General features: G+C 38.0%; 2 protein-coding genes and 1 pseudogene across 2 annotated transcripts; 1 reads left to right on the top strand and 2 right to left on the bottom strand.

Moving 5' to 3' along the window:
• Positions 1-26,042: 26,042 nt before the first annotated feature.
• On the bottom strand, positions 26,043-26,780 carry LOC114215470 (protein FAM133B pseudogene; annotated as a pseudogene).
• A 36,015-nt stretch (positions 26,781-62,795) lies between these two features.
• Positions 62,796-247,762, top strand: NECAB1 (N-terminal EF-hand calcium binding protein 1). Its single transcript, XM_028112479.1, has 13 exons — positions 62,796-62,904; positions 70,450-70,474; positions 111,840-111,948; positions 149,594-149,619; positions 162,666-162,763; positions 205,496-205,632; positions 214,628-214,749; positions 217,490-217,566; positions 222,641-222,694; positions 229,984-230,096; positions 243,334-243,411; positions 244,479-244,570; positions 247,680-247,762. Exons 1-13 carry the CDS (start codon positions 62,806-62,808, stop codon positions 247,703-247,705), a joined length of 1,056 nt encoding a protein of 351 aa, XP_027968280.1. The 5' UTR covers positions 62,796-62,805; the 3' UTR covers positions 247,706-247,762.
• A 3,006-nt stretch (positions 247,763-250,768) lies between these two features.
• On the bottom strand, positions 250,769-286,291 carry CUNH8orf88 (chromosome unknown C8orf88 homolog). The gene is made up of 6 exons (XM_028111440.2): positions 286,208-286,291; positions 279,227-279,325; positions 277,196-277,269; positions 267,580-267,655; positions 252,578-252,684; positions 250,769-251,172 (listed from the first exon to the last, which is right to left on the bottom strand). The coding sequence occupies exons 2-6, from the start codon at positions 279,297-279,299 to the stop codon at positions 251,149-251,151; spliced, it is 354 nt and encodes a 117-aa protein (XP_027967241.1). The 5' UTR covers positions 279,300-279,325; positions 286,208-286,291; the 3' UTR covers positions 250,769-251,148.
• Between the last annotated feature and the right edge of the window lie 2,067 nt (positions 286,292-288,358).

Below are 288,358 nucleotides of genomic sequence, written 5' to 3'. Positions count from 1 at the left end.
TGGTAAACAAGGAATGAATTTAAATATTTGATATCCTTTCCCCAAAGTCCAAAACAATGAAATATAAATTTCTTGGGAGTTTTGTTAAGTTTGTTGTGATCATCAACAGAACATTCTCCTTGGCTTATTCAGAAAGGATGCTATTCTTAGAGAATCCAAGCAGGTTTCTTAAACTTAGGGACCTAAGGATAACCTGAGTAGTTTTTAGCTTTCTACAGTTCCAGATTTATGGGCTTCAAAGATGCTGTTAGTTCTGGATTGTGGTTCTTTGTTGTGCTGTTTAACCAGCAGCACACGTGACCCTGGTACGGGTGGTCATCCAATCAAGTGGTTGAGAACACCAGAGCATGGATTCCTTTTGACTGAATCCTGTGGTTGCTGCTATAGCTCCAGGACAAAATCTACCTGCCAGAGCTCAAGTTCAAGTTCTATAAATGCCACAACTATGTTCATATGCCCCTCATCTGTTTACTGGACTTTATTATCTCCACTGACCTGAGGCCTTGCATTTAATTTAGGAAAGATTTTTTTTAAAGATTTATTTATTTTTATTTGAGAGGTAGAGAGGTGGGGAGGGGCAGAGGGAGATGGAGAGAGAAACGGAAGCAGACTCCATGCAGAGTGCAGAGCTCCATGTGGGGCTTGATCTCAGGACTCTGAGATCACAACCTGAGCTGAAAACAAGAGTCTTGGAGGCTTTACTGACTGCACCACCCAGGTGCCCCAGGAGATGTGTTTTTAATTATATGTATATAGCAAGTAACATAACACATAACTATGTCATTTTAGTTTCTGAATATAAATAGAATATATTTTTTCCTATACTGCAACCAAACCAAACATTTTTGCTGTTTCAGAAGACATGCAGGTACCTCAAGAGAAAAAAAATTGTTTGCTAATGTCCTGTTTTTGCTGAGGTTTTATTTTATGTTAAAAGTAATTTTGCCAAGAGCATAGAAATAAATCCTGAATTTTGCCCTTCTTATGCTCCTAATTTCTAATGTTAACATCTTTTTTAGGGTAGCCTTTGAATAGAGCAAAAATAAAGGATTTGTATAATGGGATGCAATACAATAAATTCATATGTATTAAGAAAGGATGTGGCCTACGGTCATATATAATTTAAATAAAATTATTAAAATTAACAATGGGTTCTATATAAATAAGAAAGCTTCATATGATATACTATACTGATATCTAATATATAGTTAATTAGAGATGTTTTAGGCTATCTATATAAAAGTTATATCTCTTACTGAGGAATGTGAAGTCAAATTATAAAAGTGTTCCAGGGAGAAACATCAGTTACAGGTGGAGGCATAACAAAACACTCAGGAGGCTTAGAATCAGAAAGATATAGGATTGCTTATTGGTTTTGTCATTTATCATCTATGTGGCCGTTCTCAGGTTGACTAATCTCTCCAAGCTTTATTCTCCTCCTCTGTAATGTAGGAAAAAACATATCCACTTCATTAAAGTTGTTATAAGATTAATTGAGCAGTGTTTATAAAATACTGAGTTTACAATGCACACTGAGAAAATGTCAATTCTAGTCCCTTTACACAATTTGACTGAAAGCATTTCTGAACCCTGAACAGAAATATGATTTTTGGGGATGCCTGTGTGGCTCAGTCAGTTAAGCGTCTGCCTTCGGCTCAGGTCACGAACCCAGGGTCCTGGGATCGAGTCCGGCATCGGGTTCCTTGCTCAGTAGGGAGCCTGCTTCTCCCTCTGCCTGCAGCTTCCCCTGCTTGAGAGCATGCACTCTCTCTTTCTCTCACAAATGAATAAATAAAATCTTTAAAAAAAACTAGAAATATGTTTTTTGGTTTCCTGTATGTGTTTAAGTATTCTGTATTCCTTTTTACATTACTTCCCTTCACAACATGCTTTTTGTTTCTGATCTGATCTTTTCATAGTATCAAAAAATGTATGGATAGAGAAGAAAAGTCATATTCATTAAATAAAATTTCATTTCTAATTCAAGCCCTAACATTGTAATGCTAATGAGCATTGTATTTGGTTCATCAAATATTTAACCCAAATTAGTTTGTGTTTTTACATTACTTTTAAAGGTTAATTTTTAGTATTTCTTCTTTATGAATCTTGGAAACCAAATGTATATTTCATCTTTTTTTTACTTTAAATTTTTTATTGTTATGTTAATCACCATACATCATTAGTTTTTGATGTAGTGTTCCATGATTCATTGTTTGTGTATAACACCCAGTGTGCTCCACGCAGAACGTGACCTCTTTAATACCCATCACCAGGCTAACCCATCCCCCTACCCTATTTCATCTTGAACTATGCAGCATAAGCACAATCCAAGCACATTGGTTTTTCTTTAAACTTTGATGATTTTTTACTACATAAGTACTGTGGTTTCATTATAAAAGGATTAGAAAATATAGGTTTTTAAATGAAAAAAACTATCCATAAATTTATGAGTCAGATATAAGCACTGATTACATTTGGTGTGGACTCTTTGAGACATTATTTATATATATAATATTACAACCCTTGGGGAGCTCTAAAATAAATGATAATTATCTCTCTCAAGTATACTTATATAATATAATAACTATTATTTTTTATATATAATATATATAGCACCATATTTAGTTGTTTGTGTAAGTTATAATTTATGTCACAAATTCCTATTTTTGAGTAGACTATACATTTACTTTTGTTATATAAAAATGCTGCTGTCAGTATCCATCTTCATAAAACTACTTCCTTAGTTTAAATTCCTATGTGTAGAACCCAAATACATTTAAAATCCATCATAAAGTTTCCTTTGGAACCTCATATCTTATTTCCCTGCTGGAAGCTTGTTTCTCTGCTTCTAAAAAGTCACCTATGTAGAGATTAATTCACAGTAGGTAGCATTGTAGACATGAAGTCCATAAACTCTTTTTCTTACTGTTGATATTTCATAACACCCAGCCTCTAATTAGATCTACCAAGATTCTTTTTTTTAGCAATTGTAGCTGTCCTAAAATAAAATTTTATCTATCATTCATTTTTTATTTATTCAAATGTAGTTGAGATTCAATTAGAATAAGACATTGTTGGAAATAAAAAGGAATTTAGGTACTCTCCACACCTGTCATGATTATATGATTGATAAGAACACGATAAAGGGTTTAGGGTTGGCCAGTTTGAATAATTTCGGCAGACTCTAAGTTTTACGAGTGGTCTCTAGTTGTCTGATACCTGCCCCTGGGATGATTCAGGCAGAATATTGCCTCTTGGAACACAGGCTGAGAAGAGGGGTATGGCTCTGGATTCGTGACTTTTCATTTTAGAGGCCTCCTCCTGGCTGAGTCCTTTGCTATCTCTGAGAATTGGCATGCCCAGGGAAGCACAGTCTACTCCCAGCAGAAAATATTTTGTAAGATATCAAAACATGATATAATACAATGTAGTTTCATTAAATCATTATCATGCTTAACTGAAACTTTATGCTCATTCATTAGTAACTCCGCATTACCAATAAGCTCTAGAAATCTGCTGTATAACACGGTACCTGTACTCAACAGTGATGTATCAAACACTTAAAAATTTGTTAGGAGAGCTAATCTCTTGCTGTGTTCTGTTCTTACCACAAAAAAATAAAAATTAAAAAAACTCATTACAACTCAGTAAATAGGCACCACGTTCTCCCTATTTTACAAATAAGTACATTGAATCTTAGAGAAATTATGTGATTTGCCCAATGTCACACGAATGTTAAGTGACATAATAAGGATTTAAACACAAAATTCTAAAAGCTGACAACCTGTAACTACAAAAGTACATGTATATACAGTACTCTAATCATTTATTTTTCATCCTTTAATAGCTAAGTTAATGATAATGTTGGCTGGTGATGATTGTAAACTTAGAAATCATGGTGACTTGCTAAATACAGTATTGAGGCTCAGAAGAGCTAAATGGAGTACCCAAGCTAAGACTTTGTTTTGGTAATCATTGCTACTTAACAGACTAACCCTAAAGTTTGTGACATGAAACATTGGTTTTATTTTGCTCCAACTTCTTGGAGTCAAGAATTCAGGAAGAGCCTGGCTAGATGTTTTGTTTCTGATTCATGGGGTATCAGCTGGGCAACTGGGACCAGAGAAACCACTCACTTTCAAGACAGTTTCTTCATACATGTCTTTTCTCTCCTTGACCACTCTCATTCTCCACAGGGTCTCATATCCTCCATGGCCTATCCATATGGGTTAGGCTTCTCACAGCTTGGTGGTCTCAGAGCATTTCCATTACTTGAATGGCAGCTAGCTTCCAAAAGACAGGAAGCAGGGATGCCAGGCCAGTTAAGGGAAATGCCTGAAACTGGCAGAGCATCACTTCTGCCATATTCTGTTGGTCAAAGCAGGCACAGGACCTGCCCAGATGCAGGAGCAGGAGAAGTAGACTCTGCCTTTTGCTAGGGTTATGACAAATTCTTATCACAAAAGAGAACATAGGATGGGAGTTACTATTATAAGCTATCTTTGGGAAATATAATGTCACACATATCTAATCAGTGACTGAACTCAGGTATCTAATAACCAAAGATCAAATTTTTAGTTTTTGCATTACAATGAAATGCAGTTTAGCACAGCAATAATCAATAGACCTCTTTTTTTTTTAATTCAGAGCAACACTGAACATATGCCATTGTCAATAAATTGACATTCACATCTCCATTATCCTCCTAAGAGGACAGCAAAGTTCCTGATCCATTAAGTAGGCTCAATTTCTGTTACTTTTTTGCCTAACGTCATACCCTTCTTTCATGGCTCCACCCTTTCCAAAAAAGCATAAGCCTAGTGGATTCAGGACTTCAGTAGACAGGACAGGTTCATCTCAGGGATTTAAGGCTGTCTGGAAATGGCATTGCTTTTCATCCTTAGGATAGAGCCCATTCTCCAGCATCCTAGGGCTTCATCATTCCCAGAACCTGCTTCTGAAAGTGGGGTTTTCTATGTACAAAGCAAACTTTCTGCCACCTGATTAAAATTAGAAAGTGAACAGAGTTGGAAAATAAAAGTGGAACAAATTCTACAACTCCCCCTCTTTATATATGCTAAAGAATTTCAAATTATATTTCAAAAACAGACACTATTCATATTGAGAACTCACATTTTTAAAGACTGAAAACTAAAGCTATATCTCTGGAATGCACTGAATCTCTGTTGTGCTTGTCTCTTTGAAAGTGTTAAAATACAGCACAACAGTTTGTTTTAATGATAAATAATTCTTGAACTTTTACCCCCCCACACTATCTAATTTGCTACATGTGAAACCAAAATTCTGTCATTCATAAAGTATCTCCTGGTTGCCTTTTTTCCCTACCCTAACTTATTCCTGCCTTTTAATTGGGACATCTAGTTCATTTACCTTTAATATGATTGTCAGTATTGTTGGGTTTAAGAAAATCTTGCTTATTTTCTATTCTGTTTTGAGACTCTATTATTCCTTTCTTATCTTCTCTTTGACTAAAAATATTTTTGGTATTCCATTTTTTCTCCTCCCCTGAATTGTCTATGGCTCTTTTATTTTTAGTATTTGTTTCAGTTATTATGTATTCTTAATTTATGACAATCTATTTTAAATTAATATTATAGCATTTCCCTACACTGTAAGAACCTTCTTAATAATAACTTGATTTATACTCCTCCTGTACTTTGTTCTATGATTGTCATATATTTTACTTTTACATGTGATATAAACCCTAAAATTATTATTTGTACTTTAAGCAGTCTGTGCCTGTATCTGAAATTCCACCATCTGATCTGTGCATCTGTTGTATTGTCTATTGTTTTCTTTGGTTTCAATCCCATAGTTTTGTCTCTGTGTGCCTGATCTTTTAAATTCAGTGCCAGTTGTTGTATTTGAAAAATTGTAGAGACAATTTGATGCCTAAGATAAGTACCTTCATCCCAAATAAGATTTATAGCTGTTTCTGGCAGGTAATTTGGGACAAAAACAATACAGATCACCTTAATCCAATCAGGGATTGAATGGTTCAAACTGAGCTTCAGTCTTTGTGAGAGCTGGGCTATTTCAGTTACCCTAACTCCTTAGATGCAGCTCTTAGGGCTCCCAACCTAAAACCTGAGGATTTACCAGGAACCCCTTTTCCTTGGCAGGCTCTACATTCCAGTTTTTGTCCTGAATTTACAAGGAAAGCCCAGCTTAGCTTCTCAGCTTCTTAACCATCTCTTACAGAATTATGTCCCTGAAGGAAAGTGGTCCAAATCCTAGGCTTGCCTTTCTGGATTTTCTTCTTCTCTTGGCTTTTGGTCTAGGGATTTGTCTATGTTTTTGTAGCTCTCCAATGCTTTCATATTTTTAAAAACAATATTTTGTCCAACTTTTGTTTATATACCTCCCTAGGGTTAGACCAATAATTATTTAATACCTTCCTAGTCCTTCAGTAATACTATTTCTGAAAAACTTTTAGAATTATGAAATATAATACATTTAGAAAAACTCATAAAATATAGGTACAACTTACCTAATTATTATAAGTGAATATTGAGTATAACTACCGCTAAGGCCTTGTCTCTTAATTTTAAGCAAAATTAGGTGATTGACTCTAGGAAAGTTTATTGCTATTTCACAGCAATGACTGTTACAACCCAATAAAATATAACAATCTTAATGATAATGATAGGCACATAGAAACTAAACAAGCTATACTTACATAGAAATGATAAATTTATCTCAAATTTATTCTAAAGTAGAGTGTAAATTTTTCTTCGCTGTGGCAAAATAATATTCTGAAGATAGTTTACTGATCAAGACTTAAAGTAAACACACATCATGGATAATTAAAAGAAGTAAGAAATTCGTTATATTGTTTCCAATACTTTTTCAACCAGAATTAGGATAAAGAAGTTTGAATATCAAAAAAAGGAGGACAGTTTCAATTTGGGCAAAGTAACTTAATATCACTTATTAATTTTACACATTTTAAAAGTCACTGTCTCTTACAAAAACACATAAATGTGGATAAGATAAAATGATGAGAACATCTGGTAAAAGAGAAAATGATGGTAGAAAATGAAAAAAGAGATAAGATTAGTGTACAAAAACCCCCTTTTTAAGTTTCCATACCATTTTTAGAGGTGAGCTACCCATATGACTCTGAATTTCTTTTAGTACAAGAGCAAAGAGGGAAATACAATCAGTTTCAAGATTCCCAGTACTACAAATAATTGTACATTCACAAACCAATTGTTTAGGAGATGCATAGCTGTTCTTGGTATTTATATCGGACAAAAAAAAATTCTACTAGGGGTTCTTATTCAGGAGCTTGTTTGATGAATGTATAAAGTGGAATGACATGGATTTATTTTTGACCAAAAGTAGACAAGACACATTAAACGTGGTGTAGAAAGTAAGTTGCTAAAAGGGACTAGGCAAACAATCACATAAGTAATTTTGAGATATTTATTAAGAAGATGTTCTGTGCCAGGCAGCCTGTGAGGCCAAGTACTCAAGGTCTTATGTGAGAACAGACAAGTAAATTTATAGCATTGAGATTATAATAGACCTGCATGCAAAAGGGGATGAGAACAGGAGGAGATCCAGTTATTCCTCCACAGAAAGATGATAATGAAGCAGAGTCTTGATGTATGAGTAGTATTTCTCAAGTGGCTAGGGGAGGATTGAAGGTAGACAGAAGACTGCATGACAAGAATGGAGGCAAAAAAAAAATGGAGATGTATAAATAGAGAAAAAAGTGCAAATTGGAAAGAAATGGGATAAAGCTAAAGAAGAAGACAAAGCCATTTGGATGCCACTTAATAGCTATTGAGCCATTCAATGATTTAAAGCTATATAATGACAAAATCAGAGTTGTACTTTAGAAGATTACTCTTGAAGCAGTGTGGAAGATGAATCAGAATGTTAACCCTGAAGGTAGTGAGAATAGTAAAAAGCATATTGCAAAAGCCCAGGAAAGAAATTATGCATGTCTGGATTAAAATAGTTGTAGTGGATATAAAGAAAAGTGATACATTTTGATGTATCACTTGATGACTGTTGACTTGATGACTGATTGGATATTAGAAGTGATGGAGATAAAAGAGTTTAGAATATCTCCTGGAATACAGTCAGGAAGAATTTGATTTCACTAGTCACCTTGAAGGCCATAAGAGAGCTTCTTTCACAACCAGTGTCCATCAGTAGATGAATGGGTAAGGAAAATGTGGTATACACACACACACACACACACACACACACACACACACACACACGCACACAGTGGAATGTTACACAAGCCATAAAAAAAGAATGAGATCATGCCATTTGAAACAACACGGATGGACCTAGAGGGTATATTGCTAACTGAAATAAGTCAGCCTGAGAAAGACAAATACCATATGATTCCACTCATAAGTGGAATCTAAACAAAAACAAAAATGAATGAACAAAAAAGCAGAATCAGACCTATAAATACAGAGAACAGACTTATGGTTCCAGAGGGGAGGGGGGTGGGAAGGTTTGGGCAAAATGGGTGAAGGGGAGTGGAGATACAGGCCTCCACTTATGGAATGAGTAAGTCACAGGAATAAAAGGCACAGCATAGGGAATGTAGTCAATGATATTATAACAGAACAGAGGGTAGCTACACTTGGGGTGAAGGCAGCATAATGTATAAACTTGTCAAATCACTAAGTTGTACACCTGAAACTAATGTAATGTTGTGTGTCAACTATAAAGTAAAAATACTCAACTCAAAGAAAAAGAGGGCTTGCTTCATAAACTTTTGAATGTGTTTTATTTGTGACATGGATAGTACATTCAAGTGGAGCCATCTAGTAGTCAGTAAGATATATAGGCCTGAGGCTCAGAAAGGAGATCTGGGCCAGGGAAAGATGAACCATTACTGTAGTTTCAATCACGAGTGCATGAACTTGAGCAGGGAAAGAGTACAGAGAGAGAAGAAAATGAGATTAAGGACAGAGCACTGGGTTCATCGATATTAAAGAGTCGACTAATGGTGGAAAAAGAAGTCTGGGAGAAAGGCCAAGGATGTGTGGCCAGAGTGCAAGGTGAATTCCTAGAGGATTTTATGCTGTTACAACTGTGCATTCTTTTTCTGAGTGAAAAAATATTCCATGTTTTGGTGTTCTGATTAGGTCTTCAGTACTTTCAAAAATATACAGATGGCCAACAGAGTGGCAGATCATATTGTTTCTTTTGCCAAAAATTATGCAGTGCCCATGAACTACACATCATGGTAAAAGATAAATAAAAAATTATGCCTGTCCTTGGTATGGTATGGTAAAATATAGCATGTCATGGCATGGTATGTTTGGAGGAAATGTGTAAGTATCAGAAAAATTCAGCATAAAGCAGTAAGTGGGGTTCACAGTGTAAACCACAATTTATTGTGTGAATGTGGAGGACAGATGCCTCCTCTCCTTGCCAAGTTTTCAGATGTTGTCTTATATGATATACTAATTGTAAATATGAACAGGAAAGATGGTAAAGAAGTATCTAATCAAGAGAGACTTAAACCAGAGGAGAATTCATCTCATCTAGAGGACCAAGATGAGATAAATGCTTCCCTCTGCCAGTGCCCCATAAACAGCTGTCAGTAAGAAGCAGTTTGTTTTACTGGAGTATTTTAAAGTAGAAATGAGGATAGCCACTGTGAGAATGGTGTATTTGGGTTTTGAGAGGTGACGATTTTCTAAATGGCATCTCAGAAACTAGTCTTTTTATCAAAAATCATAGAGCAAATATATTATCTCCTCTCATACACAGAGGAGACTCATTTCTTGTTTAGGCAAAAAAAAAAAAATGATGTTTCTAGCTAACATCTGTTAAAAACACCTGCCAATAATATGCTGTGATTCAAAAACTTCCAAGACAATGAGAATGAGGAAAAATAGAAAGCAGCAATATGTATATTTCACAGATAAGTATAGAAAGAATTTGTCCTACAATAATTAGCCATTGAATAACCAGCCAGTAGTTTTTGGGTCCCTGTAGCCAGAGAGAGCCACATGAAACTCAAAAAAAAAAGAAGAAGAAGAAGAAGAAGAAGAAGAAGAAGAAGAAGAAGAAGAAGAAAAGAAAGAAAAAAAGGAAGGAAGGAAGGAAGGAAGGAAGGAAGGAAGGAAGGAAGGAAGGAAGGAAGGAAAGGTGCAGAAAGCTCTGGACAGAAGAAAACAGTGCAAAAGAGAGTGATGAGAAGAATGAGAAAATAAGGTCATTAAATCATCAGGAAACATTACTTAGATATCTTGCTAGTTAACTGAAACACTGTTAACTGTTAACTAAATCTATATAGCAACCCAGACTGGCATTTGATTCTTAACATTTTTTCCCTTGATGTCTCAATAAAGAACTCTATGTAGGTGCTGTGGAAATGAAGTCACCTGAATTCAGGTGGACCAGTCTTGCTACTCAAAGTGTGGTACACAGACCAGCAATATCGTCTTCTGAGCATTTTCCAGTCTCTCTCCATATTGACTGAATCAGAATCTGCATTTCAACAAAAGTTCCAAGTGATTTGTATGCCTCTTAAAATTTGAAAATTACTGGCAGGAGTGTATTCTGGTGCCTTGTCAAGGACTTCCTTACCTTGAGTCTGTCAAAAAACGTGTTATGTTAGCTTCTATAAAGTATTTTTAGCCCACATAACATTAGTTGAGTGTATTACTATCTACATAGCTATATAGCAATATAAGAAATTCAGGTGAATTGTCATCTCCCTTGTTCAGCAAATAATAATTATCTATACTGTACTGAGAATATAGGTAATAAAATAGTCCAAACTACAATTATTATTTTATGGAAATGAAATCTAATTGAGAAATTGTATCTTCACAGGAAAACACTAGAAAAAGAAATCTGTGGCATAAGTGTTCAAACCATTTTCCAGCCTATAGATGCAGGGCCCTGAAGAACCACAAAGGTATTTCAGGGGGTCCTTTTACTAATTTACTTATCAATGAATATCATTATTTTCCCAATCAAGAAAAGCTAGAAGTACAACTATTATCATGTGGGGGCCTATGAAATTTTCCAGTGTTTATAGGGTTCATGCTGGATAATTAACATGAATTACACAAATTGTTAACAGAGTGGAATTATTATTGATCTGAATGGGTTTGATGTGAGTACCCTGGGTATTACAGAAAGTGAATTATACTGAGTATCTGGAGGGCTTTCTAGGTAAGAGGAAACAGTATGTTTAAAGTTATGAACAAATGAAATGGTTAGAGAATGGGAAGCAAACATCTAGTAGAGGTGAAAAACATAAAATATTTGGGCATTAATAAGATTCAATTATATAGGTAAGGATGGGATAAATTATATCAAAATCTATCCTATTTTTATTTACCCTGTATCTTACTCTCCTGGTCTTCAGATATTGGCAGGACATGTCTCTCATAGCTGGAGAAACACATTTGCCAAGAGTCCTTAAACTAGAAGTTCACAGCTGTGGTGTCCAACCCTGTGGAGGGATTTATGTTTCAGAAAAATCAAGTTTCCCTTTAACCTGAAGTGATGGTTTCTTTTTAGAGTTAGATTTCTCCTCTGCATTTTTTCCTATGGCACAGTAATTTTGTTTTTGCGCACTTAGAATCTTTCATAATCGTTCTTTAAATAAAAGTAAATACTTTTACAATAAAAGTAAAATGTTTGAGAGTGAAGACAGCAAAATTGCAGCAATGTCCCTCCCCACCAATATCAATTTGAGCAACTGTCTGCAGGTAAAAATACTTTCACAAGAACCAAGGATTTCAGGTGAAGGATTACAGCACCTGAGTGAAACACAAAATAAGAAAAAGATGCATTGTGACAATTAGAAAAGATAGATTCACATTACCCCCATCACCCCTTCCATGTGCTCAGATTGGCCAGCGTGAAGAGAGAGACCCTCCCCATGAGAGGAGAGTGAAGTGAGTTCTGACTTCACCAAGGCTGCTCTGGCACCAAGCCGACTCCCAAGACTATAAGTGGCTACCTGAGGCTTCCCAGCAACCTAGGCTCTCAGCTCACCTGGCACTTGCAAGATCTAGCGGCCCCAGTGGCTCCTGCAACCCTAGATGGCTTCCATGGCACTAAGCTTCCAGAAGGTTCAGCAAACCCAGGCTCCTCCTACACCCCACTGCCAGCTGGTTACAGCAGCCCCAGGTAGCTCCTGTGGCCCCAGGCACCTGGTCTAGTCAACTCAGGCACTGACCAGATCCAGTGGCCCCAAGTAGCTTCCATGGAACCAGGCTCCCAGATCAAACCATCACTAACTGCTTCCCACTGCCTCAGGCAGCTCTCATGGCACCAGGCTCCCACTAACCTGGGTTCCAAGTGAATCTCAGTGCTAGACAGTTCCTGTTGTCCTAGGTTCCAATTAGCCCATGTGAACCCAGACTCCAGGCCAGGATCCATGAACTTAGACTGTCAGCCAGACCCAGTACCAACTACCATGGGTACAGGAATTTGGCTAACCTCAGCATCAGACCAGCACGCACAGCACCAGACCCCGAGTTTACCACAGCATTAGGCAAGTCCCTACAGACCTAGGGTCCCAGCCCACCCAGTGACAGACCAACCCCAACAGAACTAACCACCAAGTCAGTCCCCAAGGCCTCAGGCTATACGCCTACACCCACAGCCCCAGGCCCCAGGCTTTCTCTAGTGCCAGGCCAGCCTCCATGACCCCAGCTTTCAAGCTAGCCCCTCTCAGTACCAGACCAGTCCCTGTGGACTCACATTCTGCACCCACCCCAGTTGTCCCTAGTTCTTGATTAGCCCCTATGGAACGAGGTTACAGGTCTGCCCACACAGACCCAAGTCCTAGGCCCATCACCACTGACCCAGCCACCAGGCTGGTCCCTATGTTCCTAAGCACCAGGCATGCCTACCTTCTCATTGAGGCACAAGACGAGAGCTCAAGCAATCCAGCATCAATCCTGACCATAGACACCCCCAGACAGCCCACCCAGAGTCTCTGGAAGAAGAGATTGTTGAAAGGGTTTGCCTGTTGAAGCCAATCTGTAAAGACTGAAAGAGGTGCTTACTTCCTCAAATGTGTGGGCACCAATGTAAGGCCACAAGGAACATGAATAATCAAGGAAATATACCACCAAAGGAAATTAATAAAGCTCCAATAACTGACCATAAAGAAATGGAGATCTATGAACTGTCAAAGAATTTAGAATGATTCTCTTACAGCTACAAGAACACATAGACAACTAAACAAAATTAGGAAAACAATGCATGAGAAAAATAAGAAGATAAACAAAGAAATAGAAATTATCTAAAACAAAACAAAAAATCCTAGAGCCAAGAATACGTGACTGAACTAAATAATTCCAAAGAGGTCTTCAACAATAGACTTGGCCAAGCAGAAGAATCAGTGAACTAAAAGGTAGGTCATTTGAGGGCGCCTGGGTGGCTCAGTTGGTTAAGCGACTGCCTTCGGCTCAGGTCATGATCCTGGAGTCCCGGGATCGAGTCCCTCACTGGGCTCCCTGCTCGGTGGGGAGTCTGCTTCTCCCTCTGACCCTCTTCCCTCTTGTGCTCTCTATCTCTCATTCTCTCTCTCTCAAATAAATAAACAAAATCTTTAAAAAAAATAAAAAATAAAAAATAAAAAATAAAATAAAAGGTAGGTCGTTTGAAAGTATCCAGTCAGAGGAGCAAAGAGGAAAAAAAGAATGAAAAAAAATGAAGAAGTGTACATGAATTATGGCATACCATTAATAGAAACAATCTGTTCATTATTGGAGTCCCAGAAGGAGAAGAGAAAAAGAAAGGAGCAGAAAGTTTAATTAAAGAAATAATAGCTAAAAATTTCCCAAACTTGGGGAGAGAAATGAACATCCAGATTCATGAGGCCCAAAGGATTTCAAGTCGGTTGAATCCAATAAGCACTATATAGACACCCATTATAATTAAATTGTCAAAAGTCAAAAACAGAACTATAAAGGAGCAATTCAAGTTTGTCCTTGTAAGACTGTAAGTGTATTTCTCAACAGAAACTTTGCAAGCCAGGAGAGGGTAGGAAGATATATTCAAAGTATTTAAAAAAAAAAAAACTTTCGACAAAATGCTATACCCAGCAAAACTGTTCTTCAGAAATGAAAGAGAAAGAGAAAAACTTTCCCAAACAAAAAAAGCTGAAGGGGTTCATCTCCACTGCACCTGTCTCACAAGAAATGCTAAGGGCATTCTTGAAGCTGAAATAAAAGGATGCTGATTAACATTGTACAAACATATGAATGAGTAAAATTCACTAGTACAGGCTTACTTTGTTTTATTCCACTTTGCTTTACTGTGCTTCACAGATTGTGTGCTTGTGCTTCAAAAATTGTGCTTCACAATTTTTCACAAATTGAGGGTTTATGGCAACCCTGTGTCGAACAAGTCTATTGCAGCCATTTTTCCAACAGCATTTTTTCACTTCATGTCTCTGGTCACATTTTCGGTAATTCTCACAATATTTCAAAATTTTTCATTATTGTTGTGGTGACCTGTGATCAGTGGACTTTGACGTTACTATTATAATTGTTTTAGGGCACAATGAATTGCACCCATATAAGACAGTGAAGTTAAGAAATGGTACATATGTTCTGACTGCTCCACCAACTGGCTGTTTCCCCATCTCTCTTCTGCTCCTCTAGCCTCCTATTTCCTGAGACACAACAATATAGAAATTAGGCCACTTAATAACCCTGCAATGGCTTCTAGGTGTTCAAGTGAAAGGGAGAGTCACACATTAAGTCAAAAGCTAGAAATGATTAAGCTTAGTGAGGAAGGCATGTCAAAAGCCAAGATAGATCAAAAGCTAGGCCTCTTGCACCAAGCGGTTAGCCAAGTTGTGAATGCAAAGGAAAAGTTCTTGAAGGAAATTAAGAGTGCTACTCCAGTGAACACATAAATGATAAGAAAGCAAAACTGTCTTACTGCTGATATGGAGAGAGTTTGGTCTGGATAGAAGATCAAACCAGACACATTTCCTTAAGCCAAAGCCTAATCCTAGAGCAAGGCCCTAACTCTCTTTAATTATTTGAAGGCTGAGAGACATGAGGAAGCTGCAGAAGAAAAGTTTGAAGCTAGCAGAGGTTGGTTCATGAGGTTAAAGGAAAAAGGCTGTCTCCATAACATCAAAGTGCAAGGGGAAGCAGCAAGTGTTGGTGTGGAAGCTGCACCAAGTTCTCCAGAAGATCGAGCTAAGATAATTAACAAGGGTGGCTACACTAAACATATTTTCAATGGAGATGGAACAACCTTCTATTAGAAGAAGATGCCATCTTTGGTTTTCACAGCTAAGGGGATAAGTCAAGGCCTGGCTTCAAAGCTTCAAAGAACAGACTGACTCTCTTGTTAGGGGCTAATACAACTGGTGACTTTTAGTTGAAGCCAGTGTTCATTGACCATTCTGAAAATACTAAGGCCCTTAAGAATTATGCTAGATCTACTCTGCCTGTGCTCTACAAATGGAACAACAAAGCCTGGATGACAGCACATATGTCTACAATATGGTTTACTTAATATTTTAAGCCCACTATTTTTTTAAATTTAATTTAATTTTATTATGTTATGTTAGTCACCATACAATATATCATTAGTTTTTGATGTAGTGATCCACAATTCATTGCTTTCGTATAACACCCAGTGCCTACTGTTGAGACCTACTGTTCAGAAAAAAAAAAAAAAAGATTCCTTTCAAAATATGGCTGCTCACTGACAATGTACCTGGTTATCCAAGAGCTCTGATGGAGATAGAAAAGATCATGTTGTTTTCTTACCTGCTAATACAACAATCACTCTGCAGCCCAGGGATCAAGGAGTAATTTCATCTTTCAAGTCTTATTATTTAAGAAATACATTTTTAAGGGAATAGGTACTATACTTAGCAATTCCTCTGATGGATCTGGGCAAAGTAAATTGAACACCTTCTGGAAAGGATTAGCCATTCTAGATGGTTAAGAACATTAGAAATTCATGGGAAGAGGTCCAAATATCAACATTAACAGGAGTTATTCCAGCCCCCACGGATGACATTGAGGGGTTCAAGGCTTCAGCGGAGGAAGTAACAGCAGATGTGATGAAAATAGCAAGAGAACTTGAATTATAATGAGCCTGAAGATGTGACAGAATTGCTGCAGCTTGTGATAAAACTTGAACGGATGAAAAGTTGCTTCTTATGGATGAGCAAAGAATGTGGTTCCTTTTTTTTAAATTGAAGTATAATTAACATTTAGTGTTATATTAGTTTCAGGTGTACAATATAATGATTGAACAATTCTACAAATTACTCGGTGCTCATCATGATAAATGTACTAATTACCTATAAGAAGGTGGCTTGCTTGCTTGCTTGCTTGCTTGCCTTCTTTCTTTCTTTCATTCATTCAAAGATTTTATTTATTTGACAGAGAGCGACACAGAGAGAGAGAGAGGAACACAAGCAGGGGGAGTGGGAGAGGGAGAAGCAGGCTTCCCACTGAGCAGGGAGCCCAATGCGGGGCTCAATCCCAGGACTCTGGGATCATGACCTGAGCCAAAGGCAGATGCTTAACGACTGAGCCACCTAGGTGCCCCAAGAAGGTGGTTTCTAAAAATGGAATCTGCTCATGGTGGAGATCCTGTAAAGATTATTGAAATGACAACAAAGGATTTAGGATATTACATAAACTTAGTTGATGAAACAGTGACAGTGTTTTTGAGAGGACTGACTCTACATTGGAAAGAAGTTCTACTGTGGGTAAAATGTTATCAGATAACTACAGAGAAATGGTTTATGGAAAGAAGAGTCAGTAAACTCAGTAAACTGCATTGTTGCCTTAAGAAATTACCACCACCACCCCAACCTTCAGCAACCAGCAAACTTCATCAACATGAAGGCAAAATCCTCCACCAGCAAAAAAGATTATGACTTGCTGAAAGCTCTGATGATGGTTAGCACTTTTTAATAATAAAGTATTTTTAATTAAGGTATATATATATAATTTTTAGACATAATGCTATTGCACACTTAATAGACTATAGTATAGTGTAAACATAACTTTTGTGTATGCTGGGAAACCAAAACTTCATTGCTTTATTGCAGTATTTGCTATTTGCTTTATTGCCGTGGTCTGGAACTGAACCCATGTCTCCAAGGTATGCCTGTAAATCCACAACAGCGTATGAAGATTCCCTTTCCCACATCTTTCCTAACACTTGTTATTTCTTATCTGTTTTGGTATTAGCTATTCTAAGTGGTGTGAAGTGATATTTCACTGTGGTTTTGATTTGCATTTTCCTGATCATTAGTGATGCTAAGCACCATTCCATGTACCTGTTGGTCATCTATGTGTCTTCTTTGGAAAAATGTCTATTCAGATCCTCTGCTCATTTTTTAATCAAATTGGTCTTTTTCTATTGAGTTTTATGAGTTCTTTATATATTTTGGATTAATTAGCCCCATAGCAGATATGTGGTTTGCATATTTTTTTCCCATTCCATAGGTTGTCTTTTCATTCTGTTTATCATTTCTTTTGCCATTGATAAGTTCTTTTATTTGTTGTAGTCAAACTTATTTATTTTTGCTATTGTTACCTTCACTTTTTTTGTCAAGTCTAAAAAATTATCACCAAGACCAGTGTTAATAGCTTACCCCCTGTGTTTTCTTCTAGGAGTGTAAAAAAAGAGATGATCGCAAGTTGGAGCAAAGCAGAAAGAGAGTGCAAACATTGGCACCCACTGGCCTCTGTACCCAGAAAGCACCTCAGTAGGCCTCTAGATGTATGTTAAATTAGATGCCTCCCAGCTCAATACTACAAGATAAGCAAATAAGCCTTTTCCCAGAAAGTCTGGGCACTTTTTGATTGCTTGCCTCTGTGCTGGGCCCTGAGATGGGCGAGTCCTAGGGAACTTTTAAGAACTGTTTCTCAGTTTGCTATGGCCTTGTGGGTCTCATGGACACAAGTCCCATTGGTTTGCAAAGCTAGATGTTTGAGGGGTTTGTCTCTCAGCTGCAGGTCTTAAAAGTGCCAGATGTAAGGTTCCAGCCCTTTACTCTTCGGAGAGAAATTGGTGTTGTGAGTTCCCTCCCAGTTGTGGGTTGATGCTCTGGGGATGGTGTTTATAGAGATTGTGTCTCAACTATATAGGCTTCCAGTTATGTAATGAATAAGTCACAGGGATAAAAGGTACAACATAAGAAATATAGTTAATGGTATTGTAATAGTGTTATATGGTGACAGATGGTAGCTACACTTGTGACGAGCATAGCATAACAACCTAATAACATATAAAGTTGTCAAATAACTGTGTTGTACACCTAAAACTAATGTAACATTGTGTGTCAACTATACTTCAATTAAAAAAAAAGAACAAAAGGTTGTATCTCCTACCGACTTTGATGAGGGTTTTTTCTCATTCACCCTATATGTAGGTGTCAATCAGCTAGTTTGGGGATTTTTTCATAAGAAAGTGGTCCACATGTAGCTGTAAATTCAGTGTGTTTGTGGGAAGAGGTGAATTCAGGATCCTTCTACATCACTGTCTTGAACCAGAGTTCCAGTTTTTCATTTTTTTATACTTGTTTCATTTAAAAATTTTAATGTATATACTTACTTTGCCTGAGGGCAGCCTCCAATAAACTCCAAGAAAGGTGACTAAATCTTCAGTTAAAAAAAAACAAAAAACAGTCTTTCTAGCAATGAATCATGGATCACTACATCAAAAACTAATGATGTATTGTATGGGGACTAATATAACATAATAAAATTAAATTAAATGTAGAAAAAAGAAATCCAGAAGACAGAATTTGGTGTGACCATAGTAACTGGAAAATGAGGAAGGATATTCAGAAAAGGGGAGAGATACAGGAAAGAATTCTAAATTCTGTATCTAAAATTTGTCCAAAATTATGGCTGATTCCCTGAACTATGTATGCACAATTGGTATTCACTTGTTGCCTATGCAGGAATTACAAAGTTTGCAGATTTAGTTCAGCCGACTTAACTGCCTGTTGAAGCAACAACAAAATGAATACTTTTCAGAGGAAAAAAAAAAACACAATCTAGAGTCTTTTCAATTCACAATGTCTAGGATACTATCTATAATTATTAGACATATGAAGAAAGAGGCAAGTGTGATCATACTCAAGAGAGAATACTTCCAATGGATTCTGACCTAAGTTGACCCAGATACTGAAATTGGCACACAAGGATTTTAAAGCAGTTATTTTAACTATGCTGAAGAACATTAAGGAACATATGTTTATAATAGATAAACACATTTAAAATGTAAGCAGAGAAATAGAATCTATTGAAAAAGAACCAAATGGAAATTCTAGAACTAAAAAGTACATTGTATAATATGAAAAAATTACTGGCTGGACTTAATAGCTGATTATAGAAGAAAGGGTCCATAAACTACTAGAAATTTATACTAAATTTATTTAAAAAGAAGAACAAAGAGAAAAATATTGAAAAAAAATTGAACTGACACATGGGAGACAATAGGACTTCTAGGATTAAAGGAGAGAGACACAGGAGCATAAAAATTTTCCAATAAAACAATGTCCAAGTTAGTTCTGCTTCCATTTAGGAGGTAGAAATTCACAAAAGAATATGGCTCCTACCCAAGTAATGAGTAAAACTAGATGATCTACAAAATCACAACTTTTCTTGCTTGCCAACAACTGTTACACTCTAGCTCTGAACAGTTAATGTTATTGCAAACTCAATAGAGCCAAAATTCCCTGGGGTATACAGAAGCAACGTTTGTGAAAGAAGCAAAATCAACATCACTTCTGTAAAAAGGATCTTTGTCAATAAAAACTCTGACACTAGAATTTTATCAGCCACAGAAGTTATCTATGGGGGCCAACTGTTCTCCCATTAGTATGATTATAAAGCAGCACATTAACTTTTTTTTTTATAGCTTAATCACCTTTATTCTGCCCTCCAGAAGGTGGGAAGTTGGGCACATCTTTGCTATAAAGTACACCACAAAAATTCAAGAACTCTTTTGGGTGCAGCTGGAACAATTCTAATATTTATTAAGTGATTACAATATACCATTTTAAATTATTTTAGTTGTTATTACACTTAATCTTTCTAATTAATCTATTAGGTAGTTTACTGTTTTCATCTCCACTTCCCCCATGAGGAAACAGCCCCTGAAAGGATGAATAAGGATATTTCCCAAAATCAGAGAGCTTGTAAATGGTGCTGCTAGAATTAGGACCTGGGCAATCTTTCTCCTGAACCCACATTGTTAAATAACCGCTATGCTATGCTCCTTTTCATGTAAGACAGAAAGTGTTCTAGGCAAAAGTAACAGCTTATTGTATAGAAGTTTAGAAGCTCAAAAAAGTTAGGTAAGAGGTTGGGAAAAGATACTGGTTTTAATAATCTTTAATGACCCAGCATACTTTAATGGCTTCTGTATGCTCATCTATCTCCTTTACAACTTTGATTTTAAAAAGACACTCTAAGCACATTTAACTGTTTTGAACATCTGTCTCTGGTAATACTTTGCTATTCCTTTTCACTGATCATATCAAGTGTTAAATATTAGGGTCATTCTTCATAATAGCTACTTACTTGTAAAAATACTATTATGATACTATTATGATCTTCATCAAGAAAAATGTTGCAAACCTAAAAGTTTCAGAAAATTAATATAGTTATTATCACTGTCATTTCAGTTTTAAAAGTCATCATCCCATTTAGATAAATATTGTTCTGCCTTTTTATTCTTTGATGTCTTTTTAACAGAAATTAAACTGTGACATGAAAGAAATAAAAATTAAAAATAGAGACCTTAACCTTGCTATAAGGGACAAACAAATCAAAGAATTAGGTGAAGATGAAACTCTTTAGCTTCATGTATTCTTTATCTACTTTTCTCTGTGGAGCCCTTCAGATCTTCTGCCAAAATGGACTCTCCCCATGTCTGCTACTGTCCTTGATCTTTACATTGGGATCTCTTCGAATACTGCAATGGTACTCCAGTTCACTGAGCAGATGGCTATGTTGTTCAGCCACCTTAGCATTGGTCCCTGGAAAGTACTTGTGTACATGGCTCCCACTTCTGCCCAACTTCTGGATTTGAATAAAATAAGACTGATTCAGTCGGTACAGAAGATCCAGCCACTCACTTACCTTTGAGATATGCGAGAGTTCCATTTAATTGGAATTGAAATGAAAGAATTAAAAGGATTAGGAAAAGGTCAAACAGCAGCAGAAGGAAACTAAGATTATCATTCTGTATGACATCTTTGAGCATCTCAATCCAAAGAAGAGGCTTTCTAGTTACTAATATAGTACATACAAGTGGAAAAAAATAATCGGTAATCTGGTATAACAAAGATATACTTAAATGCAAGTAGAGAGAATACTAAAAATTCTTTCATTAGATTATTAAACTGTTCTGTATTTGCCTTTGAAAATAGGTATTTTTAACTCTTAATTTCTCAGGAACTAACACGATATAGATTCAGTAATTTAGTGTCTCTAACATTTCTTTGGGTAATTTAATTGTATAGGCATAGAAGGAATCTCTTCAGCACTGCATATAAAAATCCAAAAAAGAACAGGGGAAATCTTGGTGAAAGAGTTGGGGTTTTCAGGATTATGTTTTTAAGTGTAAGACAGAATTAATTTTATATATCACCTGTCTTCTAATGGTGGAATGAGAATAAAACATTCAATCAGGAGGGGGAAAATATTTACATATTCATTTGAATATATACTATAAAAATATATATAAAAATAGATTCATATTTCTAAGTTATATACTCATATTCATGTATATACTTATATTTCTGGAGCTAAGAAATTCTGAATTTTTTAAGTACTTCTTCTATTTTTTTTGAAGGTGTATTCACATAGTTCAGTATTCACAAGTTACAAAAAGTAAAAAGATCTCCCTTCATCCTGTGTCCCAGATACCACACACTGTCTTCAGATGTTATCTATTGCTTGTGTGTGCTTGCAGAGCTATTCTGTACATGTTCCAGTAGGTATATAAACTTGATATTTTCTTTTTTTTACCCAATGGTAGCATACTACATGCAATATTCTCTATCTTCATGGTTTTTTTTAACATATTAATATATGTTTATGTATATTTTTTCATTGCATAAAGAGCTTCATTACTCTTTTATACAATGGCATGTGAATGAATCTTAATTTACCTTGTCCCTCATTCAGCTTCTGCCAGTGTGGCCATGAGGGAGTGTGAACCCAAAGTAGTCAAATTTTACAATTCTCTGGGAGAAGCCAATGGTTAAAATTTTTATGCTAAATCTTCCACATGTTAAATACAGGTACTAATTTTAATTTTTTCTAGAAAACTATGCAAGCCATGTAAATTATATCTGCAAGTCAGATCTGACCAGTGGGCTACTGTCTACTTTTAAATTTTTTCTGTGTTGTTAAATTTGAACAGTCAATGGATGAAGAAGCATGTGTAATATCCACTCTACAATAATGTGGACATGGTTTCCTAATAATCTTCTTTCCTAAAAATATTTTAAAATTTGTTATCTTGTCATTAAACCCAAACATTCTAAGACTAAAGAAGCTACAAAATTGGACCAGCAAACAGGACAAAAACAGACTATTGTTTTTAAAGATGACACCATAGCAACATATGTAATGAGTGTTTTTTTTCTTATTTTTCCAATTAATTTTAATTTTATATGTTAGCTTTATTTTTATGAAATCTATACATAAGTGTTATCTTTATTAAAAGATTAAAATAATTCTATGAGACTTATAATTTTAAAAAGGTTGTTTTCTGTCCCAGTCCTACAGATACTTGGTTATTTTCTAGGAGGCAACCACTTTCAATTCCTTTAGCTATTTTTTTAGCTTGTTTTTTTCCTGGTATTTGCCTTCATTTCTCAAAAAACAAAACAAAATGAACTTTATACCGATATTTGATTTTCTAAATTGTAGATACTATCTATTGACCTTCTACTTTGAAAGATCATTTTCCCCATTTCCCATTTCCCCATTTTTTCCAATTTCTCAGTCATAGTTTTTAGTATGATTACAATTTGATGTTTACTGTATAACCACTGGCCCAAATATGTAGTATACTGTGAATACTTATCCTTTCTTACATTGCTTTTTATTTTCTCAGGAGGTCATTATCCTTTTTCTCAGTTGCTTACTTTCTTTGTATCTATCACTAATTTTTTCCCAAACTCTCCACTTCTCCACACAGTCACGCCTTCCATTGTCTATGAGTTCTTTCTCCTTCTTCCCTGTCTCTCTTGCTCTCTCTCTGACTTAGACATCCTCTCTGGAGCCCTCACCTCTGTTCCTGATGAACTAGTTGTTCTCTGGTTTGTGGAGATGAGACAGCTGTCTCATCATGGGCACTTTCTTCCCCTTTAGCCTAGGAATTCCCTCATGTGCTCAGCTCCATTGAGTCCCTTATGTCCTGGATGCAGTGTCTTTCTCTCTTTGTTTACTCTCATGATTGGGTGCAATGCATTCTTCCAATGCATGGAAAGTGAAATTTTTGATAAACTGTTTATTAGGATTATATATATATATATATATAAAGATATTTATTTTAAGAAATTGGCTCATGTGACTATGGAGGCTGGCAAGTCCAAGTTCTGTGAGCTGGCAGAATAGAGACCCGGAGAAGACCTAATGCCGTAAAGTCCAAGGTTTGTCAGGCTGGACACCCAGGAAGGAGCCAATGTTGCAGTTCAAGTCTAAGAGGCAGTCATCTGCCACAGAATTCCCTCTTGCTCAAGGGAGGTCAGTCTTTTGTTCTGCTCAGATCATCAACTGATTGGATGAGGCCCACCCACATTATGCAAGGCCACCTGCTTTACTCAGAGTACACTGATTTAAATTTTAATCTCAGCCAAAAACACCATCATAGAAACGTCTAGAATAATGTTTGACCACATATCTAGGCACTGTGGCCCAACCAAGTTGACATAGAGAATTAACCATCACACATACCTAAAATTTATTTTTATTCTACCTGTAACTTGTTTAATAACTAAGCATAGAAGTCTAAGCTGCAAATTCTTTTTCCACAGAATATTAGAGATGTTGCCATGATGTCTTTTGGCTTGCAGTGTTCCTCTTGAGAAATCTAATGCCATTTTGATTCTTTTTTTTTTAATTTAAACATTGTAAGCTTTTGGGGTCTTCTGTTTCCCCCACTGTTCTCTTTACTCTCATTATTTCACCATGTTAGGCCTTGATTTGGGCCTCCTTCACTCTCTGTGCTGGGCATCACTGGGCCCTTTCAAATCTGAATGCTTAGGTTCTTCATTTTTGAGCAATTTTCTTCAAATGATTTTTTTTTTACCCATTCTGGTTGTTTTTTACTTTTTCTTCTACAATCCATTTCTTTTTATTACTAGTTTTTTGGGAACTTTCTCTACTTTATCATTGATTCTTTATCAGACATCCCCTTTCTGTATCATATTTTTAACTTCTAAAATCTCTTTATTGATCCTAAAATAATACTTTTTTATTGCATACTGTTTCATAACTTCACTATCTTCTCTCTCTAAAGATACTAATTATAGCAGTGGGGTTTTTAATGTTTTTTATTAGGTAAAATAGCTATTCAGCCTTTTATTGTGCCAAAATGTTTTGTGCATATATCATGATAGTTAGCACACCCTCTGTAACAGGCAAAATTGTACATTAAATTATGTTTCATCCTATCTGATTATATTAAAATATAAAGTGAAAATGACTAATCAATTCCTTTTAACATTACTAGTAAACAATTCAGCAGTAGATATGAGGCACAAAAATCTTAGTAAAATATGACATAGGAAGAGCAATAATGTAATTCTCACTTAACTTGTCATAATTTGTTATGAATATACGAAGACACATTTTTTTAAATATTATATTTACTAAGATTCTGGCAATAGCTTTATGTAACGAGACACAGCATACCAGGCCTGCCACTCAACTTGTTTATAGTAAGTCTCAGCTTCAATATGAAGCTGTTTAAAAAAAAATCAAAAGTCTGCTTGCTTTTTTTTTACGTGCTAAGTATCTTGGCAAGTATACTATTAGACATAGTAAGGAATTTAAGATAGCAAGAATAAGGAGTTAATAAAGCCAAATATTGCAGCCTAAACAAAATTCATACAGAAATAAAATAACTATCACTGGTAACATAAAATTTCCCTGACTGGTTAAAACTTAGCAGTATAAAACATGCATTTTAGAATCTTTAGCTAAAAGTTCAAAAAGTACCAGTGTCTATTTGAAATGATTCCTCTCCAAAGTGAACATGTGGTCAAAATTAATTGAAATGCTATAACATATTCTAATGCTAAAAAACATTCAGTATTATTGAAGTGGAGGTAAATCTCAGAGCTTCTGGGGCTCTGTCATGCTGCAAAGGGCTGTTTCTCAGGTTCACTGAAAGCTGCAAATAAGAGAGCCCAAGGATATCAAAGGACAAGACTGCCATACCCAGCTCTGACCTCCTCTGAAACATGGCTACTGTGTCCACAAAAATAGGATGTGTGAGGATAAAAATCATGCTATTCTGCTAGCTAAAGAGATAGCAAGCCATCCCCCCACCCTAAAGCTCCCTCCCCAGGTAAGTAAAAGTAGATAAGGGGGAAAAATTAAAATACACTTATCTATGGAGTAAGGATTCTGAAATATCAATGTAATCCCTATTTCAAAAATGTTAACTAGAGGCATCTGGTCATTTCTAATTACATCTTAATGATGTATCCAGATTCAATTTCTGTTGATTTATCATTAGATACTTCTAGTCAAAAGTATTAACTTTATCCCCATGTATCTTAACCACCAGCACTGTTTGTTCAGTGTATTATCTCCCAGAGTTGTTAAGCACCAGAAGAGAAAAAAGTAGATATTCCAGCAGTAGGCAACAATTATGGCCCTTTCACACAGCAGCATCCAAGTGGCCATTGAATAGTCCGGGAGTAATTCTAAAAATAAGGAAATGCATGCATTTCAGTAATTATGTCATAATTTTCACAGTTGAAATTTCCTTAGACGTTGCACTTTCTTTATAAGGGAATCTGATTTTTCTTTCTGCTACCACGAGTCCAGACTTGAACTAGAAGCTTTCTTTTTCTTCTTCTTATTGTGTTTCTTATGCTTATTTTTCTTTTCTGTTTTTTTTCCTGTTACTTTTTCTCATTCTTCACTGCTTTTCTTCTTTTTTGCTTGTACCTTCTTAATATAATCTGATTCTAATAAGGACTCAGATGATAAAGGTTTATCTTCAGGCTACTTCTTTCTTTTTTTGCTGAGCCTGTTCATGTCCTTTTCTTTGTCAGTTGCACCCTTTGACTTCTTTTTCCTTATTAAACTATCCTTACTTGTCCAATTCAGTTTCTGACATGGAACTTTCAGAAGCTTTATGTGAATGGTCCTTTTCCTTTTTCCTTGTTTTTTATTCTCATCTTCGGAATCTGAAGAACTGCCAGAAGAATGAGAGCTTGGTGAAGGAAAAGTTACCTACCAGATTTCTTCTTTTCTCTTTTCTTTCTGTCTTTTTTTTTGTGAGGCGGGGGGATGAGCTCTCACTTCCCCTTAATAATTTCTCTCTGTGTTTAAGTTCTTTCTTCCAGTTCTTATTTATTTTTATTTCAAATTCAGCCAATGCCTTGGAGCCTTTTTTCTTTTCTAGTTGTTTTTTCACTTCTTCTCGGGTAGGCTTTGGTCACTTCAGATAATTTGGATCATTGGCCCTGAACACTGTTTTGGACTCCTTAATGTGGGCATTCCTATTGGGTTCATATAGCCCACTTGATCGTTTGGCTTCCCCATGGTGCGGGACTGAACAAACAGACATCAAGGAAGATCAGGCCAGAGAGCATTACGGCTTTTTTAGATTTTTTTTTTTTTTGGTCTGTTTTGTAAAAGTTCCTTTTTCCTTTTTTTTTTTTTTTTTACCTGTTTACTTTGGTATTTCATGCTTGTGGCTTTCCTCTAGTATCTGCTGACCTTTGGCTACTGATAATATTTATAAGTGAGGCACTACACAGCTGATGGGATATTTGAGTGGATGCTTATTGTCTAGTTGGCTTCTTTGAAGGGTGAATGGCTGGGCCATTTCACATTTCAAGGGGGGAGAACTTCATCATCTGTAGAACTTTGGCCTGAGGGAAGAACCCTCCATTCTCCTGTTTGGGAGATATAAGCCTGGAGAACAGTATTCTAGGACCCAAATAGGGAAAAGGAGAAAGGAGTTTTATAATTCAGAATAGAGCCTATCACTAATCTTCCAGTTTATAATACAGCACTCCCCACATCTATGTCTTGTGTCCCTTAGTCCAGAACCTACCTATTTCAATCTCTTCACAAAGAAGAAAGCTCCCAGCTTCTCCTAAATTGAAGGAAGGTGGTGTGATTACCCTGCAGTCAGCCTGCTGCATAGAGTAGGGGAAGGAGATCTGGGAACCCAACAAGTTCTTAATCACATTTCAACTACTTCTCCAGTCTCAGCTGCATCTGCATCACCCCCTTCTCAGTGTCACCAATGGCTTAATTTCTCAAGCCTCTATGCAGTTATATTCTTGATTCAGCTCGAATCCTGGCTTCTTCCAACACAAGCTTAGATTTCAACTTTCTTTGGACTGCCAAATCAGTTATCACTCTCTCTTCACTTTCTTGCTTCTAATTTTTTTAGCAAGGTATTTGTTTGCTGGTGGATATATCTCTTCCTGTCTTTTGGAAATCCTTTCATTATAATGTGAGTGCTTTTTTGAAGGGAGGATGTTCAGTCACTTCTTGAATAGTCTTACCATCTCTTATAGTTCTGTTAAGTGGTAGAAAAAACTCCACATGCAGGGCCATGGAGAAGAAGCTGAGAATGGCAGGAACACAACTAGGATGCTCTGGCTTACTTATGCCCATGGGGATTGGCTCTTTTGGCCAAGCCTCTAGTTGAGGATGTTGGGAGTTGAGAGGCAGAATTCAAGCATAACTGGCAAGAAAAGCAATTTCCCTGCCCTGGTTGGGAGTGCGGAGGAAAGACAGATTCAGCTTTGCCTCGTGCTATTTTCCAATATTCAGGAAAACCGACTTAATCGGTAGGATAAGACAGGAGGGCCTGGGAGCCATGGCAGGCCTCATAGACATCAAGAGAAAGATGTTTCAAGGAAGTCCGCTAGGTTAGAACAGAATCTTAGCCAGCAACTGGCTGAACTGTAGAACAAAATCTAGCTTCTCAGAGAAAGGAGAGCCAATGGGTGGGTAAGTGTTCAGAATCCCTACGCCTGCCTGAGCCTGCTTAACCAGCCTCAGTTCTGTGCTGTGTGGGCTACAAAGATCTTAACCGCATTTACTGTGTGGTTTATGATTTTACCCCACTTCTGAATAATGGGAGTTGGTATCACCCTTAAGGATTTGTGAAAACAGAAACAATGATGCGCCTTCCTTTTCTGTGTTTGTTTCCCAAGTGCAAAAGAAACTTGTTGTGTCATGACAAGCATTCAGTCTGGGGTCCATTGCTGCTGGCTGCTGACCCTGCTCTGGAACCTTCATTATTCTGAGAGAGAATTGACCCAGCTGCCTGGGCCAGTCCTGCAGAATCTGGGGTAGGGTCAAGTCAAGAGCAGTGTGGATCTCAGGGGGTTTAATTATGTACAGGCCAGTACACTTTGTTTCAGATGAGGGTGCTGCTCAGTCTAGTTTATTCAGTCCCAAACTGTCCTTCAGATATCATCTATGCTGCTTTCTCATGAAGGAACTGCTATTGTAGGCCTTCATCACAAACCACGGACTGCTTTCAGTTGCTCTGATGCCATGGAAAATGTCAGAGCAGAGAAATAAATCAGCATGGGTGTGATGATTGATTAGAAGACTGGTATGGAGAGGAGTTTGTGGGATTTGGAGGTTTAGGCCAAGCTGACCTAAAGGAAGGTGATAAGATACCTCACACAGCGTCTCTCACCCTCTCTTATCTTTATGTCTAGGGCAATCAGGACTAATTCCCTTCTCTATTCATTGTCCCTTATTTTATGATCTTATTTTAAATCTCCACACTTTGGTGATATGATTTTTTTTAAATAGAGACACAGATGTTCTTTATTTCTCTAAATGAAAGGAATGAGACTGCATTGATATTAACAGAAAAATTGTTTAAAGAAAATTGTGTATAACCCTTAACCTAGAGGGGCAAAACAAAATAATTATAATTTTAAGCCAGTTTCCCCTCACATATTTTGACCAAAAGAAAAATGTTTTCTGATAAACTATAATTGTAGTGTTCTTATAGAAAGGAGCTGGAGGGGGATCATCTCTTATCTATCTATGTAAGATAATATTTTTTAAAGAAAATAAAAATATAAAAAGACTTGCTATTGAAAAATTGGGTATACATATATATTATAAAACATACATAGAGTGTCAGCTACTCTGTTTTCAAAACTGTCTTTCTGAAAACAAAGTTTCCATGAAGGTATAAACATAATCCTAAAAACAAATCTTAAATTGTGTAGATTATTTTCATTATGATAAATCTACCTAAGAGTATTCATAGGTAATATATAGGTGACTTACCACTAATGTATAAGACAAAGCATCAAAAGAAGATTATACAACTAGCAACAGGTAAAAGTTATATTGAAATATTTGTATTATAGCACCAGATTTTTAAAATTTCTTTAAAAAATAGTTTGCCACAATTTATCAGAGACTTATCCATGTGAAATTGAAGGGTATTTGGCTCACTCCATTTTTAAAACTGATTTTGTTTAGCTGCTGGCTGTATCAATCTGGTGAGAAGGACCAGAGCCTCTACCCCACCCACACCAAACCAAGATGGACCATATTGCTTTTAAGGACTCTGGGGAAATAGCATAGAATGCTACCAGCTCAGTTAGAGTTACAGAATCTTGAAATGTCTTGGCAACTAGCCAAATGCTCATCAGTTCAGTGAAACATCCTAATTAATAGGTGTGAATTAAATGTTTATTTTAGTCAAAAACCCAATTAGTAGCACTGATGTCAACTTTTTGGCACTATGTTGAATGAGTCGCTACTTTTCTCTCTCCATAAAAATATATAGGTAATTCAGTGATTGATACAATATAATAAGAAAGTGCATTGTTTCCAAACAGTTTTTAGATAAAATCTGAAGATTAATAGTTAAACATTTCCAGTGACTATCCTATAAAATTTTTTTACACGCTTTTCTGTCATAGGAGACAGAATATAGATCTCAAACTGAGATCCTAACAACTGAGTGTTGCCATTATGACTGTATTTATTAGAATGCCATGGCTATAATTCTACACATAGAAGCTGATAATGTAGAATATAGGTCCATAATTTACCAAAGGGCACAACAGACCTCAAGTAATGCTTTCTTAAATTTGGCTAATGTACATCTGTTACTTTAATAATTATGTATTTCTAAGATATTTGGGAAAAAACAGAATAGTATGTTCATATAATACTTTTTTCTTCTTAAAATAATACTTATTTTTTAAAGCATAATCACAGAACATGCTGGGATCAAATATGCCAAGATATTATGGAGAATCATTTTAAAGGGTAGTAATTATTACATTATTTTTTGTAATTCTTATAATTTTTCTTTGCATTTCTTTTTTATTGCTTTTTTCTATTTTTTTATTTTATTTTATTATGTTATATTAATCACCATACATTACATCATTAATTTTTGATGTAGTGTTCCATGATTCATTGTTTGCATATAACACCCAGTGCTCCATTCAGTACATGCCCTTTTTAATACCCATCACCAGGCTAACCCATCCCCCCACTCTCCTCCCTTCTAGAACCCTCAGTTTGTTTTTCAGAGTCCATAGTCTCTCATGGTTTGTCTCCCCCTCCGATCCCCCCCTTCATTTTCCCCTTCCTGCTTGCTTTCTTTTTTTTTTTTTTAACATATAATGTATTATTTGTTTCAGGGTACAGGTCTGCGATTCAACAGTCTTACACAATTCACAGCGCTTACCATAATTCTTATACTTTTAAATTTCCCTTAGAAAAAATGTACTTTTACTTTAAAAAAAAAAGAAAAATTCCCTTGTTTAACCATAAAAGTAGAGTGAAATGAGCATTTGTAGTATTATGGCCACCAGAACAGCATACTATGAACCAAATGCAGAAACTCTTACCTCTTTCCTATGTTTTGTATTTTTACCTTTTTCTTCTTTACATTTAACCATTGATCCAAAAGTATTTGCTGAGCGTCTACTATGTTCAATATGCCTAGGTTCTGGGATTTTAATGGTGAACCACCACATGGGGACCCCGTTCTCCTGATGCTGACCATGGTGATGGTGTTTGGACCAATGGATAGATGTTAATCAATTATCACACACATTCCAAAATAAATGTAGAATGACATCTGTGATCTCATCTGAGGGAACAGGGGATGCTGGGAGCAAGGGAGTGAATCACGCTATATAGTCCATAGGAGAAAGTGGGGGTCTAGTTAGAGCAGGAGGTAAGAATTACTGAGCAGATATTCTAGGCTTCTCTTTTGGGACCAAGACACAGAACTGCTGGGAGCTGTCAGCTTTTGCACCTGAAGGATTTGACTTTGAAGGCTATCATCAGGAGATGAGTGATCTTTATTCTTATTAGTGAGCCTAACCTTCAATATTATGTCTTCTTATGTCTCTACATCACCTCTTTCAATCAATTTTGGCACTCAGAGTTTTATTCTTTCTGGAACTCCGAAAATCCCTCGGATGTGCTGGATATGAAGGCGTTATTTTACTACCTCTTATCCCTTTAATCTTTGCACATGCTCAGCATATTTTTCAAAATTCAGAATATAAACTAGAATGTCAAATAACTCTGAGCGGCTTTTCTTTTCTATCCTGGGAAGTTACTGGCTTATCTTTTTTCTGAATTAAAATCTCTTATGTCTTCATGTGCAGATAGCTGTACATACTGATTTATAGTAATTTAGAAATTCAAGAATAAGCAGGGAGAATAGCTAGATAGAAGCAGTAGAGAAAGGCAGATATTACTGTCTTCATTTAATAGGGATGAAATAAGGTAAATGAGAAGTTAAGTGAGTTTATAAAGATTAAATAATAAATTAGTGGCAAAGATGGTATTCAAACCCAGTTTTTTTTACTCCAAATCCTATGCTTTTTATATAGTGTATCTAAATCAATATTTAGAAATACATTTATATTGTGTTAGGCTTATGTAGGTTTATTCAAGAATGTATTTCATTCTATCTCTGAGGTTTAGATTTTGACAAGATTTTCCAATTTTCTCTTCCCACCATATTAAACGTTCTTTATGTGATCATAAATTTTTAAGTTGCTGACTTAAATTTTTTATACTTGATGTGTAAATAGATATTTGCAGGATGAGTAAACAGGATGAGGTACTGAAATAACATTAAGGTACTAACCACGTATTATAGACAATTCCCAAATAGTTGAATTAGATTTAGACCAGAAGATGGCATAAGAGCTATAGCAATGGAAAATTACACACAACAGACTGTGGACTTTTTTTAAAGGATTGCGTTGTAAACCAGTATATATGTTATGTAATTATCTTTTTCCTGATAAAAGGAAGCATTCTTTATCCTGTGAAAATTTACATTTCATTATATGTAACACAAACATACACACACACACAAATCAAAATTAAAACCACTCAAACCTCACACTGCAGATAAAACTAAGACTAACACATTAAACATCTGGAGGGTGGGAGCAATGTACATGCTTTAGAGGGCTAGGTTTTTATGCCTTGGGTCCAAGTTCTATGCCTTTAAGGCCAGTTATCCTATGGAGGATCAGAGTTTATGCCTGGAAAGGCAAGATTTATATCCAGAAGACTTAAATCAATCATTTAAGATTTCACATTTCACAAGATAAATCATTACGGATTTCACATACAAAGTGCTGGTTCTCTGCATGTAAAGCTAGGTTCTGTGTTTGGAGACTGATATTCCATATTTGGAGATTGATATTCTACATATGGAGTTCCCATTTTCATGTCAAAGAAACTAGATTCCATTCTTGGTGAATGATATTCCAGGTATGGAATGATAGAGTCTATGGTTATAGGGCCAGGTTCCTTGCTTAGAGATTGGGATCCCAAATATGGAGTGCCAAGTTCCAGGCCTGGGAGACCAGGCTTCAAGTTTTAGAGGACACTATGTATCGGGTTCATTTAAGGGATTTGGGTCTGATCAAGGAAACAGATTATGACTATGAAAGGCAGTAACACATAACAAGCTTTTTGTGCAGTGCTTGGACAGAACTGTGAGAGGGGAATGTCCCTCATAGCATAAGTCCATTCAGAGACTTATAGTGAGTGGGTCACCATCCAGAAGGGGATGAAGGTAAAGGAACACCTAGGAGAGAGGAAGACCAAAGTGGGAGCTTATAAGTCTAGGGGATGTTGCTCAATAGCATGGCAGGGAATCTGAGTCACAGAGCTCCTAACAGCAGGGGTAGCTTGGAGTCTTATAACCACAAGGCTCTATTTTACCAATGACCAGCAGATAGTGTAGCTTCATAAGGTATGTAAAGCAGGCAGACTCTAAATGGCTAAACTTCTGCTTATTTGGGTTATTTTTTTTTATTTTAAGCCATTCCCCCATCCCCCTCCCCTCTAGAACCCTCAGTTTGTTTCTCAGAGTCCATAGTCTCTCATGGTACGTTTCCCCCTCCGATTTCCCCCCTTCATATTTGGGTTATTTTAAGAATAACCCAATGTATATGTAAAAGTTTTAATGTGATGCCTGTGGGCCTCTGAGTTGACAGTTCTTAGACTGCAGTAAAGAAATAGACAATTTAGGGTGTGCCTGGGTGGCTCAGTCATTAAGTGTCTGCCTTCGGCTCAGGTCATGATCCCAGGGTCCTGGGATCAAGCCCCGCATCAGGCTTGCTGCTCCGCGGAGAGCCTGCTTCTCCCTCTCCCACTCCCCCTGCTGTGTTCCCTCTCTCTCACTGTGTCTCTCTCTGTCAAATAAATAAATAAAACCTTAAAAAAAAAAAAGAAAGAAACAATTTAGGGGCAAATGCACAGAAGCCATCTTTGGCTTATTTAGATAACATAGCACCTATAACTGAAATCCAGGTACTAAGGATTGTCTGTTCCTGTGGTTGTGAGACCATGTTCCATGTTTGAGGAAAGACATTCTGGACAGATTCCTTCCTTGTAATGCCAGGATCCATATCTTGTAGAGCCTTCTGAGACTGAACTACCCAGTATCCTATGTGGAGTGCCAAGTTCCCCAATTGTAAAGTCAGATTACATGCTTGGAGATTAAGATTTCACATACAGTTTGCCATGTTCCATGTATATAGGGTCAAGAAACATGCATGGAATTTGAAACTCCACTCTGAAAATGCCACGTTCCATGCTGGTAGAGTTCCATATTGAGATTGGAGATTGAGATTCCACACATGGAATGTCATGTTTTGTGCCTGGAGGCACAGTTATATAAAGGAGGATTAGGTTCAATGCCTAAGGAGCTATCTTTCCATACTCGGAAATCCGGGTTTTACTCAAAGATGGCCACTTTCAAACATAGATAATCAAATTCCATGTCTAGAGTTAATTATCAAGACCAAAAGGCTATTTTTCATGCTAAGAAGTCTAGATTCAGTATTTCAGGCCTAGTTGAGCAAATTCCATACTTGATGGACTAGATACTGTTTCTTTAGGTTGAGGTTTCACTCCCAAAATGTCATGTTCCAAGGCTAAAGAAAGAGATATCAGATAGATAGGAAGCCATGTTTTGCCTGGGAGGCCTAATTCCATGGCTAGAAGGCCCTGCTCTACATATAGAAGCCCAGATTCCACACAGAGAGGGAGTGATTCTATGGATTCACATTTGGATAGGCTTCCCATGACTATAAAGTTAGATTCTCTTCTTGGAGGGTCAGGATCCATGTTTGAATAGCTACATTCAACACTGAGAGGGCCAAAGTTTATCCTCAGAGGGCTAAGTTCCTCAAGAAAGTTTAGATGCCAAGACAAAAGGCCTAAGTCTCATATAGAGAACCAACTTTTATGCCTGGAAAGGTATAATTCACACCTAGAACTAAAGCAATGACAAGAAGTATAGCTTTCACATAAGAAGTGTTAGTTTCCAAGGCTAGGAGATGTAGGTCCTCAGAGTATCAACTTGTATGACTCAAATACCAGGTATGAAGTCTGGATTACCATGTTCCACACTTTTAAGACTATGTTTCATGCTTGGAGAATGAGATTCCACAGATGGAGTACCACGTTCCCTTCCTATAAAGCCAAGTTTAATGCTTAAAGATTGAGATTTAAAGGTAAAATGCCAAGTTTGCTTCTTAGAAAACCAGGTTCCAGATCTTGAGGAGCTGATCTCTGTGTCTGGAATGCCAGATTTCTCACATTGGGGCAGTGTTTCATGCTTGAGGATTGGAATTTCACACATGGAATATCAGAATTAATCATTGTAAGGCTGAGTTCCATTCTTAGAGATTGAGATCCCACATATGCAGTGTCATAGTCCATGCTTATAGGGTCAGGTTCTATGCTTGAAGACAGAGTTTTCACCCAGGTGATGTCATGTTCCTTGCTTGTAAGGCTAATTTCTATGTTCAGGGTTGAAATTCCATATGTAGGGCGTCAGTTTCCATACTCACAGAGTTGGGTTCTATGTCTAGAGGACAAGATTCCATACATGATGGATGGGTAGTCCAAGAAATTAGGCTCCATAACGTGGCAAGCTAAAGGCTATAATTAAAATACAAGGTTCCATGTTTGGAGTATAAGGCTCCTCACATGACAGGTCAAGTTCCATATTAGTAGACTGAAATTCTAACAGGGAACACCACATTCCATTATGGATTTTGTGTCCCCTTACAGGGAGTGACAGTGTCCATGACTGTTCACCCAGTTTCCATTTATGGAGACTGAGATTCCACATATATAGAACCAGGTTTTCTGCTAATAGTTCCAAATTCCATTGGTGGAGATTAAGATACCACACGTATGTGTGCAGTTTATAGGTTTAGGTTTATACTTAAAGATGGATATTTCAAATGTGGTGTTCAGATTACATGCTTTTAGAGCCAGGATGCATGCACAGAGATTGAAATTCCACAATGGAGTGTCAAATTTCATCCTTGGATATTGAGATCCGTATGTGATATGCCAGGTATGATGTCTGGGAATCTATGTCCTCTCTTCTATAGAGTCAAGATCTGTGATTGAAACACCAGTTTCTGTGACTGGAGTTCTGGACTACAAACATATCAAGTCATGCTCTATGCTTGTAGCTTGAGATTCCTCACATTAAAATCCAGATTTCCTGTTTGAAGGGTTATATTTAATACAAACAGCATGAAGATTCCATACTTGGTGTGTCAGGTTCCATGTTTGATATTACATATGTGGAGTTCCAGATTTCATGCCTGGAAGACCAGGTTCCATGATTTACAAAGTATATATCAATGAGTGACAAGCAACTTTAGATACCATAACCCAAACTTCTGTGGCAAAACTCTATATTTGGAGATTAAAAACCCACAGATGGAGTGCCACATTCCATCGTTGTTGGTCCATGTACCATACATGAATGTTATATTCCACACATAATGAGAAAGATTTCATGCTTTAGGCCCATATTCCATCTAAAGATACAGATCTTTAAAATCCATTTGAGCAGTAACAAGTTCCATGCTGGGAGACAAGTTTGCATGTCTCAGAAATACAAATTCTAATAGTGAAAGCCCGTGTTCCTTGTATGGACTTACAGATTTCAAATATATGGAGCCAAGTTAAATATTTGGAGATTAAGATTCCAAACATTGAATGCCATGTTGAAAGCTTTTAGAGACAGGTCCAGCTTCAAGATTGAAATTCCACAGATGGAACATCAGGGTCCCATTCTTTTGGGGACTAGATTCCATGTCTAGAGATTGATAATCCACATGCAAGATTCCAGCTTCCATGCTTGTAAGGCTTGGTTCCATGTTTGGAGATAGAAATTCCATGTACAAAATGTTATTTTCCATGTTTTTAGGGCCAAGTATATGTTTGGATATTGGGAATACCTATGTGTATTTAATGTTCCATGCCTGGGGGTAAAAGTTCCTTGCCTCAGATATCCAACAGCTATAAATCACATCCATGACCAATGTCTGAAATGCCAAGTTTCACCCATATAAAACTGTTCTGTGCTTGAAGTTTGAAATTATATATATGGAGTACTTGGCTCCACTTTATTAAGACCAGGTGAGGGGCAGCTGGGTGGCTTAGTTGGTTAAGCGTCTGTTTCAGGCTCAGGTCATGGTCCCAGGGTCCTGCGATTGAGCCCCACATCGGGCTCCCTGTTCAGTGGGAAGCCTGCTTCTCCCTCTCCCTCTGCTGCTCCCCCTGCTTGTGCTCTCTCTCTCTCTCTCTGTGTCAAATAAATAAAATCTTTAAAAAAAAAAAAGACCAGGTGAATGAGTTTCTTTTTTTTTCTTCTTTTTTTTTTTTGAGAGAGAGAGAGGGCGCAAGTGTTGGGGGCGGGGAGCAGAGGGAGAGAGAGAATCTTAAGCAGGCTTCTTGCCCAGTGCAGAGCCTGACACGGGGCTCAATCTCATGACCCCAAGATCATGACCTGAGCCAAAATCAAGAGTTGGACACTTAACCAAGTGAGCCACCCAGGCACCCCAAGACCAGGTGAATTTCTTGTAGATATAAGTTCCACATATAAAATGCTAGTTTCCATTGTAATTGAGCAAAGTTCTATGCATGGAATTTGAGATTTCAGACATGAACTGCCAAGTGCCAAGCATATGGAACACAATTCTTGCTTGGAGACTGAGATTCTATGCATAGGGTGTCAGTACTATGTATATAGATCTGGTGTCATGTTTAATGATTGAGATTCTAGACACGGAGTACTAGGTTGCATGATTTTAAGGCTAGCTTGAAGATTGAAATTTCACAGATGGAATGACAAGTTATTTTTTTTCTCTATTTCCTATTTTTTTTATTATGTTAGTCACCATACAATACATCATTAGTTTTTGATGTAGTGATCCATGATTCACTGTTTGCATATAACACCCAGTGCTCCATGCAGTACGTGCCCTCCTTAATACCCATCACCGGGCTAACCCATCCTCCCCACCCCCCTCCCCTCCAGAATCCTCAGAGTCCATAGTCTCTCATGGTCCATTTCCCCCTCCGATTCCCCCCCTCCATTTTTCCCTTCCTTCTCCTAATGTCCTCCATGCTATTCCTCATGTTCCACAAATAAGTGAAACCATATGGTAATTGACTTTCTCTGCTTGACTTATTTCACTTAGCATCATCTCCTCCAGTCCCGTCCATGTGGATGGAAAAGTTGGGTATTCATCCTTTCTGATGGCTGAGTAATATGGAATGACAAGTTAAATTCTTTTTGGGCCAGATTCCATGTGTGGAGATCGAGATTCCACATATAATGGGAGATACCAAGCTTGTAGAGCCAATTTAAATGCTTAGAAATTGCAGTATTAAATATGTACTGAAAAATATTATGCATAGTTTCATGTATTGTTGTGTTAACCTCTGTGACTTAAATGCAAGTTTTCATGTCTTGAGGGCCAGGTTCACTACATGTAAGGCAGTGCTGTGTCTCATGCATGGGGATTAGGATTCTACACATGGAACATTAGATTCTGTGCTCATAGATATATCTTCCATCACTGCATTTGAGATTATATGTTGGAGTGCCAGGTTCTATGCTCAGAGATTAAGATTTCTTGCATGGAGTGCCAGATCCTTTGTTTGTAGTGCCAGGTTTCATGCTAAGAGATTCAAATTACACAAATAGTATACTGGGTTCTATGCTTCCAGTGTGGAGATTTAAATTCCTTATGGTAAAAATTAATTAATTAATTAATTAATTCCCTATGGTATATTAGTATGTTCAGATTGCCATAACAAAATAACAGACTGGATGGCTTAAACAACAGAAAGGTATTTTCTCACCATCTAGAGTCTAGAAGTCCAAAATCAAGATGCTAAAAAATGCATTTTTATGGTGAGGTCTCTCTTCCTGACTTGCAGATATTCACCTTCTGCTACCCACATGGCCTTCCTTCCCTCTGTGCACACACAAAAAAGAACAAGCTCTGGTGTCTCTTCTTCTTTGTATGAGAACATCAGTCCTACGGGTTTAGCCCCCCCACCTTATGACTTCATTTAACCATAATCACCTCCTTAAAGGTGTTATCTCCAAATGAGTCACATTGAGGGGTAAAATTTCAACATATGTATTTGTGGGGGTACAACTCGGGCCATAAATCATAGTGTGGCAGATATGATGCCACAGAGAGCAGTTTTCATGTTTGAGAGGGCCAACGCTTATGGCTGAAACGCCAATTTCCATGTCTGGAATGTGAGGTTTCAAACATGTCTGGTCATGTTTCATTCTTATAATCCATACCAGAGTGCCAGCATCCATGATTATAAGTCCAGGCTCCATACTTGGAAATCAAAGATTCCATACATGGAATGCCAGTTTCTGTACTTGTAGGGCCATATTCCACCCCTGGATATTGAGATTCCACACATGGAGTTTGAGGTTCCTTGCCAGGAAGATCAAATTCCTTATGTGGAGAGCCAAAATCTATGAAATACAGGTTGGACACCAAGATCCACACTCTGAGTTGGCCTATGTTTAGAGATTGAGAATCCACACGTGATGCCATTCTCCATGCTTGTAAGGCTTTGACCCCTGCTTGGACATTAAGATTACATATGTGGAGTTCCAGGACCGTGACTGGGAAATCACTTTCCAAGTTTTGGCAAGCCCACGTGAATGACGGAAATGCAAGGTTATATATTTGTAGTGTCACATTCCATGTTTGAGGATCCAAGTTCCATGCTTTGAGATCAACATTCCACAAATGAAGTGCTAAATTTCAAGCCTATAGATCCTAGTTTCTATGATGCAATTCAAAAGTCTATACATGGCAGACTAGGTTCTATGCTTATTGGGTCAATTTTCATGTTTGGATATTGAGCATGCATGCATGGAGAATGAAATTCCTGGGAGACATGAGCCCATGTCTTGCAAGGACAACTTCTATGACTCATATGCCAGATTCCAAGTCTGGGATACCACATTCACCACAGTAAGTCCATGGAGATTCAGAGTCCACACATGGAATGCCAAGCTGCATGTTTGTAGAGCCTGGTACCATGACTGGACATTGTACTTTTACATATGAAATGGCAGATCCATGCTTGCAGAGCCAGGTTTCACACTCTGAGATTGGGATTCCATAAATGGAGTATCAGTTTTCATGCTTGTAGTGTCAAGTTCCATGTTTGAAAGTTGAGATTACATATATGTAGTACAAAGTTCCATGACAGGGTGACCAGGTTCCTAGCATAGTCAACATCTATTCCATGCCTAGATATTTAGGAGCCACATGTTGGAAGTCCAGGTTCCACATCTAGAGGATCAAATTCTGTGCCTAGAGAAGCAGGATTCACATTTTGTACTAATTTCTGTAACTGGAAAGTCTAATTCCATATTTAGAGATCTAAGTTCCATGATTGAAGAGCCATGTCCTATACCTGGAGGACCAGGTTTCATGGTCAGAGGGCTAATTTCCACTCCTGGAATTCTAATTACATACCTGCAAGGCTGTGGGTCATGTGAAAAACCAGATTTTATGCCTGGAGAAGCAACCTAAAAGTTTTAAATCAATATCTGAAAGATCAGATTCCATTTGGTTAGTCAGATGCCATTCCTCTAGGGTCACGTTCTACACAGAGAGGTCAAAACTTCTTATTTGTAGGGTCAAATTCTATGTTTAGGGCCAGGTTTCACAACTGGATGACCATGGTTCATGTCATGCCAGGAAGGCTGGGTTATGTGCCTGGAAGTCCAGGCCCCATGCCTGGTATGCCAACCTCCCCACACATACTATATAGTTCTGTAGTACAAAGGCAGGTTACATGGCTGCAGGGTCATATCTGGAAGACGAGATTTCATACATGGTAGGATGGAATTCATGCCTGGAAAGGCTGAGTCCATGTTTGTAAAGTCCATGCAAATTTCCATGCCTAGGAGGTTCACTTCCACACTAGAGGGACACATTCAATGCATGGGGCCAAGTTTCATGCCTGGGGGTAAAAGGAAGGAAGGGCCTCATTTCATGCCTATAGGACCAGATTCCATGCTTCAAGAGCCAGGGTCCTATGAGGGGAAGATCCATGCTTTTCCAAGCCTAAAAGACCAGTCCAAATCCTAAATGGTCAGGTTGCACGCCTGGAAGGCCAGAGTCCACGCTCCAAAAATAGGCAGTCCAGCCCTAACTGTGCTCTAGCTGGGAAAGAGGATTTACCTTCAAATTTATTATTCCAGCAACAGCCATTCTAATTGCCAAGTTGAGACTTGTGACATCACCCAACAATAAGAAGAAAAATTATGAGCCTTGCCAAGAGTTTTTATGCAGTGGCACATTAAGAAAATGCTTCTACTGAATAAATTTATTTGAAGGGACATTAAGAGACACAAATCAAGTATTTTGGTTACATATTTAAGAGTCATAACTGTTCAACTTAGTATTTGCACCAGAAATTACTGAGTACTAAGGAGGTCTATACCTGCACTGCTAAGTCTATACCTGAACTGTATCATTTAATTCCATGGGATATGTCCTATCATTTGACAGATTAACTGTGGCACTGAGAGTTTTACTGGTTTTCCCAAAGTCTCCTAGCTGGATTACAGTAGAGGAAGACTATGAATTCTGCTACATTTTATGTATTTTAAATTATAATGGGTTCTGTCTGCCATTTTAAATGAGCCCAAAACAATAAGTAGTTAGTGTTAATTCCCTGACTGCACAACCAGACTCAGTTATCTCTGCAGTATGGTACACAAAACCTACATTTTGAACTGCAAAATAACCTTACAAAAAGCTTTAGTATAAGAAAGCAATGGTATATGAATTCCAATAACTTTCTTATAGCAATAAAAAAAAACCCAAGTTTCATTCAACTTCAGAGACATAAATGTATGGCATGCACACTGTGATATTCATAATTAGTTCTTATAAAGCAATCTTCATCCCTGAAGCATTTTATGAAATTAACTAATTAATCTTCACCGTATCCTTTAGAGAGTGATAACTGTACTGTGTCTGCAAAGAGCCTCTGTCATGGGACTGAAAATTCTTTATGAATATTATACACTGTGATAAGAAGGCTCCAGGCACTTCAGATACACACAAGCTGACATTGAGGATATTAGGATTCACTCATTCACTAAGCAAATGTTTATTTAGTGTCATTACTAGAAATCCATAACTGTGGGACTGATGTCCCCAGGAGGTAAGATATTGTCTGCCGGGCGGAATGCAGTAGAGATTATGAGGGTGTGATGTTCTCTTTAGAAAAGACAACAAATCCCTCTTGACCTCTTTGCCCCAAATATAGAAATGGTCTCATGAGGGCAGTTCATCCAAGTGCAGAGGCTTCCTCTTTCTTCTGTTCACATTTTTACCCTGCAGAGTTGACTTTTGGTTTGGCTACGGAACATGGATTACCTTGAACTTGTCATGCAGCCTCCAGTGTTTACATGTCTTAGTCATCCTAGCTGGTGACACTGCTCCCTGCTTCCTTTCCAGGCCTGTTCTCTTCTCTAGCACTACTCTCAACCACAGTCTGGAAATAATTCAGCATCCCTAGCCCAGAAATCTGAGGATCAGTATTCAATCTTCTGTGAGTATAGCACTGAATGTTAGTCTAGTAACACTTTTTGAAAAGTAGGTTTGTGTCTTAGATGAGGTTCCTTAGAAACAGACTCTGAAAAGGTACACTGGTGCAAATGATTTATAGAGGGAATGCTTTCAGGAGAAACCAGGCAGGGAATGAGGAAATCAGGACAGTACGAGTGGGAGATATGGTTTAACCGGTCTGGTTTCAGCCTGATAGACTTACCACTGGAGTGCAATTCTCATTCCCCAGAGACAAGGGAGCTAGGCTAGTATATGGCCATAGAAGTCAGTCATTGGATATGAGCCACCCTCAAAGAGGGATCACGTCCATAACTGGGACGTCTGTAGGTGAAGTGGCTCTCATCAGCCTTGCAACAAAGTTTGTCAGCAGTCAACACCTACAGTACCTGGGGGATAAGTAAACTGGTGTGGTGAAAGGCATCTGAGCAGAGCACCACTAACATCCACTGCAGCCCTCCTTGTACCACCCTGATCCGTTTATTTCTTGCATTAAGTTTTCATGGTACACTCCCAGCTTTTGCTGGCTTCTATTTAGTCATAATTTCTGTGTAAACCTACAACAGGAGCCTTAGTATGACAAACTATAGCCCTACTGCTTTCGGTCCCAATGAAGAAACTGAAACTCATTATCACCCTCTTTTATCACTATTCAGTGTTTCATCCTCAGCTCATACTTTTAATGGTGTAGGTGGCTTGCCTGGTGACTGACCTAGACCCACAGTCCCAAAGGCTCTGAGGCTCTGATTACCATGTCTTTATCAGATCACAGTTGTTGTATTTGCCCATTTCCATTAAAATCAGGCATGGGAATATACCTAGAGATGCTCAACGGATAACATGTGTGCCAAGCATGTTTATCTTCGCCTCTCATATAACACCTCCTCAAAATGATTTGTATGGTATCTCATTTCTTTGTCTGCTGGTCTATTGGAACAATGATCCCAAAATAAACAGGTGGTGGTCATAGCTTTTTGTTTAGTGAGACTTTTACTGTGTCCTTGGGCGGAGTATTCCCTTTCCGGGAACCAGGATCTCTATTCCACAGGGCCTAAAGTTATAGAGGTGGGAAACACAAATTTCCCGAGAGGGTGACTGGGAATAATGGTGACTGGGTCATTTCTACTTCTGCAAGACCCATGTATTCTGTCTACTGGAGATACAATATCATGTAATAGATGCTGATATAGGGTATATATGGCATCTTAAAGGAGAGTGTCCCACACTCACAGGGTTTTTTTGTATTTATAAGCTGGCATGTAATGGAGGAGCAGTGGATCCCATCATCATGTGCTCACTGCTGCCCCTCCTTTGCTGTAAAGTGAGTCTCTTGTCCAAGTCAGTGTCCCAAGGATCCCATAAAGAAAAAATCCCATTCTTTAGTTATGATACTAGTTGAGATACTGTGGGAAGAAAAAGTAAACCCCTACTGCTACCTCAGGATGAACTACTGTCCTTTTTAGGGTAGAAGGGTTTTATGTAATAAACTTACTACAACTGTCTGGTTGGTCTCCTTAAAAGATTATGTCATGTCAGATGCTCAGGATTGTTCTTTCTTATTGGGAGGTCAGATATTCATCAGTGGTATTAGCTAGATCAAGCTGGTAAGAGTGTACCTATACTTTCTGAACCATGCATAGCCCCCATTTTTACAACTATGACTACTCCATTGATGGGCCCATTGCATAAGCACAGAAGTAGACAAGGACAGAAGTTGATAGGCAAGTAATCTTGTCTACTTAGTACTTCTGCACTGGATGCTTTCAAGTGAGCATTAATGTAGAATACAAGGACACTCACATTTTATGTCCCTTCCCCTAGGTACATTCACATACCTCTTTCCCAGACTTCCTTGTCCTCAATCTCATCCTGCTTCTTCTAGGACTCTGACCAAACAGCCAAGCCATTCACCACTGCCTATGATTTTATGTACATTCTTAATTCATGCCATTTTTTCTTTCCACACAAATAGAGTATGATGTTCTCTGCGCAGAAGCTCTATCCCTTGGGAAGATCTTATCTCACCACTGTCTTTCAGAGCACCCCTGCCTCATCAATCCATTTTCAACTTGTAGAACATATTGAGCCAAACTATCTGTGAACCAAGTCTAGGCTTTTTCCTCCTCCATCATCTGATCTCAGGGAGCCCCATGAAGCCATAGCATTTGAGTGTATGGGGTATGGATCACCTGTTTTTGTACATTACTCTTGCCTTCTGGGCACGATTAAGTCCAGTCTCAGATACTCCACCTTCACTTTATGATGGATTTCTGTTGCTCGTATGACATAGTGAGTCCGACAGGTCTCAGTTCATGATGGATAATTCTGGCTGGCTGGTCACTTAATGTTCCATGATCAGAAGCTCAATATTTACTAGGGCCCATGATGCATGCCAGAAGTTGCTTTTCAAATTTTTCATATGCTTATCTCCTCCAGATAACCTGGCCTTTTTCCAGAACCCCAGGTGTCTATACTATCTCTCCTCTTGGACCTTGCTAGAAACTCCACACAGATAGCTACAGTACCATGGAATCTGCTGAGCTCAATGGCCCAATTGGTAGGGCTGCATGTACTACAGCCTAGATCTGCTACAAAATCCTTTCTTGCTCTGAATCCCACTCAAAACCGATAGCCTTCATATAACTTGATGAAAAAATAAGTTGAAACAGCATTTACAAAAGCAATATATGCTGCTTGCCAAACCCATAAAAGCCAATTTAGTGTTGTGCTTCTTTCTTAGCTGCAGGAGGAACAGGGTGAGATAACTTGTCCTTTACCATGAAGAATATGACTAACATGCCCACATATCACTGACTCCTCAAAGTTTTTCCAATGTAAGAGCCTTCTGATATATTTTAGAGTTTTGCTCTTACTCTCTGGAGAACATGTGTTTTATCAGGGTATCTGGAATACTTGTCACTTCCTGCTCATTAGGTTCAAATAAAGTGATATCAGCAATTTAACAGACCAGTGTTGTGTTCTATGGGATATCCAAATGATCCAGGCTCCCTTGAACAGTATTGTAACAGATATCAGACCAGTTAACTAGCACTGGAGCAAAACTATGAATACATACCTACATGCATACCACTCACATCACATGTGAGTGTGAAAAGTTTTTGTTCCTTCTTTTTGATAGCTGAAGAAGGATGCATTTGGTAGATCAATAGCCACATACCACATACCAAAAACTATACTGATCTCTTTTATTAATGACAACATTTGGCACAGATGGCTGTTGGGCTAAATTTGTAGTGTCTACTGTTACCCACCATAATCTATTCAGTTCTTGCAGGGGCTAGGCTGATGAATTAAATGGGGATGTGATAGAGCCCACCACCCCTATATCCTTTGTTTTTGAAAGTGCCACTCATCTCTGCTATTCCACTCAAGTTGTGATATTGGTTTGGGTTTATTATTTTGGCTTGAAAAGAGAAGCTTCAAGGGATTTCCTTGGCCTTTCCTACTCCAGTAGCTCTTCTTCCACATGTCAGGAGACTAATGTGAAGATTCTGCCTCTTACCAAATATGTTCATTCTTATTTTACATTTGAGAGGGGAAATGACCACCGGATGGGTCTGTGGACCTAGTGAACCAACTGTGTACTATGCACAAGACAGTCCTCTACTCAGTACCTGACTTCCATTCACGGCTGCTGTAAGAGGGGAAGGGGCTCATGATGGCACTTACTGTCCAAGTTTAGTGTCAACTCAGACTTTGTATCCAGCAGTATCCCAGTGTACAGTTAACCAGGAAATATCTGTGGGTCAATTTGGGAACGGACTGAGGAATTACAACTTGCTGTGGTACTGCAGAGCTCTTTATGCAAGGGGACTCAGCAGCCTCTCTTTTTATTGAAGAGTTCTGAGAACAGATTCAAGTCTAAATGAAAACTGGACAAGGGATGATGCCTGTTTATTGGGAAGTTTGTGTGTGTTTGCCTGTGTGTATATGTATGTATGTGTGTATATATATATACAGGCTATCCCTATATTTTGCCTGTAAAGAACATTGTTTTTATGAGTTATCTTTGTGGATAGTTCAAGTAAATTTTAAAGATCTAATTGGCCTTATTAGATGACTAGCAAGTAGAGGGGAGCTCCAAAGGGCTATAGAAAAGGAACGGTTTTTAAAAGTACAGAGAGTGGAAAAAAGGAAATTATTAGCAAAAACTCCATTGTAGGCAAGATTGCCCTCCTTATGGGAAGAGAAGGGGCCTATTAGTAAATTTCCTAGTGCTGACCAGGAGATTCCCATGTTGATTAGTTAAATGTTAGATTTCAGGGGGAGGGGGGCTAGGTTAAAACTGCAGTTAGCTTAGGTGTTAAGTCTTGGTTTACTGACTTGGGGCCTTAACCTAAGCAACACCATTTTGAGCCTGTGGTCGCTTTTTAACATTAAATTCCCCACTGCTTTACTCAGTCTGCATGTTGAAAACAAAGTTTTCGCCTACAAACCTCCTTCATATGGGTCTCCTCTGACATGGGCTGCTTGTCATACTTCCTAGATGCCAGGACCCACTCGCTGGCCTCCACTCCCAGAGGCAGGTCTCGTCGGCCCCTCACTTCTACCCACTCTGCACTGGCAGGTGGCAGACCTGCCTCTGGAGGGAGTGCAGTGGAGTGCACTGGCTCTCCGTGCTTTGGAACTAATAGCTTTATGAAGCTAGAGCCAGCCTGAGAGCGTAAGAATCTTCAAAACCACTGTCATTTCATTTATTCAACTTCAGTGCTTTGGAAGACATTTTTATTGCATCGCTGTCTCATTTTGCAACTGAGTATCTTTTTCAAGTAGGATTTGTTTCTGTCACATGAAATGATAAATTTGTACATTTAGAACTGCAAATCTAGTTATTCATGCTTCATATAAGCATTAAATTTTTTCCTTGGGATTATTGACAATATCTAATATTATGAATTCTACTGAGATGTTGAAGAAGAATTTTAGGAATCACAGTAATTTGCAAGATGTGTTTGTTACTCTGAGGAGGGAACCAAGAGGAGAAAGCACATGCCCTGGGACCTGAAGGATGACTTCATACCCTTCTCGGGGGAGATGAGGGGCAGGGGAGAGCAGAGAAGCTGCACGTGCTGGAGCTAGGACAGGAATGGCACGGCTAATGTGTGGAAAAGGGAAAGACAGGGTTAGGGTGAGGACCTACTGTCCAGTTTGAAACAGGGTCCAAATAAGTGACTATAAAGAGAGTGAGGAAGCACATCTATAGAAGTCCTTGAATGGTGGGCTTTCAGTGTATCTTTGCTTCAGTCTTGTTGCTCGAGAGTTAAATCTTCATTATTTGAGTTCATCATACATGGTAATAATGCCGTAAGTAATATTATGGATTATTGATATACACACTAATCCTTTCCAGGTTAGAGTCCCAGTGGACCAACCAGAGCATGGCAGACCCAGAATGGAAATTCCTCTGCTCTTATTTACAATGAGTGCCATGATATCATCAGTTAAACATTGCTCTTGATGTGAAATGTTTAAACACAACAAATAACTTTGAAATATTTCTGATTGTAAAATGATATGTAATCATTATAAATTTTTTTAAGTACAAGAAAATATTAAGGTAAAAACTAAAGCCATTTGAAATATTACCACCCAGATAAAATGGCCACTAATATTTTATATTTTAGAAATCTTTCCTCCTACTGTCTCTAGGCTTAGACACACACACACACACACACACACACACACACACTCAGTCACATTCTCTTTACATAATCGCATACATTCTATCTTATGTTAAATATTGTTTTTAACTAGATTTAATACAATTTTGAATGTATTAAAATTTATTGGACTAATCCTCTATTCATGAAAATTTGAGTTGTATAAAACTTGGGGCTCATAAACCATGTTACAATGAATGTACAGTGTACATCTATATTGATCCAATTTATATTCTTCCCCAAACGTTCCTGGCCCCACCTGCCTGCCAGGCCTGCAGCTGCTTTCTCTCTTAAGCTCGCTGGAGAGCTGCACTGCCTTTGCACAGGCCCAGTCTCCTAGCGCTGGGGGCTGTCTCATGCTCCCCCAAAGACGAGAGTCCTGTGGCAGAGCTTCGGCCCAGGCCCAGCCAGATTCAAAGAGACCCACAGTTCTGACTCCTCCCACCACTTCCCAATCAGCCAGAGTGCTGGGGGTCTGTTTCTTGCCGCGGGGGGGACTGACTTCCCAGGGCTGCCTGGATAAACCAAGTAGCACAAGCCGGAAGTGCAGGAATACCTAATATCCAAAGGCAGCAGGTGAGTAGGAGGGGAGGTTAAACTGACCAGGGACAGACAGAAGACAAAAAGATGACAGGTGGATTTCTCCCCTCCTTCCTCCACCCCAAGAGGGTTCCCAGGTACAGGGGATCCACACAGCCACCCCCAGAGAAATGTGGCCCGAGCTAGTGACTGGCTTTATTGTGAAATTGTGGCCACCTCACTAAGGACCACTTGTTTTTTTCTCCTTCCTTTCTTGCCTAGCTTTCCTTTTCCGTCACTTTTACTGCCCTAGGATTGAACCTCTCCACAAAGCTTGACCATGTAGATTTTGCTTCAGACTCTCTTTTCTAGGCAATCTGGGTGAAGCCATCTTCTTTGTGATGTTGTCTGCTTATCCCCTTAGAGAAAGATGCCTGGAAGTAAACTACTGGGTTGAAGGGCATAAACAATTTTAACTCGAATAAGAGTTACCTAACTACCCTCCGCAGAGATTGAATTAGTTTACCTCCCTCCCATCAGCTGAATGCTAATTTCTTTTTGAGGCTGAGAATGATGGACTGTGAAATGAATTCTTTTTCTCACCTTTAATCTTTTTTGTCTTTTGCTAAAATGAACATTAAATTCATGCTGTTTCTGAAAGAAAAATTCAATAGCTCAAAGCAGTTCAGCCTGGGGAAAAGTGTTTAATGGTACATTTTAACATTTTTTTTGTTTACCATTTGTTCTCATGCATTGCTCCCATGAAAGAAAGTAATATAAAACTCATCTAACTTAAATATTCCTTTTTTATATGAGGTACTGATTTGCTGAATTTTAAATTTTAAGAGAGCAGAATAAACATGGCAATTTATCATGTAACAGATTTTTATTCAACAATACTTACTAATCCACTGCAATACGTTAGGTGGTTAATACACAGTGGAAAGAAAGCAAGATACATTGGTTTCTGCCTTTTTTGAGTTTATAGTCCACATACATGACAAAGGACAGCTTGCACAGTTTGAGTGTTTTGGTACTGTGGAGTCATGGAAGGGCTGCCTAAGTCTTCCCAGGGGAAGTGAACTCTAAAGTGAAACCTAAAGAATGAATAGGGGTTGGGGAGGCAAAAGCATGAAGGGCAGGAGCTGAAGGAACTGTGTATGTGCGTGTACACAGTACATGTGCATGTAAATGCAAGGATATAGGCACGGGGAGCTCATGGTAAGCTCATGGGCAGAGATGAAATTGGATTTTGCAGGGTCTTGAGAGCAACACAAAGGACACAGAGGTTCATTTGCACTCAATCCCAAGGTCAGTGGTGGCCATTAACTATCTATGAGCAGGTAGAAAACTGGAATCATAGGTTTCTAAGATCATTGCTCTGTGGGCTGGAGAACTAAGAGGGGAAGGATGTTTGAGAGACAAGGAGTTTCGGGAAGAGACTCTAGCTTCAGGGATGAGGTGCTCCAGAAGTGAGTTGAGGCAGAAATGCAGGCAAATAAAGGGCAATGGATTCCAGAACTATTGATGGCAGAATTCATAAGACTTGGTGAATGACTGGATTTGTGAGGGGTGAAGGGAGTCAAGATGGTTCCCACTCTTCTTAAAAAAAGATTTAGGGCACCTGGGTGGCTCAGTTGGTTAAGCGACTGCCTTCGGCTCAGGTCATGATCCTGGAGTCCCAGGATCGAGTCCCACATCGGGCTTCCTGCTCAGCAGGGAGTCTGCTTCTCCCTCTGACCCTCTTCCCTCTCGTGCTTTCTATCTCTCATTCTCTCTCTCTCTGCAATAAATAAATAAAATCTTTAAAAAAATTTTTCAAAAAAAAAAAGATTTAAAATTCCCATCAAAGCATGTCCTGTTCTTTTGCTCATATTCACAAGAGGCTATGAGGAGATTTATGTAACTGCTTGTTATATACATCAATGATGGTTAGATTTATTGAGCAACTATTTTGAGCCAGGCGTGGAATAGTTTATTTAATCCTCACAACCTTCCATGAGGTGAGTGCTATTATCATTCCCATTTTTAGATGAAGAAACAGAGGCACAGGTAGGTTAAATGATTTGCCTAAGAATACACAGGTCAAAAGTGGAAGAGCCTGTGTACGACCCAGTGTGCAAGCTGTTTCTCTCTCTCTCTTTCAATATTATTATGATGACTTCCACTAGCAAAAATTAAAGAGAACCCAGTGAAGTGAAGAAATTCTTTTAAACCTAAAGCAATTTTGCCCATTGGAATACTGGCAATTCATTCAACAGGTTTTCTTAAAGCCCAATTTCTTAGGAAGTAGGTGTCAATTAAAGGCTGGTGGGCAGAACGTAACAATTACTTATCAGTTTTTGTTTTTCTTTTCCCTTCTTGAAATATGAATGATATTTCCCATTTCCCAACAGACAGATTTGAAGCTGGGAAGGAAATTGGAAGGAAGAAGTCATTGTTATTGTTAAATTCTGAAAATTTTCCCAAATGTAATTCAGTCTTTAGTAAATTAGACACCTTCAAAAACTTTCCCTAAGATGTAAATAAAATGTTGAATTTTATATGGTTCTTAATACTTTGAGTCTGCTCACCTCAAGAATGTGCTACAGTCCAAAAGGACTAGTTGTTTCATAACAAAATATGGTAAGTGTATGTTGCAGGTTCTGAAATGTCCACTAGAACAACTATATGATTAGAATATGGTTTCCAACTCTTCTATAGTGAAAAGTAGCTTAATAAATTTAATAGAAAATTACTTTTGAAAAATTGTTTCAAATAACCTTGGCTCACTCACAAACCAGGAAACATTTCAGCTTTTGGGAGTTCTGTTTTGGAGAAAACAAGTAGTCAGTTTGTTTTTACATATTTCCCTAATTAGAGGTTAATCTGCACTTTTAAAGGAAATGTTACAACTTTTCTTCCATAAAGGAGCAACCAAGAGGGGAAAATGCTAAGCAGGGTGAAAGCAAGCACTTCAGACTCTCCATAATTTCAAGCACACGAGAAAGTCATTTCTAGGACATGCTTGAAAGTCATTTCTAGGACATGCTTGCTAGGGTAGAGTGTGGGCACATTCACATTATCTCTTAACACCTCTTTGAGTTTAGTAAAGTCCATGGTATTGCACATGTAATGATGGCCCTACTGTGCACTGGTTTCTAACTTATTCAGACATTATCAATGGAAGCTTCCTCTGTGTTAAGTGCTGGGGGCACAGTGATGAACAGAATATTCGGAGTCTGCCCACACAAAGTGCTCACAGTCAAATTTATGTCCATTCTCATAACCTCACAAAAATCTAACAAAGTGGCTTTAAGTTTCAGACAGATTAAGTGACTTGCTCACAACTCCGGAGCTAGATCTGGCTCCCCTAATCCCACCCTCCTGCATCCTGTGTCCTCAGGATTCAGTGAAATATCCCCAGGAACTCACTGTGAGATCCCCAAATGTCCATATTTATATGAAGAGCCTTAGTCAGAAAGAAATGAAGCCTGTTTCTAGGGCCCGGATAAAACCCTTGGGGCATCTACACAGTGTTGTTGGGTCCCCTCTCCCACCTCTCTACAAGCCTGAATACTTTTAAATGTAGATGCTTATTAAAATTAGAATAGCTACAACTCTTTGGTCAACTAATCTTTGACAAAGCAGGAAAGAATATCCAATGGAAAATAGTCTAATCAGCAAATGCTGTTGGGGAAACTAGACAACAACACGCAGAAGAATGAAACTAGACCACTTTCTTACACGAAATGCAAAAATAAATTCAAAATGAATGAAAGACCTAAATGTGAGACATGAGACCATCCAAATCCTAGAGAAGGACACAGGCAGAAACCTCTTTGACCTTGGCTGTAGCAACTTCTTACTCAGCATGTTGCAGGAGGCAAGGGAAACAAAAGCAAAAATGAACTATTGGGACTTCATCAAGATAAAAAGCTTCTGCACAGCAAAGGCAACAATCAACAAAACTAATAGGCAGCCTATGGAATGTGAGAAGATACTTGCAAATGACATATCAGATAAAGAGTTAGTACCCCAAATCTATAAAGAACTTATCAAACTCAACACCCAAAAAACAAATAACCCAGATAAGAAATGGGCAGAAGACATGAAGAGACATTTTCCAAAGAAGACATCCAGATAGCTAACAGACACATGAAAAGATGCTCAACATTACTTATCATCGGGGAAATACAAATCAAAACCACAATGAGACACCCCTCATATGTGTCAGAATGGCTAAGATTAACACAGGAAACAACAGGTATTGGCGAGGATGCGGAGGAAGGGGAACCCTCCTACACTGTTGGTGGGCATGCAAACTGGTGCATCCACTCTGGAAAACAGTTTGGAGGTTCCTCAAAAAGTTAAAAATAGAACTACCCTTTGATTCAGCAATTGCACTACTGGGTATTTACCCAAAGGATACAAAAATACAGATTGGAAGTGGTACCTGCATCCTGATGTTCATAACAGAATTATCAACAATAGCCAAACTATGGGGAGAGCTCAAATATCCACCGACGAATGAATGGATAAAGAAGATGTGAGATATATATATATATATATATATATGTATAATGGAATATTACTCAACCATCAAAAAGTGAAATCTTGACATTTGCAACGACGTGGATGGAGCTAGAGAGTATAATGCTAAATGAAATAAGTCAGAGAAAGACAAATACCATATGATCTCACTCATACATGGAATTTAAGAAGGAAAACAGATGAACATAGGGGAACAGGGGAAAAAGAGAGAGGAAGTTAAACCATAAAATATTCTTAAATATAGAGAACAAACTGAGGGTTAATGGAGGGAGGCAGGTGCAGGATGGGCTAGATGAGTGATGGGTGTTAAAGAGGGCATTTATTGTGTGAGCACTGGGTGTTGTATGTAAGTGATGAATCACTGAATTCTACTCCAGAAACCAATATTGCACTGTATGTTAACTAACTAAAATTTAAATAAAAATAAATAAAACTATAATACTATTTCCAATATTTCCTATTTGTGAAATGGTAGCTAAGTTCATCAACATTTAACATTTTGAGGAGTGGGGGAGCCTCTGCTATGTTTCCCTTCTTCTGTCACTTAATGACCCAGCACAGCTTCAGCCAGCTTAGCAGTTGATGCTTACAACTCCTCCTCCAGGTCTTGTAGTCCCTCTGCTTTGTCTCTGTATCTTTTTAGCATCAGTTCATGTAATTGGATATTATGACAAGGAAGCAGGTAACATCCTTCATTCTCTTACTCTAATTCCTATGTTGAGGGTACAATTTATTTAATCTTTCTTTCTTTTATTCATTCATTCCACATTTATTGAGTGTCCGCCATGTGTCTAGCAATTTACCAGACACAAGATACAGATGAAAAATGCAGTTCCTACTTTCTAGCATCTCAGAGTTTAGGCAGGGAGGCAAGCAAAGAGGATACTAAAGAATTACTTTTTTAAAAAATGTGATAAGGGACATGACACAGGCATGTAAAGAGTGCTATGGGAACAAGAAGTGCTATGGGGATTGGTCGGGGCGGGGTGGGGGGCGGTGGTGAGAGAGGAAAAGATGCCTGAGCTGATTCTTAAAACCTGACTGAATGAAGGGCAGGCCAATTAAGGAAGATGTTTATTCTAGGCAGAGAATGCCAAGGGCAACAGCCCAGGAGCATGGGAGAGCAATGCATATCCAAGGATCTGCAAGTAATGATAAATAGCCACGTATTAGTGCCATTATTTTTGTGCAAGTTACCATGCTAAGTGTTTTGCATGCATTATTTAACTGAATTTTCATCTAAACTGTGCTCAGTAGGTAGCATTCTTATTTCTATTTATGAATTCAGAAGAAGAGGGGCTCAGTCAAGTGCCTTAGTATTATTCAATGGTAATAAAAAGGTAGGCTGGGTTTTGAGCCCAGGTCTTTTAGATAAGAATTTGGCTTAACCACTCCATTCCACTCCAGTAAATCTGCGTGCTTAGAATGTTGAAGCTGGGGAGGAGGCAGAGGGAGAATGGCAAGAGATGACTGAGGCAAAGGTGATTTTATCTTGAAGGCTCCAGTGAGCCTCTGAAGGACTTTAAGCAGGGGTATGCTATTCTGAGACGTGAGTTTTAGATGGCTGGCTCTGTAGAAGATGGAAAGCATGGGCGACAGGTTGGAGGCAGGGAAACCTGATGGCTGGGGCACTGCTCCAGGTGGGAGATACCAGTTACCTCATCTCGTGTGATAGCGGTGAGGTTGGAGGACAGGATGGATTGCAAGATAACCTTTGCAACTGATTGGATAGGGGTAAGGATGAGATGGAGGCAGGGTGAGAGGCAGGGTTGGAAGGAGTCTGAAGTTATTCCCAGGTTTCTTTTTTGGATGAATGGATGAAGGATGACATTCTTCAACAGGATATGGAAGATAGGATAATTATGAGAAAATGATGAATTCATTTTTAGACATGTTCAATTCAAAATGCCTAAGAAACATTCATAAGGGAGAGGTGCACCAGGCAGACTGAAATGAGAATCTACAGGAGGGGAGAGGGCTGCTGGTTACAAAGTCATCAGCCTAAAGACCAGTGAAAACAATGGGATTGGATAAAGTCAGTGAGTAGAGAAAGGGAGTGAGGAGGGGAGCAAACAAGAAAGAAAAAGGTGAATCAGGGACACTGTTTAGAAAACATTAACATTTGGAAGAATTAGAAGATCCATGAAGAAGACTAAACAGGGGAAGAACAAGACCAGAAAGCCAGGATGAGTTTCAAGGAGGGAGCAATCAGTGGTGTCCAAGGCTATAGATAACAATCTTATAATAACAGTGACCACTACTGCTTACCAGAACCCTGTTAAAAAGAAAACCTCAGGTCCCAAATGGTGTCAGTAAATCAAGACTGAGTACGTGACCTAACTGCAAGGAATCCCCCAGGGAATGTGACCTTTAACAGGCAACATGGAATTTCCTGGTCCATAGTAGGAAATTTCTGGTAAATACCTGCTATTCCCCTTAGGAGAGCAAACTTGCCTAAACAATGCATTCTTTGCTAACAAATTTCTTTCTTCTTCTTTTTTCAATGCCCTCTCTCTGCCTTTAAAACCCTTTCTTATGTTTAGCTGGGTGGAGCTCCCCTCTACTTGTTAGATGGGATACTGCCCAATTCATGAGTTGTTCAATAAAGCTAATCAGATCTTCAAATTTATTCAGCTGAAGTTGTTTTTAAACACCCTTATGTGCCAGACACCCTACCATGCATTTTATGTGACGTCTCTCTTGTCCTTCCAACATGTTTGCAAAGTAATGGTGCTGGTGGGGATAACAATGATTATCTTTGTTGAACACTTTCTCTGCGCCTAGTGTTTGCTAAGCCCTTTGCACACAATACCTCAACCTTGTTTTTACAGACAAGAAAGCTTGCCTGTGAAAAGGATGAAGACAGGGCACACTGCATAGGGTTGGTGGAGGATACTGGGTATCTGAGGTCTGCTCGATACTACAAGATACTAGAGCTGTGTGTCAATGAAACACTGGACAGCAACTTTATTTTACTCACACGTGGTATAAGAGAAAAAAGTTATCCCCAGTTAAAATAGCTCATAGGAAAATAGCCATTATTTGTTAATCATTTTGGCCCATGGCCCTTACTATTTCTGAGTCCTAATTTGACCATCTACAGTTACAGAAACGGTCATGCAGAATAGATACTAATGGGGAGCTGTGCCCTCTGCTGTCCTCTCTCTGCGCTCACTGCAAACCTCTGGTGTTAACTCTTGTCTCACTGCATTAAAATTATCTATTAAAATAGTGTCTCTTTAAGTTGCATATATTTTGCAAGGGCAAGGGCCAGTCTTTCTCAGCATTTTCCCAGCTGTGCCTGTCAGTTGCTTAGCATGAAGCAGACACTAAACAAATGTCTGAATAGAAATATTTTTTTCTAACCATCTTTCCCCAATGACTTAACAAATGGCTCTCTTTAACAGAAGAAATTTAGATTGAATTTATCATAGTTCAAGCATCAAAAACTCTTACTAGCTTTTCAGAGTTTTCTAATAAACTTTTCCATAGTGCAACCACTATGGAAAATGGTATGGAGCTTGCTCAAAAAATTAAAAATAGAACTACCAAAAATCCAGTCATCCTACTTCTGGGTATATATCCAAAGGAAATGAAAATAGGATCTTGAAGAGACTGCACTCCTATATTCATTGCAGCATTATTCACAGGAGCTGAGATGTCAAAACAACCTAAGTGCCCATTGATGGATGAATGAATAAAGAAGATGTGATATATGTGATAGAACATGATTCATGAGAAAGAAGGAAATCCTGCCATTTGTGACAACATGGCTGGGCCTTGAGGGCATTATGCTAAATGAAAGAACCCAGACAGAGATAGATAATCCTGCATGATATCACTTATACTGGAGTCTTAAAAAGAAAAGTGTTGAACTCACAAAAACAGACAGTAGAAGAGTGGGCACCACAGGCTGCACGAGAGTGGGGTCAAGGGAGATGTTGGTGTACAAGATGAATAAAGTGAAGATCGAATGTAAAACAAAGTGACTACAGTTGATAACACTGTATTATATAATTGAAATTTTCTAAGAGACTAGAACTTAAATGCTCACATATACACACTAACTGACCAATGTAAAACAGGAAAAAAAAAAAAAAAACAACTTTGAAGGATGCCTGGTCAATCAGGAAGTGGATAGGAAAGCTAGAGATCAGGCTTAGAGGACAAGGCTGCCAAAACCACAGCTGGAGTTCCCTTATCATGTGGTAAAGTTGTCTTCGGGGCTCTGCTGACATTGCGGCCCCTCAACAGTATGCTGTTTTTGCCCACCGCCATTAATAAAGTTCCCTTCATGTCCCTTGATCCAGACTTAAAGTCCCAAGCAGAACATCCTGTCAACTGAGCCTAGATCTGTCTCTGCTCTCTGACAATCTGTGATCTGTCCCTGTCCCCTGGGACCATCTTCCCTTCTCTGAAAAGATGCATCCTGCCCCTAATCAGGGTTCTCGCTGTGGGGACATGTCCCTAAATAAGGAAGGTTTGGACCTTAGGCTGCCAAAGCAATGGAAATGTCCACTAAACTGACTGAAAGTGTTCTGAATCATTGCTGCAGAGAATAGCCTTCCTTAGAATTTTTAAAATACAAATAAGATCGATTCCTGGCTGTCTGAAATGGTTTAGATAACAGCTCCTCCATGAAGCAGAGATGGATTAAAATATAATATGTTCTTGCACAGCTATCATCTCCTGAAATGCTAGAAATACCTTCATGTCAATGTCTTATCCTAAGAAGCCTGAGAGCTGGAATCTAGAATTACAATTCTTTTTTTTCCCCCCAGGATCTTGCTACAAAGAATTTGGTAAGGAGATGCATGTCCTCCCCCAAGTCGGCTGTCTCCATTTGTAACTGATACTACATACAGCAGGGAAGCATCTGTGTTTCAGAAAAATGATGTGTGAAAACAGTTTTCAAAAATGCACGCTTTCTACATTAAAAAAAAAACTAAAAATATGTTTGGTTACCACTTTGTAGAGCCTATTGAATTTGGCTGTGAATGGGAATCTAATTGCCATCCGTTTCTATTGGAGCCTTCTATGAACATGACATTTCCATTAAAAAAGAGAAGTCAGCTATAGCATTATGGTGTGTATGCTGAAATCGTAAAAAAAAAAATTAAGGACTAGTTGGTTGTTTAATAATTTATATTTCTTCTTTACAGCCCATTAGAGGAAATAAGGAAAGCCACAGGTATAGAAAATATCATTTGTGTTGGCGAAGGTAAAAGGAACATTCTTACTGAAGTGTTACAAATAGCTCCCTGGTTTTGAACGATGGCTACTGATTATTCTCCTGTTTTTCATTTATAACCGGAGAAGATCTTCTTTGTCACCTGCTCTTGTTACTGTGGGACTTGCACCACAACATTACCACTTGCAGGGCTGAATCTGAGGGCTGAGGGACCCACAGCTTGGGTTAGAGTGGCCAGACTTAAACTGCACTTGATGCAGAAATATCTGTTCATTGCTCCGTGCATGGCAGGAAAAAATAATATATTTTCCTAAACTTGGTAGCTTGATGTTCGTGAACAGCACCCCTTCTCCTTCTCTTTCTAGCTTTTCTTTTTCAGTAATTTGAAGAGCAGTACCCAGTTGTTGAGTTGGACAGTCTGTTTTTAATGATTTTATTTTTTTTCCTTTGGTGAGCCCTTGGCCAAGGGAAGGCGCTATTTCAGCAGTGCAGATAAAATTTACGGTTAATAAGGTAAAACACACAATGATGCCAGATTAATATTTCTCAAGCACTGTTCCAATTAACATCTGCCCTAATGAATGTAATGTCTCTAACTTCCACCCTAATTGAATCCAGAGTTCTACCCCTGGACTTCAAGAGTCTTCACTTTATGGTCTCTGCCTATCTTCTAATGTTTCATTCTACTATTTCCCTATTTGAACAGTATAGACCAGCTCAGTGGTTTTCAATCCAGGCTGCACATCAAAATTACACGGGGAGCTTTTTAAAAAATGCTGATGCCCAGGGCCCACTGCATGCTAACTGAATATGAATCTGGGGGTGAAGCATAAGGCATCAATTTGTTTTTTCTGGGGTTTTGGAGTTTTTAAAAGCTCCTTATTCTGGTCATCTATTGTTGCAAAACAAACTACTCAAGACCTATTTGTATAAAACAGAGGCCATTTCAGTATGCTCCCAAATTCTGTGGGTCAAGAATTCAGAAGGATCACAGCACTGATGGTGTGTCTCTGATCTACGATGTTGGGGTCTTGGCTCAAAAAACACAAATGGCTAGGCGTGTCTCAAATAGTTAGGTGCTGGAATCATCTAGAGGCTTGCTTATTCACTTTTTTAAGGCTTAGCCTGGGACTCCTCAAAGACTGGGCTCAGCTGGTATTGTTACCCAGCAGGTCTACATATGCTTCCCCATATAGCCTCCTCAAAGCATGGTAGCTCAAGTAGTCAAATTGCCCCAGATAGCCCAGGAGCAAATATTCCCCTGAAAAAGGTGGAATTGTGGGGCCTTTTACATACTTGCCTCAGGAGGCACATAGCGTCACTTCTGCATTTTATTCATCAAAGCAGTCAGCATCCTTCAGGGGAGGGGGCCCACTTCTCTATAGGAAGGAAGCATGTCAGTGAATTTGTGGCCACGTTTTAAAAGTTGCCACACATCCTTGGTAAGTCCATTTAGAGCCAGAGTTGAGAACAACTGGATCCATGTCTTACAAACACTGACCTGTGGAGCGGGGCTGGGACTTGCGTGAGGTGAATGAGGCAGGTAGGGTGCAAAATTGAAGAAGGTAGTCACTCTCAGGATCGTGCAAGTGCAAGGGAGCATCTCCTTACATTTTGTACCCCAGGTGCTTTCCTGGCCTTGTCCTGGTGCTGGCCCTGCTACAGAGCACCTGTATATGAATCACGAGTGGGAGCAGGATTTAGATTCCTGAGTCTCATACTTTGATATTCTGATTCAATGAGCCTGGAGTAGGGACTGGGATTCTGTATATTTTCAAAGAATTTCAGTGGACTGATTACAGATTCCATGTGCTTTCCTGGTACCATGCCTTTGCTCAGGCTGTTCCCTCTACCTTGAACGTCTTTTCCTTCTATTTCTATCACCTATGGAATATCTACCAATGTTTAAGATCCATTTCAAATACTACCCCTTTTATCAAGCAGAGGTACCAACAGAGTATAAAACTGTACCTTCTAAGAAACCCATAGCACTTTTTATATACCTTAAGACACATTTTGTCCCATATTTTTTGTGGACATATCTTCTAGAAAGAACATACTTCTTTTTTTAGGAGGCCAAAAAATGGAGATCTGGATCCACCCCATCAATTCTCATAGGTAGCGTTCTGTTAAGAGAAGGTGCGATTCTCTTTGACTCATCTTGCTCCCAGATTGTTCAACTTTGTAACCCACACAGCAACCGGCATGCGCCTTGTCCATTTTAGATGCCCAATAAACAGTGGATATTATCCTCTTCTGATGAAAGGTGATATTCCCATTTTTGCAGCCTTCATAGAAGCCCCCAAATATTGAATAATTACCCTAGTTTAAATGCTTAGCATAGATAGGGTTTTCATTCTTTTTTTTAATTTTATTATGTTAATCACCATACATCATTAGTTTTTGATGTAGTGTTCCATGATTCACTGTTTGCATATAACACCCAGTGCTCCATGCAGAATGTGCCCTCTTTAATACCCATCACCAGGCTCACCCACTCCTCCACCCTCCTCCCCTCTAGAACCCTCAGTTTGTTTCTCAGAGTCCATAGTCTCTCATGGTTTGTCTCCCCCTCCGAATTCCCACCCCTTCATTTTTCCCTTCTTACTATCTTCTTCTTTTCTTTCTTTCTTTCTTTTTTTTTTTTAACATAGAACGTATTATTTGTTTCAGAGGTACGGGTCTGTGATTCAACAGTCTTGCACAATTCACAGCGCTCACCATAGCACATACCCTCCCCAATGTCTATCACCCAGCCACCCCAGTCCCTCCCACCCCCCCCACCACTCCAGCAACCCTCAATTTGTTTCCTGAGATTAAGAATTCCTCATATCAGTGAGGTCATATGATACATGTCTTTCTCTGATTGACTTATTTCGCTCAGCATAATACCCTCCAGTTCCATCCATGTCGTTGCAAATGGCAAGATTTCATTTTTTGGTGGCTGCATAATATTCCATTGTATATATACACCACATCTTCTTTATCCATTCATCTGTCGATGGACATCTTGGCTCTTTCCATAGTTTGGCTATTGTGGACATTGCTGCTATAAACATCGGGGTGCACGTACCCCTTCAGAAGGGATTGCATTCTTTGTTGTGACTTCTATTTTGGAAATTTTCTTGCTTGAACTTTACCTGACAATCCTTTCCACATAGCAAAGGGTTCCCCCCTCCCCACTCTATGCAGAGTCCATAGTACTACCTTTGTCCATGGCAAACCCACATTTAAGCCTCAGAAACCTTTTATTTAGGTAAGCACCACCTTTGTGACCATTTTACTGATGAAGAAAACTGGGGCTTAAAGATTTAACAACTTTCGGGGCACCTGGGTGGCTCAGTTGGTTAAGCGACTGCCTTCGGCTCAGGTCATGATCCCGGAGTCCCAGGATCGAGTCCCACATCAGGCTCCCTGCTCTGCAGGGAGTCTGCTTCTCCCTCTGACCCTCCTCCCTCTCATGCTGTATCATTCTCTCTCTCTCTCTCAATAAATAAATAAAAATCTTTAAAAAAAAAAAGATTTAACAACTTTCTGGATCACAAGATAACAGAGAAACTGAGGCGGGTTTGAAACCCCGGCCTCCAAGATTCCAAAACTTAATGATGTAACCCCTATGCCAATCCAGACCCTCACTAATTGTGGTGGCTATTAAACCCACCCACCTTTGTGGAGGGTGGGGCAGAAACGTCCGCTTGGACGAAAAGCAAAGTTGGCAAAATCAATTCGAATCTCTCTTAAGTCGTATGGTTTCCACCGCGGGGTAAACTCGGGGGCGCCTTGACTTCGCGCTTTGGCTCTCGGGGCACAGGCCCTCGCATCAGTACCCGTGTGGGTCCGCTACCTCCCCGCTGGCGGCGCGAGGGTGGGGCGGGGGCTCCCGGTCGTCTCGGGCGGCGGCCAATGGCAGTGCGAGGGTCAGACTCTGCTCCCAGCGAGGGGCGCAGCGGTTGCTAAGTGCAGGGAGGAGACAGATCCCGCGCCAGCAGCCCAGGGAAGGGGGAGGCGCGAGCGAGAGCGCGTGGGAGCGCGGAGGCCCGAGCCGGGATTGGGAGCGAGCCGGGAGAGACGCCGGGGAGGCGCGCGGGAGCGAACGCCCGCTCGGGAGCCGGAGCCCCGCGGCACTGCGGCCGCGCCCTTGCCGGAGCCCTTGCGGCCGCCCAGTCCCGCTCCGCCCGCCGCAGCCACGGCTCCGGAGGATGGAGGACTCCCGGGAGACGTCGCCGTCCTCCAACAACTCCTCGGAAGAGCTCAGCTCTGCCCTGCAGCTGTCCAAGGGCATGTCGATCTTCCTCGACGTAAGTACAGCGCGCAGGAGTTGGGTCGGTGGTCCCCCCTGCATCTTTCCTCTTCCCCCCGAGGAGGGCGGTGGGTCCAGGCGTAGATCAGCCGCCGATCAGCTGTTTGCCCCCAGAACACCAGCAGAACCACCTCCTACCTCGCTCCCCTGTCCCCCTGGAAATGCACCGAGCAAATGCGGGAGAAATGACTGCCACTCAACTTGTAGAAAGGGTTGCCCTGCACCTGCAGCTCGGGGCTTAACACCCTGAACGAACGGCGGAAGTTAAATTTTCCAACGGGTGAGTTTCGTTGGGGACTCGATTTGTAAATACAACAGTCTCCATTCAGGTGAAGAGAGCATTTTAAAGGGGACTAATGGAGGGAGGTAACATTAACTCAACTCCTTTCTGGTGTGCCCTGTTTTGCAGCCCCCTATCTCCCTGAAGCTCTAAGGCGACGGGGGAAGCAGTAGAGATTGCGATGCCTCACCACCCTTCCCCAACCCCCACGGAGAACAATTACTTTGAAAACATACTTGTTTTTCTGTTTTACAGCGGTGGCCAAGATCTCTTTCATGATTGATACTTTTTTTACTGCCACCTCCTATTTTTCCGTTTTTCTCTCCTGTTCTTCTCCTTCCCTATACCTTTCCAAGTTTTAATTACTATTCATCAAATGCTACCGTTTGACTGTTCTTCCTTTGGGCCTCTCCCCCACCCCCACCCTTTTGGGATTGATTCCCTTCTTTTCTGAGATGGTGATCGTTCTTTCTCATTCTTGGTTTTCTTTTTTCACTTCCTGCCCTCACGCTGGAGTTTTTAACCTTTACAGCAGTTGTGTTTCTTATTTATTTCTCAATTTTGCTTTACTGTCCCTTTCTGTTGTTTCTGTTCTTTATTTTTTTCACCCTGTTGCCCAGCTCTTTTCTCTGCTGTTAGGATTCGTGGTTTTCCTTTCCCTCAGCTCCTGCTCCCTTAGCCCCTCCGTTGTCGCATTGATGCTGTCCGCTGGAGGTAGTTGCTGGCTTAGTGGGGACAATGCTGGCCCCTTCTCGTTTAGGCATGAGAGAAAATTGGCAAAAGGCTTTGAGGAGTGCTGTGTGCTCGTTCCTCTACCCTTCCCTGAGATCATTTCTTATTAAAATCCAACTGTATATAAAACTGAAATACATTTATTTGTGGAGAGATGAAAATGTGAGGAAATCAACTTAGTAGCATCATAATGGTGAAGCAGATGTCATGAAGATAAGGGGGATGGGGTGAGGAGCTCTCCCAAGTTTATTTTGAATGGATTAGCTGGGATTTTTTAATTGGGAGAGAAAACCATATGAATAATTAAATCTGGCCTAAGGCAAATGTTGTAGGTAAGGCTCAGCTGTGTCTCCTGGCAGGTTCCTCCCCTCATTACTATGCAGTTCCAGTTGGGGATCCAGGCTTTCTTGGCCGGCCATCTTCCCCATCAAAACAATCTGATTCCCATTCCTTCTCTCAGAAGGATTAAGTACCTTATTCTTCCTGTTCTGGTCAATCAGCTGACGTTTGGATGCTAATGGCTGATATTCTTCCTTTTCACTCCTGCCATTCAGGGCCAAAAAGCCCTTGCGTAAACCGAGCTGGGAGAAGGGGGCACAGAGCACCCCTGAGAAAGGAATGTTCAGGGATAGCATCAGAGTCCCAGAAACTCATGTCTATTATGAGGTCAATGGCTAAGCTGCCGTGAAGTTGATTCAAAGAGGGCAAGAGAGCCTTCCATTCATTCTGGCCTGATCTTCACTCTGTCCCCCAAGGATATCAGGTGCTTCTCTGTGACTTTCTTAAAGCAGTGAACAAATCCTTATGATACTGTAAAGATGAATGGATTGAGCTGTATAAATGAAGGTCATCCTCCTCGGCACACACACTAATCTTGACCCAACCGTTCAAACTGCTACTAAAAAAGAAAAAAAGAAGAAAAAAGAAAAGAGGAAATTAAAATTGTATTTATTATTGTATCTACACGATTGTTCTCAAGCTCTGTAAATAAACAGCATCAGGTCCCTGGTCCTGAAGGAACATGTACTCTATGAATAGGATACCCTCGCCGCCTTCTATTTCTAGAATTTAAAAATAAAACATATAAAACTGATTTCACATGAGAGGTGTTGACATGCTTGTTTGCCAGTAAAATGCTAGTGTCTATAAAAAAACAAAACAAACCTGCCACTGGATTTTATCTCGAATAGAAAAGATTTTGTTTACACTTTTCTTTGAGATATTTTGTGAAAAATCTAGCACTCTGGTGAAATATGTGACATGAAAAAGGATTATATACTTAGGGATTTTTGAATTATTCATTTCTGGATCATATTGTTTTTAGCAAAAATAAAATGTGAAATATAAATACATAATTTATTTGATTTGTTTTAATATATTCTAGTAGTACTGCTAAAAAAGATTGCTTTTTGAATTCTAGTCAGATTATAGTAAGTAGATAATAGGTATCCCCTGTTCCAAAGAGGAACAGGAATGAAACCCATTAGAGCCTTCTGCATCACACAGACTGATTTCCAAATTTGAGGAAAACTTTGATTTCCAGTATTTGTATTCCAATGCCACTGTAATAATCAGTCCTCTGAGAAATGATTTGAACTCCTTTTGAGGATACCGTTGATGCATGACTAGGCATGTACAGCGGGGTAAGAAACTAGCCATAGATCAGAAAATCAGAGAGGAATTTACCATAACTATTGGCTTTTCCTTCATTTCCTTTCCAAATCAGCAACAATGATGACTATGGTACTTAATTCGAGAGGTTGTATTACGTGAGAGTTCACAGGATAAGAAAACTGAGAAGAAAAAGGAAATGAGCTATATAAATTTGAACTATTCTTGCTACATCAGTATTCCCTATTGAATGCCTAAGTAACAGCCAATCCACAAATTAATACAGACACTGATCCATTACGAATCTGATGTATATTATTTTCTATCTAAAAAATGACAGAACGACATCTCAGTTCATCATCAATACTCTTGAATGCCCCCTGGGGGCTTAGAAACCCAGGGCTGGTAGCAAGGCATGCTCACGCACCCCGGCCCACGGGGCACGCAGGAGACGGACGGCACTGGGTGTCGTGTGCAGCAATGTGGAAGGACCAGGACAATGGTGGTTCTTTTCCTTCTTAACACCTCTACACTCTCCTTTCCCAGGTTCTTTCATTCCAGATAACAGAGGATAAACTCTACAATACTAGTCTGTATAGCATGTGGTCCCTCTTTTGAATCTTTACATTAATCAACTCCACTACTGTGCAAAGGGAGAACACCTTCAGATCATCCCCTGAAGCATGGTAAATGTGAAGTTAGTTACAACTTCACCACTTGCTGCCACTGTCTTTTCCCAAACAGTTTTGATTTTTAGCTGGAAAGAAAGTGGCCCTTCCTCATTTGACTAGAGGCAGAAGTGGGGCCTGGGAGGTTCTGAAGGAGAGAGAGGATTTTACTCTCTGTCTTCCCTTCCTTCCCCCAACCAAACATGCACACCCATGAACCCTGAACAAAATGCACAGTGCCTGGATGGTCAGAGACTTGGTGAAAACAAGCAACAGCTTTGCTTGTTAAAAATACTGAATTCTGAAGCCCTGGACATATGCACGTATACTCATCTGTACAAGAGGTGAGATGGACAGGGGACCGTCAGAGCAGAAACCGTTTTCCAGGGACGCCTGGGTGGCTCAGTCAGTTAAGCGCTTCCCTTTGGCTCAGGTCATGATCCCGGGGTCCTGGGATCAGCCCCGCGTCATCGGACTCCCTGCTCAGTGGGGAGTCTGCGTCTCCCTCTGACCCCCCCCCCATCTTGTGCTCTTTCTCTCAGATAAATAAAATCTTAAAAAAAAAAAAAAAAGAAACCGTTTTCCGGGTATAACGGTTCTGTGACCAAACTCGGTTAGAGCTGTATATCTCCTATCCTGCCTAGTGCGCACTAGATAATTTGAGGGAAATTGTTCCGTTGGGAGCATGGCAGTTAATCCCCTCATTGTCTACCCTAATTGGCCAGGCAAATAGCACTCTCCTAATTTTAAGAACCTGCAGAAATAAGGGAAACTTAGTTTTAATGTTATACATTTAAAACTCTTTGCTCACACAAGGCCTATTTTAGGCAAGACTGAGAAGATAAAAATGTAGGTGCCGATTACTTTTTCTCCATTCCTCATCAGTGCCCACTCCCCTGCATCCTAACTCAATGGCAACTAGTGGAGTGGTAGCAAAACTTCCTCCTGGAGGTCAAGGTCTGCACACTAGTGTTTGCCTAGCAGGTCTTCCCTTCTGGATGCTACTCTGTGTTCTGGAGGAGTGCCAACTTCCCTGTCCTCTATCCCCATTTCTCAGGAGTCTGACTGGCTCATCTCATTACTTAATTTTAACCTGGTACACAGTAGGAGGCACTTATCAAATATTAGTTCAGTAAATAGTGACTGTTAGTTTTTTAGGCCTCAGAGATAACATTTGCATTTTAACACCTGCTTTCAATAACTTCAGGTGAGAAATGAGGAATTTCAATGAAGGCCTTCAAAGAAGAGCTTTGGGGTAAAGGATGTTATTCGAGAATTCTTAAATTGTTGCAAAAACACAGTGTAACCTCTGCATTTGAGTTTTAATTCTGACCATAATATATCTATTTATTATCTATCCTGTGGTACTTAACTGGTAAGATTAGCCAATCCAGATGACTATGGAAGCATAATGTAATGAACTTAGTTTTCATTTGCAGTACATTTCTTATTAGGCTGTGGGCTCAGAGGCAAAATTCGCAGCAGAGACAGTTCTGTTCATATTTAATTACAAAGAACTGTCTTAATAAAGAAAGCTACTGTCTTAATTTCATTGCTAAGAGGCTGAATGCTATTTAAGACAGTTCTTTATGAAATGAAATGATGGAAGTCAGGGGTCCGAGTCTCTGGTGTGCAGTTATTCCTATTCTAGTTACTCATAAGGACGCAAGAGAGCTTGAAATAGAATCTTAGGGTATATTAAAGGTAAGAATTAGGCTGTGTTTCATGTCTCCCTGACTCTCAGTGGGAGCTTCATAGTTTCAGAGGAGAGGAGGAAGCTGGGTATGATGGAGAGATGGATTCCCAAAACCCCCGTTAGAAATTACCTCTGTGGAGTAAAAAGGATTTGTGTCTCATTCTGTTCTAAGCACAGAAGCTCTTAGGACTGAAAGCAGTTTTCTTACAATAATTAAATAAATTTAGTTAATAAAGGGGGACCAGCTTATGCACACAAGTCAGGATGATACATAACTTGTTGGAAATTTTTCAAAGGTGAGATGTTTATTAATAATATTAGTATCTTATAATAAACACATTATAATAATGATTAGATTTAACCATACTTCATAAGGTCAAGAGAAGGAGAGAGGATAATGTCTATTTAGTAGAAAGCAGTAAAACTTTGGTAGTAAAAACTATTGCTCATGTTTCAAGCTGCCCACCAAGAAGTGATGACCTAAATTTAAGAGTAGCTCTGGTTACTTAACATAACTCTGTATTGCTCAGAAAAATGATCCTCAAGTGCCCCTTGCATGTGATTCAAGGTTATCTTTGCAATATTATAAAGGGACATTTTCTTTGGTACTATATATAACATAGCTATGTGTTATATTATGCAGATTTTTTTTCTGTCAGTCTACAGTATCAGCAAGGGCTAATTAGATTGTTGCTAACAGAAAAAAAAAATAACCCAAACTATCTTAAGATTTAAAACAGTAACTTAAAGGCTCCTGTAATGAAAAGTGGAGCTCATCTTGTCAGGATGGCTTGATCAGAAGCTCAGAGAGTGTCATCAGGATCCACTTTCAGTCTCTGGATGGGCACTGCTTTCTTGAGGGCTGGTTACGTCCAGGTTTTATGTTGTATCAATTTCCTAAGGCTGCCGTAACAGTGTTCTGCACACAGAGTGCCTTAAACAACCAAATGTATCCTGTCAGTTCTGGAGGCTATATGGTTGCCATCAAGGTGTAGGTAGGACGTTGCTCCCTCTGAAGTCTGCAGGGGAGAATCCGCTCGGTGCCTGTCCCCTAGCTTCTCACTGTGGCCAGTCCTTTACAGTCTTTGGCTTGCAGCAGCATCACACCAGTATCTGCCTCCATTATCATATGGTCTCCTCTGTCTAAGCTTCTCTGAATCTCGCTTTCCTTACAAAGTCACCAGTCTTTGGATGTAGGGCCCACCCCAATCCAGTAAGAGCTTATCTTAATATGATTACATCAGCAAAGACTATCTTCCAACAAGGTCACCTTCACAGTTACTGGGGGTTAGGACTTCCACTTTTGTTTTGAGGCAACACAGTTCAACCCATGATGGATATAATAACAGAAGTGGGGAGAGCAGCTTCTTACCTGTATCTTCCCAGGTTCAAAGTCAGCAGAAGAAAGTGTGTCTCTCTTGACAATTCAAGCAAAACCATGGCCTTACTGTGCTCCTGCCTGAGTAATCACTGTGGCCAGAGTGATGTGACACCCTGTTTGCCAGGCCCAAGTGCTCTGCCCAATCCTCAAGCTCATGGGCCACAAGTGGAGAAAAGACTTGTTGCCCGGAAGAAAATTTTGAACTCATTACCAAAGATACCTGATGGCCAAGCAGTTCTTATCCACCAGAGATAATACAATTAATGCATAGAAGTAAAGTAAGATTTAATGTAGACACATGAGCTCTATTTATTCATAATTTCTTATTTTTTTCTATTCCCAGTTTATTGAGCTATGATTGACTTACATTAAATTGCACATATTTAAAGTGAAAAGTTGATGAGTTTTTACATATATATATGCCTATGAAACCATTACCATAATTAAGATAATAAATATATCTACCACTCCAAAAAGTTTTCTCGTGTCCTTTTATAATGCCCTCCCTGCTCATATGTATGCAACCTTTAATCTTATTTCTGTCACTATGGATTAGTTTGCATTTTCTAGAATGTTATATAAATGGAATCATATAGCAGGTAATTTTTGTGCCTAGGTTTTTACTCAACATCATTATTTAGCGATCCATCTAATTTATTGTGTGTATCAAGAGCTCATTCCTCTTTATTGCTCAATAGTATTCACTGTATGGATGTGTCACAGGTTTTTTATCCATTCACTTGTTCAAAGACATTTGGGTCATTTTCAGTTTCTGACTATTCTAAGGAAACATCTCAATTGGGAAATCTTTATTTAAAATTGGAATTTCCACGAGATGCCTGGGTGGCTCAGTCGGTTAAGTGTCTGCCTTCCGCTGAGGTCATGATCTCAGGGTCTTGGGATTGAGTCCTGTATCGGGCTCCCTGCTCAGTGAGGAGCCTGCTTCTCCCTCTGCCTGCCGCTCCCCCTGCCTGTGCGCTCTCACTCACTCACTCTCTCTCTCTGTCTCTCGCTCTCCAGTATCTCTCTGACAAATAAATAAATAAAATCTTAAAAAATATAAATAAATAAAATTGGAATTTCTTTTATTTACTAATGGGCAAATTATGTGTGAGTATAATGTTCACTGCAATTGCAAAAAAATGGTAATAAAATTTTTCTTTTTTCTCTTTCAGATACTGAGGAGAGCAGATAAAAATGGTAAGACCAAAAATCTGTAGTTTCTATTTATTGATCTCTTACCTTTTAGATCACCTTCTAAAGAATAATAAGAAAGAGAGAGGAGAACCCAAGAAATTGATACATAAAATGTCAGCCTCTGGTACTCATAAGAGTTTTAGGCAAGTTTATGGCTCCAGATATGCATGAGAAGTTGAAAGAGGTACTTACATTTGACAGGAAGATGGAATTTATGCCTTTGAAGTGAGCAGCTGTCATAGCTCCGGCTTTTCCCTTTTATGCTTTAATTTTAAAGTAATAACAGCTTCTATTCATTGAGTGTCTACTGTGTGCCAGGCATTGGGTCAAGTGCTTTGAGTTATTTCTTAGAGTTAATAAGATATAGATCTGAGACTTGAACCCCGGGTCTGTGTGGCACAGGAGTCTAGGCTGTCCACACTGAACTTCAGGATGACCTTGGGGGCTGTTGTTGCACTTGAAGGTGGCTAACTAGAAGCCTACGTTGCCAACCTTACCTTCGCTCCATAACTCTTGGCCATCCCTCTTGCATGGGAAGTGTATACCCTGGGACCGATAATCTACAGAGACAGAGAAGAGAAACTAGAAGAAAAAAATTGTTCTGTCAGAGGAACTACAATTTAAATGAAGCCTGCACAAAGTCCATCTATAAGCTGTCATAAGCAATATCTTTTGACTCTTATCCCACTACAAATTGTGTTCCATAGAGCACCGAATCAGAGCTTATCAAGTTTATTTTGCTGCTATAGTACAAGTACATAATAGAGCTATATTCTTGACAAGACTTTCTCAACAAATTTAAGAGACAGAGTCCTTTCCTTTTCTTGAAATCGGATTTCTTATCTATGGGGAAGGCTTACAGGCAGAGTCCAGATCTGACACTTCTAAAAACATTTGCTGTGGTCTAGGGAGCCCTTAAGCAGCCAGATCAAGAAAATCTTGATTGGCATTCTATAGCTTTTGACACAACAGAAAATAGATTACTCCAAGGAGCAATAAAATACTGTCCCAAACCCTGATAATATTTAACTGTGCCTGTCCATCAGAATGTTTTCTCAAACTATGTTAAAGGGGTTAATATATTATCAATTCAAAGGGTTTTTTCTTTTTTCACCAGAATCCCTTGATTAATTTTTAAGGCAGATATACTGATGCTGTGATCCTACTTGTTGGCCTCGTGCCTGACATCCAAACCCAGTGATGCCTGAAGTACAGCTGAATAGTCCATATGGCTCCGTGCTGTCTGCCTGCGATTTCAGCAGCCATTTGTAGTTCAGAGATGCCTTTTCTCTCTCTCCCCAAGCTCCTAGTTTTCTCAGGCTACACCTTCCTTTCCTTGGACCCCAAGGTCTGATTGAAGGTCATCATTACCTTTGTATATATCACTCTTCTCTCCATCAAAACTTGCATCTTTTGGTGGCCTACTGTCATAATCCATAGTCATAATAAAAAGTACTTGAAAAACCAAATTCATGATTTACTGGAGTTTATGATAACCTCATATGTTATGCTATGAAGACTGGTCCCTTGGACTGGGAGCCCTGTGTGGGCCTCTTCGGTCCCCAGTTTTTTTACCTGCCTCCTTCCCGTATATGATACCTCTTGCCTCCTCGCTCCCTGCCCTAATGCCTGATCCTAATGTGCTGTCACGGCTATCTGCCTCTCTGCTCTTATTCTCACAGTCTTCGCCATGCATCTTCTTCTGCAGCTCTCTGAAGCACCAGGGATTCTCTGAGCATCACTCCGTCTGTCACATCTCTGTGGTGTCCTTGCTTTGACTTCCACATGCTCTACCCTTTCCACTCTTAGCCAGCTTGAGAACTCGCATGTATTGCTTGCATCTTGCTCGGAAGGCACCTTGTCAAAAAGCCTTCCTCAGCTTCCCCTTGCAGGGCCCCACCCTCTATCTGGGCTCTCCGCACTGTGGCTTGTATTGGTTATTCCCTTTTGCGGGGACTGCCGTTGTTTGCTGATGATTCTACTCCCTTAAGCCAAACTTGCCTCTCTAGGGCGAGGAACTTGTCTTATGAATGGATCCTATGCTCACCCAGTACTGGGTACTCAACGGATGTTCACTTAATGAATTAACAATGATTAATGACATTTTCCTCCATTACCCATCTCCCTTCTGTCTATCTACTCTTTCCCCTGCCTTCCATCCTGCTTTACTCTTCTCCCTCATTCTCAGTGTAAAGTGAGAGGAAGGAAGAGAGAGGCAGGTCTGGGTTTAAATCACAGCTCTGCACCTAGTAGCTCTGTGGCTTTGGGTGAGTAACAAACTCTTCACCCTCAGCTCTCTCATCTACAGAATAGAGATAATAGCATCTATGTGTGTCATGGGGTTATTATGAGTAATCAATGACATACAGATGTAAAATCCCCAGGGAAGTGCATGGTACATAGTAACAACTTACACCTGCTTGTTTTGGAGTTGTGATGCCTTGGCTAGTGGAGACACTTGGTGACATTCCAGGCATTTCTATTTCAGTGGAGTTTAGGGGGAAAAAGCCTATTTACCATACATGCAGAATTGAGAAAGGGAAAAAGTATAGTGGATAATCTAAAGTAAAGGAGAAGATACCAGCATTAAAAAAAAAAAAAAAAACATCTTTCTGAACCATGTGTTCATTCCATTCTGTATTTGTAAATAAAGAGCTGCTGCATGTACGTGATCTCTGGGTAACAGACCCTCATATGACAGAATCCCTCATGGACTGCATAATCGGTGATGGAGTAAGAACAGGAATAAGAGGTAATAAGCAGTATGATACTTAGCTTACCAGAGTACAGATTTAGCTTCTGGGATCTATCTGACATGAGAGAAGCTGCTGGAGAAATGGGTGGGGAAAAAATACATGATAGCAATTAGCTATAATAATGGTGTCTTAGATTCATTTGGTTTTGGTTGCTGTTCTAAAATCATAGGCTAGGATCCTAGACATAAAGACAGACCTCAAAATAGGAAAGATTAGAAGAGATGTGAGTGCTTTGATCTAAAGAGCCCAGAATTAAACCTAAGAATGCAAAACTCCTGAGAAAGCTTACTTATATGCAGGTTGAATGAAAATGGAAATGATACATGGGTATTTGTAAAATTTGCAAAAAAAAAATTTTAACCTTAGAAAAAGGCAAAATGAAAGGCTCATAGTAATTAAGAACACCATGGATTGCTTTTGCTGATGTGTACTCGCTAAGATCTGCTGCCATTCTTGACCCAGCAAATAGGTAGGCTGTAAGGGTGGCTCTTTTAATCCCAATGAATGACTGATCTCTGTAAGAAATTGTCATAGTTCTCCTCAGTGGATGTTAATCTATTCCAGCAGCCTGTACATTATAAATCTGTGAGGACAGAGAATGTGCCTATTTCACATAGCATCAGGCCCACAGTGGTGATCAAAATGCCTGTCAGAGAAAGACAATTATCATATGGTTTCACTCATATGTGGAACATAAGAAAAAGGGCAGAGGACCGTAGGGGAAGGGAGGGAAAACTGAATGGGAAGTCATCAGAGAGGGAGAAAAGCCATGAGAGACTCTTTTTTTTTTTTAATTTTTATTGTTATGTTAATCACCATACATTACATCATTAGTTCTTGATGTAGTGTTTTATGATTCATTGTTTGTGCATAACACCCAGTGCTCCATGCAGAACCATGAGAGACTCTTAACTCTAGGAAACAAACTGAGGGTTGCTGGAAGGGAGGTGGGGGAGGGGATGGGGTAACTGAGTGATGGGTATTAAGGAGGGCACGTGATGGGATGACCAGTAGGTGTTAAGCAAAACTGATAAATTATTGAGTGCTACATCTGAAACTAATGATGTACTGTAAGTTGGCTAATTGAATTTAAAAAAAATGCCTGTCACAACATCCGTGTTCAATAAATACTTGCAAATCTATTTGTAAGAGGTATATAACCAACAGTCTGATACTGAAAACTGAAGAAACACAATCTTATACACCAGTTAAACTAAGCGTTGTTATTTATCTGTTGTTTATTAATTAATAATATTAGCTAAAACCCTAAAGTTTCCACCAAAAACAGTGTTAGAACTAATGAATGAATTCAGTAAAGTTGCAGTGTACGAAAGCAATATACAAAAATCTGTTGCATTTTTATATACTGACAATGAACTATCAGGAAAAGAAACTAGGAAAACAATCCCATTTACAGTTGCATCAAAAAGAATGAAATACTAGATATAAATTTAACCAATGTGGTGAAAGACTTGTACAGACATTAATAAAAGACATTAATGAGAGAAATTGAAAAGGACAAAAATATTTGGAAAGATATTCTGTGCTAGTGGATTAGAAGACAATACTGATAAAATGTTGATATTACCCAAAGCAATTTACAGATTCAATGTATTTCCTTTTAGAATTTTGGTGGAATTTTTCAGAAATAGAAAAAACAATCTTAAAATCGGAACAGAACTACATCTGGCATTAAAAACACTAATATAGGGGCGCCTGGGTAGCTCAGCTGGTTAAGCATCTGACTCTTGATTTGGGCTCAGGTCATGATCTCAGGGTCATGAGATTGAGCCCTGCTTGGGGCTCCGCACTCAGCACAGAATCTGCTTGGGATTCTCTCTCCTCTCCCTCTGCCTCTCCCCTAACTCTGTCTTTCTCTCTCTCAAATAAATAAAATCTTTAAAAAATAAAATAAAATTAAAAACACTAATATAAGAACAATTGATGTTGAATTTGTGTTTGGGTATATTTTGAAGACTTCATTGGATCATTGGATCACCTATGTTAATAGGTTAAGTGAGAATTGGTAAGAGCCTTTCAATGTGGTTGCCCAAGGTTTGGTTTATTCAATTAACATATACAAATATGACCTCAGGTAGAGGGGTGAAACACAGGTTCCGTAAGTGGGAGTATTTTCCCTGAAGACAGGGAAACTTTCAGAGTACCACCCAGAGGTCTGTGGTTTTGTATTTCCTGCATCTTGATCACAAGGCCGTCCTTTGATGTGATCTACTTACTTAGTCAAGCATCACCAGCCCCACATGGGGCTCTATAGCCTCGCTGATCTTTTATTCAGGGATCCTAGCCCCAAATAAGGATGAAAAGATTAAAAAACTGGGCTCTGGAAATCAGGATTATTGGCATAAGGCAGATTTTTAGTTCATAATTCCCCACTCTTTTCTCAAAATGTTTTGGGAACGTCGGTGTAACTAATTCCAGAGCAGGAGGGATCAGATATAGCACTATACCCATGTTTACTCTCAGGCATATGCAAACCTGCAGACTCTTCAACTACACACCTACCGGCTTGAAAGTCAGTGCAAAGTCTAGTAAGAGCTATTTGTTGAAAAAAAATCTCATGCCCTAATAACGACCTGGGAAGAAGTGGCTCATCAAGCATTACAAGGCTTGGGAGTCCATGAGGGCAAGTTCTGACTGGAATAATTTTTTGAACAAATAAGGAAAAACAAATTTTCTATTTCCACAGTATGTTTTTTTTTTCTAAAATATAAAGCAGTTTCACTCTCATAAATGTGTTGCTTTTCTGCCAAAAGCAGAAAACTGTGAGAATTCTTATCATTACATAGCTGGGCTAATCAGCTGTCATAGAAACAGAGAATTTCTCTTCAAATGACCGAGCCGGGGACATGAATGCCATGGGCAGCCAAAGGCTCAGGAGTCAGAGCCCGTTCTGATAGCAGATCCTGCCGTTTATGGAGCAAACTGTCTACTTTAAATTGGTGCCTCTACCATAAGTGCTGTCTGTGATCTAGATTTGTAGTTTAGCAGCCCGGCATTCCTTTTCCTTTCTGTTCTGCAGTGAATCATCTCCTCTACTCCATCTAGATGTGGGAGGCATATAGCACTATGGTTAAGCTAGACTTTGCAGTCAGATGTCCTGGGTTCAAATCCCAATTCCTCTTTCTCCGTGATCTGAGCAAGTGACTTAACTTCCTCATCTGTAAGATGGGAATAAAAACAATGCCTCTCAAAAACAAATCAAAACAAAACAAAACAAAAACAATGCCTCTCCCAGGCTTGTTGAATGACTAAAAGAGATAATACAGATTTTCTTGGAAAGGTGCCTGACCCTTAAGCTACATAAGTGTTACCTATTTTCATTTTTTAAAAAGATTTATTTATTTATTTGAGAGAGAGAGTGTGGGGGGGTAGTGGGAGAGGGAGAGAATCTTAAGCAGACCCCCTCTGAGCAAGAGCCCAACACGGGGCTCGATCTCAGGATCCTGAGATCACGACCTGAGCCAAAACCAAGAGTTGGACACTTAACCAACTGTGCCACCCAGGTGCCCCCCACTTTCATTTTTTATCCTAATGTTTATTCTTATTTGGTGGGACAGTCAATCACGATGTCCCAACCACCCTCCCATTTGTGCTGAGCTATTCACCTGGCAGTGCCCAGATGTTCTGTCCATGAGGACCTTGCTAATCCCTCAGAGCTTCCCTGGTGCTTGCCCTATCTTTGCCATGGTCATTAAGCTTTTCCTATTGTTTGCAAACCAGCCACCCTAATATAATTTCTCTCATGTGCTTGGAGTCAGCCCCAAGACACCCTTCGGGTTCTATACTCCAACACTGAAAACTAAGGAAACTGAATTCACTTTTACTCAGGTTTTTAAATAAAGTAATTAGAGAAATTGGAAAAACAAATGTATATCATACCTTCAGTATCTAAGGTTTTCCTTGGTATCAGAACTGTTGCAATACTGGATTTTGTTGGCTGTGTCTTCGTGATGTTACTGTATTCCTTTAAAAGTAGAAGTAGTTTGGTTTTTTTCCAACTGTTTATTGCTTACACTGTTTTTTAAATGTTCTATGCACAGAAATGATAGTGTAAGGTTTGGAGTTAGAAATGTTAAATCCTGGTCTCAACTCTCCTACTCTTCCTCCATCTTTCTCTCTTTCATTCAACTACAACCACACAATGCGCCTATTTGCCAGATCCTATGTTAGGCACTAAAGATACTACAATAAATAAGGCTAAATTAAAGTCACTACAACACACACACACACACACATATACACAGTACAAGGAATGGAATGAAGTTCCGTTAAATTAAAGTTCAAATTCTAGAGGGGAGATAAACATGAATAGAAAATAATTATACACTCTAATAAATGCTGTGATATAAATCAATACCAGATTCTATACTGGAGTAATCTTTCTGCCATGCGAATCTGAGACGATTACTTCTCTGTTCAAAATCCTTCATTCGTTACCTATTTGTTACAGGATAAAATCCAGACTCCTGAGCATTGTGTCCCCTGCCCAGCCTCCACTCCCTCCATTATCTCTGAAGGACACTGTCTCTGACTCCCCCAGCTCTCAGTGTCCAGACAAGCACAGCTTTGTCTGCTGGGAATGATCTTCATCCTTCTGCTTTCAGCCTAAGTTTATCTCTCCTAGGAAGCCCCCTCTGAGTTTGGTTTGGCAGAGAATGGCTTGGGAGTCAGGGGTTGATATGTAAACTAGTTCTGCCACATGCAAGCTGTATAACTTTGGGTAGGTTCTTAAAGATCCATGTTTGGCTTATAGGGCTGTTGTGATGATTCAATGAAATAACACAAAGTACCACACACACATGACAAATACACGCTCAGTAAATATTAATGCCTTTGCCTGACTACCCACCATTCTCTCATCCATAGTTTCATTACATTTTGTATATAATACCATTTATCACATTATACTGAATAATTTGTGGGTGTGTTCTCCTACCCCCTATTAGATTGCAAGCCTTTTGAAGGCCAGGAACTATATACCTTTGTATACCTAGTGATCAGTATGATGCTTGATTTATTGTTAGTATTTCGTAAACATTACTGAATTGCTATGGGACTGTAGAGGCAGGTGGTCTAATTCTGCCTGGGTGCTGAGTGAGCCTCCCCTTGAGCTATAATTCATCTGAGTAGGTATATGTTAGATGGGGGACAGGTAATTCCAGGTAAAAGGAAAAGCGAGTACAAAGCCACACAACTTGAAAAATTCCCTAGGAATTAGTTACTGAACATAATTTCTTGATTTGTAAAAATATATATTGAATACCTACCATGCTTATATCTGAAACCACACTCTTAATCCCAGCTGCCAGCTTGTTTAGTAGTGTTTCCCAAGTCAGGAAATGGCACTGCTATTCAGCAGGTGCTCCAACCAAAAGCTTCAGAGGCATCCATGATTCTGCTCCTTCTCTAATAACTCCACATCTAATCCATTAGTAGGCCCTGTTGGCTCCACTGTTAAAATACCTTCAAGATCAAATCACCTCACAATACTTCCAAATCTCTACCCTAGTTAAAGCCTCCATACTCTGGCACCTGGACTGCAAAACCCTCCAGATCAGAGCTGTTGAGAGCTTCAATAAATCCATGGCAAACATAATAGAGATAAGAAACTGAAGTTTATATTTTTGAATGTATTATCAGCAAAGACTTGGTAATTAATCAAAAATGTTTAAGAGAGGTGAAGGTGGGGGCGGAGCAAGATGGCGGAGGAGTAGGAGACCTGGATTTCGTCTGGTCTCAGGAATTCAGCTGAATGGGATCAAACCATTCTGAACACCTACGAACTCAACAGGAGATCGAAGATAAGAATAGTAACAACACCCTGAACAGAAAAACAACCACTTTCTGGAAGGTAGGACGTGCGGAGAAGTGAATCCGAGGCGATATTCGGGAGGATAGGCGGCAGGGGAGGGGGCCTCCGTCGGCCGCTTTTGGCAAGTGATAGAGCTGCGGAGCACAAAATCGGAACTTTTAGAGGTCGGCTCCGCTGAGGGACATCGCTCCAGTGGCTAAGAGGGGGTGGAACCCTCGCGGGACAGTGTGGTCTCAGGACCCTCAGGGTCACAGAAAGACCGGGGGTGCTTGAGTGCGGCAGAGCTCCCAGGTATCGGAGTGGGAAGCCCGCTGCAGAGACAGAGCCGAGGCGCGGGCTCTCAGCTCGGGGTTGCCATAAACTGTGATCCGCGGCCCAGTCAGGCCACTGCCCCTCCAGCAGGGACCCAACAAGCGGCAGAGCCGGGGAGACTCCCTTTCCTCCCCTGGGAGGAGCGGCGCGGAAGCGCACCGCAGGGATCTGCTGGGTTTGGAGACTCCACACGGGGTCCGGTGCCAGACATAGAAACGCTCGGTCACAGGCCGGGTGAGCACGGAGTACAGCCGGAGACCAGAGAGATGAGAGTGACTGCTTTTTTCTGGGGGTGCACTGAGGAGCGGGGCCCCGAGTTCTCAGCTCCTCCGGGCGGAGATTGGGAGGCCGCCATTCTCACCCTGGTCCTCCAAAGCTGTACCGAGAGCTTGCAGGGAGCAAAAGCTCCTGAGAGCAAACCCGAGCAGCTTGCTTAGCCCGGACTCACAAGAGCGGGGCAATTCTGCCTCCGGCAAAGACATTTGGGAACCACGACAACAGGCCCCTCCCCCGGAAGATCAGCATGAACAGCCAGCAAGCCAAGACCAAGTTTACTGATCAAGGAGAACGGGAGAACTCCAGCGCTAGGGGAAATACTACACATAGAATTCATGGCTTTTTTACCATAATTCATTAGTTTTTCAAAGTTAATTTTTTTAACTTTTTTTTGACCGTTTCTTTTTCCCTTTTCAAACAACATCTTATCAATCCCTTTTAAAAATTTTTTTTTTATTCATTTTTAGAGTCATATTTTTATCCCTTCATAGTAGTTACCCTTATTTTTGGCATATATATATAAGTTGTTCTCTCTTTAAAATTTTGAGATACAATTTCTTCTAACAGATCAAAATATACCCTAAATCACTAGTGTATGGCTTTGTTCTAGTCTCCTGCCTAATCACATTCTCTCCCTTTTTTTTCTTTTTTCTTTTTTTTAAATCTTCTTTCTTTTTAAAAACAACTTCTTATCAATTCCTTTTATAAAATCTGTTATAATTTTCATCTTTACATTCATCTTCCATCCCTTCATTGTATCAACCCTTATTTTGTACATATATAAGTCTTTCTTCCTTTAAAATTTTAGTAGGCACTTTCTTCTAACAGACCAAAATACGCCCAAAATCTAGTGTGTGGCACTGATCTATGCACTAGCCTGATCATATTTGATCATATTCTGTTTTTTTTTTGTTCTGTTTTTGTTTGTTTTTATCTTTTTCTTTTTCCTTTTTTTTCTCTTCTTTCTTTCCCTTTCTTGTCCCCTGGTTTCAGTTCTTTTCTGATTTGTATAGAGTATATTTGCTGGAGACGTTGTTAACCTGTTAGCATTCTGTTCTCTCATTCATCTATTCTCCTCTGGACAAAATGACAAGACGAAAAAAATCACCTCAGCAAAAAGAACAAGAGGTAGTACCGTCAGCCAGGGACCTACTCAATACTCACATTAGTACGATGTCGGACCTAGAGTTCAGAATCATGACTTTAAAGATACTAGCTGGGCTTGAAAAAAGTGAGGAAGTTATTAGAGAAACCCTCTCTGGAGAAATAAAAGAACTAAAATCTAACCAAGTCGAAATCAAAAAGGCTATTAATGAGGTGCAATCAAAAATGGGGGCACTAACTGCTAGGGTAAATGAGGCAGAAGAGAGAATCAGCGATATAGAAGACCAAATGATGGAAAATAAAGAGGCTGAGAAAAAGAGAGATAAACAACTACAGGATCACAAGGGCAGAATTTGAGAGATGAGCGATACGATAAGACGAAACAACATTAGAATAATTGGGATCCCAGAAGAAGAAAGAGAGAGGGGGGCAGAAGGTATATTGGAGCAAATAATAGCAGAGAACTTCCCTATTTTGGGGAAGGAAACAGGCATCAAAATCCAGGAGGCACAGAGAACCCCTCTCAAAATCAATAAAAATAGGTCAACACCCCGACATCTAATAGTAAAACTGATGAGTCTCAGAGACAAAGAAAAAATCCTGAAAGCAGCTCGGGAGAAGAGATATGTAACCTACAATGGTAGAAACATTAGATTGGCAACAGACCTATCCACAGAGACCTGGCAGGCCTGAAAGGACTGGCATATTATCTTCAGAGCACTAAACGAGAAAAATATGCAGCCAAGAATACTACATCCAGCTAGGCTATCATTGAAAATAGAAGGAGAGATAAAAAGCTTCCAGGACAAACAAAAACTAAAGGAATTTCCAAACACAAAACCAGCCCTCCAAGAAATATTGAAACGGGTCCTCTAAGCAAAAAGAGAGCCTAAAAGCAGCATAGATCAGAAAGGAACACAGACAATATACAGTAACAGTCACCTTACAGGCAATACAATGGCACTAAATTCATATCTTTCAATAGTTACTCTGAATGTAAGTGGGCTAAATGCCCCAATCAAAAGACACAGGCTATCAGATTGGATTAAAAATCAAGACCCATCAATATGTGGTCTGCAAGAGACTCATTTTAGACCCAAAGACACCCCCAGATTGAAAATGAGGGGGTGGAAAACCATTTACCATGCTAACGGACACCAAAAGAAAACTGGGGTGGCAATCCTTATATCAGACAGATTAGATTTTAAAACAAAGACTGTAATAAGAGATGAGGAAGGACACCATATCCTACTTAAAGGGTCTATCCAACAAGAAGATCTAACAATTGTAAATATCTATGCCCCTAACATGGGAGCAGCCAATTATATAAAGCAATTAATAACAAAAGCAAAGAAACACATTGACAACAATACAATAATAGTGGGGGACTTTAACACCCCCCTCACTGAAATGGACAGATCATCTAAGCAAAAGATCAACAAGGAAATAAAGACCTTAAATGACACACTGGACCAAATGGACTTCACAGACATATTCAGAACATTCCATCCCAAAGCAACAGAATACACATTCTTCTCTAGTGCCCATGGAACATTCTCCAGAATTGATCACATCCTAGGTCACAAATCAGATCTCAACAGGTACCAAAAGATGGGGATTATTTCCTGCATATTTTCAGACCACAATGCTTTGAAACTAGAACTAAATCACAAGAGGAAAGTTGGAAAGAACTCAAATACATGGAGGCTAAAGAGCATCCTACTAAAGAATGAATGGGTCAACCAGGAAATTAAAGAAGAATTTAAAAAATTCATGGAAACCAATGAAAATGAAAACACAACTGTTCAAAATCTTTGGGATACAGCAAAGGCAGTCCCGAGAGGAAAGTATACAGCAATACAAGCCTTTCTCAAGAAACAAGAAAGGTCTCAAATATACAACCTAACCCTACACCTAAAGGAGATAGAGAAAGAACAGCAAATAAAGCCTAAACCCAGCAGGAGAAGAGAAATCATAAAGATCAGAGCAGAATCAATGAAATAGAAACCAAAAGAACAGTAGAAGAGATCAACGAAACTAAGAGCTGGTTCTTTGAAAGAATTAATAAGATTGATAAACCCTGGGCCAGACTTATCAAAAAGAAAAGAGAAATGACCCAAATGAAGAAAATCATGAATGAAAGAGAGATCACAACCAACACCAAAGAAATACAGACAATTATACGAACATATTATGAGCAACTCTACACCAGCAAACTAGATAACCTGGAAGAAATGGGTGCATTCCTAGAGATGTATCAACTACCAAAATTGAACCAGGAAGAAATAGAAAACCTGAACAGACCTATAACCAATAAGGAAATTGAAGCAGTCATCAAAAATCTCCCAACAAACAAAAGCCCAGGGCCAGATGGCTTCCCAGGGGAATTCTACCAAACATTTAAAGAAGAATTAATACCTATTCCCCTGAAACTGTTCCAAAAAATAGAAATGGAAGGAAAACTTCCAAACTCATTTTATGAGGCCACCATTACCTTGATCCCAAAACCAGACAAAGACCCCATCAAAAAGGAGAATTACAGACGAATATCCTTGATGAATATGGATGCAAAAATTCTCACCAAAATACTAGCCAAAGGGATCCAACAGTACATTAAAAGGATTATTCACCATGACCAAGTGCGATTTATCCCTGGGCTGCAAGGTTGGTTCAACATCCTCAAATCAATCAACGTGATACAATACATTAACAAAAGAAAGAACAAGAATCATATGATCCTCTCAGTACATGCAGAAAAAGCATTTGACAAAGTACAGCATCCTTTCTTGATCAAAACTCTTCAGAGTATAGGGATACAGGGTACATACCTCAATATCATAAAAGCCATCTATTAAAAACCTACAGCAAATATCATTCTCAATGGGGAAAAGCTGAGAGCTTTTCCCCTAAGGTCAGGAACGCAGCAGGGATGTCCACTATCACCACTGCTATTCAACATAGTATTAGAAGTCCTAGCCACAGCAATCAGACAACAAAAAGAAATCAAAGGCATCCAAATCGACAAAGAGGAAGTCAAACTCTCACTCTTTGCAGATGATATGATACTGTATGTGGAAAACCCAAAAGACTCCACCCCAAAACTGCTAGAACTCATACAGGAATTCAGTAAAGTAGCAGGATATAAAATCAATGCACAGAAATTAGTGGCATTCCTATACACCAACAACAAGCCAGAAGAGAGACAAATCAAGGAGTCGATCCCATTTACAATTGCACCCAAAAGTATAAGATACCTAGGAATAAATTTAACCAAAGAGGCAAAGGATCTGTACTCAGAAAAGTATAAAATACTCATGAAAGAAATTGAAGAAGACACAAAGAAATGGAAAAACGTTCCATGCTCATGGATTGGAAGAACAAATATTGTGAAGATGTCAATGCTACCAAGAGCAATCTACACATTCAATGCAATCCCCATCAAAATACCATCCACCTTTTTCAAAGAAATGGAACAAAGAATCCTAAAACTTGTATGGAACCAGAAGAGACCCTGAATAGCCAGAGGAATATTGAAAAAGAAAAGCAAAGCTGGCGGCGTCACAATTCCGGACTTCCAGCTCTATTACAAAGCTGTCATCATCAAGACAGTATGGTACTGGCACAGAAACGGACACATAGATCAATGGAACAGAATTGAGAGCCCAGAAATGGACCCTCAACTCTATGGTCAACTAATCTTTGACAAAGCAGGAAAGAATGTCCAGTGGAAAAAAGACAGTCTCTTCAACAAATGGTGTTGGGAAAGTTGGACAGCCACATGCAGAAGCATGAGACTGGACCATTTCCTTACACCACACACAAAAATAGACTCCAAATGGTTGAAAGACCTAAATGTGAGACAGGAGTCCATCAGAATCCTAAAGGAGAACGCAGGCAGCAACCTCTTTGACCTCAGCCGCAGCAACTTCTTCCTAGAAACATTGCCAAAGCCAAGGCAAAAATGAACTATTGGGACTTCATCAAGATAAAAAGCTTTTGCACAGCAGTCCACAAAACCAAAAGACAACTGACAGAATGGGAGAAAATATTTGCAAATGACATATCAGATAAAGGGCTAGTATCCAAAATCTATAAAGAACTTATCAAACTCAACACCCAAAGAACAAATAATCCAATCAAGAAATGGGCAGAAGACATGAACAGACATTTTTTCAAAGAAGACATCCAGATGGCCAACAGACACATGGCAAAGTGCTCAACATCGCTCGGCATCAGGGAAATCCAAATCAAAACCTCAATGAGATACCACCTCACACCAGTCAGAATGGCTAAAATTAACAAGTCAGGAAACGACAGATGTTGGCGGGGATGCGGAGAAAGGGGAACCCTCCTACACTGTTGGTGGGAATGCAAGCTGGTGCAACCCCTTTGGAAAACAGTATGGAGGTTCCTCAAACAGTTGAAATTAGAGCTACCATACGATCCAGCGATTGCACTACGGGGTATTTACCACAAATATACAAATGTAGGGATCCGAAGGGGTACGTGCACCCCAATGTTTATAGCAGCAATGTCCACAATAGCCAAACTGTGGAAAGAGCCAAGATGTCCATCGACAGATGAATGGATAAAGAAGATGTGGTATATATATACCCTGGAATATTATGCAGCCATCAAAAGGACTGAGATCTTGCCATTTGCAACGACGTGGATGGAACTGGAGGGTGTTATGCTGAGTGAAATAAGTCAATCAGAGAAAGACATGTATCATATGACCTCACTGATACGAGGAATTCTTAATCTCAGGAAACAAACTGAGGGTTGCTGGAGTGGTGGGGGGTGGGAGGGATTGCATGCCTGGGTGATAGACATTGGGGAGGGTATGTGCTATGGTGAGCACTGTGAATTGTACAAGACTGATGAATCACAGATCTGTACTTCTGAAACAAATAATGCAATATATGTTAAGAAAAAAAAAAGAAGATAGCAGGAGGGGAAGAATGAAAGGGAGCAAGTCGGAGGGGGAGATGAACCATAAGAGACGATGGACTCTGAAAAACAAACTGAGGGTTCTAGAGGGGAGGAGGGTGGGGGGATGGGTTAGCCTGGTGATGGGTATTAAAGAGGGCACATTCTGCACGGAGCACTGGGTGTTATGCACAAACAATGAATCGTGGAACACTACATCAAAAACTAATGATGTAATGTATGGTGATTAACATAACTAAAAAATTATTCAAAAAAAAAGAGGTGGAGGTATTTAATGGTATGCCATACTTATGGGTGGGGGCAGGAGGGTCAGATTTCTAGTTTCTGGCTTGGGTAAACTGGGTGGGTAATGAGACTATTATTTATGATGAGAATGTCTTACATATTAAAAGTTATTTTTTGTAATGGGGTCACTTTTAGTTAGGAGAGCATACTTACAAATATCTGTTGCTGTTAACAAGAAACATTGTCTTTTTCCTTAATATTCTAAAATCATGCCTAAATTATTAAAAATAGAATAACTTGTACATTACTAAGACCTATATGACCATGAGAAAATAGGTTCGGACTCAAAAGAAAATATTACGGTAATTATTGTAAATCACCCGACCCAAGGATTACTCTATGCCAGATGCTCTGCTAGGCATAATTTTATTTAATCTCTGTAACAGTCTTATGAGGAAGATAATACCATTATCCCAATTTTATCAATAAGTAACCTGAGACATAGATAACTTGTTTAAGGTCACAGAACAAGTAAGTACAATTTATATCCAGCTTCCCCTCTAATGTAAAAGCCCTAGTACTTAGCTCAGGATGCTTCATGTACTGTGGCTTACCTGTGTAGTGGGGTTATGCTGTTGAAGTGTAGAAATATCAGTCTTTCCACATGCATAATGCTGAGTGATTCAGTGTTACTTAAAAATAAAAGACAAAAAATACATGGAATTATTTTGGTGACGATCCTGTTTGTAGGTAACAGAGTTTAATGGAGATTTGGAACCAAAAAGTAGCCTTTCATCTTGGCTCTACCGTTTGTTCTTTCATTCACTCATCCATTCATTTGCCTAATATTTATATGCTGGACACTGCTAGGTGGTGGAAATACAAATATTAAAAAAAAAAAAAAACACATAAACTTTAGGATGCATCCACCAGGGTGTGGGCTTGGACAAATTAATGAACCTCTTTCAACCTGTTTCCTCATTTTTAAAGTAAAAAATAATAATAAAATATAAATAGCAGTGCTATTGTGAGGAATGTGCAAGGCAAATATATGTAAAGTCCCAAGGATTTTGTTTAGTATGTTGTAAATATTTAAAACATGTCAGTTCCCTTCTACCTTCACTAATTTCATATAGGTCCTAAAGATATGATTTCTTTACTTGTGAATTAATTATGAAAGCAGGCCAAAAACTGTGAATCCTTACAAAAGCTTTATGCTACTAGGACAAATTATATATTTGTGTAATGAAAATAACTCCTTTTAGATGTTTGCACATAGATTTGGAGAAAACTTAGTCAGTCACCTCTAAACAATTTGGGACTTGAGGTAGGGAAGGGATATTGAATAATGTTGTCCTTTGGGAACTTAGCATCTTATTGATTAAAAAAAGTCATAAACAGGGGCACCTGGGTGGTTCAGTCAGTTAAGTGTCTCCCTTCAGCTCAGGTCATGATCCCGGGGTCCTGGGATGGAGCCCGCACTGGGCTCCCTGCTCAGTGGAGAGCCTGCTTCTCCCTCTCCCTCTGCCGCTCCCCCTGCTTGTGCTTTCTTACTCTCTGTCAAATAAATAAATAAAATCTTAAAAAAAAAGGCATAAACAGAGAAAATTGAATAACAACGTCATCAACAATGCAAGAAGTATCACTAATCCAAATGAATGCTAAATATACTTATGTATGAGTTCAGAGGAAGAGTTCTTTGGGCTTGGGGTCACCTAGGTAAGCTTATAGAATATTGTCCTCAACTAAAATCTCTAAAGGTGAGTAAAAATTAAGACAGCTAGAAAAAAAAAGAAAGATAGTTATCATCAGGACCAATTCAGTTCAAAGCGCCCAAAACCCAATTCAGATTATAAAATAGGGAGTTTGTTGGCTCTTATAACTGAAATACCCAGGAGGTAATACAGAGGCACAGTTGTATGTGGGTACTCAGGGATCACTCTCTTTCCCTGCCTCCTTCCCTATCTCTCCGTCTCAGTTTTGGTCTTCCTCTGGTTGGTTTTACTTTTAGGTAAAACCAGGAGAGGTCTCTTCTTACCAGGAGAGACAAGACAGCTCCTGGAATGCATCCTACCAGTTCAACAAATCAGAATAAAGAGAGAATACCTCTTCTAGAAAAATTTTAGCAAAAATCTCAAGATTTTCTCTGATTGATAAACTAGAGTCACATGCCCATTCTTGAAGTAATAACTGAGAGATGAAATGAACTGATTTTTCCAGGCTTGGATTATATATACATCCCCAGAGTGGTGTGAGGTGCATAAAGCCCCAACTAATATATATAGAGAGAGAGAGAGAAAGAGAGAAAGGGAAAGGGAGGGGACAGGTGATCTGTCAAGTGAAAATCAAAGTATTTTTAACCAAAATAAAGGAAAGTAGATGTTGACCAGGCAAAAATAACGGATTTTCCTCTTTTGGGAGGTAAAGTAGCTGGAAAAGCAGTGATTATTCACTGGAAATGGGGGTATAGAGGAGAGGAAAAGAAAGCAATTCAGTTTTATGCGTGGTATTCCTTCTTCTATATCTAACACCTGTATTAAAACATATAATTTTTCATTTTGCAGTAAAATTTGCCTACAAATGGGGTGTTCCTTACATTACTAATTTTGAATACCCATTCTCTATAAATGACCAAATGTTCCTCCAACAAGGTTTCTTTCATCTGTCATTCTACAAAAGGCTGAATATATAGTGATGGCGGGGGGGTTGTTGCCTTTCTCCCAGTCTCACCTAAAATATTGTTAATTCTCCATGAAAGTGTCATTGAACAGATAACTTTTTCAAAATTTTATTTTATTTTATTTAAATTCAATTAATTAACATGTAGTGTATTATTAGTTTCAGAGGTAGAGTTCAGTGATTCATCAGTTGCATATATCACCCAGTGCTCATTACATCAGGTGCCCTCCTTAATGCCCATCACCCAGGTACTCCATCCCCCAACCCCGCTCCCCTCCAGCCAACCCTCAGTTTGTTTCCTATGGTTAAGAGTTTCTTATGGTTTTTCTCCCTCTCTGGTTTTGTCTTGCTTTATTTTCCCCTCCCTTCCTCTATGCTCCTCTCTGTTTTGTTTCTTAAATTCCACATATGAGTGAAATCATATGATAATTGTCTTTCTCTGATTGACTTATTTTGCTCAGCATAATACCCTCTAGTTCCTTCCACATCGTTGCAGATGGCAAGATTTCATTTTTTTTTTTTGATGGCTAAGTAATCTTTCATTGTATATATATATATATACCACATCTTCTTTATCCATTCTAAACAGATACCTTTTTTTTTACTAAATTAAAAGCACATTCTTTCTAGCCATGAAAAATTAATATATACTCATTACTTCAAGATGAAGACAGTGTTTTCATATTCCCAACATAATTCCAAGTGATAAAATTATTTTGATATAAGAAATAAGCTTTCCTGGTAAAGAATCTAAATATTTGGTATCAAATTAGTGGAGAGCCAAACATTTGACTGAATTATTCAGTTTTCTACTTGAGTATTGGGCACTTTGTAAATTTTAAACTGAAAGTTTTAATGATCTGCTTCCAAAAATATGTCCCAGGAGATGTGCTTTCAGGAACCACATCAGAAATACTTAATCTTGTTGTATTTCAGTTTTCTTCTGCTCCTGGAAAGAAAAGCAAGAATATATAACTACCTCATGAAATTATTGTGATGACTACAGTCAATAAAATTCAGAGTAGAAATGCTTGGAAAAATAACAGGTCAACATATTTTTACTTGTATGAGCACCAATACATAAAACATTTCATTCTCTCGGATAGTCTATAGACAGCATGAGAGACAGGGTAGCTTGTCTAGGGTTAAGAAAATGAATTTATTGAGTTGATTGTTGAGTTTAATATGTTAGATTTCAAGATCTAATAAGAATAAACATAATTGACTTTACCATGTTGATAACATGGCAAATGAGTTTTTAATATATTATTTAATTCCGTATGATTTTTGTATTCTATAGTATACATTTTTAAATTTTTTATTTTAGAACATTTTTATATTTATGGAAAAACTGTGAAGCTGCTATAGAGAATTCCCATATACCTAACATCCAGTTTCCCTTATAATTAACATTTTACATTAATGTAGTATTTGCGTTAAAATTAATGAGCCAGTTTTAATACATTATTAACTGAAGTCCATACTTTATTAGATTTCTTTAGTTCTTACCAAATGTCCCTTTTTGGTTTCTGGTTCCCAGCCAAGATAGCACATTACATTTAGTAATCCTATCTCCCGAGGCTCAGTTTCTCAGACTTTGTTTTTGATGATCTTGACAGTTTTAAGGAGTACTAGTCTGGTGTTTTATAGAATGTCTCTCATTTGGGATGTTTTTCTCGTTATTAGGCTGGGGTTATGTGTTTGGGGGAGGAAGATCACAGAGGTAAAGTAACATCGATCGTATCATATCAAAGGTTTATAATGACAACGTGATTTATGACTATTGGTGCTGGCCTCCATCTCCTGGTTCAGGTAGTGTTTGCCAGGTTTCTCCACTGCGAAGTTTACTCGTTCTTCCTCTTTCTGCAACTGGACTCTTTGGAAGGAAGTTACTATGGGCAGCCCACACCTAAGGAGTGGGGAGTTGATTCTGTTGTTACTAGAGAATGATCTTAGAAACAAGGATGGGTGTGAAGGATGTGTTCACTTTTACTGGTGTGTCATCGTTGCTTCTAAGCTCTTTGGCTGTTGGAGCAAGGAAATATATATGTGTATACTAAACCAAATGTATGCGTATTTCTACAAATATTTCTGCATGTACTCATTTGCATCTATATTGAGTTAAATATGAGGTCATAGTAATATCTCAAACTTTAAACCTTTACCACATGGATTATTCTAGCCTCCTCCCTTTGCTTATCAGTAACCTATCACTCCAACAGTGAGACCCCTGCTCCCCCAGCCAGCTGTTGATTTACATAACTATTCAATTCCAGTGTGCATGTGTAGTCCTCAGGATGTTTTACTTGTGCCCCCATAGAAAACAACTTTATCAACTCTATCAACTATAGAATAGTGCTTCTGTACAGCTTATTTTGCCTTTATATAGACTCCATTTCCAAAATTACTTGGGTCAACACTGTTTTTCCTCACTACCTTCAGTGAGGTTGTTTCATACATTTCTAATACATTTAAATTATTTTGTCACATTCTCCGTTCCATCCTGGAATCCCATGAACTCCTAAATGATTTTTTAAGAATTTACATACATTAAAGTTTGTTCTTTGTGCTGCAAACTTCTATGGGTTTCAGCAAATCATAATGCCATATTACTATTGCACCATGTCATGCAAAATGTTCACCCCACCCAAAAATATCCCCTGGTTTTGTCCTTTCAACCCTCATTGCCCTGAACTCCTGGCAACTACTGATCTTGTCACTAACTTTAAAAATTTGTCTTTTCCAGAATGTCATAAAATTGGAATCATATAATATTTAGCTTTTTCAGACTGACAAGATTCATCCATGACTTTCTTTGGTTTGATAGCTCACTTTTTAAAAATCACTAAATAATACTCCATTCTATGTACGTACTAAAGTTATTTTATCCATGCACCTATTGAAAGACATTTAATTACTTCCAACTTTTAGTGATTATGAATAAAACTGTTATAAACATTCACATGCAGTTTTTGTATGGACATAAGTTTTTGAGCAGTCAGGTAAATACCTAGGAGCATGGTTGCTACATAAGAAAATGCCAAAATGTCGTCCAAAGTGGCTGAAACATTTTGCTATCCCACTAACAGTAAATTAATGTTCCTGTTGCCCTGTATCTGAGCCAGGAACTGGTGTTGCTGGTTTTTTGTGGGTTTTTTTGGAGGGAAGTCATTCTAATGGGTATGTAGTAGTATCTCATTACTATTTAAATTAAATTATTAATTAACTATGCCAATCAGTATTGAAAATATTTCAAGTGCTTATTTGCCATGTGTATATTTTGTTTGATTTTGTGTCTATTCATCCGTTTGCCCACTTTTTGATTGGCTTTTGCCTTTTTATTGCTATTTTAAGAGTTCTTCGTATATTATAGATACAAGTTGTATCTAAAAACTCCTCACCCAATCCAAGGTTTCTCTTTTTTTGGATTTTACATTTAGGTCTGTGATCCATTTTGAGTTAATTTTTATTATCTCAAAAGGTATAAAGTCTGTGTCTAGGCTCATTTTTTTCCATATGAACATCCAGTTGTTTCTGTACCATTGTTTAAAAAGACAACCATAGAAAATTAAAATAGGATATGCATGCGCACGCGTGTGTGTGTGTGTGTGTGTGTGTGTGTGTGTGTGTGTGTGTGTCTGTATGTCTGTGTATCTACAAGTCAGTATTGCCTTTTTTCTCTGGAAAATTGGATTTCCAGAACTGGAAGAATTTGCCATTCACTAGATTTCTGAGTCTTCATATATTCTATGATGTTGAAAATATCATTGACAGTGGTTTCAAAGATACATTTTCATGTTATTTTGTGCCCATGGATGTAGTTTATATGATATTGAAAGCTTAAACTCATTTATACCATCTGGATCAAATTGCCTTTGATACATGAAGTGGAAAGTGAGTTGCATCTCCAAGAATATAGCAATAAAGAATGGAAAAGAAAAAAAAAAAGACTATCCTTTCTTTAATTGCCTTTGTTCCTTTGTCAAAGATCAGTTGATTATATTAGTGTGGTTATATTTCTGGTTTCTTGATTCTGTTCCATTGATTTATGCATCTGTTCTCTTGCCAATATAACACTGGTGTGATGACTGTAGTTTATAGTAAGTCTTGAAATTGGGTACTATTAAGTCCTCTTTGTTTTTCCTCTTCAGTATTGTGTTTGTTATTCTAGGTCTTTGGTCTTTCTCTATAAACATTGGAATCAGTTTGTCAGTACTATCAAATAGCTTGGTGGGATTTGATTGCAATATCAATTACATTGATCTAAAAACAAGGATGGGAAGAACTGATGTCTTTTTTCAAAGATTTATTTATTTATTGAGAGAGAGAGAGAGAGAGCAAGAGCACAGGAGCGCACGCAAGCAGGGGGAGGGGTAGAGGAGTGGGAGAGAATCCTCAAACAGACTCCCTGCTGAGCATGGAGCCCACTGCCAGGCTCCATCCCAGGACCCTAAGATCATGACCCAAGCCAAAATCAAGAGTTGGATGCTCAACCAACTGAGCTTTTTAATATTGGTCCAGCCTTGCATAACTAAACTAAGTTCCACTTGGTCTTTAGGTATAATCTTTTTAAACATTGTTGGATTCAATTTGCTAATATTTGTTGAAGATTTTTGCATCTATATTCCTGAACAATATTGGTCTAGAGTTTTCCTTTTTTATGATGGTTTTATCAAAGTTTGGTATTAGGATAATGCTGGATTCATAGAATGAGTAATGTTATTTCTGCTTCTGTTTTCTGGAAGAGATTGTAGAGAATTGGCGTCATTTGTTGCTTAAATATTTGATAGAACTTACCAGTAAATCCATTTGGGCCTCGTGTTTTATTTTTTGTGAGGCTATTAATTATTGATTCCATTACTTTAGTAGATATAGACCTGTTAAGATTGTTTCTTTTTGTGTGACTTTTTGCAGTTTTTGTCTTTCAATGAATTATTCCATTTCAAGTAAGTTATCAAATTTGTGGGCATAGAGTTGTTCCTAGTAGTCTTTTATTAATAGTGATAACTTTTCTTTCATTTTTGATACTGTCTTCTCTCCTTTTTTTCTTGCTTAGCCTAACTAGAGCATTATCTATTTTATTGATTTTTTTTCAAGGAATCAGCTTTATTTCTGCTGATTTTCTCTATTGTTTTTCTGGTTTCAATTTCATTGATTTGTGCTCTAATTTTTATTATTTATTTTCTTCTGCTTGCTTTAGGCTCAATTTACTGTTCTCTCCAATTTCCAAATGTGGAATCTTAGATACTAATTTAGATATTTTTTCATTTATAATGTATTTATTTAATGATATAAATTTTCCTCTAAGCACTGCTCTCACTGCATCTTAAAAAATTTGACTTGTTGTACTGTCATATTCATGGAGTTTAAAATATTTTTTTTCAATTTCTGTTGACACTTCTTCTTTGACTCATGTATTAATTAGAAAAGTGATCCTTAATTTCTAAATATTTGGGGATTTTCCAGCTATCTTTCTGTTACTGATTTCTAGTTTACTTCCACCGTGGTCTGAGAACATACTTCATGTCACCTCTTTACTATGTTAAAGTGTGTTTTATGGCCACAACTAAATAGATATGTGGCATATCTTGGTGAATAATCCATGAGAGATTGAGAAGATTACATATTCTGCTTTTGTTGGAAGGAGTATTATATAAATGACTATAGTTAAAGTAATCAGTAGTGGTGTTCAGATTTTCTGCATGTTTGATCTATCAGTTACTAAAAGGGGGGTGTTGAAGTCTCCCAACTATAATTGTGGATTTGCCTATTTTCCTCTTCAGTTCTGTCAGTATTTGCCTCATGTATTTTGATGTTCTGTTTTAGGCAAATACACACTGAGAATTGTTATCTTCTGGCCATCCAAATGGCCAACAGACACATGAAAAAGTGCTCAACATCGCTCAGCATCAGGGAAATCCAAATCAAAACCTCAGTGAGATACCACCTCACACCCGTCAGAATGGCTAAAATTAACAAGTCAGGAAACGACAGATGTTGGCGGGGATGCGGAGAAAGGGGAACCCTCCTACACTGTTGGTGGGAATGCAAGCTGGTGCAACCCCTCTGGAAAACAGTATGGAGGTTCCTCAAACAGTTGAAAATAGAGCTACCATACGACCCAGCGATTGCACTACTGGGTATTTACCACAAAGATACAAATGTAGGGATCCGAAGGGGTATGTGCACCCCAATGTTTATAGCAGCAATGTCCACAATAGCCAAACTGTGGAAAGAGCCAAGATGTCCATCGACAGATGGATGGATAAAGAAGGTGTGGTGTATACACACACACACACACACACACACACACACACACACACACACACACACACACTGGAATATTATGCAGCCATCAAAAGGACTGAGATCTTGCCATTTGCAACAACGTGGATGGAACTGGAGGGTGTTATGCTGAGTGAAATAAGTCAATCAGAGAAAGACATGTATCATATGACCTCACTGATATGAGGAATTCTTAATCTCAGGAAATAACCTGAGTGTTGCTGGAGTGGTGGGGGGTGGGAGGGATGGGGTGGCTGGGTGATAGACATTGGGGAGGGTATGTGCTATGGTGAGCACTGTGAATTGTGCAAGACTGATGAATTACAGATCTGTACTTCTGAAACAAGTAATGCAATGTTTCAGAAGTACTTAACGTATGTTAAGAAAAAAAGAAAAAGAAGATAGCAGGAGGGGAAGAATGAAGGGGAGTAAGTTGGAGGGGGAGACGAACCATGAGAGACGATGGACTCTGAAAAACAAACTGAGGGTTCTAGAGGGGAGGTGGGTGGGGGGATGGGTTAGCCTGGTGATGAGTATTAAAGAGGGCACATTCTGCGTGGAGCACTGGGTGTTATGCACAAACAATGAATCATGGAACACTACATCAAAAACTAATGATGTAATGTATGGTGATTAACATAACAATAAAAAAATTAAAAAAAAGAATTGTTGTCTTCTGGGAGAATTGACCCTTTTTATAATTAAGGAATTCCCCTTTTTATCCTTGATAATTTTTCTTTGAAGTCTACTTTGACTGAAATTCATTAAGCTACTTCAGCTTTCTTCTGTTTAGCACTCTTACGGGGTATGCCTTTCTCCAACTGTTTAGATTTAGCCTATATGAGTCTTTGTATCTAAAGTGGGTTTCTTGTAGACAACATGTAGTTGCCTCTTGTTTTTTACCCACCCTGACAATCTCTGCCTTTTAATTGGTATATTTAGATCATTCACATTTAAATTGGTTATTGGTATTTTTGGATTAATATCTACCACGTTTGTAGTTATTTTCTATTAGTTCCACTTGTTTTTGTTTCTTTTTTTCTCCCTCTTTTTCTGCCTTATCCAGTTTTAAACAGCATTTTATATATTCTATTTCATCTCCTCAGCGAATCAATTATATTTTTCAAAACTGTTTTAGTTGTTGCTGTATACATTTTTTTCACTAATCTAAGTTTGCAATATTTTTTACTAATCTAAATCTACCTTCAGATAACACTGTACCACCTCATGGGAAATACATGTATCTTAGAATATTTCCAGTGTCTCCTTCTGTTCCTTATGAATTGATGTAATTTATTTCATTTATCCATACACTGAAATTACCAATATATTGTTAATATCATTACTTTATACATTTATCTCTTAGATTAATTCAGCATAAGAAAAACAAAATATTTTATTTTCATTTATTCCTTCTCTGACACTATTATATGGATCTGAGTTTCTGACCTATATCACTTTCCTTTTCCCTAAGAACTTTTTTTTAACATTTCTTTCAGAGAAGTTCTGCTGGCCATGAATCTCTTCAGTTTGTTCATCTGAGAAGGTCTTTATTTCACTCTCACTTTTGGACAATAATTTCACTGCATATAAAATTCTAGATTATGGGACTTTTCTTTCAACACTTTAAATATTTCACTCCACACTGTTTTTGCTTGCATGGTTTCTGATGAGAAGTCCACTGCAATTTTAATTAGTATTCTTAGTCCTATATAGACTATAGATTAATTTTTTTTTCTACCTCTTTCTAAATTTTCTCTTTGTCTTTGATATTCTGTAGATTGAATATGTATGTCTAGGTATAGGGTTGCTTGGGTTAGAGTGAAGGGATATCAAGGCAGGAATATTTCCCGTTTGGTGCTCTCTGAGCTTCCTGGATATGTGTTTTGGTTTCTGTAATTAACTTTGGAAAGTTCTTAGCCATTATTATTTCAGATATTCTTCTGCTCTGTACTATCTTTTATTCTCCACCAATTGTGTTTATGTAATGCCTTTTGAACGCTCTTAGAGTTCTTAGATGTTCTGTTTAGGTTTTGTCTTTTGTTTTTTTCAAGCTCACTGATTCTTTTCTCAGCTATACTCAGCCCACTGATGAACCCATCAAAGGCATTCTTTATTTCTGTGTTTTTGATTTTTAGCATTTTCTTTTGATATTTTTTCCTTAGAGTTCCCATCTCTCTGTTTACATTACCCATCTTTTCTCTTTTTTTCCATTAGACCCCTTAACCTACTAATCATAGTTAGAATTTCTTGTTTGATAATTCCAACATCTGTGTCAGATCTGAGTCTAGTTCTGATGCTTGCTTTGTTTCTTCAGACAGTGCTTTTTCTTGCATTTTAGCATTACTTATAATATTTTTGTGAAAGCTGATCATGAGGTATCAGGTAATAGGAAATGAGATTAATAGGTTTCTAGCTTGAGAAATCATGTTAATCTGGTAGGAGTTGGGCAGTGTTTAATGTTTGCTCTAGCTGTAGGTGCTAAAGCCTTCAAATTTGTCTTGTCTTTTGTCTCCCCTGTTGACCTGGGCTTCCCTAAGTACTCCTCTTCAGAGAGAATCTGGGACTTACAGCTGTCAGCTGTAATCCACTGTGTTTATATGGGAGCCCTGTTGGTGTGATGGTAAGGAATGGAGGAGCAGATGTGTTAAATAATCTTCTGATTAAATCTCAGTCTTTCAGTTGGCCTGTATTTCTGGGCCGTGACCTTCATAAGTGTTTCTTAGCTTCCCTTCAACTTATTTGATATGAAGTCTAGAGGGGACTGCAGTGAGGGAAATGTCCTTCCCCCAAGTGGGATAGAGTTCTGATAAAATCTGTGCTCCTGAAGAACAGACTTTTGTCATGAAGAGCACTCTGGATATATTTCATGATTACTCTTGCTCTTCCCTATGCCAGAGCTACAAGGTGATCTTTTTTGTCTCCTCACTATGAGAACCTAGTGGGGTTCCTGGAAGTAAAACCCATGAAAGTGTGGAAGCTCCCTAAAGACTGAAGCCCCCAGGAGTTTCTCCCTCTCATGGTAGTCTGCACACAGCCTCCAGCAATTCATCAAAATTACCGTGTAAGTGTTTCTGTCAGTTTATGTCTCCAGTAGCTTCTGCTCTGTGTAAGCAGATCTTGGCTCTGATTCTCTGGTTTTCCCTTTTTCTCAGATTTTGGGTAGAGGTTTGCCCTGCAACTTCAGTTCTCTGATAAGTCCAAGAAAAGTCATTGATTTTCAGTTTGTTCAGCTTTTTGCTGTTCTAAGGACAGGAGTGATAATGTCTAAGGTCTTTACTTATCAAAGCTGAAATCAGAAGAGCTTGTATTTTATTTGCATTTATATATTGTCAGTAACTTGTTTTGAACCAAATATATAATATTAGACATTTGAGAAGTAGAGGCTGTGTAGAGATAAGGAAGTTAATGCACAGTGATATTAAATGACTTGTGCAAAGTGATATGTACATTTGATGGAAAATAATCTATTTACCTTTAATTAAATGTTAATATATTAATTATTATTTTTCTTAATGTATAATTTAAGAACTTCATTTTAGAAGTTATTATTCTTCTATAATAGAAGAATCTATTCTATATTCTTCTATATTATTCTATATTATTCTTCTGTATTCTTCTATAATATTATTCTTCTATAATATAAAAAAGGTTGCTATTTTATTTCTGCCTCTAAAAATTTGCATATTATGCAAAATATATGCTGTTCTTTGTGTGTTAAACTGAGTGATGCTTTCCAGGTGTTCATTTTGTACAAGGATGCTGTTATTTTTTGAAGATGATCATGTTTTGGTGTTTTAATCTTAATAAACCACAATATTTAAAGTGTTCAAAAATGTTAAATACATGAAGGAAAATCCAGTGTTTTGAAAGAATAATCTTTTTTTTTTAGAGAGCGAGCACCCGTGAGGGGGTAGGGGGAGAGGGAGTGAGAGAATCTTAAGCAGGCTCCACACCCAGTGCAGAATCCAGTGTGGGACTCTATCTCAGGACCCTGACATCATAACCTGAGCCCAAATCAAGAGTCATATGCTTGTGGCATAAGGACAGGCACCCCAAAAGAATAATCATTTAAATGATCACGAAAACTAGATTAAAATTGTGATAGTAGGAAAGGAAATGCTGAGATCAGTGCTCTAGTTGTTGGCTTATTTGTAAAAAGAAAACTTGAAGGAAAAATTAAATGAGCATTTAAAGAGACTCTTTTTTTCAAAGAAGCACCAGTTTTAGGATGTGTAAAAACTTATTACCTAAGAAAATAAATTAAAATTTATATTTTTAAATAAACATATCAAATACCCTTTATTCTGTGTGTACTCAATAAGTACTTTTCAAGAAAGAGAACAAAATGGGAATAATGCATAACAGTCTTGACTTAGCAAGACTGAACAAGTAAATCCACCCAAAAATCATACCTACCCTCACTGAACTCTTACTGTGTGCTAGGTACTGTGCCAGGTGTCTTCTGTATAGCCTCTCAATTCTTGCAACAGCCAAGCATAAAATCTGAAACTTAAAGAAGTTAGTTGGCATTTCCAAAGTCTAGTCTAGGCCCTTTTCTTTCTCACTGTAGACATTCTCCTTGGGAGAATGAACTCACTTCTAGGACCTCAGTTAGTATGTATTGGTAATTCCCAAGTACCTCTCCCTCTTCTTTCTCTCTCCCTCACCCTCACCCTCACCCTCTCTCTCTCCTTCTCCTTTTCTATACCCCTATGATGCTCCTGCTTGCTAGATGAGTCTACTTATTCCATAGGTTCATCTCATTTCAATAGGTCCAAAGAGCACAGTACTCCACCCCATGCTTTTTCCTGGTGTTCTCTCTTGCAATGAATGGAGATGTCATCCATCTGATTACTCAATCTTGGACGGGTATCATTTTTGACTTATTGTTCCCTCTCATCCATCACCTCTAACTGATCACCAGTTCCTATTGATTCTGTTTCCTAAGCAGATTCTAAATATGGCCAGTTATCTTGTGTTCTTATTGTCACCACCAAAGTTTAAGCCACCATTGATTCTTGCCCTGATTACTGCAGTGACCTCTAATGTGTCTTCTCTTCTGGTGCCACACCTGTTCACTCTGCTCTACTCACTGCAGCCTAATAGGACAGTGGCTCCTTTTGGGGTAAATTCAGAAGTCTTTACCATGATTTGTACGGTTTTTCATGACATTGCCTCTCTGTATCTAACTCTCTGGCTTTTCCTTCTTCCCACCCAGCGTATAGTCTTTTCTCCCAGTGTTGATACACAGTTGACACTTTAAGATTATATATATTTAAGGCATACAACTTGATTTGATAGACATATGTATTATACAATATTTAGTACAATAAAGCTACTTAACATACTCATCACCTCACACAATTACTCTTTTTTTATGGTAAAAACACTTAATAGCTACCCTTTTATACCCTTTCAAGTATACAATACAATATTGTTAACTGTAGTCACATTGTTGTACATTAGATCTCCAGAACTTACTCATCTAGTATAACTGAAATTTTGTACTCCTTGACCAACATCTTCCAATTCCCCCTCCCTCCAGCCCCTGGAAGCTATCATTCTACTCTAGTATGTATTCTTCGACCAAGTTTACTGATTTTTCTTTCAGTTCCCAAACTGTATTATTTCTTGCCTCCCATCTTTGTGGTTGGCATTTCCTCTACCTGAAATACTCTTCCCCTTTACAGATCTTTTTCCATGAACCCCTGTTTTTCACTTGTATCTCAGCTGAAATTTCACTTATTCTGGAAAGCCTTCCCTATATACTTACAACTGGGTTAGTTTCTTTTCTACATGGTTCCACATCATCCTTTGTCCCCTAGAATTGCCCTTATCATACGGTCTTTGGCTGTTCATTTGCTATATCCTCCATCATAATTACAAAATTCTTAAGGGCTTGCTTACCTAAGTTCTTAGCACAAAACAGTGTTGGAACATAGTAGGATCTGAGTAAAAATTTGATGAGAGAATGGATGAAAATGCTATACTAACAAATGACAAATCCATGTTAAAAACTCAAGTTTTCTTTGTTCTAAGACTGATCTAAGCAACTGCACTCTGCTACCTCCATCTCAAAAATTAATGGAATATAGAGTATAAGATCAGAATACTTTAAAAATAAAGCAGAGGAAGGGCCAGCTATGCTCAGGACAGACTCAGGCAAAGCATGTAATTCAGATAGAAAAAAGTGAAAAACCTGTATCCTTTGGTGGTAAAAGTTAAGATTTATTATAATAGGGGAGGTAGGTGGGGGAATGGGGTAAATGGGTGATGGGCATTAAGGAGGGCACTTATTGTAATGAGCACTGGATGTAATATGCCAGTGATGAATCACTAAATTCTACCCCTGAAACTAATAATACAGTATATGTTAACTGAGTTGAATTTAAATAAAATCTTGAAAGAAAAAAAAAAAGATTTATTTCATAGTATATCAGATCTCACAAAATTTGGCTAATCTGTAGGCCAAACCAGTATAAATCACTGTTTAATTATGTTCCATTTCAAAAAAAAGCAGGAAAATTGAAGATTGAAGTTGAAAAAATATTTTAATAAAAAATTAAGATTGTTAATGCGGAAGCACACTAGAAAGAAGTATTTTGTCTCCTTTTCTTTAAAACAAACAAACAAAAACTGGAATACTTTTGTTCAATATTAAGCCATTAGTCTAGAAATATTCTAAAGTAACTCTTTACAATTGCTTATTTAAAAGTATGGTAGCCTGAATTTAAGACTTCCAGGAGTCTTCGATGTGGTAGAAACTGGCTTTAAAATATAGTTTCCATCCTTCAAGTCAGGACTATAATTGAATGCCTCCTTTTTCTTTTTATATTTTTTTCTAATAAGAATTACAAAGAAAAAAGCCTTTTTAGACCCATAGAATCATCAGAGCATTTGCTCAGTGCTTTTATTTGCTAGTATTTACATTGTCACTTGAGCTTACTTACTTATGGTGATTATAAAGCAGTATTACAGAGGCTCACACTGTCCATAGGGTGTACAGGCAGGTTAAGTTCTATAATAGCCTAGTTCAGCTTACCTGAGAATCATTAAATATTCACCAAAGGGGGGAGGAGGAGCAAGATGGCGGAGGAGTAGGAGACCTGGATTTCGTCTGGTCCCAGGAATTCGCTGAATAGGGATCAAACCATTCTGAACACCTACGAACTCAATAGGAGATCGAAGAAAAGAATAGCAGCAACTCTCTGACCAGAAAAGCAACCACTTACTGGAAGGTCGGACGTGCGGAGAAGTGAATCCGAGGCAATATACAGGAAGATAGACGGCGGGGGAGGGGGCCTCCGTCGGCCGCTTCTGGCAAGTGATAGAGCCGCGGAGCACAAAATCGGAACTTTTAAAAGTCGGCTCCGCTGAGGGACGTCGCTCCAGTGGCTAAGCGGGGGGTAGAACCCTCGCGGGACAGTGTGGTCTCAGGACCCTCAGGGTCACAGAAAGACCGGGGGTGCCTGTGTGCGGCAGAGCTCCCAGGTATCGGAGCAGGGAAGCCGGCTGCAGAGACAGAGCCGAGGCGCGGGCTCTCAGCTCGGGGTTGCCATAAACCGTGATCTGCAGCACAGTCGGGCCACTGCTCCTCCAGCAGGGACCCAACAAGCTGCAGATCCGGGGAGACTCCCCTTCCTCCCCAGGGAGGAGCGGCGCGGGAGTGCACCGCAGGGATCTGCTGGGTTTGGAGACTCCACACGGGGTCGGGTGCCGGAGATAGAAACGCTCAGTCACAGGCCGGTGAGCACGGAGTGCGGCTGGAGACCGGGGAGACGGGAGTGACTGACTCCTTTTCTCTGGGGGTGCACTGAGGAGCGGGGCCCCGAGTTCTCAGCTCCTCCGGGCGGAGATTGGGAGGCCACCATTTTCACCCTGGTCCTCCAAAGCTGTGCGGAGAGCTTGCAGGGAACAAAAGCTCCTGAGAGCAAACCCGAGCAGATTACTTAGCCGGGACCGGCAAGGGTGGGGCAATTCCGCCTCCGGCAAAGACATTTGGGAACCACAGCAACAGGCCCCTCCCCCAGAAGATCAGCAAGAACAGCCAGCCAAGACCAAGTTTACCGATCAATGAGAACAGCAGAATGCTGGTGCTAGGGGAATACAGCACATAGAATTCATGGCTTCTTTCCCATGATTCTTTAGTCTTTCAAAGTTAATTTTTTTTAATTTTCTTTTTTTCTTTTTCTATTTTTTAATTTTTCTTTTTCCCTTTTTCAACCAACATCAATCCCTTTTTTAAGCTTTTTTTTTTTTTTCATTTTTAGAGTCATATTCTTTCCCTTCATAGTAGCTAACCTTATTTTTGGTATATATATAAGTTGTTCTCTCTTTAAAATTTTGGGATACAGTTTCTTCTAACAGACCAAAATATACCCTAAATCTCTAGTGTATGGCTTTGTTCTAGTCTCCTGCCTGATAACATTCTCTCCCTTTTTTTTTAATTTCTCTTCTTTCTTTTTTCAACCAACATCTTATCATATCAATTCCTTTTATAAAATCTTTTATAATTTTATCTTTATAGTCATATTCCATCCCTTCATTGTATTTACCCTTATTTTTGTACTTATATAAGTTTTTCTTTCTTTAAAATTTTGGGAGGCGCTTTCTTCTAACAGACAAAAACATCCAAAATCTAGTGTATGGCACTGATCTATTCACCAGCCTGATCATATTTGATCATATTCTTTTTTTTTCTTTCTTTCCCTTTCTTTTCCCCCAGTTTCAGGACTCTTCTGATTTGTTTAGCGTATATTTTTCTGGGATCATTTTTACCCTGTTAGCATTTTATTCTTTCATTCATCTATTCTCCTCTGGACAAAATGCAAGATGGAAAAAATCACCTCAACAAAAAGAACAAGAGGCAGTACCAACTGCCAGGGACCCAATTAATACCAACATTAGTAAGATGTCGGAACTAGCGTTCAGAATGATGATTATAAAGATACTAGCTGGGCTTGAGAAAAGCATGGAAGATATTACAGAAACACTTTCTGGAGAAATAAAAGAACTAGAATCTAACCAAGTTGAAATCAAAAAGGCTATTAATGAGGTACAATAAAAAATGGAGGCTCTAACTGCTAGGATAAATGAGGCAGAAGAGAGAATTAGTGATATAGAAGACCAAATGATGGAAAATAAAGAAGCTGAGAAAAAGAGAGATAAACAACTACTGGATCACGAGGGCAGAATTCGAGAGATAAGCGATACCATAAGACGAAACAATATTAGAATAATTGGGATCCCAGAAGAAGAAGAAAGAGAGAGAGGGGCAGAAGGTATATGGAGCAAATTATAGCAGAGAACTTCCCTAATTTGGGGGAGGAAATAGGCATCAAAATCCAGGAGGCACAGAGGACCACCCTCAAAATCAATAAAGATAGGTCAACACCCCGACATCTAATAGTAAAACTTACAAGTCTCAGAGACAAAGAGAAAATCCTGAAAGCAGCTCGGGACAAGAGGTCTATAACCTCTAATGATAGAAACATTAGATTGGCAACAGACCTATCCACAGAGACCTGGCAGGCCTGAAAGGACTGGCATGATATATTCAGAGCACTAAATGAGAAAAATATCCAGCTAGGCTGTCATTGAAAATAGAAGGAAAGATAAAAAGCTTCCAGGACAGACAAAAACTAAAGGAATTTGCAAACAGGAAACCAGCCCTTCAGGAAATATTGAAAGGGGTCCTCTAAGCAAAGAGAGAGCCTAAAAGTAACATAGACCAGAAAGGAACAGAGACAATATACAGTAACAGTCACCTTACAGGCAATACAATGGCACTAAATATGTATCTTTCAATAGTTACCCTGAAAGTAAATGGGCTAAAGGCCCCAATCAAAAGACACAGGCTATCAGATTGGATTAAAAAACAAGACCCATCGATATGCTGTCTGCAAGAGACTCATTTTAGACCCAAAGACACCTCCAGATTGAAAGTGAGGGGGTGGAAAACCATTTACCATGCTAATAGACACCAAAAGAAAGCTGAGGAGGCAATCCTTATATCAGACAAATTAGATTTTAAACCAAACACTATAATAAGAGATGAGGAAGGACACTATATCCTACTTAAAGGGTCTATCCAACAAGATCTAACAATTGTAAATATCTATGCCCCTAACATGGGAGCAGCCAATTATATACGGCAATTAATAACAAAAGCAAAGAAACACATTGACAACAGTACAATAATTGTAGGGGACTTTAACACCCCGCTCACTGAAATGGACAGATCATCTAAGCAAAAGATCAACAAGGAAATAAAGTCTTTAAATGACACCCTGGACCAGATGGACTTCACAGATATATTCAGAACATTCCATCCCAAAGCAACAGAATACACATTCTTCTCTAGTGCCCATGGAACATTCTCCAGAATAGATCACATCCTAGGTCACAAATCAGGTCTCAACTGGGACCAAAAGATTGGGATTATTCCCTGCATATTTTCAGACCACAATGCTTTGAAACTAGAACTCAATCACAAGAGGAAAGTCGGAAAGAACTCCAATACATGGAGGGTAAAGAGCATCCTACTAAAGAATGAATGGGTCAACCAGGAAATTAAAGAAGAATTAAAAAGATTCATGGAAACCAATGAAAATGAAAACACAACTGTTCAAAATCTCTGCGATGCATCAAAGGCAGTCCTAAGAGGAAAGTATATAGCAATACAAGCCTTTCTCAAGAAACAAGAAAGGTCTCAAATATACAACCTAATCCTACACCTAAAGGAGCTGGAGAAAGAACAGCAAATAAAGTCTAAACCCAGCAGGAGAAGAGAAATAATAAAGATCAGAGCAGAAATCAATGAAATGGAAACCAAAAGAACAGTAGAAGAGATCAACGAAACTAAGAGCTGGTTCTTTGAAAGAATTAATAAGATTGATAAACCCCTGGCCAGACTTATCAAAAAGAAAAGAGAAATGATTGAAATAAATAAAATAAAATCATGAATGAAAGAGGAGCCAACACCAAAGAAATACAAACAATTATGAGAACATATTACAAGCAACTGTATGCCAGCAAATTAGATAATCTGGAAGAAATGGATGCATTCCTAGAGATGTATCAACTACCAAAACTGAACCAGGAAGAAATAGAAAGCCCGAATAGACCTATAACCACTAAGGAAATTGAAGCAGTCATCAAAAATCTCCCAACAAACAAAAGCCCAGGGGAATTCTACCAAACATTTAAAGAAGAATTAATACCTATTCTTCTGAAACTGTTCCAAAAAATAGAAATGGAAGAAAAACTTCCAAACTCATTTTATGAGGCCAGCATTACCTTGATCCCAAAACCAGACAAAGACTCCATCAAAAAGGAGAATTACAGACCAATATCCCTGATGAACATGGATTCATGTTCAAAAATTCTCACCAAGATACTAGCCAATAGGAACCAACAGTACATTAAAAGGATTATTCACCATGACCAAGTGGGATTTATTCCTGGGCTGCAAGCTTGGTTCAACACCCACAAATCAATCAATGTGATACAATACACTAATAAAAGAAAGAACAAGAACCATATGATCCTCTCAATAGATGCAGAAAAAGCATTTGACAAAGTACAGCATCCTTTCTTGATCAAAACTCTTCAGAGTATAGGGATAGAGGGTACATACCTCAATATCATAAAAGCCATTTATGAAAAACCTACAGTGAATATCATTCTCAATGGGGAAAAGCTGAGAGCTTTCCCCCTAAGGTCAGGAACATGGCAGGGATGTCCACTATCACCACTGCTATTCAACATAGTATTAGAAGTCCTAGCCACAGCAATCAGACAACAAAAAGAAATAAAAGGCATCTGAGGGGCACCTGGGTGGCTCAGTTGGTTAAGCGGCTGCCTTTGGCTCAGGTCATGATCCTGGGTTCCTGGGATCGAGCCCCGCGTTGGGCTCCCTGCTCAGCAGAGAGCCTGCTTCTCCCTTTCTGCCTGCCTCTCTGCTTACTTGTGCTCTCTCTCTATCTCTTTGTCAAATAAATAAAATAAAATCTTTAAAATAAATAAATAAATAAATAAAAGGCATCCAAATCGGCAAAGAAGAAGTCAAACTCCCACTTTTTGCGGATGATATGATACTTTATGTGGAAAACCCAAAAGACTCCACCCCAAAACTTCTAGAACTCATACAGGAATTCAGTAAAGTGGCAGATATAAAATCAATGCATGGAAATCAGTGGCATTTCTATACACCAACTACAAGACAGAAGAAAGAGAAATTAAGGAGTCGATCCCATTTACAATTGCACCCAAAACCATAAGATACCTAGGATAAATCTAACCAAAGAGGCAAAGATTCTGTACTCAGGAAACTATAAAATACTCATGAAATTAATTGAGGAAGACACAAAGAAATGGAAAAACGTTCCATGCTCATGGATTGGAAGAACAAATATTGTGAAGATGTCAGTGCTACCTATAGCAATCTACACATTTAAGGCAATCCCTATCAAAATACCATCAACTTTTTTTTCAAAGAAATGGAACAAATAATCCTAAAATTTGTATGGAACCAGAAAAGACACCGAATAACCAGAGGAATTTTGATAAAGAAAAGCAAAGCTGGTGGCATCACAATTTTGGACTTCCAGCTCTATTACAAAGCTGTCATCATCAAGACAGTATGGTACTGGTACAAAAACAGACACATAGATCAATGGAACAGAATCGAGAGCCCAGAAATGGACCCTCAACTCTATGGTCCACTAATCTTTGACAAAGCAAGAAAGAATGTCCAATGGAAAAAAGACAATCGCTTCAACAAATGGTGTTGTGAAAATTGGACAGCCACATGCAGAAGCATGAAACTGGACCATTTCCTTACACCACACACAAAAATAGACTCCAAATGGTTGAAAGACCTAAATGTGAGACAGGAATCCATCAAAATCCTAGAGGAGAACACAAGCAGCAACCTCTTCGATCTCAGCCGCAGCAACTTCTTCCTAGAAACATCACCGAAGGCAAGGGAAGCAAGGGCAAAAATGAACTATTGGGACTTCATCAAGATAAAACGCTCTTGCACAGCAAAAGAAACAGTCCACAAAACCAAAAGACAACTGACAGAATGGGAGAAGATATTTGCAAATGACATACCAGATAAAGGACTATTACCCAAAAATCTATAAAGAACTTATTAAACTCAACACCCAAAAAACAAATAATCCAATCAAGAAATAGGCAGATGACATGAACAGATATTTTTTCAAAGAAGACATCCAAATGGCCAACAGACACATGAAAAAGTGCTCAACATCGCTCGGCATCAGGGAAATCCAAATCAAAACCTCAATGAGATACCACCTCACACCAGTCAGAATGGCTAAAATTAACAAGTCAGGAAAGGACAGATGTTGGCGGGGATGCGGAGAAAGGGGAACCCTCCTACACTGTTGGTGGGAATGCAAGCTGGTGCTGCCACTCTGGAAAACAGTATGGAGTTTCCTCAAAAAGTTGACAATAGAGCTACCCTATGACCCAGCAATTGCACTACTGGGTATTTACCCCAAAGATACAAATGTAGGGATCCGAAGGGGTATGTGCATCCCAAAATTTATAGCAGCAATGTCCACAATAGCCAAACTGTGGAAAGAGCCAAGATGTCCATCGACAGATGAATGGATAAATAAGAGGTGGTATATATATACAATGGAATATTATGCAGCCATCAAAAAAAACTCTGAAATCTTGCCATTTGCAACGACGTGGATGGAACTAGAGGGTATTATGCTAAGCGAAATAAGTCAATCAGAGAAAGATATGTTTCACATGATCTCACTGATACGAGGAATTCTTATTCTCAGGAAACAAACTGAGGGTTGCTGGAGTGGTGGGGGGTGGGAGGGAAGGGATGGCTGGGTGATAGACACTGGGGAGGGTATGTGCTATGGTGAGCACTGTGAATTGTGTAAGACTGTTGAATCACAGACCTGTACCCCTGAAACAAATAATACATTATATGTTAAAAAAAAAAAAAGGTAGTAGGAAGGGGAAAATGAAGGGGGGAGAATCAGAGGGGGAGACGAACCATGAGAGACTATGGACTCTGAGAAACAAACTGAGGGTTCTAGAGGGGAGGGGTGTGGGGGGATGGGTTAGCCTGTGATGGGTATTAAGGAGGGCACGTACTGAATGGAGCACTGGATGTTATATGCAAACAATGAATCATGGAACACTACATCAAAAACTAATGTATGGTGATTAACATAACAATAAAATAAAATTTAAAAAAAAGTTAAAATAAAGAATAAAATGCAAAAATAAATAATAAATAAAAAGGTAAAAAAAATATTCACCAAAGAAACATGTTCCACCATGAATATGTATGTATTACAGCTGTTATAAATTTCCATAGTAGAGTTGGAAATAGTGAGTTGATTTCTATCTTCTTTCCTTCCTCCCTCCCTCTTCCTCACTCTTCTTCCTTCCTCTCTTCCTTTCCTTTTTCCTTTCCATTCCCTTCCGCTTCCTCCCCTCCTTCCTTCCTCCCTTTCTTTCTTTTCTTTTCTTTCTTTTTCTCTCTCTTTCCTTCCCCCTTCCTTTCTTCCTTCCTCCCTTCTTTCTTTCCTTCCTTCCTTTCTTTCTCTCTCTTTTCTTCCTTCTTTCTCTCTTTCCTTCTCCTTCCTTCCTTCCTTCCTTCCTTCCTTCCTTCCTTCCTTCTTTTCTTCTTTCTTTCTTCCTCTCTCTCTCTCTGTCTCTCTCTCCTATACCTAGATGTGGGGTTTGTGTCCAGTTCCCCAACCTGGTGAAATATTATTTTGTCAAAGTAAGATACACAGTAGAGATACTATACTATGTCCAGTCTGGAATATACATCAGGTTACATGGAGCCAAAGTTAAAAATAGTTATTTGAGACATGACACTAAAATAGCCCACCCAAAAGCAGAAATACAAAATTAGACAATGGATGAACCTGGTGGATTCAACTTCATTTTGCAGTGAGTTGCTGTGGTCTTTGAATGGGTGAGCGAGACTGAGGTAGACCTATCCAGGGGACCTCTGGGAGTGAGGACCTCATTCAGTGCATGATCCAGATCAGGTTTTTGTGACCCCTAATGCTAAGTCTGCTCAGTTAGTTGTTGGCAAGAATTAACTGGAAGATTAGTTTAATACACCTATTAAGTTAAAAAGTATAATTATATGCAATTTAAAAACTCTCAAGGGTCTTTATGTTTATATTTTACAAATAAGGATTTTTGAAAATGTTACAGCCTTTAAATCCCTATCTGAACAAGTAGGTCATTCAGTGATTAGGCCTATTGTGTCCTTTATGTTAAGTGTTAGTGTGAAGCGGAATCTCACAGGTCACTAAAAATCCTGATTTCTTGACTGCCCCACCCCTCCATATCCTCTATGAGATTCAGATGATCTGGTAGGACCCAGGAATTTGCATTTTAACTGAACACAGTGGTCTGTGGGCCATCTTTTGAGGAAAAAAAAAAACCTCCAAATGGGTCTTGAAGATCAAATCCTATTAAATCTTATTACCTTCTTCTCAAAGACAAATTCTACTTTGTTCAGTATGGTGTTGTTGGTGGGACCACACAATAGGAATTTTGTGACCTTAAGTCCCTTCCTCTTTAGTCCTCTGGTGCCTCTTTGTAAATGGAGAGGAACATTGTCATTTGGCAACTTAACCTAAGATAACTGGAAAGCAGCTCTTACACAGAAAGAAGGATACTTTCCTTTTCCTTCATGTCCATTCACTCCCTTAAATTCTCTGCTTCTGAATCTTTTTTTAAAAATATTATTCATTTCAGGGGCACCTGGGTGGCTCAGTAGGCTAAGCGACTACCTTCGGCTCGGGTCATGATCCTGGGGTTCCAGGATCGAGTCCTGCATCGGGCTCCCTGCTCAGTGGGGAGTCTGCTTCTCCCTCTGACCCTCTTCCCTCTTGTGCTCTCTATCTCTCATTCTCTCTCTCTCAAATAAATAGAATCTTAAAAAAATATATATTATTCATTTCAGAGAGAGGGAGAGAGAATGCACAGTGGGGAGGGGCAGAGGGAAAGAGAGAGAGAGAAGCAGACTCCCTGCTTAGCAGGGAGCCCGACTCTGGACTCAATCCCAGGACCCAGAGATCGTGACCTGAGCTGAAGGCAGACGCTTAACCACCTGAGCCACCCAGGTGCCCCTCCGCTTCTGAATCTTGTAGAGATCTTTTATTTTCATCTGTTACTAATGTGTTTCTTCCATCTCTGCTTATCCACATTTACCTATTGTAGAAAGTCAGGTGGAAAAGTTACTAAAACTCCTCATGCTCCCAAATGAAAGGATCTTTGATTGCCCTAACTCCCATGCGTTCCAAAGTGTATCTCTTATTGCACTTACTGTGTGTTACTGTGTAACATACGCATACTAATGTCTACACCTCTTATCTCTTTTTATTAGACTCCCTGATTTGTCATTTACTTTTGTTCATTTGTTTAAGTAGTAAAGGAATGAACAGTTTGTTGGATTGTAATAATTCCAAAATCTAAATGTTAGCATTCATTCAATCAATATACACTTATTAAACATCTACTATTTATTCTGTAACCTGCTAGGTCCTGTATATGAAGATAAAATGTCTAAATAATTGACTCTGTCTTCGGCTTTTATTTGGTTGGGTGGATATATTTTTGGCACGTTTAGTTAAATTGCTTGTTAAATGTTTGCCCTAGAAATAAATGATCCCAAACATACTTTTAAAACCGTGTAGACCTATTTCATCAGGGAGTATACATTTGAAGTCTATGTACTATAGAGAGATATTAAATTACTTTTCTTTTTAACACCTTGAATTATTCTTTCTTTTTAAATAAATGTGTATACATACACAACTAACCCTGCATAGGCATTTGGGCAGAGTTTTTAAAATTAAAAGATAAAACTATACAAAGTTGAAATGATTTGCTTCTCTTCTGTCTGTTCCTCCCATTTCAGATGATGGAAAATTGTCCTTTGAAGAATTCAAAGCATATTTTGCAGATGGTGTTCTGAGTGGAGAAGAATTACATGAGCTCTTCCATACCATTGATACACATAATACCAAGTAAGAAAATTTTTCTACCATTGGATTCTGTAAATGATATAGAGAAGGTGTGACCAAGCACATACTGATGAAGGAGAGAATGAGGAAATATGCAAAGGGCACATTTTGTAATGTTTAATTCTGTATGGTTAATTTTGAGATACCCCCTCTTTAGTAATTGAAATACTCTGAAAAACTGAGTATTTGGCTTGCAAAACAGTGATCTTCTCTGAGGGAGCCCTCTTAAGGTAGCTTTAGAGTGTGCAGAATGTAAAACAAAAGCAAAAATGATAAATAATTCTAATTCTATCATTAGTAAGAAAATAGAATTTTACCTTGTTTCTTAGGTCTCATCTCTGTTTGCTTCATCTAAAAATTGTCCTTAAGCCATTCTTATATTAGTGCAGTGCAATGCGGAGCTGCAGTGATTATCTGGAAAATTCAGATGTACTTAACTCCAAATCACTGTTACGTGAGACGTGCAAGTAATTCAGGACACAGAATTTTTTTCTGAGTAATCAATGAGTACAGTGATCTATTTTATGTATTTTACATATATAGGTCTTTCCTTTGCATTAGCATAGCATTAATAAAGTCTCTGTTTATATTCTTACTATACTTAAAACTATAAAATGATGAGCAATTTACTTATAGAACAAAAGAAATGTGCTATTTGATTTTGGGTAATTGAACCAAATCACATTATTTGTGACAGTCGTGATTATAGAATTCTACTGTGGAAAATGCATCCTTTCAGTCATGCCATGAGACCCATCAGCGTGTCTGCTACTTGAACAATCACTGTCTTGCTTTAGGCAAAGTGTTGACATGGTTCTAGGCAGTGAGCCAGCTTGCCAAGAAAATGCTCTTGGGCTACATCTAAGCACAGACTTTTTTTGCGGCGAGCTAATAAGAAAAAAGATTAAATTCATTTTCCTCAAGCAGCTGCAAATTTGTTATATAATCAGTTTGTAAATTTCTTGACTTCCGTTGGAATTTCAAATTCCCTATGAAATTGCTTAAGTTTTTTGTTGTCAGAAATAGTGTGAGCTGATAACTGTGTCAGAAGTTCCATTCTGTTCAACAACTCTTAAAACCCCCTGGGTATTGGTGGTACAACATGGAACCAGCTTATAATTTATGGAACAGTAGACCCACTAACTGATCACTTCTATATAATATCGTAGATACTGTGCCTGAGGTATGTACGTAACACTTTGGAATAACACAGTGGAGCAGGGAGTTTTAGTCTAGTTTGGTGGGCTCCAGGAATTTTCCAAGGATTAGGTAGCCAGGAGCTGAGTCTTTACGGGAGAGCAGAAACTGGTTAGGTAAAGAAGGGGATGAGGGGATATATATTCCAACTAGAGGAAAAATGCATAAGTAAAGACCTGGAAGTATATGCTGGATGGGAGTGACAAGTATTTTCGTGTTACCAAAGTGTCAGTTGTAAGGCTGAGAGCAGGAGGAGAAAAATCTGGGAAGGGAAGAATGGCCCAGACAAGAAGGAATTGGCACTCTGAGAAGGAAAAGTGTTTCAGATTTAATCTGCGGGCCAGGAGATGCTCTTAAAGCTCTTAAGCCACGGGGAAACATCTTTGTAGGTCATTGTGGCACCACTGAAGGACAGAGCTAATGGGGTAATGGTGGAGAAAGACCACAGATATTAGCTGCATTCTTAAATGACTGCTGGGGAATAATGTTCATGCATGGAAGAAAGGAAGCCATGTGAACCATTCTGAGAAATGATATCTAAGTGAAAAAAAGAGCAGAGGCTCCTTTTGTGGCTCAGATGTGGGAAGCTGAGATGCAAAGACTTCATTATATATGCTGATTATTTCTTCATTACAGTGATTATTAGAGTTTTAACAATATCCAGGTTTGGAACAATTATTAAGAGTCATAGTTGCAAATTAGGTGTCACAGAAATTTTTCAAAACACATTTACTCCTGTTAGTGAAAAATAAAGTTTTCAATAGACCTTTTTGGCCTGGTTTTGTTATTTTATTTATACATTTATTAGTTGAAATTACTTGACATAGCATTAAGATTACATTAAATGCTAAAGAAGTCTATGCAATGATTTATACCATAAGTCCAAAGGAGTGATGGTTTCTACCAGTTACTTTCACATATGCATGAGTAAAAGCACTTAAGTGTTTTCTGGTAACTGTTTTCTGATAATGGTGTTCAACCTAATTTGGAGCTAAAATATATTACAGGCTTCTGAATTGTATTAATGAAATTCCTTTTTTAAAAAAAAAGAAAGTATGTCAGTGTCAGGCTTTGATCTTTTAGGGAGATTAATTCAAACATTGACACAGAAATTTCAAAGCTATACTTCAAGCAGGTGATAACTTTTGTCTTTGCAGGATCCAAGTTTTAATTATTTTAGTGATTGTACTATATATGCCATATATTTTTCCCCTTCCACATAACTTCTAAGAAAATATGTTCTCATGTGCTGAGCGTTGCCAACCATTCAAATTTGCTCAAGGGTACATCCTGGCCTGAAGGTTCCAATTTATACATAGGCTAGACCATGTCCTGCAGACTCATTGTCTCATGTTTATGGTGAACCATGAGATACAAATACCATGAATGTCTGCTGCTGAGGCCCCTAGGGATGCCTGGTTCCTGTCCCTCCTGATACCTGGTGGTTTAACTTCCTCTTGGAATCCATTAAATCACTATCCACTTAACGCACCACATTTTCTTGAGCTTGTTTGAGTAAGATTCTGTTCCATGCAAAAGTGTATTCTAAGTATTAGCTCCTTCCTGCCATCTATGGAAATCCATCTTTATGCTATAAACACTATATTCGCTGTGTTTGAAGAGTGACATATCCACTCTGAAAATATTTAGAAAGAAGGAAAATATTGAGAACCTATCTTGCTAGCTAAACTCTCCCCTTTTTTCTCATGAAGAATATTCTGGAAATATGCTCAATCATGGAAAGCAAATATTATTTAGAAATGTAAATAATTAAGGTATTTTAAATGCCAAAATTAAGTAAATTATTCCTTATAAAAGGACATCAAAAAACCCATCAGGTAAACCTCCAGGTTTTCAGAGACCATGTTTTTATAGGTAGCTTGTAAATGAACAAACTATAAACGTAGAGCTGTGCAATGATCAAAATAAGTTTTAACAAGTTAAATATATATATATATTGCTCTGTCCACACACATTTAGGTAGCAGTTGTAATTTCCAAATCCAACTCTTCTGTTTTTTTTTTTCCTTTCCTTTTTGTTCATTCATTTCTTTTCTCATTGATTTTAAAAAATCAATATGTTCATTTAAGAAATTATGTTTAGAGGATTCCACTGCAGCTTTTAGTAATACCCTGCAGCCACTTGGACCTTTTCAGTCAGATTTCCTCTCCTGGATGCAAGTAAACTATAACCAACAAATACAAGAACAGACCTGAAGACATGCATCTTCATAAGAACTTACACATTTGAGATGCTGCAAAGATTTCTATACATGAATATTACCAAGATAGGAACTATTTATAGGTCTGAATCATAGAGAAATTTTTTTAGTGTATTTCAAAATGAAACCATCAACCATACGTCCCTCCACGTTAAGGGAGGTGTCTAGGGAGTTGTGGTCACCTTTCCAGCCTGCACAGGTATAAGCTTAAGCTCCAGATTTGGTATAATCTCCTTCTGATGAGAATTCCATGAATCATCCTAATTTTTTATTAGAATTTTAAGATAATGAATGTTTTGCCAGAAATTATATTCAGGCCTAATGTACATGGCCTAAAGATTTCACTCAGAGCAAGGACTAGAAATGAAAACAACCTGAATGAAAGTAGGAGAAATCTGAAGGCATCAGAAGTCTGAATTTCCATCACCTTTATCCAAAACTAATTTTAACATTGGTAGCTCTTTTCCATTATGTTTGGATATTCTGAGTTTTTCATGAGTTTTTTTCTTGAATAGTGTAATTGGTCGAGTGTGGAACAAAAAGCCAGCTTGTTCCTGTGGATGATACTTGGGATATATAGCATAGCAAAGAAAAAGAAGCTCAAAATGTAAGTTTTTGTCAACAGGGCAAAATATTGTTGAAATTTTTAATGTTCTCAAACTTAAGGGAAGTGAACACAACCTAATAGTCCACAACATTCTGAAAATGCCATGTCGACCTTATTAAGCCTGTCATGATTTTACAGACTTTTGTCAAGTCTCATTTTAACTGTCTACTGTCTGGGTCAAATATGCCTGATCTTTTTTCTTCTTAAAAAAATTATTAATTTCTCAGTTATTTGAATTAGCCTTGGTACATCTTTTCCAGCTCCATTAAAGGGTTTGGACACACACTTTTCTCAAATTTTGTATAAGTTACTGTCTAAAAAAGAATACACAAAGCCCTTAACATTTAAGTTTGGCAGAGTTTAGCACAAACTAAATCTACAGCTTTGATAGCTTAAAATTGAAACCACCACATCAGAGAGCAGGAATAGATAGAAGGAAGAGCATTAGGTCAGGAGGAAACTTCCATAGTTCATCGAAAGTGCTCTTACTCATCAGAAAACCAGCTTGTCTACATTTTTCAGTCAGTCAGAGGACCACATGAATAAATTAACATAATTCCCTGCGGTGTTAACCATAGCACAGGCGGGGGAAAGATCCCCTAGAGACCAAAAATGATTCTTCCAGCATACTGCACTTTGGAGGTCCAGATTGTTAAGATAGACGGAATGGTAGAGCAGATGGGAGTGTTGCTCTCAGGTCAGAGAGTGAACACATAGAAAAGCTTCCCAGGGCCTGCAGATGGGAATGGGGCTAGGGTTTAACTAGAGATGCGCAACTGTAGTCTTCAGGTCGAGTGTTCCTCATTCTAGGCTAAAATAATTTTTTCAGTGCCAATTGCTGGGATTTCACCCAATACTTGTTAAATCACTGAAGCACACCAAAGTGACAGAAATATCACCACCTACTAAAAGAGCATAGTCCATCTTGAGCTAGCTCTAAAAGCTTAAAAATCTCTTTCCTAAACTGAAAATTTCTCTCTCAACTTCCACATATTTTTCTTAGTTCCGTTCCTTAGGGACATGTAGAAGACAAATATTTTATGACAAGTCTTTCTAATATTTGAAGACAGTTTTATGCACCAATGATGAGATAAAATCCCATAATAATTGGAGAGTAATGATACCAAAGGGTTTATTTCAGATGGCAGAATTTGGTTCCTTCTGAAACAGAAAGTTGTTCATCTTTTATTTGTGCATGACAGTGAAATGCTAAAGCTTGATGAGTTGGTTGATGCAGCCACTTTCTCCCCTGAGTTATTCATCACATGCTTAAGTAGACACATTTTGTGGGCAGTAAGAAAAGAAAGCGTACCAGTACCAAGGGATAAGCAGTAGGTTGGTCTGAAGAGTATGTGACACAGCTTGCACTGCATTGTGACTGGAAAGTTCATTGGCATTCCATAGTGGGCATGAGAGATCTTCCTATTAACATAACCAATCCCATCTTCAACTGGAACTGAAAGGCCCAGAAAGTAGCACCAAGACTTAAGTGCCTGGAGATTAGGGCAGGTCCCAGTCCCAGGTGCTAGGCTAAGCAAGTATGCCATGATGGAGAGGTGCACAGTAAAGAAGTTGGAAAAGAGTAAAAGGTGGTGTAGCTATATGTCAAGATGTCAAGAGAGTGAAGTGAAAATCAAATTCCAGACTATAACAGGGTAAGATGGAGTGGACAGACCAGGTGTCCAGAGTTGAGGTTTAGCAATATAGATTGGCCAAAGGAGCTCAGGCTGAAGAGTGCTCCAAGTATTCCAGCAAGGCCCAAAGTGGCCGTGAACAAATTAGCAGAGAACACAGATGGAGCATTTCTTTCAGTTCCATGATCAAGACTTAGCTGTAGCACAGTGAGATACCACCTCACACCAGTCAGAATGGCTAAAATTAACAGGTCAGGAAACAACAGATGTTGGTGAGGACGCAGAGAAAGGGGAACCCTCTTGCACTGTTGGTGGGATGTAAACTGGTGCAGCCACTCTGGAAAACAGTATGGAATTTCCTCAAAAAGTTAAAAATGGAACTACCCTACGACCCAGCAATTGCACTAGTAGGTATTTATCCAAACGATACAAAAATAGCGATTTGAAGGGGCACATGCACCCCAATGTTTATAGCAGCAAAGTCCACAATAGCCAAAATATGGAAAGAGACCAGATGTCCATCAATGGATGAATGGATAAAGATGATGTGGTATAGATATACAATGGAATATTATGCAGCCATCAAAAAAATTGGAATCTTGCCATTTGCAACAAATGGAGCTAGAGTGTATTATGCTAAGTGAAATAAGTCAATCAGAGAAAGACAAATACCATATGATTTCACTCGTATGTAGAATTTAAGAAACAAAACAGGTGAACATAGGGGAAGGGAAGGAGAAATAACATAAGATAAAAACAGAGAGGGAGGCAAACCATAAGAGCCTCTTTAAGTATAGGAAACAAACTGAGGGTTGCTGGAGGGGAGGCGGGTGAGGGGATGGGTTCACTGGATGATGGGCCTTAAGAAGACACTGGAACTCATGAGCACTGGGTGTTATATGCAACTGATGAATCACTAAATTCTACCCCTGAAACTAGTAATACACTATATGTTAACTAAATTGAATTTAAATTTAAAAAATTTTTTAGAAAGACTTAGCTATAAGAACTAGGCCATGAGCTGACCTCTGTCCAAGCATTAAGTAACCTCCTTGGCATAAACAGAGAAAGGCCAGCAGATGTATGCTGTTTTCCAGAGAGAGGAGGAGTTATCTATAAGCTGTGGCCAATGATTTTAGTTCAGAATGCTTATATGCCAAATGAGGCACAGAGTCAAAGAAGCGAGATACTGAAGAGGGAGAGAATAACATTGTTTACAGACTCCTCAACTTTTCCTAAGCTTTACTTGGCAGAAATCACAGTAGGTCAGAAGATAATATAGTAGGCAGGACTTCACTAGTCACTGAGTAACAGAAACATAAATTAAGCTGACCTAAAAAATAATGTACCTGTAAAGTCCAGAGATAGGCTTCATGTGTGCTGGAGCAAAGTACTCAAACAGTGGTGCTAGGAATCTGTCTGCCATCATCTCTCACCTCTTCTTTTCTCTGTGTTGGCTGTTCTCTTGAGCAGATCCTCTTGCTGAGACATCAGGATGGTTACTAAAAGATCTGGGTTCATATTGCCACCAGCTTGGCAAACTCCCAGAGATTGTTTTCCTTTCCCAATAATCCCAGCAAAATTCTGACCTTGAATTATGTTAGCCTGGCTTGGGTTTCATTCACATCCCTGAAAAATCAGTTTTCAGGAAAATATAATGTGAGAGAGAACCAGGATGATGTTTTCAGAATAGAGGACTAGATGTTGGGCAGGCAAAACTTGTAGATCACCTGCTTATTCAACATCAAAGGCTTCCCTTTACCCTCTCATATTTTAGAGGAATATAATCCACTCCCCTAGAAAGACAAGCAGCTTGGGGGAGTTTGAACTCCAGAGAGTTTCTACGGAATGTGAGGGTCATTCAGGAAAATCTGGAGCTCTCTATAATGGAAAAGATTGAAGCCAGGGAGAAATCTTTGTTTTAATAGGCATCCTGGTTGCCCTGAGCTGTCCAGGGAGTTCTAGTTCCCTGCACCTGCTCCCTTCCTGACCATGTGATTGTGTCACTTCCCAGTGTTCCTGTGTTTCCATACTCTAACTACTAGAATCATGTCCGCAATGCCATGTCTTCACTCCTTGTGGTCCTGTCAACGCTCTGTATCTTCAGGGACTGCCAAAATTTAGGCAGACTTAGTGCGTAACACATGTTCTTTATTCCCTTAGTCTTTCTCCATAGTTATCCACCTAGTTTGGATACTCTGAGCAGTTCTCACATATTGTGTTATTCTTATTTCTTAAGAATTTAAAAATTAGCACTATGAACATGGCTAAGAGAAACACTATTTGATTATATTCTATACGGGTGCAATTTTTGCCACATTTTTAGGGACTGAAAACAGAAGTCTTACAATCTTACTAGACCTCACTCTAATCCATGACCACGTTTCCAGTTATTGATTCCATTTGGCCATTAGCACTAATCTGTGGCCATCAAATTTACTTTTATTCAGCTATTTTTCAGATGTGCCTTTCAACTTCAATCATCTCTGAAATGCATTTACTTTCTTTGAGCATCTCTAGCTCATAAAGAGATGGAGAGAAAAAGACAGGCTGTTTCCTGAGAGTTCTTCTTAAAATTCTTTACTTTCCTGTGAAGGCTTTTCCTGGACACCATTACCACTTCCTCCCAAATCAGGCCACTCTACAATTCTGCAGTGTTGACTGAGGATTCTTTCCTGGAGGAAAAGTGAGGACTCAACAAATCTACTTATAATTAAGAATATTAGCATAGTTTGTGGATTTATAAAGGAGAGAATTTTAAGATTTTTTTCATGTGATGTGGAAGTGGATTCTTTTTAGTTACAATTTCTGGAAAAAAAATTGGTCTCAATTTTCTCTGATGGTAGACAAGCCAAATTTGTGTCGAGGCAGTTCATATATAATTTCTAAAAAAGTATTGAGGTAGGGCGCCTGGGTGGCTCAGTTGGTTAAGCAACTGCCTTCAGCTCAGGTCATGATCCTGGAGTCCCGGGATCGAGTCCTGCATCAGGCTCCCTGCTCGGCAGGGAGTCTGCTTCTCCCTCTGACCCTCCCCCCTCTCATGTGCTCTCTCTCTCTCTCATTCTTTCTCTCAAATAAATGAATAAATAAATAAATAAATCTTTAAAAAAATAAATAAAAATAAAAAAGTATTGAGGTAATGTTTAATTTTTAATTGAATAGAAAAGTACATTTGTTGAATGACCATGTGCCAGGCGCTTACTAGCATCATCTTATTTAATCTTCACAGAAACCAAATAAAAAGGTATTCTTCTTTACAACCTTCAGTTAAGAAATCTGATACAGAAAGTTCAGTGACTTGCCCAGGGTTTCACAGATACGATATGTAAGGGCCCGGAATTATCTCAGGGCCACCTAAAGACCAAAGTCAAGCTCATTGTCAGGTCACTTCCATAAATTTTCAGATTTTTGGCTATCTGTCTCTCAGAAACCAAAATATTCCATAGCCAGTTTTAAAAATCACTTTCAGGTATTTTCTTTTTGATGAAAAGTTGGTTCATTCTCTTCAGCAAGAGAATATATTTGGATGTACAGTATAGAGGTAATTGCCTTAATTGCTGCCTTAATCTCTTCCCTTTTTTATAATCATTATGTAGGGTTTTTACAGTGTGGGAGTCACCACAATGTAGAGATGTTTTTCTTTTTCTCTGTGGACATTATTTCCATTCTTTGCACATGTCCCCGCCCTCCATCCCACCTTTCTATCTGGGATTCAGTTCCTACTTTTGGACTTCGTTCCCTACCGCCCTCCATTCCGTCACTGTGCATTTGCCTCATTTTCTCCATTGTTCTTCAGAGCACTCACAGAGTTTTACTGTTTCTTTAATCATTTGTGTTAAAGGCTTTTGCTTTCAAGCTGTTTCAGATCATCTTATATTTTTAACCTTATCTAGAGGATTCTTTTCTGGTTGTCATCTCTTCCTCTCAAAAAAGAATGTGAATTCTCTTTTAATTTTTACTGAACTCACTTCCCATCAGCCATAATATAATTGTTGGTGGTAATATAAAATCAATTACTGCTCAAAACAAAAATTGTCTACTGAGGAATCTAGGTGAATTATTTATTCACGTAAATACAGTCTTCTTTCTTACCTCACCAATATCCACCAAAGGGATGAAATCAAGTCAGCAAAATGTTAACCCCAATCTTTTTCAAATACACGATGTTTACTTCTTGGATGTTTTCCTCTCTCCTCATCCCCCAATGCACCAACCAATTCTGTCTTTTTTTTCCCCAGCTCATTTATCTTACAAATCTATCTAATTCTCTTTATGGTTACTACCACTACCTAAATACAAGCTTTCTCTCTTTTACAATGGCATTATTCTCAAAATGATCGGTTTGGTGGAGTATTTACAATTTTTTTTCTCTATGATATCTCCAGGTTTCAGAATTTTTGAAATAAATATAGATTACAAATAGTCTGAAAGTGATTGCTTCCTTTTGAAATGCATTTTTTTCAAGAGCAGTCTCTTAAGGAAGATATTTTGCTCTACAATAAAGAATTATATAAATAACACATACTTACTGTAAAAAGAACTCAAATAATACAGAAATCATAAGAAAGAGCATAAAAATACCTGAAGTTTCACCACCTTGACTTAACTACCAATAGCATTGGGTTGCCATACTTCTATTGTGTGCATTCTGTTTTAATCCCAGAAAATTATTTTCTTGGATTTCTTCTTCTCTCCCACTATCCATGCCTATCTCACCCCACGTAACCAATCTCTACCACCTAAGCTGTGATCTTCTGTATCTTTTTCCATATTTAAATGATCATATACACACCTATGCACCTCACAATCTCTCCCTCTCTCTCTGTCTGATCCAGCTCTAAACTTGATGTTCAAAGATTATGTCTATACCAGAGTCACTTAAATTAGAATGGGTTGGAAGAGGTCCCACATTTTGAATTTTGGTTTTGCTATTTATTCTAATTGGCTCTGCATTTCTGCTTACATTTTGAATTCCTAATCTTGGATTCTTGCCCTTTATATTTTACATTTCAAAATCTCTTTATTGTCTAGGGAGCTAACTGTTTATGTCCTGGCTGGTTCACCAAAGCTCAAAGGGATTTTGTCTTTAATATAGAGGATATTCAGAGAGACATAGTCCAGTGAATGTATGAAATAGTATGCATGTATGAAAAATTGTTACCCTCATTGAATTTGATTGGAACTGTTCTTTAGGGTGAAGAATGTAATGTAGATTTCAAAGCCCATGACAGAAATCCCCCTTTCACAGTCATAGATTACACAGGAAATCTCTGTCCTTGGTTGATTACTTAAAGTTTTTGACACAAGTTTTCTTTACCGGTAACATGAATCCCTGGAAATTTAATATAAAATATTATAGATATTACATATTTTAATTTTGGTGGGAAGAGAGGAGAGGTGGCTGATACACTGTGTCAGACACTCAGTGTTGTGTGCCAAAACAGCAAAGAAATGCCATATAAGACTCACTTTCCTCTTAACTTTTAAATCAGCCCCCAGTCTTTTATGAATAATTTTTTTAAGATTTTATTTACTTATTTATTTATTTGAGAGAGAGAGAGTCCAAGTACGGGGAGGAGCAGAGGGAGGGGGACTCAGCATTTGAGTGTGGAGCCCATCATGGGGCTCAATCCCACGGCCCTGAGATCATGACCTGAACTGAAATCAAGAGTTGGATGCTCAACTGACGGAGCCACCCAGGTGCCCCTAAATAATTTTATATCAACTCTGATACAGCAAAAAAAAAAAAAAAGAAGAAGAAGCTTGAATATTGTAAGAGGCTACCACAAAAACCCACTGAAAGATCTTGCGAATTCCAAGGAAGAGATCCTAGAAATTAGGGAGGGAAGGAGGCTAATAAATGGAACTCGGAGGTCAACCGTGCCTGAGATTCTGTCTTGCCCATACAAACCGAACTTACCATTCATTCTTTCAACAAAGTGTTAGTCTTTACTGTGTGCCAAACATTGTGCTAGGTACTCGGGGATATGGTGGTGAACAAGAGATTTATAGTTTAGCTGGGGATGTTGAAAAGTGGTAACTTTGTTAATCATGACAGGGAAATACAACTGCTTTGGAGTTAGGGGTGGAGGCTAACCTAGTCTAAAGAGTCAGTCAAGACCTCTTGAAAATGACTTTTAAGTCTACTATCAAGAAGAGGTATGGATATGAGTAGGGATGGAGATGAAAGAAGTTTCCAGCCAAAGAGAATGGCATATGGGGAAGCTTTGAGTAAGAGACAGTATGGCGTGTTGGAGGTCTTGAAAGACAAGCAGTCTACCCAAATCATTGAATTCAAGAGGGTGCTGGGAAGAGGGACAAGAGAGACAGACGGAGCCACTTGTGAAAGGCTTGTCAGCCAGTGGGGCATTTGGATTTCTACCCTCAGGTCAGTGTGGGGCCACCAAAAGGGTCTTAAATGTGGAAGTGATTGCACTAGGTTTCTGTTTTAGAAAGATGGATCTTCCCAAAATGATGAGAGGTGACAAGTCTGGAGACAGAAAGACCAATTAAGAGGCTGCTTCAGCTGTCCTTGAAAAAAATGTTTATCTGAATCAACATTTTAAAAACTAGTCTTTCTGAGCAGGTTTAAATCTTTCTGATCTGAAAAGATGTTGGATGATCAATACTCTGATAATGCAGAGCAATAATAATGGTTAACTTGTATGTGCCAGATCCTGTTTAAAGTACTTTCCATCATTAATTTATTTAATCGTTACCAAAAAATACCTATGAGTGAGCCCATTTTGCATGAGGAGGCTGAAACAGATTTAGTAATTTTCACAAAGTCACACACAGAGTGAGAGTTAAGTCTGGGAAGTCCAGCTCTTAACCATTACCCTATAGAGCATCCTGTTAAATCATTCTTAAAAAAAAAAAAAAAAAAGATTTTATTTATTTATTTGAGAGAGAGAGTGAACACGAGCTGGGGGGTGGGTTACAGAGGGACAAGCAGACTCCCTGCTGAGCACAGAGCCTGATGTAGGGCTCCATCCCAGGACCCTGAGATCATGACCTGAGCCAAAGGCAGACACTAGACACTTAACCGACTCAGCCACCCAGGTGCCCCTAAATCAGTCTTTATTCACTACCCTGGTGTCTGGCAGAATGGTAACCTTCACTCTGTTTCTGAAGGCCTTGGGCAAGTAAACTTTTCAATGTTTTACTATCTTTGAATATTAAGTGGTGCTAATAATACTTTCTGGCAGGAAATTGTGAAAACTCATAAAACAAACATTAAGAAGCAGTTTAGTCTGGCAACCACAGAATGTGCCACATAAATATGTGAAGTTTGTTTAACTTGGGTTAGTAGTATTTGTGAGTGCAGAACTACAGGAATCACAAAATCCTTGCTTATTGCTGCCTTCTGGGTTCAGACAGGGAAGATGATGATGATGGTTGGGAAGCTGTCCCATTCATTGAGTTCTCTGCATGCTGTCCTAAGTCTTCTGTGAGGGCTATTGCTGGTATCTGTGGCAGGGGCACTGGTGTCCTCAGTTAATAGAAATCTAATATTTCAAGAAGTGTTACCATGAAAGAACAAAAATAGTTGTGGTAAAGCTATCGATTTAGTGACCAAGTAGTTGATTGGAAAATGTGCATAGAAATGAACTATCTTGGGCAGAGAGACCTTGCAGATTAAACTCTCCCTTTCTGAAGAGCTTTAGAAATGTGAACTCCAGTTGACAGGTATTGCTTTTTTCCTAATCATGTCTTCAGCAAGCAACAGTAGCTTGGAAAATGGACTTCCTTTGAAAAAAGAGATGAGCACAGTCTATAAGTAGAGGAGGGTCGAAAAGACCTTGACTTCAGTAATAGCAGGAGAATACTGGAGGCTGCTTGAGTCCCTGGGTATCATCTAGGAAAGGGAGTTAAGATATGCCATCCCCAGCTAGAGAGTATATTATGCTAAGCAAAACAAGTCAGTCAGAGAAAGACAATTATCATATGATTTCACACATATGTGGAATTTAAGAAACAAAACAGAGGATCCTAGGGGAAGGGAGGAAAAATAAAATAAGATAAATCAGAGAGGGAGGGAAACCAGAAGAGACTCTTAATTATAGTACACAAACTGAGGGTTACGGGGGCGGGGGGATCGGGTAACTGGGTGATGGGCATTAAGGAGGGCATGTGATGTAATGAGCACTGGGTGTTGTGTGCAACGGATGAGTCACTGAACTCTACCTCTGAAACTAATAATACACTATATGGTAATTAATTGAATTTCAATAACATAAATTTTTTTTAAAAAGGAAAAAAAAGAAATGCCATCCCCGTTAAGGACTCCACCTCCCTTCTCTCCTAGTGGTTAAGTTTCACAGGAGTAAAAGAGACTTGGAGACTTGTTGCAGAGGACAGCAATGAAAGGGGGAACTGAATATATGGGGTCTGCCTTATCCCTCTCCTGAGGGATAATGAGTTGGTGGCAGCTCGGAATGAAAGGAAAGCAATCTGGATCCTGGAAAGAATTATCGGAGAAAAGGGGACACAGAGGTAGCTCAGGCCTGAGAGGTCATGTGGGACACTTCATAGTCCAGACCCCATGCAGTGCAGTGCATAGGTAGACTCTGGAAAAATCCACCAGATGGGTCACAGGGAGCCTCCTAAAAAGGTGATCTTAAAGGTTAGCTTTTGTCCTTGGGCTTAAAGTTGTATCCAGTACAAATCTATATGCCGAACAAATAGATGACAGGTTACTGCTTTCTGAATTTTTCCATTGTTTCTCATCCCTTGAGGACAAGTGCTGGGTGGGAGGGAGGACTGGTGAAGCTGGATCTCACATTGTAGAAGTTGTCTGCAGACCAAAATTGTCAGCAGGCTCTCAAGGGCCTGGCTGTGTGGGTGGGCTTCCTGGTTGCTGTTTGCTGTTTGTTTTATGTGGGCTGGAACATCTTGTCTGCTAGATAGAGCTCTTTGCTCCTCAAATGAGTCCTGGGCTGTCTAGCTCTGCACAGTGCATGACTAGAGCTTTTAACCACACTTAGAGGCTTTTCCAATGTAGGACATTTTCTGTAACCTTATAGTGTCAAGACAATGCTGACATTTAGATGGCCAGAGGATTTTTCCTTTATTGTTTTTCTCAATGAATCTCAGTACATTACACATGATTTTTATGGCGTGTGCTTAAGAACTTTACTAAAATTGCCAAGGACTTTCAGGGCAGGGCAAATGGTGCATGATTGTAAGTGCTAGAGAAGTTGCCTTCGAACATAGAAGATGAGATAGGCAGAAACGTTACGTTTACTGTCTTGTGTCCCTTCCAGAATCATTCCTTAGGTTGAATGGGTGGGTTACTACTTGTTTTCTATTTCTATTCACATCCAAGAGAGTTGTAAGTAACACTTGCCTAGCAAAGGAAGGAGGGAAGAATCTTTTTATGTTTCCTGCTGTTCTTTTTAATTTCTGACACAGCTATGATTTACAGGGTCACAAGTGGAAAATCTTTAAAATTTTTTTAGCCTGGAGGAGAGAAATGAATTTGATGATTTTTTTCATTGGCCCCATTGACTGTTGTTAGAATTATTCTATGCTCATCAACCAGAACAGTGAGACATACTAAGTGACAGGACCCCAAGGATAGTTCCAACACTGAACTCAGAGATTTGTTTCATTTCACTCAAACAGATCTGTATAAGCACTGGCTGTGGGCTAGAAACTATGCAGTTACAAAATCTAGCATAATTTTTAGACAGAAGTACTTTCTTCTGAGCAGGATGTTTCTATTTATAGTTTTAGATCACTGACAGTGTATGTCAAGGAAAAGGAAAATCTGGCTTCTTCAGGGAAATCCTGGTCTAACTCTTTCATCTTACATTTGAGGAAACTGAGTTCAAAGAAGATAAGCGATTTCTCAAAATTATGACTGTGTCAGCCTGGGCTAGAACCCATGTCTCCAGAACCCATTCCTACCTCTTCTTTCTTTTTCTTGCTGCCTCCTGGCTTACAGGTGTAACAGACCAGAAACTCAGGTGGGTGGGAAATGGGATAGGTAACTTTTTTTTTTTTTCGGTAAGTTAACATCGTCTCTATTTCCAGCCTCCATTCTGCTGGGGGTGGAAGTGTAATGGCAGTCAGTGCAGGGTCATTCTCCTCCATTCCTTGGGGTTGTACATGAGGATGGGGTCTTACCTGGTGCAAAACCATGCGAGAAGAGGGGCATATGTTTGTCTCTGTGTTCAGCTCTCCATGATCTATCTGCAGTGGTGTCTTCCTTCCCACCTGATTTTTGGTCAGCAGTTCAGTTCAGAATCTCCCTGAGCAGACTCCCTTGTTCTCGGTCCCTAGCACTTTTCATGCCTCCCAGCTCCCTGGGCTGTGTCTTCACTGCTGGCAGATCCTGATGATCCCTGGATTACTCCCAAACTGGTCTCTACACAGGCGGTTTTGTGACGCTGCCTCAGGCCCTGCCCAGGCATCCCACGCAGATAGATCTGCAGCTCCCCTCATGCTGATCAAGAGGAACACAGTCTTTCCATCTGAAGATGAGTCACTGAGCCTCCTATTGTCAGATTTCAAGCTTCATTAGGGTTCTACCACCAAAACACCACTTCCACTACCATTTCCACCTCACAGACTTGGCCTTGAGGGGAAGACAGGGTACATGACCTTCTCAGGGAAGATGACACATGAATCTCAGTTCTCTTCACTTTCCCTTTCCCTATATTCCTCTTCTATTCTAGGGAATTTGTATCTAGTTAGGGGATGGGGAGGCCTAGCTGTTAGTGAGTCATATTTTTCTAAATCTTTTTTCTTCCCTGGATCAAAAGTCTAGAATCCAGCCCTTTGTATTCGTCAGGGTTCTCCAGAAAGTCAACGGGATATATATTTATATAGAAAGAGGTTTATTTTAAGGAACTGGCTCATGTGATTTTGGAGACCAGAGAGTCCAAAATCTGCAGGGTGGGCTGGCAGCCTGGAGAGCGTGGAAGAGCCAGTATGGCAGTTCAAGTTCAAAAGCCATGTGCTAGAGAATTTTGTCTTGCTTGATCAGTCTTTTTTCTTTTTTTTTTAAACTTTTTTTTAATTTTATTTATTTATTTAAGAGAGAGAATGAGAGAGAGAGAGAGAGAGCATGAGAGGGGGGAGGGCCAGAGGGAGCACCAGACTCCCCGCTGAGCGGGGAGCCCGATGCAGGACTTGATCCCGGGACTCCGGGATCATGACCTGAGCCGAAGGCAGTCACTCAACCAACCGAGCCACGCAGGCGCCCGATCAATCTTTTCTCTATCCAGGCCTTTAACTGATTGTATGAGGCCCACCTACATTATGAAGGACAATCTGTATTACTCTCACAGATCACTGGTTTAAATGTTAATCTCATCTGAAAACACTCTCACAGAAATATCCAGAATAATGTTTGACTTCATTTGTGGGCATTGTGGCCCAACCAAATTGACATGTTAAATTAACGATCACACCCCTCTTGTTTGTGGCCTGCCTTGTCTTTGCTTCTCTAAGACAGTAGTGACCTAGTCATAGAAGGAAATAATAGCAGATGTTGTAGGCATCTACATGGGGAGACTTCGGTTCATATTTTTAAAACACCTACCATGCATAATTATAGTATTTATATATTTATTTTGACCATTATTAATTAGAACTTTTCAATATGCTATTTTATTAGTACACTTTCAGTTTTGCAGGTGTTTATCTTTGGTCTTCCAAAATAGAAAAAAACCTTCCTAAAAGCAGGCACTGGTTCATTTCCCATTAGCTATAGTATTTTGTACAAATAGATGATAAATTCCATTAATTGAAAAAAATTTGTTTCTGAGCCACAAGGTACATATTTACATAAGTATATTTATTTAAGTAAAAACATATGCAATTTTCAAGTGATATTTGTTACTAAGAAAGCATTTGAAGTATAATTGCTTTCACTTAACTTGATTTTTTTTTTTTTTTGGATTATCTTGAGACTTGCAATTTTTTGTCCTTATGCAAAATCAAAAGACACTAGTCTGGTAAAAGTTATAGAACAAAATTTCCAAAGTGATCAATGTTTTTTTTTTGCTCCAAACAACATGGTGGTTTTTCTTCTTTGAGTGTCATCTATGTTCTTAATTTTTGAAGTAGATTTTCCCTGAATGATTTTTAAAATTAAGCCAACAAAGTAACGCTTATATCTTCCTTTGAGTTGCTGGGAGACCACAGGGTTTTCTAGAATGAAGTGCCACCTGGTACATCCTAAATTCTGTGAAGCAGAGATGAAGCTGTGCTAAGTGAACAAAAAGCGATGTATCCTTAATTACTGTATAAGCACTGGCTATACCACAAAGTGATACCTAGTTACTTGCATGTCAACTTTAACATAACACTGAATACAGCTAAGATTGTGTTTGATTTTAATGATACTTATGTAAGGTAACCTTTCAGAACTGGAAGGACTCCACCAGTGTTGCCAGCTTAGATTTTAATAGGTATTGTTTGGGTACCCATGTCATCACTATGGCTGACCACATTTTTGGCCACTGATACCTAATGCTTTCCTGGGCTTGTTATTATAACAAAATAACTTTTGGTTTAACACTGAAATTGCAGGAGTAATTATTTCACTTACTCTTGATGCTTCACAAAGAGAGAAAATAACAGACATGTTTCTGTCATCAAAATGGAAACTGTGGTAATTGTGTCATAATAGATTTAATCTATGATTGTTGCTTGATTTCTGTTTAGATGGAACTGTGTTAGTTCTAGAAGCCTCAAAATATACTTTCATAAATGTTTTATAGTTTGCTTATTGTAAGAAACTAGCTATGACCGGTCTTTAGTCTTTTATAGCAAAAGATTTAAGACAGAAAATTTAGCTTTAAGTACCTTTGATAATGAGAATACATCAATCAAAAAATCAAGTATTTTTTTCAGTTGATTCTATTTTCTACTTATTTGCTTATTCTACAGTTATTTATTGAGGGCTTACTGTATGCCAAACTGTATCAGACTAGAATTGACTATATTTATTGGGGGGGGAGGGGCAGATGGAGAGGGAGAGAGAGAATCTCAAGTAGGCTCCAAGCCTAGCACAGAGCCCAACACGGACGGGGCTTGATCTCACAACTCTGAGATCATTACCTGAGCTGAAATCGGGAGCTGAGATGCTTAACCAACTGAGCCACCCAGACACCCCCTATAGTTTAAAATAATAGGGGTGCCTGGGTGGCTCAGTTGGTTAAGCGACTGCCCTCGGCTCAGGTCATGATCCTGGAGTCCCGGGATCGAGTCCCGCATCGGGCTCCCTGCTCGGCGGGGAGTCTGCTTCTCCCTCTGACCCTCCCCACTCTCATGCTCTCTCTCTCTCTCTCTCTCTCTCTCATTCTCTCTCTCAAATAAAATCTTTAAAAAAAATAAAATAATAGGATAACTTATACTATTTCTCAAAGTTATTTTTATGACAGAAGAATAAAAACCAGATTTTATTTTAAATTTTTTAGTATTATTTTTAATAAAACTATTAATAAAGCAGCCATAGTTGATCATTGTATATAGTTATAATTTACATTTTTGTAATAAAATTATTTGCTTTTGTAACTGAACTCTCCAAAGCCAGAGGGGAAGGGACTAGGATGGACTATGGTTTAAAATTGATTTAATCTGCCAAAAATTATGAGAGGAAAGAGTACAACCTGTCAAGCAGAACAGTCCTCAATTAACTTCAGATATTTTAATTTCCTCTTCTTGTTGTCAGAAAGGAACAGAGAGAGAAAGATCAAAACTGGAGAGGCAGAAAGGAGAAATTAGAGGGATAGAAAAAAAAGTAAATAAGGTAGGATAGGAAAAGACAGTTTAGTTGCTTGTTTGATTTTAAGGCTTGTTTTCTTGAATGCAAAACTAACTCAATATGATTGACGAAGTTGTTCTAGAAGGGGAAAGATATCTTCTGTAATAGTAACGCTCCTTGATATTCATTGCAATAAAATGAAAATGGCCCTGTTCACAAAGCAGCATATTTCACCAAAGGGTGTCATGTAAAGAATCAGTAAAATTAGTAGAGAAAGATTAAGGCTTAAAGGGATCCAGTGTAATGTCACAGCAGCCTGGGTGCTGGCAGACTGGAACAGATCATGAACCATGGAGAGAAAAGGAAGAAGAATCATGTAAAGATTTTTTTGTCATGCATACAGAGAGCTGATAGATATGTAACACCATAAAAATCACAGAGTGTGCTTTATTGGACAGCTTGGAGGAAAGACACCTGCCATTAGGGAACGGAGATCTATGATTTGAGTACTCTTTGTATATGTTGTTAGTGGAGTTCGGGTCTCTTTATTTCCATTGAAATCATTAAATTCCCATTTGGTTTTTAATTGTTTGTATTTCTTTACTTCCCGCAGTGCACGGGATTCAGTGTCACTTTCACTAAAATAAGTTAAAATGAATTAATATACTTTTGTTGTTGTTTCTAGTTTCCTTGCAGGAGGAGGGGGTGTTTGTGGAGAAATGCATCAGTTATTTATTCAGTGAAAGTCTCTACTTGATACCCTACCCGCTCCCTCACTGTGGGCAAATATCTGATTTCACCATATATGAATGTCTGCCAGGAAGAGTGCAAGCTAACATCTGCCACATTCCTACTTCATACAAAACACTGTTCTGAACATTTTATGCTGTTGCCTTCTTTTAAATTACCACCATCTATCATGGCCGTGACAAGTTTGGTAACTTACCCGAGGCCGTACAACTTGTAATGGGTGGATCAGGGAATCAAACCAGAACTTTGTGTCTTCAAAGTTTGAATTTTCTTTTCTTTTTTAAGTTTGAATTTTCTTACCATAAAATGTTTCCCCACCCAACCCCAAGTTGACTACAGATTGATTAATTTGCCTATAGAAGCTCACTAATACTTCTTAGGGTATTTGTTTTTTAGCTTTTTGGGGGAAGGGATACAAATTTAAATCTATACTCTGTTTTATCTTCTCAGTTGCATCCTTATAGAAAGACATTAGGAAACTAGTATTCAGGGCACCTGGCTGGCTCAGTTGGTAGAGCATGGGACTCTTGATCTCAGGATTGTGAGTTCAAGCCCCATTTTGGGCATGTAGCCTACTTTAAAAAAATACAATAAAAATTTAAAATCTCTGATTTTTTTTTAAAAAAAGGAATTAGTATTCACCCAATTAAAATAAAGTTCACAATTTTTTCTAATGATAAGCATATGTTTAATAGATCATTTCTTACCTTCTCAAATTCGCAGTAATCCTAAAATACAGATAGTACTATTTGAACCTGAGAAAAACATAGTTACACATGGATGATTATTTCACAGAAGTGTTCCCAAGGAAATTGTCTCCCCTGAAGCCAGTCTCCCACAGGGAAATGCTTAAACAAGGAATGTGGGAGAGTGCTGTGTGATTACACCTGGTCAAGTGCATTTGCTGGTACCATCAAGTCAAGGATACTGAGTCAGAGAGGCCACGTTACTACATATGTTATACCTGTCCAAGTTTCTTTCACTGAATATTTCCATTGAGACTTTCTTTACTACTGTAGTGCCACACCCAGAAACAGGATCATCTGACGTAGCTGAGTTATAGCACAAAAAAAACATTAAGAAAACTACCTGGAAATAATGGCTGGAAGGAGGTTACTGGTAATAAAAATATGAGAATTCAGTACAAATGCCATGATTCTGACTGAAGAAATTTCACTATTACTACCCTCCAGAGGTTCTCAATTTTGCCTGATTATTAGAATTCCTTGAGAGGTTTTTAAAAGATCACTAGGCCAAGACTGTACCTAAGACCAATTAAGTAAGAACTCTGGGTCAGGGGCTTGGCATGAGTATTCTTAAAGCTTTCTAGGTGATTCTAATGAGCAGGCAAGGTTGGGAATCTCTACAATGACCTGTTGCTTTTCCTGGTGCACCCCTAACTCCTGGGAGGCCCCTCTATTTAAGAGACACTTACAGAACACCAAGAATGATACTAATAAGAGCTCAGGAGTTTACTAGTATAGGAGGGAGATAACATATGTATTATGTTTATTAGCTAAATAACAATACAAAGCATTACCAAGTTGGTTGATTTGGAGAGAAATGCTGTGGAACCTAGGATTTCAAGGATGGTTAGGAGGTCCTCAAACTACCACGTTGGTTTTTGTGTATGTGTATATATGCAGTTTTTGGGTGGGTAAGTGGATAAAGAAGATTCATGGTTTTAATCAGATTCTCATGGGAGTCAGTGTTGCAGAAAAGGCTAGGAATCACAGCTGAGGGGTCAGGAGAGTGGAAGTAAAGAAGGGCTGGCATGGTCAGAAACAGAATCATGAAGAAGATGCGACACACATGGCATTGAAGGGGCTCCATGTGACAATCTGAGGGGAAGGAGGGAAGGAAGGAAGGGGTCTTTCCAGGTCCAGGGGAGAGAAGGAACGAAGTTATGGAAGTAGGAACATGCCTACTAGCATAGGGGTGGTGTGAGAGAAGTTAAGCCTTGGGGCTCTATGGGAGAATTTTTTATTAAACATTAGAGATAGTCTTTTTTTCTTCCTTCCAGGTCTCACATTTGATTAACAGATTTCTTCTATAAGACTATGAGGGAAAGGCTCAGTATTCTAAATACTGAATACTCAGTACATTATCAGTCCAAAGGGGCCTCTACAAATCCCTTTATTGACATTTAGTAACAATCAGATATTACCCCTACTGGCTCCTCAGAGTTCCATGATGATGAGGTCTCTGTTGGAGCTGTTTCTATGTCCAGGGAGAATTGAAGACACTCCCCTCAATGTCCCCTTCTCTGATCTTAGGAGGGACACTCGAGAGGTTCATCCACAAGGCAGGCTGTGTTAACAGGAACTTGTCTCCCTCAAAGTAATCCAATGTGACTGGCAGTGAGAACATAGAGTTCCATCTTTGCCTTCCTCATTTGAGCTTCTGGCAAAGAAGCAAGCATGCAAATTTTTCCTGACATAGGGCAAGATAAAAGACTAAAGAGCATCTTATGCATTTATTCTCTTTCCTTTGCCATAATATAAATCATAACTTGGAAATAGGATTGCCTAGGCCTTGCCATGTACCATCCTCTAATAAAAGGTAATCAGTGTCATATGGTAAATGGTAAAGGAAATGCTGTCACATGGCAAAGGACTAAGAACCTCTTCCCCTTTAGTCTGCTGAAGCACAATTATCTAAGTGTCCCTTGGAATGAGAGCTACCACATTGGGGGATACTAATTATGTGCCAGGCTCTGAACTAAAGGCATTACATATATTGGGTTATCCAATCTTCACAAGTAATCCTTTGAGAAAGGTATAATTATTATTATTCCTAATTACACATGAGGGAATTCTAGCCCAGAAATGTAAGTAACTTGCCTAATGTCGTACATCTAGTAAATGGTGGAGCCAGGCACAAACTCAGATCTCCTCATTCGCACCCACTACAGGATACTGCCTTACAGTAAGATTCAAATCCAGGTGTGAAGCATGAAACTGGTATATTGAGAACAGGACATCACCTGATAGCAATGAATTGCAGAGGGAATTGCTGGGACTTAGGAGTAGTCAGAGATGAACACGCTGACGTGGTACTTCGTTCTATATAAGTGACCTCTCAGTTGAGAGGTAGCCTGTCTTAACAATTGTACTCATTGAATAGGGGCTCTATACATAAAATATAGCACTTTCGTTTGGTAGAAAACTATGTAGCTACCAAAGATTGAGACAACACTATATATGGATAAGAAAGGATGTCCAAGATATATTGCCAAGTAAATCATGCAAGGTATAGAATGGCCTGTACAGCATGCTACTTTTTGATTAAAAAAAGAAAATATATATGCATGAATTTGTTAGGCTATAGAAGAATATCATTGGGATACATATGAGACTGGAAATGATAGATGTCCCTATTAGAAGTGAACTGTATGGCTAGGGGATGAGATAGGAGGGAAACAGAGTTGTCACTGGAGGTGCCACTCAAACAGGTACACCATATGCATGATGATAAAGATGAAGCTTGCAGTGACACAATGTTTGAAATAAGCTTGCAAAATTGAGTTTTGGAAATCATAGTAAAATTAGGCATTTTATGAGGCAAAACAATGAGGTAGGTTCATGTATTGGTCCTGAAGGGGGATATGCAGGCCATGGAAGGAATATATTGCTCAGCATATGTATGTAGACTTTGTTTATGTTAGAATTTAAATGGTTTTTCTTTGGGAATAACTTTTTTAAAATATAAGATCTCTATATAGCTATATTTGAGTAGATAAAGTAATAAGTTGAATAAAATGAATTCTATTGGATATTGGAGATAGAAAATGTATGCAAAGCCCAAAATGTTGTTACAAAGTATTCTCCTTACTTCTTCTCCCCCAACTCACATACAAAATTTAGAACATCAGTTGGGGCGCCTGGGTGGCTCATTCTGTTATGCATCTGACTCTTGATTTGGGCTCAGGTCATGATCTCAGGGCCTTGGGGTCAAGCCCGGTGTTGGTCTCTTGCTCAACAGGGAGTCTGCTTGGGATTCTCTCCCTCTCCCTCTGCCCCCCACCCCGCTTGCTCTCACACTCTCTCTCTAAAATAAATACATCTTTTTAAAAAGTTTAGAACATTAGAAACTTGATAAAAGTACATAAGAAAGTTGGAGTAGATACCATATATCTTGATGCCACACAATAATCTGTCTCCTCTTTCACTTACAATTAACACTTTGAATTTTTTAACTTAATATAGTGCTTGCTTTTTGCAACTTCTGTCCTTTCCAAAAACATATAAATCCAAGAATTGATTTTCCCCTCATATAAATACAAGGCACTTGAATGAATTTTGTGAAAACACAATACCGATTTTAAGAAGGAAAAAAAACAAGGAAGAATTCATTTCTTACTCCTAAAGTTATTTTTCTCCACTAGATTGAGCAATTTTCTTGAATGTTTCTACTGGTCTTTCTTATATTGTTTGCCTGATGGCAAAGATTGAATTCTGAAAGGCAAAGTGATGTTTAAAATAAACCAACAAGATTGAATTTTAGAAATACTAGGAAGAAGGATCAAGCATTTTCAGAGGCACACCAGATTCAGAGTTATGCATAACAATTTTTTCTCATATAAAAAGAAAGGTGTAAACATGCCCCAAATGCATCATTTTTTCTACTCTCCAAAGTAGCCTTTATGTTTCTTCTTTTCATCTTTTAAAAAATTTAGACATTCCTAGTCATATCAAACTTTCTTAAATTAGGACAATTTTCTGATGCTTTTTGTATACTTACAAAAATCTGTATGTGTTTTCTGAAACTTAACTCTTAGACTTCTCCATCTTGTGAAACCCCCTTATTCACGAAACCATTTTATATGATGCAAAACAATACTTTATCGAAATTTTATTAAGTAGTACATAAGGAGATGGGAGAGTATTAATGTTTAATACTTTGACATTATTTGGAAACCCTTTTTCTTAGTTAAAATTGGGCTTTTCTAAAATCCAATTACTTTAAGAGATTAGACAATAGAGACTAACTTATTTGTGACAAAACCAGAGCAGATTCCAGTTTTTATTCCACATTTTGCTGATGTCTCTGATATAAAACATGTTTCTTAAAAATAAATTCTGGGGGCACCTGGGTGGCTCAGTCAGTTAAGTGTCCAACTCTTGATTTTGGTTCAAGTCATGGTCTCAGTGTCCTGGGACCGAGCCCCACCTCGGGCTCCATGCTCAGCAGGGAGTCTGTCTGAGGCTTCCCTCCCCTCTGCCCTTCCCCCTGCTCACGTGCTCTCACTCTCTCGCTGTCTCAAATAAATAAATCTTTTTAAAAAAGAAAAATTCTGAAACCTAAAACAGGCATTAATAACAGTCTGCACAATAGCAGCTCCGTGTAGTGGCACTTCCCAAAGTGTAGGCCATAGACTGACAGTGGCCCACAAACTGTTACTTGTCCACCTGAGATAAAGAAAACGTGACAGTATTTAGAAACTTTTATAGCAGTTTGACATTGCTGCGCAATCCAAGTACATGATGTAGTAAATTCATTTTTATAGTTTTGTACAAAACTATCACTCTGGCAGAAAATGGAAATTTAAAAATCTCACTGTTCCCCACAGAGAGTTTGAGAAACACTACTCTGGAGAGTGTTTGTGAGGCTCCTGAAGGAGTTCCAGGTGGAGAAGGAGCTGGGTAAGAAACAATGTTGAGGTAGAAGGAGGAAGGGAGGGGCTTACCACCGCTCAGGAGCAGACACAGCTGAGCCAGCAAAAGTCCCAAATTTTAACGTCCCTTGTGAAGGGAAGATTAATTTTCCCTTTGGTAGAAAAGAAGTGCTGTCATTAGTTATGAATTCTGTCTTTTTTCAGCCACGTGTGACAAACTAAACTCAAAGTAGATTGAGAAAGAGAATTCACTGATTCCATGACTAGGGAGTGGAGACTCTTGGTGTAAAGCTTGTCCCAGGGATTCTAGGGACTTGGGGTCGTTATTTTTGTTTATTCATTCGTGCTGTCCCAGGCCTTCTCCTTCCCCTTGTTTCTCTCCCAGGATTGCCCCAGTCCGTTCTACCACAGATAAGATTCTGCCACGTGGCAAAGAGGGTGAGTGGCTTTAGGTAGTGCAAGGCTCCATCATATTACCTTGGCCCCTCCGGAGGTAAGAGGGAGTTGTTCTCTTAGGAGACCATACCTAAGATCCCAAAGGAGTAATCTAAACGGCCCCACTTACACAGTGTGCTCACTTTGGGGCCATTAATCACAGCCAATGGGGAGAGGAGAGTATTTTCATGCACGTGCATGTGACCAAGTGGATTGGGTTGAGGTGCGGTGGGACTAGGGTACTATGATCAACAGCTCCATCAGAAACATAGAGTTGAGGGCAGGTTCCCCAGAGATAGGGGATGATGGTACAGAACAATGGAAGAGGTGAGCAGAACAAGCAAGAGATGTCCACTGCGTTATAAAGACAAATCTTTTCAATGTCAGAACTAATTGGTCTGAGAAATAGCAGGAGGTGGAAGAAATAAGAATGAAGACAGAAAAAGAAAAGGGAAGAACTCCCCAGCAGATGCTGGGAGCTCTGATGGGGGCAGCAGAGGAGGGGGCCAGGTACAGAGCAACAGAGAGGAAGCAGTGAGACAAAGCAGTACAGGGAATTGGAAGGGCGGGGAGTCACATATTCACTGTCCTCTGAGGACATGAGCCATGGGACAGCTTTTTAGTTCTGGAAAATACAGATGTCAGTCAACCAGTTCGAGCTCAACATCCTCCAATACCTAAGAGTGCAGCTGCTTGTGGTTCTGTTATGCTTCAGCAGTTATAAATCTCGGGCTGATGAAAACAGTGTCTGGTAAATTTTTATTATGTTTCCCTGAACCTCCGCTCCAGTATTTCCTTCCAGTGATACAGCCGGAAAGTCAGAGTGGGGTTTTTTCCTACATATGAAATACCTTTGCAGAAGAATGTCTATAAAACGTAGATCCATTATCCTCTCCCTGCATGCAAATTTTATACCTGACCTAACATTCAAGATGCAATTTTTAACATTATTTGTGTGCCGAAAGCTGTTCAAAATCAGAGCCTCGGAGAAAACATCCCGTTTGAAGCCTCACATGGTAGGTTTCGAAGTCCATCTATCCACAAATGCCTGAAGTTAATTAGGAGAAGACTCTCCTTCACGTGCCCTGAACAAGTTAGTGCAAGTGAGGCAGGGCCGGCGTCAGCTGACAGGTGGTGCTCGTGGCTCGTGATGTTAGGCTCTTAGATCAAAAGTAGACCAAGAAAAAGGAGCTATATTCAGGTTCCGTTAGTGCTACTCAAACCATCACCTGGAAGCTCGAGAGAAATGCAAACTCACGGGCCCCTCCTCATAACAGAGAATCTCTGGGCTTGGGGCTCTGCAACCTGTGTTTACCAAGCGCTCCACGGGATTCCTACGCATACTCGGGGCTGAGGGGCGCTGCTATAACTCCCGCAGCCTGGCCAACTGGAGAAGCGCGACAGAAGTTTGAGGTAGAAGACAGGACTTAGAGATACAAGTAAGCCTTCGTATTAGCCACTGAGACACCGAAGCTACGTGGATAGTAAGTACAGAGAGGAGAGACGCAAAGGGACCCGGAACGTGACTCGGGAGAATTTTTACTCCAGTCGGTCTTCTCCATTAGGCATTGTGTACGGCTTACAAGAGAGCAAGGGCAAAGACGCGATTTTGATATGGAGCCTGATTTTTTGTATAAGCAGGTTCCGTCTGCTACTACAGAGAACTTGGACGTCTGAAGGGCCAGAGAAGTAATAGAGGATATTATGTTGACAGAATTGTCGAGCATATGCTATTAACATGGCGCATATAATTATAGTAAGCTACCCCTTATCGTACAGCAGATACTCTTTGCAGATGGTTTTCTTTCTAAGAAATACTTCGACTTGAGACCTAGTGTTAAAGGTAAAGGCTGCTTACTGAAATCACCTTGGCAACTTTTTAAAGAAGAGCTTCTTGAGCCACATCTTGAATTTTTGAAGCATAATCTCTAAGTGTTATGCCTGAAAATCTACCTAAAAAAAAAAAATCTCCAGGTGGTTCAGATGCTCAGCCAGATTTAAAACCTAAAAAACTAGAAAATAGTCACGGATATGAACCGATTAGATGTCTTTTTTGTTATTTTAATTTTAGGCTTGAACAAAGAGACATGCTTCCCCCTGGTTAGGGTTACACGTGTGTTTCAGATTCCTCCTCTCTGTCTCTGCTTGGCGTCTCTCCACCTGTTACCACCTCTTCTCTGCCTGTTGGTTCCAGCCTGGGAACATAACATTCTCTCATCATTTGAACTTCTCTCACTATGTCTTCTTAGTTCTGCCTTATTTCTTGCTTTTGTGTCCCATTTCTTCAAAGAGTCAGGTTTACATTCTGCCTGCATTTCCTAGGCCCCCAGATTTCAGGGAAGGACTGAAACTGTTGCTCAAAAGTGGCCAAAGACATTAAATGTGAACTACACTGATTCTTCATTCCTTATTGTGTCTTTCTTCAGTCTAGAGAGCTTTTGGAACTCTCTTCTTGATTTCTGAGACCCCAGTCTTTTTTATCACCTGCCCACCCTATTTAGACGCAGTATGTGGTATATGGTATTTGCCTTTCTCTGCCTTATTTCACATACTGTAATGCCTTCAAGGTCCATCTGTGTCTTTCCAAATGTCAGGATTCCCTTTTTCATGGTTGAATAATATTCATATGTATGTCTCACAACTTCTTTATCCATTCATTTGTCTATAGGCACTTAGGTTGTTTCCATGTCTCGGCTGTTGTAAATAATGCTGCAATGTGCAGATATCTTCTTGAGTTAGTGTTTTTGTTTTCTTCGTATAAATACCCAGAAGTGGGAGTGCTAGAACATATGGTTGTGCTATTGTTAGTTTTCTGAGGCCCTCCATACTGTTTTCCATAGTGCTCTGCCAGTTTGCATTCCCCACAATGCAGTGCATGAAGCTTCGCTCTTCTCTGTACCCTCACCAACACTTGTTTGTTATCTTTTTGAGGATAGCCATTCTGACAGGTGTGAGGTGATAGCTCAGCGTGGATTTGATTTGCGTTTCCCTGATGACTAGTGATGTTGAGCACATTGTCATGCACCTGTTCACCATTTGTGTTTTAAAGAATATTCAAGTCTCTGGCAATTTTTCAATTAGATTATTTTTGGCTATTGAGTTGTATGAGTTCTTTATTTTTTATATTAACTGCTTATCAGATATACAATTAACAAATATTTTCTACCATTCCATAGCTTGGCTTTTCATTGTTTCCTTTGCTGTGGAAAAAGCTTTTTAGCTTGATATGTCCCACGTGTTTATTTTTGCTTTTGTTGCCTTTGCTTTTAGTGTCAAATCCAAAAAAAGTCCTTTCCAAGACCAATAGCCAGGAGCTTACCCCCACTATGTTTTCCTCAAGGAGTTTTATTGTTGAAGGTCTTAAATTTAAGTCTTTAATTTCATTTTAAATTTAAGTCTTTAATCAATTTGAGTTCATTTTTGTATACGGTGTAAGACCAGAGCCCAGTTTCATTCTTTGCATGTGGCTGTCCAGTTTTCCCATCACCATTTATTAAAGAGACTCTTTTCCCCATTGTGTATTCTTGCCACGTTTGACAGTAATTGACTGTGTATATTCATGGATTTATTTCTGGGTTTTCTAATCTGTTCCGTTGATGCATGTTTTTATGCCAATAACATACTGTTTTATTATAGATTTGTAATATATATAGTTTGAGATCAGGGAGCATGATTCCCCCAGCTTTATTCTTCATTCTCAAGATTGCTTTGGCTATTCTGGGTCTTTTCTGGTTCCATACACATTTTAGGATTATTCTTCCTATTTCTGAAAAACGGCATTGGAATTTTGATAGGAATTGCTTTGAATCTGTAGATTGCTTTGGGTAGTATGGACACATTAATATTCTTCCAATTCATGAGCACAGACTATCTTGCTCTTATTTGTGTCTTCAGTGTCTTTCATCAATGTCTTAGAGATTTCAGCGTAGAGATCTTTTACGTCCTTGGTTAAATATATTCACAGGTTCTTAATTTTTTTTTTTCATCACAAATTGGGATTATTCTCTACTGGGGTTTTAGACAATGGCCATCTCTAGGATTCAGTTCAAAAAGTATTAATCTGGTTCGTGCCTTGTGTCAGTTCCTATTTTTAATATTTGTTATACAGTAAGTGGGTTAAATTATCTGCCCTTGTGTGACTTCAGAGTTCAGTGGAGGAAAAGCCAGTTGGAGAGATCACTGTCCTCACTTTGGTGGGTGTGATGACGTGTTTTAGATTGAAGAATCCAAATGAAGGTTCGTCCATGGCTCCTACTACAAACTACAAACACTATGTAGTTTGACTATTCCTATGGTTTTGAGTGCCCCCTTATGCTGATGACACCAAATATTTATTATTGAGTCCAGGATTCCTATATCTAGTGGTTAAGAGCATTCTTGAGTTAAACATACCTAGGTTTGAATCCTGGGCCTGCCACTCATTAGATGTGTGACCTCAGATGTGTGACTGAACCTCACCTAAGGCCTAGTCCCCTCCTTGTACAATGGGGAATCATGAAATCAGAGTTGCAGGAAGTGAGATACACCAGGTAAAGCTCTCAACATCGAACCCGGCGTATACCAAGTACTCCAGATATGTCGTTATTTTACTTTGAATTCTTCATTTTTTAAAATTATTTTTATTTTCCCCATATTTGACTCTTTAGGGTACCATAAGCTTTCATTTGGAATTCCCAAACTTCATCTAATTCAGTATAGTAACTGCCAACTTTCAAACCAGCTCTTTGGTTCACTAAATGTTCAAGGGCTACGAAATTGACACAGAAATGAAAAGATGGTGTTATTTTGCGTGTATGACTTTGGAACCTATGACAGCCTGTGGTAAAACACGTATTAGCTTCCTAGGTCTGCAGTGACAAAGTGCCACAGACTGGGTAGCTTAACACAACAGAAATCTATCCTGGAAGCTAGAAGTCTAACATCAAGCTGTTGGCATGCCATGCTTTTTCCGAAGTTTCCAGGGGAGAATTCTTCCTTTCTTCTTCCAGCTGCTGGTGATTGCCAGAAGTCCTTGGTGTTCCTGACTCACAGCAACATCACTCCAGCCTCTGCCTCCATCTTCATAGGGCCTCTTCTCCCTGTCTCTGAATCCAAACCTCCCTTCCCTTCTACAGATCCCATCACCAGGTTAGGGTCAACTTTAGCCCAGTATGACCTCCTCTTAACTTGATTATATCTGCAAGGATCCTATTTCCAAACAAGACCGTATGCATAGATATTGGGTTTAAAACTTGAACAAACCTTCTTGGGGGACACAAGGCAGCCCAGCACAATGCACATAGAAAATGTTTACTATGTCTTGGATGAGTACATGATTAGCTTTTGACCTAAAAAAACAGAATGACTTTCCAATTCCATTTTTGTGTCTCACATGAGACATTGTGTTTATGTGTGAAAGTAGTCTGACCTTAATCGGTCCCAGTATTAGCAAGGTTCAGATTCCTGTTTGTGGTACCTCCTGTAAGTCCCCCCTATAGAGGACACCCAAATGCGAAGTCTGTTCTGATCACGATAGACTCTAAGCCCACACTTCAAGCCAGCTGCTTGCCAAACACTGTCTACTACAACTCTGTAACACTCTTCTCCCATATACTTAGGACCCTTTCACCTATCATCACAGGCTCTGACCCACTCTAGGTTCTAGGAACAGTTTTGGCCTTCAGCACAAGGAATTTACAGAGCTCTTACCAGTGTTTACTCCATGTCCTGTAACACTATGTTGATAGCTTGGCCTTACGTATTACCTTGCTTCTGACAACTATTTGTCTTGATTATAAGAACCAATCTAAAAAAAAAATAGTAATCATGTGAAGTAATGGATGAATTAGTTAACTTGATTGTGGTAATCATTTTACACTGGAAAAAAATTTCAATGTTTAGAAAGAGCAATCTCCATTTCTCTCCTGCTTCTGGTTTTCTTGGCTCATTGCACAGTCCAAGCCCCTGTTTGATAACCTCTGTGGTATCACTGTTCTTCTACAAGCGGGGACCTGCATTCATGCTATCTCTTGGGTCTGCGGTCTGGTGACTAGAGTAACTTTCCCCTACCTGTGGGGATAGCTGAATAGAATCTGTCCCAGAAATCCCTTTGGCCACCATTCTGTCACTGTAGTCCTTTAGATGGAGGTGTCTCAGCTGAGAGAGCTCGCCTCAACGTAGTTTGTATCTACAGCATCTACTCTATCAGAGGAGACACATCCCATTCTAGACCCTCATCTTTCTCACAATCTGTCCTGTCCCGCCTCCACTGGAGGGACAGATTCTTATATGACCAGACTCTCTATGACCAGTTACAGATCTACTTCATGGAATTAAAAACTATTCCAACATATTTGCAAGGTCAGGGCCTTTATCATTCTTCTGATCTCCCAGTATGGCTTCTGTTGATTTTCATTAATGTTGTTTTGTTTGGTGTGTCAGAACTAAATGAACACATTTGCTCTGATGATGATGGAAAGATATTCTGCTCAGATCATTCTTAGTGAATTGGAAGATCATAATATTCTTTTGTAAAATGAACACTATGATGGCTGAGCATATCTGTGACTTAGCCAGCCTGCTAATCTGCCAATAAACCAATGTGGGCATCGCTACAGTGCTCCCATCAGGGAGTAACTAAGCATAGGGAGTAGCTAAGTGTGTTGCTCACTGAGTCACATTCTCCTTGCCTCAAATACTGTCTAGAAGTAAACATCGTCATAAGCCAAAATTAACTCCTTCAGGTTATTAGGCAGCTTAGCAGTGTTTAGCAAACTGTTTTGCCAACTGAAGAAAAAACCTGTTTGCACTGGTAATATTCAGACTGGCCGGTGATGAACTGGAAGCTCAGTAGAATGTGAAGTAGGACTTAGACTCTAAAGTTTCCTGTTTAGATCCACAGTATAGTAATTTTGAAGAAGTAGCTAAAAATCTTGAATATAATCAGAAGCAAAGAAAGAGTTGAGAATGGTAGGGTTTTTCAGTAAGGAAGTCCTAAGCCTGTGTTCTTATTTATAGAGCAAACACAGATGAGTGCATTGAAAAATACTTCAGAGATGACTAAGAATGTTCATGTGAAGCTAAAATTGTTTTGAGGTGGACCCTGGAATTGAGAGCTGGCTTCTAAAAGGTTGTGTTAGAAAGATTCTGAAATCCCAAGTAGAAATCAGTCTGCCCTTCCCAGATAGTTTCTCTTTTCTTGACAGTAAACCTACTTCTCAGGAGAGCAGTTCAGAACGAACAGTGCCTGACACAGAAGAATCAAGACAAAACAACTTTAGCTGCCCCTAAGACTTGTAAATGAGTGGTGTTGAGTGTATGTTGTGTCCTTGTTACACTTGGAGTGTCTGAGTGGTGCTTTTTGCAAAATTGAGTGATAGGTCCAAACTGACAGATATATTGTAATTTGTACCAAGTAGATTCATAAGTTAAATAATAAGAACCTTATCTTTTATGCTTCACATCTTTTCCTGATTCATTCTATTTGTAATCACAAAGTTTGCTTTTTCCCCCATTATAAATGAAACCTTGTAATAAGAGAAACCAAAGATTTGGAAAACTGTAAAGAGGGCAAAAGCAAACCCACCCAAAGTCCTAGCATCCACAAGCAATGTGACCTGCTATTGGTTGTTAATTTTTCCCCAAGTCCTAAACATATGCATTTTTTGATTCTATATATACTATTTATATCGGGTTTCACATTTTTACATAACTTCTAAACATAAGCTTTTTTCAAGCTATTGACAACTCTTTAGATACATTTTAATGATTATCTAATGATATGCAGTTTGCTTAGTTAATTCAGCTAATGAGCACTTAGTTTGTTTCCATTTCTCCCCCTCACAATTGTCAGTCAGGCTGCAGTGAATGTCTTTGTTCTTTATCCCTCCTTGGCGTCTGAGAATGCATTCTGATAGTAACACCCCTCTGGTTCTGTTTTCAGTAAGAATGTTTACTATGTGACTAGCATTTATTCTTTCCATTTAGCTTTCTTTTTAAAAAAAAAAATGGCATAGCTAAAAGATTATAGCTTTTCTTACTATAAACATGAAAAGAAGCAGAACAATATCACACACTCAGATATACTGTAGGCTTATCTATGGCTTAATATACCTTTACAATCCTGTGTTACTACAGGATGGAGCTATCTCGTAAGAAATCAGTTCTATAGAATTCACCCATGTAAGTCTACTATTAAAAGAACCATGCTTTACTATGCACAACAAACAACATAGCACAGAAACAGTTAAATAAAGGAATGTTTGAGGGGATCATTATAGTACTTTATGAACATAGCCTTTTATTAAGGAATATGTAGAACTAATGTCATGCAAATTACTCTAAGCTATGTGGTTTTTTTAAGATTTTTTTAATTATTCATTTGAGACACAGAGATACAGAGAGAAAGAGAGCATGAGCAAAGGGAAAGGCAGAGGGAGAGGGAGAAGCAGGCTCCCCGCTGAGCCAGGAACCGGACGTGGGGCTCGATCCCAGGATCCTGGGATCATGACCTAAGCCAAAGGCAGACACTCAACCATCTGAGCCACCCAGGCACCCCAACTCTGAGCTATGTTTTACGATATATTCCATGTAATTCAATTTTCATAATGGATTGGACTGTTCATTCCTTTGAAATTAAAAATCTCATTATGAACCTGTGAACCATTCTGAGGAAAATACAAAAACAAAGTGAACTTTAATGTCCTTTTCCAAGTCTGAAGTTCTATGAAAACACTAAGATTAGGAAATGACATGTAAGTTTTAATGACCAAAATGTTTGAAATGATACTAAAAATGTCTAAGTGATCTAATTCTGAATCCAATAAGATTCCAAGCTTTGATGGTTTTACCTCAAAATCCTTCACATCTGTCTGTTCTTTTTGCCCCTCTCCCCATCACTGCCTATTCGTCCTATACCTCCGATCAAGCTCCCATATTAGGTAGTGCATTTTGGCTTGAAATCTTGATATATGAAGACTTACAAATCAAATCCTATGTATGCACCACTGTATTAATACTTATACACTGTAAAATTACGCAAAAAGAAATGGAAAAAATGTAAGGTTAAATATAAATAAAGATATTTGAGGACTGCTTGATTTGATTTTTTTAAAGATTTTATTTATTTATTTGACAGAGACACAGCGAGAGCAGGAACACAAGCAGGGGGAGTGGGAGAGGGAGAAGCAGGCTTCCCGCAGAGCAGGAAGCCCGATGTGGGGCTCGATCCCAGGACCCTGGGATCATGACCCGAGCTGAAGGCAGACGCTTAACGACTGAGCCACCCAGGCGCCCTGGGAACTGCTTGATTTTATAATGGCATTGAATCGATATTAATTTCCTCACTTGTATGTAAGAGAACATACTTATCTGTAGAAAGTACACACTGAAGTATTTAGGGGAAAAGGGATATCATTATCAGCAATGTACAATCAAATGATTTGAAGAAACAAACAGAAAAAGAATGTGATAAGTGAAATAAAATGTTGACAACTGGGGGATGGTTAGGTGAAGGGCACATTTTTTTTTTTTTTGTAGTTTGCAATTATTTCAAAATAAAATTTAAAAGTGTGTGTGTGATGTCCAGGTGTTTCTTCTTGCCCCCATTGGATGGCCTTGCACCTTCCTTGGGTCGTATACCCCAATCTGGGATCAACTGGCCCAGACTATAGTAATAATGTCCAGACTGTTCTCTTGGCCTCTTTTCCACACTCTTTTTGCCTAACCTCAACTCAGCAGTTAGTGACCTTCCTGAAGTCTAAATCTAATGATGTCACTCCCCTTCTTTAAAATCCTCTGTGACTCTAAGTTGACAAGAGAACATAGAAACTTTTTAGATGATCACATGAGGCTTTTTCATTGTTTAGTCCCATTTCTTCATTAATGATCTATGTTCCAGCCAAAAGAACTACTCCTCGCATTCATAACTTTTATTGCAAATAGTGTTTCTTCTGACTGGAATGTTCTTCCTTTGTCTGCCTTTTCTACTCCTATTTAACCCTTGAGACTTAGCCTCAAAATTTCATCCTCTGTAGTCCCTGATAACCTTGCAATTAGCCACTTAACCCATAGCAACTATTTTATCACATTTTAATTATTTACTGTAGAAGTCTACCTCTAAATCCAGCTGCTAGAGACTAGTGATCAGACTTACTCATCTCAGTATCTGTTGCAACCTGATCCATCTGTGGCGGTTAGAACAGTGCCTAGTACATAGCAGTGAATGCCTGTGGGAAAAATGAATGAATGAGTAGAAACCCACACCAAAACTACTGCAGAAGGTTTTATGTATTCTGTCTGGTGGCAAATACTTTACAGAAAGACCTGCTTAAGTGAGGAGATGTCCTTTATCCAAGATCAAATATTCAGTGTCTGAGGATAAAATACTGAAGTTAAGATTATATTACAGCTAGTGATGGAACTGGTAAAAAGACCCAGCGTTTGAGTACCCCTCCAGCCCAGCAGCCCTGACTGCCACATAGAGGAGGACTGAATTATGACAGTTACTTACATTGTGTTTTCACGTGTGGCAGCTGAATAAAATCAAAGATTTTCAGTTAGTTGATGTTTGCAGTTGACTTTTAGTAAGTCTTTATAATCTTTAAGACGTTTACTTTTATTCCGATTTCATTTAAACTTTCTAAAATTAGGAGTGAGTGTTGAATTTTATTAAATTCCCATCTAGTGTTAAATAGGAGTTTTCTCCTCTAAGTTATAATGTAATCTTAGGTTGATTTATTGCTTGATTTTGGACCATTCTTGCATTCCTATACCATGCCTGCCATGGTCAAGACATTATTCTAATAGGAATGTATTATATCTGCTAATATTTCATCTGCTATTCTATATTTATCTTCAATAAGAGTAAGAGGTAACTATTGTTTACATGTAAGTATTAAGCCATGTAACTCTTTGTTATGTGTCAGAAATCATTCCAAAAAGGCATGGAGTCAAACTTACCTCATAGGTTGAGTTTAGATATGGAAGTTCTAGCAGTTCTACCAAGTCAGAAATCCTGATAGTTAACATTTATTGAGTGCTTATTTTGTGTCACTCTTTTAACTGCTTTATATGTATTAACCCATTTACGTCCTATTGCATTCATATGAAACAGAACTTATTATCCCCATCTTGTGATTGAGGAACTGAGCCCTGGGATGCAAAGTCAGTTCAGGGTCACATGAGTGGTAAATGGTAGAGTCAGGATTTGAACTCAGGCATTCTGGCTCCAGAGTCTATGTTCTTCACAATTAGGCAGTATTCCCCAGCATGATACTGGGGGAAACACAAACCCCGGGAATTATTTGCTCAGAGATGGAATCTGATGTAATCATTGTTCACATGACTATTTAAGCAATGTAGAATATATAAGAGAAATACCATAACTACATATCATCTATTAATATAGTACTATAGATTGGGGGAATAACTGTAAGTATTTAACTACTTAAATATTACCAAAGTAACAACAATTTTTTTTTCTTTTCAGCAATCTTGACACAGAAGAACTCTGTGGTAAGTTGTGGTATTTTGGGGGGAGGGGTGAGCAATCAAACTCACTACTTGTTTTAGGATGAAAAAGAACGTCATCTTATTTAAATTTCTACATACCCTGAAGTTAATGTCCTAGATTTGGAATATAGTAAAAGATAATTGAGATCTCAAGGGATTTATCTTCATCTGTGAGTTTTACTCAAGCATGTGTTTCAGTGGAGAAAGAGTTGGGGCTCATTAATTTGTTCATAGAGAAGAATTATTTTGTACTTGGTACAATTAGTTTAACAATAGCAAATTCTCCCCTAGTTTGAATATATTTTTACATTGGTGTCTAATACAACTTCATTATTCTCTTCAAGTATGTTGCCTTTACTACTGTTTTTGCAAAATTGACCCCCTTGACATATAAAAACAACTTTGTTCCATGTCTCCCTAAACAGTTCTGGAATGTTAAATGTCACTTGCAAAACGAGTTTCAGTAGAGAGGAATTTCTACAGATTCCTGACTTGAAGACTCTTCATTTATTTTCTTCATCCTCATGGTTGGAAACAAAAGTCAAAGGCTAGGAATGTGGAAAAGGCCAACATTTCTGCAATTTGTTTTTTGTTATGAAAAAATTATGAAGCATTCTGAGACTATTTAGTGTGAAACAGCTATATTTCTCTGAACGCTGGGAGGTTTTAAGTTTTATGTTTTAAGGTAATTTATAACACCTTGTCCAAGTTTTATTGATTTTATTGTCTAGGTTTTTTAAAAATAATTTTACAGATGAGATTCTCTGAAACTCCTAATTGAAGTCACAGGTGCTTCCTGAACATCTTCTAAGTCTTACAAATTTAAAGTTTACCAAATCATCACAAAGTCCATTTTAGAGTATACAAGAGTGGTTATCTTTCATTTCATTAAATGGTAGAGTGACACTGAGTGAGGTTATGTCAGAAAAAAATATCAGAACACAAGGTTTCAGTAACTCTGAACAACACAAATATGATAATCACCATAGGCTTTCCAATTTTCCAGTGGTCCTAAAACACTTTCTGTTCCTGCATAGTGTCTCTCTCCTATTCAGTGAAAAGAATCCAGCTGAAGAGCAAGTTGTTTACGCAGAAGCAAGGTTCCTGGTACCAAAGCAGGTCATGATTTTGTTAATTATGAAACACTAATAAAGAAAAACCGGGAAAATCCTGACCTGCTTCTACACATAATCCAACCATGACCCATCCACACACGGGTATTAAACTGTGCCAAGTGGGCCAAAGGACCTGTGGGGACTATGGCCACCAGGCTTTCTAAAGAATAGCAATTACTATAAAGGTCAAGTTGTGGTCCATTCTCATCCATGTGCAGATGGTACCTGCCAGTGAAGTGGGGAGATAAAGAACTGAGAAGATTATCTCGATAATTTTGTGAGGTTGGGAGACCCATTTGCCTCAAGTGTCTGGATAGGTCAGGCCAAAGTAATGCTCTCCTCAAATCATCCAGATAATTCTTTTTGTTTTCTACTCAACTTTGCCTGGGTAGGCATGGCTCATGAGAAAGCACACTGTTCTAAGGGCTTTTAACATAAGACATTTAGTGGTTCTTTATTTGCTATGTTGCTTATGTATTGTCACTAAGGCATATTACATTATCCTCTCTTAGTATGATTGCGTATCTTCACTTAATCCTCTACAAAAAAATGTTTAATTTGTTTCTATAATAATAGAACTAGATTAGGAACCTACTCTGCATTTACTGGAAAAAGCTTTGACTATGATTTTCCACATAGTAGGGAACTAGTATATGGGGTGTTTTTTGTTGTTTTTTTTTTTAAGAAAACATGCATACAAGCTGGGGGAGGGGGTGGGGCAGAGGGAGAGAGACAGGGACAGAGAGAGAGAATCCCAAGCAGCCTCCACTCTGAGTCAGAGCATGATGTGGGGCTTTATCTCAAGACCCTGAGATCATGACCTGAACTGAAATCAAGAGGCAGATGCTTAACTGACTGAACCACCCAGGCACCCCTAGTATATGGGGTTTTAATGCAACCAAATTGCTCTGCATTTTTAAACCCAGTGATTGTACTCCCAATCATATATTATAACCCTCCCCCTCTCTGTTCAAGAATATGCATTTTAATTTCCAGAGTATAGTTTCATGTCTTGTTATTTTGTAAATATAAAGCAAATATTTCAGTTGGATTCTAATCAAAACCAAATGCTTTAGTGCAAGCAAGTAAAATCTGTCAACTCACACCCCACACAAATTCCCCCTTGTGCATGGGAGGAATGGCACTTGATCAGTATGGAAAGCAGATTTCATGTGCTCTTTCATAGAAGCAGTTAAAAGGTCCAGGTATCTAAAACTTTCGTTCTGTTGCTTTTACTTAGTTTGTTCTTTTGCTAAATTATGGACCTAGAAATCAAAAGCTATTAAAATAAAGATTTAGTTATGAAAATAATACTTAGTTTTTAAAATTTAATAATACAGAATTACATAGGCATTTAAGATGGAATGTCAGTCGCCTTTTCCCCCCTCTCCCCTTTTTCCCTAATCTCTGCTGCTAATTGCTTGGAGCATCTCCTTCCAGATGTTTTTATTCATAAATTGACATCATACATATGCTATGATAGATAATTTTTCCAACAGTGAGATCATACTGTATGATCAGTACAGCTGCACACTGTTCGTTTTATTAGAAAGGCTGCACATGTGCTGCATTTACCTTCATTTTTTTCAATCACATCCTTTTTTGTGGATTTTCAGGTTGTTTCCAACTTTTCACTTGGACAAACAGCATTGAAGTAAATATCTTCATTTGTGTTATAGTCATACTCTTGTATGAGTTGTTCTATATGGTAGATGCCTTAGGTATAATTACTTGGCCAAAGATTCTTCAGTTGGCACTCCCACCAGCAGTGTTGAGGCATGCCACGTCATTCACTCTTCCCGTAATTAGGGAGGCCTGCCCAAATAGAAGCTTTAGGCCATATCTTATCAGTCAGTATATAACTTACTTACAACTAGGTTTATGTGTTTGAACTCTAGCTTTGAGTCTTTGGTTTTCTGTTCATTCCATCTTTAGCTGTGATCTAAAATCTATCAGGAGTAAAATTATAATGTTCCTGACCCAACCCAGAGCTGAAGGATAGAGGCTGAACAAATGACCTTAGTGTGACCCCTGGGCAGTGCTGAGAGGTACCTTTGCCAGCCAAGTTGAATGCTGGAAAATCAGAAGTCACTATTCCTCTTCCAGACTATTAGAACTGTGGCTACCTGGCACATTTATAAAATCACCAAAAAAGAGGGGAACCTGGCTGACTCAGTCTCAGCTCAGGACTTGATCTCAGGGTTGTGAGCTCTAGCCCTGCATTGGGCTCCATGCTGGCTGTGGAGCCTACTTAAAAAAAAAAAAAAAAAAAAAAATTGCCAAAAAAGAGATGTAAAACATTTTGCATGACACTGATATTCATTCTCTCAAAATAACCCACATTCTTAGATTCCGAACTGACACCTCTATTCAGAGCATGGGTGTTCTCCCCACCTCTCTGTTCTCTGTCATCTCAGTATTTTCCTCCCCATCTAGTATACTGCTTGGGAAGCTATAGGGAGGTACGTACTGTAGGATTTTCATCTAAACTCATGAGAATGCTTTGTGAGATCAGGTCCCAGTGTGGCCTTGGTGGAGGGTATGGGGCTTTGGTTCTGACTTGAAATTCTTAGGCCAAACCTGAAAACACAACCACCTGGAGGATTAAGAGGCAGTCTAGGAAAACAAAACTTGGTGATGTGACACCACCAGTTAAGTACCGTAGGGAAGGGAGAAACTAACCTTTGGTTAGCATATTATTAGCAAAGATGTTGCATTGAATTTCCACGAGGAGATAATTTGCTTTCTGATAGGCAACTTGTCGAATAAGTCTGTTTATAAATCATGCTCTATTCTCTTAAAAAACAACGTTCAGACTCTTACCGTTCAAAGATTCTTCACTTAAACTGATGAGAATTGGTTGTCACACATTTCCATATGTGCTGTACAATTCTGCTTTGCTCTTGCCCATGGAACTCACATGCAGTTTTCAATAAAAGTAGATCTCTCCAGGAAATTATTCTAGTTCTCCGAGGACAAGAGTTTTTACTTTTTTCCCCACACAGAACAAGGCAACTCTTTTTATTTTGTCTTTTGATACTATATCAAATCATATTATAGACTTTAAGAAAAAGTACCCTACGCGCAAAAGATGTAAAAAGAGTTCCACATATAATGGATTCTTTGGGGACTGTCCTGAGACCATGCAAATATTCAGCATTTTATCTGTGCTCTGTAGATAGTGAGTTGAAGGGATAGATGTCACCCTGAAGGGGTGTCCCCATCTTCACTCCTGCTTGGCTTCACTCTGACCCTTTGGGGCACATGTGAAATAAAGCTCTGAGCCCAGGCCTGCTCTGTGAAGCTGTCTCTGATTCCCTGCAGAAGGACTTCAGCATTCTTTGACCTGAAATTTTTTTTGGGGGGGGGATGATTAATCCAAAAATATCTTTATTTCACAGTAGGGTACTGCAATGTGTGATTTGAGATCTAATCCACATAACATTAATTTCAGGTATATAACAATGATTTGATATTTGTTTATATTATGAAATGATCACTACAGTAAGTCTAGTTAACATCCATCACTACACAGTTTGTCTTGTAAGAAGAACTTAAAAAAACAAATGATACCCAAAGTTAGTAGAATGAAGGTATTAACAAAGATCAGAGCAGAAATAAATGAAATAGAGACCAAAAAGACAATAAATCAATGAAAGTTTTCTATAGTGACTGTGCCAATTTACATTCCCACCAACAGTATACAAAGGTTCCCTTTTCTCCATTTTTTTTAAAAGACTTATTTATTTATTTATTTATTTGACAGAGACACAGCAAGAGAGGGAACACAAGCAGGGGGAGTGGGAGAGGGAGAAGCAGGCTTCCTGCTGAGCAGGGAGCCTGATGCGGGGCTCGATCCCAGGACCCTGGGATCATGACCTGAGCTGAAGGCAGACGCTTAACGACTAAGCCACCTGGGCGCGCCTCTCCACATTTTCACCAACACTTACCTACTGGCCTTCTGATAATCCACATTCTAACAGTTGCTATCTCATTGTGCTTTCAATTTGCAATTCTCTGATGATTAGCTATGTTGAACACCTTTTCAAGTACCTATTTTCCATGCATATGTCTTCTTTGGGAAAATGTCTATTCTAGTCCTCTGTCCATTTTGGTTTTTTGTTTTTGCTATTGTGCTGTATAAGTTCTTCATATATTTCGGATATTAACCACTTAACCAGATGTAGGATTTGCAGATATCTTCTCCTATTCGGTAGGTTGCATTTTCATTTGTTTTTGTTTCCTTTGCTTTGCAGAAGCTTTTTAGTTTGGTGTAGTCCCATGTGTTTGTTTATAATTTGTTGCCTCTGCTTTTGGTGTCAGATCCAAAAAAAAATCATTGCAAAGACTGATGTCAAGGGACTAACCATCTATGTTTTCCTCTAGGAGTTATATGGTTTCAGGCCCTAAATCTAAATCTTTAATCCAATTTAAGTTGATTTTTGTGTATGGTGAAAGATAGGGTCTCAGTTTTTTTTTTTCTTTTGCATATAGCTGTCCAGGTTTCCTTGTACCATTTATTAAAAAGACTGCCCTTTCCCCATTGTTTATCTTGGCTCCTTTGTCATAAATTAATTGACCATATATGCATGGGTTTATTTCTAGGCTGTTTTGTTCTATTGGTCTTTGTGTCTTTTTATGCCAGTAGCATACTGTTTTTATTACATAGCTTGTAATATAACTTTAAATTGAGAAGCATGATACCCTTCAGCTTTGTTCTTTCTCAAAATTGCTTTTGCTATTTGGGATCTTTTGTGATTCTATACACATTTTAGGATTGTTTTTTCTATTTCTGAAAAATGCCGTTTGAATTTTGATAGGGTTTGAATTGTATCTGTAAATTGCTTTGGATAATATGGACATTTTAACAATACTCTTCCAATCCCTGAGCACAGACTGATTTTTCACTTGTCTTCAATTTCTTTCATCAATATATTACAGTTTTTATAGGTTGTGTGCAGATTTTTTTACTTCCTTGGTTAAATTTATTCTTAGGTATTCTTTAAATGCTATTAAAACTGGGATTTTTCTTTTATCTTCTAGTAGTTCATTATTAGTGTACAGAAATGCATCTGATTTTTATATATTGATTTTGTATCCTGTAACTTTACTGAATTTGTTTATTCTAACAGTTTTTTAGTTGAGTCTTTAGGGTTTTCTATATATAATATCCTGTCAAATAGTGAGTTACCCTTCCTTTCTGATTTGAATGACTTTTATTTTTCATGCCTACTTGCTTTGGCTCAGACTTCCAATACTATGTTGAATAAAAGTGGTCTTGTCTTCTTCCTGATCTTAGAGGAAAAGTTTTAACTCTTCAGCACTGATATGATGTTAGCTGTGGGCTTGTCATATTTGTCCTTTATTATGTTAAGATATGTTCCCTCTATACACACTTTGAGAGTTTTTATCACGAATGGGCATGGAATTTTGTCAAATGCTTGATTGATTTTTATGGGTGTTGAACCATCCTTGCATCTCTGGAAAAAGTCTTCTTGATGGTGTATGATCCTTTTAATGTATTGTTGATTTCAGTTAGCTAATATTTTGTTGGGGATTTTTGCATCTGTGTTCATCAGGGATACTGACTTGTAGTTTTCTTGTAGTGTCCTTGTCTGGTTTTGGTAGGAGGATGATATGGCCTTATAAAGTGAGTTTTGAAATAGTCCTTCTTTTACCATTTTTTTTTTTTTTTTGAAGAATTTGAGAAGGATTGGTATTGTTCTTTAAATGTTTGGTAGAATTCACCAGTGAAGCCATTTGGTCCTGGACTTCTGTTTGGGAAGTTTTTGATTACTGAATCAATTTTCTTACTAGTAATTGGTCTATTCAGATTTTCTATTTTGTCGTGAGTTGGTCTTTGTAGGTTGTGTATTTCTTTTCTAGGAATTTATCCATTTCTCTTAGGTTGTCCTGCTTGTTGGTATATAGTTGTTCATAGTAGTCTCTTATGTTCCTTTGCATTTCTATTTTATCAATTGTAATGTCTCTTTCATTTCTGTTATTTAGTCCTCTTTTTTGTTTCTTGGTGAATTAGCTAAATGTTTGTCAATTTTATCTTTCAAAAAACCAGCTTTTACTTTCATTGATTTATTGTCTTTTTGGTCTCTCATTTATTTCTGCTCTGATCTTTGTTAATACCTTCATTCTACTAACTTTGGGCATCATTTATTTTTTTATTTGTTTTCTAGTTTCTTGAGGTACACAGAGGGTTGGTTATTTGAGATCTTTCTTGTTTCTTGATGTAGGTAGGCATTTAGGTGGATGAACTTGCCTTTTAGAACTGCTTTTGCTACATCCCATAAGTTTTGGTATGTCGTATTTTCACTTTCATTTGTCTCAAGATGTTTTGGGCGTTCTCTTTTGATTTCTTCTTTGATTCATGGTTGTTCAGAAGCAGGTAGTTTAATCTCCACATATTTGTGAATTTTTGTTTTCATCTTGTAATTGATTTCTAGTTTTGTACCATTGTGGTCAGACAAGATGCTTGGTATAATTTCAGTCTTCTTAAATTTATTAAGACTAGTTTTGTGACCTAACATATGACCTATCCTGAGGAATGTTCCTTGTGTACTTGAGAAGAATTTGTATTTTGTTGCTTTTGGATGGAATGTGTGTGTATGTGTATGTATGTACGTACATATGTATGTGTGTATACATAGTCCATTTGATCTAATGTGTCATTTAAGACCATTGTTTCTTTATTGATTTTTCTGTCTGAATGATCTGTTGATGTAAGTGGCATATTAAAGTCCCTTACTATTATTGTATTTCTATTTCTGTCTTTAAGACTGCTAATATATGCCTTATATATTTAAGTGCTCCTATGTTATGTGCATATATATTTACAAATGTAATATTCTTTTGGTGGATTGACCCTTTATCATTATGTAATAGCTTTCTTTATCTTTTTTTATAATCTTTGTCTTAAAGTTTATTTTATCTGATATAAGTATAGCTACTCTAGCTTTCTTTTGGTTTCTACTCAGTCTGTGTCCTTATATTTTAAATGAGTCTCTTGTTGGCAGCATATAGATGGATTTTTTTAAATCCATCCGTCCACTCTGTCTTTTGGAGAATTTAGTCCATTTACATTTAAAGTAAATATTGATACATATGTGCTTTTTTATGTATTGTTGATTGTTTCCTGACTGTTTTGTAGTTCCTCTGTTCCTTTTTCTCTTTCTTCCTTTGTGATTTGATGTTTTTCTGTAGTGGTATATTTCAGTTTTTTCTCTGTGTGTATGGGTGAGGGTGTGTGTGTGTGTGTGTGTGTGTGTGTGTGTGTGTGTGTGTGTCTACTGTAGGTTTTTGCTTTGTGGTTACCATGAGGCTTACATAAAACAATTTATAACAGTCTGTTTTAACTTGATAACAACTTAAGTTTGAACACATTCTAAAACTCCACAATTTTATTCCCTCACCCCTGTGAAACGTTTTTTGTTATAGATGTCACAATTTATATATTTTATCTTGTGTATCTGGTAACAAATTACTGTAGTTATCATTATTTGAATACTTTTGTCTTTTAACCTTCATACTAGCTTTATAAGTGATTAACCCTCCACCTTTCTAACATGAGATTATTCTGAATTTTACTATACATTTACCTTTACCGGTGAGATTTACACTTTCATGTGTGTTCCTATTAATAATTAGTACCCTTTCATTTCGGCTCAAAGAAGTCCCTTTAATATTTCTTGTAAGACCAGCCTAGTGGTGACGAACTCCTTTTGCTTTTGCTGCTCTGGAATACTATTTCTATCTCCAATTCTGAAGGACGTATTCCTGGCTAGAGTATGCTTGGGTGACAGTGTTTTTCTTTTAGCACTTTGAATATATCATGCCGCTCTCTTCTGGCCTCCAAATTTCTGCTGAAAATCTGCTGATAGTCTTATTAGGGGTTCCTTTGTACCTAACAAGTTGGTTTTTCTCTTCTTTTTAAAAATCTCTCCTTGCCTTTAACTTTTGACAGTTTAATTATAATGTGTCTTGGTGAGGTTAACTGTGGCTTCACCTTAGTGGGAAGTTTATGGGTTTCCTGGATCTGTATGTCTGTTTCCTTTCCCCAGGTTGGAGAAGATTTCAGCGATTATTTTTCCAAACAAGATTTCTGCCCCTTTCTCTCTTTCTTCTCTTTCTGGGACCCCTATAATGTGAATGTTGGTCCTCTTGATGATGTCCTATAAGTTTCTTAAGCTCTCCTGACTCTTTTTCCACTCCTTTTCTTTTTGCTGCTCTGATTGGATAATTTCCACTGTCCTTTCTTCGAGTTTACTGATCCTTTCTTCTGGTTCATCTAGTCTGATTTTGAAGCCCTTTGTTGTACTTTTCACTTGAGTTATTGCATTCTTCGATTCAATGACTTCTATTTGGTACTTTGTATTTTGTATCTTTGTGAAATTCTAACTTTATTCATTTATTCTTCCAATTGGCAGTCATTTTTATAACCATTATTTTGCACTCTTTGTTAGGTAAATCACTAATCTCTATTATGTCTTTTTTCTAAAGTATATTACCTTATGCTTTCATTTGGAACATATTCCTCTGTTTCTTCATTTTCCTTGACTCTCTGAGTTGGTTTCTATGCATTAGATAAAACAAACACCTCTTCCAGTCTCGAGGGAGTGTACCTTACTTCTAAAGCTCTGAGTGTACCTTATCTTTCAACCCTGCCCTAGCTCTTGGTTGTCTTCAAATCTTGTTCAAGTAGCCCACTTTATTCTAGTGGCTCCAAGTAATTGAGGATGTGACAAGACTGGTCAGTGTCCCAAAGGGTAGGATCTCAGTCAACACTGACAGTGAGGCTATAGCACGAGACCCTCAGGTAATAGTTTTCAACCTCTTTCAGGAGAAGATTAGGTGATGGTTATTTCTGTCTGCTCCCTCTGCACCAATCCCTGGGTAATAGCCACTTAAGAACTGTTTCTTTCTTTGCTACGATCCTGTTGAATTCAGGAACACAAACCCTGCTGGCCATCAGAGCCAGGCTATCAAGGGATGTGCCTTCTCGGCAACAACCCCAAAAGCCTTGGTGCCAAATGTATCCATAGCTCCTTTCTTTAAAGATACCAATTACCTGGGGTAGGGTTAAGAGGGAGCACATAGATGGTGATGCCAGCCTCCCCAGTCTCTGGAGAGGATTGTTTTTGGCCCCTAGATGTGTGTTTAATTGCAAGCCTACCTCTTAGGCCATAGCTATGAAGATAAGCTACTGGGCCTTTTTTCTCAGAAAGACTATGGGTATGTTTCAGTCTGCCATCTCTGTGCTGTGCCATGGAGGTGGGAGCCTACCTAGTTAAGAACTCTTTCTCCATGGTCCTATGGGGTCCACAAATGTAAGCCCCCTGGCCACTAGAGCAAGGCAATACAGGGATGTCCCCTGCTTTGCCCTGTACTTTGGTTGCATTTTGTACCTGAGTTATTGAACCATTGTCTGGAACAATGACCATGTGTATAGCAGTTGTTTGTTGGAATGTTTATTTCCCCTACCTGGTTGTAGGCTCCTTAAATATTCTCTCTTCTTTGTATTCCAGGCTCCTAGTATAACCCATCTGGCACACAGAAGGCACTAAATAAATAGGTGTTAAGTCCTGGATTGACTAAATGAACCTTCACCATCATGAAGTGGAGGGTGGGGATTCTCTCCTTTTATCCATGTTAAATGTCTCTGGCTCCTTCATCTAATTTCCCTCTTTGAGTTCATTGGAGCCCTACTTGCCCTGGTACATGCCCCTTGGTAAGTTGTAAAACAATTTGAGTGGCACTGACCTGTGCCACCTCAAAATAACCCTTATCCTTATCCATGGCTTGGGTGTTGTAGTTCTCTCTATTCTGAGACTTATTTTCTTTGTGTTCCAGTATATTGCTTGGGGAGTAATTTTTTTTTTTCCTAACTGCTTTGATAATTGAGATGAATGGGTAGATGAGTAAATGAAGGAAGGAAGTCTAGATAGGTGTCAGCTCAAAAACCTCATTGTCTTCTCATGTTCTTTATCAGCATGTACCTTCACAAACTTGATTTCACAGTGGAAAGGCAATTTATAGTCTCTCCAGGGGACCTTCATTGATTCAGATCTCTTGTTTACGAAAATATTTTAAAAGGTGGTGTTCCCTCATGTTTTTTTTTTAAACCCTTATTTTTAAGCACCAAATTCTATTTTTCACTTAATATATTCTGCCTTCTTGCATTTGAAATCCCCATTATGGTCTTTTTAGAGTCTTTGTATACATTAAAAATATGCTAACAATTTTACTGTTTTCAATTTTTCTTTATACATTTTGCTTGTTTCAACTTGGTGCGGATTCTATTCTGCTAATTATTTTTGTCAAAGTTAATATTCTGTAACCACATTAACTGCTTGCTAGTTCATGAACAATTTTGTTCACAGGGATTTCATTTATTGCAAATAATGGTAACAAGGTCAGATATGTTGGTCAACACTCACAGAAAATCAATTATCAGAGCCAAGAATTAAAATGTTACTGTCAAGTAGGTATTTAAGGATTATCTGCTTCCTTATTTATTTTCCAACTAATCCCTTCCTGAAAGAAGCCCTATGTGAGATGATTTGCACCACATGTTTTTTTTAAGGAATGCATAATCAGGAGTGCATTTGTCAAAAATATGCCATGCATGGGACACCTGGGTGGCTCAGTCGGTTAAGCATCTGCCTTTGGCTCAGATCATGCTCCCAGGGTCCTGGGATAAAGTACTGCATCAGGCTCCCTGCTAAGCAGTCTCCCTCTGCCTGCTCTGCCTGCCGCTCTCCCTGCTTGTACTTTCTCTCTCTCTGACAAATAAATAAAATCTTTTAAAAATTACCGTGCATTTTTAATCCATGTGTACACAAATTATAATTTGACAATGATAATCTTGAATTGTTTTATTGCTCACCTGTTTTAATTTTTTCTTTTCAGACGATTTCTGCACATTTACTAATAAATCATTCAATGATACTTCCCATTTGTTATTAGTATCAATGTCAACAAATAATTCCATCTTGAGCATTAAAGTTTCCATAAAACATACTGAAATTTATCCCAGTGATCTCAAATAGCTTTTTGTTGCGTTTTCTTCTCATTCAATTTGATTCCATAAATACTTACGGCACATTAAAGAGAGGCAATAATAAATTACAGCTCATCCAAGATGAGTTCACAAGAATGGTGGGGGCTAATGATTTTCTAGTGACTTAAAGTTCTAGGTCTTTTCAATATATGACTTCCTATGAATTTTGGTTAGGCCAGATCTGTCATTTCAGACAGAAAACTACCTAGACTCTAGACAAAGTCTAGAACACAGTAAATATGAGGTTTTGCATTTCTCTCTCCTGCACGTCAACTTGTTTGGGAACAGTCTATATTCCATACTCCTAATTGTCACATCCAATGTATTATTTATTTCTACCAATTGAAAAATGTGATAAACATCCCTTTTGCTTGCCCAGATTGTTGAAAAAAATTAAATCATAATAGGAATAATTACATGGGAGGTGCTAAGGAGGCCATCCTTGTGTTTTGTAGCATTATTAATTCTTAACCATGAGGAGAACTTACCTTGCTTAAATGTCTCCCAGGAGAAACAATAAAATGTAGTTTAATATTTTGCTGAAACTACTGCCTTAATGCATGCTATAGTAATATGCTGTTGAGAACAATTTTTTATTGTTAACAGTATTGTCCATAGATCCAGATTCATTTTTTCCTATTTTTGTAGGAAAGAGCATTTCTTCAAGGATAATGGTAACCAGTTTTTTTTTTTTAATGAAATGAGGAATATTGATACCCTAGTCTCTTTTGAAAACCTTCCAGTTTTCACTTAGAGCATTTTATTTGTTTTACACATTCATGGAGTATATCATCAGTTTATTTTGTTGTTATTTTATGATACCTAAATGCAAACATAATTTTTTTCAATATTTTTACTTTCAGAATATTTTTCCCAGCACCTGGGTGAATATGAGAATGTGCTAGCAGCACTTGAAGACCTAAATCTTTCCATCCTGAAGGCAATGGGCAAAACAAAAAAAGTAAGGAAATGTTGGTGTTTATTTTCTGTAAATCTCTTCTTTGAAAAAAAATTTCTTGAAAATCCTATTTCCTAATGTATCATAAAAGTATACACTGGTTTTTATCACTGATAACTTTCTCAATATTAAATGAGCTATTGTAGTCATTCACAATACAATTACAAAATACTAGGTGTCAGAATCTGCTTTTTGCTGAGGATACAAAGATACAAAAGCTGTTCAAGCAGCTCTCACTGTGGTCACGAGACAAGTGTGTAAACAAACAATTGCAATATAGTACAACAGAGGGAAGCACAAGATGGGGCACCCGATTCATGCTGGAGGAGGTGACACCTGAGCAATTACAGATGAAATTATAGCTAGGAAAAGGTGAAACAAACACATGGAACAGCATATACAAAGGCCCTGTGTTGGAAGGGGCAGAGGGGAGGCACAGGGCTTTAAAGTAAATAAAGATGGTCAATAAGGTTAAAGTCTAGAACACTGAAGAATGGCATGATGTGAGATGTAACATGTGGTAGAGAGGGGCTGTACCTTTCGTGATTTTGTTGGTGAACCTGAGGATTTAGACCTGTATCCTAGATGCAAACAAATCAGCCACATTTTCAGCAAAGATATGGAAATTCATGCAGCCTTTTGAAAAGACCATATAAGAATGAGCTTGAGATTAGGGTGGGTGGGGAATATGGGGAAAAAGATCAGGAAGATGAGTGAGGAAGCTAGTTCACTAACCCAGGTGAGGGATGTTGGTAGTTTAAAGGTATTGGCAGATGTTATGGAAGAAAGGAAATTAACTGTACATATGTTGAGATCCTATCAGTAAAACTTGGAGAAGGAATGAATATGGGTGATGGGAGGACATGTCCGGGATGAATCCTGGTTTTTAGCTTGTATGCCTGGGTAATGGCACTACCTAGACAGAGAATGCTGCAAGAAGACCAGGTTTGAGGAGGCAAGATTATAAGTTCTCTCTTAGACATGTTGAATCTAAACTGCCTTGGGGACATCTTAAGGAAATTCAAGTAAATGATTAGATGCATGGATCTGAATCTGAGAGGTGAAGTCTAGATTGGACATATGTTTGTGAATTATTAATACTTAGGCAGAGAACTTGAATGACATCATCTGGAGAGAGAATATATAGTAGAAAAAGGAGAGGACCTAACATTGAGCTTAAAGGAACTTCAAATTTTGTTGGTGGGTAGAAGAGAATGAGCCAGCATAAGAGTCTGAGAAGGAGTGGGCATAAAGAGGAGAGGGAATCTGGGAGATTGTAGTGTCCAGGAGTTGGGGGAGAGTATTCCATGAGACACAGAGTGGTCGATAGCATTGACTGCTATGGAGGGGTCAAGAGAGATGAGACTTATCTGTCAATCAAAAAAGACGTTAGCATGTGAGGTATGTAACAAGAAATAAAAATTTTTTAAAGCTTACATGGAATTTCCGGATGAGGACAGTAGATGTATGTGTACGTCACTGAACTCTGCTTACTCCCGAAGCCCCCAAAGTAAACTAAAATAAGATGTTTTTAATGGGGAAGTGACAGAAATTGGGAACTGAAAGGCCAGTGAAGAAGTGGTCGCTAGGAGCAGACCTGACACGTTTGACGGCTTGACTTGTAGTGGGAAAGCAGAATGCCCCCGCTGGGTTCTTAGAAAGGCTCAGGAACTTGGCACTAGTTGCCACTGGAAAAGGTTGGGAATGGTCGGGCTAAACCAGGGGGACCTGTTGGAAATCTGTGATTGCCTGCTTTTCTCCACCCAGCTGAGCAATTGCCTCTTGATTCACCCAGCTAGAAAACCTAGACTCGTTCCCTGAAAGGGTTAAAGGAGGGGGTCTCTGCCCCACAGCTGAGGGATTAAGTAAAAGTTTACAAACTAAATGAAAAGACCTCCAGCTTTCTTCCCCAAATTTAACTCCCAGAATCTTGGCCCCTCAGAGGGTTGGCATCCTGCAGGCAGACAGAAAGAGGTTGTCTCTGAGAAATCTTACCAATGCAATTGTCTCTGAGAAATCTTACCAATGCAAGAGTCTCTCTCCTGGTAGGTGGAGCTCAGCCTGCTCTCCCTCTTCTTCCCTTGAATCCTAAAAGCTTGTCCACAGCCCATCCTTAAAGATGCACAGTCAGCCAAGTGTCATCAAACTTCTTACAGGAAAGGTGGAGACCAAGACAAACCAGAAATGGGGGAGGGAGGAAGGAATGCACAAAGTAATACAGGGGCCTCGACAGGAAGATGAAAACCCCCAGTCAGTCTCCTCAGCCTCCTCAGAGGGACAAGGGAAGATGCTGTTTCCATGAAAAATAGGGTGACATAGAGAACATTCAAGAGCTCTTTGAAATTAAAACAAGAGAGCAGAAATACAGACGTAACAGAAATCCGGAAAATAAAGTTTAGGAAGTCTCCAAAAAAGTGAAGCAACAAAAAAAAGCATAAGCAAATTGGAGCATCAGCCTAAGCTGTCCTATATCCAAATAACAAATTCCAGAAAGAGAGAACAGAAGAATAGAGTCTGAAATACATTTTCTCTTGATCTGTTAAGGTGTATTTGGAAAGTGCATAAGATTTTACTCCTTGGGACCTTCCCTCCAGAAATGGTAATTCTTTCAAACCTCTGCTTGGTGTGGCTGGCTTCTCTCCTTATTTTTTAGGTCTCACCTTTAATACCACGTCCTCAAAGAAGTCTTCTCTGACTGCCTTATCTAAAAGAGGTTGTCTCTGAGTATCTCCTGTTCCTTGCTGGCAATGATCAGAATGAGTAACTATGCATTTTGTTTTCCTTGTCTGTAAAGAGGGAGAAGGCTGGTATCTTCTTGGAATACCCAGAGCCTCACATAGAGCCTGACAAAATGTACTCAAAAATTTATTGATTGGTTACATAAATTGACTTAAATAGATATTCATACAGCTCTAAAACTAAGTAATTTACTCCTGAAAGAAAAACTGCTCCTAAGTCCATCTAAGAGGTGTTCAGATATCCTTTAATTGGAAGGAAAAGCAAGTATATAATCCTTATTTTCTCACAAGTTATACTAAAATCATGTTCTTTGAATTAATACAGTGGGGCTTTATGGGATTTAAATCAAGAGCAATCTGTTATTTTGGTCTTCATTACAAAACCTATTTTTTTTAAGATTTTATTCATTTGTTAGCACAAGAGGGGGGCAGGGTCAGCAGCAGAAGCAGGCTCCCTACTCAGCAGGAGAGCCTGATGCGAGGTTCAATGCGGGGACCCTGGGATCATGACCTGAGCCGAAGGCAGACGCTTAACCGACTGAGCCACCCAGGTGCCCCCACAAAACCCATTTCTTAACAACAACCCTTAAAAATGCATTTGATCTATATAATCATATTGCTTAATCAAGGACAAAAAGATTTTAAGCGGTCAAAATAAAATTAGGAAAGCTTCTTTGTGTGATAGCTCAAAGATGAGTGAAATGCAGGAGTTTGACAGGTTTTTCAAGCTACCGCTGAACCGACCTCTCCGTACTGTCTAGCACAATGAGCCCTTCCGAGTGAGAAATCCAGCATTTCTTTTTGAGAATCTCTCTCTATTTTTACCAAGATGAAAAGTCCTGTCTCAGTAGGGAGGGCTGACTGTTCTAGGCTTTTATGAAAAGTGAAATGCAACCCATTCATGCAGTACATCCGTCTGCTGTGTCAGAGAATGGAGAAAATGGATTCCAGCTGCTTAACTTAAACCCCAGGAGGTGACTCAGGATGGATACAGTCTGTCATTCCCCTCCTCCTCCTGTTCCCTTAACCCAAGCCTTTCTCTAGGTTCTCCGGGGTTACCTGCATGATTATTCTACTTTGCTTATTTTTCAGAATAAACACCATGGGTCAAATTCTAAATGGTCATTTGAAAGCCTTGAAAGTAGCTAAAAGCAAAACTCCCTATCTGGCTTTGGGATGTCACACAAAAAAAATACTGGGTTTGTCTGTTCATTTTTCTTTCTACAGTGGGATAAGAAGCTAATGTACATCATTAGTATGTGATGTGCTTGTAATCTCAAAACGTAGAATTCTGATGCTGCAGTTAAAAGTCATCTTGTGTCATTTATATAAACAAAAATGGAATTCTGGGTTCCCGTAAACCTTTCCTGGTAAGGCTTAAAAATGAAATGGTCATAAGCTAAAGTGAAGAATGGTATTCTTGGGGCGCCTGGGTGGCTCAGTCGGTTAAGCAGCTGCCTTCAGCTCAGGTCATGATCCCAGGGTCCTGGGATCAAGCCCCACGTTGGGCTCCCTGCTCAGTGGAGAGTCTGCTTCTCCCTCTTCCTCTGTCTGTCTCTCTGCCTACTTGTGCTCTCTCTATCTCTCTGTCAAATAAATAAATAAATAAAATCTTTAAAAAAATGGTATTCTTAAAATAATTACGTAGTTTGTGAGTAATTCACCTTGATGAGTGAATCTGGAAAAATGTCCAAAATTAAAATGTATACATATTTTATAGTTTTCACCTGGAAGTCATTTTTCAAACAGGTACATTCTACATCTTCAACTATTTTAAGAAAAAAAATAGACTTGAGTCCTAGTATCATTGGGTCTCTGTTTTTCCTTGCTTCTTAAATCTGCCTTTGGGATCTATAGACACCTTCATTTTAACCTTCCCATCTCTTCTTTGTTCCTGTTTCCTTATATTTAGCATCTGGGCCCCCTGGGCTCCATATTCCTTTCACTTGTTAAAACCCACTATTTTTTTCATTTATGAGAAAAAGAAGCCTCTGTGTGTGTGTGTGTGTGTGTGTGTGTGTTCTTCTATGAAGAAGAAATAGTAAAAGGTCTCAGAATTCCTGTCTGGGGGAAAACATCATTAATTGCTACAATTTTATGCAGGATTTATCATTAAAATAAAAACTTAAAAATGTCCTTTGTTTCAGGCAAAATATAGGAACTGATATTGTACCATGTGTGGAATAGTTAAAACACCTTCACAGGCTCATAGAAGGCAGGCCCTTAATTCTTTATGGTTTCATTATAATCCTTTTAAGTATTCTTTAAAATGAAATATATTCTTGGACTTCATAGTAACCATAGGAAAACAAGCTTATTTGACATCCCATTTGAAATGATCTGTCTTTTGTATGAGTGTTTAGGGAAGAGGAGGTAGACACTAGGGCCATGGAAAATAGGAGAAAAATGCCTGGAGGTTGCCAATTTGGCCCAGAAAGAGAGAAGCCCTGCGTCAAGCCCATGTTTTAGAATCTTCCTTCCCACATTGACCAGACTTGTGCCCAGTGCTGGCAAAGAGAAACCCCAGGCCCTTGGAAAGTCTACTCTGTTATCATGGGACTTTCTCCTCCTGAAGGAATCTGCAGTGTGTGCTGACTCAGAGGAAGGACTCCTGGCCCAGGGAACTTGCCACCACTGTCTGAACAGGGAAAGGGCAGAACTGAGGTCAGAGAGCTGACCCAGTTTATGTGAGTATGATTCGAGGGATAATTTAAAGGTGAGAAGAGGCCACTTTGAGGTTACTGGTAGGGTTCAGACAATGGTGCAGGTGATTATTTGAGTCAAGACCATCAACTGGAGGCTAGGAGGAGGGACCCCAGCTCACAGTGAAGTCTGGTCAGTGCGAGGACTTGGATTGGCACCCTCCCAGAAACCACATCAGTAGTTCTTCCTAACCATTGCTGGAACCCTGCCAAACTTCTGGCAGCTGACCTGACTTCCCTGAGCCAGGTTACCAGACAACAGTTTAGGGCTGAGTGGCTATGAGCAAAAAAGGAATGAGGAGTAACAATCGATGCCAACTAAAGTTTATATAGTACCTTCGGGCTTTCAGTGTGCTTTAATATATGTAATTTCATTTATCCTTCATAACACCCCAGTGAAGAATGTCAGGCAAATAAAAATATACTCATTTCAAAAATGGGGAAACTGAGTCATAAAGTAGTTAGTTGATTTGATACCATAAAGCTAGTGAGATTTAAACCCAGTTCTCATTGGAAAATTTTTTATTTAAGGTTTATGTGGTCCCATATAGAACATATTGCAAATATGCAATTCTAAGTTGTATCATGGCACAAAAGAAATGGTCTTTGAAATGATTGAGCTCTTCAGAGTTTGGTTGTGGATCAGCGAAGTCTGGAGACTTCTAGCTTCCATGGTTAAGTTATTTTCAACTTTGTTTTAGGCAAATTAACAAATAGGTTTCCAGAGCTCTGTGTAATATGTAAAGAACATATGAAAGAAATTACAGAAGCAGATAACTAAGTGCTAAAGTAATAAATAAACACTAAAATCAAATATGAATGGTGGATAAGCAAAGTTCTAGGCAAGGAAGTTCATACATTTTAAAATACATAGTCTGTTTTCATCAGAGGAACAGATGGAACAGTTACCTAAAAAACAAAGGAAGTTGCCTGCCACGTCAAACAAGAGAGATTTAACTTTTTACCTGGAAAGTAAAATATATCCAAAAGAAAGGCTACTCTACTGGAGATCAATAGGCAGAAATATTGGTGACCTTATGAGCTCTGGGTATATTTATAAAGGATCTGAAAGTATCCAAATAGGAGCCCACCTGATTTTTTTTCCCCCAAATAGCTGACTATTTGGACACTGTTTCTTCATTTTTTTATCCCACTCACTAAAATGCCGCATTTACCATTTGTTAAATACTTATACTTGGTTTTGTGCCCAAGGACACTGTCCTGTTCCACTTTATAAAACCATATTGTCTAATATTAATGTGTTTTAATTTTTGAATACTTGGGTGTGTTTGAAAACATGAAAATACAAGTCTACCCTTAGTGTTCTTATTTTCCAAAGAGTTGTTTTTCCCATGTTGCCATTTATACATAAGTTTTATAGTTGCTTTCCAATTCTAAGGAAAAATTCCATGGCAATTTTTATGGATTTACATTAAATTTGTAACTTTAAGAGAACTGTCATTTTGGTAATATGTCTTCCCATGCAGGTACATACATACTTCTCCATTTATCCAAGCTTCCTTTGGGGTCTCATTAAGTTTTTTATGGTATTTCATATGGTTTCAAAACACATCTTGTTAAATCAATTCACAGATATTTTATATTTCTGTTGGTTTTATCAATGGCCTGCCTCTCCATATCCCTAACTTAATATTGGTGGTATATTGGAAAATGATTTTTTTGGTATATAAATTTGGTAACTAGGCTAGCTACCATCTTAAGTAGCTACTCTGTGACATGTCATTTCTCTTCCTTTGCTGGTATTATGGGTTCTAACACTGAAATCCATAGCCACTTACTGGAAGAACCAAGCCATCCCTCTGTCTCCCCTCAAATCCAGCTCTCTACTTCGTCTTTAGCTTTCTGACTCATCTTCTCCCACTTTTCTGATCTGAACTTTGAAACTGTACCTTATGCCTCTTGTTGTTATGTAAGATTTCAGATGCTTCAGTGCTGCAAGGCCTTAATAAATGTGACTCTACACTCTACAGTCCAACTATCTTAGAGGAACAAGATAATTTTCCACAATACCAAATAAAACTTTTAAAAAGTTGTCACAAAATACTACAAATACAAACTTATATTAACATTCTCTATTTTTATCAGAAGAGAAAAAAACAACAAAAATATATTTAGTTTAATTGTGGGTACATTGGGCTATGAATAAACTTGACATTCAAAAATGAGAGATCAATGTTAACTTAGTGGTCAGATAAAATTCAGGGAGGAGGTGAGACTTCAGTGAGCCTCAGAGGAGGGCCAGGATTTTAGTAGAGAAGGAAGATAGAAGGGCCTGCACGGTATCAGCCCTTCTTTGACCTTTTAAGTGGGTAGTTGGGGACTGTTTCTTCCAGAGGCCTTCATGTTCAGAAGAGGGTATGGTTTATCAGCGGTCAGGGTGAGGTCATCCTGACCAGGATTTGTCACATTTCACCTTATTTACTGTTTCTTGAATGAGTGTATAAAAACCAAGCAGTGATCTTGCAAATAATCTTGAGAGGACTTAAAAAAAAAAATCCAACAAATTCCTGGACATGTGTCAGAGGCCCCAGGTAAACTTCCAGTGTACCTCTAAATCCACAGGGATCCCTACAAATAATCACTTTTTTCATGATTACTTTCTATTTTCAGACAATCCTCCCAACCCTGTTCCCTTTTCTCACCCCAACCAGAAAAAAGATATAGTGAGAAATAATTGTATTATGTGTCATGTCCCTGTGGTTTTGAATAGCTGTTTATTTTCTTCATGGATATCTTTTTTAAATTTGTCTTTTTTAAATTGCTGGATGGAATGCTTAATTTCTAACAGAAATTGGGAGTTAATTATCTGCCTAATGAAGTTAAAAGTACAAAATACACTACTTCATTCAAACAGAAAAGCTGGTTTGTTTTGCCTAGGGATACAGTTCTGAACTACAGTTGTCTTCGTGAAGCTATAGCCCTATTTCTGAAGAACTGATCTTTGTTCAAAGCTAGAGAAGGGCAGGAGACGTTAATGCAGACGTATCTAGGTGGATACACAGCACAGCATGTGATTCTTCTGTCATGAGAATCAAATTTGAAGAGACTCATTTCCTTTGCCTGAAGTGGAAAAGTGCAGAGGGAGAGATTAAAAATTGGTCTGTGTTGTATTTCTCGATCTGACAGCATCAATGATTATCATTTCATTGTTCTTTCTCATTTGCTGTTGCACAACAAGGAATACTAAATGCTATTTGAAGATGATTTCTTTTTGCCAAAGTCCTTATTTGAATAGCACGTGCAAAAACAAGATGGACATGGTGTTAGACCTGTGTTTCCTGTGTGGCTCCAGGATGAGAGAGCTCGTGGCCACGTGGTTTTGTCTGTCCCCTGTGGAATGATTTATTCAGTGGTCTGACAGTTGTGTACTGGCACATGGCTTGTAGGTCTCATGGCCCTACAAGGTTGTAGTGTGGTCTGGGATCGCTGGTGTGGTTCAAAAGAGACACACTCCTAGGACTTCTTTGGACTTGGGCAAAATGCAGTTTGAATTTTTATTATGGATCATATTTACTTTGAAGACTACAGACTGCCCTGGAAGTGGCCCGACTTCTGGCGTTATGGGAAGGGATTGTTTTCTGTAATTATACATGTAGGTGATGGGATACTGGCTATGTGTTACTCTGTGAGATTGAACCTCTTAGCTTTTCTTTTTGAACCAAAATTGTAATAATACTATAGCTGACATTTATTGAGTAATTCCCACTTGCCAAAGACTATACTAAATGCTTTTGTATCTTATTTAATCCTAATATTTTATTAGGTAAGTTCTGCTTTGTTCCTGTAAGTATATAAAGAAACTAAGGCCAAAACAGTTTAGGTGACTCACTCAAGGTCAAAAATCTTAAACTGATGCCCTGCGAATTTCTTGCTAGACCTTCTAGGCTTGAAGCTATCACAGTTTCTAGCCAGTTTCTCGAAAAGGTAAAAAAAAAAAATGGAAAAAATATATATATTTTTGGACTTGTTAGTAGCAATAGTTATCTACTGCTGTGTAACAAATTTTCCCCTAAATTAGCAATTCTTTCATGCAGTTGATGAAGGTCAGGAATTTAAGAGTTGCTTAACTGGGTGATTCTGACTCAGATGATCATGAGGTTGTAGTCAAATTGTGAGTTGGGGCTGCAAACATCTGAAGGTACTTGAGGAATACATCTTAGCAGCACTGGCACATTCAGTCAGTTAGCTTCAGTTCCTCCTCATGTGGAACTCTCCTCAGGGCTACTCCTATGACGGCAGATCGCTTTCTCCAGAGCAGGTCTTCAGAGAGAGAGAGAGAGACAAAGAGATATAGGCAGAGACAGACTAAAATGAGAGTGAGACTAGGGTTATAATATGATCTTGGCAGTAACATCCTATCCCTTCCATCACATTCTGTTCATTAGAAGAAGGTCCAGCCCACACCCAAGGGGAGGAAAATTAAACTCCATTTCTCCAAGGGAAGAATCAAAGAATATGTGTTCCTATCTTTAAAACCACAAATACTTAGTCAACTTTTAACCATGTGTGTGCACACATTGAGATGGAATGGTGGAAGGAAATCTTTGTTTTTTTTTTCTTTTAATATCTGCCTCCATTAAAAGAAACCAGTTTGATTTTTAAAACTGGTCTACTTGTCCATTCCTGTCTTAGTTGAATATTGTGAATGCTGAAAAATAGAATCAGCTATATTTTCTTTAGAAGGATACCTCAAGCCACATATACAAATGTATGCATGAAGAACTAAGTATCAATAGAGCTAAAACATGTATACCAAGATAATACATTTTTTTGTTTGAGTTAAAGATGATTATTCTAAAACAAGCCTTAAAAAAAGTACTTCAAAAATACTAGCTTTCAGGAAAAATTCCAGTTTTTTAAGTGACTGAATGAAAATCCCTGTCTCTTAGGAAGGGCTCAGTTCAGTCACTGAGCGGAAATGCCATGCTGGGAAATGGAAAGGAATTCAAGTTTTACAACACAGTGCTCTCAAGAGACTCACCCTAGAGCAGAATGGGTAATGCGGGATTGTCTGCAGTGCAGAGCTGGGAATAGATTTGATAGAAATGGTTCAAACTCCTTACAGTAAAAATAGAAAACAGGAAAACATTGTTTTGTCCTCCTAATCTGGAAAGTTAACAAGGAGTAAATGGCATTTAAGCTGAACTTCAAAAGATAGAAAGCAGGTCTATGGGCAGAGATTGGTAGAATAGAGTGGGACTGGAAATCACTCTCAGGAAAATGGTAACATAAGCAAATGTGAGAAACAGTGTATTTTCATGCAAATTTGGGGAAGACCGTGTTTTTGAAGCATAAAGCTACTTTGGATGCCAGTGGATATTCAGGCTGAAAGCCAAATTGGCTGGGAAATTTAGAGTTTAATCATTAAGCAGCAGAGGGACACTGAAAATTTGACAGAATAGAGTTGGTCACGTGGGGGTCAATTCAGTGAGCTCTTCCTTCTCTAGTACATACTTTTTTTGATTTCCCAACTGTGACCTCAAAAATGAGGGTGATGTTTATTATTTCAGTCATAATATTGATCTTTATTCTTTGAAAAAAAAAGTTGTGTATATTATGCCATTTTATGCATATTTGTGTGTATGGGAATCTAGGTCATTTTTATTCTAGGAAGTTCTATTTTCAACAAGCATTACTTATTTCACATTAAAAAATATAGAATAGAATGAAGAGTTTTCTCATTTTTAAAAATGCCATTCTTGATCTAATTCTTCTTTGGTTATTAACCATCAAAATGAATTAAGAAACACAAAGCCAGCATTGCCAGCACTGTGTGTTTCTGTATTGGAGTATATTTTTATGTGATCCAGGAGGAGTGGATAAAGGCCAAGAATTTTTGGCTTTCAACAACAAACAAAACCACAATTATGCAAAATGTTCAGAAAATATGTAAAGATTTCCTTCTTTTTCTCAAGAATATCAAAATATGTAGGTTATCACTCTTCACAGTCATTTCATTTTTCCACATCATCTGAAAATCAGTATTTCAATTAAATGTAATTGTGGGAAAGGAGGGGTTAACTCACAGCTGTTATCTTGTGGGAGAGAAATGTATCTTGATTTATCTTATGATTCAGTCATATATGAACAATAATTCTAGTAAACATTTGTTAACCTCATGATTTCTAGATTTTTTTAAAAAATTAAATCACTAAATATCCCACCTATCAAATTCTTTACTAAATATCCCACCTATCAAATTCTTTATAATATATACAATATTTAAAATATTGTAACAATAAGTGAACATTATAAGTGAAAAGTCACCCATGTGACTATCACCCAATTTTAAAAGGGCCATTTGGAAGGCAACAAAGATCTAAAGGGAACATACTCTTTCATCCCCGTGATCTAATTCCCCCTCTGTCCCAACAATTTTATCTCTTTATTTTTTTATTAAAGTTTTTTTTTTTTAATTTATTTGACAGAGCACAAGAAGGCGGAGTAGCAGGGAGAGGGAGAGGGAGAAGCAGGCTCCCTGCTGAGCAAGGAGCCTGATGTGGGGCTTGATCCCAGGACCCTGGGATCATGACCTGAGCCGAAGGCAGCTGCTTAACCTACTGAGCCACCCAGGCACACCCCAACAATTTTATTTCTTTAATATTGCTCCCATCCATCGTCTTCTCTTTCCACTCCTGTCGGGGCTGTGTGAGGCAGAAGCACAATGACTCTCACTAGGGTTCTTTGCCACAGACATAGAATGAATTATTCTGCTTCCAGGGTGGTCTGTAGATCACACTCCACCCTAGAGGATGAGAAACCTTTCCCCCAAAATAAGACTTCCCCTATCCTAAAACCTAAATGTCTAAAACCTTATAATGGCTCCCCATTGCCCTCAGGAAAAAAGTCCAGATGCTTTGCCCAGGACACAAAACCCACCAAAAACTAGGCCCTCCTTGCCCACTGGGTACCCCTGCTCATCTCACTAGTCCCACCTCTTACCTGTGCTGGGGGACTTTTGTCCCAGCCATGCTTAGCCATTTACAGTTCTCTGAATTCCTCATAGTCTCTACCCCATTTTGAACTTCGCTATGTATTGGTCCTTCCGAGTGAAGGAATTCCTTTGCCCTTCCGAGGTTCTTTCTCAGGGCTCCAATTACCTACTTTTCATCTGGCTGGTCCTGTAATATTCCTGGTGATGCTATCGGACCCTACTTGAATGTTGCTTCCCCCTAGGAAGCCTTCCTTAACCCTCCAAGGGAGTCTTATGCTCTCAAAGCACCTCACATGTCCCCATGAATGCTCCTATCAATTCTTACTTAGACACCCCAGTGTCTTGAAGTATCTTATAGTGTTAGGGCTAGTTAAGCTGCTTAGTAAAATTGTTGACTGTAAGTTCACAGGAGAGGTGAGGATATACTGCGGATCACTGCTGATCATGAGTCATCTGGAAGAGGAGAGGGGCTCAGTGCCTGCAGTCCAATTTTGGATAAGTTACCTAAAGTAATTCTGCATTCCAGGGGACTAGGGAGAAGGTAAGGAGGGAACAGGTGTGTGGGATTTCCACCAAAGACTGTTTCTGAAATTGGGAATGATTATTTGCCTAGGGCAGCAGTACACTCTTTCTGAATTTACTAACTCCTGGAATGAGAACTGCCTACTCTAACCTGCCTGGATCCCACTCATGCCAGAGGAAGTCAGGGTCCCCGGCAAAGGGCCAGATGTACCTGTGACCAACTGGGGAGCACTGGAAAAAAGAAAGGAATTAGCAGTTTCAATCATAGTGCTCGTACAATTTTGTGTTTTATGAAGGATGCAAATTTTTTTAAACTGTAGGTCAGTATCAGGTTTCTTTACAGTTGGATTTTTTTCCTTAGGCCATTATGTTGAAGTTGCCTTTAAAATGTGTTTGTCTGTTGACACATCTTCAGTTCACGATCTTCTGTTCTGACATTTTTAGAGCTGTAACCAAAATTATAATGTGGCAGAACATGGCAGGTGCAGGTGAGTAATATTTTTAGAGTTTCTTAGAAACAGAAGCCTCATTTTCATGGTGATAATCTAAAGAGCAAGGAAGAAAAGACAGGGCATAAATATCATATAAATTGGCTTGATAATGTTTAGTTACATTTTTAGCAGTTCCACACATTTTCCCCCACATAAATATTTTTTAATAATGCTGATGATACCTAGAGACTGATTCTCTCAGTAGGGAAGGAAATATGTAATACTAGGAAAGAGAGAAACCTACCTTTTTCTCCTGGTGAGTTCTGCCTTTGAGGTCTGCGTTGGTCACCCCTATTCAATAGAATATGGAAAACTGTCTTCCCCCAAACTGTGTAAATCAGGATATCTGCAGAGATGGCTCTGGAAAAGACCAATTTTGGAATCAGGTAAAACTTGACTCGCATCCCAGTTCTGCTACTTGCTAGCGTATGCCTGAGTTGTCCTCTCTGTGCTTGTTGGTTCTTCGTTTGCCAGTGTGAATAACTGTACTTCCCTCCCAAGGGTATGGGGAGCATGAAGTTAGATCACACAGGGTGGCTGTCACTATGTGTGGTCCATGATAGGGAGTCGAGAGAGACGGGTTATCTGTTTACTTCTGGGGTCTCTCCCAACTTCCAATCTTTGTTATTGGAAAAAAACGCTAAGCATGTGGATTTGGAGCTTTATACAGATATGGATTATTTCTTAGAATAACAACCAAAATATTTCGTGTCTACAAGGTGGAGCAGCTGACTGATAATCTAAAAGTTGGGGATGTCGATCCCCCAAAGAAATTAAAGTTTAGCGTTCTGATTTTTTTTTTTATGGATAATGGGAGCGCTTCATGAAACTTTCCTTCCTTGCAAGGATACACATTTCAGCTGATTTATAAAAACCAAGTGAAGAGTTGAAGCAAATGAACTGGTTTCTGGGGGAACTTCAGGCTGGTGAGTCCATAGACGTACATGCGTAACTCTGAGTGATCAACCAAACAGCTACTTATGGGCGGAGACGTGATTATGTGGAGGTGCAAATGTCTGTCAATAATAGAATTATAAAAACCCAACAGAAATTAATTCATAACAATATAGAGGAACTGAAAAGGAAACACAGCTCCTAGTCAGCCATCTCCTCATTAATATGATCAAAACAGATCATCTGCAGCGACAGAACATACACTCCTACAGCCCCCTTGGAAGTACAAAGGAGGGGTGTGGAACCTGCCTACCCAGAGTTATAAATAGCTCCAGGAGCAGAATCCAATGCCTCTGAATCCTGAAGAGATTCAGAGTTGCCTCAACACTGAGGAAACAGACTTCTTTTGAAAAGCAGTAAGCAAACAAAAAGTACAATGTGGGGAGGGTAACAGTACTTTCTCAATCCAACTGAATAAGTACACAAGAAGCGCCTGCCACATTCAAGGTGTTGCCAGATGTTACACACCAAAAGGAATATAATATGGAACAAAAATTAGCCCCTACCCACCAATGAAGTGATATGATAAAACATTTGTGTTAATAGAGAAAGTAGTTGTCCATTTGATAAAGAGAAACAGGAGGAAATGGCGTGAACCTCTTCACTACCCCCCAAGGTCTAACATAAAACAGTCACATCTTCAGCCTCTTTACAAGGAGGGATCTGTAATGAGGAATGGTTCCATGGCCATAGGCAAAGGGTAGTGGCTGGAAGGGGCTGTTTTCTTTCTTTCTTTCTTTTTTTTTTTTTTTTAAGATTTTGACAGAGAGAGACACAGCGAGAGAGGGAAGACAAACGGGGAGTAGGAGAGAAACAGGCTTCCCTCAGAGCAGAGAGCCCGATGCAGGGCTCTATCCCAGGACCCTGGGTTCATGACCTGAGCCGAAGGCAGACGCTTAATGACTGAGCCACCCAGGCGCCCTGTTTTCTGTATTTCTTATTCTCTGCTTTCACATTGGCTCATGTGAATCAGAGGCGCAAACAAAGCTCAGTGAGCTGATCATCGGTAAGAGGACAGTTCTTCCAAGTTACTCATTGTACACAAAGATAGGTGGATAGTCTGTATTTTGGGCAGCCTAAGAGACCTTTTGCAAATGAATTTTAAAGAATTATGAAGGAGAAAGCAGGAATAAAAGTCCCCTACTTCAGTTTCAAGCTAAATCCCTGGCAGCGCTTTATCTTCTGTTCCCACAGTTCTGGTGGGGATTGTTTGAGGAGGAGTTAGGTTGCAAATTCACTGCAGATCCACCTCTTATCTGCAATTCTGAAATCCAGAAAGTTCTGAAAACTGAATGTTTCAGTTTCCTTGTTTGGTCAGCTTAGCACCAAAATGCACTTGGTTACAAAACCTATTTTAATATCCAAGATTATGCTGCAAAAATATGAATATAGTCATTATGGGGTATTGCCCCAGACTCTGCTGGGGGTATTATACATATGATAAGTATATGTTGTGTGTGTGTGTACATCTCAGATATTGCCTTTCTAGTTTCTGAAAAATTCTGAATTTTAAAACACATCTGACCTCAGTACCTTCAATGACAGATTGGATTAAGATGGCTACATCATAATATATGGTATCATAATAGGTCTTCTAATTACTTTCAGATTGTATGCTTCAGCAATGCCAAAATGTAATATTACCTTATGATAAAAAAAACACTACCAATTCTTTGGGGAGTTCATTGCATTTCAAAAAGCAGCAGCATGCATCAGGCATAGACAAGTGAAAATTGACCCCTTGTACTCTGGGGAAAGTATGGATGGATTTATTAACCTCTCAAAAATGACACTTATGAGACTGAACTAATTATGTTTGTGGCAAGTCTGCTGGCATGTAATGAATTAAGAATGCTTTCACTTGTAGGCTTAATTTACTAAGGAATCTGAAGCTGCCTTCTGAAAATCACTATGGACAGATGCTTTAGATGGTTTTGAGAATAATCAGTTGGTTTAAAAAGTAATCATTTTTTTTAAAATTCCTTTTTCTATTTACTATTGCTAAAGGGTGAGATGATTGTTTCCTTGAAAGCTCTGTATCCTCTGTAGTATTCTGTAGGAGTTTTCCTAGTTATGGCCTACCTTTCCGTAGGAGGTAAAGAGCGTGTCTTCAGCATGGTGTCTGACATCTGGAAAGTCTCTTTAATCAAACTACAGTTGAAAACAGCCCACAGTCACATGCTTAACTGTGGAGTTGCACTTTAAGCAGATGAAAAAGCTAACCGCCAAGCCTGGGAGTCCTCACTGGCTATAAGTTCAGATAGGAAGGAGTTAGGGTCTCACCCCAAGATCCTGTCTGCTCTCATCCCTCTTCCACCCACCCATCTCTACTTGGGGCCCCAAATCCAAATTGAAAATATAGCCTTATGTTTAGACTGGGAGTAGTACCACTAAGAGATTGATACTGATATTCTCCCACTTCACTGAAATCAGACATTATATTAACCATTTAGGGACCTATAAAACCACAGAGCCCTGAAAAATGAACAGATCAGTATTAGGGGCCACCTAGAGCTGAACATTTCATAGGAGGCCCAAAACTTCAATAGAAGCAGCAGCTCCCAGGGCATTCTCAGCTGCACCTAGTGGCTGAACCCAGAGTACTGCTTGCACCATGATCTGACCAGTTCTCTTGCCTGGTTCTTTGCATCTTCCCTGCCTTCACTATCTCCTACCCACCTGACTTTTCTACACAGAATCCAACGTAATTCTTGTTAATAGGGATACCTACTATTTACTGAGCATTTAATACATACCAACCCTTGAGCATACATTAACTCCTCTTTTAGCCCAACTACACCGAGGCACTCATGATCAAGCACCTGACAAATGATAGGTACTCAATCTAGGTTCTCCCCTATCTCTTCACCTCCCCTAAGAGTTGGTTTGGTTCATCCTGAGATTTCTTCATCTGGCACAACAAATATTTTTGGAGTACTGAGTCTGCTCTAGTTCACAGACCACAGATGCCAAGATGGAATTAGGAGTTGAAGAGATTCCCCATGAAGGGAGAAGGGAAGACGAAGCGAGAGTTGTGGGAAGAACCTTCCGAGTGTGATGCGGATCTGGCACCTAGATAAAGACATGAAAGCAGGGCAGGAAGAGCCGCCAAGAAAGTCCTGACCTGGCCAGTGGGGAGCCACATCAGGCAGAAGTGGCCCAGCTCTCAAAACTTCACTGTGCTCCATCAGTGGCTGGGAGTAGCCTGCAGAGAATGGCATCAGCAGGAACATTTCAGAGGATCCCTAAGATGCAGCAGGCTGTCACTTAAGCACACCCTGTCAGTGGCTTCTTGGGGCTCCTCCATGCCCACCTCGAGAGTGTGGTTTCAGAACAGGGGCAAGGATTCAAGAATTCTTGAAAAATTCACCTTTAAATATCCGTTTCTCAAGTCTCAAAGGTTTTCCAGTCTTTAGGAGTCCCCAGTGTTTACACGGTTTTAAAAGCAAATGTCACTGGGAAGGAAAAGACCTAAAATCTTTGCTACCTAATAACTTCGCAAAAGATGGTTGAAGGTCTGCTTAGAGTACAAGGATGGGACCTACCATTTCTGAGCACACATTAGTAACTAATGAGGCGCTATCAAGGCACCTTCTCTCATCAGGAGTAAAAACTTCCCTCTGCTGTTCTCTGAGAGTTTACTTAGTCTTCCCACATTTTAATTATAGAATCATTTTCTTCATTTCAATGAGAAAATAGTTGCTCAACAGCGAAGCAGCTGACCTCAGTCCTTACATGTTGAAGTGAGAACGTTCAAGGATCGCGTGTGATGTCAGGACGCCTGGAGCAGAATGACCATGATTCTGTGTGCTCTGCATCTCCCCATGTTGACCTTTTTTTGAGGTCATACAGCAAGAGGGTAGAGCATGCATGAGACAATTTCTTCACCTGTCTAAAAAAGAGTAAAAAATGGTTCTTTTCTTTGCATTCAGCATTAGATGAACCAGTGAACACAGGCCTAGCCCCTTCTGGGATGAAAGCTGAGACCAGTGTTTCCATTTCATAGATTTGAGAGGGAAAAAACACAAGCGAGTTAGTGGATATACCTAAAGTCATACTGTGAGTTAATGGCCAAGACTGTCCTCCATAGAATCAGATCCTCCATGGAGATCAAAAAATATTATTTAGAACTGGGTAGAATTATTCAGATTAGTTCCTTCCAGTCCAATCACTAAACTGTTAACACCAAGCCTCTTGTGAGCGTAATGAAGATTATCATTGTAACCTTCCAGGTATAGGATTCTACATCTGTTGCCATGGCAAAGGAGCAAAAATCTAAGCTTCTGATTAAAATGAATCCTTTTGTTAAGAAATAATCAAGATTCCTATCAGAGTTTTATCACTGTCTTAGTCTTTTCATTTTTTATACTACTCCAGGCCTGGAGCTCAAAGTGCCCACTTGAAATCTGCTTTTTGTTGTTTGCATAATAAGTGAATTAATTTTGCTCCATCGGTTTCTTGATTATTTTTTAGTAATATAAATGTACTTTAGTCATTCTGAATATTTGAATATTTTTATTTCAGCGGTGACAGATTGATGGATAGTGAGGTTATGACATATTTGTTCTAGAATCTTAATTTTACATTTCAATATTAAAGTTTTTGAGTGATTCGGTAGAGAACACAAAAAATATTAAAGAGGAATAGGAAATTATAAATTAAATAACTGTCAGCCTAGAGATACTAATTCCAGTATAGGCTTCCATAAATCTTTACCTGAAGGCTGTAAATATTTCTGAGAAAAACCTTCTGAGGCTGATGCTATCTAAGTGTCTGTGCTCAAGAAAAATGGGTTTTTAGGAATTATGCTTTTTGCTATTATTTGCTTAAAGAAAAATTCAGCTGCAATTCAGATGACATATTTCCTCCTTTTTAATTGCTTATTTTCTGTTCTGAAAAGCTTTCCTTCCAGCAATGCTCTTAAGGGAACAATTTTATAATCAAGAGCCTCTGCCCCTCATAGCCTCAAGAGGCCAGCACCTCTGTTTCTCTCCGGAGATGCTTAACACTGACCCAGGAAGGATCAAGGGGCTTTTTGTGTTTTAAACACTTTTTGATAGGAGGCAGAAGGAAAGGACACCTATATGCTCATCTAGTCCAGAAGAGTTCCGTGATCTTGAGCAAGTTATACTTGATGTGTTTGAACCCCATTTTGGAAATGAGGAATTTAGGTTCATTGGCCCCTTCCAGCTCTATAATGCATTGCCTTTGATTGATTTGCTGATTGCTCATGAAATTGAGTGACTTTTGATCCCAAATTTTGTTTTCCACATCAACAGACTATATATACCCTGTTATTGTTATTAAACATCTCTTCCAATCAAAATGAGGCTTTTTAGTAGTTATATACACTTAGGGGAGGTTGCGAATATTCCCTATTTAGTAAGCTCTGTGTTTTGTTTGTTTGTTTATTAGCTCTATGTATATTTAGTGTTTGGTTAAACTTTATTTGCACTCTTTATGTTTTGTGTGTATTAATGTAATGTAAGAGTTGAATGAACGCTTTTTAATCTCTACAACTGCAAAAGCAGGTGGTATATTTTATTTCCTTCTTTAATGCACTTTCTCAGTTATATTTACAAAGGGATATTCAGTAAATAAGAGGTACTCCTATACATATTTTATCCTTTCCTTTTTTTTTCAAAGTAAAGATTAATCCATGAGCTTGAAAATAAAGCTTTTGTTTAAAGAAAAAAAAAAAGACTCGTGGTGAGAGTCATTTGAAAATAGAGGTTTGGAAATGTTTCTTTTGTTCGGTGTTCTCAAACTTTATTATTTTTACTTATATATTTTACTGTGGTAAGAACACTTAAAATAAGATCAATACTTTTAAAGTTTTAAATGTACCATACGTTATTATTGACAATAGGTACAACACTGCACAGCAGATCTCTACAGCTTATTCATCTTGCTTAACTGAAACTTAGAGCCTGTTGATTAGTGACTCTCCATTTCCCCCTCCCCACCAGTCCCTGGCAACCCCCGTTCCACTCTTTGATTCTTTGAATTTGACTATTTTAGATACCTCATATAAATGGAATTTTGCCGTCTTTATCTTTCCGTGACTGGCTTATTGCACTTAGCATAATCTCAAGGTTCATCCGTGTTGTTCCCCTTTTTTAAATTTAAGGCTGTGTAGTATTCCACTGTCTGTATAGACCACATTTTCTTTATCCAGTTATGTCTCTGTGGGTATTCAGGTTGTTTCTACATCTGGGCTATCATGAATAGTGTTGTAATGAACATGGGAGTGCAGATAGCTCTTCAACATCATGATTTCAAATCTTTTGAATAAGTACTCAAAAGTGGGATCGTTGGATCATATGGTAGTTCTGTTTAATTTGGGGGGAAACCTCCATACTGGTTTCCATGATGCATCAGTTTGCATTCCCACCAACAGTATACAAGGGTTCCAATTTCTCCACTTCTTTGGCAGCACTTGTCTTTTTTTTTTTTCTTTTTATAACAACCATCCTGAGGTGCTATTGTAGTTTTGATTTGCAATTCCCTGATAATTAGTGACATTGAGCATTTTTTTCTTTTGCCTTTTGCTTATTGATGTGTCTTCTTTGCAGAAATAGCTATTAAAGTCCTTAAGCTCATTTTTAATTGGGTTATTAGGTTTTTGCTATTATCCCTATGTACTTTAAGAGATTAACCCTTTATTAGATATGTGGGGTGTAACTGTTTTCTCCCATTTAATTGATTATTTTCTTTGCTATACAGAAACTTTTTTGTTTGATATTGTCCCACTTCTATATTTTTGCCTTTGTTGCCTGTGCTTTTGGTGTCACATCTAAAAACTCATCGCCAAGACCAGGGTTATGAAACATTTATCCTGTTTTCTTCTGGGAGTTTTATAGTTTCAGGTCTTACATTTAAGTTTTTAATCTATTTTGAGTTGATTTCCATGTAAGTTCAAGGTCCAAATTCACTCTTTTGATAGTGAATATCCAGTTTTCCCAATACTGTTTGTTGAAGGAATGGTCCATTCCCTGTTGTGTATTCTTGACTCCCTTGTCAAAAATCAGTTGATCAAATATGCATGGATTTATGTCTCAACTCTCTCTATTCTGTTCCACTGGTATGAATGTTTGTCTTATGCTAGTATCATACTGTTTTGATTACTATAATTCTTAAGTATATTTTGAAGTCATAAGGTCTGATGTCTCACTTTTGTTGTACTTACTCAACATTACTTTGGCTATTCAGGGTCTCTTGTGGCCCCGTATGAATTATAGGATTATTCATTTCTGTAAAAAATGTCCTTGAGCTTTTGATAGAGATTACATTAAATCTGTAGATCATTTTGGGTAGAATGGACATTTTAATATTCTTCTAATCCATGAACAGGGGATAGCTTTCCATTTATTTGTATCTGCTTTAGTTTCTTTCATCGGGATTTTATAGTTTTCACCTCCTTGGCTAAATTTATTCCTAAATATTTTATTCTCTTTGATAATATTTTAAATGGGCTTATTTTCTTAATTTCCTTTTCAGATACTTTGTGAGTGTATAGAAATCCAACTGATTTTTGTATGTTGTTGTATCCTACAATTTTATGGAATGTGCATATTTGTTTTAACAGTTTTTTATGGAAGTTTTAGGGCTTTCAATATACAAGATCATATTTTCTTTCAAACAGAGGCAGTATTTCTTCGTGTATGGTCTTTATTGTGTTGTGAAATACTTTTCTTGTATTCTTAGTTTGTTGAGAATTTTTCATGAAGGGGTACTGAATTTATTCAAACTCTTTCTGCATCTATTAAGATTATCATGTGATTTTTATCCTTTATTCTGTAATGTGATATATTAATTGATTTTCCTGTTGAACCATCCTTGCATCCTAGGAATAAATCCCCCTTGGTGTACAATAAATTGGGAGGAGTGTTCATTAGTCTTCAATTTTCTGGAAGAGTTTAAGAAGTATTGGTGTTAATTCTACTTTAAATGTTTGGTAGAATCCACCATGAAGCCATCTGGACCTGTGTCTGTTGGGAGGCATTTGATTACTGATTCAATCTCCACACTAGTTACAGACCTGTTCACAATATCTATTTCATCGTGATTATTCACAATAGGTTGTATGTTTCTAGAAATTTATCCATTTTTTCTAGGTTATCCAATTTGTTGGCATATATTTTGTTCATACTAGTCTCTTATGATCCTTTATATTTCTTTGGCATCCATTATATCTCTTCTTTATTTCTGGTTTTATATTTGAGTTCTCTCTCTCTCATCTAGTTAAGTGTCAATTTTGTTTCTTTTCAAAAAGCCAATTCTGAATTTTGTTGATTTTTCTATTATTTTGCTATCTTCTATTTAATTTATTTCTGCTCTAATCTTTATTTTCTTCCTTCTGTTAAATTTAAGCATAGCTTGTTTTTCTAGCTCCTTGAGGCATAAAGTTCGGTTGTTTGAGATCCATCTTCTATGTAGGTGTTTATAACAACAAATTTTCCTCTTAGTGCTGCTTTTTTTACCTTCCATAAGTTTTGGTATGTTGTGTTTCCATTTTCATTAGTCTTGTTTTGTTGTTGTTGTTGTTTCTACTTGGACCCATTGGTTATTCAGGAGTGTGTTAAGTTCCACATATTTGAGTTTTCAGTTCTCCCCCTGTTAGTGATTTCTTATTTCCCACCATTGTGTTTGAAAAAGGTACTTGATATGATTTCAGTCTTTTTAAAATTAAGACTTCCTTTGTGTTCCAACATATGATCTATCCTGGAGAATGTTCTCTGCATTTGAAAAGACTGTGCGTTCTCCTACTGTTGGGTGGAATGTTCTGTATATGTCTGTTATGTCCATTTGATCTTATAGTGTGGTTCTGATCTTCTGGTTCCTTACTGATCTTCTGTGTGAGAGTTCTGTCCATTTAGAAAGTGGGTTATTGAAGCGTCCTATTATTGTATTTTTTGTCTGTTTCTCCTTTCAGTTCTGTCAGTGTTTGCATCATATATTTAGGTGATCTGATGTTGCATACATAAACATTAATAACTGTTATTTCTTTCTGGTAGATTGCCTATTTTATCATTCTATAATATCCTTTGTCTCTTGAGAGTTTTTGACTTAAAGTTTATTTTGTGTGGTGTAAGTGTAACTACTCCTGTTCTCTTTTGGTTACCGTTTGCCTCTAATACATTTTTCCATCTTCTCACTTTCGGCCTATGTGTGTCCTTAAAACTGAAATGAGTTTCTTGTAGAGAGCATCTTGTCTGTTTTGTTTTGTTTAATCCATTCAGGTACTTTATGTGTTTTTATTGGAGAGTTTAATCCATTTATGTTTAGAGCAGTCATTGATAGGGAAAAATGGTCATTTTGTTGTTTTTTTGTTAGTATTGTTCCTTTGTCTGTCTTTTCCTCTTGCTGTCTTCCCCTACATTTTGTTGACTTTTTTTGATATTGATAGGATTTGCTTTCTCTTTTTCTTTGTTTAACTTTTATGGGTATTATTTTTGTGGCTTACATAAAATGTCTTGTAATTATAGCGGTCTGTTTTAAATAGATAAGTTTAATCACACACAAAAACTCTACACTTTAACTTCTCTCCCACCCACATATTGTTACTGTCACAATTTATGTGCATTCATACTGTGTATCTGTTAATGTATTTAGTTACAGTTATATTTTAATATTTTCTCTTTTAACTTTTATACTAGAATTAAAAGTGATTTACCTACCTCAATTACAGTAATATAGCATTCTGTGTTCTATATTTACCTTTATTAATGAGTTTCTAATGCTACAGTGTTGCTATTTAGTGTTCTTTCATTTCAACTTGAGTAACTATTTTGAGCAGCCCTGGAGAAGTTGGAGTGCTAGATGCATGGAACATCTCTTTCCCTCTACAGGTGGAGGCTGAGAGCTGGAATTTTCGTCTGCTCAATCTCTTCTGAGCATTGGGGAAGATCTATGGCATTTACTAGCCCAAGCCACCATTTCAGTTTTCACCAAGTGACTTGACTGTGCCGGGGCTGTCGGAGCTCCAAGACTGGCAAGACAGAAGCCAGTCCTTTGGGGAGTCCTCTTGGAAAAGTTGTGGTGCTAGACACACAAACCAATCCCTGCCCTCCAATGAGAAAAGCTGTCAGCTGATCCTGATCATATGGTGCTGTGGTGGGGCTGGGGTCTCTGGCAAGAAGGTATCCCAAATTCTCGCTTCAGTGAGCCTGGTTTCATGTTTGCCCAAGGTGCAGGAGACTTTTGGGTAGTTTTTGGATTTGTCTGTGAAGTGTTGCTAAATCGTTGTCTTTGCAAGGGGAAGGATGGTTCAGGGCTTCTTACTATGCTACCTTGCTGATATGGCTTTCTTATTGATTCTCTTAAGAATAAGAAACTGGAGGGGTGCCTGGGTGGCTCATTTGGTTGGGCAGCTGCCTTTGGCTCAGGTCATGATCCCGGGAGTCCTGGGATCGAGTCCCATATTGGGCTCCTTGCTCAGCAGGGAGCCTGCTTCTTCCTCTCCCTCTGCCTGCCGCTCCCTCTGCTTGAGCTCGCGTGCTCTCTCTCTCAAATAAATAAATAGAATCTAAAAGAAAAATAAGAAGAAACTGGAGTCTCTGATTTTAAAGACCATTCTATTTCTAGTATGCCACAGTTGCCTATTTCTTGAAACTTTCTAGATTGTTCTGGTACAAAACATATCCCTATTGATATATATATATATATAGGAAAGGAATGAATAGAACTATCTGCTTACAAATGCACAGGGGCTCTCCTTCTCTCCATTATGTATAATACACACACACACTATAGTTTATATCCTAGGAATATTCAAGCTCATCAATGGTCAGATATAAATTAAATCAAAACTAAAATATACTCTCATCAGTCAAAAGGTTTAATAATGCCCATTATTCAAAAACGCAGAAAAATGAAGATGTTTAAACACAATAATGGGACTTGATGTGTTGGAGGGCAAGTTTGTGATATACATTGAGAACTACAAACCCTTGATAATTTCACCCCTAGAAATTTACTTAAGGAAAGAATTTAGTATATGTGTAAGGCATGTTTATCATGTAATAGTTTCTAATTTTTGTTATAAACTAAATGTCCAACAATATGGAATTGGATAAATAAATTATGAATATAATGGAAAATACCATTTAGCCATTAAAAATTATATTGCAAATGAATATTTATTGACATAGAAATACGCATTTATATGTACAAATATAAGTACAGATACCTGATTAAAAATAAGCACACGCGATGAGCACTGGGTGTTATACTTAACTAATGAATCATTGAACACTACATCAAAAACTAATTATGTACTGTACAGTGGCTAACTGAACATAGTAAAAAAAAAAGCGCATAGTTGTTTTTAGAAAATAAAAAATATAGAAGCTTAAATAGCTTAAGGTACAATTACATACCATAAAATTTACCAATTATAAGTGTATGGTAAATAACTTTCAGTAAGTGTATAGATTTGTACAACAGTCCAGCTTTAGAATATTCTTTTTTTCTAAGTTTTTTATTTTAATTCCAGTATCGTTAATAGTGTTATATTTCAGACGTACAATACAGTGATTTGACAATTCTGTACATTACTCAGAGCTCTTCATAAGTGTACTCTTCAATCCTCATCACCTATTTCACACATCTCTCCACCCACTCCCCTCTGCTAACTACCAGCTTGTTCTCTTTAGTTAAGAGTGCTTCTTGGTTTGTCTCTTGCTTTTTTTTTCTTTACTCATCTGTTTTGTTTCTTAAATTCCACATGTAAGTGAAATCATATGGCATTTGTATTTCTCTAATTTCGCTTAGGATAATACTCTCTAGCTCCACCCATGTTGTTGAAAATGGCATGGTTTCATTCTTTTTGTGGCTGAGTAATATTCCATTTTATACACACACACACCACATCTTTATCCATTTATCTATCAATGGACACTTGGGCTGCTTCCACATTTTGGCTATTGTAAATAATGCTGCAATAAACATAAGGGTACATGCATTCTTTGAATTAGTGTTTTTATATTTTGGAGGTAAATACTCAGTAGTGGAATTACTAGATCATAGGGTAGTTCTATTTTTAACTTTTTGAAGAATCTCAGTACTGGTTTTCACAGTGACTACACCAGTTTACATCCCCAGCAACAGTGCACAAAGATTCCGTTTTCTCCACGTCCTTGCCAACACTTGTTATTTCTTGTGTTTTTGATGTTACCATTCCGACTGGTGTGAGGTGGTATCTCATTATAGTTTTGATTCACATCTCCCTCATGATGAGTGATGTTGAGCATCTTCTTGTGTCTGTTGGCCATCTGGATGTCTTCTTTGGAAAAATATCTGTTAATGTCTTCTGCCCATTTTTTAATTGGATTATTTGTTTTGGGGGGTGTTGAGTTGTATAAGTTCTTTATATATTTTTGATACTAACCCTTTATCTGATATGTTATATGCAAATATCTTCTCCCATTCAGTAGATTACCTTTTAGTTTTGTTGATTGTTTCCTTTGCTATGCAAAAGCTTTTAATTTTGATGTAGTCCCAATAGTTTATTTTTGCTTTTGTTTCCCTTACCTCAGGAGACATATCTAGAAAAATATTGCTGTGGCCGATGTCAGAGAAGTTACTGCCTGTGCTCTTTTCTAGGATTTTTATGGTTTCATGTCTCACATTTGGGTCCTTAATCCATTTTGAGTTTATTTTTTGTATATGGTCTAAGAAAGTGATCCAGTTTCATTCTCTTGTATGTAGCTGTCCAGTTTTCCCAACACCATTTGTTGAAGAGACTGTTTTTTTCCCATATTGCATATTAAATTGGTCATATAATTGTAGATTTATTTCTGGGTTTTCTATTCTGTTCCACTGATCAATGTGTCTGTTTTTGTGCCAGTACTGTACTGCTTTGATTACTACAGCTTTGTAATATAACTTGAAGTCTGGAATTGTGATAGCTCAATTTGTTTTCCTTTTTCAGGATTGCTTTGGCAATTCAGAGGGTTTTTTTTTTCCATACAAATTATAAGATTGTTTGTTCTAGGTCTGTGAAAAATGCTGTTGGTATTTTGATAGAAACAGCATTAAATCTGTAGATTGCTTTAGGTGGTATTATCATTTAAAAAAATACTTTTCCTCCCAGTCCATTAACACAGAATGTCTTTCCATTTCTTTGTGTTGTCTTCAATTTCTTCCATCAGCGTTTTGTAGTTTCCAGAGTACAGGTCTTTTGCCTCTTGGGTTAAGTTTATTCTTGGGTATTTTATTATTTTTGGTGCAGTGGTAAATGGGATGGTTTTCTTTATTTCTCTTTCGGCTGCTTCATTATTGATGTGTAGAAATGCAAGGAATGCAAATTTCTATATACTGATTCCTGCAACTTTACTAAATTCATTTATCAGTTCTAGTAGTTTTTTGGTGGAGTTTTTAGGGTTTTCTATATAGAGTATCATGTCATCTGCAAATAGTGAAAGTTTTATTTCTTCCTTAACAATTTGGAAGCCTTTTCTTGTCTAATTATTGTGGCTAGGACTTCCAGTACTATGTTGAATTAGGGTGGTGAGAGTGGACATCCTTGTCTTGTTCCTTATCTTAGAGGAAAAGCTGTCAGTTTTTCCCCACTGAATATGGTGTTTGCTATGAGTTTTTCATAAACGGCCTTTATCATATTGAAGTATGTTCCCTCTAAACCTACTTTGTTGAATGTTTTTATCATGAGTGGATGTTGTCCTTTGTCAAATGCTTTTTCTGCATCTGTTGAGATGATTATATGGTTTTTATCCATCTCATTGATGTGATCTAGCACGTTGATTGACTTGCAAATATTGAAACATCCTTGCAACCCAAGAATAAGTCCCATTTTATTGTGGTGAACGATTTTTTTTAATGTCTTGCTGGATTTGATTTATTGGTATTTGTTGAGGATTTTTGTGTCTAAATTCATCAGAGATATTGGCCTGTAATTCTCTCTCTCTCTCTCTCTCTCTCTCTCTTTTTGTGATGTCTTTATGTGGTTTTGGTATTAGGGTAATGCTAGCCTCACAGAATGAATTTGGAAGCTTTCCTTCCTCTTCCATTTTTTTTTTGTAATAGTTTGAGAAGAGTAGGTATTAACTCTTCTTTAAATGTTTGGTAGAATTCACCTGTAAAGCCATCTGGTCCAGGACTTTTATTTATTAAGAGTTTTTTGATTACTGAATCAATTTCATTGCTGGTAATCGATCTGGTCAAATTTACTATTCTTCCTGATTCAATTTTGGTAGGTTATATATTTCTAGGAATTTACCCATTTCTTCTACTTTGTCCAGGTTGTTGGCTTATGAGTTTTCATAATATTCTCAGAATTGTTTGTATTTCTGTAGTGTTGGTTGTTATTTCTTCTCTTTTATTAGTGATTTTGTTCAAGTTCTGTCTGTTTTTTTATGATTCTGGCTAACAATTTTGTTGATCTTCTTAAAGAACCAGCTCCTGGTTGTATTGATCTTTTCCATTATTTTTCTAGTTCTTATGTCATTTATTTCTGCTCTATTCTTTATTATTTCCTTCCTTCTGCTTGTTTTGGGTTTTCTTTGTCATTTTTCTAGCTTCTTTAGGTATAAGGTTAGATTGTTTATTTGAGATTTTTCTTGTTTCTTGAAGTAGGCCTGTGTTGCTATAAACTTACCTCTTAGAACTGCTTTTGTTGCATCTCCAAGATTTTTGACCATTGTATTTTCATTTTCACTTGTTTCCATGTAATTTTTGATTCCTTGTTTGATTTCTTGGTTGACTCATTAATTGTTTAGTAGCATGTAATTAATCTCCATGTATTTGTGGTTTTTCCAGTTTTTTTCTTATGGTTGATTTCTGGTTTCATAGCATGTGGTCACAAATGATGCATGCTATGACTTTGATCTTTTTGAATTTGTTCAAACTTGTTCTGTGCCTAATATATGATCTATTCTGGAGAATTTTTCATGTGAAGTTGAAAAAATATGTGTTTTGCTATTTTAGGATAGAATGTTCTGAATGTATGTCTTAAGTCTATCTGATCCAGTGTATCATTCAGAGCCACTGTTTCCTTGCTGATTTTCTGTTAGGATGATTTGTCCATTGACATAAGAAAGGTGTTAAAGTCCTCTACTATTATTGTGTTACTATCAGTTAGTTATTTTATGTTTATTATTAACTCTTATGTATTTGGGTGCTCCCATGTTGGCTGCATAAATATTTACCATTGTTATATCTTTTTGTTTGATTGTTCTGTTTATTATTATATAGTGTACTTCTTTGTCTCTTGTTACCATCCTTGTTTTAAAGTCTATTTTGTCTGATATAAATATTTCTACCCTGGCTTTCCTTTTAAGTCCATTCACATAATAAATGTTTCTCCATCTCCTCACTTTCAATCTCCAGGTGTCTTTTGCTCTGAAACACGTCCCTTGTAGGCAGCATATGGCCTTTTTTTTTTATCCACTTTGCCACCCCATGTCTTTTGATTGGAACCTTTAATTCATTTACATTCAAGGTAATTTTTAGGAAGAGAGAGAGTGTGAGAAGGGGGAGGGGCAGAGGGAGAAGGAGAAAGATAACCTGAAGCAGGCTCCATGCTCAGTGCAGAGCCCCATTGGGGCTCAATCCCAAGATCATGACCTGAGCCAAAAATCAAGAGTTGGATGTTTAACTGAGCCAATCAGGCACCCCCAAAGTAATTATTGATAGATATATATTTGTTGCCATTTTATTACTTGTTCTGTGGTTGTTGTTTTAGTTTTTCTCTGTTCCTTCTCTTGCTTTCTTTCATGGTTTGCTGGCTTTCTTTAATGATACTTGGATTCCTTTCTTTTTATTCTTTGCATATCTACTACTGGTTTTTTATTTGTGGTTACCATTAGGTTTGTATATAACATCTTTGTGTTATAGCAGTCTATATGAAGTTGATGGTCGCTTAAGTTTGAACCCATTCTTTACTCCTCTCCCTTCTTGGAGAGCCTCCTTGGGAGCATGGCTAGGCCTTCTCCCTTTCCCATGGCATTCAGAAAGTCTTAAAAACTAAAATTTAAGGTCACTGGATTAAAGCCAGCTTCCCTGCACTGATTATTTCTTTGAGGTCCCTCTTTCACTTAGATTTTGGCCTATGGGAAGTCTTTATTTTCTTTTCAGATAATTGATACATTTAGGAATTTAAAAAATATATGCTGTGTCCATCATTTTTATTTTGTTTAAACAGGAGTATTATTCAAGGAATCTTATTACCCCAACACTACCAAAACAGATATTGCTTATTATTTTCTATGAATTACTTTATTTAAGCCTCACAAACTTGTCAAAAGAGATTAAGTCTTAAAGTTACATAGCCTAGTAGGTAAGTTTTGACTTTTTTGTTCATGAATGAGTAATAATTGGTCCATGGGAAAAAAAATTATTGAAACCAACTCTACTTTTTTTTTTAATTTTTTTATTGTTATGTTAATCACCATATATTACATCATTAGTTTTTGGTGCAGTGTTCCATGATTCATTGTTTGTGCATAACACCCAGTGCTCCATGCAGAACGTGCCCTCCTCAATACCCATCACCAGGCTAACCCATCCCCCTCCCCCCCTCCCCTCTAGAACCCTCAGTTTGTTTTTCAGAGTCCATCATCTCTCATGGTTCGTCTCCCCCTCTGACATACTCCCCTTTTCTTCCTCTCCTGTTATCTTCTTCTTTTTCTTTTTTCTTAAAATATGTTGCGTTATTTGTTTCAGAAGTACAGATCTGTGATTCAACAGTCTTGCACAATTCACAGCGCTCACCATAGCACATACCCTCCCCAATGTCTATCACCCAGCCACCCCATCCCTCCCACCCCCAACCACTCCAGTAACACTCAGTTTGTTTCCTGAGATTAAGAATTCCTCATATCAGTGAGGTCATGTGATACATGTCTTTCTCTGATTGACTTATTTCACTCAGTATAACACCCTCCAGTTCCATCCATGTGTTGCAAATGGCAAGATCTCATTCCTTTTGATGGCTGCATAATATTCCCTTGTGTATATATACCACATCTTCTTTATCCATTCATCTGTCGATGGGCATCTTGGCTCTTTCCACAGTTTGGCTATTGTGGACATTGCTGCTATAAACATTGGGGTACACGTACCCCTTCGGGTCCCTACATTTGTATCTTTGTGGTAAATACCCAGTAGTGCAATTGCTGGATCGAACGGTAGCTCTAATTTCAACTGTTTGAGGAACCTCCATACTGTTTTCCAGAGTGGTTGCACCAGCTTGCATTCCCACCAACAGTGTAGGAGGTCTACTTTTTTTTTTAAGATTTAATTATTTATTTATTTGACAGAGAGATAGAGCACAAGTAGGCAGAGTGGCAGGCAGAGGGAGAGGGAGAAGCAGGCTCTCCGCTGAGCAGGGAGCCCGACATGGGGCTCAATCCCTGGATGCTGGGATCATGATCTGAGCCGAAGGCAGACGCTTAACTGACTGAGTCACCCAGGCAATGTCATGTTTTACATTCCAAGAAGAGCTTTATCTCCATGGTAAGGATTCCAATAAGAGAACAACTGCATAAACTTGAAACCCAAAGGGTTTCACTCTTCACAACAAGGAAAATTACCCCTAATGATCCTGACCGCCAAATTAACAAAGGGTAACTGAGAATTATAAGTCAGCCCTTCTTTATGAATTTTCAAGCCAAATTTAAACTTCCTGTTTAGTGAAAATAGCCTCAAGCCAAGAATTTAATTTAAAATTATTCTAAGATAAGTTGCCCCCAAGAACTAGACCAAAGTAAAATCAAATCCCCTTTGAATCCTCTTAATCTTTTTTTTTTAAGATTTCATTTATTTTTGCGAGAGAGAGAGCAGGAGCTGAGGGGGTGGGGCAGAGTCCCTATGCGGACTCAATCCCAGGACCCTGGGATCACGACCTGAGCTGAAGGTAGCTGCCTGAGCCACCCAGGCACCTCTGAACCCTCCTAATATTGTCCAGTAGGTTTCAAAGATTAATCTTGCAAATAATTTGTGCTGATATTATTTCAAAATCTCAACACACAGTCCAAAACTTTATACACTGAAAATATCAGGTAGGGGATATATGTATCATATAATGTATGTATGTATCATATAAATGTATCATATAAATACATGGTGGGGTTAAAAATGTGAGAAATTGAGCAGGAGTATGCAAAAAACCAAGAAAATTTTAGAAAGAACAAAAAATAAGTATGGGTCAAAAATACATAATAACTGAAATTAATGCATCAGAATACTGTTTTAAGAGCCGATTAGATACAGCAGGAAGGAGAATAAGGGAACTTGAAGACAGAACTGAAGATCTCACACAGAATGTGGCTCAAAAAGACAAAGATCTAGAAAATATAAAAGATTAAGAGACAGCTGAATGAGAAGCTGCAACATAGAATCAGTGTTCTAGGAAGATGAGTAAGAGAGTTTAGCAGGGAAAACAATAAAAAAAAATCATAGATCTACAAACCAATAGGAGTTCTATAGAAACCTAACTTGTGATAGATCTGGCAAAAATGTATGGAAGAAGAGTAAAGATTTAAGAGTTGTTTTTTTTAATATTAGAAAATTTAACTTTGGCCTCGAGAAGGATTTCATAAACAAGATACAGAACACAATAATGTATCTATGATATGGTATAACTGATCATTTTCACTTTATTATATTCAGGAGAATCTGTACTTCAAAGATAGCACTTAAAATTTGAAAGAAAATGAAAAACAGGCGGATGTATTTGTAAAACTCAGCTATCAAAGACTGGTATTAAGAACATTTCAAGAAGTTCTATAAATCAATAAGGAAAAATCAGAACACATAATAGAAAAAAAAGGGCAAAAATACAGCACCAGTAACTTCAAAAGGGAGCAGGGGAAAGTCCAATATAGCCTGTGAAAAATTACCGAGACATCTTTATTTGCTGAAAGTTCTAAAGTGCAATGTCAAATGATTTGTCCCAAGCTAGTGGAGACTTCAAGGGACCCATGCAGAATATTGATCACTTGCACTCTGGCATTTAAGGGACTTTGAGAAAGATTCACCACTTATTTGTGGTGAACGCGAAAGGTGAGAGCCTATGTTTGCCACTTCCTCTGCCTGAAGAGCCCATCTGCCAGGGGGTAACACCCACATGTCCAGAGGGAGCTGGAACAAGGTTCATTCATGTTGTTTCAGCTGCAGGTTCCTCAAGAGGGAAGAGAAAATAAAATATTAGTACTTCTATTATTTAAGATGTTTTATTATATTGCATCTAAGTGCTGATTTCTTTTTTATTTATGCTGCTTGGCATCTGCTGTGATTCCTGAATCTGAGATGCCATAGCTTTGTTCAATGCTGCAAAATTGTCAGCTGTTGCCTCTTTCTTCGCTTCTCAGAACTCTCTAGAAGATTAGACCTTCTCATTTTCTCTATCCCTTCTATCACATATTGTCCATCTTTGTGCTTCTATTTGGATAATTACTTCAGATTAATATTCTAGTTCCCTAATTCTCTCCTTATCTGTATCTAATCTGATATTTAATCTGTCCATTGAGTGTTTCATTCTTTTTTTTTTTTTTTTCAAGTTCATATCGCTTCTTTTGAAATCTGCCTGGCCTTATATTGTAGTCTCTCTTTCCTTATGTTTTCAGTTACTTTTTTTTTATTTCTTTGAGCATTGAAGCATGTTTCTGCGAAATTTTTTGTAATTATTTTATTCTTTGTGCAATATGGATACATGTTAGATGGAATTTTTTTAGCTGTGAATTCATACTTGGTTAAATCATTGGGTATTCTGAGAAATGTGATTTGATGATGTACTTCCTAAAGAATATATATTTTGGTTTATGACAGGTACCTCAGGATATTACTAATACAGAACTACTTTAAGTTAATCTCTCAGTTTAGGGATCCCCTGCATCATGCAGTTAAAGGAATTGAACTTCCAACTCTAATGTGGACTAAGCTTTAGTTATAAGTTTTGAAGAATTTTTTGTACCTATAGCTAAGCCTGAGACAATTTGTCATCTTTCTTTGTTTGTGGATAATATACCTTTGTGTGTTCCAATTCCAACTCTCCACCTTGGCTCATCTTATCTCCCCCCAAAATTATAACCTGAAACTTAAAGCTTCTGGCTCAAGAAAATGCCTACAGGACAGCAAGGATTTCAGTGCTAGGTGATAGCACTATAGTCTGTGTGTCTGTTTCCTGTTCACCTTGGGCATTGCTGGGTTTTTTATTTTCTTAGAAGTTCTGCTATGTATTTAAAATATCCATCATACTTTAATATTTTTGTAAAAGAAGTATTTTTGGGTAATTTAATAAATTCTGTTGCCAAAAGTGGAGCTTCCAGGAAATTTTTTAATGTAAATATTACCTTCCAATTTACCAGTTTGAAAATAAGATATTCAGAACTGATTGCAAGTAATCTGTATAATCATCTAGAAGACCTTTTTAGAAAGGAGAATATAGGTAGATCCTTATAATCCACTCTTCTCTTATGTGTGTTCCCTGTATAGTTGCCTGTGTGTTTTTAATCACCTAGGAATTAAGGGGTCTTTACTATTTGTAATCTACCCAGGATGTGTGTGTCAGCAGGCTGCGTTATTTTAATTACCTTGTACCATAGAAACACTTCCACCATGAATGCTTAACTTATTTTTCAGGATGCATATGAAAATTTTGAGTAAGCCTATCTAGATATTTCTAAAGCAAACCAGAAGACCTTGGCACAAACCTGATTTTAAGAAAGGAAAGCCGTGACTATGATTTCAGTCCATAGCCAGTTTCTTCTTACATTGACCATTTTCTTGAATACATAGGAGAAATGTTCAGTATTGTCTCTCAGTATAACATTCAGACCTTAAAATGTGAAAGACATAGGGGTGCTTGGGTGTCTCAGTCGGTTAAGCATCTACCTTCAACCCAGGTCCTGATCTCAGGGTCCTGGGATCCAGCCCCATGTTGGGCTCCCTGCTCAGCAGGGGAGTCTGCTGCTCCCTCTGCCCTCTGCTCCCCACCCCCAGCGTGTGTGCTCTGTCTCTCTCTCTCTTTTAAATAAGTAAATCTTTAAAAAAAAATTTTTTTAAATGTGAAAGACGTACAAGTATGAATTACAGGTAAAAAGAGACTATTTCTTGTTGTTAGTCATTGCCATATTGAGATGTAGCAAAACCCCATATTTCATCAGTTTCTAAGATGCATACATTTTTACATTTTAATGTCTGAAATTGGGATGCATCTTGCACTTGATGGTGTATAAAATTGAATTGCAAATATTTTTATTTCCTAGTGTATAAAATACAAAAAAGATGCATCTCATAATTGCACTTTGTATTTGATGAAATATAGTATTTTTATTTTTTTAAGTCTGACTGGCAAAAATCCTTGCCTATTTATTATTCTGAAGAAGTTACTATTCCCAGAGATATTTTTTTCCTGAACAAAAAGTTACTGGAATGATTTGGTATTTTATTTGTAAGTGAGCCATAAAGGCAAATTAAATCCAAAAGTGTGTCCGTGCTCAGATATATTAAGTATCTAATATTTCCCATACATTATGCTGTCATAGGGTTTGTTTAAATCAAAGACAAAGATAATATATCTCTGAAAGTTGAAAGATCATAAATGATGTTTTGAAGATGTATTTTCTCTGACAAATTCAGTAACTTAGACATACTAACTCAACATATTTTAAGATTGTGGTTAAAATAGAACTATCCATCTGACACATACACTGTTTAGGAGGAGTCAAATTACAAGTCTGTGTTAACCTTGAGGTAGTACATGCTTAAAAATGATATTCAAAGAAAAGTGTGTGAGCAATAAGGTAGAAAGCAGCATATTTATGGGGAAGAAATTTTGATGATCTTTTATTATCGACATCAACAAACATAAATTTAGCCCAAATTATGTGTAAATATAGCTCTCTGCTCTTCATGCTGAAAAAAAAATTTAACATTTGGTTCTATGTTACATTCCAGAAAAATACAGGCTAGCAGTTGAGAAGATAGTATATGAGAGGTGATAAAAATTACTAATTTGGAAGTGTTTACAGATTTTCTTGTCCTACTGCCTGCCAAAGACCTCCTGTATTTTACAGCCCTTATCTGTCTACTCCCACAATGTCTCAAAAATATGAGGATAGTGTATCTCTACCAGGCTGGCTCCTGCACATATCTTAACTTTTGTAAAAATAAAACGAAAAGGAGGAAAGTCACTCAAATCACATGTAGAACCTAATGATTATAAGCAAAACGCTCTTTAAACCACTGCCCAGATCGAGAAACCAAACAAACCTACCAGCCTTCCCAACCCTTCCATGTGCCTTGTTCCAATTATCTTCTCTCCCCCTGGATTTAAGGACCAAACAGATTCCTGTAGTAATCATTTCCTTGCATTTTATTCTGGTTTCATCACATGAATGTTCATAAAACTTGTGCCCATTTTTATGTGTGTTAACATGTCTTTTAATTTACAGGTTACCCGGCAGTTCTTTAGAGAGATGCTCATGGTCTAGATTTTGCTGATTGCTTTCTCATGATTCAGTTCACGTTCTTCTGACAGAAAAAGTTTTCTTTTGGAAATTCTCATGATAATCCAGTTTTTAGGTTTTTGGGGTTTTTTTTTACCCCATAAGTCATTTGCTCTTTATGTCTAAGTGCACAAGGAATTTTTGCTTTGTCTTTTAAAGCCCAATAATTTTACGGAAATATGTCTTGATGTTTGTTCTGAGTTGCTATTCTTAGGTATGTGGTGTGCTTTTGTCAATCTAAAATTGTCAAGAGGCAGGAATTAAGCAAAAGCATTTATTTGGGAACAAAGAATTGCCTTTTGAGGTACACAGATTTGGGCAGCAATCCAAATAGTGTCTCACTAGGGAGCAAAAGTCAGGGATTTTTAAAGACAAAAAGAGAATGCCTATATAAGTTGTTTATAAAGAATTTTGGTTGATGATGGGGACAGAACACTAATCTTGCCTAAACATAATTAGTTGCTAAGGCTATCACTAAGCAAAAGTCTCTTCCGGTAACAAGTTACAGGTGTTCTTGCAGAGTCCTTGATCTGTGGTTTGGCCCAATTTAAAAGTTCATGGTTCTATATGTGAGGTCATGTGTGAGGCTTACTTCCTCAAAGACCTCCCGGCTCCATTTTAAAACATCTCGATACATGTGACTTCATTTTATTTCATGTTTCACACTCTCCCTCAAATAAATAAATCTTTAAAAAAAAAACAAGTATATGTAGAGGGAACTCCAAAATTTAATATTTGTGAAGAGCCTGCTACACACTGAACACCAGCATATATTTATACTAGCAAAATTCTGAAGTGAACTGTTACCACAACATTCAAGCTCAAGCCTTGTGAATTTTGAGCCAGTTATCTGTTCATTACACTTGGTTGTATGCTTCCTCCAATGGATTGAGAGCAATGATGAACATATATCAGAAACTATGAGCTAGGCACCATACCCTGTGCTTTACAAGCTATATTACATTCAATCCTCACAAGTTTATGAGATTGCCACTATTCTTATCTATAGTTAGGGAAACAAAGACTTAGGGTGAATACTTTCCCAAGCTCACATTGCTGTTAAGTGACATAAACACTGATTAGAACTTATGTGTAACTTGTGTAACTGCCTTCAAACCCAGATTCTTAATCACCACGCTGTGTTATTAAATGTGATAAATGGGATCCAAATCTTCATCTGTTAGCTATTAACCCTCAAATTTGGGTTGACTCTGTTTATGTTTCCACATTCAAAACCAGGGTTTTTTTGTTTTTGTTTTTTAGGGTTTTTTTTTTTTTTTTGCCAAAATTCCACTTGTTTGAAGATTACTTCTGAACAGAATGGGATTATTTTATTCTTTCGGCAAAGACATCCAAGGGGCCATATGTTCTTGTTAGAGTCTCCTGCTATGAAACAGAGCAATAGGAAGAGCCAGGGGACAGAAACCTACATGAAATCAATCTTTGATAACTTTAGGATGAACCCTCTACGGTGGAGTTTGTCAATGTAAAGGTCTTAAATAATAGAACTCAGGTTCTGATTTCGAACTACAGAATATCTCAACGTAGGGCCTAGAAGTTATTTGAATTTAGTGATAATTTAATAACATTTTATTCCAGAATTAGAGCCTTGTTTCCTCTTTCACTAACCTGAAAATCTATAACTCCTGTAATCCTGAAAATATTTTAATCTCTTGTACCGCTATCCCAAATTTCTAACTACCTATCTGTAATTAACCTCAGTCCATTTTTAAGACTGAAGTGAGGAACAGTTCTTTTTTTTTCTTTTTTTTTTAAAGCCTTAAATTCGATACAGTGTTCTCCCAGCTTAAAAGTCATTTAAAATGAAAGTCTAAGGATGTTTACAAAAATAGGACATAGATAAAGCAGTATAAGCCAGTTATTATTTTTTAAAAGGTAACAGTTTGGGGAAGAGTAGGGAAAAAAAGACAACCCTATCTTTGTAAAAGTGAATTTTTTCTTGTTCTAGAAGCCAGCACAGCTGTCTCACATAGGAACAGGGAAAGCTGCAGGGGCTTAGATCAAACGGCGGTCAGAAGCAGTACCCCCTGCTAAATGTGATTGCATCTGAGCTCATAAACAAGAAGACGCTGAACCTGGATGTCACAGACTTGATTAATTTTCAAGTAGGGCAGATACAAACAGGGAAGACTGATGCTCTGATTTTCCTAATTAACTCAGATGATTCATAGTGGTTTAATAGCCGGGATCTCTACTCTTCCATTACGCAGATGGGCAGGAGCTTGGTTTTTGAGAAATGATCTGACAATTAAGATGCACAGGCAGGGCCCTAAGAAACCTGATTTTCAAAGGGCTCTGCTTCTAATGCTGGGGTTTTTACTTAAATGAATCCTCACCCTGTTCCAGCTCCATACAAAAGAAATAGGTAGATCGAAATGTTCACACTCTAGCTTGGCAAAGGCACAAACGGAAATAATGCTAGTTAACAATTTCCACGTAAAGATTAATTTAACTGACAATTATCAGTGACGTGAATGAACATTATTGGAATCTGGGGAACATATTATTAGCCTTCATTTACCCATACCTTTTCTAATAGACATAAAGGATTAAACTGTTTCTGAAAAAAAGTGGCAGAATCTGGATATCAGGTACTATGTTTTTTTACTGCTTTAGTAGACCAGTGTATGTTCTTTCTGCCGGTCTCTCAAATTCTAGCTTTTGCTTACAGGAACATGTTTTAAGCCAACATATCAGTCTTTGGGGAGTTCAGCATGCAAAGATCCCTTTTTGTACCTGCAGAACCAACACATTTGTTGAGAATAGAAAGGGCTAGGCTTTGACATTTTCCAGCTTGTTATCTATTTAATTTTCCATCTGCTGCTTTTGCCACTGCCTTCCAAAGGAACATCTGCTGCACATCTGAGAGAAGGAAGGGAAGATTGGATCCCTGCCACCTGGGTCTGCAGTCCTAAACCTGGGGATTCAGATTAAGGGAAGGGAAGAAGACTGACACATGGTCCAGAAAATGAAATGAGGACAAACTGTCTGTTAAGAACAAACCTTTATTTCCATTTATCGCAGAGCCCACACTACCAGGCAAGCTGGACAACAGTGTCTGCCATCAACTAGAACTAAGGCAGGGGAGGGAGCTGGTGCCTGAGAGGGGAGGGGGGAGGCAAGAGCAGTTTCCAGCGCTCAGGCGCGCCCTCTGGTGCCTGAATTTGCACTCACCACACCTGCTGCTCACATACCCGTTAAGCATTTATGGGGCAGCTGGACTTTGTTCTGGGCATTCTGGAGGCAGAGATGATTGTAAGATGTATTTCCTACTTGGAAAGAGCTGGCCTAGGATGAGGGAGATGGGCAAGTCGACAGCAGATTACAATATACAATCATAAATTCTGCACACTGGGAGTACAGAGAAGGGAAAGGAAAAGGGTGTGCCTAATCCCATGAAGCAAAATGGTGGCTCAAGGAAAGGAGAGGCTCTACAGAGATGGTGCCATGAGCGGAGTCTGGAAGGATTAAACAGGAACATTAGGAAACAAGCTTTTTTTCTCCTTATGATCAAGAGTTAGCACATAACAGCCAATCTTCGTATTGACTCAAAAAACTGAATATCCCCAAACCTTAAACCCACACACCACCCCTCTCAGTGTCCAGGCATCAGCAGTTCTGTCCAATGTACTAGCTGGTTGTGCCATCTCTTAGTATTATCTGAAGAATCACTCTGGTAAGGATAGCAAAGTCTTATCAGACTGGGAGGGAAATCTCAGTTTAAGAACCACTTTTTAATTTGCTGCCATGGAGTGGCCAATTGTAGGGTTTTAACTGTCCTTAAATATTGAACTTTGGCATCACCCAAATCTTGATATGTAAGACCAGAGTAGCCACCCAATTACATTTTTAGACTTAGGAGTTTCTCTGCAATCAAGTATTGAGTGAGTATCTGGTGTGGGCACCATGAGGCACACAGAAGTATAAGGCATGACCTTTGAGTCTAGAAAACTAAAATCTAATTGCGATGATAAGCAATTCTATAGTTCTGACATGACAAATACTTAATATTTAACTGAGAAAAGAGTGAGGCTAACGTGATAATGCATTGCTCGGTGAATGTATGCTTTCTTCCCTTTCCAGGCCCTCTACAAATGGGTATAAAACTTTATCATTTGCTTTAGTCACAGTGTATACTGAGATGCAAATGTAATTGGCATAATCTCTGACTACACCAATATGTTGTCTGGCATTTTAATAAATTTTGTTTTATTTTTAAATTTTTTTAAATAAATTGTTTTTAAAAAATATGCTTTCACAAAATGCAAGTGACTGGGGAAAAAATCAAGCACACCTTTTTTTCTGTCATACATTTTCTTTTCAAAAGAAAGATTTCCTCAACTTAAAAACACATTGAGGAATAATTTTTTGAAGTTTTTATTGCTATTCACTAGCAAGCTATTTGATAAAATTAAATATTTGGTGTATTTTTACCTTGAATTAACTCACAGAAATCCTTAGGTTATTATAAGCATGTAATGTTTCAGTTTATGGTTAGCTTCTTAGGTGGAGCTTAAAGGCATTAAAATTTTTAAGTTTTAAATCACATCATTAGGTATGGTGGATAAGAGAATTCCCTGTATTCACCTACAAGAATTGACTTAAAGAGAAACTGATGATTGAAACATTTCATGATTTCAAAATAAGAACAAAAGGAGGATTTCTATGGCATTAGGTGACTGGGCCACCAGAAGAAAAATTCCAAAGTAATTTCTGTCAGGAGGCCACAATCCATTATGTCCTAATTTAGAGCTGATAGAAGCACAGAATATTTTTGAGTTGGAATGTATGCCTGGGTTATCGTCTGATTTGTAAATGAGAAAACTGAGACCCAGAAAGATTAAATAATTATGTCTTGGTTTTCTGGGTTTACAACTGTGACCTGAAACTCCCCAGCACATCATAACTTCAGGCGTTATCTTGTCACTGTTACTCCTTTTGGTTTTATATTTTTACCCATGAAAAAAATCACGTAGGGACAGAGCTAGATCAGTCTTTCTTAATGGAACTTGTATTTGTCATTCCCACTCAATACTCTAGAAAATCGGGTTTAGCTCGCTAGTCTCAGGACCTGAATGAGTGGTCTGGCACCTATTCCGTGCCAACCTGGTTTTTTTTCTGTCTTGGTCCTCCCTGAGACCGTAGAAGACAAGAAGAGCAGGTAGCACCGTGCACAGCCCCCTGTCTCCTGAGACTAGACTCGGGGAGTATAGCTACTGTATGGGTCGTGATCTCCGGGGAGACTCGGGGCTCTCTGAAGGCTTGGTGCTTTTGTGGCTGGGTTAGGTGCAGACGAGCCTCAGGTAAGTTCCTGAGGGACGGACATAAGCAGATTTAGTAAACTGTTTAAATATTCCATGCCTAACATTTTCTGAATTGGGGGATAACTACACATAATTTCCTTTGGCTTCGGTATAATACAGATCAGGCTTAATAAATACACCAAGAAGGAACTAAGCCAATTGCTGGAACGTGACTGCATTTAGTTGATAATAGAAAAAATAAATGATGGCATGTCATTACTTAAATGAAGCACAGAACAAACTCTGAGTTAATCACCTTCCAGGCTTTTTCTCCAGATAATGTTCTTTTCCTTTTCTACAGATGTCTATTCTCTAGTTCTAGGGGGTTTTGTCCTTTTTCCTCATGTTGCGGCAGATGCAATGGGAGATCAGCTAGATACTCCTGTTATTTCTGCAGCTCTTATATTCAACTTCTGGTGGGCGGGGAGAGCACTGCCCCAGCCTCCAGGGGCAACATGTCTTCTCTCTTCCTGGTTTCTCCTTGAAAATTAATCTGAGATTGATGGGTACGTGGGGGAAATCCATTCCTGGATATTCTTCCTTACCATACTTCTAATTGCCTTTGCTCTATCATCCTTAGGACTACCAGGAGGCTTCCAATTTGGAACAATTTGTAACTCGATTTTTATTGAAGGAGACCTTGAATCAGCTGCAGTCTCTCCAGAATTCTCTGGAATGTGCCATGGAAACTACTGAGGAGCAAACCCGTCAAGAAAGGCAAGTTAAATATGTTCACGTGATATCTCTTTAGTGACTAGGAAAGACCAGTGGAGGGGCATCATGCTTAAGCTAGTGAAAACTAAAAATGAGAATTAATAAAATTAAAGAATTACAGGAACCTCCTTTGGGTGCTCGCCTTACATTTGCCACTAAAAGAAGCCATTCTACTTTTACTGTCCATTTATTCAAATTTAAGTTGCAAATTTAGTAGACACTGTGATACTGTAGAGTTACATTTTACATAGTCCTGACTTCAGGAGGCTACAGTCTATTATGTAAATAAGACATGAAGACTAAAACCATAGTGTAAGGTGCAAAGTGATATATATCATACAGAAGGGTAAATAAGGTGCCAAGGATTTAGGAAGAGTAAAAGATTTCATGGAATTTCCTGACGATATTTGGGCTCATCTTGCAAATGAGTATTATGTGAAAATGTGGAACTGATAGAAACTTAGAGGCTAAGTGGACCTGGATGTACCTGAGGACTTGGGAATCGAATCAGCCTATTTATTTAAGGGAATAAAGAAAAGTGAATGGTAGGAAAAGATTTCCAAATTCAAGACCACCAGTTAATATCACTGAGAAGATAAGTAATGCTACTATAATAGTTACGTAAATAAAGGTGCTGACTGAAGAGGAACCTGAATTAGAACCGTGTAAAGCAGACATCAAAATTATTCCACCCAACGGTTGGTCCTTTCTGGAGTTGCCATTGTTTATACTGTGCAAGCTAGAGAAGGGCTCGGCGACACGCTGGCATGTGCAACATATTTTGCATGTGTTACTTCAAACCTATACATTTGACCATCTAACTTTTGCATTTTAAATTAGGGAGAACCACACAGTAACTTTTTTGAACAGGCTGATAACAGACTGCTCAGTAGGACCAATTTCTCTAAACAAACTAATAGATACGTAGTTATTAGGACATCTCAGAGAAACAGTAGAATTTTCAGCCATGTGTTTACAGTGTCAAAATGAGTGAGCACCACCAAATTCTAACAAAAAGCCTCTAATCTCAAATCTAATGAGCTCATGCAGCTGTTGAACATGTGTCTGCACTGGGCCATGGATCTTGCAGCATTTTCACATTATAAACTTCTTATTTTCACTGCCTTGAATGATTCTGTATCAAATGGCAGGCGTAACAAATAGCTTTAGAAAAGCAAAAACTCCGTTCTTCAAGTTTGAGCAGAGGATAACGAAATATCTTGAAATACAGTGAAACTGATTTTATGTTCCAAATGGGAAAATGAGGTTGATTTCTCTGTTTTGTTTAGGATTTTCTTGATGTGAAGTGGATTCTCGCTTTTTAGAATCAATTATTTGTCACCTGAGAGGAAGCCTGCAAAAGCGCTGTGCTTCCCTTCTTCACCTGCACTTTGGGTTTTTTCTGTAGTCATCTCCTGCAAACTTGAGTTCTGCACTCACCACCATATAGTGGATGGTGAATATATGATGAATAGCTATTCTTTGTGTCAGGCCACAGGCTAGCCTTGGCTTCCTGTGAGAGCTACCAACACCTGCACAGCAGCTGTGTTTAATGAGAAGGAATGTGATAATGCAGAACTTAAGGAAAGTAGAAGACACTAAAGGACTAATTAATATTTTATTTATAGACTTCTAGCTCAGAGCTTGGAAGAATGAGAACTATTACAGGTCTGATGTAAATTTGGGTGGTGCTATTGTATGGTATTTGACTAAGGAACCCAGGGATGCCCAGATCCCACCCCAAATCCATGATACTCCCCGGGGAGGTTTTCATTAAAAAATGAATAAATAAAAAGCAAATAAAAAAACTAGTTTCCACTATGGGTTTGTGCCCATAATCCAACTTGAAGTGTCTGGTGACCCTGACTGAAGAGTGGGAATTAGGCTCATGCTTAAAAAGTATCATGTCTCCTCTCCCTAGCTCCGTCTAGCAATCAGCTGGTCACCAGAAACCAAAGTAAGGAGAGCCCCAGGGGCCCTCACCAGTGGAGAAAAAAAAACAGGACAGGAAAGATGGCTGTCCTTTTTCCATGATATTTGACAAGAGACCAGTAAATAATCCTCGTAGGAGATAAGACTTGAACGGGATCTTTAGGGTAGATTTAATGGCAGAGGATATTCTCCCTGAAGGGATGGGTCTCCTCAGCCACCCCATAGTACCCATCTTCTTCCTTCTGGCTGGCTCTTCCTCGTCTGTTTGGCCACTGCTTGGACAGCACTTGCTCTGGAAAACCTTCACCTACGACTCCACCACTGTTTACTTCCTCAGTGCCCTCTACTTAGACTTACCTACAAACTCAATCCTTTACTTATCTCTACCATTAGACTTTGAGTTTCTAAATGGAAGGGGCTTTGCCTTGTTTCCCTGTACCTGGCACAACTACATGTTAAATATACGAAACTGAATGAATGAAAGGGAATCCCAGGTAGAAGGAACTACATAGAACAGCAATGGGTGAGGACCTGGGACAGTGAGAACAACACATCTGGCATCTAAGGTTAAGAAAGGTCTTAAAAGCTAGACAAATGCATTTAGATTTCATATGATCAGAGATTGTCTTGGTGGTTGTAAATAAAAGAGAAATATAATGAAAATAAATTTTAAGGGAAATTAGTCTCATAACAGTATATAGCAAAGATTTGGGAAGAGTTAGAACAAGGTCAGAGAGGAGAGAGGTCAAATCAATGTACCGCAGAACTCATCCGTTTTTTAATAACACAAAGGAAGATTCCACGATGCCCTGCATAGTCAACAGTTGCAACCTGCAGATAGCATTAAAAATCCCAGGGTTATAATAATTTGCTTCCCCTTAAGCATCAGTGTTACTTTGGGGCTTAATATTTGTGAAACCTAAGGATACAAAACTTCATTGGAATATAGGAAATTTTGAGAAGTCATCTGTTCTAGCTATCAACCCCAGGGAGGAATCACATAGTATCACTCATCCTGCAGTAACGAGTTAGACATGCAGTGTTGGGCAGAATGTCTGTGTCTATTCATGTGAAAATGGCAATTTCAGAGAGAAGGGGTGCATACAGCTGGAATGCCACAGAGGTGAGATTTTCAGATGGTGTTCTACAGCATTCTTTGTATCTGTCCTGGCATACTAGCTAAATTAATTCCATGTCTCCTGAAAGTACCTAACAGCCAATGACAAGAATAATCATCACATTACACTGAAGCTTCCCTCAAGAGGCCCCTGTCCTCTTACATAAGCCTCTCTTCTTCACAAACCAGATTTCTGGGAACACAGTTTAATTATATGTGAATTTCTTTTTATAATGGAATCTGAAAATTTACTCTATTTTCCAAAGTTGTTCTTTATCCACAGTAATTCCTTCTAGGTTTAGAAGTTATTCTTCTCCTTTTGATGGTTGTCTGTTATAGAAGTAAGGGAAGGCTTTAATTTTGCTTGCAGGTGATTATAAAACTTCAGACAGTCTACCTTCCCTTAGCTTGAACATAGAGTACTGCTCTAGTCACCTATTCTTATGACCAGTAAAGCTGCGAGAAAGTTGTTTTTTAAATGCCAAAGGAAAATTCATAGGGTGGTCTAGTTAAAGACTGGAGAGTAAACATATGATTTCTTTTCTTTCCTACCTTCTTTCAGAGAAGGCATTAACAGAGTGTGGACAACAAGGAGTCATAAAGGTGCTGCAAAGATAAGGATAGACGAACCAAAGGGGTAGAAACTTGGAATATGGAAAGAAAATGTAGTGGTGACTAATGTTGAAGCTCTGAGAAGGACAAAACACAGGCAACGTGTGAAGCCAAGAGGCAATGTAATTTGTATCACAGAACCTCAGAGAGGTTCATGAATTGGCTTCACTGTGTGCAGTGGGGGTGACGTTGGGGCTAACATCTTGCTGAAAGCTCCATCTAATACTGTGTAAGTGCCCCTCCCCAGTCCTTGAGGAGCCTAGAGATGTGCTTTCTGGAGAAGGTGAACAGATATATAGCTAGCACAGCAGGGGTCAGGACATGATACTAAAACACAGGCATTGAGTGAAAGTCTCCATACTGAACAATGAGATTTGAAAGCCACTCAGCATACTGTACTCCCAAAGCACTGACAGCTGGGCTTATACACTCTGGTTGGGAGATGCTTCTCTCACTTTTCTGTGGGATCCCGTCAGTCCAAGAGAAAGACTTAAAAGTACCAAGAGATGGTGTCTCTTAATGAATAGGCCTAGCCAGGCACCCTACAGTGGGGGCTGCACGTTGGCAATCCTCACCTCCCCCCCACCCTAAAGACACACTCTCATCATCCATGTTTCCTTCCTCCGAAATAGACAGGGACAACCAAGAGAATAAAGCAAACACAAGAAAAGAAACTTAGAAGAAACAGATATAATCCAGAGAGCAGAAGAAAACTTCCAAAAAAAAAAAAAAAAAAGAAAGCAATACCCTCAGAAAGCAAAGAAAATATTGCATTTATGAATTAAGGGCAGGATGCTATTTTAAAAAATAATATTCATGGGGTGACTGGGTGGCTCAGTCATTAAGCGTCTGCCTTCGGCTTGGGTCATGATCCCAGGGTCCTGGGATCGAGCCCCGCATCGGGTTCCCTGCTTGTCGGGGAGCCTGCTTCTCCCTCTCCCACTCCCCCTGATTGTGTTCCCTCTCTCGCTGTGTGTCTCTCTCTCTGTCAAATAAGTAAATAAAATCTTTAAGAAAAACAAATGAATAAAATAAAAAATATTCAAAGCACACAGAGCTTTTTTGGAAATTATGATTGCAGAAATAAACTGTGAACAAGATTTGGAGATAAAAGTGTGATGGCATTTCCACAAAGAGGTGAAAAATAGGAAAGAAAAAAATAAATAAAACTATAGGATAGTCCAAAAGGCCCAATATTTGAAAAGTAGTAATTCCAGAAAGAGAAAAAAGGAGAGAAATTGTCTAAGAAATAATTCTCAGAACAAGGACATGAGTTTCCAGGTTGATAAAACAGACTGAGAGCCCATTACAATGAATCCTAAAATCTGACACCAAGGCATGCCATTATAAGATTTCAGAATACCAAAGACAGAGAAGTGTCTAAAATCTTCCAGACAGAAAAACCAGGTCAAATACAAAGGATGAAGAAAACAATAGATTTTTTTCAATAATGACACTGGAAGCTAGAAATGCGATCAAACAGCTTTTTCAAAATTTGAAGGGAAAATGATTTGCAACCTAAATCTTTGTACTCTGACTTCAGGGGAAGATGGCAGAGTAGGAGGATGCTAGGCTCACACTGTCCTATTGATACACCTAAATAACACCCACATCAGTGTAAATAACCCAGAAAACGACCAGAAGACTAGCAGAACAGACTCTCACAGCTAAATGTAGAGAAGAGGCCACACTGAAAATGGTAGGAAGGGTGGAGCTGCAGTCAGGAGCCAAACAGACCTGCAAGACCATCTCGGGGAGGGAGGGACGCTGCAAGCATGGAGGGGGGAAAAGAGCAGACCCCACCCCAGGCACCCCAGACACAAGGGACCCACATAGGGAAGATGAACCTCTTATAACATTTGGATTTGAAAACCAGAGGGGCTTGATTTTGTAAGTTTTTACAGTCAGTGGGGCTTAAGACCTAGAACTTTCTTTTTTTTAAAGATCTTATTTATTTGAAAGAGAGAAAGCATGAGAGAGGGTGGAGGGTCAGAGGGAGAAGACTCCCCACTGGGTCTACCTCAAGAAGCGAGAAAAATCTAAAATAAACTAACCTTACACCTAAAGGAGCTAGGAAAGGAAGAATAAATAAAACCCAAAACCAGTAGAAGGAAGGAAATAAAGATTAGAGCAGAAATAAATAAAATAGAAACTAAAAACAAAAACAAAGATCAATGAAACCGGGAGCTGGTTCTTTGAAAAGATTAACAAAAATGATAAACTTTTAGTCAGACTCATAAATAACTCAAAATCAGAAGTGAAAGAGGAGAAATACGAACCAAAACCATAGAAATACAATGGATTATTAGAGCATATTATGAATAATTATATGGCAACAAATTGGACAATCTAGAAGAAATGGATAAATTCCAGAAACATATAACCTTCCAAAACTGAGTTGGAAAGAAATAGAAAATTTGATAGACCAATTACCAGCAATGAAGTTGAACAGTAATCAAAAACTCCCCATAAACAAAAGTCCAAGACCAGATGGCTTTGCAGGTAAATTTTACCAAACATTTAAAGAAGTATTAATACCTATTCTTAAATATTCCAAAAAATAGAAGAGAAAGGAAAACTTCCAAATTCATTCTGTGATGCCAGCATTACCCTGATACCAAAACCAGATAAAGACAGTACAATAAATGAGAACTACAAGCCAGTATCTCTGAAGAACATAGATGTAAAATTCCCCAACAAAATATTAATAAACTGAATCCCCCAATATATTAAAAAAATCATTCCCCACAATCAAGTGGGATTAAAACTTCTGCACAGCAAAGGGAATAATCAGCAAAACAAAAGGACAACCTACTGAATGGGAGGAGATATTTGCAAGTAATATATTCAATAAAGGGTTAATATCCAAAATGTATAAAGAATATATAAAATGTATACAACTCAACATCAAAAGAATATCCAATTATTTCATCAGTTAAAAATGGGCAGAAGACAAGAACAAATATTCCTCCACAGAAGGCATATAGGTGACCAACCGACACATGAAAAGATGGTCAACTCACTAACCATCAGTGAAATGAAAATCAGAGCTAGAGTGAGCTATCACCTCATTCCTGCATAATGGCTAAAATCAAAAACACAAGAAACAAGCATTGGCGAGAATGTGGAGAAAAAGGAACCCTCGTGCACTGTTGGTGGAAATGCAAACTGGTACAGTCACTGTGGAAAATGGTATGGAGGTTCCTCAAAAAATTAAAAATAGAATTACCATATGATGCAGTAATTCCACTCCTGGGTATTTACCCAAGGAATATGAAAACACTAATTTGAGAAGATATATGCACCCCTGTGATTATTGCAGCATTATTTACAATAGCCAAAATACACAAGAAACCCAAGTATCCATCAATAGATGAGCAGATAAAGAAAATACACACACACACACACACACAATGGAATATTACTCAGCCATAAAGAAATCTTGCCATTTGCAGCAACATGGATGGATCCGGAGAGTATAATGCTAAATGAAATGTCAGTAAGAGAAAGACAAATACCGTATAATTTCACTCATGTAGAATTTAAAAAATAAAACAAAAAAGCCAAGCAAATTACAGACTGTTTTTTTAAGGTTTTATTTATTAGAGAGAGATAGCAAGAGAGAGCACAAGCAGGGAGAAGAGGGAGAAGCAGCCTTCTTGCTCAGGAAGCTGAGACTGGGACTCGATCCCAGGACCCTGAGATCGTGACCTGAGCTGAAGGCAGTCGCTTAACCAACTGAGCCACCCAGGTGCCCCCAAATTACAGACTCTTAAGTGTAGCGAAAAAAACCTGATGGTTACCAGAGGGGAAGTGAGTGGGAGAATGGGTGAAATAGGTGAAGGAGATTAAGTGTACGCTTATGATGATGAGCACTGAGTACTGCATAGAATTGTTGAATCACTATATTATACACCTGAAAATAATATACCACTGTACATTAATTATATTGGAAATTTAAAAAATAAAGTTCTTTATCCCATAAAACCACCAATAAAGTAGAATAAAATAAAAGTATCTTTTTAATATGCAGTATCTCAAAAATTTGAAGACTACATCAAAAACAAATGATGTACCATATGCTGGCTAATTGAACATAATAAAAAAATAGAGAATCAGCATAAAAGAAAGAAAAAGCAATTAAGTTCATTTATTGAAAAAAAAAATTTACCTCTCATGGTGCACCATTTTCTATGAAGCAGTTGAGGTTCTTTTCCACCAAAACAAAGAGAAAATGAAATCCAATTTAAAAGGGGGGCCGGGGGGACCAGCATTAGAAAAAGGCTAAAGAAATTTTCCCTTACTGATAGTAAAGGAAGATTTTTGGTTGAGTGAATTAGTATTAGATTTGGCTGCATGTAACAGGAAAAAAAAAGTGACTTAAACACATAAGGGCTTATTATCAAGAAAGAGCTTGGTGGTGGCAGCCTAAGCAGGTATGACAGCTCTACGGATTTATCATAGACCTCCTGTTTCCTCAAGTTTGCCTCATGGTCCAGGATGGTTGCTGCAGTTCCAGCTATCACATGTGTATTCCAACCAGGAGAGAATAATAGGGAAAGACCAAAGGCTTGCTTCACAAGTTGAATCCATTCTTTCAAACAGTTTTCCTGTAAGTTCCTTATAATATTTCCTTGTATATACCATTGACCTGAACTTTTCTTATTGGGAAGTTAATAGATACATTTAAAACTGAAGAATAAAGTGATAGCAATTTAAGCATATTATATACAGATATGAGGATAAATACCCAAATTAACATTTCTTGAAAACATTCCCTCTGTGAAAGGGGAATGGGCATGATATGGAGATGGGGGAGTAGGAGCTCCTTTTTGTTAAAATAAGCTTGTCATCAAAAACTAATGATGTACTGTATGGTGACTAACATAGCTAACATAACATAATAAATTACAATTTAAATAAATAAAATAAGCTTTGTAGAATTATTTGACTTTTAAAATTGTATGGACACATAGCCTTGATTTAAAAAATTTAAAACTGAACACCATAGGTATTCTCAAACTAAATACATCAGCACACACAAAAACATTTTTCCCATTGATGGTTTGGTCAAGAAACGAAAGATGTTTTTCTTAAGTCACAAATGAAGATACAATTTTTACTCAAACTCTGAAAAAATAAAGACAGCTCACAGTTTCTCCTTTAGGTTTACATTTATAAAACCAGATCATGTGGGTCTTTAGAGCATGTTGGCAAGCAGTAATTCTCCTAACTTTTCATTTCACTACACCAGAAAACCTTTGTGATTGATGGTTAAAGATCTGTTTCTCGAAGCAAGAAACACGCTGTGGTTAAATGTTGTCTCTCTTGTTCAAGGCAAGGGCCGACCAAGCCAGAAGTCCTGTTGATTCAGTGGCCTGGAAAGCGATCAAGTCGCCGAGTCCAGAGACACAACAGCTTCTCCCCTAAAAGCCCTCAGTTTAGTGCCTGTGGTCCAGGTAATGAAGCTTTGTCATTTTTCTTCTTCCAGACTGACCCAGTTTGTATTTTCACGTTGACATACTTTTTAAGCAAGTGAAACAGCAATAGTAATGGAAAGCTTTTCTCATACCAGATAAGTTTGTCTGAAACCACAGTGGCAGAGAGCCTGTGGTATTAAGAACAGGGTGATGATCCCCCTGTTGTTTCCATCAGAATCCCACAGCTGCACCCAGCAGTGCACAGAAGGATGATGGGTAGGGAAGAAAGCGGCTTGGTCACCTAATACACGAGGGACTGGAGACCTGTAGAAGTCCCCATTAGTTTCAAGGAAGGAGGCACACTTTAGTTTGTACCCTAGTTTGCTCCAGATCCCCTAAAGCCTGCCTAAACATATGCAAAGGATTTTCAGGAAAATCCTTTGAGGAAAAGGATTTTTATTTCCTTTCATGATGGGATTAAAGTCATAGCTGGCATTTTTGAAGTGTGTAGTGTAATATAACATTTATTGGACTAAAACCTTAGTAATATCTTAGGTTATTTTAATTGTGTCATTTGTAATAATTACTTTAAAATTCATTTGAAATATATAATTCATGTTGCAAAATATCAGTAATTCTGTAAAGCATGGGTATGCATATATATGTATATGTGTGTGTGTGTGTGTATATATATAAACCTCACTTGAACATATCGTTTTAACACAGATTAACCTTGAAATATCTAATATTTCAGAAAATCAAAGTACTAACTATAGTCTATATTTACACAGACTGTATTTGAAAGGTTTCAAAGTGCTTTCTTGAACACTGTCTTATTTTATTCTAATACCTTATAAGATAGATGTTAGTATCTTTATTTCCCCAGAAGTGAAGCAGTTTGACCAAGGGCATGTGGTTTATTAGTCCATTTTTATGGCGAAACAACCGCAAAAGCTCAGTGATTGCCATTGCAAATATTTGTCTATTTTCGTTCATGGTCTGTAGTTGATGGTGATTTGGGTGATCTCAGCTGCATGTGTGCTCCCCAGCCTGTAGATTGGGTTCAGCTCTGCTTCTCCTGTGGCCTCTTGGGATCAGTGACTACTTGGAGCAAGCAGTTTCTTTTGGTGGGTGTCAGAAGCACAACCAGCCAGGCCACCTCACACAGCTCACTTGAAACCACTGTTTGCATCTTACCGGCTAACTCTCCATTGGCCAAATGAGTCCCCTGCCGAACCCAGTAACAGTGGGAAGGGACACGTACTCCACCCGTTGTGGTAGGAGATACTGCAAAGTGGAGGGGCAAAGACTTGTAGTGTACATAGAATTCTATACCAGGAAGAAAGGGGGAAATTGTGAGCAATTACACAGTCTACCATGTGTTGTTAGGAAATGACAATACTAGACTCCTGAGTCAAAATACAGATTGTTCTTTACACTTTAACCTTTAGAAAACAGAGCAAAACCCAAAATTTCCTTCTAAGGAAATTTGATGTGACAGCCACCTTAAATTCTGTGAGGAACAAGCCAGAATGGAAATGTGTTAACTGATTTGTAAATTAAAAAGTAAACCTAAATTTTGTTTCTACAGTTACAATGTTTTGTATTATAAAGCACACTTATTCTGATTTTTTTTTTAGAGCCACTTCTGTGTGACTGTTCTCCTGCTTAGTTTTGCATCATAATTTATGTGATGGGCCTTGAGTTTTACCCCAGAATACAGAGAGAAAAGTGAATTCTAATGTAAAGTACTACCTCTTTATAATTTGGTTTTACGTTCCTAACATTCAAAGCTAAAACAAGGCTTTACAGTTTGAATTCAATGACATCCTCCCATCGAAAAATATTCAATAATAATATTTCAGCAAATGCCTATGAAAGCATTTTGAGCAAGCTGCCGTAAGGATACACAAGGATGCCAGGATGTTTGTGCAGGGGCTCAGACCACAACTCTTCCCTTTGCATCTTTGAATAATTCCAGGTCATGAGTTCCAACCCCACCTTGGGTGTAGAGCTTACTTGAAAAAGCAATAATAAAATAAAAGATACTTAAGAAATTTTTTGAATTAAAAAATAATTACAGCAACAATAATAGCAAAGGGACTTACGTGATGGTTGACTGGGTGCTAGATATAGATGTGTGTTTGTATGTATGTTCACACAGACGTACATATGTATGTCACGTGTGTGTGTGTGTGTGTATACATATATATTCTGATTTAATCCTCACAATGACTATGTGGCCAGTGATGATATTATTGCTGAGGCCAGAGGAGTCAAGTCATCTGAGCAAGATCAATAGGTTCCAGATTCTGTGCTCTTAATCCCTATGCCATGACCATAGTGTGAGTGTTTATTCAGGTTAGCCCCTAGGAAAGGAGACACCAGCTCCCTTGCTGTGGTCAGTCCTGTTACTTCCCTGGCGCCTGCCACTGTCACCAAAGTAAGTTTAAAATTATTGATGGATGCTTTCCTTTTTTCAAAAGAAAAATCAGCCGTCTCATGGGGTGGTGAAAATGGCTCAGCGGGATCTGTTCTTTGACTATCAAAGGCCAGTACAGGCAACGACATAAAAAGCGCAGACTTGCGAAAATGAACCCACTGGGCCGCGCGGATCTATGGAAACCGGTAACTCGGAAAGCACTTGTGTGAATATATTTCTTTAAAAGGTGACTAGCCAGTGACACTGTGTGCTTCCTTCAGGGTAAAAGGAAAGTTCTGAGATGCCAAAGCATTCCTGCTCTGTTTAATACATTGCCCTCATGATTTTCCCCTCAAGGCTTATTAGAAGAAGATAACCAGTGGATGACCCAGATCAATAGACTCCAGAAATTAATTGATCGACTGGAAAAGAAGGTAGGTGCTTCCTTTCCTTTCTTCTCCCTCTCACTTTTCAGTACATTCTGAGCCATTTTTCCTCATGGCAGTAATATATCCAGAGAGAATAACAGACAGGAGCCCCGTGATTCTACAAATGGCTGCTTGGTAGTTATCTGGGCGTTTCTGTTAAAGCAAATATAGAAGCTCATGTTAGTTCTTAGTCCCCCCACCTCCACCCCTAGTTCTATTTAAAATAGGTTGTAGGGGCGCCCGGGTGGCTCAGTTGGTTGGGCGACTGCCTTCGGCTCAGGTCATGATCCTGGAGTCCCAGGATCGAGTCCCACATTGGGCTCCCTGCTCCGCGGGGAGTCTGCTTCTCCCTCTGACCCTCCCCCCTTTCATGCTCTGTCTCTCATTCTTTCTCCCTCAAATAAATAAATCTTTAAAAAATAAAATAGGTTGTAGAGGAGTGCCTGGGTGGCTCAGTCAGTTAAGCATCTACCTTCGGCTCAGGTCATGATCTCAGGGTCCTGGGATCGAGCCCCACGTGGGCTCCCTGCTCGGGGGGGAGCCTGCTTCTCCCTCTGCTTCTGCCCCTCCACCCATGCTCGTGTTCTCTCTCTCTCTCTCAAATAAATATTTTTTAAAAAATTAAAAATAGAATGTAGAGTTACAAGTTAAATAAATGTACTGCATTGCCGTCCTCTCTGGTTATCAGTGCAGTAGGTAGCAGTGTGCTTGAAAGATGCAGATGGCAGCTCTTAGGGATGACCTGGCCCATATCTTGGGAATGTTTCAGAGTGATCCAGGTTGTGTGATATACTAAAAGATGAAATTACATTCTCAACTTCCATAAATTAGCATGTTAGCTGATGATTTTTGGCATTGGAACTACCCAGTGAGCAAGCAAGTAGGGATGTGACGAGTTTTTCAGATCTATTATTTTATGTTTCTAGTTATTTTATTGACTAATTCAGTTAGTACATGCAGTCCTAATATTGTAGTGGTGTTCCCCTGAAACAGCTTTGATGGAAGAGGCAGGTTTTGTCAGTCAGTAAGAATATGTGTTTTCTGTGCACACCAGGCGCCAGGGAAGAAATGTTTATGTTTGAGACAGTTACTGACTTTGAAGAACCCACAGTCTGCTCGTAAAATTAAGCATTATTATCAAAGTTAACAGATTTTTTTTTAAAGTATGTGGTAGCACAGAACCAGCTTCATAGTTAATGCTCAGTCAATTCTTGCTGACTGAGACATGCCAAAGGAATGGAACAGATGCTAATTACAATCTACAGATGCTTCCTGAGGGAATGATCACTGCGAGCTAGGGTGCTTGGCAAGGACTTAGTGTGGCAGGAGGGGCTTGACTCGGGCCTTTAAATGATGACAATTAAGAATTTTGTTGGCAAGCGATAGAAATCACCTCTGTAATCAAAATTTTTTTCTGGAAGGGTATGGGAGTGCTCACAGAATCAACAGACGGTATAGAAACTGGGATTCAGGAAAAGTTGGGAGACAAAATAACTCAGTGGTCTTTCAGGCTACCTCTACTGGAACAAATGAGTTCCAACCATCTCTAGTCTGTTGACATTATGCTCACGATTCCACTTTCCAGGGAGTAGTATCAGGTTGGTCTTGTTAGGGTCCCAGGCTGATTACTTACATAAGGGAAGGAAGAACATCTTGATTAACGGTCCCAGAGCACTGTATTGAAAGGAGAAGAGAGAATTCACTGAAAAGTAAATATAATGTCATTAGAATTGGAATAAATGCTGGTCTGCTAACAAACCAGTGAACGAACAAATATTTGCTATGGAGAAGTAAAATTTCAATACAGAACACTGTATTGAAAGAAGAGAGAATTCACTGAAAGGTAAATATGTTGTCATTAAAATTGGAATAAATGCTGGTCTGCTAACAAACCAGTGGACAAACAAATATTTGCTATGGAGAAGTAAAATTATAGAAGAAGAGCAGCTAGAGAGGACATTGGGTAAGGGTGATAGCATGAGTCAACCTTAAGTAGGCCAGCCTGGTTAGATTCTTTCCTTTAGGGAAGTGGTAAGAAATAAGATTGTGTGGTTGGATAGGGGCCATATTATGGATGGTGTTAAATAACAGAGTAAGGGATTTGGACTCATCTTCTAGACAAGAGGAAACATTTATTATTTTTCAACAGATAAGTGACATAACCAGAAAGATCTTTTAGTTAGAAAATTGGACAGCAAGAATACAAAATGAATGCAAACAAGAAAACTCACAGCCACCAAAGCCAGCTCAAGCAGTGACATTAAAGAGCAAGTTGCATATCTGAGCCCACTGGGATCAGGTATGGCAAGAGATGGGCCTGTAATATATGACTGAAAAGAAAATGGCAGATTTGAAAGACTTCAGTGAAATTAACAGGACCATTGAATGGGTATGATGGATAAAGGACAGGGGAATCTCAAATAGGACTCTGAGGATTTAAGCCTGAGTGCCTTAGTCAACTGTATCATTAGTAGAATGGAAGAGACTAGTAAGAAATAATGGGTGAGGTGAGGTGAACTGATTGTGATTGATTAGATATGTTAATTTCAAGATCCAGTAGGACACAGGCAGAAATGTTCAGTTAGATGTTACAAGCAAGAAGTCAGGCCAACAGTTTAAGATCTCTCGAGCCATCTCCACAAAGATGAAAGCTCCATGTCCTGAGTTGAGGAGGATCTCTGAGAAGGAGATTCTGTACAAGGAACCAAGTCCAGGGGAAGAAACCTTAGAGAGTTCCCGTCGCTCTGCTGCCATGTCATCATTTGTACATTTACACTGACCACTAACTGGGCAAATAACCTAAACTTAGAGCTTGTTGTAATTCAACTTTCTTCCTTCCTAATTTTATTGATATATGAGCTGAGATTAAACATAATCATAGGAAAAATGGTGGCTATGAAAATTAGCTTCTCAGTCATGGAAGACATGGAAATACATGGCCTCTATTTGGAAAACAAACCTCATTAAAACATAAAGAGTCAATTATTACATAATTTTAGATTCATTTAAAGAACATAAGTACCTCCTTTTAAAATAGTTTCAAAGTTCTTGGCAAACCTGTCTTTATTTGGTGTCTTAACTTTTACAGCTATTTTTAAAGGAATAGCTTTAACTTAGGTCATGCCTTTTTTTCCAACTTTAAATCAAAGTATTATCACATCTCTTTCTTTCCTAGATTTTTTCTCCCTCCCTTCCTATGAAAGGGTTCCGTTTTGAGGACAGTGTCTGGGAGGTTTGCTGAAAGTATGATGTGATGGTCTTGGGCATTGGGTCCCAGCTGTGTGGGGCTCAGCATGATCTGTCTTAATGAATGGAGAGGCAGTGCAAGTCCCGTGTCCTTCTACAACTTATTCTGTACTGCGAATTAGGCTTTTAGAGGAAAAACTACCCAATCGCCAAACAGTAGCTAAGTGCATGTCATTTCACAGCTGACTCTCTTGTCTCTTGCAGTTATTGGCACCGGGTTTGATCTCCCCCTTAGAAGGAAGTATTCCTGCAGTGGAGCACCTGTTCTCTTTTCTCTGCACTTAGTATGATAAATCCTTCCTGCCCCATAAACCAAGCCTGGTACCATTCATGTGGGGGGAGAAATCATCCTTGAAATTTCTACAAGTTCCTTCAGGCATTCTTTCTTCCCATTTCAGCCTCTATGAGGATTTATGGGGATATATTGAGATTATATTTTATGTTGTGCTTGAGCTCTGCAGAAAATTTTTTCAAACATTCTCATTTGAAGGTGTAGAACGAAGGATGTTGCATTCATAGCATTTGTTTTAAGTTGTTCTTATCTTCGATCAAAGAAGGTGGAAGTGAAAAGTGTACCTGAGTTGGTGTTAGGGAAAGAGTGGTCAAGGAGAGCCCTGTTGTTACAGTTTCTATCTGTAGAGTATTCTTTAAGATTCAGCTCATGTCCGTATGCATTCCATCACCTTGCCTTCATGGAAAAGCTATGATTTCAGTGGGGCATTCATTCAGCCATTCATTTATTCAACTAACGTTTATTGAGCATCTGCTTTATGCCAGGTATTATTCTGGCAGTGAAAGTACAACTGTGATCAAAACAGGTAAGGTTCTTGGTCCAGTAGAGACTGAGGAAAATCAGTAAACAATCAATAAAATAAGGCAATTTCAGAGAGCAAAAAGCACTGCAAAGACAAAGTGAGGCAGTATGGTAATGATGAGGGGTTGGATACCTAAAACGGGTGATCCAGGAAGGAGGTGATACTGGAGTTGAAGTGTGAGAGAGGAGAGGGAGTCAGCTAGGTGAATCCCTAAGAATGGAGAGTTCAAGGCAGAGGAAACAGTAAAAGCGAATCCTAGAAAAGATAAATGAGGTTTTACCACAAGTGAACAGCAACGCTAGAGCTATATAGCTCTGTTTTTAACAAGCTTATGTTATTTCAGACGGTCTGGATTTCTACAACTTTCAGTTTATTTCTTATGTACTTGAAGGAATTATTGTGCATAATACTTACTTCAAATGCTAGGATATATATTCTTAGAATGAAGTCCTCAGAGATTACATGCTTGGTTTCACTGGAGATATTAGCATCATCCATTGATGATTGCAGAAAATTCTAGGGTCTTTTAGTAGTCCTTGATTTTTAGAAAATATCAATAGTGTTTTCATTTGCTTTTGAATTCATCTTTTTTTAGAGTGATCATGTTTTAGTAATGTCAAATTATCACTAGGGTATAAAAGTATTATAGCAATTGCACTAATGTCCATCAAGATCTCCCAAGAAAAGTGGCAATCAGCACTAACAGCAAAAGAAGTCAGCCTCATCTTTCTCTGTCCTTTCCCTATTTTAATGAATCCACTCCATTTTGTTCTCTTTTAATGTTATCAGTAAACTTAAAGTAATAACAAACACATCTGAAATGGCTTTTTACCATTGATAAATGGGTAAAAAGGCTTTACTGGAACGGCTTCATTTTTAAACTCAGAATTATTCATTTCCTTTGAGATAATGAGGTTCTTTTGGTACATTAGCCATAAAAGACTTAACATTCAAGTATATTGTGTTTTCTTTATCTCATTTCTGGTCCCTTCCTTCCCGATTTCTTTCTCCACCTGAAGGATCTCAAACTTGAACCACGGGAAGAAGAAATTATTGAAGGGAATACTAAATCTGTAAGTACTTTTTTCTAGGTCAAAATGTCAGAAATAATATACTTTGAAAACATCATTTAATTTCTTCAACATTAGTTACTATCTCAGTGAAAATTTGAAAAATTAGTACAAAGGCATATTTTATTTTGCATGGCTAAGTAGTACTGAAGTTGTGATTTGTGGAAACCTAAATTTACAGGGTTTTTATGTAAGTACTTAGCATATGATATGTGCAAAATGAGAATTTTATGCATATGTAAACCAATGAGTTATTGAATAATTGAATGAATGTGACTGACAGAGAAGGGCAACATTCAAATTATATCAAGAACAACATTTTGTCAACCCTACGAGCCTGAGTGCTACACCTGAGCTGAAACTTGACGCTATTCAGTATTGTATCTCCAGCTTTTATCCTAGGGCCAGGCGCATTGTAAGTGCTCAGAAGTCATTTTTTTTTTTCCAGAAAAAAAAATTGACGTTTAGAGAAAAAGGAACATTTACGTTCCTAGGGAAAAGATGTCCATCCAGAGTGGGGGCAACTTACAGAGACTGAGAGAGAATGGACAAAGTGATGCTAATAGGCACTAAAAACACAATAAAAATAAATTTATGAATAGGTTAACTAATTGAAAACACATGTCATGATTTGGTATTTTACTTTGAGGCAAGTATTTGTAACACATTCTGTTGGGGGAAAGTGGATCTTTGCATTCACATTTAGTGGAAATTTGGATTTTAAAATCTTGGCAACCCACAGAAAATCACTTTTTTCTTAATACCTTAAATGTATATTGTATAGATCATCTAGGATCCATCACATTTACCTAAAACAAAGATAGGAAAACCTTTCATCTCTGTGCCAGGCACTTACGCCACGGGCACTGCCCATGTGATAGAAGGCAAGGCTCACCTTTCTTTTGGCTCCTGCTCCTCTGTCCGGACTCAAAGCACAGAGAGTCTTCAAAGGGGAAGCTGTACAGGGTTCTGAGAAAAGCTTAATAATGGTGTTACGATTAGAATCCTATGGATATGGCCACTTTGCCCAAAGGTAACCTATATTTCACTACATGCTCAGTGCTCTGTTCCTCCAAAGATGGGATGTGGTCTGTATTAATTCGTCAGGCACCCAGAATTCTAAAGGAATAGGTTTTGGTGGGAAGCCAAATCATTTTTGAGAAGGAGAGAAGGCTGTCGTTGGGTGCACATACTAGGAGTACTATTGCTAGCGGTCCCTTAGGCACAGGATGGTGACCTTGCGATCTTGCATCTCTAGCACCAATTAGATTTGCTTGTAGGGAAAACTACACTTCAGTCAAGAAAACTGAACATAACATTTCTAATGTTGAGAGAGACCATTGTCTATTACATAATTTCCTAACGTGAGACTATTTCTTCTCTGTCACTAAGTGGGAGAAAAAAAATCATCTAAGGACTGTTGATGGAGGGTGGCAGACTGTTCCCTTCTCTGGGCCCTGGCAGGAGAGAGGCCAATGTCAATTTTAAAATATTTATCAACCCACACAGCATTACTAACTCAGTAATGCATAGAAGTACTTAACAAAGTAGGATCGGGCAAGGTGCTTCAGTAGTTAATATTATTGAAAAGCAGGGAAGGATATTCCTTAACTATTTTCAACCACATGTAAAGGTAAAATAATAACGGTCTTTGGGAATACACATATAGTATAGTAATGATTTGAATAAGTTTGTTTTTCTCAAAGATACCAATAGGCTCCTTGTCATTAGAGGTTGTACTTTATCATTAGTGGCCTTATGCCTCACCATCGATTCTTATAAAACCTTCCCTATTCGGAATGACTAAAACAGATCTCCACTGTTCACAGCCAGCACCCAGCATCGCATGCTCCTCTGGGTTCAGTGATTTCTCTCGGTGTCCAAAACCAGTTTTAGTCTTCTTTGACTAGAGAGGTGATTTTCCCTTTCCATTAGTGAATACATGAGAACCTTGAAAAATAAATTCCATACTAGAAAGCAAAGAATATATGGTTATGATAGATTTTATTTTTTAAAAGCTAGTCTTTACTGAGCCTTTGCTATGTGCTGAGTATTGTGTCAAACAAACACATCTGTAATTCACTCCATCCTCATCATAGCCATCTGAAGTGGTGCCATCACTAACCCCACTTTGCAGGTGGAAAATTAAGGTGTGGAAGGATTTCAGTACCCTAGCCAGACACCAGCAGTTCTACGCTAGACCTGCACCCCACACTGTGTAGTAGTCCCACTCCAGTGTTTGGTGCATCTCTGGACATTAAAGTGGAGTTGTTCTTTGCCAGTGAGGTTGTGAGCTGACAGATGACTTATTTTCATGAGATTTCCTACCCTTAGAGCAGAACAGTAGTATCTGGCAGGCTTATTTAAGCACACAGCCAAAGTCCCAAACCCTACTAGCTGCCATATCGAGTTTTCTGGAACGTGAATCATTACATAATGATGAGTCTAGGATATGATTTCTTTTTTTTTTTTTTTTAGGTCCTTTTTTTTTTTTCCTCAGTGAGCAGAGTATGAGAAGTAACATCTATTGAGTATCCTGGGCAAGATTTTTACATACACTATTCCATTTAATCTTCCCCCAAACTCTGTGATATAAGTACCACTGTTCCAATTTCATTTGGTGACTTAAGATGAAAAGATGCAGTAACTGGTTCAAGGCCTCATAGCTAGTAAAAGTGAAGCTAAGTGTGCTCTTTGCCCTTAAAGGGGAAAGGGAAGAGAACGAGATGATGTAGGTAGATGAAAGAAGATGATGCAGGGCTCTGGAGTCAGCAGGACCACCTCAAATCCTTTCCTGGAATGAAACGTGCATAAATAACATTTATGAAAGAGCTTTTAAGAATGGTCACTGGCTAAAAGCAAAAGCAGCATTTGCTTGTTTGTGCCATGAATAACCCGATCACCAGCTATGTGTCAGACCCTGGGGGAGGGCCTAGATAAAGGGGTGAATATTACAGGCGCTACAAGACGGACCAGAAGGACCTGCAGTGATTCAACGGTGATCTACAGTACACTGTGATGAGGATTATTATAGGAAAGTATAGATTTGCACAGCAAGGGAACACAACCTAATTTAGGAGGCCAGGGAATGCTTCAAGAATGACATAGTATTTAAGGTGAAGTCAAAAAGAATAAATAGGAGTTTGAAAAAATATTTACATATCTCTTATAACATTGAATTTTTCAAATGTTGCACTAAAACAACAACACTAAGGGGCTGTGTAGGAAGATCAAAATGTTCCAAATGATTTGTAATAAGCATGTTATAAAGATCGCAACCTTCAGAATTCATAATTTTACTCTTGTTATAATAGAATAGGAAAGGTACATCAGAGATAAACCCAGATCTAAGATCCCAGATTGTGACTTTATGACTCATGGAAGATGTGGGGGTAATTTATTGTCTTCTAGCTGTCAAGTACTAGGCAGGGAGTATGAATCATTGAAAGGTCAATATAGTTTTTGAAGGGAATCCATCCAGACCACATCCAGGCCACACATCCTGGATCTAGCCAGGTGTATTTACCCAACCAAATCCTTTCTGCTTGGTGCCATTGAATGCCTTGCATGGCACTTCTTAACAAACAACTATTAGAAAAAGATGATGATTTCCTAGATATTTCCTATATTCAAAAGGGTTCTTTTTGGAGTCAGTATAATTTTAAACAAGGTTTGATCCCATTCCAGTATTCTTCAAAAGCTGTAACTTTTCTTGAGCACATTGTTGTTGTTTATACCAGAATAGCTTATACAATAGGAGTTTACAAATCTAATATACTTTTCTGTCTTTCTACCCTCATAAAGTCTGTGAATGATAATATTTTTAAAGTAAATTAATCCTGCCATACAATATCATGTGTATTGGGGGTTATTGCCACCAAATATGTCAGGAACTATTAAAACATAGTTTTGCTTTGCAATAGCTATTATAAGATTGAACAAGAGCACACAAGAAAGGCTGTTATTCTGAAGACATGCTTGGAACACCATGGTAAATGTAGTAAATAGAGCTAGAAAACATGAAACAAATTAGTTGCATTTAAAATATTTGTCTCCAGAGATGTAAAAAGCTGAAATTTCTCAAAAAAAAAAAAAAATCAAATCAAAGGTAGATGCAGCTAACCTAACGTGACTAGCAAAAACTGTTCTGTAAATATTCCACCATAATTCCATCATAACAAAATCCCCATTGAGTAAATAATAAAGGGTTCACTACCCCTTCTAAAGCAGAGAAACAAAAATGCTCTGGGCTGGCCATTCACACCAGATTTCAGTAAGGATCTCAGGTTGTGTATTTGACATAAGGGACACACAGAAATGTCATGAAGGTATTAGGACTCCTCTACCAAACCAAGTTATAAGGCTGGCCCAGATCCAAGGGAAAGGAAAATCGGATCTATGTTTTGATAGAAGAAGCTAAAAAGTCACATTTCAAAGGGCATGCCTTCAGGGAGTAGTGTAGGATTCTGTTCATGTTTGCAATTTAGATCACATAAGAATTGCCTTCAGACTAAAAGAATTTCAGTGGAATAGGTAGATATATTTATATATCTCACTAGGAAGGCCCATGAGAAATCATCTGAGTCATTGTTAATAACAAATACATGATCAAGAAGTCTCTGTAGATTTCTGCCAAAAGAACATGTCCACAGTTATTTTGGCAGAGATTAACCTAAACTCTTCATTACTGACACTAAAACCAGGTCCTGGGAGAGTGGTCCAGGAGGCTGATTGTTCATTACATAATCTTAGGAGATAGTTATAGGCTCATATCTACTGATTCTTGATCTCTGATCCTAAAGGGAAATAAAACAAAGCTCAATTAAAATTACCGAACTCACTAAGGTGACTGGGCTGTGGAAACAAATAGACCCAAATGGAAAATGATTCCAATATAATAAAAGTTTCTTCCTTGCCCAGTAAAACAGTCCACACAATGATTCAGGGACACAGGCTCCTCTCACGTGTGGCTCTGCTATTCCTAAGGCAGGTCATTCTATCAACAGAAAAGGGGACGAGAATGTGGAGGGGGTTCACATCCCTCTTGAAAGTCTTGGCCCAAAAGCAATACACAGCACTTCTCATATTCTATTGGTGAAAACTCATCAGTTGGTTATACCTAACTGTAAAGGATGATGGACTATGTACTCTACTGTACCTAGAAAGAAGAGGAAATGGATTTTGGGGGAATAGTTTGGAGTTTCTGCCACAGTGAGCCTTCTGATCATCAAATATTCTTTTCACATATATAGAACACATAGACCCCTTCACAAGGGAGACCACCCTAAGTCTCATCCAGTTACTGCTTCTAGCTCAAAGCCTGGCATTCCTGGGTGATGATCAGTCCTCCCTGTAAGATCAAGATGTAGTCCCTTGCAGTCTGACGCACTTATGAATAAAAATAAGGTTATCTCCCCTCGCCACTCCCCACAAACACACAGATAAAATATACAATGATAAAACTGGGCCAGGAGAAATGTAAAAACTGTAATTCAGGAAAGGCATGGATAGGAAGCATACAGCATTCACTGGTTCATTGCAACAATGAATTCATGCTGCGAAGGTATTTGTCAGTGAAGGAAGTTCTGTGATTAGACACTGGATCTCCATTCTGGGAGGAACTCTTGTTTCCATTGTTGTTTTGAGAGTTTCTTTTGGTTCATTTTCCTCCATGACCACATCGGGAGCAGCTTATCAGAGAGTATTGCCCTTTTTAGGGGTTATATGATATTGATAGCCTGCTTCCTATTCATGTGAGTTTGGAGGCCCATATATTACCTTAAGGTTTATGCAATCAAAGGATTTTGAGACTGGGATCAAGACTTATTTGATAATACACTTCTTTCAAGAATTTAGTAGACTTGTGGTCAGTTTACATATAGGCAGTTTCATGTGCTAGTATCAATACCTAAAATTATAGCATAGACATAGTTTTCAAACCTTGTTGATTTCTTGGGGCGCCTGGGTGGCTCAGTCAGTGTCTGCCTTCGGCTCAGGGTCCTGGGATGGAGCCCTGCGTTGGGCTTCCTGCTTGGCGGGGAGCCTGCTTCTCCCTCTCCTCCCCACTCCTCTCTGTCGCTATCTCTGTCTCCCTCAAATAAATAAATAAAATCTTTATTAAAAAAACACAAAACAACATTGTTGATTTATTTACTAAACCTTATGAAGGTAAGGATTCTATCTTGATTCGTCACTGTATACCCAGAACCCAGCACCTACCATTTACCTGTAGAAAAACAAAGTAGGAACAATTATTGGATATATAAAGTGTCTAATATGATAGCTCTGATAGAACTGGTCTCCAACAATGGTAACTATTAACATGAAGTGAGAAGCTCATTGAAGAGGAGACAGCAAACCAGGGGCTTACTTCTGGCTCTACCACTACACAGCTGGGTAATATTGTGCAAGTTATTTTCCTCATATTCTAAATTGTCCTTACATTGTTGTTGTTTTGCACTTTTATAATTCACTCCCAATCCTTACTTTTTTTTTTTTTGCACTTCTATCATTCATTCCTAACTCTTGATGGAGAAAAGGCGTAATCTTGAGAGCAAAGTGCCATAAGAAGCCCGTAGGCAGATCTATAGGGAAGTCTTCAAACTACAAGTGCTATAACCATAATAGGATTTGTTACAAGAAGCAGTTGCCATCCAGCCCCTGTGACCCATTAAACACAGGCTCCATCTGATGCCAAGAGATTTTGAGCAGGGCCTGTGGTAGGTGGTCAGTGGTTAATGTACCTTTGGAAATGCAGCACTGAACACACATTTTGAAATTTGGTTGTTTGTAATGATACACATGTCTAATATGAAATATTTAAGGTGAAGCTAGAGAGCTGTCCAGGTGTAGAGTAAGACCACTCTTTCAAAATGACTGTAGGCTGGTCATCCCAGCCCTGGCTGCCCATTAGGGTCACTTTGCGGGGCAAAGCGGGGGGAGGGCAGGCTTGTGTGAATACTGTGCTTGGACCCCACTTCCAGAGATTCTGATGTAAGTGCAATTTTGAAACTGCTTCAGTGCTTCTAATTGAGAACCACTGCTTTTGAAAGGGAAGTATATCATCGAGAGGCACTGTCTTTAGCACCTGCTACTAGAGGCAAGAAAGGTATCCTGCCTGCATTACAGCTTGTATAGATCATATTACTTGGATTAGTCATGGCCTTCCTTTTGGTCATATCTCTAGATGAGAGTTGTTTGCTTCATGAGGAGGGGAGGGATGGGCTGCAGGGGGTCAGCCGAAGCGAGGCTCTGTGACAGCCAGACTGTAACACTTGCCTATTCCTCGGCAGCACATCATGCTTGTCCAGCGTCAGATGTCTGTGATAGAAGAGGACTTGGAAGAGTTCCAGCTTGCTCTGAAGCACTATGTGGAGAGCGCTTCCTCCCAGAGTGGATGTTTGCGGTAAGCGCTCCTGCACGGTCCTTAGATGAAGGCGGGGTCTGGAAGACAGACAGTTGAGAATCCTCCTGTGTCGATCATTCCAGTGCTCTGGGTGATGCATTTTGCAGATTTTAACTGGGTATTTTCTCTTTTATCCTTGACGCTGTGTGGATTTGATCACTGGGGACACCAAGGGAAATAAAATGGTGAGAACAGTTTGAAGAGGGGAGTTTCATATCAACTGGCATCTCCCCTTTTGCATCCAGGCAGGCCCACACTGATTTAAAATCATCTCTGATAGATGAGCCCCAACTCCAGTGCATCTAGCTCTGATTGCTCCCTTGGTAGCATGCCCTGTAGCCTCATACTCATTTCAGCCATTATGAAATTGCACGATGTCTGAAGTCTTGATTGCAGACCTTGGTCATAAAAATAAATAAAGAACTCTTCCCATAGCCACCCCAGCTCAGGCTTCAATTATCTTAGGCTACTAAAATTTATGAACTATTCCTCATTTTCAGTTTCTCCACTCCAAGTGGTCCAATAAACAGCTACTAGAATAATTTTACAGAAACAATTATAGAGTTCCCTTCATCAGGAACTGCAGTAACTCTGAGTGTCTTAACCAAATGCTAGATATTTCTTTGACCCTACGTTTATCCTACTCGAAAGTACACAGCACTGCTACCATTGGTTCTCTCTACCTGAGCGTCAGCAGTGCCTGGCTGCCCATTGTCTTTTCAGCATAACCTGGGCCTTCGACCTGGGCACTCTCCTCCCCAGAAATGTATGCCCAGCCGGTAGGTTTCTGCCAAGCCCATGTTCTGCCTCAAGTTCAAAGCCCAGCCCCAAACTCACCTGCTTCTGGAAAACTACAGCCAAATCTATCCCTACCTTGGGATTTGTTTAAACTGTATTTCATAATGCTCTTTGAATATTGCTTTAGCACATGTGTGCATACACACACACGGAGGAATGCATACTTTATGTCTTTGAGTGCCTTGGTGTTACTCCCGGTAATTATATTGTACTTATACTCCAGCAGAATAGCTCCCCAGTTAAGAAGTCTGGCTCTGGAGTTAAACATGGGATTGTATTCATTTCGTGATTTAGGGAAAGATCCTTACAGGCTCTAAGCCTCAGTTCCTCATTAAGATGGCTGTGGGGATTAACTGAGTGTTCAGCACCCCGAGGCCCAGAAAACATGAGCAGGGTTACGATCCCTTCATCATCTGGCTGGCTGACCTCTGACCTACTCTTTAGAGTTGCAGGGGACTTGCTCAGTGTTGTTACTGTCTGACCGCTCACAATCTTCCCGTCATGCCTTTGTGAATGCTGAGTTTGCTTTGTTGTTGTTATTCTTCACAACAAACTCAGAACAGCTCAAATCGAAACCATTTTAGCCGTTTTAGTTCAGTGACGTAGGGATCTCCCAAAATGTGAGCATATGTAGTTTTAAAAGCCTCCTCATCTGAAACTGAAATTGAATGATTGGAAAATGCAAAAAGAGTGTGCGTGCGTGCGTGTGGTATACACCATCCACAGTAGGAACTGCAGAAAATAGAGCACAGAACTAACCGAAGAAGTGGGGACATAAGGAAGATAAAGTCTGGTTTGGTGTATCATGATCTCCGGGAATGGATTAGACTTTTTTTACATTTATAAATAGGGCACACAGTTTGATTATTTCTTAAGGTTCAGAGATAGTGCTTTAATGTGTGCCGGGAAAAGGGCCCGAAGCTCTGCAACCAGGGTCATGGGGTGATGGAAGCAGCAGTGGGGAGAGCAGCTGAGGAGACAGATCTGTGCTACCGGACTGTTCTCTCAGCAGCCACGGAAAATTGCTCCCTGGGCTCCAGCTGTGAAGTACAGGGAGGGAGAGAATCCTCTTCCAGTGAGATAAGTTGAGACTCTCAGTCTCTCCTTTTCCTTTGCAAGACTGGTTTGTTTTTTAAGGACTCTTCATTCACTGCTTGCTGATTTTTCAACTGATTTCTTTCTTTTGTTAGAATTATCAAAAAGTAGACTTTATCAGATGGAATGAGCATCAGAGAATCAGTCCACATGGCTGGAAACCATGTGAAACACCCATTATGCTGGCCTGCCTGTCTAAATTCAGTTCATCAAATCCAGTTTTCTTCTCTCTCAATTGATGAGCAATCGAATGGGCCATTCATGTTGTTAGTCATGCACTATCGCCTTGTGCTTGCCTGATGAAATAAAACTCAGAATGATCAGTTTTGCAGTTTCTTCACCTCCCCTAATGTCAGGCTCAGCTTCACCATAGCTAGACCTAGGAAATGCTGCCATAAAACAAAGTAGAAATTAAGGATGTATGACTAGGCAGTTAGTATCCATTTTCTTATTTGATCTTCACTGCAATCATCTGAAGTGTGTATCACGTCCGCTGAAGGAGGGAATAAGCCCAGATGCGTTAAACATCTTGCCCCAGCGTGTCTGACCCCAAAACCCACATTTAATCCTTCTTGCCAGTACTTGGTCATCCTTGAATTAAAGTTTTCTGGACTTTCTGTGGTTAACCAGGGGTAGAATGGACAAGATCCCGCCTCTTCCAATTATAAGGTCAGGCAACTGAATTAGAGAGGCTTTTGCCCGGAAGGTATTTGACCACCACACTCAGAGGTTTAGAGGCTGACTGAGTCCTTGTTAGAGTATTCATCAGTTGAGTTTCAAAATAAGTTGTTAGTGGAAAAGCCAAGTAAATCGTGTGACCCATTTCTCACACACACACACACACACACACACATACATACACACAAACACTGAAGATCTTTTTGCTTATTTATTTTAAAGATTTTTTTGAGAGAGAAAGAGCAAGTGGGAGGGGCAGAGGGAGAGAATCTTCAGGTAGACTCTCTGCTGAGCATGGAGCCCTACGTGGGGCTCAGTCTCACGACCTGACCCGTGAGATCATGACCTGAGCTGAGAACAAGAGTTGGATGCTTGACTGACTGAGCCAGCCAGGTGCCCCTCGTTTTGCTTATTTTGTAATCATGACAGCTTATTAATCCCTATGGGGAGGTAGCAATTGAATATATGTGATATACACAGTGTATTCTTAGAACATGCTGGATGCCAGAAAAAGTGAGAAAAGGTTCTGCTTTCAAGGATCTTAGAATCCAGTTGGGAAAATGGGTTACTCATTCATAGCCTAAAATTTCACGGCTGTTAAATAGAATAAGATGATTTCGGAAGTCACCCTTAGATATGAATTCTAGAATTCGTATGTGTCCTAAACTCTATGTCTCTATGTCAAGGGCCTAGGGAACATGAATGTAGAATTATAAGACTTGACCCAAACTGAACATAAAAAAAAAAAACTTAACCCTGAGACTTTGCCATGGCCAAAGAAAGATCTTTAAGAACAAATGATACCCTGTGGCATATTGACCATGAATAAGTTATCAGCATTTTTATGCAGGTGAAATAAATTGGTGGCTGGAGCTTGGTGTGGAGAAATGGGGCAGGACCCTTCCTCCTGTTGTGCCTTTTCTCCAGTGGCTAGGTTCTGTGAGTTAAAGTAGGGCATGAGGGGAAAGGAGGAAGCCAAGAGGGAGAGAGTCTTATGTAACTTCTCTTCAACCCCAGCTGTTCCTGAGCCATATCCTTTCCCCCTGGAAGCTATTTCACTGCCTTTTTCCAGCTGCTGGGAATATTTAAAGTTTCCTAGGGCTCAGGGTGAAGCTCTTAGTGACTACATCCAGGGACAGCTTAGCCAAAGAATTCTGGCTTCTGCCATTGAGTGGTAAGTGTCACAGGAAGCCTAAACACAACGAGGAGGAAGACTGAAGCACATTAGCAACAGCTCAGAAATGTTCTATGTAATTCTAAGTTTGTAGATAATTGAAAGCTAATCATTCAAGCTCTAAGCCTTTTCAACAGAAATATTGTGGACAGAATTTTTTCATAATTAACCTTAGTGTCATCATTTCATACGTATCGTTATCTGTATTGTACGGTCTTAAATAGCAATGTCCTGAAATGTCATTGCTATGTATTGATTAGTTGCACTCTTAACTGAAAGCACCCAGTCTGCAGAACATTTCTGATTAGCATTTTCACCCATGTCCCTTTGAGTCAAAATCTTTCAAAATGCTTTCGGTTCTGCCATCTGGCTCTTCACTAGATGGCCTATAGTCGAGAAGAAAGGGAAGGGAGCAATACCAACAGGCCCTCCTCTTATGTCTGAGCCTCAGGATGCAAGCATTTCCCAGAAGCCCTTGCTTCCCAGCAGACATTTCTTGGTATCTCATTGGCCCAGCTCAAGTCACATGGCCGTTCTTGACTCCAGGGGAGATGAGGAAACCAGTATCCAACAGAAAAGAGTGAGATGTCTCAGTCCAGTGCTGACTGGTACATTGGATAATACTGTGAACTCAATAGTGGCAGGGTTCTGTTAAGAAAGAGATGAGAGTAATAGTTGGGGCAACAGACAGTGTCTGCTGTATCACTCCCAGAGTCACTGTGAAGGTGACTAAATTCCTTAATCCATGTAGAGTGCTTAGACCAGGGTCTGGAACAGAGCAATACGTGTTAACAACTATCACCATCGCTTTTAGTGCGTATAATAATATAACAATTATCATCATTATTATTGGCTTGCTGCTTTACATTGTTTTCACAGATACGTCTTTTTCCTTCAGTTTTTTTTTTTTTTTTCTGGTCTTGTTTTCTCTCCAGTTCCTTTTACTTCTGTCATGCTCCCCAGCTTTGACACCATTTAAGACTTAGCCTTTGTAACTACTCATTCCATGGAAGTGCCACTTTCTTCTGGGCTGTTGAGCTAACAGCTGACTAAAAACACAAAATTTGCCAAGAACTGGGCTAAGCACTCTACATGCAACACTTTAATCCTCCCTGTACTGTTATTATCACCATTTTACAGGTGAAGAAACTGAGGTAAGTAATGGGCCCAGAGTGACAAAGCTACAAAGTTGTAGAGAAGGGTAGGCCTGCTGCTCTGTACTTCAGACCACTGCCCCGATCACACTGATGCTTCCTTCAGTCCTTTAAAAGCTTGAGAATGATGCTGAAATTTTTTTAATTTTTTACAGTTTTATGGATGTCCAGGAAAATGGGAGGTCCAGATCGCAAGATAAATTGGTTTTTAATGTAATAAGTAATATAAATGAATCAGGTTAGAGCAGGCGGTTCTTGAAGAGCTTAAAATGCTAAGCTGGGTATTTTAAACTTTATCCTAAAAAAACAGTCATGGGTTGAAATTTGTCCAGTACATTGTCAAATTATGTTTGGAGATTACAAACTCTTTGAGAGTATTGTGGAAGCTATAGATTTTTCTTTCCAGAAAAAAAAAATATGCACATCAATTTGCAGCGCATTTCCGGGATTTCCAGGAAACACCCCCCCACCCCCACTCATTCATGAACTCCTAGAATTAGAAAATCCCTGATTTCACTTTCTATCCAATTCCTTTGATTCTCTTATAAATTATTCCCTGAAAGTCTGAAATTGAGCCAGCAACATTTGCTACATCATACCTTAATTAAGCAAGCTAGATAAACAACTATGAAAAACTTTATTTACAGGCAAAGAGCTAAAGGAAAAAAGTATTAAAATTTCTGTGTGTAGTTACCACCACCTGCTGGTCACACTTAGGTAAATCCTAAACTACATTTAGCTTGACTTTTACACTGATACATTCTTTATTCTCTTAAATCAATATCCTTGCTGTTAGTTTATACTCTTATTTTGGTTTCCAATCTGAATATAAAACTTTAGACTGAACAAGCTGGACTTAGGGAATGTATTTTTTTACTTTTAATTCCAGTACTCATGGAATTTCTTTCTCTGAAATAATTTGCTTAGCATTATACTCTCTAAATCCATCCATGTTGTTGCAATGGCAAGATTCTATTCTTTTTATGGCTGAATAGTATTACATTGTGTGAGTGTAAATAATGTTGCAATAAACATAGGGGTGCACATATCATTTCGAATTAGTGTTTTTTGTATTCTTTGTGTAAATACCCAGTAGTGGAATTACTGGGTCATATGGTAATTCTATTTGGAATTTTTTGAGGAACCTCAAACTCTTTCCCACAGTGGCTGCATCTGTTTGCATACCCACGAACAGTGCACAAGGGTTCCTTTTTTCTCCACATCCTCGCCAACTCTTGTTTGTTATGTTTTTTATTTTAGCCATTCTCACAGGTGTGAGGTAATATCTCATTGTGGTTTTGATTAGCATTTCCCTGAGGATTAGTGATGTTGAGCATCTCTTCATGTGTCTGTTGGCCATCTGGATGTCTTCTTTGGAGAAAGTTCATGTTCATGTCTTCCGCCCGTTTTTAATTAGATTTGTAGGGTTTTTGTGTTGAGTTGTATAAGTTTTTTATGTGTTTTGGATACTAACCCTTTATCGGAGATGTCATTTTAGTTATCTTTTCCCATTCCATAGGCTGCCTCTTTGTTGATTGTTTGCTCTGCAGAAGCTATTTATTTTGATTTGGTCCTAATTTTACTTTTGTTTCCCTTGCCTCAGGAGACATATCTAGAAAAATGTTGCTAAGGCTGATGTCAGAGAACTTATTGCCTGTGCTCTCTTCTAGGATTTTTATGGTTAGAGGTCTCACATTTAGATCATTAATCCATTTTATTTTTTGTGTATGGTGTAAGAAAGTGGTCCAATTTGCGTGTGGCTGTCCAGTTTTCCCAGTACCATTTTTTGAAAAGATTGTCTTTTTCCCAATGCATATTCTTGCCTCCTTTAATTAATTGACCATATACTCATGGTGGGTTTCTTTCTGGGTTGTCTGTGCTGCCCCATTGATCTGTGTGTGTATTTTCGTGCCAGGACCATATTGCTTTGACTCTGACAGGTTTGTAGTATAACTTGAAATCTGGGATTGTGATGCCTCCAGCTTTGCTTTTTTCAAGATTGCTTTGGCTATTCAGAGTCTTTTGTGGTTGCATATAAATTTAGGATTATTTGTTCTAGCTCTGTGAAAAATGCTATTGGTCTTTTGACAGGGATTGCATTAAATCTGTAGATTGCTTCAGGTAGTAGTGGCCATTTTAACAATATTGGTGTTCCCAGTCCATGAGCATGGAACATCTTCCCATTTGTTTGCGCCTTCAGTTTCTTTCGTCAGTGTTTTATAGTTTTCATAGTACAGGTCTTTCACCTCCTTGGTTAAGTTTACTCCTATGTATTTTACTTTTGATGTAAATGGGATTGGTTTCTAAATTTTTCTTTTTGCTACTTCATTATTAGTGTATAGAAATGCAACAGATTTCTCTCTATTGATTTTCTATCCTGTGGTGACCTTACTAAATTCAGTTATCACTTCTAGCAGTTTTTTGGTGGAGTCTTTAGGGTTTTCTATATATAGTATCATGTCATCTGCAAATAGTAAAAGTCTTACTCCTTCCTTACTATTTGGATGCTTTTTATTCCTTTTTTGTTGTCTGATTGCTGTAATTAGGACTTTCAGTACTATTATGTTGAATAAAAGTGGTGAAAGTGGACATCCTTGACTTATTCCTGATCTTAGGGGGAAAGCTCTCAGTTTTTCCCTATTGAGCATGATGTTCACTGTGAGTTTTTCATATATGTCGAGGTATGTTCCCTCTAAACCTACTTTGTTGAGAGTTTTTATCATGAATGGGTTCTGTCCTTTGTCAAATGCTTTTTCTACATTTATTGAAATGATTATATAAAGTTTTTATCCTTTTTCTTAGTGATGTGGTGTATTCACATTGATTGGTTTGTGAAATTTTGAACCATCCTTGCATCCAAGGAATAAATCCCACTTGATTGTGGTGAATGATTTTTTTTAATATATTGTTGGGTTCGGTTTGTTAATATTTTGTTGAATTTTGTATCTTTGTTCTTCAGAGATATTGGCTTGTAGTTCTCTTTTCTCTTTTATTGTAGTATCTTTATCTGGTTTTGGTATCAGGGTAATACTGGCTTTATAGAAGGAATTTGGAAGCTTTGCCTCCTCTTCTATATTTTTGGAATAGTTTGAGAAGAATAGGTATTCGCTCTTCCTTAAATGTTTGGTAGAATTCACCTGTGAAGCTATCTGGTCCTGGACTTTTGTTTGTTGGAGTTTTTTGATTACTGATGCAATTTCATTGCTAGTAATCAGTCTGTTTAAATTTTCTGTTTCTTTCTTCTTCAGTTTTGGGAAGTTCTGTTTCTAGGAATTTATCAATTTGTCCTAGTTGTCTAATATGTTGGCATATAATTGCTCATAATACCCTCTTAATTATTTGTATTTCTGTGGTATTGGTTGTTATTTCTCCTCTTTCATTTCTGATTTTATTTGGGTCCTCTCTCTCTCTCTCTCTCCCTTTCTTTCTCTCTCTTTCTCTGATGAGTTCTGGGTAAAGTTTATCAATTTTGTTGATCTTTTCAAAGACCCAGCTCCTAGTTTCATTGATATGTTGTATTGATTTTTTTTTTTTTAGTTTCTATTTTGTTTACTTCTACTTTAATCTTTAATATTTCCTTCCTTCTACTGGTTTGGGGTTTTGTTTATTCTTTTTCTAGCTCTTTTAGGAGACTTTTCTTCTTGAGGTAGGCCTATATTGCTATAAACCTCCGTCTTAGAACCATTTTTGCTGTATCCAAAAGACTTGGACCATTGCATTTTCATTTTCATTTGTTTCCATGTACTTTTAAAGTTCCTCTTCGATTTTGTGGTTGACCCACTGATTGTTAGTAGCATGTTATTAAATCTCCATGTATTTGTGCTCTTTCCAGATTTATTCTTATGGTTGATTTCTAGTTTCATAGCATTCTGTTCAAAAAAGATGAATGATATGAAATCAGTCTTTTTGAATTCATTGAGGCTAATTTTGCGACCTAACATGTGATCTATTCTGGAGAATGTTCCATGTGCCCTTGAAAAGAATGTGTATTCTGCTGTTTTAGGATGGACTGTTCTGAATATATCTCTTGGATTCTTCTGGTCCAGTGTGTCATTCAAAGGCACTGTTTCCTTATTTTTTTCCTATTTGGATGATCCATTCATTGATGTAAGTGGGGTGTTAAAGTCCCCTACTATTACTGTATTACTCTTGATTACTTCACATTTGTTAATCACTGCTTTATGTATGTGGGTGCTCCCATGTTGGGTACATAAATGTTTACAATTGTTATATCTCCTTGTTGGATTATTCCCTTTATGATTATGTGGTGTCCTTGTCTTTTTTATAATTTTCATTTTAAATTCTATTTTGCCAGATGTAAGTATTCCTACCTCAGCTTTCTTTTCATGTCCATTTGCATGATAAATGTTTTTCCATCCCTTTACTTTCAATATGCATGTGTCTTTAGGTCTGAAATGCTTCTCTTGTAGGCAACCTGTAGATGGGTCTGGATTTTTTATCCATTCTGTCACCCTGTGTCTTTTGATTGGAGCATTTAATCCATTTACTTTCAAAGTAATTATTAATAGATACAAACTTGCTGACATTTTGTTACTTGTTTTATGGTCATTTTTGTAGATTTTCTTGTTCTTCTCTTGCTCTTTTGTTGTGATTAGTTGGCTTTCTTTGGTGATATACTTGGATTCCTTTCTTTATATTTTTTGCGTATCTATTATTGGTTTTTTATTTGTGGCTATTCAGTTTGCATATAACATCTTCTGCATCTAGCACTCTATGTTGATGGTTGCTTCGGTATGAACTCATTCTTTACTCCTCTACCCCCAAATTTTAGGTATATGGTGCCATGCTTTACAACCTTTTGTGAGTCTCTTGACCAGTTTTTACATATGTACTTAATTTTACTCTTTTGTGCTTCTTACTTTTCTTACTCCTACTTATGGTCTTTGCTTTCCACTCAGAGAGTCCCCTTTAACATTTCTTGTCAGGCTGGCTTAATGGTGATGAATTTAGCTTTTATCAGGGAAACTCTTTCTCTCTCCTTCTATTCTGAATGATAGCCTTGCTGGATAGAGTATTCTTGGCTGCAGATTCTTTTGTTTTCAGCACTTTGAATGTATCGCACCACTCCTTTCCAGCCTGTAATCTTTTTGCTAAAAAATCAGCTCATAGCTTTGTGTGGTCTCCCTTATATATGTTTTCTTTCTTTCCTGCTGCTTTTAAATTCTCTCTCACTACTTTTTGCCATTTTAATTATTATGTGTCATGGTGTGGACCTTCTTGGGTTGATTTCATTAGGGTCTTTCTGTGCTTTTTGGATCTGGATATCTGTTTCCTTCCCTAGAATCAGGGTTATTATTTATTCAAATAAATTTTCTGCCCTGTTTTCCCTCTCTTCTACTTCTGGGATCCCTATAATGTGAATGTTAGTACACTTGATGGTGTTGTTGAGATCCCTAAGTCTATTTTCATTTTGTATTATTTTTTTCTTTCTCCTGTTCAGCTTGATGGCTTTCCATTACTGTCCTCCCAAGTCACTGACCTGTTTTTCTGCTTCCTCTAGTCTCCTTATTCCATCTACTATATTTTTATTTCATTTATTGAGTTCATTTCTAATTATTTTTTTGTTTTCTGTCTCACTGTTAAGGGTCTCACTGATGTCTTCCACTCTTTTCTCATACCAAGTGAGTATCCTTATGATCAGTATTTTACATTCTCCATCAGGCATATTACTTATCTCCATTTCAGTTAGGCCTCTTGCTGTGATTTTGTCCTGTTTTTCCATTTGGGATGTGTTCCTCTGTCTCTTCATGTCTGTTTCTGTGTATTAGGAAAGTCAGCTCTGTCTCCTGCTCCTGAATGTAGTGGCCTTATGAAGAAGAGGTCCTGTAGTGCCCTCCAGTGCAGTGTCCCTTGTTCACCCGAACCTGGCACTTCAAGGGTGTCTCCTGTGTGTGTTTTGTGCACCCTGCTATTGTGACTGACTGAGCCACTTTTTCCTTTAGTCCAGTCATCAGCAATGGCTCTTTTAGCCTGTTGTCAGCAGTAGTCTGGTCCCTGTGCTGTTAGTGAGCCAGTTTTGGGCCGCCTTGGGCTTGAGTTGAGTCAGACCAGACGTTTGCCAGAAATATAGTAGCACTGAACGCAGGGCACTTTCACTGTTTTGTCTCCTGGGAAGTTTTTGTTCATTGTTGAGCAGGGCTTGCAGTCAGACCAGACGTCTGTCCTCAGCCCACTGCTGGGGCTGTAGTTGGACTGGTGTGTATGTGGTTATCTCCCCCTTTCCCAGGGGCAGGCGTCACCTTGGAGTGGTGCTGGCCTCTCAGAGCTGCTTGTACACAGCCAAGCTTATGGCTCTGCTTTGGATAGGCTCCGGCCAAGAGCATCTAGGAGGGGGCAGATCTGCCGAACAGGGGCTGGTTGCGTGGTGTTAGCAAGGTTTGTCCTGGTCTGCTGTGGGAAGGACCTGCAGCCACCAGAACCAAGACAGGCCAAGTTGGAGAGGGCAGATCCGCCTAAGTGCAGGGATGCAGGGTGGCTGGGGCTGGGCAGGATGCACAGTATTAGCAAGTCATGTAGGGATTGTCCATGCTGCTCTGGTTCCCACAGGTGGCTGTGTATTTATACTGGGGATCAGGGGAGGGAAATGGCACCTGCCTGTTCCTGTGTTCCTGCAGAAGTCTGCCAATGATCCCTGCCCCTCCAGCACATGCCCTGAAATTAGTAAACAAGTATATTCCAGGCATTTTTTTCAAACTGCTGCTTCTATGCTGTATCTTCATGGAGCTGTTTGTTGTGCTCTTTAAGGGTAGGGATTCAGTTTCTCTGAATCCCTCCAGGCTCTCCCAGAGCCAACCCTGCTGATTTTTTACATTCTAAGTTTTAAGACCCACTGGTGTTAAGAACTCACGAAATTTGGCCCTTCTGATTTTCAAAGCCAAATTCATCTTCCCCTTGCAGGCTTCCCACTGTGAAGGTCTGTTTCTCTCTCCTCCTACCCCCATGTGTCCCTCCCCTCTGCCGGCAGTCCAACAGTCCCTATAGCTCCCAACAGTTAGATGTGGTCTCCTCTCTACATTTAGCTATGGAGAATCTGTTCTGCCAGTCTATGGGTCATTTTCTGAGTTACTTATACTGAGGTGGCTGTTATCTAGTTCTGTCTGTGGGACAAGGTGAATTTGGGGTCCTCATACTCCACCATCTTCCCTGGAAGTCCCTGGAATTAATTTTTTAAAGGCATCTTTGTATTTGTCTCCCATTCTCCCTTAAATTTATAAATCTGTCCCCTTCTCCTTTCTACCTTAATTTGGATCTTTGTCATCACTCACCTAAGCGATTTCACTACCTTTCTAGCTTTTCTTCTTGTGTTGTATTGACTATTCTCCATGGGAAACCTCACACCACCATCGGAAGGATCTTTTAAAATCCACCTCTAACCCTGATACCTCCCTGTTTTAAATCCTTCCGTGGTTCTTTATTGCTCCAGGATTAAATCCAGCCTTCACCCCAATGTCTTTTCAGCACACCCCCAATCCAACTCCTCCAAAACACATAGCCTTTTTGCCACTCTCAGGCTGGTCAGAGAATTGCAAGGAACAAATCTGCCCTAAATTGGAAAAGCACACAAAGAAAAAAACTACAATTATGGCTAGAATGTGGACTCTCCAAGTTGGAGAGAAAACTGAGAGGTATGTGTGTGAGAGAGAGAGAATGAACCATGGGCACTGGCAAACCAGAAGCCTTACAGCAGTCAATCCAAGGAGAGATAAGGCCAGGAATTTGGGGAAAGAGCTATGGAGGCAGACAGGATTCAAAGAGCTGCACTTGAGGGCAGGGGCAGTGGCATGCACTTGACATTTTTTGGAACCGTAACACAACAGATACTCAATCTTTTGAATGAATGAAATTTTACAGAAGTTGTATTTGCGATGTCCATAATATACTGAGATGATTTTCATGATGCCAAACCAGAAAATTAAAAAATTATGTCAAACAATACAGACCTATTGAACTAATCAATTCTTCACAAAACTTTCATTTTCATGCAGGCACCATAGGTGTTTCCCATATGAATATGTAAGTTTGTTTCATACCACATACAGAGATGATTAGAAAAGTTAGTTTTCTCCTTCGGGCGCCTGTGTGGCTGTCGATTAAGCATCCAACTCTTGATTTCAGCTCAGGTCATGATCTCAGGGTCATGAGATCAAGTCCCATGTAGGGCTCCTTGCTCAACGTGAACCGTGCTTGAGATTCTCTCCCTCCACTCGATCTTGCTCGCACTCTAAAATAACCAAAATCTTTTTTAAAAAAGAAAAATTAGTTTGCTTCTTGTCTTTAATTTCCTGTGGCTACTTACTCTTTTTCTTTTCCATTTCAGTATTTCCATACAGAAGCTTTCCAATGAATCTCGGTACATAATTTATGAGTTTTGGGAGAACAGCAGTGTGTGGAATAGGTGAGTAATAACAGGCTTTTTGGGGGGGCAGGGAGAGGGAAATATACATAATGTTTTTAGAACTTGTAGGAAAAGCTCTATTCCTTTTACCTCACCTTAAAATCTGTCCCATTTGTTTGTTTTCCTAAATCCCACCCTTTTAGGAATTTATCTCATGGATTAGAAACCACTTTCTTCTTAAAGCACAAATACTTTTGGTAATGATCCTACTTTAAGTATAACCATTTTACTGATGCTTTCAACTAAGAGTTAGATATGGGTCCTGGGTGTCTGAAGTGTCAGGAGGGTGGGTGGACAAAGGACACAGAAAAGGAAGGATGAGAAAATAATTTTACTTTCTAATTTTTCATAAATTCTGTGGTATTTTACTTTACAGTAAAACTATATATAATGGTTAAGACCATTGTAGCTTAATTTTTCTAAATGTCTTTAAACTGCAAAAAAAGGAAATTAAAGACACTGGAAACGATAAAAAAACCAACTTCTCTTGGTAACTATTCTGCAGTATATAATGTGTATCAAATCATGTTGTACAAGTAATAGAATACCTGGGAATTTAGTTATACATATTTCACCTATAAGTTTTTTTTCTGTGACTATTTTAAAACTATAATACATAATGACACCAATAGATTTTCAAACACAGAAGGGAGCTTTAAAGGCCACTTACTCAATTTTGTACTCCAGGCCTACACTTTAAGAGAGATGATCTTTTTCCCCTAGGAAGAGAAAATCTATAGTCTCTCTCCTTAGCTATCCTATTTTTTTCATCATCCAGACAGCCAATATATTCTTTCTTCTTTTTAAACGTCTTTCTGTAATTAAAGTCTTTCTCCTTTTGTTCTGTTTTCCATGGGAATTAATGTTCTTCTGTTTTTAAAAGTCTTTAATACGAAATTTTTTTCTGATGACAATTGTTAAATAACCATAAAAAGAAGTCTATATTCAGACACTTAATCCAAATCATCCAAAACCTTGCCATCTTGACTGAATTCAAACTCTGTTGCACTCTACTTAAAAAGATTGTAATAAAAGTGTACAACCTTAACCTATAATTATTTATACAGCCACCTGCAGACGAATTATAGCAAGACATTCCAAAGAAGCAACGTGGATTTCTTGGAAACTCCAGAACTCACATCTACTATGCTAGTTCCTGGTAATTACCCTGGTTTCAGTGCTTCTGTATGCTTTTGTATTGTCTTTTGCTTTTTAAAAGATAGTATTTTCTTACCCCCAAACTTGATCAGTGGCGCTGTCTTTATTAGATCTTAAAATCTAAAAGTGGGGGGAAGAAATAAGAGATCTATATATTCTATTGTCTTTACTCCTTAGTTGATCCTGTTTGTATTCCTGACTATATTAAACCTAATATTAGTCATTTTCTTGTCATATTCAGTAACCTGACAAACCTGGAGTCAAATCATGACATTTCCAAAACAATTATTCAAATGCTTTAACATACTATAATTTAGTATTTGAAATGTGTGACCTATAGACTGCAGATTAGAATTATGCTGGAAATATTTTAATAGCTGTTAAAATATTATTTGTAATTGGAAAGCAGAATGGAAAGAAATTTGAAATGAAATTGTCTAAGAAGTCTGGCCTGGCCAAGGCTTAAGATAATTGAGAACCAAAATTAATTTGTTCATCTACCCTTCCAGTCACCAATTAAATATATTTAATGAGTGTTTTATGTGCTAGGTACTGGGGATACTGGGGTGCTTACTAGTGCTGAGTTCCAATTTTGAATAAACATTATGTCGGGAGCTAGAGAGAATGCAAAGTAAAAATTTAGTCCCTTCCCATAAAATGCTTTCTGTTCAGTAGGAAAGACAAATGCTTGCAGAAAAAAAAACAAGCTCAGGGCATAACATAGTAGTTACCGCTGGTCATAATATGCATGTGAATTTAGAGAACGGTTTGCTTCTTTAAGGTTTTTAAAAAGAGATGACTCTGGAGCTGGAACTTAAAATGTGAGTTGGGCAAATAAAGATGGAGGAAGCTTTGCTAGAAGTAAATTGTAGACATGAACAAATGCAAGAAATGTTAAATGTTCTTGGCTCATTGGTGCAAAGGTAAGACTTAGGCATAGGGCCTATCCTATATATGGTACCTGTAGAGAGAGAAGAGTGTAGGAAATGAGGTTGAAAATACAATGAGTTAAAACTTAGTAATAAGGAATCATTAAAGGTTTTTGAGAGGGGTAGTGAATGCTCTAATCAGTAGTAATTGGCAGGAGGGAGAAAGGTATCATGGAGAGGTGAGAGACTGGTCAGGTAGGGCAATAATCTAGGCCAGGAAAAAGAAGGCACCTGAACCAGGAGCTACCCAGAGAGTTCCCTTGCCAATACAGTTTTCAGGAGTTAACCACAGCAAGTTGATATTTGAAGCCTGGATTTAGTGAGAAAGGGTATAGGTCAGAACAAAATACCTGACAGAAGCCTAGGAAAATGCCTTTATTTAAAAGGGAGGGAAAAGCCTCCTTTATTAAGGAGACAGAGGGGAACCACTCAGAGGTGGAGAATCAGAGTAGTAGATAAGCAAGGAAACCAAAAGAGAAATAACCGTGCAATGCACAGTGCTTGTCAGGGGCCTGTGTAGTGGGGTTGGACTGAAGAGAATGGGACTGAAAACTGGATTTGACAAGAGGTCACTGTTCAAGAGAACAGTTTTAATACAGTGGTAGGAATTTAAAAATTGGGGTAGATTTAATGGAAAGTGAAAAGATAAATTCTGGAATTGAAGGTAGGTGAGATGGGGGAGATCAGGTGTGAATGCTTTCCAGTCAGCAGACCTATCATCTCTGCCTGAGCTTTAGGTACTTACTCTAGCTCTTAAGGACAGGATTGTGGACTTGCAAAATTTCTCTTGCTGAATATCTCTGATTTAATCCTCAAATAAGGAAGCCATTAACATGGCTGAAATTTTTCTATTATTCTTTCTCTCTCACAGCATTTCCTAATTTAGAGAGAAAAGTTGGGCACAAATAATATTGGATCAGTTCTTATTCTCAGAACCCAAATTCAATGCAGTTTAATGCTTTTGTTACCCTAATTTTCTTATCACATCTAATTTCAAAAGTGACCACTGAAATTTGGAAGAACGAAAAGACAAGACAGGTTTGATTTCTAACAGTTTTTTAAATCTCAAGATTTTTAACATCTATTTGGGGCATCCTATTTTTTTTTTAATGTGAAAGTTTTATAAATTGCAACAGCAGACACACCTCTCTGCACAAACAGCTGGAATTAGCTTATAAATATTAAAGTTTTAATGGCCATATGACTTCTAATATTTTTAGTAACCAGTCTTACGAGTTTTGTTATATGAAGGCTAAAATAAAAACAAAAGCATTTCAGCTGCACATATTTAGACCTAAAATAAAAACCTGAAAAAAAATACCTATTATACAGAGATGGGTAGGTTTGTATTTTTAATTTAACTCACAAATTATGATTTCTGATAAGATTGTTTTTATTAAGTTTCTAAGTGGTTTACCTAAGAAACATCTTAAGAAATATATTCCTATGGACTCTCAAATATCAAAATCATTCAAATGAGACATAATGGAGTACAGCCAAACAGGCTCACTAGCCATCATAAAACCCCCAGGCCAAAATATGAAGAATTCGGTCTGTGGAGCAGAATATCCCTTGGCAAATGAGAAAGGCCTTGGCTATGAGAAAAGAAGATACACCAGAAAGTTAAGATCCTATTGCCAACCAGTATATCTCAAATAGATTTGCAAACAAATTTCAATCCTTTCCATTTGTCTGTTTCTCACAGCATTCTACCAGTCTTACTTCTTTGCCACAGATTTGTCTTTGGGATATTTATATTCACTAGGGAAAACATTTTCAATTTTACAATATATACTAAAAAATATTTAAAACACATCCACGTGCTTATACCCAATTTTTCTGAAATTGTTATGTAAAAGTATCTTACATTCCCAAACTGCTGCCAGTACTGGGTAGATAAAAACAACATGATTTCATCTTCAGGGCATTTATAATCTCATTACCAAGATAAGCTCCATTCATACCTAACAAACAGACTATGACCAAGTGCCAAAAGATCTGGTACAAATACTGCATAGGAAGAGTTCAATCTTGGTTCAAACAGGAAATAGTGACTAACTTGAAAGATAATTATGCAGACTAAAGGTGAGAGAAAATAGTCTCTTTAAGAATGATTACACCTTGAACTAACTTACCCTGACAATTATTTTCATTTAATAATAGTTGTTTTTCTCTTTTCAGCTTCATGGTGGATCCTGAACAACTAGATGTTCCTAGACATTTTCTTTATGGTTCCAAGTGCAAAACAAGTATTCTTATCTAAAATGTGAATTAGAAAATTCTCTGCAGTTACTAATCTACTCTATACTTTTAATATATTAAAGATGTGCACTCTTCTAAAATGTCTTCTATATCTTTCATGTGAAGTTTAGCTAAATTTTTGAAGTTCACTACTCTCAATTTTTGCTGTTTTGCTACATTGTAACCTAAAACCCTTTAGTGGCAAAATCCTAATATGTGAAAAAAAGTACACATAAAGGAAAAAAATTGTGAAAAAGAAATGATAAAAAATAATCGAAGTGGAAACTTTTAGAGTATCACTGCATAGGATATAGCTTTTGTAGATTTGTCATAAACTATCAAGGTTAAATCAGTGTTTTGTCATTTTTAAGTAACTGATTTTCTGTGAATGAAGTTTATTCTTTGGTAGTGCTCACTCCATTCCCAACTCATGATCTTATGAGTATTCACTTTACTGAAAAAGCTAATATGTGACCCAAAATGGTGTCCTTATGTGCAGAGAGAGCGACAGCAAGTGCACAGAGAAAGGGTCACATGAGGTCACAGTAAGAAGGTGCCAACAGCCAGCCAGGAGAGGCCTCAGAAGAAATCAACCTTGCTAGCACCTTGATCTTGGACTTCCAGTCTCTAGAACTGTAAGAAAACACTTTTCTGTTGTTTAAGCTAAAAAAAAAAAAATGTTAATATTAATACATGAGCATACAACAGTCTTGGCTGTAATCTATAGACTCTATATACCTATCAGGTTATAAACTGGTTTTTCACAAGTGAACAATTCTGTGATAGGGTACCATTTAGTACTGTAACACCATTATATCATTTATTAGCATCATAATTCCCTTATATGTAAGTTCAACAAATCAAGAAAATGGGAGAATTTTACTTTGAGAAAATCTGATTCAAATTTTTTGGCATATGATCCAGAGGACTAATCTTCTTGCGAAAAATAGACATTTGCATTTAAATAATTTCAAAATATTTAAATAATAAAATTTTAACCTAAGTAAACAAGAAATATAAAACAAGCACAAAACTTTAATAAAATAGGGAAGGTACTAGACAGAAAACTTTTTTCCAATTTCAACACTAGAATGACAATTCTAGTTTCACCAGAACAGTTGGTGTGTTCTGTGTACCTAATATATTTGCTATACAAGCTCATATATTTTTAATAAAATGTATTCTGATAGATGCTGCTAATAAAAATCCAGTGCATATGAAGTTTGTTACCATGTTATCCTATAGTCCAAATTCCTTTGAAACCACAGGTCTTCAAGGAAAAACTAATTTTTTTTTTTTTTTTTTTACTGTTGGGAAAACTCAGAAGATTGAACTAAATTATAAATATAAAATTTGACCTAAAATATTTTCTCAAACGAATTTATGGAATATTAGCTTCAATCAAAGGTGTACCTTTGTATACCCCTCAGTCCTCATCCATCTAAGTAAAAATTGTTTTCATAGCTTCTACGAGACAAGGGCAGTAAATTTTGACATACACACACACACACACACAAATGTGTGTGTGTGTGTGTGTATATATATCTGTCTGTCTGTCTCTGGTCATTTCTAAAGATGACAAACACTATGAAACAACACCTGGCTAAACTCTTTTAATTTATATACAAAGCAGAGAACATTAATGGAGATGTACAATGATTATTCAAACAAGCTATACATATGTACAAAGGCAAACAGATAATAAAACAGTCTTTGCAATCTCACTCTGATTATATACAGTAACTTTTGACATAAAACTCTTCTTGAAAGGGTTGGTTATGAATGGTTTCAAAAAATACAAATTATAGCCAATCAAGACATATTTCAGTATTAGATTCAGAAAGTTCCTAAGTCTTTTTAAGTGTGAGGCAGTTTCCAAAGTACAATGGTGGTATGACTTTAAAAAGATTTCTGCCCTCAGTAACAGTGCTGAGCGGAAGGGCTCTTTAGATTCCAAACTGGAATAGGTTCTATCATCGTTTTTTTAACTAGAGTCAAAAAAAAAAAACTTTGAAAATAGGTAAATAATAAAGCAAACCAATTTAATTATGGTAATATTGGCTCCAGCTCTTATACAAATTATGCATAAATTGTGTGTGTGTATATATATACATATATACACACTGGAATCTACAGTAATATAAAGGGAAAACAGGACAAAAAATAAATGAAAAATCTGGGCCCTAGGTTTAAATGTATCATTTTTAAGTAACCCGTATATTTATGGTTTTACTGTATTTTTTTCCCTATTTACAAAAAAAAATTTTCTGGGGGACAAAGTAATGAAAAGTAGTGTACTAAAAGACCAAGATGGGAAGCCTACCACGGACTAAAGCTTGAATCCAGGTAACAAGCCCAAAGACCAGTGGTTTTAGGAGTTCAGAATTCAGTTTATGATAAACTTTCTGCTAAATGATGGTCTTGAATGCCTTGCCAGTAGACCTGGGGATCTGAGAGAATAGAAATAGGGAGAGTTTACACTTACCTTTAAATCAGCATTTTTTTTTTTGACATTATGCTGGAAGAAACTTTTTCATTAGTAACATCCAGAGTGACAAAATGCAGGAGATTATATAAAATTTCTAGGAGCTAAAAGTTTAGCCCCCAAATTCTTCATCCATACATGTTCTTGTCATAAGAAATTATAGAATTGAAACTTAATATACCTCAGTTATTTGCAAATGCCTAAATTTTTCCTCTTTTGGAAATATCAATTTTGCAATTGCCCAACTTTTTCTGTTCATGGGGTCTGATTAGAGACAACAAGTAGCAGCTATTTTTCACCTTGAGTTTCATTGTTTCCAAACTGTCAATCTCTGCTAGTAATTATGAATCTTAAACAATTTTATCAAAAACCTAGAGACTAAAGAGATGCCTATTAAAATATTCTCCTTCCTGTCATTGAGAACTATGCATTGTTTTAAGCCTCTGGAGAGATTGTGAAGATCCTTTCAGAGTGCTGGTAGGAAATCAGTGGAATACAGAACAAAAGCCAACTTTAAAAGCAACAAGAAATTATGTACCATATATACATCATAGCGTATATATTTGAGAATCTTTACAGCTTACATTTCCATTATTACAAGAGATGAAAAACAAAAAATTGCAAGTAGCATGCAAATTATAAATACAGCTTTCCCACTTTACTAACCAAATTCTTACTTTCCAGTGTTACTTTCCAATTTATGCAGGAAACTACCTGCAAAGCTGAAACTGATTAGAAAAATTTTTATAGTTTAAAATATCTTTCTCATTTTAGGAGAAACCAAATACCCAACCATCAAAATTAAAAATAAACTGAATTGTCACAGTCCATTACAGTTATCGTTACTAGATCCACTTCATTTGCAGGTGTCCAAAATAGAAAACGAATAATTCTTTATCTTCAAATTCATCTGTTCTTAAAATGCTACTTAAAACTTTGGTGGTTTTCCTGTAACATAGAAGAAAAGTTAATTTATCAATTAATTTGAATGAATACAGTTTTTACTACTTAATCAAACCAAATACTGTGATCCTATTAAGTGTTTACAGATCTTAAGTGCATGTTACTATAGAAAGTATTAAAGTAACTGGAATTTGTCATAACAGTTCTATGTTTGAAAAATATGTAATTCATTTTTAAATATACTAGATTGTATTCCAAACCTGTTCTGTTGTTGTGGTACCTGGCGTGTTCAAAATAATATGTCAAAATTTTATTTACAAAATAAAAGAGATGAAATAAGTCTGCAAATGAAAAAGTGGCCATATTTTATATAGCACTCAAGTTAAATTTATTCATACATACTCCTAAGATTCCTAAGGTGGGAAAATTTTCCCATCAACATTTTTCATGATAAAATATTCCTGTGTGCGAGGTTATGAAAGAAACCTAAATTTCTGCTTAAAGGTTCTACAAGTTTAGGGAGTTTTAAGAGGAAAAGAGGCTTTGTATTCCAAAGGGCTAGAAATCCCAAAAATGGAGAGCACGGGTGGTATGTTATTTGAGCCACTCTCAGCATACTTATATTCTGAGTTCATCTCAATAGAATACTTTTACCCATATAAAAAAAGTTTGTGGAAACTCTAAATTGTAGTCAAAATGGAAATAGACAATTTACTAAGTGCATAATGAGAACGCTAAGTACTATCCAAGTCCTTCTATACATTATCCAACCTCATCGGCAATCACAAAACTGAGGTTCAAGGTTAAGTGACTTAAGTTTGAGCGGTACACTAGAACACAAGGTGAAGCTACAATTTGAACCCAAGCCTGATACCAAAACTCCTGTCAGTTTCCAATCAATGTGCTAAAAGAGGTGTATTTATTTTGATGAAATTTGATGCAGTGACACAAATATAAAGCACTAAGAACAGCAAAAACACACCAAAGAATAAGTGGGGTGACTTGTTTTACTATATAAAAAGACGAACTGAGAAGAGTAAAGGGCCCAGAAACAGACCACACATATATTGCCGCAAAGGTGGCAGAGGACTGTCCTTTCAGTAAATATTGCTAGGATCTAGACTAGATATCCATGTAGAAAAAAATAAAACTTGACCCCTACCTTACATCATACAGTAAAATCATCTGCAGATGGATTATAGAACTTAAATGAAAAACAATACAACTCTGAGGCTCTTTATCTTTCAATGGAAAAAATATTTCTTAAAATTCCATTCTATTTCTTGACCAGCGTGGTAATTACTTAAGAGTAATTGGTTATATTATACATTTAGACTTACCTACTTTTCTGAATTATAGTCCACAATAAGATTTAAAATCTAGGGAGATAATCCAGTGAAAATACTAAAGACAAATATTTTAGAGTTAATACAAAATTAGAACTACTTACTGGTTTTTGAAGTACAATGGGATGATCAGGCAGAAAGTCTGGTTTTTTTCTGCAGATGGAAACACTTGAGAGCTTCAACAGGAAATCTCTGCTGTATTTAATTCTCTCTATAGATATTAAACATAAGATTAATGTTATAAAATAAAGAACTTTCGCAGAACACTTTTTGGCTCATTGTTTTCTGAATGTCCCTTAATAGTCCATTATTTTATAAAATGAGTTTCTGTGCAAAAGAGAAGAGAAGCAAATAATTTTGATAAGTATCTACTGCCTCCTTTTTTCCTTTTACATGGAAAGGAAGCCAGATAACGAAGGAAAAATGGGAGAGAAACATTTCAAAAAATCAGTAATGCATGGTTTCTTTCATCTGGTTATTCATATCTAGTGAAGGGATGTTATAAAGTTTAACGGCAATAATACATGTTGGACAATTCTGATCCTGCCAAAATAGAACTCTAATAAGTAAATTAAGACTAGAAAGGCTTAAGATGTAATACAATCAAAATAAATTCAAGAAAAATTTATTGTACATCTACACATCAGAGATGTGCTAGGTAATGGTGAAAAAGATCCAAGACAGGGTCCTTATCTTTAAAGGAGAATAAAAACAATGCTTCAAATATCTGCATATTTCTCATCAGAAACTGTCACCATAAAAGATCACTTGCTGAGCCAGAAACAGCAGAGCAATATCTTTAAAGTGCTAATAGAAAAGAACTGACAAGCTAGAATCCCGTACTGTGAAACAGAAAAAAATATCTACCGGTCTCCATCCCTGGTTCCTTGCACAAAGCTCCTAAAACCCTTGTAATTTCTTTAAATGATAAGAGTACTTAGGAGCATCTTTTGTTCTAGTATTTGGTTTTTGACCCTACTTCCTGACATAGAGCTCTTAAATCCCTTGAATTTTCCTGGGTGACAGAAATGACCTTCGTTCTAATGAGGTGACTTCTGGTGGGCTTCTGGACAGAGGTTGGTCAACAGAAAGATCAAGCCATGATTAGAAGATTGAGACTTTCAGTCCTACCCCCAACCTCTTCCTAGAAGGGGAAGGGCTAGAGATTGAGTTAATGATTGATCATGCCACATGATGATGCCTCCATAAAAATCCCCAAAGTATGGGGTTTGGAGAGTTTCTGGGTTGATGAACACATCCATGTACCAGGAGGGTGGCACGCCCCAACTCCACAGGGACAGAAGCTCCTGCACTTGGGTCTTCTAGACCTCGCCCTATGTATCTCTTCATTTGGTTCTTCATCTGTATCCTTGTATCTTTTATTATATAATAAGCTGGTTAAGTGTTAGTTTTCCCTAAGTTCTGTGAGCTGTTCTAGCAAATGATCAAGACCAAGAAGGGAGACTTAACCTCTAATTTATAGCCAAGTTGGACAGAAGTTTTGAATATCTGGGGACCTACTACTTGCAACTGTCATCTGAAGTAAAGGGTAGTCGTGTGAGATTGAGTCATGTGAGGTTAAAAGACATTTTCAGAGAAGAGAAAATCTGAACAAATTATTAGTAAGGAGATTGTATCAGTAATCAAAAACCTCCCAACAAACAAAACTCTAGGACCAGACGAATTCTACCAAACATTCAAACAAGAATTAATACCAATCCTTCTGAAACTCTTCTAAACTCATGAGACTAGCATTACCCTGATACATCCTTTTCTTAAAGGATGCCACAAAAAAATTCAGGCCTTGATTAACATAGATGCAAAAATCCTCAAAATATTAGCAAACAAAATTCAACTATACATTAAATAGGTCACAGTGGGTACAGAGGAAACATTCCTCAACATAATAAAACACAAGGAGGATGAACCCACAGTTAAAATCATACCCAATGGTAAAAGTTGAAAGCTTATTTTTTTTAATTTTTTTATTATGTTAATCACCATATATTACATTAGTTTTTGATGTAGTGTTCCCTGATTAATTGCTTGCATATAACACCCAGTGCTCCATTCTCTAAGATCAGGAACAAGACAAGGATATCCGACAAGACAAGGATATCCACTCTTGTCACTTTTATTCAGCATAATACAGGAAATCATAGCCACAACAATTAGACAAGTAATACAAAGCATTCAAATTGGTAAGGAAGATGTAAAGCTGTCACTATTTGCAGATGACATGATACTTTATATGGAAAACCCTAAAGACTCCATAAAAAACCTATTAAGTGAATTCAGTAAGATGCAGAATACAATTAAAATACAGAAATCTATTGTTTCTATACACTAATTACAAATTAACAGGAAGACAAATTAAGAAAACAATCCCATTTACAACTGCATTAGAAAAATAAAATAGGAATAAATTTAGCCAAGGAGATAAAAAACCCTATACTCTAAAAACTATAGCACATTGATGAAAGAAACTGAAGATGACACAAATAAATGGAAAGATATTCCATGCTCATGGACTGGAAGAATTGATATTGTTAAAATGTTCACATTACTCAAAGCAATTTACAGATTTAATGCAATCCCTACTAAAATACTAATGGCATTTTTCACAGAACTAGAACAACAACAACAAAAAATCCTAAAACATGTGGAACCAAAAAAGACCATGAGCAGCCAAATCTATCTTGAAGAAAGAACAAAACTAGAGGAATCACACTCCAATTTCAAACTATACTAGAAAGCTATGAAAACATTGTGGTACCCGCTCCAGAAAAAGACCTAGAGATCAAATGGAACAGAATAGGAAGCCCAGAAACAAACCCACACTTATATGGTCAATTAATCTATGATAAAGAGTCAAAAATACACAATGGGGAAAGACAGTCTCTTCAAGGAGGACCTGGGTGGTTCAGTCGGTTAAGTGTCTGCCTTTGGTTTAGGATTGAGCACCGCGTCAGGCTCCCCACTCAGCAGGGAGTCTCCTCCCTCTCCCTCTGCCAAGCACCACCCCACCCCCCGTGCGTACTCTGACCACTCTCTCTCAAATAAACAAATAAAATCTTTTAAAAAAAAATTCTTCAATATGGTGCTGGAAAACTGGATGGCAATATACAAAAGAATGAAACTTGACTGCTTTCTTATACCACACACAAAAATAAACTCAAAATGGATGAAAGAGCTAAAAGTAAGACTTAAAACCATAAAACTCCTAAAATAAAATAAAAGGTAGTAATCTCTTGGACCTCAGTCTTAGCAATATTATTTTAGACCTGTCTCATTAGGCAAGGGAAACAAAAGCAAAAATAAACAATTGGGACTACATCAAATTAAAAAGCTTTTGCAACGCAAAAGAAATCAACAAAATTAAAAGACAACCTACCAAATAGAAGATATTTGAAAATGATACACTGATAAGGGGTTAATATCTAAAATATATAAAGAATTCTACAACTCAACACCAAAATAAATCCAATTAAAGATGGTCAGAACCTGAATAGAGATTTTTCCAAAGAAGACATACAGATGGCAAAAAGACACATGAAAATATGCTCAATATTTAAGCATCAGAGAAATATAAATCAAAACCACAATGAGCTATCACTTCACACCAGTCAAAATAGCTAGTCTATCAAAAAGACAAAAAAATAGCAAACATTGACAAGGATATGGAGAAAAGGAAACTCATGCAGTCTGTGAGAATGTAAACTGGTACAGCCAATATGAAACGTAGTATTGAAGGTTCTTCAAAAAAAATAAAAATAGAAATATAAAATCCAGCTTCTGGATATTTACCCATGGAAAACAAAAACACTAATTCGAAAACATAATGTACCCCCACGTTCACCACAGCATTATTTACAATAGCCAAAGTATGGAAACAACTTGTTTACTGATATAGGAATGGATAAAGAAAATGGATAAAGAAAAGAAAACACACTAGAATATTACTCAACCATAAAAAAGAATGAAATCTTGCCATTTTTGACAACATGGATGAACTTAGAGGGTATTAAGTGAAAGAAGTCAAATGGAGAAACACAAATACAGCACAGCCTCACTTATATGTGGAATCTTAAAGAAAAACTAAGGTCACTGAACAAATTGGAGGTTGCCAGAGTCAGGAGGTGGAACACATGCAAAGTGGGGAAAGGTGGTAAAAAGGTACAAATTTTCAGTTATAAAATAAGTAAGTCATGGGAATAATATGCACCATGGTGACTGTAGTTAATAATATTGTACCACACATATGAAAGGTGCCAAGAGAGTACAACAGGAGAAAAAAAATTTGGAAATATGTATGGTGACAGATGTTAAGTTGACTTATTGAAATGGTCATTTCCCAATATATACAAATTTTGAATCATTATGTTGTACACCTGAAACTAATATAATGTATATGTCAATTGTGTTCCAATAAAACAATGCTAAAAAAATTAAGAGACTTGAAATCATAAAGACTATATTCTCTGATAACAAAGTTAAGAAATCTATAATCCAGAAAAACTTCAAGTATCTTAGAAATTAAATAACATACTTTAAAATAACTCACAAGTCAAAGATAAAATAATGAGGAAATTAAAACTATTTTAAAGTGAATGACGACACCAAAATTTGTGGAGTATATCTAAAGCGGTGCTCCAATAGAAATTTATAAATTCTTATAAGAATATATCTACAACAAATGACCTAACAATCCATTTTAAAATGCTAGAAAAAGAACTAAACCTTAAGTATAAGAAAAAAATTTATAAGTAGATATCACCAAAATAGAAAATATGTAAAATTAAAATGCCAAAGCTGGTTCTTTGAAAAAGAGAAATGAATTTGACAAATCTTGGGCTAGATTAATTGATGCAGAAAAGAACACAAAAAACAAATGCCAAGGATCAAAAACGGGTTGTCCAGGGGCACCTGGGTGGCACAATTAAGTGTCCTGTTCTTGGTTTTGGCTCAAGTCACAATCTCAGGGTCATGGGATCAAGCCCCATGTCAGGCTCTGCTTAAGATTCTCTCTACCCTGTCCCTCCGCCCCTCTTTCCGCACCCCTGCCCCCGGCTCTTTCTCCCTCTCTAAAATACATAATTTAAAAAAAAAAAAAGGGGTTGACCACAGATTGTACAGATGTTGAATAGAAAAAAAGAGATACTATGAATAACTATAAGCCAACATTTGACAACTTGGATAAAATGGATATAAGTTTTTGTGTGGATACATTTTTTTCATTTCTCTTTGGTAAAAAACCAGTAATGAAATTGCTGGGTTTATAGTACTTTGGAAACCAGGACCTCTTAGAATTGCTATAACTAGGGGCGCCTGGGTGGCTCAGTCGTTAAGCGTCTGCCTTTGGCTCAGGTCATGATCCCAGAGTCCTGGGATCGAGTCCTGCATCGGGCGCCCTGCTCCGCAGGAAGCCTGCTTCTCCCTCTCACACTCCCTCTGCTTGGGTTTCCTCTCTTGCTATGTCTCTTTCTGTCAAATAAATAAATAAAATCTTTAAAAAAAAATTGCTATAACTAAAAAATCGTATGAATTGTCAATACTAAGTGTTGGCAAGGACTAAAAACAACTAGAATTTCCAGATATTGCTGGTGATAGTCACTTGGAACAAATTTGTCATGAAATTAGGCATACATTTACCATATGACCCAGTAATCCCACTTCTACCCAAGAGAATGAAAACGTATCCACACAAAAACTTTTACAGGAATGTTCATAGGAACATTATTCATGCTTTCCAAAACTGAAAACAACAAAAATGTCCATCAGCTGGTAAACAGATCAACAAAATGTGGTATAGCCATACAATGAACATACTTACTCAGCAATAAAAAGGAAGGAACTATTGGTTAGTGCTACAACACAGATGAGCCTGAAAAACATTATGTTAAGTGAAAGAAGTCATATGTAAAAGATTTATTTATATGATTCCATTTACATGAAATGTCCAGAACAGGCAAATCAATAGAGATAATGATTAATATTAGTTGCCTGGGGCTGGGTGGTATGAGAATGGGTCCTGACTGTAAATGTGGACAGGATTCTTTTTGTGGTGATAAGTATGTTCTAAAACCGAATTGTGTTAATGGTCACACAACTCTGCAAATTTACTTAAAAAGACAGTAGTTAAAATGGTGTATTTTATAGTATGTAAATCATTCCTCAGTAAAAATCTTTCTGTTGGTTTTTTTTTTTTTTTTAGATTTATTTATGTTAGTGGGGGGAGAAGCAGAGAGAGGAGAGAGAATCTTAAGCAGACTCTACACTGAGCAGGGAGCCCGACATGGGGCTTGATCTCATGACCCTGAGATCATGACCTGGGCTGAAATCAAGAGTCAGATGCTTAAACCAACTGTGCCACCCAGGTGCCCCAATAAAGATCTTTTAAAAAGTAATAGGCACTGGGGGCTAAGGATTCTAAACTTAGACAATGAAAAAGAGAGGGAAAGAACAAGAACCTGGGCAGCTGTTGCTGCTGTAGTACATGTAAAAGCTGAATGAGAATTTTCCAGTGATGCAAATGACTTGTGGCTTTTAAAAGAACTAACGGCTAATACTCAATTACAAGTTGTTCTCTGGGCTACGCTGCCAGATAAAGAAATTGGGGAAAGCTATTAGGAAGCAAAACAAAAGAATGAGAAGATAGAAAATAAGAAAGAAAATTAGAGAATCAAGTAGACTAATATCACTAATATCTGACTATAATAGACATTTCAGGAAGAAAATAGAGAAGATGGAGATGAGAAAATTATCAAAGAAATATCCACAAAATTCCACATCAGAAGAACCAAAGTGCACCAACTTCCCAGGAAAAAAAAATTGAGGGGAAAAAAACCTACACAAAGGAAATTTAGAAGAGCAAAGATAAACACAAAATCCGAAATACTTCCAAAGCCAATAACAGCAAAAACAAAAACAAGAACAGAAAACAAGGCCATTTGTAAGTACTGGGGACCTGAATGGCACTGAACTTTGTAGAATTAAAAGCCAATTAATACAGCCTGCTGGAAAATGAAGCTAAATGCCTTAAAATTTTAGAATGAAAATAATTTTCAACCTGGATTTTTGTTAATCAAATTTTACATTTAATCCATACTATGAAAACTCAGCTAGTTCTGTAAGAATGTGTGTTCCAAAAGTACAGCCTCCTGAGGTTGAAGACATTCCCTGCCTCAGGAAGGTTTCACTTGGCAAGTTTTGACAATACTACCAAGCAATCCTGCAAATTCTCCTTTTCCTCCTCCTCCATAGCTTTATTGAAGTATAATTCACATACTATACAATTCATTCCTTTTGAGTGTGCAACTGAATGATTTTTAGTATATTTACAGAGCTGGGAAATCACTGCCACAATCTAGCTTTAGAATATTTATATCAACTACCCTCTGATACCTCATTCCCATTTGTAGTTACTCTCCATTCTCAATCCCATCTAAGCAATCATTCTTTCTATGAATTTGCATTTTCTAGATATTTTATATAAATGGAATCATACAATATCCAACCTTCTGTGTTTGACTTTTAGAGGTTCATTCTACCTGGAATTTTCTATCTAACCAAACTATCAATCAAGCATGTAATTAGTACATTTTCAAATACACAAATTCAAAGAATTCACAAACCAATACCCTTTTTTGAAGCTCCTGGAAAATGCACTGAGCAAAATGAGGAAGTAAATCAGAAAAGAAGAAAAACCTAAGAGTCAAGAAACAAGCGAGTAACCAAGCAAAAATAACCAAGAAAGAAACCCTAAAAGTCTATCCCTCCACCAAAGCAACAAACTGTCAAAAACTTCCAGAACCAACTTTTTCTGGAATCAAAAGCTTACACAACCAGGGGAATGCTTAGTAAAGAAAAGAACAGCTAAATTTGCTAAAGAGTTTTGTGGCATTTTAACTTGCCTGAGAATATCTCCCCTAATCCAGCTTGGCGATGGCCTTGAAAACAACTCCTCTCATTCCTGGTACAGGTTCCCAGTACTGGAGAGAGCAGTGCAAATCATATTCTCAGAGAACCGTGGTTGTTCATTTTGATCTGTCTGGTGGCTCCCTAAAGAACCATCTCAAAGGACTTGCCTTTATCTCACCTAAGAACTCTCCTGGACCTGAGGGTGCTATCTGAATCCATTTGTCAAAACATTTATAGGGAAATGTATTAGCCAATTCCACCTGGGAGAAGGGATAACAATTAAAACAAATAGGAAAACCCAAAAAGCTTAGGAATAAAGATTAGGGGAAAAGATGCTTTGGGGAATAAGGGCACAGAAAGACTCAGATTTTCCTAGGAATCTACAAGGCTACATGCAATGTAAAGGCTAGGCTCATGCTCATAGAAAGACTTAAGAAGGTCCTAAGCTGTCACCTCTGGCTGACCTTCCAGTTTCTCAGAAGCAAGAAGTAAAGTCAAAGGAAGAGTTGTAAACTGCCCGATCCAGTACTTACTAAAGGCACACCCCAACACACATATAGAAGCCATATGCAAAGATTGGGAGAGGTTTTTTTTTTTTCCTTTTCTGTTTTTTGATTCTAGGCATTAAAGGAATTCTCTGCCAAATCATCAGCTGACCATGAATATATCACAACAGAGACATGAGTGGCCACATGGAACATAGACTTTACAACATTAGTTCACAAAAGTCACTAGACAAACAACAAAAATTACAACAAGCAGTAACAGACCCTTCAAAAAGGAGAAAATCTGATTTCCAGAGTTAATACATTATACTCAAAATACTCAGTTTTCAAAAACAACAACAAAATACAATGCATGCAAAGAATGAAGAAAGTATGGCCCATACATAGGAAAAAGAGAAATTAACAGAAACTTTCTCTGAGGATGCAGAGATACTGGATTTACTAGAGAAAGACTTTATTGTTTTAAAGATTTTATTTATTTATTTGACAGAGAGAGAGACACAGAGAGAGAGGGAACACAAGCAGGGGGAGTGGGAGAGGGAGAAGCAGGCTTCCCACTGAACAGGGAGCCCGATGTGGGACTCAATCCCAGGAACCTGGGATCATGACCTGAGCCAAAGGCAGACACTTAACAACTGAGCCACCCAGGCGCCCAAGAGAAAGACTTTAAATAAACTATTTTAAGTGTGCTCAAAGAACTAAAGGAAACCATAAGAACGTGTCTTGCCAAAAAGAAAATATCCACAAAGAAATAAAAAGTATAAAAAGGAACCAAACAAATTCTGGAAAAAAAAGTACAATAACCGAAGTGAAAACTTCACTAGAATGGTTCAATAGCAAATATGAGCAGGCAGAAGAGTCAGCAAATTTAAAGTCAATTGACATTACCCAGTCTGAGAAGTATAAAGAAAAAAAAATGAAGAACGTACAGAACCTAAGATACTTGTGAGAGCACAGCGAGATACCAGCAAACGCATAATGGGAGTCACAGGAGGAGAGGGGAGAGAGAAAGGACAAAAAAAAATATTTAAAGAAATAATGGCAGAAAACTCCCCAATTTGATGAAATACATACACTGACACAACAAAGAAGCTCGATGAACTACAAATTGAATACACTCAAAGAGGTTCACACTGAGATGCATTATAAGCAAACTGTTATAAGACAATCTTTGCCTTAGAAAAAATGCTAAAGGGAATCCTTTAAGCTGAAATAAGAAAGTACAAAGTAACTGGAATCCACATTGAGAAGTAAACACCAGTAAACCTAACTACACTGGCAAGTTAAAAACTAGTATCAATGAATTTTTGGATGTAACTCCCCTTTATTTCTATATGACTTGAAAGACAAATACATAAAATTGCAGAATTATAAATCTAGGTTAATAGATTATACAACATTGGAAGGTGGAATTTGTGACAATGGCATTGTAAAGTGGGATGAAACTATATAGGGGAAAGTTTTGTATAATATTGAAACTAAATTGATATTTACACTAGATTTTTGTAAATTAAGTAATTCCCCAGTGTAACTACTAGGAAAATAATATATATATATAATAAGGGATAAAAATATATATATAAATATATATTATATATAAATATGTAATATATAAATATATAATAAGGGATTAAAAAAGGAAATAAAAATGATGGAGATCTATTAAACACAAAAGAAGGCATTAATGGAGGAAATGAAAAACAAAAAAGATATAAGACTTATAGAAGACAAACAGCAAAATGGGTGAAATTAATCCTTTCTTATTCAGTAATTTCAATTAAATGTCAGTGATAAGCACTCCAATTAAAGGGCAGAGATTGGAGGAACGGATTAAAAATATGATCCAATTATATGCTGTCTCAAGATACTTTAGATCCAATCACAAAAATAAGTTAAAAGTGAATGAATGAAGAAGAAGTTTTTTCCTGCTGCTAGGTTTGATTTACTGGTATTTTTGTACCTAATATTCTAAGGATTACTGAGCTATAGTTTTCTTTTCATATGATGTCTTTGTCTGGCTTTGGTATCAGAGTAATATTGGCCTAACAGGATAGTTGAGAAGTATTCCTCTTCAATATTTTGGAAGAGTTTGAGAAAGTCGTGTTACTTCTTCTTTAAATGTTTGGTAGAATTCACCAGTGGAGCCATCAAGTCCTGGACTCTTCTTTGTTAGGAGACCTTTTATTACAAATTCAATCTCCATACTTGCTATATATTTATTTAGATATTCTATTTCATCTTAAGGAAGTTTTGGTAATTTCCATGTTTTTAGTAATTTTTCTATTGAACCTAGGTTATCTAATTTGTTGGCATATACTTAAATGTATTTTCTTATAATCCTTTTTTTTAATTTTATTATGTTATGTTAATCACCATACATTACATCATTAGTTTTTTTTTTTAAAGATTTATTTATTTGACAGAGAGAGACACAGCGAGAGAGGGAACATAAGCAGGGGGAGTGGGAGAGGGAGAAGCAGGCTTCCCGCTGAGCAGGGAGCCCGATGTGGGACTTGATCCCAGGACTCTGGGATCATGACCTGAGCCGAGGGCAGACGCTTAACGACTGAGCCACCCAGGCACCCTACAGCATTACTTTTTGACTGGGATCATTCCCTGCATATTTTCAGACCACAGTGCTTTGAAACTAGAACTCAATCACAAGAGTAAGTCGAAAAGAACTCAAATACATGGAGGCTAAAGAGCATCCTACTAAAGAATGAATGGGTCAACCAGGAAATTAAAGAATTAAAAAAAAAAACTCATGGAAACAAATGAAAATGAAATCACAACTGTTCAAAATCTTTGGGATGCAGCAAAGGCAGTCCTAAGAAGAAAGTATATAGCAATACAAACCTTTCTCAAGAAACAAGAAAGGTCTCAAATACACAACCTAACCCTACACCTAAAGGAGCTGGAGAACGAACAGCAAATAAAGCCTAAACCCAGCAGGAGAAAAGTTGAAAACAGAGCTACCATATGACCCAGCAATTGCACTACTGGGTATTCTTATAATCCTTTTTATTTCTGTAAGCTCAATGTCCCCACACAAAATCAGTTGTATTTCCTACACTATCAATAAACAGTCCAAAAAGGAAATTAAGAAAACAGTTCCATTAGCATGACAAAGAATAATTAGGAGTAAATTTAACTGAAGAGGTACAAGACTTATACACTGAAAACCAAGACACTAATAAAATAAAGATTGAAATAAATGGAAATACACTCCATGTTCATGGACTGAAAAATTTAATATTGTTAACATCCCCCAAAGTGATCTACAAGTTCACTATTATTAGCCCTATCAAAATTCCTTTTGAAAGAAAAGGAGCCTTTTTTGCAGAAATGGGAAAGCTGATCCTAAAAATCACATGGAATTGCAAGAAATCCCAAATAGCCAAAACAATCTTGAAAAAGAACAAAGTTGGAGACTCACACTTCCCAATTTCAAAACTTACTATATAAAGCTACAGTAATCAAAACAGTGTGGTACTGGTATAGGACAGACATACAGATCAAGGAAACAAAACTGAAAGTTGAGGAATAAAAACATACTCCTGTGCTCAAATGATTTTCAACAAAGGTGCCAAGATCATCCAATGGAGAAAAAAATAGTCTCTTTAACAAATGGTGATGAGACAACTGGATATCCAAGGCAAAAAAAAAAAAACAAAACTGAATTTGGGCTTATACTTAACACTATATATAAAAACTAATTCAAAATGGAAAAAAAGACCTAAATGTAAGAGCTAAAACTATAAAACTTATAGGGGTAAATCTCCATGACTTGAGATTTGGCAATGATTTCTTAAACACGACATCAAAACCATGAGCAACAAAAAAGAAACTAGACTTCATCAATTTTTTTTAATTTGTACAGATACGTACACTATCAAAAGAATGAAAAGAAACTCTAGGAGAAAATATGTGTAAATTATATATCTGATAAGTATATATCTGATAAGAGCCTAATATATCTGATAAAGGTCTAATATATATATCTCAAATACCTTATATACACACACGTACGTGTGTGTGTGTGTGTGTGTGTGTGTATGGAGGGGAAGAAAGGAACTGAGCATGCAGGTGGGGGGAGGGAGAGGCAGAGAGAAAATAAATGAAAGTGTAGTATCCAAAACTTGTAACTCAACCACAAAAATAAAATAACCCAATTAAAATATGGTCAAGGGACTTGGATAGACCTTTCTCCAAAGAAAAAATACAAATGGCCAATAAGCACATGAAAAGACACTCAAAATCATTAGTCATCAGAGAAATGTAAATCAAAATCACAACAAGATACCACTTCACACCCACTGAAATGACTATAATAAAAAAAGATCCTAGGGGCACGCCTGGGTGGCTCCGTCAGTTAAGCGTCTGCCTTCGGCTCAGGTCATGATCCCAGGGTCTTGGGATCGAGCCCCACATCGGGCTCCCTGCTCGGCAGGGAGTCTGCTTCTCTTTCTCCCTCCACCCCTCCCCATGCTTGTGCTCTCATGCTTGTGCTCTCTTCTCTTGCTTCTCTCTCTCTCAAATACATAAATCTTTTTTAAAAATTTAAAAAATAAAAAAATTTTAAAAAGACCCTAACAAAGACATCAAGAAATTGGAACCCTTACATATTGCTACTGGGAATGTAAAATGGTATAGCCACTGTGGAAAACAGTTTGGCAATTCCTCAAAAAATTAAACATAGAATTACCACGTGACCTGGCAAGTCCAATCCCAGGTGTATATCCAAGAGAAATGAAAACAGGTGTTCAAACATGACAAATATTCATAGCAACATTATTCATAATAGCCAAAAAGTTTACAACCCAAATGTCCATCAACTGAAAGTTAAACAAAATGTGACATATCAATACAAGAAAATATCATTTAGCCATAAAAAGGAATGAAGAATGAAGTACTGATACATGCTACACATGGATGAACCTTGAAAATCTTACGGTAAGTGAACGAAGCCAGACACAAAAGGTCACAAATAATATAATTCCATTAGAGGAGATGTTCAGAATAAGTATATCCATTAAGACAAAAAGTAAATTAGGGTTTGTCAGTGGCTGGGCAAAGGGGAGAATGGAAAATGACCATTTAAGGGGTATGAGGTTCCTTTTGGGATTATAAAAATGTTCTGAAACTAGATAGTGGTGGTGTTTGTACAATATTGTACTAAAAGCTACCAAATTATACATTTTAAAGTGGTTTAAATGGTGAATTGTACTTCAATTTAAAAAGGAGAAAGAAGAGATGCCTGGGTGGCTCAGTTGGTTAAGCCGCTGACTCTTGATTTCAACTCAGGTCATGGTCTCAGTGTCGTGAGACTGAGCCCCACACTGGGCTCTGCACTCAGTATAGAGTCTGCTTGAGATTCTTTCTCCCGCCCCCTCTGCTCCTCCACCAGGTCACACGTGCTCTCTCTCATAAATGAAATGAAATGAAATGAAATAAAAATTAAAAGAAGAAAGAAACCAAAGAATTACAATGGGGTATCCCAAGATAATAGTCAAAGTACATTCCAGGACAACAGTACTGAAGAGTAAACAGCCCATACGAGAACAGGATAATGGAGGATTCTGAAAGAGAAGTCTCCTCAGGTGGAAAAAAAATACCAACTGATATATTTGTGCATAAGAAAAATATTATAGGTAAGTGTGACAGAGTTTTTGGAGCATTTAAGGGGAAAAGTTAACAGCAGTTGCACAGAAAAACAATGCAAACATTAGCTCCAAGAAAAATGATGGATTGTATGAAACAGATATGCATCTCTTGGCTAAGCACCTGTATTTACATAAAGAGTGGTAATTCAGTTAAAACTGAAACTTGTGAAATAACTATATGGTAGTGAGGGAAGATAGACGGGTAAAGAAGTGAGGGAACTGATGTGGAAGATGTTCTCATTTTCCAAAAGAGGCTGCCAATATCAAAAAATAAAAAAATTAGAAACAATTTAAACATTTTATTTAGAAATACAGAGTTAAATACTAGAAGAAAAAGCTAATAGAGTATTTTCATATCTTTTAAATTTTACAGACTGACAAAAATTTGGAAACTAAATTAATAAATAATTTTTCTTTTATTAAAAAGTAGCTAGTGGGAAAGACTACTTGTTATCCCCAAGAGCAGTTCTTCCCTTCTGCTTCAGTAACAGAGTTAGCAGTCTAGACAGCTAAAGATTACAATTTCCAGTCTGCTTTGTATAGTATGACTAAGTTCTGCCCAATGAGATATTCAGTGAAACTGATAGATGCTACTTATGGGTCATACTTTTAAGGAGAACTACCTCTCCTCCCCTTACCTCCTTCCTGATGGCTAGACAGGGAATATGGCGGCTGGAGGAAAAGCATTCATCTTGGGCAATGAGACAGAGCCATACACTAAAGTTGGCAAAGCAATGAGATTGAGTCCAATAACACTTCACCAGAGCAGAATGAATACACCAGCTCAATTATGAGCTATTACAGAAAATACAGAAATAAGCTTCTATCTTGTTTAAGCCTTGTTATTATGGTCTTTCTTATAAAGCAGTCAAACCTATAGCATTTCTAATATAGACTGAAATCAACCGAAAGAATATAATAAAATTTCTTATGTAGATAAGGTTTGCACCTAGGCAACTATTAACAGGAATGCTAAGACTTCCTTACGAAATTTAGGAATAATGGTAAAAAATTTACCTTTTTTAACTGGAGACTGATGTTGCTGTTGTTCATTATGACCTTGAGAAAAGGCTTGCATTCCATTTGTCTTACACTATTAAAAAAAAAAAAAGAAAATATACTTTTTAACTATGGCTTAAAAATTTTATATAACCCTTTTTGTTTTACCATCCAAAACTATTTTCCCAAACAAAGTATTAGTCAAGACATATTTCTGGCCTAAATGATAAGCAATCTTGTAAGAATGCTTATTAAAAATAAGCAAAAAAAACTTTCAAAATACATTCACATATATCTTTAACTATTTTGTCATGATTTTTTAACTAACTCCTCTTCTGATTCCATGCTCACCAAGAAGTACCCGGATTACAATTTAGCTTCCCATATATCTCCCTAGTGCATATAATAAACTAGTAGAACCAATAAGAAAATATGCAGCACAAGACAGTAAGATTTCTCATGATAAAAAAAAAATGGGTTTTCTGATTTTATAATCAGTTTCACAAATTTGGTCAATACAATCAATCCTTAAGATAATCTCTTACATTGACCCATTTCATTTTGTTGGTTGCTTTTGCTGTACAGAAGCTTTTTAGTTTGATGTAGTCCCACTTATTTTTGCTTTTGTTGCTTATGCTTTTGAGGTAATATTCAAAAAAATCATTGCCAAGACCAGTGTCAAGGAGCTATTATAGTTTGCAAACAGTAGGCCGTACTCTGAACCATCGTAATTCATTAAGGTAGGTTTCTCTGAAGACATCTATCCTGAAAAATGAACATCTCCACTCTATCAATCACTATAGTAGCAAGTTGTAGCCCATTCCTTAAACACCTGCAAATTCTACCAAGGTAACTCTGCAAGAAGTCAGAAAGATTAGTTATCTAGCCCTATGACACAATGAAGAGTAATGAGATAACCCTACAATACTGAGTCATCAAAATAAGTTATCAGGAAAAAATCAAATTTTAGCAAAATCTTTAGTTTTAAGTAGAGGTAGAAAAATATAAAAATGTCAAAGATTTTCATTCTCCAAAGTTTCTCTTCCTGTTAGATTTAATAAACAACATGAACTACCATATGGCCCTTTTTAAAAATTAATTTTTTAAATTTGACAATTTCAGCAGAGGCACACTTCACTAACACTAAAATGCAAGACCTAAAATCAAATTCAAAAGTAAACTGTAATCTGAAAAAAAATTAAGAAACAATTTCTTTTTAAAATAGTATTTAAACGAAAATACTTAGGAATAAATTTAACGAAGGTGGTGTAATATTTGTACATGGAAAACTATAAGACACTAAAGAAACTAAAGATAACATAAATAAATGGAAAGATATCCTATGTTCACAGATTGAAAGAATACTGTTAAAATGTCCTTACTATCTAAAGTGATCTACAGATTCAATGCAATCCCTTTCAAAATTCCAGTAGCATTTTCTATAGGTAAAGCAGTCCTAAAATTTACATTGAAAAACAAAAGAAGCCAAAGTAATCTTGAGTAAGAACAAAGCTGGAGGCATCACACTTCCTGATTTAAAACTATGTTACAAAGCTATAATAATCAAGACACTGTAATACTGTCATAAAAAGACACATAATGGGACACCTGGCCTGATCTCAGGGTTGTGAGTTTGAGCCCCATGTTGGGTATAGAGATTAGTTAAAAATAAAATCTTTAAAAAAAAAAAAGAAAGACACATAAATCTGTGGAATAAAATAGACAACCCAGAAATAAACACACCCCTATACTCAACTAATCTTTGATGAGGGAACCAAGAATACACAATGGAGAAGGGATAGTCTCTTCAACATACAGTGTTGAGGGGCATCTGGGTGGCTCAGTCAGTTAAACGGCTGCCTTTCAGCTCAGGTCATGATCTCAGGGTCCTGAGATCGAGGCCCACATCAGGCTCCCTGCTCAGTGAGGAGTCTGCTTCTCCTTCTCCCTCTGCTGCTCCCCCTGGTTGTGCTCTCTCGCTTGCGTTCTCTCTCTCAAATAAACAAATAAAATCTTTAAAAAAAAAAAGTGTTGAGGAAATTGTATATCCATGTGCAAAAGAAATTTTATCCTTATGTTATACTATACACAAAAATGAATTGAAAATGGATCAAAACCTAATGTAAGACCATAAAAACCATAGAAGAAAGCATATGGAAAAAGCTCCTTGACACTCGTCTTGGCAACAATTTTTTTGAATGACATCAAAAGCATAAGCAACAAAAGCAAAAATAAGTGGGACTACATCAAACCAAAAAGTTTCTGTACAGCAAAAGCAACCAACAAAATGAAACAGCAACCTACTAAATAGGAAAAAATATTTGCCAACCATATTTCCATTAAGGGGTGAATATCCGAAATATATAAAGATCTCATATAACACAACAGCAAAATAATAATAATAATCTGATTTAAAAATAGGCAGAGGACCTGAATAAACATTTTTCCAGAGAAAACATACAAATGGCCAAGAGGTACATGAAAAGATGCTGGATATTGCTGAATCATCAAGGTAATGCAAATCAAAACTACAAGGAGATACCACCTCACATCTGTTAGGAAGGCTATTATCAAAAAAAGGTGAGGGTTGGCAAGAATGGGAGAGGAAAGGAATTCTTGTACAATGTTGGTGGGAATGTAAATTGGTTCAGCCATTTTGGAAAACAGTATGGAAATTCCTCAAAAAATTAAAAGTAGAACTACTGAAAGATCCAGCAATCCCACTTCTGGGTATACATCCAAAGGAAACAAAAGCCCAATCTTGAAGACTGTGCAATCCCATGTTCATCCACTGCAGCATTTTTCACAATAGCCAAAATAAGGACATAACCTACATATCCATCGACAGATGAATGGGATAAGGAAAATGTGGTAGATTAGATAGATGAAAAATATTTAAATAGACTATTATTCAACCATAAAAAGAGAAGAAAATCCTGCCATATGTTACAACAAGGATGAACCTGGAAGACATTATACTAAGTGAAATAAGCCAGACACAAAGACAAATATTGTATGATCTCACTTACATGTCAAATGTTAAAAATTCAAACTCATAAAATTAGAAAGTAGAATGGTGATTGCCAGGGGCTGAGAATAGGGGGAATGGGGAGAAGCTGGTCAAAAAATACAAATTTTCAATTACGAGATAATTAGGTTCTAGAGATCTAACATACAGCATGGTGGTTATAATTAATATTGTACTATACACTTGAAATTTGCTACGAGGGTAAATCTTAAGTGTTCCCCCCTACATACACACATACAAGTTTGGTAACTGTGAGGTGCTGAACGTGTTAATTAACTTGATTGTTAGGATCACATCACAATGTATACATGCATTAAATCATCAGGTTGTATACTTTTACAAAAAATTATGTTGTATAACCTAAATATATTCAATTTTTGAATCACACCTCAAGAAATCTGGAAAAAAAATGTACTTTGCCATTTCTGCATATATTAGCAACTAAAAATACTGATTATTTTGAATATTTCATAGCATGTAAGAGTACATCTACTAAAATTTCATAATTTTTTCAATTATATTCTTACAATAAAATCATACATCTTACAAATTTTACAATCTTACATAATCAAATCAATAAAATTTGAGAATTCTATAATAAAGATATGCAGAAAGTGTGATGGAAGGAATGAGTAGGAGTCTCAAACTTGGCTTAAAAATGTCAGGAAAGGGGTGCCTGAGTGGCTCAGTCGTTAAGCGTCTGCCTTCGGCTCAGGTCAGGATCCCAGAGCCCTAGGATGGAGCCCCACATCGGGCTCCCTGTTCAGCAGGAAGCCTGCTTCTCCCTCTCCCACTCCCCCTGCTTGTTTCCTCTCTCACTGTCTCTCTGTCAAATAAATAAATAAAATCTTTTTAAAAAAAATGTCAGGAAGGGCTTTACATGATGCTTAAACAATACTTGGAGGATTAGTAGTAGACTGGCTTGACTAGTGAAAAATGAATGTTTATGGAAGAAAAGAACAGCTTTCTTTTGGAAGTATGGGGTGATATGGCTAGTTTAGGAAATGGAAAAATTGAATAGGCTTGAGTAAAGCAAAATAAACACCAGGTCTTTTTTTTTTTTTTCAAGTCAAGGCTCTTTGCAATTTATGGTACAATACCCAATATTCTATTTAGCTTTTTCGTATTTATAGCAAAAATGTTCCCATCTCCTGTCACTCATCTTAAACAAATGTACATCACTGAGATAACAAAGGAGAATGAGAAAAGGTAAATGCATATCAAACTCCACTCCTAGAACAAAAGTTAAACAGGAAAAAAACTAACTCATTGAGAGTAATTTCTGTAGTATAAAAGAGTTCCTACAAAACAATGAAAAAAAAAAGCCTATAATAAAGAATGGGCAAAAACCAGGAAATGGTAATACAGATGAAGGAAAATTCAAATTACTGGGTTTTTTTTTTAAGATTTTATTTATTTTAGAGAGACAGCAAACATGAGCCAGGGTTGGGGGGGAGCACAGGGAGAGCGACAGAGGGAAAGAATCTCAAGCCAACTCTGCTGAGTGCAGAGTCCAACAGGGGGCTCAGTCTCAGGATACTGAGATCACAATCTGAGCCAAAATCAAGAGTCAGATGCTTAACCAACTGAGCCACCTAGGCGCCCCTCAAATTACTCTTAAATAAATAAAAGATGGCTACAAAATCTTGACATTCCTCCCATCAACAGGTAAATTTTTTATCTCTTCCCCTTGAATCTGAGCAAGTTCTTCTCACTGCTCAGACAGATCTAATACAGCAGACATGACACTTTTGCTTATTTCCAGGCCTTAAGAGTCTGGCAGCTTCCACCTCTTATCATTCAGAACATTAGTCATGGAACCCAGATGTGAAAAGCCCAAGCCACTTGGAAAGGCCATTTGTAGGTGTTCCTTCCATTCCACTGAAGCAGCTGAATCATAAGCCAATAGCCAGCATCAACTGTCAGCCATGTAAGTAAGCCATGTGGCTATCCAGTCAAGACTTTAAATGACTCCCATCCTAGATGCTACCTGACTGCAGCCACATTACTGAACTTAGAAAAAGGCCACCTGAGCTCAGTCAACCCACAGAGCCATGAAAAAGAGTAAGAAGCTATTTTTTTAAGTCAAAGTTTTCAAGTATTTTTTATGAGGTAATAATAAAAAACAGAGGTTAAAAGAAGTTATTCAGCAGAGGGAAGATAATATCAAACAGAAACATGGATTTATACAAAGAAATTAAGAGCACTGGAAATGGAGTAAATAAAGGTGAAATAAAACACATTCTTTTATTTCTTAAGTTATTTTAAAAGATAACATGTGAAAGCAAAAATAACAGCAATGCATTATGTATTTATAGTACAAGCTACAGTAAAATTATTCCCATAATAGAACATGAATGGGAGGGAAGAGTCTACAAAAAAAACAGATCTAATAAGTGAATTTAACAAGATTGATATACAAAAACCAATACTATTTATGTATCCTACCAGTCAGCATGTGGAATTTGAAATTTACAAAAAATACCATTTATAATAGTATCAAAAAATATGAAATGCTTATAAATTTGACAAAAGATGTTCAGGACCCCTATGCTAGAAAATACAAAAAAATGGAAAGATATGCTGTGTTCACGAATCAGAAGACTCAATATTGTTAAGATGTTAATTCTTCTCAAATTAATCTTTAGACTCAATCAAAATTCCAGTAGACTTTTTTGTAGAAATTGACAAGCTCATTTAAAACTTATATGGAAATGCAAAAGACCTAGACAACTGAGACAAATTTGAAAAAGACTAAAGTTAGTGAACTTTCACTATCTTATATCAAGACTTATCATAAAGCTACAGCAGTCTGTAAAATGTGATATTGACAAAAAGATGGACATACAGGAGTACCTATGTAGTGTGGTGAATATAGTTAACAACACTGTATTGTATACCTGAAAGTTGCTAAGAAAATAAATCTTAAATGTTCTCCCTGTAACAACAATTGGTTAATTATGTGAAATGAAGAATATTTTAACTAAATTCATTGTGGTAAACATTTTGCAACATATAAGTGTATCAAATCATCACACATCATATCTTAAACTTAGTTACATGTCAATTTTATCTCAATAAAGATGGGGGAAAAAGACATATAAATCAATAAAGCATAATAGAGTTTAGAAATAAACTCACACATGTATACTGATTTTCAATACTCTCACAATTCAATGAACCAAACAACCCAAAATCAAACAACCCAAACAAGGCAATCAACCCAAATATCAAATATATGCAAAATATTTGAACAGACACTTCACAAAAAAAAAAAAGAAAAATACAACTGGAACATAAGCTCATAAGATGCTCAATCTCATTAATCAGTAAGAAAATGCAAATTTAAAATACAATTAGATACTAAAATGGCTAAAAATTGGTGGGCTATGAAGCTATTGGAACTGGCAAATACTACTGGTAGGAATATAAGATAGCCCATCACTTTGAAAAACATTTTGGCAGTTTCTTATAAGTTAAACAAACTCCTCATAAAACCCATCAATTCCATTCCTGTGTATTGGGTGTATGTCCACACACAAACTTGAACACAATCATCCAGAGCAGCATTACTCATTATATCCAATATGTATATTTCATTTACATGACATTCTAGAATAGTCAAAACTAATTTACAGTTAAAGAAAGCAGATCAGTGGATGCCTGGAGCAGGAGGGAGCATTAGGGGTTACTGGAAGCACAAATGATGAATGACTGACTGCAAAGAGATATAAGGGCACTTTGGGGGAAGATAAAAATGTTCTATATCTTCATTGTGGGGTTGGTTATGTAGGGTATATATATTTGTCAAAACTCATTGAACAAATGGGTTCTTTTCACTGTAAATTATACCTTAATAAAGTTGGCTTAAAAATATATATAGTTAGTAAAAAGTATCCAGCATGTATGTGGCACCTCTGACATAGGTTCTGGTAGCTTTTGCATTATAACTGAAGCAGCAGACAAAATTTTAAGTTTAGGAGTAAATTTAATTATATGATTTGGTTTTCCTCTATAAAATCTGCAATGTTAATATACTTTTTTACATATCAAGTTTTTTGAAGACGGTCAATGTTTCCAAAGAGAGTTATAAACATTACTATTGTATTAAGGGGGCATGCTAGCTGATAGAATAAAACAAAACATTACAATGACTTATTAAAAATATAAAGCAAGAGTAATTAAGATATCATGGTACTGACACAGATATGCAATTAGATCAATGGAACAGATTAGAGCCCAAAGACCTTATGTATATGAAAACTTATTATACAATAAAGATGTCATAAATCTTTATGGAAATAATATGTTATTCAATGAATTATACTTGAGAATTGGTCATCTACATTAAAAAAATTAGATTTCGATCTCATATCTTAAAAAAAAATCAATTTCAGGTAGACTATACCTGAACATGTATGTAGGAAAATATCCTTTGATGTTAACAATGGGAAGACTTCACAAACAATGACATAAAAAGTGAAATCATAACGAAAAACACTGATAATGACTACATTAAGATTTAAAACTTCTGAACAAAAACACCACAAAAAAGAAACAATTCTCTCATAAACCATATTCCCAGGAAAGAAAATATTTGCTCTGCATAAAAGAAAAATAATTAAAATCCAAAATACAGTTTAAAGGCATATAAACCAAAAAGAAAAAGACAACCCAAGAAAAACGGGCAAATGATATGAATTGGCAATTCAGACAAAGAGAAAATCCAAATGGCCAACTTAAACATGAAAAGATGCCCCACTTCACAAATAATAGAAAATTAAAAATTAAAACCAACAAAAAGATGTTTCTCAGGGGTGCCTGGGTGTCTCAGTCAGTTAAGTGTTTGCCTTCAGCTCAGGTCATGATCTCAGGGTCCTGGGATCGAGCCCCATGTGGAGCTCCCTGCTCAGCAGGGAAACTGCTTCTCCCTCTGCCCCTCCCCCCCACTCATGTTCGCTCGCTCTCTCAAATAAATAAATAAAAATCTTAAAAAAAAAACCACATGAGTTCTTATCCACTAAACAAGACAAAATCTTGAAGTCTGACAATAACAAGGCAAGGATGTAGAAAAATCAGACCTCTCCTTCATTGCTCATACAAATCACTTTGCAGAGTAATTTAGCAGTAAATAATAACATTGAAGATTACCTGTTAACATAGTACTTCTACTTCAGTTTTATAATGCAGAGAACCTCTCAAACATGTATAAAATATAACATATGGATGGATGTGCATAGCATTTATTATAAAACAGAAACAAGTGCCAAGCCCACCAATAGAAAATGGAACAAAAAATATGGCATATTAATATATATAAAGATTTTTTGTATCAGCACATATAGAACAGCTTTATTCATTTTTAAAGTTGCCTAATATTCTATTTATTATGAATATATTTATGCTTGTGCATACATAATCCATTTCTGGAAGGATCTAGGTGAGAAACTGGTACAATGGTTAGTTTTGATCAGAGGAAGTTGGTGACTTGGGGATAGAGATTGCAGGGAAATTTTTCACTAAATGCCATTTTATATGTCTTCAATTTTCAATTTTGATGATTTTACTTAGTCAAAAAATTATGTTAGAAATTTTAAAATATAAACCTAAATGCAGAAAGAATGGCAAAAACACATGTGGGTATAATACTATTTATATAAAATTATAAAACAGTTGAAACAATTCTATTTGTTGTAGCAAAAGTACTAAAACATTCATGGAAACAACAACAATTTGAAAATAATTGGAGGAGGGTGAGAAGAAAATGGGATGGCGGAGGGGCACAGTCCCTCCAGGAAAACTGTTGCATGTATGGAACGAGCACTTACTACATGCCAGACACAGTGCTAAGACCTTGGTAGCATTAGCTCACTGCTGCCTCCTCCTCACACTTACCTGTGAGAAAGACAGCTATTAGCCCCATTTTCAGGTAAGGAAACTGAGGCTTTGAGAAGTGAAAGAAATCACTCACGTTAAGGTCACAGGGCTGGGAAATGGCAGGGCTGGGGCTCAAGCTCATCTTCCTATCAGAACCTTGGCATGTGGCTATGTGCCCCTCAGGCCAGCCACCACCTCTCTGGGCCCATCTCTGGGACAAGCCTTACTGCACACATTTAATGCAATACTTGGGGATGGCGGGAAATAGAATTCCACTGCACAATGAACACTATTCTCATATACCTACATACGGGTGAGAAGAGGAGGGTGAGGAGAAGATGGGTTAGTGGAGGGGTAAGTAGGGGTTTTGAAATATGTGTTAGGTTTCTTCTTTAACATTTTTAGGTGGGGGAGGGGCAGAAGGAAAGGAAGAGAGAGAATCTTATCTCACAACCCTGAGATCATAACCTGAGCCAAAACCAAGAGTTGGATGCTTAACCAACTGAGCCACCCAGGTACCCCTCTTTAACATTTTCTAAAACAAATATAGCAAAATGTTTAGATTTGAAAATGCTGGGCAACAGATATAATTTCCTTTAATATATTATTGAAATATAACTTTTTAAAAAGTATATAAAGTACCTAGCATGGTACCTGGCACAGCACCATCTAACAAATGTTACTTTCCAGTCTGCAATGCTTCACTTTATTATAATTTCTAGGACTTACTCTGCTAACTCCACTTTGTAAGCACTGAGTGTTGCATGAATATTCATTTTGAAAGTTGAAAGGGAATACTGCTCCTGTTAGAAGGGAAAAAAAAGAAAAATACTTTAAATACCCATTACTTCAATAAATGATATACAACCACCCAAAAACCTTAAGTATGCAGGATATTCTAGGTACTGTTTTAAATTGTTTTCTGATAATTCATTTACTTAACAAATATTTATTAAACACTATGAAATGTAAGCCACTGTGTTAGGGGACGGGTTGTAAGTGTGAAAAGAGTTCAGAGATAAAAGAGTTCATGGTCTATTTTAAAAGACAAGCTCATAAACAATTACTATAATAAAAACAGGTTATATGAGGGCTACAAAGAAGATACTAGGGGAGAGCAGACTGGGCTTTGTGATATAGAGGAAAGCTTCACAAAAGGAAATGATTCTGGGGGGCCTGGGTGGCTCAGCTGGTTCAGTGTCCAGCTCTTGGTTTTGGCTCAGGTGACAATCTCATGGGTCGTGAGATCGAGCCCTGCATTGGTCTCCACGATCAGTGCAGAATCTACTTGAGATTCTCTCCCTCTGCCCCTCCACCCTGCTCAAGCCCAGCTCAAGCTTGGTCTTTCTCTAACTCTTGCTCTCAAATAAATAAATAAATAAGTCTTTAAAAAAAAAAAAAGTAAATAATTCTATCTGGGTCTTGAAGAAAAGTAGAATTCTCTGGGGATGTGAGCTAGCCAGGGAGTACAGAAGTATATTGAAAAAGGCCAAAATTAATTTCTGATTTACTAAGCTTTTCTACCTAATAAAACTACTTATCTCTGGATCTTAAGGGGATATAATTAAATGAGAGATGGGCCCACTACCTTTAACCCCTATAACAGACTTGGAAGGAAAGGATCAATGAAAAACTGAATCTGTACAGATAAGGGAGTGAGGGGTGCTGTAAAAAGGCTGGTCACAGAAAGGAGCTGCTGCCAATGGCTATATACCCTTCCCTTTAGGAGAAAATCTGAGACCTGACCCAAAACTACTGCTTCTTTAGCATACCAGAAGGAGATGGCATCAACACTGCTAAAGCTATGGTCCAGAAGATCCCTAATTCCATTTGTCTGTCTTAAGTCACAGCCATCTTCAGAGGAAACATGACCAAAGTAGAGACAATCTTCCTTGTAAGAACCAAGGATGGGAGAACAAATAGAAGACTGAGGAACTGGTGCCATTTCTATCTTTTCTGCTTCATCGCTGCACCCAATAAAAAGAGCTATTTTTTTCCCCTTTTCTAATCAGTTAGTTGAACACATGGACTAAAGAGTATTTTAATAGGATGGTGACATATATTTATATATTAATATTTAGGAGATATATACATTAATATTTAGGAGATATATATACACATATACATATAAACCTAAGTTAAAATACAAAAGCCATTCTGGCAACAATGAAAAAAATAAAAGGTTAATAATCCAATTAAGGAAAAAGTATTCCAAAAATTTGTCCAAAATACTAGTTTTATAGGCAAAAGAAAAAATCTTTAATTTTAGAAATTTTTGTTTAAATTTCCTGAAAAATGAGACTGTATGTCCTAGCACTGCCCTAATCTGTAACTGTTGTTTTGTTTGTATTCATTCATTTATTCATTCATTTATATGCTGTTAGGAATTTTTTTAAAAGGCTAATTCTCTCTTCAGCATGATTGCTCTGCAGTGATCATAATCACAGGGCACAATTTGTATTGAGAGTATCATTCTAAGCAGAAGCCAGTTAACCATGAAAATGAGACATGAAAAAAAATACAAAAAGTTGTTCTCAGGCAAGAGCCATTCTTCCTACCTTTGTTAGTCTGGTTCACTATGGATTCACAGACTATTAAGAGTCTTTTTCTTCGATTTTTAAATTCTTCAAACAAACAAGATTAGTTTTCATTATTCCTTAACCCACCATAAACAATTACTTCATATATTATTTAGCCTTTCACATACTACTTAGCTATTAAACAATTAATATTTAAAGATATATACCCTAGATTACTCACCAGGGGGAGAAGTCAGATGACGAACAGGTCTTGCTGGTTGAAGCGGTTTACCAATCAATTTTTTGGTTTCCATTATCACAAAGACCTTGAGGTTCCATACTTTAGGAAGGAAAAATGTATCTTATCTTTTCAACAAGATAATTAAGATGCTTTTATATACATACATATATACACACACACACACAAAATTCATTTGAAGATAATCTATTTTTATAAGTTAAGGTGTAAACCTTAGACCCCTTTATACCATCCGTCACAGCGGAACATTCCCTTTTTTGAAACATTTTCCTCCCATAACTTCCCTGACTTTTCTTTTAGTTTGTTTCCTATTTCTTTGACTACCTCTTCTAACTTCCTTGGCTTATTCTTTTCTCCAATTAAATTTAGGAATTCTTCCAAATTTGGCTTTGATCCTCTTTCCTGACCTCAACTATTCTGATGATTTCAACTACCTATCTACATGATAAATATACCCTAATTTACACATTTAGCATCTACCTCTCTTTTAAATTCTATTTTTTAAGATATTTCTATTTACATTTTATCAGACACCTCAAATTCAAGATATCCAAAATCAAATTCATTACTTTGACTCCAAAGATGTTCCTCCTCTGGTATTCCTTAAAGTCTTCAACTGCCCCAGATCACCTTTGGTTAAATAAGATCTAAATAAGAGCCTCCATACCATAATTAGTCTCTAATTCCTGTCCATTCTACTTCCAAAGTACTTCTCAAATTTATTTCCTTCTTTCCCACCACTACTCTTTTAGTTCCACAGTAGCACTGAATTCATCTCCCTGATCACTCAGTCTGATTTAAATACTCCCTTCTCTCCTTATGTTCATGGGACACAGTGAATATGCCTACATCATGGCATTAGGGAACATCGTACTATACTATAATGACTGATTTGTCTTTTATACTTACAAAAGTGAGGAGAGCAAATTCTTTAAGTGAGGAACAATATTTTCATTCACACTCTTTCCCTGGCAACTAACACAGTACCTGGACTGGATCCAAAGTAGGTATAACACAAGCATTTGCTGAACAAATGGGTGAATATAACCTCTTTCTCTCCAAACTATGATCGCTTTACACACACACCTGCTCTAAAAACTTCAATTTCTCCTGAAGGAATAATCCTCCTGGATTATTCAGAATAGAAATAGGAGCCAACATCCAAGTGTCATGCAGAGTAAACCATTTACCTAAGTTACATTATTTAAAATTCAGAATAACTCTATCAATTAGGCACAATTAAAAGTTAGAGGTCGGGTCTCAGGTTGGCCTACATGGGTTCATATTATGGTTCCAGCACCTAGTTATATAACTATGGAAAACAACAGCCTCTGTATCCTAGGTTTGATGTGAAGACTAAATAAGATATATGTATATGCCTGGTACATAGTAAGAGCTTAATAATGTTAGCTTTATTATTTTTTTATAATCCTAATTTTACAGATAAGGCTTGGAGGAATCAGGTAACTTGCCCAAGGTCCTGAATCAAGGAAGTGATGGGATGCCCATGTCCATGCTTCTGGCCAGTAAGAATCAAGAATCTTGCCCAACCTTTTTCCTACCCCACACCCGGGCAGAACTGAACAGGTTCTGGTTAAGTACCCTTATGTGCTCACAAAACACCCCTGTGTCTATCCTCTTCCAATATGGTACTTACTGCACTAGTTGCAATTACCTATCATCTGACCATTAAATTATAGTTCTCTCACACAGGTATATTTCCCGTGTCTAGCACAGTGCCTAGAACACTGTGGGTGTTTAATTAACAGATTGAATTCATAAATATTATTTTGTTTCACCATATATTTATACGTTCGGGAGTTCTTTCACTCTCCCTGCTGCTCTTCTCCCAAAACGCTATTCATCTTTCAAGACCAAAGTCAAGTTCCTGTTACTTCCTTGGAAAAAAAGATCCTCATGTCCAACAGTAATGGAAAATAAAGTAGTTCACCTGAAGCTTTCTAGTTCCTAACACATAGTTGACAGTAAAATAATAATAGTAACTTATTTTTCTTTCTTCTTCCACTAGCCCCTACTGTATTTTATTAATTATTCTAAGATGTATCACAGTAAATCCATTACATGCTTGTTTGATTAGACTTGGTTAATTGAGGCTAAAAAAACTAGATCTTACTTATCTTTGTGTCCTAGTACCTACAACATAGTTTTACTAAATAAATCTATAAATTTAAATACCTCTTAAATATAACTAAAGCCTTCTGATGCCTGAATAGGACACAGATTTCCAAATTATAGTGCCTATTAAAACAAAGCCTAAAGTAAAATTCTGACTTTGTACCTGCTCATCCAGCAGTTGTAACCATATGATTTTAAGCAGATCATTACCCTAAATGACTGTTTCCCAAAGTAAAGAATAGGGTTAATAACGCTTTTAGCTCCAAAGACATGCTTTCATCGATTTAAAAAATGCCTCTGGACATAATTCAAATGTTAAAATCATAAATTTATAAACAACCTCTCAAAGTTAGCACTGATAACTAAGCACAAAATAGTTACTTTTTCTTAAAGTTTGGAGATAAGCCAGCCAGTTAATTAATTAATTAGTTAATTAATACCTATCGAACTTTTGTAATGTGTCTCTTAACTGGTATTTCAACATGGCTATTAACAACCTTCTAAAAAAAACTAATGCGGTCTGTACTTGTTGGCAATACAACTTTGATATAATAAGAAACAAAAAAGTGATAAGCATAGGTAGCAAAAAAAAATACTTCAAATATTGAATATTTTCTATGCAGAAGGAAACATTTTAAATAAGGACCAAAAAGCAATCTAATATTGTGTTATTTAATGTTTATCCTAGACATAATTAGAACCCTAATACTAGTATGTAGTAACTTTCCATCCTGTTTCTCCTATGAAACTAATGAATCAGACTACAATAGAGTACTTTGGCACACACTTTCTTGTTTTTCATTGCTCAGCTGAAATTGAGTTGATAGGTTGTAAAGTCCTTTCCAGTTGCTGAGCAGTGCAAATCCACAGTATTTAAACTAGGGATTTTCAAGAGTTGGGGAGTTACAGAACTATTATATGGTTTTGCAACACAAGTACATAAACAAAAAATAAAAGATCTTTTAATATCACCCACCCTTTCAATTTATAGTAGGAAAACTAAGCAAGGGGTCCAGATATATAAATTCACATCAGTCAAGGAAATGAGAAAAGATAATGCCAGATAGTATTCTATTTAATATTTTTTAAGTAAACTATACCTGCACAGAGATACTGATATTATAGGGAATAAGTTTGGGATGCACAGTATACAAAAGCATCATGTTATGTTATTGTTAACATCATGTTAACGTTAGTGTTTTAACGGAAAAGGCAAGTATTTATAGTAATTATCACTGTAAAACTGATCCACAGGATCATAATCTATGAAGGACAGGACTCCACAAACCAAAGCCTAATTCTCAGTTTAGGTAAAAATAATAAAGACTTAACTGAACTAACAAAATCATTATATAAAATAACTTTAATCTTAAACTCTAAAACCTGCCTCACTCACCCAATGTAGAGCTCCAAATTTTCCTTTGAAGCTACTAGTACTACCTAGGGTAAGCATTTATGGTATCAACTGTTACAAAGGACAACACTTGCCAAAGAAAAAGAATCCTACTAACGACAATGGATAACAAGTAGTGGGCCAATCATGGAGTTGTCTTTTAAACTATGAATATACAGCCTTTAAAATATTTTTTAAAGAACATTTTGATCCAATGTCTCAAAAATTTCATTCTATTAACACATGCTGAGAAACAGCTACTGAATAAAGTTTTTTTCCAAGTTTACACGTTATTTAAAAAATCATCTTAAAAGGCCAACTGCTATGAATAGAATATTGGTCCACATGTCAGGAAGCTTTAGTTGCTATTCTACATCTAGCAATACTTAACTATATCTTAGGTTCCTTTTCTGTTTAAAAAAAATCAAACTAAATATGAATCCTAAAGATCAACCAATTCTGAAATTATAAATTAGCCTAGAATTTTCTAAAATACAGTACAATGGGATAATAAGCACAGATACTGACCAATTGGGACATAATCTTACTATGCAACATATACTATTCTTTTTTAATTCAAACTCCATTTTTTGAGGCCCTATTACATGCTAAATTCTTTATTTAGCATAGAAGAAAACCATTATTAGTAACCTTATAGATGTGAAACCTAATACTCAGAAAAATGAGATTCTCAAGTTCACATAGTATATATTTGGTAAAAATGAGGATTTAACTATAAAGTCCATGCCCTTGTCTCTAAACTTGCATGTTTGCTAAGAGACATCTGGTATTCCATGTGGACATTGCTTACTGGATTTTTTTTAATAAATTATGAGAAGGGACATTTATATATAAAGACTTGCTAAATAAATTGGTAGTTACTAATAATTTCCATTTCCTCAACTTATCACTTTTCTAGAATACTAAATAAATTATAAGATTACTACGCTTTCCTCATTCTGTAGACACGGTACAGTGCCTTAGTTATCATGGGTCACAACATAAGAAACATACATACCATGTACTGTATTTAGAAGCCAAATACTGTACTTAAAATTTCCAACTTAAATTCTACATTTCTTTAGAAAGTGCTGATGGTTTTGCTGCAATTAAAAAATAAGATCAGGGGGGCGCCTGGGTGGCTCAGTCGGCTAAGCGGCTGCCTTCGGCTCAGGTCATGATCCCAGGGTCCTGGGATTGAGCCCCGCATCGGGCTCCCTGCTCAGTGGAGAATCCGCTTCTCCCTCTCCCTCTGCCTGCCTCTCTACTTGTGCTCTCTCTCTCTCTCTGTCAAATAAATAAATAAAATCTTTGAAAAAAAAATAAGATCAGGGGCATCTGGGGCGCCTGGGTGGCTCAGTTGGTTAAGCGACTGCCTTTGGCTCAGGTCATGATCCTGGAGTCCTGGGATCGAGTCCCACATCGGACTCCCTGCTCAGCGGGGAGTCTGCTTCTCCCTCTGACCCTCCCCCCCTCATGCTCTCTCTCTCTCATTCTCTCTCTCAAGTAAATAAATAAAATCTTAAAAAAAAAAAAAGATCAGGGGCAACTGGGTGGCTCAGCTGGTTAAGCGTCTGACTCTTGATTTCGGCTCAGGTCAGGATCTCAGGATCCTGGGATCAGCCCTGCGACAGGCTCTGCACGCAGTGGGGAGTCTGCTGGAAATTTTCTCCCTCTCTCTCTGCCCCTCCCCACCACACACACAGGCACGCATGCTCGCTCGCTCTCAAATAAATGTTTAAAAAAAGTATGAAAGGACAAAAAAATAGTTTTATTAGAACACACAAAAAAGGACCATATAGATGTTTATATACACATATATCTATAGATGTATATATGCACATATATCTATATGTATACACACAAAGGTACATTGGAATATTAAGCCATAAAAGAATGAAATCCTGCCACTTGGAACATGGATGGATCTAGAGTATAATGTTAAAGCCAAATAAGCCAGTCAGAGAAAGACAAATTTCACTGTGTGGAATTTAAGAAACAAAGGAACAAAGGGGAAAAAAAAAGACTCTTAACTATAGAGAACAAACAGATGGGTACCAGAAGAGAGGTGAGTGAAGGGGATGAGAGAAATAGGTGAAGGGGATTAAGAGCACACTTATCTTGATGAGCAATGAGTACTATATGGAATTGCTGACTCACTATATTACACACCTGAAACTAATATAACACTGTGTTAACTACACTGGAATTAAAATAAAAATAAGATCATATAAAATTAAATAATCTGAGAAGTGAAAAGACCATGTTTTCATCTACCCCATATATATTTCCTATATGATAATCAGATAGGATTTAATCTCAATTTTCAACTTCAAAATATTATACAAAATTAGGATTCCTTGAAACCACATGCTGCTCGCAAGTAAACAGCACAAACTGATAAACTGATAGATGAAAAGTAATATAAAGGAAATACAGGTGAGTAAGAGATAAACCAATTATGACTTAGGTGATAAAAGATATTTTATATTCCACAAATCAGGCTGCCACATTCAGGAAAAATTTAAACTATCAAAAAGTTGTAAGAGGAGTGTTCCATATTTTCCATTTCATGCCTTCTCTTTACAACGGATAAAAAAAAATTGTTTTTCTCCGTGATGTATCTTTCAGTAGAAACAAAATTTAACACTTAAGTTGGATAAAACTGTCTAGATAATGGGTGCCTGTGGATATGTAACTTTGCCTAAATTATCAGCAATTAAAACCTTTTGACACAAATATTGAATAATTATATTGTAAACCTGAAACTGTTATATGTCAATTACATCTCAGTTTTTTTAATGGCATATCTTTACATATAAATTATGTGGTATATCTTCATATACTTTCATGAACCATTTGATTTTCTTCTGTGAATTAACCATATATGGTTTCTTGGCACTTTTTTTTCCTGCTGGGTTTTCTTTTCTGTTGAATATAATTTCATCCAATTATTAATTTGCTGTTTATTAATAAAAAACAACTACAATAATGTCAAAGAAAAAAAATTTGCCCAAAATTAGTAGTGACGGTGCCAGGGTATGGGGGACAAAACGTCTTCAAACCATGCCACCACAAAGGACCAGGTCCTGGGACAGAGGGCGCTATGTACTTACTTTTTATCTGGCGTTTCTGTTTTTTGTTTTAATATGCCCTCAGCAGTGTAACTCTCCCTCAGCCACTTGCCCCTCGCCGGGTGTTCCCACACCAGTCACTACCCTATCCTCTCGACGTGCTCGCTCCCTCACACTCTACAACCCACCATGGAGACCCTATGGGGCCCCTGCCTGATTTGTGCCGTCCGACGCCAGAGCCCCCCCTCCCTCATAACTTTCCCGGTGTCCGACCTCAGAGACGGCGCCCACCGCCTCCTCACACCCGGGCCCGACTTCTGCCCCTCCCCCCAGTTCGGCTCATCCTCCTCAGCCACCTACCGCCTCAAGATCGGGGAGGATTTCGGGGCAGCAGCGTCGCCGCGCTCAGCCCAAACGCGGCGACCCAGCGCCCCGCTGCCCGTCGGGGAACGGCTCCCGCCGCGCGTCCGCTCGAGGCCGGGGGCGGCGGGGGGGACGGGGCGGGGGCGGGGTGGGGCGGGGCGAGGGCGGGGCCGACGGCGGCTACCAGGGGCGCGAGGCGGGCGCGGGGCCTCGGGTGACTGGCTTCGAGCGCGGCCTCAGGCCCGCGGGGCCAGAACCGTTAAGCCGGTCGCGCGCGCGCTTCCCAGGGCGTAGTGGGCGTGCGGGACCGGCGTGGGTTTTCTGGCCCCCGCGCGGCGTGCGGAGGAGACCGGGGGTGGCCTCTCCAAGGTGCTGGCAGGCTCGCGCCGTACTGGGCGCGCCCGCATGAACAGCCTTCGGGACCCCAGTCGGCGGCCCTGCTTGCCCGAGAGGGGGAGGGCGAGCGGCGGGCTCCAGGCAGCGACTGTGAGCGAGGCCGCCTCTGTGAGCCAGGCTGCCGGTGTGCTGACGACTGACTGCCTCCCGTGTCAGAGCTGCCGGCCGGCTCCGACGGCGCGGGCGGCTTTTCCCGCCGCCGAGGAGCCCCGGTCGGTGCTAGGATTCCAGCTGTCAGAAACGGTTACCAGGCAGGAATACTTTATCTCAGACTGCTGTCCCCAAAGACCAAGACTAGTTGAAGCAACACCATCCGAATCCTTTATTTTCAGTCTTCACCTTTTTTCTTCCATTCACACTTTTTCTGTTCTTGGAGTGTCCCGTGTGGGTGCCAGCAGTAGGCTGCGGGGACATGGGGGCGCTACCCGGGAGAACAGCAGAGTCCTGCCATCACAGGACTCACCCGCTGGGCGCCTGGGCTAGCTGACGGTTCTGTGCGCCGTGCTCCGGACTGTGATGGAGGAACAGATTCAGGTTGGGAGCACAGTACAAGGGATGCCTAACCCGACCCTTGGGCCTGGGATGTCCGAGTCGTTTTCAGAGCAGTGCCCGGCTGGTGTGTTGCATTTGGCGGAGGGTGGGGTGTGGAAAAGGGAGGAAAGGAAGTGCAAAAGGAAAAGATAACTTGTCTAGTATGGAGTAGCTGGAGTTAGGGAAACGTTAGTGGGGAAATGAAACAGGAGAAGTGGACATGAGTTAGGTCTTAAATTTCTCATAGTTTGTCTTTTTGAATATTTGAAAGATCATTCTCACAGCAGTATGGAGGGCAGGGAGGTAGAGCAATATGAAACAGGCTACAAGACGGCTTCCTTGGCGGCATTTGCTGTAACTCCAGGAAGAAATTATGTCAGACAAGGAGTGAAGATCTGAGAGATGTTGCTGAAGTGAAATCAACAGAGTTTAGTGACAGAATGGCTGGAAGGGGTGACTGAGAAGAATCTAGGTGACTCTTAAGTTTCTGACTTGGGCAAACAAGTGAATAGGTGGTAGTAACATAAGGTAGGGAATGCAAAAGGCAGAACAGATTTGGGGAGGGAAATGATGAATTCAGAGTGGGACCTGTATCAGCTATTTTATAAATTCAGAAAATATATACCCATACATATATAGGCCTACACACATACACACCATATGTCATAGGCATATAATGGACAAAATACAATATTAGGAAAGGGATGCTGATTGAGAAAAATGTATGCATTCTGGAAAGAAGTATTTAGAGAACTCAAGACAGGTAACCTCCAAAGGATGCTGTTTAAAGGCAAAGAAAGCTTGTCTAGAATGGGGTAACTAAAGAAGGAACGCCTCTCTGAAAAGGGATCATCTAAGTACACCTTGAAGCTCATGAAAAATAGGGAAAAAAGTGTCTAGGTAAGCAGAAGAGATCTTAATGCCCTGGAGCAAGAAAAACAAAGTTTGGCAAAATTCAGAAACTGATGTGAGATCAGTATGGCTAGGCAAGAGAAAGAGTATTAAAGATGAGTATGGAGAGATGGGAAAAGCCAAAATCATACAAGGTTTTGTAGGCTCCAGTAGGGAGGTTGAATTTTACTATAAGACTAATGGGACAGTGGGGCAGTAACATGATAGGATTTACCGTTTTAAAAGGTGTGGTTTCAGAATTACTTTCATACATAGTTAAGTTATTGCTATTTAGATGTAGAAATGGCTTCCAGGAACACTCCTACCCCC

Source organism: Eumetopias jubatus, unplaced genomic scaffold (genome assembly GCF_037043125.1).
Source record: "Eumetopias jubatus isolate StellerSeaLion01/CBP00866 unplaced genomic scaffold, mEumJub1_p1.0 scaffold_4, whole genome shotgun sequence".
Taxonomy (NCBI): Eukaryota; Metazoa; Chordata; class Mammalia; order Carnivora; family Otariidae; genus Eumetopias; species Eumetopias jubatus.
Note: the sequence above shows the minus strand (reverse complement) of the source record. Positions and strands in the feature narration are given on the sequence as shown.

Excerpts from the sequence above, each read along its gene's own strand:
- NECAB1 (XM_028112479.1), top strand. The coding sequence starts at position 62,806 with ATGGAGGACTCCCGGGAGACGTCGCCGTCCTCCAACAACTCCTCGGAA. Across the intron at positions 222,695-229,983 it reads TTGAAGGGAATACTAAATCT|CACATCATGCTTGTCCAGCG; the intron begins GTAAGTACTTTT and ends ATTCCTCGGCAG. Across the intron at positions 243,412-244,478 it reads AACAGCAGTGTGTGGAATAG|CCACCTGCAGACGAATTATA; the intron begins GTGAGTAATAAC and ends TTATTTATACAG.
- CUNH8orf88 (XM_028111440.2), bottom strand. The coding sequence starts at position 279,299 with ATGGAAACCAAAAAATTGATTGGTAAACCGCTTCAACCAGCAAGACCT. Across the intron at positions 267,656-277,195 it reads TACAAAGTGGAGTTAGCAGA|TGTAAGACAAATGGAATGCA; the intron begins GTAAGTCCTAGA and ends TTTTTTTAATAG. Across the intron at positions 252,685-267,579 it reads TCAGTCTCCAGTTAAAAAAG|AGAGAATTAAATACAGCAGA; the intron begins GTAAATTTTTTA and ends TAATATCTATAG.